Source organism: Ranitomeya variabilis, chromosome 4 (assembly GCF_051348905.1).
Source record: "Ranitomeya variabilis isolate aRanVar5 chromosome 4, aRanVar5.hap1, whole genome shotgun sequence".
NCBI classification, from domain to species: Eukaryota; Metazoa; Chordata; class Amphibia; order Anura; family Dendrobatidae; genus Ranitomeya; species Ranitomeya variabilis.
This window is the reverse complement of record NC_135235.1, coordinates 565825428-566113785: the sequence shown is the minus strand read 5'-3', so window position 1 is coordinate 566113785 and position 288358 is coordinate 565825428. Positions and strand designations below refer to the sequence as shown.

General features: G+C 43.8%; 2 protein-coding genes across 6 annotated transcripts in view; one reads left to right on the top strand and one right to left on the bottom strand.

The window, feature by feature from the left end:
* The window catches only part of LOC143765791 (chloride channel CLIC-like protein 1), a 347463-nt gene extending 308812 nt beyond the window's left edge, over positions 1-38651 (top strand). For all 4 annotated transcript variants that reach the window (XM_077252826.1, XM_077252828.1, XM_077252825.1 and 1 more), the window contains one exon: positions 38159-38651. In XM_077252826.1, the coding sequence (XP_077108941.1) occupies positions 38159-38398 (240 nt within the window). In that variant the 3' untranslated portion in view covers positions 38399-38651. The remainder of the gene's footprint in view (positions 1-38158) is intronic.
* Positions 38652-72013: 33362 nt separating this feature from the next.
* On the bottom strand, positions 72014-246716 carry EDN3 (endothelin 3). 2 transcript variants are annotated; one of them, XM_077252833.1, is made up of 5 exons: positions 246505-246716; positions 243504-243828; positions 88245-88403; positions 77039-77143; positions 72014-76050 (listed from the first exon to the last, which is right to left on the bottom strand). In XM_077252833.1, exons 1-4 carry the CDS (start codon positions 246554-246556, stop codon positions 77077-77079), a joined length of 603 nt encoding a protein of 200 aa, XP_077108948.1. In that variant the 5' UTR covers positions 246557-246716; the 3' UTR covers positions 72014-76050; positions 77039-77076. The 2 variants fall into 2 exon arrangements, with proteins under 2 accessions (XP_077108948.1, XP_077108947.1); XM_077252832.1 differs by having other exon boundaries at positions 77043-77143.
* Between the last annotated feature and the right edge of the window lie 41642 nt (positions 246717-288358).

Sequence of the window (288358 nt, the reverse complement as noted above, 5' to 3'; positions counted from 1 at the left end):
AGAAGAATGAACCTCCGAGATGACTCTACTGGTCCAATCATCAGGAACAAACAGTCTACCAGGCGGGCAACGATCAGGTCTATCCTCCTGAAACTCCTGCAAAGCCCGTCGCAGGTCTGGGGAAACAGCAGATAATATCACCCCATCCTTAAGGATACCTGTAGGTTCAGAATCACCAGGGAAATCAGGCTCAAAACTCCTAGAAAGGGCATCCGCCTTCACATTTTTAGAACCTGGTAAGTATGAGACCACAAAATTAAACCGAGAGAAAAACAACGACCAGCGCGCCTGTCTAGGATTCAGGCGCCTGGCAGACTCAAGATAAATCAAATTCTTGTGATCGGTCAATACCACCACCTGATGTCTAGCCCCCTCAAGCCAATGACGCCACTCCTCAAAAGCCCACTTCATAGCCAAAAGCTCCCGATTACCAATATCATAATTTCGCTCGGCGGGCGAAAATTTTCGAGAAAAGAACGCACAAGGTCTCATCACGGAGCAATCGGAACTTTTCTGCGACAAGACCGCCCCAGCTCCGATCTCGGAAGCATCGACCTCAACCTGAAAAGGAAGAGTAACATCAGGCTGACGCAACACAGGGGCGGAAGAAAAGCGGCGCTTAAGCTCCCGAAAGGCCTCCACAGCAGCAGGGGACCAATTAGCAACATCAGCACCCTTTTTGGTCAAATCAGTCAAAGGTTTAGCAACATCAGAAAAAACAGTTATAAATCGACGATAAAAATTAGCAAAGCCCAAAAATTTCTGAAGGCTCTTAAGCGAAGAAGGTTGCGTCCAATCACAAATAGCCCGAACCTTGACAGGATCCATCTCAATGGAAGAGGGGGAAAAAATGTACCCCAAAAAAGAAATCTTTTGAACCCCAAAAATACACTTAGAACCCTTCACACACAAGGAATTAGCCCGCAAAACCTGAAAAACCCTCCTGACCTGTTGGACATGAGAATCCCAGTCATCCGAAAAAATCAAAATATCATCCAGATACACGATCATGAATTTATCCAAATATTCCCGGAAAATGTCATGCATAAAGGACTGAAAGACTGAAGGGGCATTTGAAAGACCAAAAGGCATTACTAAATACTCAAAATGGCCCTCGGGCGTATTAAATGCGGTTTTCCACTCATCCCCCTGCTTAATTCGCACCAAATTATACGCCCCACGGAGATCAATCTTAGAGAACCACTTAGCCCCTTTTATTCGAGCAAACAAATCAGTCAGCAGTGGCAGAGGATACTGATATCTGACTGTAATTTTATTCAAGAGTCGATAATCAATACACGGCCTCAAAGAGCCATCTTTTTTAGATACAAAGAAAAAACCGGCTCCTAAGGGAGATGAAGAAGGACGAATATGTCCCTTTTCCAGGGACTCCTTAATATATTCTCGCATAGCAGCATGTTCAGGTACAGATAGATTAAATAAACGACCCTTTGGAAATTTACTGCCCGGAATCAGATCTATGGTACAATCGCAATCTCTGTGAGGAGGTAGTGAACCAAGCTTAGGCTCCTCAAAAACATCACGATAATCAGATAAAAATTCCGGAATCTCAGAGGGAATAGATGACGAAATGGAAACCAAAGGTACGTCCCCATGAGCCCCCTGACATCCCCAGCTTAACACAGACATTGCTTTCCAGTCAAGAACTGGGTTATGAGATTGTAACCATGGCAATCCGAGCACCAAAACATCATGTAGATTGTACAACACAAGGAAGCGAATCGTCTCCTGATGGTCTGGATTCATACGCATAGTCACTTGTGTCCAGTATTGTGGTTTATTACTAGCCAATGGTGTAGAGTCAATACCCTTCAGAGGTATAGGAACTTCCAGAGGCTCTAGATCAAACCCACAGCGCCTGGCAAAGGACCAATCCATGAGACTCAAAGCGGCGCCAGAGTCGACATAGGCATCCGCGGTAATTGACGATAATGAACAAATCAAGGTCACAGACAAAATAAACTTAGACTGTAAAGTGCCAATTGAAATAGACTTATCAACCTTTTTTGTACGTTTAGAGCATGCTGATATAACATGAGTTGAATCACCACAATAGAAGCACAACCCATTTTTTCGCCTAAAATTCTGCCGTTCGCTTCTGGACAGAATTCTATCACATTGCATATTTTCTGGAGCCTTCTCAGAAGACACCGCCAAATGGTGCACAGGTTTGCGCTCCCGCAAACGCCGATCAATCTGAATAGCCATTGTCATGGACTCATTCAGACCTGTAGGTGCAGGGAACCCCACCATAACATCTTTAATGGCATCAGAGAGACCCTCTCTGAAATTCGCCGCCAGGTCGCACTCATTCCACTGAGTAAGCACAGACCATTTACGAAATTTTTGGCAGTATATTTCAGCTTCATCTTGCCCTTGAGATAGGGCCATCAAGGCCTTTTCAGCCTGAATCTCTAAGTTAGGTTCCTCATAAAGCAACCCCAAAGCCAGAAAAAACGCATCCACATTGAGCAACGCAGGATCCCCGGGTGCCAATGCAAATGCCCAGTCTTGAGGGTCACCCCACAGCAAGGAAATTACTATCCTAACCTGCTGTGCGGGATCTCCAGCGGAGCGAGATCTCAGGGAAAGAAATAATTTACAATTATTTTTGAAATTCAGGAAACGAGATCTATCCCCGGAGAAAAATTCTGGTATAGGAATTCTAGGTTCAGATATAGGAGCATGAATAACAAAATCCTGTAAATTTTGAACCTTCGTAGCAAGATTATTCAAACCTGTAGCCGAACTCTGAGGATCCATTTTACTCAGGTGAGATCAGAGCCATTCAAGGATTAGACGGAGAGAGAGAGGCAAGGCTGCAATTAGAGCAGAAATGCAACTGAGTAAACTATAGAGCAAGCTCAGAAGAAAAAAAAAAAAAAAATCTGCAGACTTCTTTTTCTCTCCTTTCTTCTGCCAACGGTTTTAACCCTTGGCCGGCCATACTGTCATGGTTCCCAATGGCAAGGGAAAGTCAGAGAACTTAAATAACAGACTAGCTCTTGGGTGATGGAATCTCGAGCTGACCGTGAGCTAAACCTATCACACAACTAACAGTGGCCGGGTGACGTACCTACGTTTTATCCCTAGACGCCCAGCGCCAGCCGGAGAACTAACTAACCCTATTAGAGGAAAAAACAGACCTGGCTTACCTCTAGGGAAATTCCCCCAAAAAGGAGACAGAAGCCCCCCACATATATTGACGGTGAGTTCAGAGGAAAAGACATACGCAGTATGAAGGTAGGTTCAGCAAAGCGAGGTCCGCTTACTAGATAGTAAGAAGATACAATAGGGAACTTCACGGTCAGCTGAAAACCCTATTAAAATACCATCCCGAAATTACTTTAAGACTCATGTGTCAACTCATGACACCGGAGTGGTAATTTCGGCCCACAAGAGCTTCCAGCTACAGAGACATAACATAACTGTGAACTGGAACAAAAATGCAAACAAACTTAGGACTAAGAGTCCAACTTAGCTGATAGTAGTCTAGAAGCAGGAACATGCAACAGAAAGGCTCTGGTTACATTGATGGCCGGCACTAGAATAACTGAGCAGCAAGGCTAAATAGGATACTCCCATATCCTGATGGAAACAGGTGAACAGGGAAAGTGAAGCACACAAGTCCAGTACCACCAGTGACCACCGGGGGAGCCCAAAAACCAAATTCACAACACAAAAGACACTAATGTAACGCCCAGCTCTGCCCCTATTTAATGCTATTTTTAGCTCATCTTCAAAAAACGGGGTGACAGGTTCCCTTTAAGTGATGAAAAAAAAAAATCCAAAATTTGTAGGAACAAAAATTAGCTTATGTCACCATTTTATGAGACCTGCAGCGTCTCTATTATTTTTGGATCTAAGGCTGGGTGATGACATGTTTTACACCCTAAGTGGACATTTGTTATTTATACCATTTTGGGGGTAGATATGATGTTTTGATCACCTGTTATTGCATTGTAATGCAATGTAGCCAAAAAAACGTAAATCTGGCTTTTCGTTTTTTTTTTTTTTTTCTCAATACACTGTTTACCAATCTGATTAATTTACTTGATATTTTGATAAATCAGACATTTCTAAATCCAGCAATATTTTTTTTTAAATTTTTGTTTTCAATGGGGCATAACTTTTTTTATATATGGTTTAAAAACTTTTTTTCTTTTTACTGGCTTCAATAGTCCGCTTAGGAAACTTGGAGCTGCAATCGTAGCAGGGCTTTAGGTATGTGTAGCAGAAATCAAGATCTCTTATGAATGTCGGCCACAAGCCAGCATTCATAGGAGATTCACAATGACTGGCACGGGGGTCATCTGCAATATTGCTTTGCGCAGGCGTGTACTCCGGAGGACAGAGAATGAACTTCAATCCAATATTGCGGCCAGCATGCAGCCAGCGGGTAAGGAAAGGGTGAATCAAACACCCGAAAACCCCGCCCATATGACCCAAAACCAGTCCCGCCAAATTCAGGTGACAGGTTCCCTTTAAAGATTTTTCTGTATTTTCATGACTATGAAAATTGTACATTCACACTGAAGGCATCAAAACTATGAATTAACACATGTGGAATTATATACTTAACATAACAGTGTAAAACAACTGAAATTATGTCTTATATTCTAGGTTCTTCAAAGTAACCACCTTTTGCTTTGATGACTGCTTTGCACACTCTTGGCATTCTCTTGATGAGCTTCAAGAGGTAGTCACCGGGAATGGTTTTCACTTCACAGGTGTGCCCTCTCAGGTTTAGTAAGTGGGATTTCTTGCCTTATAAATGGTATTGGGACCATCAGTTGTGTTGTGCAGAAGTCTGGTGACTACACAGCTGATAGTCCTACTGAATAGACTGTTAGAATTTGTATTATGGCAAGGCAGGAAAAAAGCAGCTAAGTAAAGAAAAACAAGTGGCCATCATTACTTTAAGAAATGAAGGTCAGTCAGTCTGAAAAATTGGGAAAACTTTGAAAGTGTCCCCAAGTGCAGTGGCAAAAACCATCAAGCGCTACAAAGAAACTGGCTCACATGAGGACCGCCCCAGGAAAGGAAGACCAAGAGTCACCTCTGCTTCTGAGGATAAGTTTATTCGAGTCACTAGCCTCAGAAATCACAGGTTAACAGCAGCTCAGATTAGAGGCCAGGTCAATGCCACACAGAGTTCTAGCAGCAGACACATCTCTACAACAACTGTTAAGAGGAGACTTTGTGCAGCAGGCCTTCATGGTAAAATAGCTGCTAGGAAACCACTGCTAAGGACAGGCAAAGAGATTTGTTTGGGCTAAAGAACACAAGGAATGGACATTAGACCAGTAGAAATCTGTGCTTTGGCCTGATGAGTCCAAATTTGAGATCTTTGGTTTCAACCACCATGTCTTTGTGAGACACAGAAAAAGTGAACGGATGGACTCTACATGCCTGGTTCTCACCGTGAAGCATGGAGGAGGAGGTGTGGGGGTGCTTTGCTGGTGACACTGTTGGGGATTTATTCAAAATTGAAGGCATACTAAAAAAGCATGGCTACCACAGCATCTTGCAGTGGCATGCTATTCCATCCGGTTTGCGTTTAGTTAGACCATCATTTATTTTTCAACAGGACAATGACCCCAAACACACCTCCAGGCTGTGTAAAGGCTTTTTAACCAAGAAGGAGAGTGATGGGGTGCTACGCCAGATGACCTGGCCTCTACAGTCACCAGACCTGAACCCAATCGGCACTTTTTTTTTTTTTTTTTTTTTTTTTAAGCAAAGTTTGGAATTTTTTTTCACCACTTGGATAAAAAATAACCTAGTCATGTTAGGTGTCTATGAACTCGTAATGACCTAGAGAATCATAATGGCAGGTTAGTTTTAGCATTTAGTGAACCTAGCAAAAAAGCCAAACAAGAAACAAGTGTGGGATTGCACTTTTTTTGCAATTTCACCGCACTTGGAATTTTTTTCCCATTTTCTAGTACACGACATGGTAAAACCAATGATGTCGTTCAAAAGTACAACTCGTCCCGCAAAAAATAAGCCCTCACATGGCCATATTGACGGAAAAATAAAAAAGTTATGGCTCTGGGAAGGAGGGGAGCGAAAAACGAAAACACAAAAACGAAAAAGGGCCGCGGCATGAAGGGGTTAAAACTCCCAGGAATAAAACAGGACTGTAGCAGAAATAGAGGGGACAGGAACTGGCATAAATGTTACATTTGCAGGGAAAGGAAGGTTGAAGAAAGCACACGACCATCCTGTTCTTGGATATGTTGTGGAGTGGTTCCCTGTTCATTATATGAGGCATTACATGTTCTGAAAATATTTTAATTTGTATTTAAATTCTACGAATCTAGGAGTTCTTGGCTGTTCACACTGTGATGTGTACATATGCTGTGCTAGGAGAAGACATCCTAGTAACATCCTGGTTATTATAATATGGCTCTTAAGAATCAAGAATACACATACTTTTTTGGTGTTGATCTAGAAAAAAATAAAGTGACATTTAAAATACAAAAGTTAATGGCCTTCAAAAGAGAGACACTGTGACTCAGGAGGAGGCTCTGCGCATGTTGGAGGGTAAGAGAGCATAACGTTACAATAAATTTATTTGGAAACGTGGACCCAAAGCAAATGAAGAATTTAAAACACAGCTAATATTTTATGCACGGCAAAGGAAAAAAATGTATAATGCATTGTTATTTTTTTTTTTCTGTCCCCAAAACTTTGTGGATTCAATTAGCTTCCCCTTTGTCTATTTAGAAGCTGGTGAAAAACATCTGGTGCGGATTTTGCCTTTCCGGACTGTCTTTAGTTCTTTTGACTTAGTTCCTTTGGAGACACATTTTAAATATTCTTTCCACCCTCCGCTATTGTCTTGCTTCTTCACACTGCAGCTTGTGTGTATCCACATTTCCAATATCACCAGCTAATTACTTTCCCTGGAGGCTTTTTACAAAGAACGTTCACTTTTTAGTATTGTTAGATGTTAGATCACTCACATTAACTGCTTGTGCCTTATAAATCGAAATGCATAAGGAAAAGGGAATGTTTGCTGGGAAATGTTATCTAATTAGTACATTTCTGTTAATTATAATATGATTGCTGATATTCATCAACCATTATTTTCTATTCTCTTATGTCAGCACTGTGCCAGGTTGGCTGTGGCCAAGCCAGCGACTCATGCTTGGCAGTCTGGCTGCTAGAGAGATACTGACTAATTGCTACAGTCTTTTCAATGGGATTTTTAGGTGTTGTGTCCCTAGAATTCAGTCTCTTCCAAGCAGATCTTTGCCTCAATGCTAATTAAAGGCACAGAAGGTACTCAGTGGCTTGGCAGGGGTGGTCTCATTACACATATTCCTTCTGAAATCTCTGCAAGTCAATAAAAGTTTAGTATTCAATGATAACCATTCAGACAAGTTCAGGAGGGGAAACTGTGCTAGCTTTTAAATTTGTAAGTACAGTAAAATAGTCCCCAACACATTTGTTAAAGGGATTTGTTGCACTAACTTTAATTGAAATATGAAAAAGGAGCAGCCAGCCCACCTGTCCGGGTGCATGGCGAAATACTCCAGTAATAGCAACAGTGCAAAAGATAGCCGACACTCACATCGTCTTAATAGAATTGCTTTATTGGTCCAGTAGTATAAAAGGCACAAAAAATGGTTAAAAACAGCAACAAAACAATTTATAAGGCAAAAATGAAATATCCGCTGCGCTCCCGGGCAACATGTTTCAGATTAATTACTCCCATACACACAAGAACAGAGCACTCCACTCCCAACTCAACACCATTGGGATTGTTAGGCCGCAGAATTCATTGGACTGCAGATAGAAAAGTAAAGCATTATTATTATTATTATTATTATTAGACCTATATGGTACTTTGTCAAGCCTTAACAAATCCGTATTTCGGACCCTATTTTCTAGTGTCTTCAGATTACATAGCAAACACCTGCTGACAGATTCCCTTTTTGGCCTCCACTGCAACCTACCAGGTCATTTGAAGATACAATAAGAAATATCATCACTCCTACTCGTTTTTCTCTATTCCACATTTTAGAATACTGGTAAAAGAGAACTAGGCAGTGCAATAACGTAAATTATGCACTGATCAAACACCCTTTATCTTGATAAGAGCCTGAGAGGGTCTATGTATTCTTTCAGGCAGTGGCCACTTGAGATGATTTTCTGTCCATTTTGAAGAAATTCGTGGTTTGCTTTCCTTTTCAGTTAAACTCTTCCAGAGCCATCTTAACTGGTTTGGAAATGACTGTGAAGACCAAATTATCTGATGAATCCTCCACTGCTCTCTTTTGAGAAATAGCTATATACACAGCCTAGAAGTGAATAACATCTTTCCCATCATCCCATATACAGTGTCTTGCAAAAGTATTCAGCCCCCTTGAACTTTTCAACCTTTTCCCACATATCATGCTTCAAACATAAAGATACCAAATGTAAATTTTTTATGAAGAATTAACAAGTGGAACACAATTGTGAAGTTGAACAAAATGTACTGCTTATTTAAAGTTTTTGTGGAAATTCAATAACTGGAAAGTGGAGGGGGCAATATTATTCGGCCCCTTTAACTTAATACTTTGTTGCGTCACATTTTGCTGCCATTACAGCTGCTAGTTGCTTGGGGTATGTCTCTATCAGTTTTCTACATCGAGAGACTGAAATTCTTGCCCATTCTTCCTTGGCAAACAGCTCGAGCTCAGTGAGGTTTGATGGAGATCGTTTGTGAACAGCAGTTTTCAGCTCTTTCCACAGATTCTCGATTGGATTGAGGTCTGGACTTTGACTTGGCCATTCTAACACCTGGATACGTTTATTTGTGAACTATTCCATTGTAGATTTTGCTTTATGTTTGGGATCATTCATTGTCTTGTTGGAAGACAAATCTCCGTCCCAGTCTCAGGTCTTTTGCAGACTCCAACAGGTTTTCTTCAAGAATGGTCCTGTATTTGGCTCCATCCATCTTCCCATCAATTTTAACCATCTTCCCTGTCCCTGCCGAAGAAAAGCAGGCCAAAAACATGATGCTGCCACCACCATGTTTGACACTGGGGATGGTGTGTTCAGGGTGATGAGCTGTGTTGCCTTTACACCAAACATATTGTTTGGCATTTTTGCCAAAAAGTTCAATTTTGGTTTCATCTGACCATAGCATGTTTGGTCTTTGTCCCAGGCCGCTTGTTGCAAATTTTAAATGACACTTTTTATGGATATTTTTGAGAAATGGCTTTCTTCTTGCCACTCCTCCGTAAAGGCCAGATTTGTGCAGTGCACGACTGATTGTTGTCCTATGGACAGACTGTCCCACCTCAGCTGTAGATCTCTGCAGTTCATCCAGAGTGATCATGGGCCTCTTGGCTGCATCTCTGATCAGTCTTCTCCTTGTTTGAGATGAAAGTTTAGAGGGACGGCCGGGTCTTGGTAGATTTGCTGTGGTATGATACTCTTTCCATTTCAATATGATCGCTTGCACAGTGCTCCTTGGGATGTTTAAAGTTTTGGAAATCATTTTGTATCCAAATCCAGCTTTAAACTTCTCCACAACAGTATCACGGACCTGCCTGTTGTGTTCCTTGGTCTTCATGATGCTCTCTGTGCTTCAAACAGAACCCTGAGACTATCACAGAGCAGGTGCATTTATACACTTGATTACACGCAGGTGGATTATATTTATCATCATTAGGCATTTAGGACAACATTGGATCATTCAGAGATCCACAATGAACTTCTGGAGTGAGTTTGCTGCACTGAAAGTAAAGGGGCCGAATAATATTGCACTCCCCACTTTTCAGTTTTTGAATTTCCACAAAAATTTAAAATAACCAATAAATTTCGTTCAACTTCACAATTGTGTTCCACTTGTTGATTCTTCACCAAAAATTTACATTTGGTATCTTTATGTTTGAAGCATGATATGTGGGAAAAGGTTGAAAAGTTCAAGGGGGCCAAATACTTTCGCAAGGCACTGTATATGGGGTAACGAGAATGACATGCCAGGAAAAAGAGGCTTATAGATCATTCAATGTCACTCTCCACAAGGTGCAAATTGTCTCTTCAGAGAGGAAGAGGACTAGAACTCTAGTGCCTCCTATAGGAAGGAGCAATCCTGAAAATCCATATCGACTTTCTAACGAGCCATTTCACATGACTTAGGATAAAAGCCAAAAGCAGGCGCTCACCTTGACATGTAACTCCGGAAGGAGAAACCTTACCCCTTAGATAGTACTCAGAGATCTCTCATACAGCAAAATCAGATCTCATACTTTGCACTCTCGAGTGGAAACGTCCCTAAAACGTGTGTCTGCAAATTGAGATTCAGGTTTGGCTTTTATCCTAGGTCATGTGGAAAGGCTCATTAAAGGGTCAATATTGACATTTTGGATTGCTTCTTCTAATAGGTAGGACTACAGTTCTAGTCCTCTTCCACTCTGAAAAGGCGATTTGCATATTTGATATTCCAGGGGAGCATTGCATGGCATGTAAGCCTGTTTACCCTGGTATGGCAGACATGTCACTCCCCACAAGTAGAAATGTTACTCCTTACCTATAAATATATATGCGTGCTCGAACAGCCAAGCCTGCATGTGTACTTCACTGGGAATAGGGAGACAAGCACTGACGTAACTCCCACATGGACAAAAAGTGGGGAAACTTGAATCCAACCCTACTGATCACCCTCCTTAACTGTTGGGTTACATTCATGCACCTTAGATTGTTGCTCAAGCCTATGAAAGAGTTGCTCTCAAGATTAATCGTGTTTTCCAGTTTTGGATAACAATTCCCACCATGCTCACCTAAAAGGTATTCTGCTCAGGACCATAGACACAGCTTTCATTGGAAAATGTAGACTTGCCTTGAGTTTGTGCAGCTGAAATCCTCAGCATTTTTGCGAGATGCTTTACTTTTCTATCTGCGGTCCAATGAATTCTAGGGCCTAACATTAATCCCAGTGGTATTGAGTTGGGAGTGGAGTGCTCTGTTCTTGTGTGTATGGGAGTAATTAACCTGGGCTTTTGTTTGCTATGTTTCCTGTCATTGGATTTATACAGAAACAGGCTGTTTGTGCTATGATTTTGGGGTGTTGACCCTTCAGGTTTTGCTTGGCATTTGCATTGAGAGATTGCAGCTTTAACACCCTGATGTCTGACCTGCCAGTGAACTGCGACTTAATAAATCAGCGCCTTCGGGGTGTTAACACACATTTTATTGCATAACTGGACACTTCAAAGGCTGCAAAAACCCCCAGTGTCAGGCAAACTTGGGAGAATTATGCTAAGGCATGTTTCACACCACTATTTTTTGTATCTTTTTGCTGTTAAAAAAAAGAATGTATTTAAACAGATAATTTTACTGTTATATGAAATACATAAGGAAAAATGTATGTCAAACTGCAATAAACTGCAATGTTTGACATATGTTTGTGCATGTATCACTTTTGACACTTTTTTCACAGGATACGAAAAACACAATCTGCTGTGCTTTTTCATCCTGTTAAAAAAAAGTGGATGAAAAAAAAATTAAGGTTTTTATAACATTGCAGTCTATGAAAGACATGCAATCGTTTTCACATATATCCGCTACTTCATCTGTTTTTTTTTTATTATTATTATTTTTAGACCAGAGACTGAAAAAACACACATTTATTTTATTTCAAAATCAGGTTTTTACATTTAATAATGATTTTTGTTTTATTTTCCATATCGCTATTCATATTAATGAGAAAAGTCTAAAATATTGCAATTTTTACACTGTTCACTAGGATTAATATTAGTCTCAATGTCATCACAGGCAGGATTGCGATGGTAGGTAACACCACAGTAGATAAAAGGAACTAGCATTAACAATGATAGGGCAGCACGGTGGCTCAGTGGTTAGCACTGCAGCCTTGCAGCGCTGGAGTCCTGGGTTCACATCCCACCTTGGACAACATCTGCAAGGAGTTTGTATGCTCTCCCCGTGTTTGCGTGGGTTTCCTCCGGGCACTCCGGTTTCCTCCCACATTCCAAAGACATACTGATAGGGAATTTTGTGAGCCCCAACGGGGACAGTGATGATAATGTGTGCAAACTGTAAAGCACTGCGGAATATGGTAGCGCTAGATAACAATAAAGATTATTATTATATGATGGAACTAAATAAGTAAACGTAATAAACAAAGATATTATAGCGCACCTCCTTCTCCTTCTTTAACAATGACCTTTGCCCAGAACAGAGCATGAACAGTAAATACTTCTATACAAATGAGTAGGGTCTGAGGCAGTATAATTTATTTATGTATTTTACTCATTTATATTGCCGCCATTAATTCCACAGCACTTTACATACATTATAATGTTACTTATCTCCATGTGGCTCCTGAAATAAATTAAATAGGAAATATTATTAGAATCAGTGGCCTATGTGAAAATGGCAAGATTTTTTTATTTTTATAGAAACAGTGGGGAAAATAATTATTTGATACACTGACAATTTTGCAAGTTTTCCCACTTACAAAGAATGGAGAGGTCTGAAATTTTTATCATAGGTACACTTCAACTGTGCCAGACAAAATCAGAAAAAAATCCAGAAAATCACACTCTATGATTTTTACATAATTAATTTGCATTTTATTGCATGAAATTAGCTTTTGATACAATAGAAAAACATAGCTTAATATTTGGTACAGAAACCTTTGTTTGCAATTACAGAGGTTAGACGTTTCCTGTAGTTCTTTATCAAGATTTTGTCCCACTCCTACAGTTGTGCTCAAACGTTTACATACCCTGGCAGAATTTTTGCTTTCTTGGCCTTTTTTTTAAAGAATATGAATGATGACACCAAAACTTTTTTCTCCGCTCATGGTTAGTGGCTGGGTGAAGCCATTTATTGTCAAACTACTATGTTTTCTCTTTTTAAATCATAATGACAACCCAAAACATCCAAATGACCTTGATCAAAAGTTTACATACTCTGGTGATTTTTGCCTGATAACTGTTATGACCCCAGTGGACAGGGTCTCCGAGGAACGTGTAAGTCTGCAAGATACAAAAATCCAGCTCATAGGGCTGTGGTAACTGGGTTGACCAAATAGCTACTCCTAACGCCAACACTAGAAGTAGCCGGGGATCATGCCTACGGTGATCGCTAGATGACTCGCGCCAGCCGGAGAATCTAACTACCCCTAGGAGAAGAAAACAAAGACCTCTCTTGCCTCCAGAGAAAGGGACCCCAAAGCAAGATACAAGCCCCCCACAAATAATAACGGTGAGGTAAGAGGAAATGACAAACACAGAAATGAACCAGGTTCAGCAAAGAGAGGCCAGCTTACTAATAGCAGAATATAGCAAGATAACTTATCTGGTCAACAAAAACCCTATAAAAATCCACGCTGGAGATTCAAGAACCCCCGAACCGTCTAACGGTCCGGGGGGAGAACACCAGCCCCCTAGAGCTTCCAGCAAAGGTCAGGATACAGATAGGAACAAGCTGGACAAAAATACCAAACAAAACAAAAGCAAAAAGCAAAGAAGCAGACTTAGCTTGAAAAACAGGAACCAGGATCAGAGGACAAGAGCACAGCAGATTAGCTCTGATTTCAACGATGCCAGGCATTGAACTGAAGGTCCAGGGAGCTTATATAGCAACGCCCCTGAACTAACGGCCCAGGTGAGGATATAGGAAAAGACAGACGCTCCAGAGTCAAATCACTAATGACCACTAGAGGGAGCAAAAAGCAAAATCACAACAGTACCCCCCCCTTAGTGAGGGGTCACCGAACCCTCACCACGACCACAGGGCGATCAGGATGAGCGGCATGAAAGGCACGAACTAAATCGGCCGCATGAACATCAGAGGCGACCACCCAGGAATTATCTTCCTGACCATAGCCCTTCCACTTGACCAGGTACTGAAGCCTCCGCCTGGAGAGACGAGAATCCAAGATCTTCTCCACCACGTACTCCAACTCGCCCTCAACCAACACCGGAGCAGGAGGCTCAGCAGAAGGAACCACAGGCACAACGTACCGCCGCAACAAGGACCTATGAAACACGTTGTGGATAGCAAACGACACAGGTAGATCCAGGCGAAAGGATACAGGATTAAGAATTTCCAATATCTTGTAAGGACCAATAAAACGAGGTTTAAATTTGGGAGAGGAAACCTTCATAGGAACAAAGCGGGAAGAAAGCCACACCAAATCCCCAACACGTAGTCGGGGACCCACACCGCGGCGGCGGTTGGCAAAGCGCTGAGCCCTCTCCTGTGACAACTTCAAGTTGTCCACCACAAGATTCCAGATCCGCTGCAACCTATCCACCACAGAATCCACCCCAGGGCAGTCAGAAGGTTCCACATGACCCGAAGAAAAACGAGGGTGGAAACCAGAGTTGCAGAAAAACGGCGAAACCAAGGTGGCGGAACTAGCCCGATTATTAAGGGCAAACTCAGCTAACGGCAAGAAGGTCACCCAATCGTCCTGATCAGCAGAGACAAAACACCTCAAATAAGCCTCCAAAGTCTGATTAGTTCGCTCCGTCTGTCCATTAGTCTGAGGATGGAAAGCAGACGAAAACGACAAGTCAATGCCCATCCTACTACAAAAGGATCGCCAGAATCTGGAAACGAACTGGGATCCTCTGTCTGACACAATATTCTCAGGGATGCCGTGCAAACGAACCACGTTCTGGAAAAACACAGGAACCAGATCGGAAGAGGAAGGCAGTTTAGGCAAAGGAACCAAATGGACCATCTTGGAGAAGCGATCACATATCACCCAGATAACAGACATGCCCTGAGACACCGGAAGATCAGAAATGAAATCCATGGAGATATGTGTCCAAGGTCTCTTAGGGACAGGCAAGGGCAAGAGCAACCCGCTGGCACGAGAACAGCAAGGCTTAGCTCGAGCACAAGTCCCACAGGACTGTACAAATGACCGCACATCCCTAGACAAGGAAGGCCACCAAAAGGATCTGGCCACCAGATCTCTGGTGCCAAAAATTCCTGGGTGACCTGCCAACACCGAGGAATGAACCTCGGAAATGACTCTGCTGGTCCACTTATCAGGCACAAACAGTCTGTCAGGTGGACAAGAATCAGGCCTATCAGCCTGAAATCTCTGCAACACACGTCGCAGATCAGGAGAAATAGCTGACAAGATAATACCATCCTTAAGAATACCAACAGGTTCAGCGACTCCAGGAGCATCAGGCACAAAGCTCCTGGAAAGAGCATCGGCCTTCACATTCTTTGAACCTGGTAAATACGAGACAACAAAGTCAAAACGGGAGAAAAACAATGACCAGCGGGCCTGTCTAGGATTCAGGCGTTTAGCAGACTCAAGATACATCAGATTTTTGTGATCAGTCAAGACCACCACACGATGCTTAGCACCCTCGAGCCAATGACGCCACTCCTCAAATGCCCATTTCATGGCCAACAACTCCCGATTGCCCACATCATAATTTCGCTCCGCAGGCGAAAACTTCCTAGAGAAAAAGGCGCAAGGTCTCATAACAGAGCAACCAGGGCCTCTCTGCGACAAAACGGCCCCTGCTCCAATCTCTGAAGCATCCACCTCAACTTGAAAGGGAAGCGAGACATCAGGCTGGCACAAAACAGGCGCCGAAGTAAACCGACGTTTCAACTCCTGGAAAGCCTCCACGGCAGCAGGAGCCCAATTAACCACATCGGAGCCCTTCTTGGTCATATCCGTCAAAGGTTTCACAATGCTAGAAAAGTTAGCGATAAAACGACGGTAGAAGTTAGCGAAACCCAAGAACTTCTGAAGACTCTTAACTGACGAGGGCTGAGTCCAATCAAGAATAGCTCGGACCTTGACTGGGTCCATCTCCACAGCAGAAGGGGAAAAAATGAACCCCAAAAAGGGAACCTTCCGTACACCAAAAAGACACTTTGAGCCCTTGACAAACAAAGAATTTTCACGCAAAATTTTAAAGACCATCCTGACCTGCTCCACATGCGAGTCCCAATTATCAGAAAAAACCAGAATATCATCCAGATAAACGATCAGAAATTTATCCAGATAGTTCCGGAAAATGTCATGCATAAAGGACTGAAAAACTGAAGGGGCATTAGAGAGCCCAAAAGGCATCACCAAGTACTCAAAATGACCTTCGGGCGTATTGAATGCGGTTTTCCATTCATCCCCTTGCTTAATGCGCACAAGGTTGTACGCACCACGAAGGTCTATCTTGGTAAACCACTTGGCACCTTTAATCCGGGCAAACAAGTCAGACAACAGCGGCAAAGGATACTGAAATTTGACAGTGATCTTATTTAAAAGCCGATAGTCAATACAAGGCCTCAAAGATCCGTCCTTTTTAGCCACAAAAAAGAATCCCGCACCAAGAGGGGAAGAAGACGGACGGATGTGTCCTTTCTCCAGAGACTCCTTGATATATGAACGCATAGCGGTATGTTCAGGTATCGACAGATTAAACAGTCTTCCCTTAGGAAATTTACTGCCTGGAATCAAATCTATTGCACAGTCACATTCCCTATGAGGAGGCAATGCACTGGACCTGGACTCGCTAAAGACATCCTGATAATCAGACAAGTACTCCGGAACTTCCGAAGGCGTAGAAGAAGCAATAGACACAGGCAGGGAATCCTCATGAATACCACGACAGCCCCAACTAGACACTGACATAGCCTTCCAGTCAAGGACTGGATTATGGGTCTGTAACCATGGCAGCCCCAAAACAACCAAATCATGCATTTTATGTAGAACGAGAAAACGTGTCACCTCGCGGTGTTCAGGAGTCATGCACATGGTAACCTGTGTCCAATACTGCGGCTTATTTTCTGCCAATGGCGTAGCATCAATACCCCTAAGAGGGATAGGATTTTCTAATGGTTCAAGAATAAAACCACAGCGCTTAGCAAATGAGAGATCCATAAGACTCAGGGCAGCACCTGAATCTACAAACGCCATGACAGGATAAGATGACAGTGAGCAAATCAAAGTTACAGACAGAATAAACTTAGGATGCAAATTACCAACGGTGACAGGACTAACAACCTTAGATATACGTTTAGAGCATGCTGAGATAACATGTGTAGAATCACCACAGTAGTAGCACAAGCCATTCCGGCGTCTATGAATTTTCCTCTCATTTCTAGTCAGGATTCTATCACATTACATCAAATCAGGTGTCCGTTCAGACAACACCATGAGGGAATTTGCGGTTTTTCTATCACATTGCATCACATCAGGTGTCTGTTCAGACAACAACATGAGGGAATTTGCGGTTTTGCGCTCCCGCAACCGCCGGTCAATTTGAATAGCCAGGGACATGGTATCATTCAGACCTGTGGGAATGGGAAAACCCACCATAACATTCTTAATGGCCTCAGAAAGGCCATTTCTAAAATTAGCGGCCAGTGCACACTCGTTCCAATGTGTCAGCACGGACCATTTCCGAAATTTTTGGCAATACACCTCAGCCTCGTCCTGGCCCTGAGACATAGCCAGCAAGGCTTTCTCTGCCTGAATCTCAAGATTGGGTTCCTCATAAAGTAAACCGAGCGCCAGAAAAAACGCATCAATATCAGCCAATGCCGGATCTCCTGGCGCCAACGAAAAAGCCCAATCCTGAGGGTCACCCCGTAAGAATGAAATAACAATTTTTACTTGTTGAGCAGAGTCTCCAGACGAACAAGGTTTCAGGGACAAAAATAATTTACAATTATTCCTGAAATTCCTAAACTTAAATCGGTCTCCTGAAAACAGTTCAGGAATCGGAATCTTGGGTTCAGACCTAGGATTTCTGGTAACATAATCTTGTATACCCTGCACACGAGCGGCAAGCTGGTCCACACTTGTAATCAAGGTCTGGACATTCATGTCTGCAGCAAGCTTAAGCCACTCTGAGGTAAAGGGGAAAAGAAAAAAAAAAATGAGAGAGGGAAAAAAAAAACTCAAAATTTTCTCTCTTATAATCCCACTTCTGCAATGCATTAAACATTTAATACTGGCCTGGCATACTGTTATGACCCCAGTGGACAGGGTCTCAGAGGAACGTGTAAGTCTGCAAGATACAAAAATCCAGCTCATAGGGCTGTGGTAACTGGGTTGACCAAATAGCTACTCCTAACGCCAACACTAGAAGTAGCCGGGGATCATGCCTACGGTGATCGCTAGATGACTCGCGCCAGCCGGAGAATCTAACTACCCCTAGGAGAAGAAAACAAAGACCTCTCTTGCCTCCAGAGAAAGGGACCCCAAAGCAAGATACAAGCCCCCCACAAATAATAACGGTGAGGTAAGAGGAAATTACAAACACAGAAATGAACCAGGTTCAGCAAAGAGAGGCCAGCTTACTAATAGCAGAATATAGCAAGATAACTTATCTGGTCAACAAAAACCCTATAAAAATCCACGCTGGAGATTCAAGAACCCCCGAACCGTCTAACGGTCCGGGGGGAGAACACCAGCCCCCTAGAGCTTCCAGCAAAGGTCAGGATACAGATAGGAACAAGCTGGACAAAAATACCAAACAAAACAAAAGCAAAAAGCAAAGAAGCAGACTTAGCTTGAAAAACAGGAACCAGGATCAGAGGACAAGAGCACAGCAGATTAGCTCTGATTTCAACGATGCCAGGCATTGAACTGAAGGTCCAGGGAGCTTATATAGCAACGCCCCTGAACTAACGGCCCAGGTGAGGATATAGGAAAAGACAGACGCTCCAGAGTCAAATCACTAATGACCACTAGAGGGAGCAAAAAGCAAAATCACAACAGATAACATGCTCAGAAGTTGACACAAATGGCTTTGAATGGCTACTAAAGGTAACATCAATGTGTGTTCATAAAAGCTGAGTGAGTTTCTGGGATCCAGACTTTTGCTTCTTTCATCCAGCCACTGACGTTTCTGGATTGTGAGTCATGGGGAAAGCAAAAGAATTGTCATTGGATATATGGGAAAAGGTAGTTGAACTGTATAAAACAGGAAAGGGATACAAAAAGATATCCAAGGAATTGATAATGCCAGTCAGCATCGATCAAACTGTGATTAACAAATGGAAAATCAGGGGATCCTGATCGTCCACAACTGTTCAGGATGTAAAAAAAAAAACACAAATAACATCAGCTGAAATACAGGACTCTCTGAAAACTAGCGGTTTGGCTGTTTCTAGATGCACAATAATGAGGCACTTGAAGAAAATGGGCTAGATGGTCGAGTTGCCAGAAGAAAGCCATTACTGCGCAAATGCCTCAGTATCTCGCCTACAATATGCCAAAAAGCACAGAGACAAGCCTCAAAACTTCTAGAACACGGTAATTTGGGGTGATGAGACTGAAATTGAACATTTTGGCCACAACCATAAACATTACATTTGGAGACAGGTCAACAAGACCTATGACAAAAGGAACACCATTCCTACTGTAAAGCACGGAGGTGGCTCGCTGATGTTTTGGTGATGTGTGAGCTGCAAAGGCACAGGAAACTTGGTCAAAGTTGAAGGAAAGATGAATGCAGCATGTTAACAGCAAATACTGGTGACAAATTTGCACTCATTAGCCCGGAAGCTGCGCATGGGACTTACTTGGACGGTCCAACATGACAACATCCAAAACACAAGGCCAAGTCGACCTGTGTTATGATCCTAGTGGCAAGGATCGCAGGTCGGACTAGCTAAGTAACTGAACAGACTACTAGCTCTGGGGAAGTGGTAACTAGATTGACCGCAACCTGATCCTATCCACAAACAACTATAGGCAGCCGTGGAACGTTTACCTAAAAATCCTAGACGTCTCGTCACGTCCTGAGAAACTGACTATTCCTAGAGAGAAAGTAAGTCCTCACTTGCCTCAGTGGAAGACCCCAAAGATATAGAATAGCCCCCCACAAATATTAACGGTGAGTTAAGGGGAAAGCACAAACGCAGAGATGAAATCAGATTTAGCAAATGAGGCCCGCTAATACTAGATAGCAGAAAATAGGAAGAGAACTGTGCAGTCAATGAAAAACCCTATTCAAAATATCCACGCAGAGATTGCTCGAGCCCCTGCACCAACTAACGGTGCGGGGGAAGCAACTCCGTACCCCAGAGCTTACCAGCAAAAAGAAATCACATGTTAGCAAGCTGGACTAGACTCATCATACACAGAAATCATATTGCAGGCAGATGAGCAAAAAATATTCAAACAGAACTTAGCTTATTCTGAAGAGGCAGAAAACGAGATAATCAGGAGTAATCAGAATAGCACTGAATACATTGACAGCCGGCAACAAGTGGAAATGAAGCAGGGCTAAATAGGAGCCTCCCTGGTGAATAACGAGGCAGCTGATCCAGCAGACCCGCAGGATAATAAACCAAAACACCAGGGGAGCCAAAAAACCAAAGTCACACAATACCATCTGTGACCACAAGAGGGAGCCTGAAAACGGAGTTCACAACAGTACCCCCCCTTGAGGAGGGGTCACCGAACCCTCATCAAAAACCCCAGGGCGATCAGGGTGAGCCACATGGAAGGCACGAACCAAATCGGCCGCATGAACATCAGAGGCGACAACCCAGGAATTATCCTCCTGACCATAGCCTTTCCACTTGACCAAATACTGAAGCCTCCGTCTTGAAATACGAGAATCCAAGATCTTCTCCACCACGTATTCCAATTCTCCCTCAACCAGCACAGGGGCAGGAGGCTCAACCGAAGGAACCACAGGCACCACATACCTCCGCAACAAGGACCGATGGAACACATTATGAATAGCAAACGATGCCGGGAGGTCCAAACGAAATGACACAGGGTTAAGGACTTCCAAAATCTTATAAGGACCGATAAACCGAGGCTTAAACTTAGGAGAGGAGACCTTCATAGGAACAAAGCGAGAAGACAACCACACCAAATCCCCAATGCGAAGTCGGGGACCCACACAGCGACGGCGGTTGGCAAAGCGCTGAGCCTTCTCTTGTGACAGCTTCAAATTGTCCACCACATGATTCCAAATCTGATGCAACCTATCCACCACAACATCCACTCCAGGACAGTCAGAAGACTCCACCTGACCCGAGGAAAAAGGAGGATGAAACCCTGAATTACAAAAAAAAGGCGAAACCAAAGTAGCAGAACTAGCCCGATTATTAAGGGCAAACTCGGCCAATGGCAAAAAAGTCACCCAGTCGTCCTGATCAGCAGAAACAAAACATCTTAAATAGGTTTCCAAAGTCTGATTAGTGCGCTCGGTTTGGCCATTCGTCTGAGGATGGAAGGCCGACGAAAAAGACAAATTAATGCCCATCTTAGCACAAAAGGTCCGCCAAAATCTAGACACAAACTGGGATCCTCTGTCGGAAACAATATTTTCAGGGATCCCGTGCAAACGAACCACATTTTGAAAAAACAGAGGAACTAACTCGGAGGAGGAAGGCAACTTAGGCAAGGGCACCAAATGGACCATTTTAGAAAAACGATCACACACCACCCAAATGACCGACATTCTCTGAGAGACAGGGAGATCTGAAATAAAATCCATGGAAATGTGCGTCCAAGGCCTCTTCGGGACAGGCAAAGGCAACAACAAGCCACTGGCACGAGAACAGCAAGGCTTAGCCCGAGCACAAATTCCACAAGACTGCACAAAGGAACGCACATCCCGCGACAAGGAAGGCCACCAGAAGGACCTAGCCACCAAATCTCTGGTACCAAAAATCCCAGGATGGCCTGCCAACACCGAAGAATGAACCTCGGAAATAACTCTGCTGGTCCATCTATCCGGGACAAACAGTATCTCCGGTGGACAACGGTCAGGTCTATCCGCGTGAAACTCCTGCAGCACTCGTCGCAAATCTGGGGAGATGCAGACAAAATCACCCCTTCTCTGAGGATACCAGCTGGCTCTGAATCACCAGGAGAGTCAGGCACAAAACTCCTAGAAAGAGCATCAGCCTTCACATTCTTCGAACCAGGCAGGTATGAGACCACGAAATCAAAACGAGAGAAAAACAACGACCAACGAGCCTGTCTAGGATTCAACCGCTTGGCCGACTCGAGATAAATCAAATTCTTGTGATCAGTCAAGACCACCACACGATGCTTAGCTCCCTCGAGCCAATGTCGCCACTCCTCAAATGCCCACTTCATAGCCAACAACTCCCGATTACCAACATCATAATTCTGCTCGGCAGGCGAAAACTTTATTGAAAAGAAAGCACATGGCTTCATCACAGAGCCATCAGAGCTTCTCTGCGACAAAACAGCCCCCGCTCCAATCTCAGAAACATCAACCTCGACCTGGAAAGGAAGGGAGACGTCTGGCTGACATAAGACCAGAGCCGAAGAAAACCGGCGCTTCAGCTCCCGAAAGGCCTCCACAGCCGCAGGAGACCAATTACTAACATCAGAACCCTTCTTGGTCAAATCCGTCAATGGCTTAACAACACCAGAAAAATTAGCGATGAAACGACGGTAAAAATTAGCAAAACCCAAGAACTTCTGAAGACTCTTAACAGATGTAGGCTGAGTCCAGTCATGAATAGCCTGAACATTGACTGGGTCCATCTCAATAGCAGAAGGAGAAAAAATGAAACCCAAAAAAGAGACCTTCTGGACTCCAAAAAGACATTTTGAGCCCTTCACAAATAAAGCATTGGCACGCAGGACCTGAAACACCATCCTGACCTGCTTAACATGTGTCACGATATGGTATGAAATATCATAAGTTTAGTTTCTCTTGTCAGCCCAGGATGTGGGCTAAGAAACCCCCCCTTCTCTTTTACTTCAGAGTTGAGCTTGCCTCGTCAATGTACATGGGGGGAGAGCGTTTTATTGCCTAAAGGAATGTTTACGACCAGGTAGAAGCTTCCTCCAGCAAGAACTGGATTCTAAGTCTCTAGAACCATGCGGTCCTTTGTTCCATTTTTGTAAGATATTAGGCAGACGATGTACGATAGGAGAATGATAAATACATATCCTTGATCTCCATCGAAGCATCTACCCATCACTCTAAACACAGACGTCTAACTCCATCAGGTGAAGAAGTAGGGATTGCTCTGTAAATAATAGGACATATTTGATCTCATTAGAAAGTCCACGTTAATCCGAGATGAATGCTGGGTATGGTACGTGTATGACATGTTCTGGAGCGAAAATACGGGCATCAGATATATTTAATGCACAGTGAGCAACCCTGACGAGAGAGGAGGGGTTGGAAAAACCAGCCCTTTCTGTGAGGTCACAGGCTGTAGGTTATAAAGTTGCTGGCAGGCTTCCAGGGGGGAGTTGTGAGTTTTTACCTGAAGCGACCAGACTGCGAGTGCAAATGCACTGGGATAGATGGAAAGTTCTCCTAGCCTGTTGCCTGCAATGCAATGATCTGAGAATATGTGAGTGTTACCTTTTCTTCATTTAATCCTTTTATTTTTATAATTACCTTGTACATATTTGCAATTGTCTCATTTGTAACATCTCTGTAAAATATTTTATAAACACTGCCTAAAAATCATTTATGGGGTATAATATTTAATACTAGTTCGTTCTTCCTGCCCTAAACCGTACCCTGTCTCTGAAGGGAATTACGCTACTGTTTTGGGTTAGCTCCGGACCCGTTTAATCGGAGCTGGTGGCGGCACTACCGTGTGCAAGCCTTTGGGTGACATTGCAGCGACTGCGGCTTGATAATTATTGTTCCTGCCTGAGCGGGAGTAGTTATCGCGTCGCTGCAGCGCGCCCAATAGCCAGTACATAGCAGGCAGCCTTTCTGGCGAATAATCACCCTAGGTGCAGTACCTAATCTGACCTGACAGTAAGGGGGGCGCCAGAGAGCTGCAAGGTTTAAGTGGAACTGTAAGCGGGATATACACAAATCCCTGCAGTTCATGGTATACGGAAGAGCAGTGGGATACCTAAAATAAGCCCCTGCTGTAAACAAGAGGTCAATAGCCTCGTGTGTGTTTTTTTTTCATCACATTGTGGCAGTGGAGGGATAACTAGGATAAGCCCCCTGCACATGTGATAGCCGTCTGTTGGTCTAAAGTCACCCCAATCCGTGACATATTGTGGGCAGCGGCTAAGGGATCTTGACAGTCACGGTGTGAATCGTGACAATTGGTGGCAAGGCGGTGGGATATTAGAGCATTAGTGATTTGGTTTGAGCAATCATTCCTCTCACTAAAAACTTGCAGAAAGTTCTTGCGAGAACTCTGCGCAAATAAGTTTGGGAGAACGATCTCAGTGCTTATTAGTTGTGAGACAATTGTGTACTGGTAATTGTCCCCTCCCTTTCTCTTCGTTTTTCTATTCTATCTTTTATTTGGCAACCATGGCTGCGAAAGGAGAAGCCTGGTACACCCAGCAGAAGAAAGACACTCTTGCTGGGATATGCATGTACCATTGCCTGAACCCCCAGAACAAGACCAAGACTCAAATGGTCGCTGAACTGGTGCAATGGGAAGCCGCTCTAGACCACTCACAGAGCCCAGAGGCCGCAGAAGCCGGCACAAGCGAACATGGTGCTGCAGCAGAGGTCCAACCACCGAATACAGGCCCTACTGGCAACCAAGGGGGCGCAGACCTCCTCCTGCAGCTGGCTCTGCAACAATGCCCCGCAGATGACCTAGAGAGACGTCTGCAGCTGATCCAGCAATACCAGGACCGAGCCGAGCGAGAGGCCCAAGCGCAGCGGGAGTACCAGCTGCAGATGGCCCTACTGCAAATGCAGGGGTCGTCCCAGAGCCGTGAGCCCAGCAGCGCTCAGACACCAAAGCCCCGGGCCGACCACTTTCCTGTTATGGAAAAGGATGGGGACTTGGACACTTTTCTGCGGGCCTTTGAGAAAGCCTGCAGGCAGTACCAGCTGCCTACACAAGAATGGGCACGATACCTGACACCAGGGCTGAGAGGAAACGCTCTGGAGGCGTTTGCTGCCCTCCCTCAAGAACAAGATGGTGACTATGAGGCTATCAAGCAGGCCCTCATAGCCAAGTACCAGCTTACACCCGAGGTGTACCGTAAAAAGTTTCGGACCCTCCAACGTGGCCCACACGACAGTTACAGTGATGTGGTGCATGGACTGGGGACCCACTTTGACCAGTGGACCCAAGGACTGTCAGTGACCACCTTTGCACAGCTGCGAGACCTGATGATCAAAGACCAGTTCTTCCATCTTTGCCCAGCTGAGGTGCGACAGTTCGTGATGGACAGAGAACCCAAAGACGTGACGAAAGCAGCGCAGATTGCCGATGCCTATGAGGCCAACCGTAGATCGGAAGTGCGGAAGCCAGTCACCTCCAGCTGGAGAGGGGGTAAGCCTGCATCCAACGCCAATACCCCTGCCAGCCAACACACCAGAGGTCCTGTCCCCGTGGCCAACAGCACCAGACCTACCACCGAACTTCGCCAGTGTTACCACTGCAGGCAGACTGGACACATCAGTCCCCGATGTCCAGCCAAGCAGAAGAACCCCTCATCCCAGGGCCTAATGCAGCAGTTCTTTTGGTGGGTTGTGTGGCTGGGAGGGGGTGTGATAACGTACAGCATGTCATTGTGGGAGGTCATGTTGCTACAGGCCTCAAAGACACCGGGGCTGAACGAACCCTCATCCGACCCGAACTGGCGGCCCCTGAAGAAATCATTCCGGGGAAAACCCTAACTGTCACTGGGATTGGGGGCATCAGCTGTCCCTTACCGATGGCCCGGGTTTTTATTGATTGGGGTGCCGGGAGTGGGGTGAAGGAAGTGGGGCTGTCTGATAATTTGCCCACTGATGTTTTGTTGGGGACTGATTTGGGGAGGTTGTTTGCATACTACGTCATTGACACCCCTCCCCAATCTACTAATGAGGGTAAAGTTAACCCTGGTGATGATGATGATGATGGGAAATCGCATGTGTTACCTGACCATGCTTTATCTTGTAGTGATGCATCTGTTAACCATTTTTTCCCTAGGATTGATGGTGAAAATGTTGTACCTGTGCCAATTGTATCTGATAATGTTTCTTTGAAAGTTGATGTGTCCATAGGTACAGGAGTGCTCAGCCACGTCGCTCTGCGGAGGAGACGGCTGAGGAACCCCTAGCAGGGGCAAGTGTCGGTGCTACCGGAAATGGGGAGATACATGGGAACCGTGAGGAAGGTGATGCCATGCAATTGACCAGTGCCACCGAGGAAGGTAACTGGCCCATAAGTAGCAATGCTCCTGAGGTAATGGGGGTGGATGGGGAGGTAGAGCCCATAGCAGTGTCGGCTGTTGGGTCTGTAGAAACCCCCGGGGAGACAGCCTACGTAGCTGCTGTCACCCGCAGTCAGAGTGCCCGGAACGCAGATAACTGTCTGCCTCCCGGACCCTCCTCAGTCATCAGTATGACTGAACCAGAGGTGGACCCAGAGCAGGTCCCAGAGGGCTCCCGTGGGGAAGGGACCCTGACATCGCTTCTGGCTTCCACTAGCCAGGAGTTTCAGGCCGCTCTGCACACAGATGCGAGCCTAGAGAGTTTGAGACAACTCGCCGGGATGTCATTCTCCGAGACTGATAAGGAGAAGGTGTTCTGGGAAGGAGGAAGGTTGTACCGGGAGACAGTACCCGGAGAATCACAAAAGGAGTGGTTGAGGGAAAGACAGCTGGTCGTCCCGCAGCAATTCCGGGGTGAGTTGTTGCGGATTGCCCATGAGATCCCGCTAGCTGGACACTTGGGGATCAGCAAAACTAAGGCCCGGCTATCTCAACACTTCTATTGGCCTAAGATGGGGACAGATGTGTCAAACTACTGCCGCTCCTGTGTCACCTGTCAAAGAGTGGGGAAGGCGGGGCCTGCTCTTAAGGCTCCCCGGATCCCTTTGCCAGTGATAGAGGAGCCTTTCCAGAGGATCGCGGTGGACCTTGTGGGCCCGCTGGCCGTCCCCAGCAGCTCTGGAAAGCAATATATTCTTACTGTGGTAGACTACGCTACCCGGTACCCAGAGGCAGTAGCTCTGTCGTCAACTAGGGCAGATAAGGTGGCGGATGCCCTGTTGGCCATCCTTTCACGTGTAGGATTTCCCAGGGAAATGCTTACTGATCAAGGGACCCAATTTATGTCTCACCTAATGGAGGCTCTCTGTAAGAAAATGCAGGTGAAGCACCTGGTATCGAGTGCGTATCACCCACAGACCAATGGCTTGTGTGAACGCTTCAATGGTACCCTCAAACAGATGCTACGCATGCTGGTTGAGACACAAGGGCGCGACTGGGAGCGGTACCTCCCACACCTGCTATTCGCTTACTGAGAGGTTCCGCAGGCCTCGACGGGGTTCTCCCCCTTCGAGCTCCTGTACTTCGGCAGGCGAGTCCGGGGACCCCTTGGGTTGGTAAGAGAATCCTGGGAAGGGGAGCCGAACCCATCTGAAGTGTCCATAGTGGAGTATGTCATGCGCTTCCGTGACAAGATGCAGACCTTGACGCAGTTGGTGCATGACAACATGACGCAGGGTCAGGCTGATCAGAAGCACTGGTACGACCAGAACGCCCGGGAGCGGACCTACCACGTGGGTCAAAAGGTGTGGGTGCTGGTTCCTGTACCAACGGATAAGCTTCAGGCAGCCTGGGAGGGCCCGTACGTCGTCCACCAACAGCTCAACCCGGTCACCTACGTGGTCACGCTTGACCACACTCGGGGTAGGCGAAAGGCCTTTCACGTCAACATGATGAAGGCTCAACACGAACGTGAACCTTTTGTCCTACCGGTCTGCAGCGCACCCGAAGAAGGGGAGGAAGACACCCTCCTGGACATGCTGGCCCAAGCCAAGGCCCGTGGGTCCATTGAGGACGTGGAGGTAAGCGCCTCGCTATATGAACCACAGCGGTTGCAGTTGCAAACCACACTGGAACCCTTCCGGGTCGTGTTCTCCAACCGGCCTGGAAGGACTGAGTTAGCCGTCCACGAGGTGGACACCGGGAATCACGCCCCACTACGGCGAACACCCTATCGAATCTCTGACCAGGTGCAGCAGATTATGCGCCAGGAGATCGATGAGATGTTACAGCTGGGGGTGATTCGACGGTCAAAGAGCGCGTGGGCCTCACCGGTAGTTCTCGTGCCAAAGAAGGACCGGACCACCCGGTTCTGCATGGACTACAGGGGGCTCAACGCCATTACAGCCTCTGACGCGCACCCAATGCCGCGCATCGAGGAGCTGCTTGAGAAGTTAGCTGGCGCAAAATACCTGACAATAATGGATCTGAGTCGCGGATACTGGCAGATTCCCCTGAGCCCCGAGGCGCAGGAGAAGTCCGCCTTTATCACACCCTTTGGACTGTACGAGTCCACGGTCATGCCCTTCGGCATGAAGAATGCCCCTGCCACTTTCCAGCGGATGGTCAATCTCCTGCTTCAGGGACTGGAGAAGTACGCTGTGGCGTACTTAGATGACATTGCCATCTTCAGTCCCTCCTGGGATGAACACCTGCAGCATCTCGAGGAGGTGCTCGGGCGAATTCACCGAGCAGGACTGACTATCAAGCCGGGAAAGTGCCAGATGGGCATGAGGGAGGTTCACTACCTGGGGCACCGGGTAGGTGGAAACACCCTAAAGCCAGAGCCTGACAAAGTGGGCCTGATCGTGAACTGGCCCACTCCCAGGAACAAGAAACAGGTGATGTCCTTCCTGGGCACTGCAGAGTACTATAGGCGCTTCGTGCAGCACTATAGTAGCCTGGCAAAACCTTTGACGGACCTCACCAGGAAGAAGCTACCCCACATCGTCAACTGGACAGATGGCTGTGACGGGGCCTTCCAGGCGTTGAAGACAGCACTGTGCAACGCCCCTGTGTTGACAGCAGTCGACCGTTCTTGGTACAGACCGACGCCAGCGAGTTTGGCCTTGGTGCTGTGCTCAGCCAGGTTGACTCGGAGGACCAAGAGCACCCCGTGTTGTACCTGAGCCGGAAACTTTTGCCGAGGGAAGTGGCCTACTCCACCATTGAGAAGGAGTGCCTGGCCATAGTCTGGGCCCTGCAGCGCTTGCAGCCCTACTTGTACGGTCGCACCTTCACGGTGGTGACCGACCACAACCCTCTGCGCTGGCTAAGCACCATGTGTGGAACCAACGGCAGGTTGCTACGCTGGAGCCTTGCCCTTCAGCAATTTGACTTCACCATCAAACACAAAGCGGGCAAAGAGCATGGGAATGCAGATGGACTCTCCCGCAGGGTGAACCCACGGAGGTGCGCATGGAGGCATACCGAGAGGTTCTGCCGCTGTAGCGCATGCCAAAAGGGGGATGTGTCACGATATGGTATGAAATATCATAAGTTTAGTTTCTCTTGTCAGCCCAGGATGTGGGCTAAGAAACCCCCCCTTCTCTTTTACTTCAGAGTTGAGCTTGCCTCACCAATGTACATGGGGGGAGAGCGTTTTATTGCCTAAAGGAATGTTTACGACCAGGTAGAAGCTTCCTCCAGCAAGAACTGGATTCTAAGTCTCTAGAACCATGCGGTCCTTTGTTCCATTTTTGTAAGATATTAGGCAGACGATGTACGATAGGAGAATGATAAATACATATCCTTGATCTCCATCAAAGCATCTACCCATCACTCTAAACACAGACGTCTAACTCCATCAGGTGAAGAAGTAGGGATTGCTCTGTAAATAATAGGACATATTTGATCTCATTAGAAAGTCCACGTTAATCCGAGATGAATGCTGGGTATGGTACGTGTATGACATGTTCTGGAGCGAAGTTACGGGCATCAGATATATTTAATGCACAGTGAGCAACCCTGACGAGAGAGGAGGGGTTGGAAAAACCAGCCCTTTCTGTGAGGTCACAGGCTGTAGGTTATAAAGTTGCTGGCAGGCTTCCAGGGGGGAGTTGTGAGTTTTTACCTGAAGCGACCAGACTGCGAGTGCAAATGCACTGGGATAGATGGAAAGTTCTCCTAGCCTGTTGCCTGCAATGCAATGATCTGAGAATATGTGAGTGTTACCTTTTCTTCATTTAATCCTTTTATTTTTATAATTACCTTGTACATATTTGCAATTGTCTCATTTGTAACATCTCTGTAAAATATTTTATAAACACTGCCTAAAAATCATTTATGGGGTATAATATTTAATACTAGTTCATTCTTCCTGCCCTAAACCGTACCCTGTCTCTGAAGGGAATTACGCTACTGTTTTGGGTTAGCTCCGGACCCGTTTAATCGGAGCTGGTGGCGGCACTACCGTGTGCAGGCCTTTGGGTGACATTGCAGCGACTGCGGCTTGATAATTATTGTTCCTGCCTGAGCGGGAGTAGTTATCGCGTCGCTGCAGCGCGCCCAATAGCCAGTACATAGCAGGCAGCCTTTCTGGCGAATAATCACCCTAGGTGCAGTACCTAATCTGACCTGACAGTAAGGGGGGCGCCAGAGAGCTGCAAGGTTTAAGTGGAACTGTAAGCGGGATATACACAAATCCCTGCAGTTCATGGTATACGGAAGAGCAGTGGGATACCTAAAATAAGCCCCTGCTGTAAACAAGAGGTCAATAGCCTCGTGTGTGTTTTATTTTCATCACATTGTGGCAGTGGAGGGATAACTAGGATAAGCCCCCTGCACATGTGATAGCCGTCTGTTGGTCTAAAGTCACCCCAATCCGTGACATATTGTGGGCAGCGGCTAAGGGATCTTGACAGTCACGGTGTGAATCGTGACAACATGGGACTCCCAGTCATCCGAAAAAACCAGAATATCATCCAGATACACAATCATAAATTTATCCAGATATTCGCGGAAGATTTCGTGCATAAAGGACTGAAAGACAGAAGGAGCGTTAGAAAGTCCAAAAGGCATCACCAAGTACTCAAAATGGCCTTCGGGCGTATTAAATGCAGTTTTCCATTCATCACCCTGCTTAATACGCACAAGGTTATACGCACCACGAAGATCTATCTTGGTGAACCAACTAGACCCCCTAATGCGAGCAAACAGATCAGATAACAATGGCAAAGGATACTGAAATTTGACCGTGATTTTGTTTAGAAGGCGATAATCAATACAAGGTCTCAAGGAACCATCCTTCTTAGCCACAAAAAAGAACCCCGCACCAAGAGGGGAGGAGGAGGGGCGAATAAGTCCTTTCTCCAAAGACTCCTTTATATAACTCCGCATAGCAGCATGCTCCGGCACTGACAAATTGAAAAGTCGTCCCTTAGGAAACTTACTACCAGGAATCAAATTTATAGCACAATCACAATCCCTATGAGGAGGTAGAGGACTGAGTTTGGGCTCATTAAATACATCCTGGTAATCTGACAAAAACTCAGGGACCTCAGAAGGAGTGGATGAAGCAATTGACACCACAGGAGCGTCGCCATGAATTCCCTGACAACCCCAACTTGACACAGACATTGCTTTCCAATCCAGGACTGGATTATGAGTCTGCAACCATGGCAGGCCCAACACGACAACATCATGCAAATTATGCAATACAAGAAAGCGAATCACCTCCTGATGAACAGGAGTCATGCACATGGTCACTTGTGTCCAGTACTGAGGTTTATTCGTAGCCAATGGTGTAGCATCAATTCCCCTTAGTGGAATAGGGAATTCTAAAGGCTCCAAAACAAAACCACAGCGCCTGGCAAATGACAAATCCATCAGACTCAGGGCAGCACCTGAATCCACAAAAGCCATAACCGGGTAAGATGACAGGGAACAAATCAGGGTAACAGACAAAATAAACTTAGGCTGTAAAGTACCGATGGTGACAGATTTATCAATCTTTTTTGTGCGCTTAGAGCATGCTGAGATAACATGAGCTGAGTCACCACAGTAAAAGCACCTCCATTTTGCCTTCTATAATTTTGCCGTTCACCTCTGGTCAGAATTCTATCACATTGCATAGACTCAGGTGTCTGTTCAGAAGACACCGCCAAATGGTGCGCAGGTTTGCGCTCCCGCAAACGCCGATCAATCTGAATGGCCAGAGTCATTGACTCATTCAGACCTGCAGGCGTAGGGAACCCCACCATGACATTCTTAATGGCTTCAGAAAGACCTTTTCTGAAACTTGCAGCCAGGGCACACTCATTCCATTGAGTAAGCACCGACCATTTCCGAAATTTCTGGCAGTACACCTCTGCATCATCTTGCCCCTGAGAGAGGGCCAACAACGCTTTTTCAGCCTGGTTCTCAAGATTAGGTTCCTCATAGAGCAATCCAAGGGCCAGAAAAAACGCATCCACACTGAGCAATGCAGGATCCCCTGACGCCAATGCGAAGGCCCAATCTTGAGGGTCGCCACGCAAGAAAGAAATAATAATCTTAACTTGCTGAACAGAATCCCCAGAGGAACGAGGTTTCAAAGAAAGAAACAATTTACAATTGTTCTTAAAATTCAGAAACCTAGATCTATCTCCAGAAAACAACTCCGGAATAGGTATTCTAGGCTCTGACATAGGACTGTGCACAACAAAATCCTGAATACTTTGTACCCTTGCAGCAAGATGATCTACACTGGAGGCTAAACTCTGGATATCCATATCAGCAGCTGAACTCAGAGCCACACCAAGATTAAGAGGAGAGAAGCCAGACACACAGCAGCTAGACACACGGCAGCAAAAAAAAAAAAATATCTCCAAGCTTCTTTTCTCCTGCTTCTGCCATGCAATTAACACTTTACTGGCCGGCTGTACTGTTATGATCCTAGTGGCAAGGATCGCAGGTCGGACTAGCTAAGTAACTGAACAGACTACTAGATCTGGGGAAGTGGTAACTAGATTGACCGCAACCTGATCCTATCCGCAAACAACTATAGGCAGCCGTGGAACGTTTACCTAAAAATCCTAGACGTCTCGTCACGGCCTGAGAAACTGACTATTCCTAGAGAGAAAGTAAGTCCTCACTTGCCTCAGTGGAAGACCCCAAAGATATAGAATAGCCCCCCACAAATATTAACGGTGAGTTAAGGGGAAAGCACAAACGCAGAGATGAAATCAGATTTAGCAAATGAGGCCCGCTAATACTAGATAGCAGAAAATAGGAAGAGAACTGTGCGGTGAATGAAAAACCCTATTCAAAATATCCACGCAGAGATTGCTCGAGCCCCCGCACCAACTAACGGTGCGGGGGAAGCAACTCCGTACCCCAGAGCTTACCAGCAAAAAGAAATCACATGTTAGCAAGCTAGACTAGACTCATCATACACAGAAATCATATTGCAGGCAGATGAGCAAAAAATATTCAAACAGAACTTAGCTTATTCTGAAGAGGCAGAAAACGAGATAATCAGGAGTAATCAGAATAGCACTGAATACATTGACAGCCAGCAACAAGTGGAAATGAAGCAGGGCTAAATAGGAGCCTCCCTGGTGAATAACGAGGTAGCTGATCCAGCAGACCAGCAGGATAATAAACCAAACCACCAGGGGGAGCCAAAAAATCAAAGTCACACAATACCATCTGTGACCACAAGAGGGAGCCTGAAAACGGAGTTCACAACAACCTGTCATTGGCTACAGCAGAACAAAGTGAAGGTTTTGGAGTGGCCACCTCAGTCTCCTGACCTCAATATCATTGAGCCACTGTGGGGAGATCTCAAGTGCGCAGCTCATGCTAGACAGACCAGGAATTTACAAGAACTGGAGGCCTTTTGTCAGCCAAGAAGAGTGTGCAGCTTTACCATCGGAGAAAATAAAGAACCTCATCCACAACTACCACAAAAGACTTCAAGCTGTCATTGATGTTAGAGGGGGCAAGAAATGGGGTATGTAAACTTTTGATCAGGGTTATTTGGATGTTTTGGGTTGTCATTATAATTTAGAAAGAGAAAACACAATAGTTTTACAGTAAATGGCTTCACCCAACCACTAACCATGAGAGGAGAAAAAGTTTTGGTGTTATCATTCTTATTCTCTGAAAAAAGGCCAAGAAAGCAAAAATTCAGCCATGGTACGTAAACTTTTGAGCACAACTGTACATACAGATCTTTCAGGTTTCGGGGCTGTCGCTGGCCAACATTGAGTTTCAGCTATCTCCAAAGATTTTCTGTTGGTTTCAGGTCTAGATACTGGCTAGGTCACTCCAGGACCTTGAAATGCCTCTTTTGGAGCCACTCCTTAGTTGCTCTGGCCGTGTGTTTTGGGTCATTGTCATGCTGGAAAACCCATCTTCAATGCTCTTACTGAGGGAAGGAGTTTGTTGGTCAAACTCTCCTCTATAGCCGTGGCTTTTTCCGTTCAATTTTTTTTAACCCTTTTACTCTTGCTAAAATTGCTGATGACACTCAGATCTACCTCCCTGGCCCAGACGTCACCTCTCTTCTGTCCAGAATCCCGGAGTGTCTGTCAGCCATATCCTCCTCCTCTTGCTTCCTCAAACTCAATGTGGAGAAATCTGAACTCATCATCTTTCCTCCATCTCACAGATCTTCCTTACCTGATCCTATCTATCACAATAAATGACATCATGCTTTCCCCTGTAACGGAAGTCCGCTGTGCCTCGGAGTAACCCTTGACTCTGCCCTGTCCTTCAAACTGCATATCCAAGCTTTTTTCACCTCCTTTCTCCAGCTCAAAAATATTTCCAGAATTCATCCTTTCCCCAACCCTCAATCTAAAATGCTTGTGCATGCCCTCATCATCTCCCGCTTCGACTACTGCAACATCCTTTTCTGTGGCCTCCCTGCTAACACTCGCACCTTTCCAGTCCATCCTTAACTCTGCTGCCCGAATAATTCATCTCTCTCCTCGCTACTCCTCCGCTTCTCCCTTCTGCAAGTCTCTTCACTGGCTCCCATTCCTTCAGTCTATCCAGTTCAAATTACTAATACTGATTACTAATACTGATCTACAATGCCATCCATAACCTGTCTCCTCCAGATATCTCTGAAATAATCTCCCGATATCTTCCCTCACTTAAACTTCGGTCCTCCCAAGACCTCCTGCTCTCCTCCACACTTATTCGCTCCTCACCTAATCGCCTACAAGACTTCTCCTGAATATCCCCCATCCTCTGGAATTCTGTTCCCCAACACGTCCGACTATCAACCACATTCAGATCCTTCAGACGGAACCTGAAAACCCACCTCCTGTTCAAGAAAGCTTATAGCCTGCAATGACCCTGCTGCCTCCTCACCACTACCGGAGATACCGCCTCATCAACACCAGAGCTGCTGCAACCCCCTAACCTACTGTTTCCTTCCCCACCATCCTGTAGAAGGTAAACCCACAAGGGCAGGGTCCTCTCCCCTCTGTATCAGTCTGTCATTGTTAGTTTGCTTACTGTAATTTGTATGTAACCCCTTCTCATGTACAGCACTATGGAATCAATTGTGCTATATCAATAATAATAAAACTTAAATCTAACACTCAGACACCACCACCAGTGCATATTCATATAGTGATTTACATTTTTTTATACCCTGAGAACAGACCAGATGTTGGCGTTGGCCTGCTTCTTTCTTCAATATGTGCTTTTCAGGTTTTCCCTCCCAAGTACTCTCACTTATCTCCCTTCTTTTGAGGTCCACACTCTGATTTTTTCACTCCTTTTCCCTGCGATTGGCAGTCCCACCCACCGGTTCCTGGATCACTTTGTCACCTGGCTTCCTCACTTTCCATCCTTTCTATTCCCAGTCTCATCTTGGGGGACATTCCAATTGATAGTTCACTATCCCCATCTGTCACATATCTATTGTCTCTAACCTCTAACCTCTAAAACTTTCACCATTTACTAACTCAACTACACATGAAGATGAGAATACATCAGACCTGATCTTCTCCCAGCTTTACTCAGTGCATGATCTTACTCACTCCACTATCCCGCTTTCTGACCACAACCTTCTTTCCTTCTTTGTCAAGAACTGTTGCCCCGCTCAGGAAACTGATACATGCCACACTTAAAGAAATCTACTTGCCATCAATACCCAGCAACTTATGAAGAATTTGTATTCATCATTGGCCTTAATCTCCTCCCTCTCATGTTCCAACTCGGCTTTAAAACCTTATAATAAAACACTGGAAAGTGCCCTTAATAAAGCTGCACCCCTACACGTAAATCAACTTGACACAGATGGTGGCAACCCTGGCACACACGTTTTCTCCAATGGTTCTCCAGGTGTGCCAAACATCTGTGGAGAAAATCACTCTTGATCGAACATTTCATCCATTATAAGTTTATGCTTAAAACCTTGTACTAAAAGGTAACTTCAAATCGCAAAAAGACAGGAGAGTCTGGGAATATAAACTGATGACGACTTTTGACACTCTAACTGCAGGAATGAATGTGTCACACGGATTTATGTATTTTTACATCAACTAAGGAACTTGCCCATCAGACCATGTGGGGTCATCACAACAGAACCAGACCCTAATCACGGGACAATAAAACAATCCTTATCTAAGAATTGGCCCAATATTTATGGACATAACTGTTTATCACCCATGGTAATTCTGCTTCATGTCACCTGGCTTATCCATGGTTTTTTTCCCCTCCTTTTTTTTTTTTTTCTATACTATGTTGTGCATAAATATGTGATTCTTCAGAATTTGTTTTAGTCTTTGCCTGATGAAGAGACATATGTAGTCTCGAAAGCTTGCAATTTGTTACCATCTTTTCAGTTAGCCATTAAAAGGTATCAACCACTGAGGACTCTCAATTCTAAATGCTTAAAACCTATAACTCTGACCTTCAATGCTTCAAACAAGCCTACCTTAATCACCTCACTAACAATCCTAAATGATTATTTGACACTTTTCACTCCCAGTCTTAAAGTACTGGCCTCAATCACTAACCTCAGCGTTGACAATATGGCCAATTATTTCAAAGACACATTAGACAAAGTGACAGCAGATTTGATTTTCAGTACCATCTTCCAGAAAATACCAGTAATTGTATTGTATAAAATCATGTCTTCGCTTTATCTAAAACTGAATCTGTCAAAAACTGAATTCCACGAGTCCAATTCATCAAAGCCTTTCCACAAGGATTCTGCTGTAAAAGCTTTGAAAAGTCAAAGTTTGCACTTTTTGGCGTTTTCTACCAGCTCTGCCAAAATAGGCAGCGCGTTAGTGGGACGGGGGACTGATGCCACAGCTTGTCTATTTCATGATAAGCTGTGTTATTCAATATCCCAGAAATTTCACTCCAGTCACTAACTCGAGTGAGATTTCTGGCGAAGGTCACATGCTCCATATTCATGAATGCCGGTCTTGATGAATTGGGATTTTTGTGTTTACCCACTCTACTGACATACCTAAACCTGAAATTACCACTTCCATGTGTGGTTCTACCATAACTCCCAAGCAGCACGCTCACTGTATTGGGGTTATATTTGATTCAGAGCTTTCATTAACTCCCTATATCCGATTACTTGCTTGTTCGTGTGATTTGTACCTCAGAAACATCTCTATAATTCTACCTTTCCTTACCTCTAACTCTTCAAAAACTCTTAATGTTGCTCTAATTCATTCTAGCCTGGACTACTGAAACTCTCTACTAATCGGACTCCTTATTACAAAACCCTCCCCTCTCCGATCTATCGTGAACGCAGCAGCTAGAATATTTTTTTCTGGCCAACTACTATACTATTACTGCCACTCTGTGCCAGTCTTTGCACTGGTTGCCCATCCTCTACAGAGTGCAATATGAACTCATCACTTTTATGCACAAAACTCTCTACTGTTCTGCAGTCCTCTCCATCTCTTCCTTCATCTCTGTCTAACACACTACCCATCCTCTCCATTTTGCTAATGACCCAAGACTAACATCTGGAATGCACTACAATAGACAATCCGGTTAATTTCCTGTATCCACAGTTTTAAGCGCCCTAAAAAATTTAGCCTGGCCTATCACCTCATCTCCCTAATCTAACTAGTAACTATTTCCCCTTTCCATGCACTTAGTAGCTCTTTGTATCTATGCTTGCACACATGCAGGCTGGTGACTGGTTCATGCAGTGTTATTTGAATACCACTAGTAGTTATACTGATGGCTGGACCTTACACGACAAGCACTTTTATTTTTACCTTTTGCGTCACCCCTATTTTCTCACAGATTGTAAGCTTGGCAGCAGAGTCCTCACTATTCTTGGTATGTGTTACTCTGTAACGTTTTATTTTGTTTGTTCAAGTTCACGCTGAATTCTAGAGTGTTATGGAACATGTTAGTCGTATACAAATAAAAATTATTAATATTATCAACAACTCCATAATTTTTCACTCTTGCTTTCTTTTTTTTTAGGCCATCAGTTCTGTTATTGGTAGATTTGTGGTCCATCCGGTGGAACTTTTAAGCCATACTATTGGCAGGAGCCTTCGTAACATCATGAGAGAGATCCCCAGCCAATGGCAGCTGCCTGTCTTTCTCTTATTTCCTCTCACCTTCATCAGTATTGTGATTGCAACACTCAACAGGAAAAGGGATGTAATTTGCCATCAAGCCAGAGTATCCACCAGGTCGAGGACCACTAAGATGCTCTAATTTTTAGCCCTTAAACCATTTTTTCTAAAAAAAAAAAAAAAAAAATTCTGGAAAATTGTAGATAACCATGGTTTGGGTGCTACTGCTCGCTTGTATGTACATTGGATTGCTTTTACCATGGGGTACAGATTAGACACCGTTTGTATTATGCCCAAGTTGTTCCTGACATAATCTCGAATCATGTAATTGCAGCAACATGGTCATCGAGCTGAAGTCCCAATAGATTTGTGTCCACTAGGGTTGAGCGACCTTTACATTTATAGGATCGGGTCGGGCTTCACGAAACCCGACTTTTTCAAAAGTCGGGTCGAGTGAAATCGGCCGATCCTATAAAAAAGTCGGGGTCGGCCGAAACCCAATGCAGTGCATTGGGTTTCCAATGGTTCCCAGGGTCTGAAGGAGCGGAAACTCTCCTTCAGGCCCTGCGATCCATATTTAAGTGTAAAATAAAGAATTAAAATAAAAAATATCGCTATACTTACCATCTGATGCGCCCTGGTACTAAGCGGGAACCTTCCTTCCTTAGAATCAGCCTTCCAGGACCTTGCGGTGACGTCGCGGTGACGTCGCGGCTTGTGATTGGTCGCGCGGCCGCCCATGTGACCGCTCGCGCGACCAATCACAAGCCGCGACGTCACCGTGACGTCACCGAGGGTCCTGGAAGGGCTGATTCTTAGGAAGGAAGGCTGCCGGAAAGAAGCCGAGGGTGAGTATATTCCTATTAGGTATATACTCATCCTCGGACGCGCCCTGCTTCTTTCCGGCAGCCTTCCTTCCTAAGAATCAGCCCTTCCAGGACCCTCGGTGACGTCACGGTGATGTCGCGGCTTGTGATTGGTCGCGCAAGCGGTCACATGGGCGGCCGCGCGCGCAACCAATCACAAGCCGCGACGTCACCGCAAGGTCCTGGAAGGCTGATTCTAAGGAAGGAAGGTTCCCGCTTAGTACCAGGGCGCATCAGATGGTAAGTATAGCGATATTTTTTATTTTAATTCTTTATTTTACACTTAAATCTGAATTCCGATACCAATTCCCGATATCTTAAACATATCGGGAATCGGTATCGGAATTCCGATTCCAGATTCAGAAGATCGCCGACTTCATGGCCGACCCCACACAGGGGTCGGGTCGGGTTTCATGAAACCCGACTTTGCCAAAAGTCGGAGACTTCTGAAAATTGCCGACCCGTTTCGCTCAACCCTAGTGTCCACTTAAAAGGTTAATAGAAAAAAAGACAATGTCTTAATTTATCTATTCTGCATGCTAATTCTAGGTGGACGCCACATTTCCATCAGGAATGTATGTAGAATTTTAGCTATAGGAAATATTCAACCAACTGATAATGACCTTGATTGTCTTTGTTCCTTCCATGAGTGGAATTTCAGTCAAGTTTTTGTTTTTCAAGATTCTTTTTAAATATCAATTTATTCCCTGATAAATAGGGAATTTTTTAATATAGATATTTGTGAACATTTTCTTAAATGGATTTTAACTGTAACTCTCCTAATAAAGTAAAAAAGATCATTTTTCCATCCATCTACTATTTTGTGAAATAGTTTTATAGAAGATTCTCATACAAATTCTTACAATTGCAATTTCATTTTGATCATTCCTATTGTAGTGTTTGCCTTCCTGTCACATGCCAAAGCATATATTTCCAAGAAAGCTTAGATAACTACAACCATTAGCAATCCAACTAGTTTTACAATAATTCTTATGCTAATTTTAGTAAAAACAGTGAGTTCTACTGGTAGAAACCAGAAACACTTATAATTTCCGCTTCAAATACCATATATTTCTTTAGACATTAGTAATAAACTCTACATTTGTAATGCTTAGTTGGCTACTTGTCAAGTAAATGCTGATTTAACTACATATTTATAAAAACCAGATTGTTTGTGACCGCCTTTCATTTTCCTTATGTCTAATATAAATTGACCTCTTCTTTGAGAGATTTTCCCCTGTAGAAGATCATTTTTTAAATGCAATTTAGGTGGTCATCTCAAAGAGGTTTCACTGTATATGTAGGGCAGTGCAATGTACAACATCTCCACTATTATGTGTCTTCTATGTCTATGACGATTGTTGTGATTACATTTATGGCTATCTGAAGTCAAAAGCCAATATGTAGTTTATGTTCTTTTAATTTGGTCAAAGAAGTTAGAAGCTTTTGAATTAAATATATCAAATTTTAAAGTCTTTAATACAATGGTCTGTCAATCTGTAGACCTCCAGTAGTTGAGGATCCATCCCACAACAGCCTAAAAGCTGCAGTTTCTCAACTAGAGAGCCACAGATTGAAGAATATGTTACTAAGTTGTACATTGTCTTCTACAAGTCTTGAAGGCTCTCATTCACATTCTGGTGGAATAACTTCAATTGGTGGAGAAAAGTTGAACTTGATGGACCAAGGTCTTTGTTCAACCTATGTAACGTTGTAGTTCCTGAAATAGCATGGCAATTACAAGAAGGTTCCAACTCAAAATTAATATTTTAATTTGAGATGGATGGTCAAATAGTAAAGGATGAATTGTTATGAGCTAAACTTTTTCAAATTATCGAGAAACTTGTTCTATTCTGTATTGCCTTCAGTAGAGGATTCTGGAAATATTACATAATCAGAATAAGATTTTGGGGTTTACCATTACTATACATTATTACATTGTCTATCCTCAGAGGGCACCAGGACAGACATATGTTCCATCTAGTTGAGAAATATATTTTCGCCTTGTGTAATGTCATGCCATTTGTATCTCTGTCAACAACTGTTACAAATAACAAACCTGATAAAATGTCTATTCTCCACAAGGAATGTCTCATCCTTCTTTCTTAAGTTTTATAAAACTGCAAACTATTATTTGTATGTCTTGACCTGGATTAAGAAAACATTCTTGTCCTATTCCAAAAAAAGCAATGGAAATTCCTAAATGAGACATTCATTAATTTATTTGTTGTACAGAAGGAGGTTGAGCCATGACTACACCATCAAGTAGCAGAAGTGACTGTGTTAATCTGGCTCACGAGACACCGAATTTTCCCCCATGGGGCTCTGAAGTTTGATCAAATTATGTTGCATTTCATTCAACTGGTAAATATTCATGTTTTACACATACAGATGTTTCATGTAGTACATGTCAGCCCACAGGGCTCAAGAGAGTAGGTAAAAACAAGTGTCCTTTTTAGCATCCAGAGGAAAATGTGATAAATCTGTGAGTCTTAGACCTATAAACAACACCGGAGTATGACACCCCAAAAGTATTTTGCAATGTACACAAAGTAGTGAAAAACATATATAGCTTTATTAGAGAATACAAAACATCATAAAAAGTCAGTAAAATGATGGATAGTTGGTGATAACACAATAAACAAAGTCTTATATATCACGTATATTATACTATTTCTTTTTTAGTAGGATATAAACTAGAAGTTATGGAAGTAAAATAAACTTTATGGGGTCATAAACTGTCTTGAATGGTTTAGAGAGGTTTTCACGATTTAGATTCTTGAAAAGAAAAATGAATATAAGTAATCTTATCCAACCCTACCAAAACCACCTAATAATGAAATGCAATGTACTTTAAAAAGTGTTCTACATCTAACTTACAATGTTTAAGAATCACAGAAGGAAAAGTAAAGCATGAAACAAAACAATAGTAAAATCACTGAAGTTCCCTTTGGATCCGTGATATTAATAGCATTGTATCACAATGGAGAAGAGACACTAAAGCTTCATCCTGAGGCTGAGACAGTTTGTGTTAAACCATAAGCTCATTAATTTGTCCAGTCTCTAACAAATCTCTACTTCCTTTAGATAATCATTTGACTATACTAAACTTCTGTTCATTTTAATTGTGTAAAATTTATAGTCAGTTTATTGTAAATATACTAAGCGCTTTGAACAATGTCTTGTGCATTTGAGCAAAGCTAAACCACCAGCAGGGCCGTATTTAGAGTTTCTGCTGCCCTAGAAAAATGTTTAGAATTGAGAGTCCTCAGTGGTTGATACCTTTTAATGGCTAACTAAAAAGATGGTAACAAATTGCAAGCTTTCGAGACTACACAGGTCTCTTCCTCAGGCATAGACTAATACAAATTCTGAAGAATCCCGTATTTATGCACAACATAGCACAGAAAAAAAAAAAAACATGGATAAGACATCTTTGTCTTATCCATGTTTTGGTTTTTTTTTGTTTGTTTTATTTTCTGTGCTATGTTGTGCATAAACAAAAACAAAATTTATGAGAATACGCTATGTCATGGACAGTGCTGTATATAGCAAGACATAATACTATGTAATAATGGGATTGCACTGTACATAACAGGATGCTACATATTAAGGGACGAATGGTAGAGAGGATGGTACGTAATAAGGAATGCCCTTTACAGTAATAAAGTCGTCCGTCAGCTCCATATAGTAAATAGCAAACAGAGCATAATGCAGATATTCCTGCAGAAGTAACAAGGTCCTCAGCACAATAAAGTAAATCACAGCAGACTTCGAGGCGATCAGATATTTAAACAAGGAAGTCCAATAAGGTTATAGTGCGAATGCACACAGTACTTAAAATGCGGAAGTCCAGCAAAACTTGATCACACATGTGCCAGTACTTGTTAGTAGGAGTCCAATAATTCACAGATGGTGCTTTGTGTGAATGCAGTCCTGGGAAGGAGAGGTCAAGGGGAAAAGAGGGAGAGCGCTATCTAAGCGTAGCAGATGAGTAAATATTTCTGGATGAGACAAGCACAACTTGAATCTTGCTCACCTGGTGTGGTTGTGCAAAGAGGCACAACACTGGGAAAAGTTTTGCAAACAAGGAAGACACTTCCACTGGTGCGCAGCTCGTCACAGAAGTTCCAGAGGCGAGAGGTAGCTGAATGAAGAAAGGCAGACCACCGTGTAGTGAGCAGAAGCAGGGAGTTCACCAGCAAACCGGCAGAAGCTCTGGAGCCAGCAGAAAATACTCAGGCACCTTAGAACACATTACCCAGATTTAAATAATCAGGACAGACAGGAAGTTCCATGACAGGGCGAGATCCAAGATTCCATCTTGGATCAGGGCGAACAGGCACCAGGAAGGTCCAGAATCTTTACTTTACTCCCACCTCAGAAGCGACCTCAGGACGATCCAGGACTAGGCTTGTCCAGGATATTTCTGATGGAACAGAGTAATTTTTTGAGGAGCACAGATATTGCCCACCGGCTCCCAAGAGTTCTCAGACGGATATCCTTGCCATTTTATGAGGTACTGCAGTTGATTCCTGCGGATCCTGGAGTCCAGAATCTTCTCTACCACAAACTGTTCTTGTCCGTCCACTAACACAGGCTGAGGAGGAGGTGTAATCTGACCCTGAAATGTATTTGGAGACACCGGTTTTAACAGGGAGTCATGAAACACAGGGTGTACCTTCAAGGTTCTTGGCAACTACAGACGACAGGCAACGGAACTCACGATCCCAGAGATCTTGAACGGGCCGATGAACTTTTGTCCGAGTTTCTGTGATGGAATGTTCAATCTCAAGTTTTTAGTAGATAACCACGCAGAGTCCCCTACCTTGAACATAGGTGCAGGCTTCCGAAACCTGTCGGCAGATCTCATATCTCTCTTGTGCAGTAGACAGCTATTCCTTCAGGGTTTCCAGATTCTGTCTCATTGCCGCCAACCTTTCATGATCTGCAGGCACCGGTGCGTTGATTGGAGATCTGGGAAGAATACTGGGATGATAACCTAGGTTGGCAAAGAAAGGTGTTACCTTAGTAGAAGAACTCTGAGAGTTATTATAACAGAATTCTGCGAGGGGAGCAACCAACCAGTCACCCTGAGAATGGTTGATATAACATCGAAGATACTGTTCTAGAGTCTGATTCATCCGTTCCGTCTGCCCATTAGTCTGAGGATGGTATGCAGAGGACAGACAAACATTAACACCAAGCGAATCACAGAATCCTTTCCAGAACTTGGACGTAAACTGCACACCCCGATCTGAGATGACTTCGTCCGGAACTCCATGCAGCCGAAACACATTCTGAATGACCAGATCTGCCGTCTACTTGGCTGAGGGAAGACCAGTGCAGGGAATGAAGTGGGCAGCCTTAGTAAGGCGATCTACAACCACCAGAATATAATTTTTTCCCCCAGAGGTGGGCAATTCAACTATAAAGTCCATTGAAATAGACCCCCAAGGACGAGAGGGGACAGTTAGTGGTTGAAGCAGTCCAGTAGGTGATACATGGGGAGTCTTGAAACGTGCACATACCTCACAAGAGAGAACATAGCCCTTCAGACAGGTAGGCCACAAAAAAATGGCTCAGAAACTCCTGTGTCTTCTGTACCCCCCGATGATCCGCCAACTTGGAATCATGGACAAACTTGAGGACCTGCAGCTTTATGGCCTCTGGAATGTATAAACGTTGATCCCTGACCCACATACCATTTCTGAGAGCCAAGTTCATATCAGCAGTCGGGTTGGCGAGAAATGGATCTGCGTCGTAGGCCTCCTTAATGGTCTTCCATAAGTCCTTATTCTGAATGACTCCAATAAAGTTGGCATCAGACAGGACGGTCTTAGACGGGGTCCCAGGTACGGAATCCGTGGCATGGATTCGGGACAAAGCATCTGCTTTCCCATTACGTGAACCTGGGCGGTACGAAATGACAAAGTTAAATTGATTAAAAAATAGACTCCAACGAGCCTGCCATGGAGAAAGACATCTCGCAGATCTAAGGAAATCCAGATTGCGAAGATCTGTGAGCACAATAACTTGTTGTGATGCCCCCTGCAGATGGTGTCTCCATTCCTTAAATGCAGCGATAATGGCAAGAAGCTCCTTATCACCCACATCGTAGTTCTTTTCTGCAGCGGAGAGTCTGCGAGAAAAAAAGCACATGGATGTAACAAGCTTTTCTCTCCCGTTCTCTGTGAGAGGATGGCCCCCAGAGCACAGTCCGAAGCGTCCACTTCTATGATGAATGGAAGTGCTGGGTTTGGGTGAATTAGTACAGGTGCAGACGTAAACCGGGATTTAAGACAATCAAAAGTTTCCTGAGCCAGTGCGGACCACAAGAAAGTCTTTTCCTTCTTAGTTGTGTAATGGGTCGCACAATTTCAGAGAAATTACGAATGAATCGTCTATAGAAGTTTGCGAATCCAATGAAACGCTGTACCTCTTTGACATTTTTAGGTGCAGGCCAATCAAGAATAGCCTGGATCTTACTTGCCTCCATGTTAAGCCCCTGTGGCGAGATGACATACCCCAGGAACTGAATCTCTGTGCAATGGAATTCGCATTTCTCAGGCTTAATGTAGAGGTGATTCTCTTTTAGACGCCTCAGGACGGTCTTCACATGCTCCTGATGTTCCTGCAAAGAGTCAGAGAAAATCAAAATGTCGTCCAGGTAGATCACTACAAAATGGTCCAACAGATCTCTGAATATATCATTTGCTAGATGTTGGAAAGTAGCCGGAACATTGCAGAGACCGAAAGGCATCACAAGATATTCGAAATGTCCATACCGACACCTAAATGCTGTCTTCCATTCATCTCCAGGACCGATCCTAATTAAATTATATGCTCCTCGAAGATCCAACTCGATAGTCAATACATGGTCTAAGAGTTCCATCTTTCTTTTTAACAAAAAAAAAATGGATGCTCCTGCTGGTGATGAGGAGGGGCAAATGAAAGCCTTAGCCAAATTCTCATCGAAGTACTCTTTCAATGCTTGCCGCTCTGGGGCTGCTAGTGGATAGACATTCTTGAAGGAAATAGCTGCTCCAGGAAGCAGCTCAATGGGACAGTCATACGGTCTGTGAGGAGGAAGCTGGTCTGCCATTTTTTTCTCACAAATGTCTGAAAATTCACTATAAACAGGTGGTAAAGACGATACCTCAGTAACCCGTACTGTAGCCCGTGGACTTGTCTGGCCTGTTACCGGTGTCTCCTTTGATGGAAAGGTGATCTCCTTAGTCTCCCAGTTGATAGTAGGTTTGTGTAACTGCAACCATGGAATTCCTAAAATTAAAGGGAAATATGGAGAAGAGATCAACATAAATGACAGCTTTTCCTGGTGATCAGGCTCTATGTAAACTTCCAGAAGTCCCGTCTCCTGATCTACAGGTCCAGAAACTAGAGGTGAGCCATCCACCGTTTCCATAGTTACGGGAGCAGCTCTCTGCTGAATCTGTATGCCATATTCCCTGGCAAAAGCTATGTCCATAAAATTTCCTCCTGCCCCTGAATCCACCATAGCTGCACAGGGAATCCATTGTCCCGCCGACCAGATCTTAATGGGAAGGGAGCAATGTGTGTCCTTACCCTTTGGAGTCTCAGGAGACGCAGTCATAGATAGAGAGGGGAAGATGGCACTTACTGAAAAACTAGACTCCGACATAATGGATTCAGCATCTTCATTTTCAAATTCCCCTACTGTGGCTAGTACCTTGCGAGGTCGCTTGGGACAGTTGATGAGGAAGTGACCTGACTGCCCACAGTAAAAGCACAGACTCTCCCGGAAACGATGCTCTCTGCGCTCGTTACTTGTTGTGAATTCTGCTCTTGGGCTCCCTCCGGTGGTTGTTGGTGGTAGTGCAGTTGTCTTGGGGTTGTAATCCGGGCAGGTGTTTCTGCTGATTGCAGCTCTATTAGGTATTTAGGTGTGCAGGATCCATGAGTCCATGCCAGTTGCCCATTGTACTTGGAGGGATTGCATCTCTCTCGGGCTCCTCATGCCCTGCTGCCAATTCAGCTAAGTGTCTGGTTTTTTGTCTCTGTGCACACATGCAGTGTGCTTTGCAATTCAGTGCAATTCATTGTGTTTTTGTCCAGCTTAGACTTTGTTTGGATTTTTTAGTCATGCTGGATTCTCAGGAGATGCAGATATACTTTCTATGTCTTTAGTTAGATGTAGAATATTTGTATTATCTGCTGTGGATATTTTTAGGATTTTAATACTGACCGCTTAGAATTCTGTCCTATCCTTTTCTATTTAGCTAGAAGTGCCTCTTTTGCTAAATCCTGTTTTTCCGCCTGCGTGTGTTTTTCCTCTTGTACTCACAGTCAATATTTGTGGGGGGCTGCCTATCATTTGGGGTTCTGCTCTGAGGCAAGATAGAATTCCCATTTCCATCTATAGGGGTATTTAGTCCTCCGGCTGTGTCGAGGTGTCTAGGACGTGTTAGGTACATCCCACGGCTACTTCTAGTTGCGGTGTTAGTTTAGGGGTTGCGGTCAGTACAGGTACCACCTACTCCTGAGAAAGTCTCTCATGCGGCTCCAAGGTCACCGGATCATAACAGTTACTCTCACGACGCTGTAGCGCATCCACCTGCATGAGAACTGGTTCAGCCGCCCAAGAGGACTTGCCAGTAGATTCTATAGGAGTGAGGAAAGAGTTAGTGACATGATTAGAGGCTACAAATGTCTCCTGTCTGCGTTCTGTAACACGTATGTCAAATCGTACACAATGCTGAATAAAAGCGTCTAACTCTTCCGGAGCATCTGCATGAGCTAGTTCATCTTTCAACACATTAGACAATCATCTCCTAAAAATAGGTAATTGAGCATGACTGTCCCAAATCGTATCCACCGCCAGCCGTCTAAACTCAGTAGCGTATTCGATGACAGAACGCTTACCCTGACGTAAAGCTAACAAAGCGGTCTCAGCAGTAGTGCGTCGATTAGGATAATCGAACATCATGGACATAGCAGCAAGAAAATCGTCAAGGTTATTCAAGCAAGGGTCACGAGTCTCCATAAGCGGATTTGCCCATGCGAGAGCTCGGGAAGTGAGCAACATGATAATACATAAAACCTTAGATCGATCAGTAAGGAAATGGGCGGCATGCACATCAAAATACAACAGGCATTGGTTTACAAACCCACGAAACTTGTAACGGTCCCCACTGAACCTAAATGGTGGTAACTTGGGAGGAGTAGTTGGATGTGGCTGTACTGGGGGGTGGAGGTGGAGGTGCTCGTGCAGTCATCTGACCAGCCACCTGATTACTTAAATCCTGAAGAGCCTTCCCAAAATGAGACTCCCAGTTAGCAACCTTGTTTTGCAGTGCCTCAATATCCCCCTGTAAAGAGTGGATCATAGAAAACAACTGATCCATCTTTGTCTCGGTCAACATTATCCCAGCAGATTCCTTTAGGATCCTGAGTATCCTGTAACAATTATATGGGTACTATGGAATCTAATAGCATGGGATAAAGCCAGTCCGAGAACAAAGTTGCAGCAAAGAATGTTTTTACTCGAAACAGAAATGTAAACAGAATAGACACAGATATTTCTCCAATTGCAATGAGGTCTTCAGCTCTATATAGTAAATAGCAAACAGAGCATAATGCAGATATTCCTGCAGAAGTAACAAGGTCCTCAGCACAATAAAGTAAATCACAGCAGACTTCGAGGCGATCAGATATTTAAACAAGGAAGTCCAATAAGGTTATAGTGCGAATGCACACAGTACTTAAAATGCGGAAGTCCAGCAAAACTTGATCACACATGTGCCAGTACTTGTTAGTAGGAGTCCAATAATTCACAAATGATGCGTTGTGTCCTGGGAAAGAGAGGACAAGGGGAAAAGAGGAAGAGCGATATCTAAGCGTAGCAGATGGGTAAATATTTCTGGATGAGACAAGCACAACTTGTATCTTACTCACCTGGTGTGGTTGTGCAAAGATGCACAACACTGGGAAAAGTTTTGCAAACAAGGAAGACACTTCCACTGGTGCGCAGCTCATCGCAGAAATTCCAGAGGCGAGAGGTAGCTGAATGAAGAAAGGCAGACCAGCGAGTAGTGAGCAGAAGCAGGGAGTTCACCAGCAAACCGGCAGAAGCTCTGGAGCCAGCAGCACCAAATACTCAGGCACCTTAGAACACATGACCCGGATTTAAATAATCAGGACAGACAGGAAGTTCCATGACAGGGCGAGATCCAAGACTCCATCTTGGATCAGGGCGAACAGGCACCAGGAAAGTCCAGAATCCTTACACTCTGCTTCAGTATGTCAAAGTACATGTTCGCTTTCATGGTTCCCTCAATGAACTGTTGCTCCCTACAGTCGGTAACATTTATGCACACCCAAACCATGATACTCCCACCACCATGCTTGACTGTAGGCAAAACACACTTGTCTTTGTACTCCTCACTTGGTTGCCACCACATGCGCTTGACATCTGAACCAAATAAGTTTCTTAGTCTCATCAGACCACAGGATATGGTTCCTGTAAGCCATGTCCTTAGTTTGCTTGTCTTCAGCAAGCTATTTGCACGCTTTCTTGTGTGTCATCTTTAGAATAGGCTTCCTTCTGGGTGGACAGCCATGCAAACTAACTTGATGCAGTGTGCAGTGGCGTATGGTCTGAGCACTGTCAGGCTGACCCCCCATGCCTTTAACCTTTGCAGCAATGCTGCCAGCACTCAGAACCTCTGGATAGGATGCTGAGCACTTGCACTCAACTTCTTTGATCAACCATGGCGAGACCAGTTTTTAGCGGAACCTGTCTTGTTAAACTGCTGTATGGTCTTGGCCACCATGCTACAACTCAATTTCAGGGTGTTGGCAACTTCTGATAGCCTGGGCCATCTTTATGTAGAGCAACAATTTTGTTTCAGATCCTCAGAGAGTTCTTTGACATGAGGTACCATGTTGAACTTCCAGTGACCAGTATGAGAGAGTGTGAGATCGATAACACCAAATTTTACACACCTGCTCCCCATTCACACCTGATACCTTGTAACACTAATGAGTTACATGATACCGGTGAGGGAAAATGACTAATTTGGCCATTTTCACTTAGATGTGTACTCACTTTTGTTGCCTGCAGTTTAGACATTAATGGCTGTGTTATTTAGAGGACACACCAAATTTACACTGTTATACAAGCCATACACTGACTACTTTACATTGAATCAAAGTGTCATATCTTGAGTGTTGTGCCATGAGGAGATATAATAAAATATTTACAAAAATGTGAGTCTACTCACTTTTGTGATATACTGTATGTCCCTCATCCATGTATAATGTACCCCATCCTGGTATATTTATGCCTGTGGAGAAACAAGCGTCAGTGGGTGCTTTTGTCCAGTGGCCTGGCTGTCTTTAGAAAGACCACATGGACCAGGGCTCATCCCACTTAACACCTGCTCTCGTTTTCCCGCAGGCAGAATATTACTCAGACAACACAGGGTGAGGTTAAAACCGTGTGGAAATACTTTATTGATCCACCAAACAAACAATAACATCTAGTACAGTACCAGCAAATGCACAAGATGGTGCAAATTACAGAATCTCACCATTCCGCTGGCTCGCTGGGATTAGAACAGCTGCGACTGCAAGCTTCCCGGGTGAACTACCCCCACCAGTGACACCCCACTTAAAGCAGTCACCCACAGTGAGGAGGTAACAGGTTGTAGATTGTAAGCTCTCACGAGCAGGGTCGTCTTATTTTGCTTTATTGCTGTATTGTTAACATTACCTATGACTGTTGTGTTTGAAACTGTTAAACTGTAAAGCGCTGCGGAATATGTTGGCGCTATATAAATAAAGATTATTATTATTATTATTATTATAACAGGAGGAAACTGACAGTCCATTGAGTTACGTGGCCAGATGACCCGATTGTCCCAGCCGGGCTTCTCTGAACGTTTGCATGTGGCCAGGAAACCGGATGGTCCCAATCTGGCTTCTCCGAACATCTCCATGGGTTCAGTGATGGTCAATGGATCAGATCTGTATTCCTCCGGCTGGGACTGTGGTCCCGTAACTGACTTACTGCAGAGTGTCTCAAATCAGTATCCCTCTGTTTGGAACCATGGTGTCCTGGCTGCTGTTCTGTATAGTCTCTCTGGGACCAACTTATGGTTCACAACTATCCTTTAAGCCATCATCCACAGGTCAGGAGGATGGTGGGATTATTATTATTATTCATTGTTATAGCGCCATTTATTCCATGGCGCTTTACATGTGAAAAAAGGAACATACATAGACAAGTACAATAAACATGAGCAATACAAGGCACACACAAGTACAGGAGTGAGGACCCTGCCCGCGAGGGCTCACAATCTACAGGGGATGGGTGAGGATACACTAGGAGAGGGTAGAGCTGGTCGTGCAGCGGTTCAGTAGACTGAGGATCACTGCAGGTTGTAGGCTTGTCAGAAAATGTGGGTCTTCAGGTTCCTTTTCAAGGTTTCCGTGGTAGGTTTAAGTCTGATGTGTTGGGGTAGAGAGTTCCAGAGTATGGGGGAAGCACGGGAGAAGTCTTGTATGCGGTTGTGGGAAGAAGAGATAAGTGGGGAGTAGAGAAGGAGATCTTGAGAGGATCAAAGGTTGCGTGTAGGTAAGTACAGGGAGACCATGTCAGAGATGTATCGAGGAGACAGGTTGTGGATGGCTTTGTATGTCATAGTTAGGGTTTTGAACTGGAGCCTCTGGACAATAGGAAGCCAGTGAAGGGCTTGGCAGAGAGAGGAGAGGCTGGGGAATAATGGGGAGAAAGGTGGATTAGTCGGGCAGCGGAGTTTAGAATAAATTGGAGTGGTGCAAGAGTGCTAGAGGGGAGTCCAGAGAGTAGGAGGTTGCAATAGTCAATGCGGGAGATGATGATGGCATGCACGAGCATTGTTTGCAGTTTCTTGGTCAAGGAATGTACGGATCCCGGAAATGTTTTTGAGCTGGAGTCAGCAGGAGGAGGCAAAGGCTTGGATATGTGGCTTGAAAGAGAGGGCAGAGTCGAGTATTACCCCGAGGCACCAAGCATGCGGGACTGGGGAAAGTGAGCAACCATTGATATTGATGGATAGGTCTGGTAGAGGAGTAGAGTAAGATGGGGGAGAGATGGTGGATTTTGTTTTGTCCATGTTCAGTTTTAGAAAGTGTTGAAAAGCTGTTTAGGGTTGTGAGACAGGGAAGATATGAGAGATGAGAAGCAAGTTTGTTTTGCGGCAGTAAGCATGGACTTGAAGCTGGCAAGGGACTGCTTGTATGCAATAAAGATGAGTTCAACTCTCATTATTTGATTATTCAATCAATTTGTCCTTCACTGTTTGCACGTTAACAAGCTTCATGGACTTATATAATGTGTAATCAACATATTAGCAAACATCCATTGTTCAATTACACTGCGTCCCTGTATTCCATAGCAGCACAATACGTTGCAGCAAATATCAATTCAAGTGTCAATGTTCAGGCTCATATGTACAATGGCCTATGTCTCTTGGAGTGTATTGCAGCACAACGCATCGGCGGGTTCCCTGAATCACAGTGCATTTTCAGCTGAATGTCCGCCCTAGGATGCACATCCAGCTGAAATGGTCCCTAATGCCAGCAGGCCCCCCCCTCCACTTTTGGGCTCTAGTGCAGCTGCACAGGCGATATGTATGTCCCTGCATAGTGTGTAAGTTCTGTTCCGGGCCATCATCCAATAACAAAAGCAAAGAGTGGCTGTTAAAAGTTTTCCTCTCACAGGAGGATCCAGTAAATCCATACATTAATTTACAGATCAGGATAGATAAGGGAAATCTCAACTCAGTCCAATTCTGTTTTTTGTTACCAATATCCAGTATTATCAGGGGAAACACAGATTGCAATTTAACTTTCTATATTCAATTTAATTAAGTAGAACTATAATTGGTGCACATCAAGTTGTGGTTGGTTCCACAAGGAAAAAAAAAATAGAATGGTATTAACTATGGTATTGTTGCCCAGTATAGGACATCCTTATACTGTAGAGAAGGAGAAGAAAATGGTAATCAGCTCACCTACCAGGGATAGGAACTCTGGTAGACCTTGTTTGGTCAGGGTATGGTGCAGGGAGTGTAGGGACACACCAGGCTGGAATCAGGTGAGAAATGGAAGAAGGTTCCATGAGGATTAAGCTGCAGCCCTAATGAGAAAATGTTAAAACATATCTTTTAATGTGCAAATAAAAAAAGCTTACGCGTTTTAGGTTAGCAAACCCTATTCAATAACCCAAAATGTGTAAGCTTATGGATACTTAATCTTTTTTGCTTTCTCTCACCATGTTATTAATTGCACAGTAAAAGTTATGTTTTAACATTTTCTCATTGGTGCTGGAGCCCAGTCCTCATGGACCCTTCTTCCAACCTTGTTCAGTGCCAAAAGTTGACTATATTACTGTCCTATAGCGAAAGGAATGGGGATCAACCTCCCCACCCCGCTTTTCCAAAAAAAGTGGCACTCAACGATCCTTTACAGATAGTATCTGGCCATAGAAGATATCCCAAAGAAATAGAACGGAAGCCAATGTCATAATACAAAATACAAAAACCTTTATTAAATCCTTCTTAAAAACAATGTACTCTCTTTTTTATATATCCACAATGGAGATACACATGCAAATAGACTGCAGAGTACAAATTCAGTATCACATACCATTTATATGTCCACAAAATTTAATATACACAGGGGTGGGCTGATCATTTATCGGAAGAAGCTAACGCGAAACGCGCGTTGGAGCTCAGGGCTGCACGTGCAGGTTATGTATTACTTCCATTTCTTTATTTAGTTCTATGCACCACATGTGGGGTATGGCTCTTTGGTTAGCCTCCAATGCACTGGCATATTCTGATCATGATTGATCGCTCTGTAGCTGCTATCCCGATATATTCTTCCTATGTGATTTCTTGAATACCTCTGGTTCTGGGACTCATCCCGTGGTGGATATAAACTAAAATGCACTTTGTAATTACATAGCATTTAGCACTTTTTGTGTTTCCACCCCCGGACTAGTCCAATATACCAGGCTCTAGATTTGGAAAACCTCCGTTAGGAATGATATTGAATTGAATAAATTATACAATTTTTTTTTTTTTCTAAATGATCAGCCCACCCCTGTGTATATTAAATTTTGTGGACATATAAATGGTATGTGATACTGAATTTGTACTCTGCAGTCTATTTGCATGTGTATCTCCATTGTGGATATATAAAAAAAAGAGTAAATTGTTTTTAAGAAGGATTTAATAAAGGTTTTTGTATTTTGTATTATGACATTGGCTTCCGTTCTATTTCTTTGGGATTTCTTCTATGGCTTTTGGAAGTGTCATTTATATATAGGCCAGGTTTCTGTTATATGATTATCTAGTATCTGGCCATAGTCTGAGCTGAATCATGCCCCTACACTTCCTGTTTATATGTATTCTGCTCAAAAAAATAAAGGGAACACTAAAATTCCACATCCTAGATATCACTGAATGAAATATTTCAGTTGCAAATCTTTATTCATTACATAGTGGAATGTGTTGAGAACAGTAAAACATAAAATGATCAATGTAAATCAAAATGAATATCCCACGGAGGTCTCGATTTGGAATGATACTCAAAATCATAGTGGAAAATCAAATTACAGGCTGATCCAACTTCAGTGGAAATGCCTCAAGACAAGGAAATGATGTTCAGTTGTGTGTGTGTTGCATCCATGTGCCTGTATGACCTCCCTACAAAGCCTGGGCATGCTCCTGATGAGGCGTCTCCTGAGGGATCTCCTCCCAGACCTGGACTAAAGCATCCACCAACTCCTGGACAGTCTGTGGTGCAACATGACGTTGGTGGATGGTGCGAGACATGATGTCCCAGATGTGTTCAATTGGATTCAGGTCTGGGGAACGGGTGGGCCAGTCCATAGCTTCAATGACTTCATCTTGCAGGAATTGCTGACACACTCCAGCCACATTGTCCTGCATTAGGAGGAACCCAAGGCCAACCGCACCATCATATGGTCTCACAAGTGGTCTGAGGATCTCATCTGGGTACCTAATAGGAGTCAGGCTACCTCTGACGAGCACATGGAGGGCTGTCCTCCAATGAAATAACACCCCACACCATTACTGACCCACTGCCAAACTGGTCATTCTGATGTTGCAGGCAGCAGATCGCTCTCCATGGCATCTCCAGACTCTGTCACATGTGCTCAGTGAACCTGCTTTCATTTGTGAAGAGCACAGGGCGCCAGTGGCGAATTTGCCAATCCTGGTGTTTTGTGGCAAATGCCAATCGTCCTGCACGGTGTTGGGCTGTGAGCACAACCCCCATCTGTGGACGTTGGGCACTCAGGGCCTCCTCATGGAGTCGGTTTCTAACCGTTTGTGCAGACACATGCATATTTGTGGCCTGCTGGATGTAATTTTGGAGGACTCTGGCAGTGCTCCTCCTTGCACAAAGGCTGAGGTAGCGGTCCTGCTGCTGGGTTGTTGCTCTCCTATGGCCCCCTCCACATCTCCTGGTGTAGTGGCCTGTCTCCTGGTAGTGCCTCCAGCCTCTGGACACAACGTTGACAGACACAGCAAACCTTCTTGCCACAGCTTGCATTGATGTGCCATCCTGGATGAGCTGCACTACCTAGGCCACTTGTCTGGGTTGTAGTGTCCGCCTCATGCTACCACGAGTGTGAAAGCACAATCAACATTCAAAAGTGACCAAAACATCAGCCAGAAAGCATTGGTGCTAAGATGTGGTCTGTGGTCCCCACCTGCAGATCCACTCCTTTATTGAGTGTCTCTTGATAATTGCCAATAATTTCCATCTGTTGTCTATTACATTTGCACAACAGCATGTGACATTGTCAAACAGTGTCGCTTCCTAAGTGGACAGTTTGATTTCACAGAAGTTTGATTTACTTGGAGTTATATTCTGTTGTTTAAGTGTTCCCTTTATTTTTTTGAGCATTGTATTTTTACATTGTGCAAGTTACTCTTTTTATGTCTTAATTCTTTACTATATTTTTATAATTTATTGAAATCTTGTGAGCCGTGCCAGGTACAATCTATAAAGGGCAAAGTATGGTTTACTGACACTTTTATTAGAGCACTAGGTGCCCCGACCGCATTTTGTTCATAGGGTGGCAACAGGGTCAGCATGAAAGATAATAAATGGCTGGCCCAAACTGGACATTAGTACCACGGTAAGACCACCTTTTTTTCTGTGGAAGCATTAATTACATTATTTCAACATATGATGTTTTGCGATTGATGTGCATCAATTATGGTGATCTTATAAATTAGCTGAAAATAAAATCATATTTTAATATACACTTCTCTTGATCATATTGGAAATCTGTTGATTTCAGTGGTAATTGTGTAATGTTTAATTTCTACTGTGTTGGCGCAGCAGGGAAATGGAGCACTTACTGCTAGATTCCCTTACAATTTCCAGCTGATTGATGGTGGTCCCAGCAGAAAAAGAATCATTGGGTATTCTTTTAACAAAATTCTTCTCCCTTGAGTAGAATTCATCTTTTTATTATGATTTATATTTTGTATATTTTTACAATGTGCTAGTTGCTCTTTAGATCTTGATTCTGTGCTGTTCAAATTCTGAGCATTGTTTCATTTTACAACATTTCCTTGAAGCCCTGCGAGCCAATTTAATAATGATAATAAGACGGGCATCTTTTCTTTGGAATATATTCGTGATCGCAATGCGGTATTGTATGTTTATCGAGCTTACCATAAATTCGTCTTTTGGAAATTCATGGAACTTCATAAACAATCACTAGAGGCAATCATCTTATGATATTTTTAGACTGTATTTCCAAAGATTCATCTCCGGTTAGATCAACAAAAGGGATTTAAGTGAATCAAAAGAAGCCATTTTTCTAATAAAATTATAATGTATTATTTTATCCTTATGTTAAGCATTACAAGTAAATCAAAAACAGAGTCAAAATAATCAGGGGATCTTGAATTAAGATGCTTATAGCTATATCGATGGTATTTTCCCATAATGGGAGCATTTTAAGATCAGTGACAACAAGAATGGTGGCATTGCCCCTAGCAAATAATGGAATGATTGGCGCCGTTGGTGTAGTGTTGTGTTTTTTTTCCCAATTATGTCTTCCAAAGTGACCAAGAAAAGATCTATGTGACCAGATAGAGGTAATGTATGAGTCCATCTGCCAAGATAACGAAATCAGATGCGTCTGTAGTATGGCTGTCGATTAAATTAGGCTCATCCAAGCATTGGGCCGTCTGTATCATACACAGGAGCGCTCTCTTGGCTAAGCATTCCTATGCTCTCTATAAGGGCTCTTTTCCATTTGCGAGAAACACGTCCATGTCTCGCATGTGAAAACCAAGCTGTGGCGCCGGCACTTTGGAGCGGAGCGTGCAGCTTCATGTATTCCTATGCGGCTGCACGCTCCGCTCTGGAGTGCCGGCGCCAGAGCTTGGTTTTCACATGCGAGACACGGACGTTTATCTCGCAAGTGGAAAGGATCCCTAAGACAACTGCCAGCATCTCTGTTGGCTACTCATCTCCGAGAGAACAAAGCGATAAACAGTCTGAAATTGGACATACCCATGCAACAGCTCTCCCCACCATCAGTTAGCCAGCGCCCCGCATCTCATGTACATTAGAGTATTATCCAAACCCATCGATATTGGTGGGTTCAGCAAGGATTAGTATAATATACTAGATGGTGGCCCGATTCTAACGCATCGGGTATTTTAGAATTATGTATGTCCACGCAGTATGTTGCCCAGCCACGTAGTATATTGCCCAGCCACGTAGTATATTGCCCAGTAACGTAGTATATTGCCCAGTGACGTAGTATATTGGCCAGCCATGTATTATATTGCCCAGCCAAGTAGTATATTACCCAGCCATGTAGTATATTGCCCAGCCATGTAGTATATTGCCCAGTGATGTAGTATATTGCCCAGCCACGTAGTATATTGCCCAGCGACGTAGTATATTGCCCAGCGACGTAGTATATTGCCCAGTAACGTAGTATACAGCACAGAGCCACGTAGTATATTGCCCAGTGAAGTAGTATACAGCACAGAGCCACGTAGTATATTGCCCAGCCATGTAGTATATTGGGCAGTCACGTAGTATATTGCCCAGCTATGTATGTCACAGGTTAAAAAAATAAACATACCCACCTTCCGCAGGCGCGTTGTAGTTCTGTCGCCTGTGTGGGGTGCAGGCGGCTGCTTCCGGTCCCAGGGTATGATGACGTCGCGGTCACGTGACCGTGACATCATGGCAGGTCCTTTTCGCGCAGGACCTGTGATGACGTCGCGGTCACATGACCGTGTCGCGGTCACATGACCGTGACGTCACGGCAGGCCCTTCTCCCAGACCATCCTTGCCACCGGAATGTGCCGCTTGCATGGACCGGCCAGAGCATCGCGAGGAGCAGGAAAGGCGGCGGAAGGTGAGTATCTAATGATTTTTTATTTTTTTTATTATTTTTAACATTAGATGTTTTTACTATTGACGCTGCATAGGCTGCGTCAATAGTAAAAACTTGGTCACACAGGGTTAATAGCGGCGGTAATGGAGTGCGTTACCCGTGGCATAACGTGGTCCGTTAACGCTGGCATTAACCCGGTGTGAGCGGTGACCGGAGGGGTGTATGCGGGCGCCGGGCACTGAGTGCGGGGAGTAAGGAGCGGCCCTTTTCTTCCGGACTGTGCACGTCGCTGATTGGTTGTGGCAATGGTCATGGGCGTTTTGCCACGACCAATCAGCGACTTGGATTTCCATGACATACAGAGGCCGCGACCAATGAATATCCGTGACAGACAGAAGGACAGACAGACGGAAGTGACCCTTAGACAATTATATAGTAGACTAGATGGTTGCCTGATTCTAACGCATCGGGTATTCTAGAATATGCATGTCCATGTACTATATTGCCCAGCCACGTAGTATATTGCCCAGCCACGTAGTATATTGCCCAGCCATGTAGTATATTAGCCAGCCACGTAGTATATTGCCCAGTGATGTAGTATATTGCCCAGCCACGTAGTATATTGCCCAGCCACGTAGTATATTGCCCAGCCATGTAGTATATTGCCCAACGACGTAGTATATTGCCTAGCCAAGTAGTATATTGCCCAGTTACATAGTATATTGCCCAGTGACGTAGTATACAGCACAGAGCCACGTAGTATATTGCCCAGCTATGTAGTATATTGCCCAGCCACGTATGACACAGGTTAAAAAAATAAACATATACTCACCTTTCCGCAGGCGCGTTGTAGCTCTGTCTCCTGTCTCGGGTGCAGGTGGCAGCTTCCGGGCGCAGGGTGTGATTACGTCGCGGTCACGTGACCGTGTCGCGGTCACGTGACCGTGACGTCACGTCAGGTCCTTTCCGCACAGGCGCGCAGGACTTGTGATGACGTCGCGGTCACATGACCGTGACGTCAGGGCAGGTCCTTCTGCCATACCATCTTTGCCACCGCAACCTGCAACGGAAGATGCCGGGCGGCGCGAGCAGCTCAGCGGACTACAGAGGGTGAGTATAACAGGTTTTTTTTTTTTTAATTATTTTTAACATTACATTTTGTACTATTGATGCCGCATAGGCAGCTTCAATAGTACAAATTTGGGGACACACAGGGTTAATAGTGGCGGTATTAACCCTGTCCGGGCGCCTACCGGAGGGGTGTATGCAGGCGCCGGGCAGTGAGTGCGGGGAGTAAGAAGCGGCCATTTTCTTCCGGACTGTGCACGTCGCTGATTGGTCGAGGCAGCCATGAAAAAAAATTGGGGCCTCAGCCTTTAAAATGAACTCAAAGCAAATAGAAACAAGCGTTATGCTGTAATTAGAAGCATTTTGAACAGGAGGGTGTAGTTCCTAACCAAGATGACAACAGGAAAGGATGCTGCCGTATCTGTGTGTTTGATCCAGAGTAGCAGACTGTTGGAGCCTCATTCATCTGACCACTGCTGCCAATCACTGGCCTCAGTGTTCACATGTGCATGAAAGATACATGATGGCTGAGGCCAGTGTTTGGTTGCGTTTATTTATACGAATGATGGACAACAACTCTTGCAGTACTGGTGGCAGCAGGAGAGTGAAAGTAATCATTTGTTTATGATAACTTTCCCTATTCTTTGACAACTTTTCAAAACATTCCAAAAATTGTTAACCTATAGCTTGACATCCTTGAGAGCTGGGAGCTGAACGATTTGCTGTTGTGTGGTTGAATTTCTTTATTCTTCACATTTATTATACATTTCACTTGTTTTTTAGTGTATTATACAGTATAATCTCATATTCTTTACAAGAAACTTATATTTTGCTATTGATCAGCACAATTGTAAAAGGTAGAAAGTAACTTTTGTATCTGTTCTCTTTGATCTGTATTTGGGGAAACTTTGCTTCTGAAGAAATTATTTAAGGAATTTCCATCCAGATATTTTATTTGTGATGCTTTTTATACACTGATGCAATCCGAATTAGGAATGATTTTCAGCAGATTTGCACCTTGGTTTCTTTCCATGGTCCTGAAATTCAGGATTCTTTACTGCAGGAGGAAACCTTCAACTTTTGAAGTTAGGAACTAAGGACCTGACAGGTGGTAATGAGGACAAAACCCTCTATATATCCAATCCTGCATGTGTCTTAAAGGGAATATGACAGCCATGTTCTTGCAACCTGGTAGTATAAAGTAGGGACTCATACCCTGATTCCATTGCTTAGTCTCTTCTTGCTGTAGTTTTTATAAAAACACTTTGAGCATGCGCAAATCCTTTTCCTTGTGTGCTGAAGCTTAAAGTCCTTAAAGGGGTTTTCCCACTATTAAAGTTAATTTGAAGCAACATTTTAATCAAAAGATCTTTGAATAATAATAAGTTCCACAATTGGATGTTTTGAAAAAGAATGTTCCTGTGCTGAGATAATCTTATAAATGTGCCCCTGCTGTGTACTGTGTAATGGCTGTTCTCAAATAACGACCACAAAAGCATAAATAAGGAGACTTTCAAAACCATAAATATACCCATGAAAAAGGGAATTAACAAAAAAAAGCAAGTAAAATCAAAGATATTTTATTAATTCATCAAAGTTAAAAAAAAAAAAAAAGGTTTAAAAATAATATAAGGGTAATTTTAAACACAAGCAAATTGAAGCCTGAGCAAGCAAAGTTCATAATTATAACATGTATGTCACAGATAGGTATAAATGCGCAAGTATATTGCTAAAGATCACCATACAATAAAAGTAATAAGAATGATTTGACACCAAGTTGGCTCAATGATACATACTAAGCTGTGGTGACCAAGAGCACAGGGTAAAGTGCTGGTGCATAAATACAAAACACTGATCCATAAGGTATGAAGTACAAAAGATACTACCCCAGGAAGTAGCAATTGCGATATGCGCGTCACGGTTTTTCCTCCTAAGCAGCTCCACGATCCAAGTATCACCAGCATTTTCCTTTGGGCCCTCATACGATACTTCTATAACTGCATTGTTCGACTTTGTTCTTATTAAATTTATTTCTTGTATGGTGATCTCTAGCAATATACAGTGGGGGAAATAAGCATTTGATCCCTTGCTGATTTTGTAAGTTTGCCCACTGACAAAGACATGAACAGTCAATAATTTTAAGGGTAGGTTAATTTTAACATTGAGACATAGCATATCAAAAATAAAATCCAGAAACTCATATTGTATAAATTATATACATTTATTTGCATTTTGAAGTGAGAAATAAGTATTTCATCCCTCTGACAAACAACACTTAATCTTAATTTTGAGGCTGTCGCTTGGCAACTCGGAGCTTCAACTCCCTCCATACGTTTTCTATGGGATTAAGGTCTGGAGACTGGCAAGGCCACTCCATGACCTTAATGTGCTTCTTTTTGAGCTGCTCCTTTGTTGCCTTGGCTGTATTTTTTGGGTCATTGTCTTGCTGGAAGACCCAGCCATGACCCATTTTTAATGTCCTTGCGGAGGGAAGGAGGTTATCACTCAGGATTTTACGGTACATGGCTCCATCCATTCTCCCATTGATGCTGTGAAGTAGTCCTGTGCAGAGAAACACCTCAAAACATAATGTTTCCACCTCCATGCTTGACTGTGGGGACGATGTTATTTGGGTCATAGGCAGCATTTATCTGCCTCCAAATACGGAGAATTGAGTTAATGCCAAAGACCTCAATTTTTGTCTCATCTGACCACAGCACATTCTCCCAATCACTCACAGAATCATCCAGGTGTTCATTGGCTGACTTCATACAGGCCTACTTATGTACCTTCTTGAGCAGGGGGACCTTGCGGGCACTGCAGGATTTTAAACCTTTATGGCATAATGTGTTACCAATGGTTTTCTTGGTGACTCTGTTCCCAGCTGCCTTGCGATCATTAAAAAGTTCACCTGAGTAGTTTTAGGCTTATCTCTCACCTTCCTCATGATCAATGATATCCTGCGAGGTGAGATTTTGCATGGTGCCCCAGATCAATGTCGATTGACAGTCATTTTGTATTTCTTCCATTTTCTTACTATTGCGCCAACAGTTGTCTTCTTCTCACCCAGCGTCTTATGGTTTTGTAGCCCATTTCAGCTTTATGCAGGTCTATGATCTTGTCCCTGACATCCTCATAAAGCTCTTTGGTCTTGCCCATGTTGTAGAGGTTAGAGTCTGACTGATTAATTGCGTATGTGGACAGGAGTCTTTTATAAAGGTGACTGTAAGGGTATGTGCACACGTTGCGGATTTCTTGCAGAAAATTCCTGAAGAAAACCGGAAATTTTCTGCAAGAAATCCGCATTTTTTTTTTTGCGTTTTTTTTCCGTTTTTTTCGCGTTTTTTTAGCATTCTGCAAGCGTAATTAGCTTGCAGAATGCTAAAGTTTTCCCTGCGATCTGTAGCATCGCTTGGAAAACTGACTGACAGGTTGGTCACACTTGTCAAACATAGCGTTTGACAAGTGTGACCAACTTTTTACTATAGATGCTACCTATGCAGCATCTATAGTAAAAGATAGAATGTTTAAAAATAATAAAAAAAATAAAAAAATGCTTATACTCACCCAGACATCTCACCGGCGTCCGTTCCGTATAGCTGGTCTGTGCGCACAGGACCTCCCGTGACGTCACGGTCACGTGAGCGGTCACATGACCGCTCACGACCAATCACAGGACAGTGACGTCATTCGGCGAGGTCCTTCAGCGCACACCAGGTACAGAAACCGAACGGCAGCGTGCGAGGAGGCGGCAAGACATCGAAGGTGAGTATAGGACTGTTTATTATTTTATTTCTTATTTTTTGACCACTTATATGGTGCCCAGTGCGTGGAGGAGAGTCTCCTCTCCTCCACCCTGGGTACCAACCGCATATAATCTGCTTACTTCCCGCATGGTGTGCACAGCCCCGTGCGGGAAGTAAGCAGATCAATGGACCCCTAGGTGTGCGGAATCCCTGCAATTCCGCATTTTTAATGAACATGTTGCTTTTTTTTCCGCTATGCGATTTTTTCGCGGAAAAAATCGCAACATTTGCACCAAAAATGCGGAATACCCTGTAAATAATAGGAGGCTTATGTAAGCGTTTTTTTTCGCGTTTTTATCACGTTTTTATAGCGAAAAAACGCGAAAAAAACGCTAACAATCCTGAACGTGTGCACATGGCCTAAGACAGCTGTGTTTAATGCAGGTAACAAGTAGTGAGAAGCGAATATACTCGTTACTCAAGATTTCTCGAGCATGCTCGGGGTCCTCGAAGTATTTTTTATTGCTCGGAGATTTAGTTTTTCTTGCCACAGCTGAATGATTTACATCTGTTAGCCAGCTTAGGTACATGTGGGGATTCCCTAGCAACCAGGCATATTATATTTATGAACCTTTTCTTGCTCAGGCTTCACTCTGCTTGTGTTCAAAATTACCCTTTTATTTTTAAACTTTTTTTTTTACTTTGATGAATTAATAAAAAAAATTTGATTTAACTTGGGTTTTTGTTACTTTCCTTTTGGGTATATATGTCTAATGGCTGTGTCTGACCTTGTAGGACCATGGACTGATCATACCACAGCTCCTGGGCAGGGGAGGAAGGAAAAGAGTATACTGATATTATGGCATGCGATCACAGCTGATTCCTGCACAGTAACACACAGACATTCCACAGTACACAGCAGGGGCACATTTATAAGATTATCTCAGCACAGGAACATTTTTTTTTTTATTACCTCATCCAATTGTGGAACGTATTTGTAGTCATAGATCTATTAATTAAAATGTACTTTGTTCCTAGAAAAACCCCTGTACTAGTCTTGAGGTGCGTTTCTGCCCACACCATATTTTTGATTGGCAGCTTTCTCCTAATCCACATTATAGGACGGAAAGTTGTAAAGATAGAGGGGGAGCCTAAACCTCATGAATACTATAATGACGTTCTGAGATCCAGACATGGCTAATACAATGAAATTTTGCACCAAGCATTGAAAGAAACTGTCACATTGACGGAATAACGGTATCTAATTTTTTTTCTGTTGCTTTCAAACTGCACAGCACGATCCTACTAACAGTTTTAGGCTATGTGCACACGTTAAGGATTTTTAGCGTTTTTTCGGCCGTTTTCTGCTAAAAAAACGCTTACATTAAGCATCTTATTATTAGAATGCATTCTGCATTTTTTGTGCACATGCTGCATTTTTTCCTGCGGTGAAATCGCATTCCGGAAAAAAACGCAGCATGTTCATTCTTTGTGCAGAATCGCAGGGATTCCGCACACATAGGAATGCATTGATCTGCTTACTTCCCGCATGGGGCCATACGCACCATGCGGGAAGTAAGCAGATCATGTGCGGTTGGTACCCAGGGTGGAGGAGACAAGACTCTCTTCTCCAAGCCCTGGGAACCATATGACTGAAAAAAAAAAAATCAAACTAAAAAATCATGATATTCTCACCTTCTGGCGGCCCCTGCAGCCTTCGTACTCCTCGCGATGCTCCCGTTCCCAGTAATGCTTTGCGACAATGACCTGTGATGACGTAGCAGTATTGCGAGACCGCTATGTCTTCTGGGGTCATTGCCGCGAGGCATTACTGGGAACGGGAGCTGCCGGGAGCATCGCGAGGAACGGGAAGGATGCGGGGGATGCCGGAAGGTGAGAATATCACAATTTTTAAATTTTTTAAATTATTTTTAACATTATGTCTTTTTACTATTGATGCTGCATAAGCAGCATCAATAGTAAAAAGTTGGTCACACTTGTCAAACACTATGTTTGACAAGTGTGATCAACCTGTCAATCAGTTTTCCAAGCGATGCTACAGATCGCTTGGAAAACGCTAGCATTCTGCAAGCTAATTACGCTTGCAAAACGCAGGAATATGCATGCCAATTCGGCATGCGTATTTCCCGCAGCAGGGAGTTTCAGAATTGCAACGGAAATTTCCACGGTAAGTTACCATCAATCAAACATTTGTTAGGCCTCCAGCTATTCCAATTCTCTACTATATATGAACACTCAGCTGGCCTAGGAACGTACGCACTTTCAATAGGTGTGGGGAGTAAGTCATTACCAGAAACTGATGGTGGATTAATGCAAAGGAGAGGAAGAGGATCAGTAGTTGACGTTCGAAAAGCCTGATCCTTTTCTCCACCTCTGGGGAGATTCGGGAGGTCCGATTATACATTAATTGCTCTCTTGGACCTGCAAAAATGATCAAATTGTGTTGACGTCTCTCTAATGTGCACAGAGGCCTTCAGTGTGAGTCTCATAGCTGGTACAGTGAGTCTCCATTGCCCAAGATCCCAAATACACGAGGAGCTGCCATTGTTGGGGGTAGATAGATAGACATGAGATAGATAGATAATAGATAGATAGACATGAGATATAGAGATAGATACGAGATAGATGATAGATAGATAGATAGATAGATAGATAGATAGATAGATAGATAGATAGATAGGAGATAGAAATGGGATAGACAGATATTATTATTATTTATTTATATAGCACCATTAATTCCATGGTGCTGTACATGAGAAAGGGTTACAAAGTTATAGATATCGTTTACAGTAAACAAGTTTACGATGACAGACTGGTACAGAGGAGAGAGGACCCTGTCCTTGTGGACTTACATTCTATGGGATAATGGGGAAGAGACAGAAGGTCAGGAGTACAGCAGCTCTGGTAGTGGTGAGTATTAGGACTTGCAGAAAAGACCCGAAAGTGGACCCTCTGGGTTATAGCTCTAGAGCCCCCAAGGGCAAGTGGACCTGATGGATCCACCCCCTATACAGGGAGTGTTAGGTGTAGGCCCAAGGGGGATGGAACCACAACAGCTGGAACCAAAGGGGCGGCTATAGATAAATATAGAGAGGGAAGAGACTGGGGTACCACGGCAAGAGATCTAGACAGAGAACCAACGGACACTTGGAAAACGGGAGGCAAATAGAGCTACAGGAACTAGAGGCGGAGCGGTGGCCCGATGCTGCAAAAGAGGAAGAGAGATTACAGGGTAAGGAACAGGTATGTTTGAGCGAACGCAGGACTGATATGACTGAGAGACTGGACGGGTAAGACACAGAGCAGGTCCGGCAGAGACAAAGAGGAGGAACGGCTGAGACACAGGACACATACAGGTGAACCACAGAGCAGGTATGACAGAGGCACTGGGCAGACTCGGACGGACCACAGGACAGACTAGGCTGAGGAACAAGGTAGACACGGGAGAGTATCAGAGCAAATAGAAGAATGGAGCCAGGAACCAGGGGTACACCAGCAGAGAGGCTAGCGTAAGCGCGATTGATAACCAGGTGTCTTACCTGTGCAGACGGCAAGAAGAAATACTAGATGGGCGCCGCCATGATGCGGCGGAACCAGCGGGTCACGACCTCCCAGGAGAAGCGTGACGCGCTGACGCGCCGCGACCTCAGGAAGAGAGACGGAGAGCGGCGAGGAAACCCATCGGAGATGTGCCGAGGGCAGGCGATGGACGGGTGAGTATCCACGGACATGACAGTGAGGCGGCAGCTCAGGTGGTGGTGAGGTGGCAGAATGGTTATTGCAGGCTGTAAGCATTCCTGAAGAGATGGTTTTTCATGTTCCGTCTGAAGGATCCGAGGGTGGTGGATAATCGGACGTGTTGAGGCGTGGAATTCCAGAGGATGGGGGATATTCGGGAGAAATCTTGGAGGCGGTTGTGTGAGGAATGAATAAGTGTGGATAATCGGACGTGTTGAGGCGTGGAATTCCAGAGGATGGGGGATATTCGGGAGAAATCTTGGAGGCGGTTGTGTGAGGAACGAATAAGTGTGGAGGAGAGTAGGAGGTCTTAGGAGGATCGAAGATTACATGAGGGAAGATATTGGGAGATTAGTTCAGAGATATAGGGAGGGGACAGGTTGTGGATGACTTTGTAGGTCAGTGTTAGTAGTTTGAACTGGATTCGTTGAGGAATTGGGAGCCAGTAGAGGGATTTGCAGAGGGGAGAAACGGGAGTAGCGAGGAGAGAGGTGGATTAGTCAGGCAGCAGAGTTGAGGACAGATTGGAGTGGTGCAAGAGAGTTAGCGGGGAGGCCACAGAGGAGGGTGTTGCAGTAATCAAGGCAGGAGATGATGAGGGCATGCACAAGAGTTTTAGTAGATTGAGGGCTGAGGATGGGACGGATTCTGGCAATATTTTTGAGTTGAAGGTGACAGGAGGTGGCAAGAGTTTGGATGTGCAGTTTGAAGAACAGGGCGGAGTCGAGAGTTACTCCGAGGCACCGGATTTCAGGTGCGGGAGAGAGCGTGATGCCATTTACCATAATAGATAGGTCGGGTACGCGAGATGGAGGAAAGATGATGAGTTCGGTTCTGTCTACATTGAGTTTTAGGAAGCGAGAGTTGAAGGAGGAGGATATGGCTGATAGACACTCCGGGATTCTGGACAGCAGAGAGGTGACATCTGGGCCAGAGAGGTAGATCTGAGTGTCGTCTGCATACAGGTGGTACTGGAAGCCATGGGACGACATGAGTTTCTCTAGGCAATGGGTATAGATGGAAAAGAGTAGGGGCGCCGGGACAGAGAGGGCGGGATGAGGAGGTAGTGTGGGAGTGGGAAACGCTAAATGTGCGGTCGGAAAGGTATGAGGCAATCCAGGAGAGGGCAAGGTCTTTGATGGCAAGGGAAGAAATGTGCCTAATAGCTTCTCATTTGCTAGCTGGGAAAGTTGCTAGTCAGCACATGATTGCAAGTATGCAGACTACTCTCTATGCAAATTGCACACTGTTAGGATTCATCAATCTACAATATAGGAGTGACTGCAGAAATGTATATTCCGCCTACTAAAAAAATCTCTTTACACAGCAATACATAAAAAATAGATTAAAATTAATTCTTATTCTTTACCCATGAAGATGAAATTTCAGGCCAAGGATTTATAAGATCCCTCATATGCACAGATTACTAGGCTCCATTAGCACTGGAGGAGCCAATATAATCATGGTATGATGTGGCCAGCTCATCGACTTCTATTGGAATCATGCAATGCTTTATTTCACCAGTGGTAGTGCTGCTGGAGAATTGAATCCCCTTCTTTTGGGTTCCTCCACTGATTGCAGCTAAGCACTAGGGGACAGTAGATATATGGACAGATAGTAAAATCCCATTTATTTTGCATCTTATTCTCTGGTCACAGAGGGGATGCTCTGCAGTGGACGACCCCCTGCACCTATAGAACTGGAGAGACCCTGCACACAGCTCTCCTTGAGGACCTGCAGCCAGCCTCCTCCACAGCTGATGCATCTCCTAGAAGGAGCCTGGCTGCGCTGCTTATGACTGCTGCAAAGCTTTGGATGTAAAGTTTTTCTCTGGCAGCAATTTGTCTGTTCTTTGTTATGGCACACTCAGTAAAGTGAATGCAGAGGGAAGAGCCCCCGTTTCTCCTTACCTCCCCCCAGCACATTCTCATGCTACTAATGTGACTTCACTGTTTTTTGATTTGCTTCAGCACATGCAGAGCAGGAGCTTTGTCTGAGTTGAAGTGAAGTTGCACAGATTTTAAGGTACCTTCACACTAAACGATATCGCTAGCGATCCGTGACGCTGCAGCGTCCTGGGAGCGATATCGTTGTGTTTGACACGCAGCAGCGATCAGGATCCCGCTGTGAGATCGCTGGTCGTTGCTGAAAGTCCAGAACTTTATTTCGTCGCTGGATCTCCCGCTGACATCGCTGGATCGGTGTGTGTGACACCGATCCAGCGATGTCTTCACTGGTAACCAGGGTAAACATTGGGTTACTAAGCGCAGGGCCGTGCTTAGTAACCCGATGTTTACCCTGGTTACCATTGTAAAAGTAAAAAAAAAAAAACACATACTCACATTCCGGTGCCCGGCGTCCGCTTCCCTGCACTCCTCCTGCATCCTGTGTAAGTGCCGGCCGTAAAGCAGAGTGGTGACGTCACCGCTCTGCTCTGTGGGAGATGCCGGAGATGTTCGGCGCTGACACAGGATGCAGGAGGAGTGCAGGGAAGCGGACGCCGGGCACCGGAATGTGAGTATGTGTTTTTTTTTTTACTTTTACAATGGTAACCAGGGTAAACATCGGGTTACTAAGCGCGGCCCTGCGCTTAGTAACCCGATGTTTACCCTGGTTACCAGGGGACTTCGGCATCGTTGGTCGCTGGAGAGCCGTCTGTGTGACAGCTCTCCAGCGACCACACAACGACGAAACAGCGACGCTGCAGCGATCGGCATCATTGTATCGCTGCAGCGTCGCTTAGTGTGAAGGTACCTTTAGTCTGGAGTCAGCAATCACTGGTGTTTATTGTGCTGCAGAGCAGTGCGAGGGGAAGAGGAGCTCACAGGGGGGAAGAAGACTGCAGAATCAGCAAACACCTACAGTTGTGGCCAAAAGTATTGACACCCCTGCAATTCTGTCAGATAATACTCAGTTTCTTCCTGAAAATGATTGCAATCACAAATTCTTTGGTATTATTATCTTCATTTAATTTGTCTTAAATGAAAAAAACACAAAAGAGAATGAAGCAAAAAGCAAAACATTGATCATTTCACACAAAACTCCAACAATGGGCCAGACAAAAGTATTGGCACCCTCAGCCTAATACTTGGTTGCACAACCTTTAGCCAAAATAACTGCGACCAACCGCTTCCGGTAACCATCAATGAGTTTCTTATAATGCTCTGCTGGAATTTTAGACCATTCTTCTTTGGCAAACTGCTCCAGGTCCCTGATATTTGAAGGGTGCCTTCTCCAAACTGCCATTTTTAGATCTCTCCACAGGTGTTCTATGGGATTCAGGTCTGGACTCATTGCTGGCCACCTTAGAAGTCTCCAGTGCTTTCTCTCAAACCATTTTCTAGTGCTTTTTGAAGTGTGCTTTGGGTCATTGTCCTGCTGGAAGACCCATGACCTCTGAGGGAGACCCAGCTTTCTCACACTGGGCCCTACATTATGCTGCAAAATTTGTTGGTAGTCTTCAGACTTCATAATGCCATGCACACGGTCAAGCAGTCCAGTGCCAGAGGCAGCAGAGCAACCCCAAAACATCAGGGAACCTCCGACATGTTTGACTGTAGGGACCATGTTCTTTTCTTTGAATGCCTCTTTTTTCTCCTGTAAACTCTATGTTGATGCCTTTGCCCAAAAAGCTCTACTTTTGTCTCATCTGACCAGAGAACATTCTTCCAAAACGTTTTAGGCTTTTTCAGGTAAGTTTTGGCAAACTCCAGCCTGGCGTTTTTTATGTCTCGGGGTAAGAAGTGGGGTCTTCCTGGGTCTCCTACCATACAGTCCCTTTTCATTCAGATGCCGACGGATAGTACGGGTTGACACTGTTGTACCCTCAGACTGCAGGGCAGCTTGAACTTGTTTGGATATTAGTCAAGGTTCTTTAACCAACATCCGCACAATCTTGCGTTGAAATCTCTTGTCAATTGTTCTTTTCCGTCCACATCTAGGGAGGTTAGCCACAGTGCCATGGGCTTTAAACTTCTTGATGACACTGCGCACGGTAGACACAGGAACATTCAGGTCTTTGGAGATGGACTTGTAGCCTTGAGATTGCTCATGCTTCCTCACAATTTGGTTTCTCAAGTCCTCAGACAGTTCTTTGGTCTTCTTTCTTTTCTCCATGCTCAATGTGGTACACACAAGGACACAGGACAGAGGTTGAGTCAACTTTAATCCATGTCAACTGGCTGCAAGTGTGATTTAGTTATTGCCAACACCTGTTAGGTGCCACAGGTAAGTTACAGGTGCTGTTAATTACACAAATTAGAGAAGCCTCACATGATTTTTCGAACAATGCTAATACTTTTGTCCACTCCCTTTTTTATGTTTGGTGTGGAATTATATCCAATTTGGCTTTAGGACAATTCTTTTTGTGTTTTTTCATTTAAGACAAATTAAATGAAGATAATAATAACAAAGAGTTAGTGTTTGCAATCATTTTCAGGAAGAAACTGGGTATTATCTGACAGAATTGCAGGGGTGTCAATACTTTTGGCTACAACTGTACCTCTCAAGGATCACCGTTGCACAGCAGCAAACAGACGCGCTGCTGTGTGAGAAACGGGAAGGGAGCAGGACGGATCGCTGCAGCTCCGCTGCCACTTTCTCTTGCAGGCAGCGGAGTTGCAGGGATCTTTCTGCCCGCCGCACATGAGGGTAATGTGGCCAGGGACCCCATGGAGCCTCGGAGCCAGATTAACAGACCAGATTGCCCTCATTATTAGCCGTCCTGCAGGGGCCCCCCTCAACCTCCGCGCCCCTGTGCAGCTGCATCGGCTGCACATGTGGTATGTCCGCCCCTGATTTTAAGTCTTCAAAAATGAAAACTTAAATTGTAAAACTGAGTAATACCAAAAAATATAATTGAATACAAGGCACAACAAATCTGATTGCTTTATAACAAAAGTCCAATTTTAATAGATATTTTATATATAAAGATTTTCTTACTACAAAAAAATCAACATAATGTAGTATTTGAAGATTTTTTTTTTCCCCACAATAAATAGTCCACATTTATAACTGTACAGAGCACATGCCTGCGGCTAGGGAGCAGATATACAGTGGCAGCATGAAACACAATACATGTCACTTGAAGATACAATAACTTAGAGTGGTGGTCTCCAACTAGTGGTCCCCCAGCTGTTGCAAGACTGTCAGGAGATCGGAGAAGTGTCAGGTTGTAGATCGTTACCTCAAAATATAATGTTTGGCAATAACCTTTCCAGTATGAAATCTACCATGGATAAGACCTGGAGCCCATATGAGTTATTCTGATCTTTTTTATCCTGTTATCAAAAAATAAGCTGGATGCTTATTGGTTGCTGCCATTTTTGTCTTTACAGGACCATAAGAGTAATACATCAAAACCACTATATCCATGTGGTGATGATGAGTTTTCAAAAGACAAAATAGGTAGCTATGGGAATTTCTGGTCTATGAAAGGCCCAGGATATGAATCACATTTAAATATCTAAATTTCTATACAAAAAGTAAAAAAAAGAAATACAGTAGATTCCTGAATTTAGTGACAGATTCTAATATGAACTCGGTGTAAAGAAAAAAAAAAGTGTTTCTTCCATATCAGAAGGGTGTCTGATCGGGATTCAGGGTATGTGCACACGCTGCGGATTTTGCTGCGGATCCGCAGCGGTTTTCCATGCATTTACAGTACCATGTAAACCTATGGAAAACAAAATCTGCAGTGCACATGCTGCGGAAAAAACGTGCGGAAACATGGCGTTGTTTATTCCACAGCATGTCAATTCTTTGTGCGGATCCCGCAGCGGTTTACATCTGCTTCATAATAGGAATCCACAGGTGTAAAACCGCAGGTGGAATCCGCAAAAAAACGTGGTAAATCCGCTGTAATTCCGCAGGTAATCCGCAGTGCGGCTTACCTGCAGATTTACCAAAAACAGTCAGCAAAAATCCGCAGAGTAATCCGCAGCGTGTGCACGTACCCTTAAAGTTAATGCCACAAATGGAGTTTTGTAGATGAATAATGTTAAACACATGGAAGCATTTACGATCTGGAATATAGACAAATATACTGATTTTACTGGAAAAAAAAAGATTTTGGCATCAATTTCATTCTTGTAGACGGTCATTTGCCAAGAACATGTTGTTATTAGATGTGACCATGACCAAGCTATTTTTGGGAAATCATTAGCATATTTTCACAATATTGAACATTTTTTTTCCCTATACCTAACCACCTGGAAGTCAGAGAGCCTGTAGGGTAGCATATAGATTGTTTATGGCAAGATTATGGACGGAACATGGTTCAATTTCATACAAAAGGTACAGTACAGGTCTAGGAGACCTTTTCATGAATGTGCTTATGTGAAAGTTTACAGATTCAATTTGTAAGTGTGTAAATGCGTTTGCAAATTATCTGTAGAATTACCCAAAGTTTGATGAATAGTCTCCTTAGAGACAAGATCTTACAACTTGTAAATCTCCGTGGGGACATATGTGAAGCCAGAGTCTGATTCTGTAGAGACTGGTGGAATCACTTAACCTCTTTATCGTTTTTGGAGCATTTTATTGGATTTAATGTGTATGATAAAGTCAGACACTTCTAGTGGCATTTTTTTAGGCTTCAACAAGTGGTTCTCCCACTGTGTGAAGCTACAACTCTTGGCAAGCCCTGATAGCTTGCGATTGTCCGAAATAGGGAAAATGGTGAATTTACTATCCCATTAGCCAACACTAGTAATAATATACATTCTGACAGCTGTACCATAGAGATGTGCAGCATTTAGTCCATATGTAGGATCTGACACTAGTGCCTTTAGAAAATGTGTGAAGTTTTCCAGGAATATTAAAAGATTCTCAAAAGAATATTTATAAGCAAGCCTCCTCTTCTCCTTTTCAGGAATTCAACTTCAAATGTCATATACACAAAACTTGCCTGACTATGGACCGTGGTCTCCTGAATCGAAGTAAACTACCTGATAGATGTATATGAGACTGCTGAGTTTGAGTCAAGAGTCCTGAGGCTGGTAGGTTCTCACTCGGACTGTAAATGTCAAACATGTGAAACCGGCCTTATCCTTAGGCGTAGGCCAAGTATGGTATTACATATTAGGCCTATTTGCTCTAAGAGGGATGAGTTGCAACACCAAAGACAACTTATGGACAAGTGTGGTGTTGTTTCTCAAAAACAGAATTTAGGACCTTTATGTTTCCTCTTTGCCATCCTCTTTAATGCAGTCTCTATATTATGATGATCACAGCCCTCTCCGCTATCCCACTCATGCACCGCAAATGAGAGTACATTAAAACCTTGCACACATATTATAATTATAACAGTGTGGCTCTAGTGGCACAGATAATCCTTTTAAGTCTATTATCTAACAGTTTTAATGCAAACAACATTATTGGCAGCCCTGTCCAGCTGCTGCATAGATCTATAATAGATTGGGCATAAAAAATAAAAATTTTCATCCTAAATGTCTGATTTAGCAAATGTGAATTTGGAACCTCAAAATATAGCTTCTGTTCGACCCCAAGAAAGCAAAGCTTCCTATCTGTTAAAATGCGACCCTGGGGAGCTTAGCATGGCATCTAGTACGCAAAGCTGAACTGATGGTGGGCCTGTTCAACCAGCAACTGTTACTTTTTCATTGTTGTAAATTGAAGAAAATCTGATTTCAGCGGTATAATGTCCCTGCATGTTTGGTGCATTTTCATCTGTCTCGATTATTTCAGTGGTGTGTTGGCCAATCAAAATCCCACTTAGATGATGGTTAGAAAGATGATTTCCAAGTATCAAAATGTGTTCTTGCAGGTATTGGCTAGAACTTAAAACACCATATCAGACCATTCTGAAAATACAGGACTCTTTTAAAGGTATGTTTTCATCAGCTTACTTGATATCATTCAAATTTGTAAAAGTCACATTGTGGGGGTTGACGGATAGTCAACTCTTCAGAGTCTAGAGACCTGCTCAAATGTGAGATCATTGGTGATTCTAAGCATGCAGGATTCATCTCCGTAGACATTGTATTCTTAGTGTTAAGGAACTGCTTATGCAAGGCCGACTCTTACAGGAGCTGAAAGTTCATGAGATTGAGAGACACACAGTAGCCTAGCCACCTTTCATCCAACTTTCACCACGTGTCTGAACATCTGTTGTTCACCATGAAGCTGTCTATATCTTGTATGACTTTTAAAGCCATAGCTGACCTTACCAAGTTAAATCCATTGTTTAAAAGCCCAGAGATCCAGTAGAGTCCTAAATATAACTGCATTAATGATAAGGAAAATCACATACATTGCTTTATGGTTATGAAACCAACCAATGACTGAACCTTTGTTCTACAGCTCAGTCTAGATCTGTCATTTCACTCTGAAAACCACTGAGTAACTGCAATTCCAGATTGTTGGCAGTGTACCGTACGGAGAACACCATCCTTTGATGTCCCAGCACGTTTCTAGATACATAGAGCCTGAATTTTCAGACTGCACATGATAATCTAGTGGTCCTTGCATAATTGTCACAAGCCTTGAATATAGACTTCTATAGGATGAGATGGTACATGGTAGGTGAAAGTTGTTGATAGAGCTAAGCTTTTCTATGCTTAATTATCTGTATACAAGCTATGCAGTAGACATAACAGATTCTTTGCCTTACTTTAGCACTGGTTGGATATATTCATATATGTATAGAAGTAGTTCTGTGGCAAAGGGAGTTTGAGTTCTACAAAAACTGCCTTGGAGGGTAACGTGTTGCAGCCCTCATCTTTCTTCACTTCTCTAAATGAATACTGGATGTGAGGTAAAGACTTTTATGTTGCGAACACAATATTTAATGTCTCTGAGCCTGAAGGGTTGATGGCCGTGTCCATTGTCTTTGACCTACAGCGACGAGTCATCACGGGTGTCTTGGAAACTCACTTCTCCTACATGGCATCTGCCAAACCTATACAAGATGAAAATGTAGGTGTCAGAAGAGAAGAATGATAGACATAAAGCAAAATGAAGTGCTAGTAAACTTATTTCCTTACAGTTTACTGCACATTTATGGCACGCAGACAAAAATTGGGATTTCTAATCAATGAGTACTAAAGATTGCCATGGTGCTATTACAAGTGCAGTACTCCTTATTCTCTCATCCACCATTCTTGGATGACACAAGGTCAACCTAATTGCAGTCAAAGAGCTGATCTTGTCTCTCCTAGGGAAATCATCATATAGCCATGGGAGCCATAAGGAGAACAACGTTAGGGAAATCACCATAGCCCAGTCAGGAGATGCTCCTATGATAGATTATGATGTAAAAGCTTAATAGCAACTGAACACCAATTTCTGGGTAGGACCTTTTGGCTTTTACTGAAAGCCAGCTGTTCCCAGGAGTAATAAAGTACATTTTCTCCTGGTGCTGCACTCTCGGTACTATGGCCAGGAACCTTCATAACGCTATTAACCTGTAGATTAACCCAATATCCACAGGTTAATAGTGTTATCCAACCTGATAGGTTACCTTTAAGCAATCATTGTCAATCATTGTTTCTATTCACTGGTTAGAAGTTGAGAAATAAAAGGTAAAAGTTTTGCAATTTGCAACATTCTGATATATATTTTAATTATTCATCCTGTTACCAGCTTTAGTCCCCCTAGAAATCAGGTATGGATGATGACACCAATGGACAATACAACAGAAACAGCATCCCACTATTCTTCAGTGTAATTTATATATGCTTAGCGTAAAAGCAAGTACTGGCAATAAACTGAGAAGTATGCTTTAAGCCTTAAGGAAGATCAGTAGTTCACAACCTCTCAATCAAATATAGGTGTCAAGCAGTCTTGTATATTACCACCTATTAACCAGTGCTGGTCTAGACATGTGCGGCATTTTGAAAGCTCCTACTGACAAATTTTATTGATATTGTCTACAGAAGGTCAGTTACCTACCTGTGTGCTGCAGGCTGACCACAGTGGCTGGCACTCATGCTGCTGCACGCATTCTTGTCTGTTTTAATCTGATATCTCTGCGCTTTCTTTCTACAGAATGTCTAGAGGGAACAGAAGACAGAATGTGAGGTCAGGTTCATCACAAAAGAGAAAGAAAGATGACGCTACCTGCCCACCCACATGAAAAGCACCTACAAGTCAATTTTAGGAATTCCAGGATGTCCATTCACTTAAAAACAGCTAAGATGTCAGCTAATTATATATATATATATATATATATATATATATATATATATATATATATATACAGTATGTATAGTCGTCTAGCTGTTCACAATAACAGTAAATATGTATAGTCTTCTAGCTGTTCACAATAACAGTAATTTTGAACAGGTGTGCCTAAAGTTCTACAAGACACTATTACAGTGGCTTTTAAAGTTTTGGACACCCCTGGTCAAAATGACTGTTATTGTGAAGAGTTAAGTAAGATGAAGATTAAATGATCTCTAAAAGACCTAACGTTAAAAGATGACACATTTTCTTTGTATTTTAATTAAAAAAATAATTATATATATTTCTCAGCTTTAAAAAACCCAGCCTCCTCTAACAGTGTGCTAAAAACAGCAGTCATGGGTTCTCCTAAGCAGCTGTCTAGCACTCTGAAAATGAAAATACTGGAGGCCCACAAAGCAGAAGGCTATAAGAATACAGCAAAGCGTTTTAAAGCTGCCCTTTTCTCAGTTCGAAATGTAATTAAGAAATGGCACTTAACAGAAATAGTGGAGGTCAAGAGAAGTTCTGGAAGACCATCAAAATTTCAGTGAGAGCTGCTTGTAGGATTGCTAGAGAGGCAAATCAGAACCCCCACTTGACTGCTAAATCTTTCTAAAGGTGTTTTGCAGACTCTTGAGTTGTGGTACATTGTTCTACTGTTCAGAAACACCTGCACAAATATGGTCTTCATGGAAGAGTCATCAGAAGAAAACCTCTCCTGTGTCATCACCATAAAATTCAGAGTCAGAAGTATGCAAAAGAACATCTAAACAAACATGATGCATTTTGGAAGCAAGTCCTGTAGACTGATGAGGTTAAAATTGCAATCTTTGGCCACAATGATCAAAGGTATGTGTTGAGAAATAAAGGCACAGAATTTGGGCGGATAAAAATCCCCCAAACAAGAATTGAACGACTCTTGGCTGTCTACAAAAAGCATTTACAAGCTGTGGTACTTCCAAAAGGGGGTGTTAAAAGATACGAACCATGCAGGGTGCCCAAACTTTTGCATCTGCCCATTTTCATGGGGGAGATTGGTTAAAGCAAGGTGAAGACAAAGTTCTCGAGTTGTAAATAATGGAATATTTCCCTTCAAGGCAGGTTATACTTCTCGTAATTCCATTAACGATAAGTAGGTGCTGGATTTTTGTTAATACCCCTCACACACACACTCCTATATACCATGTACAAAAGGCCTGTGGAGATTCTTTACCCAGTGGAAATAGTTTCGCTATTCGTTACCACACAATAAGGTTAGGGGAAAGAAAGATGAGATGATATTCTTCATCTATTTTGTGGGATCCGATATATTTAATATAATGGGACATAATGAGGTTTGTTACATTACTAAGGCTCCCACCAACACAGTGTAAGCATATATCTAAAGTAAGAGGATGACATTCTGGGGCTTTAAAAGATATCTAAGTTTGTGGGTTGCATATTATGAGGTCAACTGGGCCAGCTGGCTGCTTGGTAGTATTTAACTAAGTTTGGAATTCCAAAACTAACGTTCACCTATGTGTTGTGAAATTGGATTCTGGGCTCCCCCGGTGGCCACTTGTGGAATTTAACTTGTGTGCATCATCCCCTCTGTTCACCTGCTCCTATCAGGATGTGGGAGTCGCTATATAACCTTGCTCCTCTGTCAGTTTCATGCCGGTCAACAATGTAATCAGTAGCCTTTCTGTGCTTGTTCCTGCTACTAGACAACTCCCAGCTAAGTTGGACTTTTGTCCTTGTGTGTTTTTGCATTTTGTTCCTGTTCACAGCTGCTGTTTCGTTACTGTGTCTGGAAAGCTCTTGTGAGCGGAAATTGCCACTCTGGTGTTATGAGTTAATGCTAGAGTCTTAAAGTAATTTCTGGATGGTGTTTTGATAGTGTTTTCTGCTGACCATGAAAGTGCCCTTTCTGTCTTCATGCTATCTAGTAAGCGGACCTCGATTTTGCTAAACCTATTTTCATACTACGTTTGTCATTTCATCTTAAATCACCGCCAATATATGTGGGGGCCTCTGTCTGCCTTTTGGGAAAATTTCTCTAGAGGTGAGCCAGGACTGTCTTTCCCTCTGCTAGGATTAGGTAGTTCTCCGGCTGGCGCTGGGCATCTAGGGATAAAAAAACGTAGGCATGCTACCCGGCCACTTCTAGTTGTGCGGCAGGTTTAGTTCATGGTCAGTATAGTTTCCATCTTCCAAGAGCTAGTTCTCGTATATGCTGGGCTATGTTCTCTCGCCATTGAGAATCATGACAGTTTGACCGGCCCAAAAAAGGGTTAAATTACTGGCTGAGAAAGGAGAGAAAAAAGAAGTCTGCTACAATTTTTTTTTTTTTTTCCCTCTAGTTCTGAGTGTGCTCTTAATTGAATCACTTGCTAGTCTGCCTATACTGCAGCCTTCCTCTCTTCCTCTCCTTCTAATCCTTGAATGGCTCTGTGTTCACCTGTTTCAAATGGATCTTCAGAGTGTAGCTACAGGTTTGAATAATCTCGCCACAAAGGTACAAAATTTGCAAGATTTTGTTGTTCATGCACCTATGTCTGAGCCTAGAATTCCTTTGCCTGAATTCTTCTCGGGGAATAGATCTCACTTTCAAAATTTTAAAAATAATTGCAAATTGTTTTTGTCCCTGAAGTCTCGCTCTGCCGGAGACCCTGCACAGCAGGTCAGGATTGTAATTTCCTTGCTCCGGGGCGACCCTCAAGACTGGGCTTTTGCATTGGCACCAGGGGATCCTGCGTTGCTCAATGTGGATGCGTTTTTTCTGGCCTTGGGGTTGCTTTATGAGGAACCTCATTTAGAGCTTCAGGCGGAAAAGGCCTTGATGTCCTTGTCTCAGGGGCAAGATGAAGCTGAAATATACTGCCAAAAATTCCGCAAATGGTCTGTGCTTACTCAGTGGAATGAGTGCGCCCTGGCGGCGATTTTCAGAGAAGGTCTCTCTGATGCCATTAAGGATGTTATGGTGGGGTTCCCTGTGCCTGCGAGTCTGAATGAGTCCATGACGATGGCTATTCAGATCGATAGGCGTCTGCGGGAGCGCAAACCTGTGCACCATTTGGCGGTGTCTACTGAGAAAACGCCAGAAAATATGCAATGTGATAGAATTCTGTCCAGAAGCGAGCGGCAGAATTTTAGACGAAAAAATGGGTTGTGCTTCTATTGTGGTGATTCAACTCATGTTATATCAGCATGCTTTAAGCGTACTAAGAAGCCTGACAAGTCTGTTTCAATTAGCACTTTACAGTCTAAGTTTATTCTATCTGTGACCCTGATTTGTTCTTTGTCATCTATTACCGCGGACGCCTATGTCGACTCTGGCGCTGCTTTGAGTCTTATGGATTGGTCCTTTGCCAAACGCTGTGGGTATGATTTGGAGCCATTGGAGGCTCCGATACCTCTGAAAGGGATTGACTCCACCCCATTGGCTAGTAATAAACCACAATACTGGACACAAGTGACTATGCGTGTTAATCCGGATCACCAGGAGGTTATTCGCTTTCTGGTGCTGTATAATCTACATGATGTTTTGGTGCTGGGATTGCCATGGCTGCAATCTCATAACCCAGTCCTCGACTGGAGAGCTATGTCTGTGTTAAGCTGGGGATGTAAAGGAACTCATGGGGACGTACCTTTGGTTTCCATTTCATCATCTATTCCCTCTGAGATTCCTGAATTCTTGTCTGACTTTCGTGACGTTTTTGAAGAACCCAAGGTTGGTTCACTACCTCCGCACCGGGAGTGCGATTGTGCCATAGACTTGATCCCGGGTAGTAAATACCCTAAGGGTCGTTTATTTAATCTGTCTGTGCCTGAACACGCTGCTATGCGAGAATATATAAAGGAGTCCTTGGAAAAGGGACATATTCGTCCTTCGTCATCTCCCTTAGGAGCCGGTTTTTTCTTTGTGTCTAAGAAGGACGGCTCTTTGAGGCCGTGTATTGATTATCGACTTTTGAATAAAATCACGGTTAAATATCAATATCCGTTACCACTGCTTACTGATTTGTTTGCTCGTATAAAGGGGGCCAAGTGGTTCTCTAAGATTGATCTCCGTGGGGCGTATAATTTGGTGCGAATCAAGCAGGGGGATGAGTGGAAAACCGCATTTAATACGCCCGAGGGCCATTTTGAGTATTTGGTGATGCCTTTTGGTCTTTCAAATGCCCCTTCAGTCTTCCAGTCCTTTATGCATGACATTTTCCGCGATTATTTGGATAAATTTATGATTGTGTATCTGGATGATATTCTGATTTTTTCGGATGACTGGGACTCTCATGTCCAGCAGGTCAGGAGGGTTTTTCAGGTTTTGCGGTCTAATTCCTTGTGTGTGAAGGGTTCTAAGTGTGTTTTTGGGGTTCAGAAGATTTCCTTCTTGGGATACATTTTTTCCCCCTCTTCCATCGAGATGGATCCTGTCAAGGTTCAGGCTATTGGTGATTGGACGCAACCCTCTTCTCTTAAGAGTCTTCAGAAATTTTTGGGCTTTGCTAACTTTTATCGTCGATTTATTGCTGGTTTTTCTGATGTTGTAAAACCATTGACTGATTTGACTAAGAAGGGTGCTGATGTTGCTGATTGGTCCCCTGATGCTGTGGAGGCCTTTCGGGAGCTCAAGCGCCGCTTTTCTTCCGCCCCAGTGTTGCGTCAGCCTGATGTTGCTCTTCCTTTTCAGGTTGAGGTCGACGCTTCTGAAATCGGAGCTGGGGCGGTGTTGTCGCAGAGAAGTTCCGACTGCTCCGTGATGAGACCTTGTGCTTTTTTTTCCCGTAAATTTTCGCCCGCCGAGCGGAATTATGATATTGGGAATCGGGAGCTTTTGGCCATGAAGTGGGCTTTTGAGGAGTGGCGTCACTGGCTTGAGGGGGCCAGACATCAGGTGGTGGTTTTGACTGACCACAAAAATTTAATTTACCTTGAGTCTGCCAGGCGCCTGAATCCTAGACAAGCGCGCTGGTTGTTGTTTTTCTCTCGGTTTAATTTTGTGGTGTCTTACCTACCGGGTTCTAAGAATGTTAAGGCGGATGCCCTTTCTAGGAGTTTTGAGCCTGACTCCCCTGGTAATTCTGAGCCCACAGGTATCCTTAAAGATGGAGTGATATTGTCTGCCGTTTCTCCAGACCTGCGGCGGGCCTTGCAGGAGTTTCAGGCGGATAGACCTGATCGTTGCCCACCTGGTAGACTGTTTGTTCCTGATGATTGGACCAGTAGAGTCATCTCTGAGGTTCATTCTTCTGCGTTGGCAGGTCATCCTGGAATCTTTGGTACCAGGGATTTGGTGGCAAGGTCCTTCTGGTGGCCTTCCCTGTCACGAGATGTGCGAGGCTTTGTGCAGTCTTGTGACGTTTGTGCTCGGGCCAAGCCTTGTTGTTCTCGGGCTAGTGGATTGTTGTTACCCTTGCCTATCCCGAAGAGGCCTTGGACGCACATCTCGATGGATTTTATTTCGGATCTGCCCGTTTCTCAGAAGATGTCTGTCATCTGGGTGGTGTGTGACCGTTTCTCTAAGATGGTCCATCTGGTTCCCTTGCCTAAGTTGCCTTCTTCTTCCGAGTTGGTTCCTCTGTTTTTTCAAAATGTTGATCGTTTGCATGGTATTCCGGAGAATATCGTTTCTGACAGAGGGACCCAATTCGTGTCTAGATTTTGGCGGGCATTCTGTGCTAGGATGGGCATAGATTTGTCTTTTTCGTCTGCTTTCCATCCTCAGACTAATGGCCAGACCGAGCGGACTAATCAGACCTTGGAGACATATTTGAGGTGTTTTGTGTCTGCGGATCAGGATGATTGGGTTGCTTTTTTGCCTTTGGCGGAGTTCGCCCTCAATAATCGGGCCAGCTCTGCCACCTTGGTGTCCCCGTTTTTCTGTAATTCGGGGTTTCATCCTCGATTTTCCTCCGGTCAAGTGGAATCTTCGGATTGTCCTGGAGTGGATGCTGTGGTGGAGAGGTTGCATCAGATTTGGGGGCAGGTGGTGGACAATTTGAAGTTGTCCCAGGAGAAGACTCAGCTTTTTGCCAACCGCCGTCGTCGTGTTGGTCCTCGGCTTTGTGTTGGGGACTTGGTGTGGTTGTCTTCTCGTTTTGTCCCTATGAGGGTTTCTTCTCCTAAGTTTAAGCCTCGGTTCATCGGCCCGTACAAGATATTGGAGATTCTTAACCCTGTGTCCTTCCGTTTGGACCTCCCTGCATCCTTTTCGATTCATAATGTTTTTCAATGGTCATTGTTGCGCAGGTATGAGGTACCAGCTGTGCCTTCCGTTGAGCCTCCTGCTCCGGTGTTGGTTGAGGGTGAGTTGGAGTACGTTGTGGAAAAGATCTTGGACTCTCGTGTTTCCAGACGGAAACTCCAGTATCTGGTCAAATGGAAGGGATACGGTCAGGAGGATAATTCTTGGGTCACTGCCTCTGATGTTCATGCCTCCGATCTTGTCCGTGCCTTTCATAGGGCTCATCCTGATCGCCCTGGTGGTTCTGGTGAGGGTTCGGTGCCCCCTCCTTGAGGGGGGGGTACTGTTGTGAAATTGGATTCTGGGCTCCCCCGGTGGCCACTTGTGGAATTTAACTTGTGTGCATCATCCCCTCTGTTCACCTGCTCCTATCAGGATGTGGGAGTCGCTATATAACCTTGCTCCTCTGTCAGTTTCATGCCGGTCAACAATGTAATCAGTAGCCTTTCTGTGCTTGTTCCTGCTACTAGACAACTCCCAGCTAAGTTGGACTTTTGTCCTTGTGTGTTTTTGCATTTTGTTCCTGTTCACAGCTGCTGTTTCGTTACTGTGTCTGGAAAGCTCTTGTGAGCGGAAATTGCCACTCTGGTGTTATGAGTTAATGCTAGAGTCTTAAAGTAATTTCTGGATGGTGTTTTGATAGTGTTTTCTGCTGACCATGAAAGTGCCCTTTCTGTCTTCATGCTATCTAGTAAGCGGACCTCGATTTTGCTAAACCTATTTTCATACTACGTTTGTCATTTCATCTTAAATCACCGCCAATATATGTGGGGGCCTCTGTCTGCCTTTTGGGAAAATTTCTCTAGAGGTGAGCCAGGACTGTCTTTCCCTCTGCTAGGATTAGGTAGTTCTCCGGCTGGCGCTGGGCATCTAGGGATAAAAAAACGTAGGCATGCTACCCGGCCACTTCTAGTTGTGCGGCAGGTTTAGTTCATGGTCAGTATAGTTTCCATCTTCCAAGAGCTAGTTCTCGTATATGCTGGGCTATGTTCTCTCGCCATTGAGAATCATGACACCTATGGCGGTCTAGAGTATCTCTGTTGACCCAAAGAAGGCCTCCTCACCAAACAAATTAATCAGGCACAGTGTGGTGGGAAAGTCATTGGGAGAACCCAAAAAAGATAGAAGTTTGGGAAGCAATATAAGTTTTAGGGCATGTACACTGCTCAAAAAAATAAAAGGGAACACTTAAACAGAATATAACTCCAAGTAAATCAAACTTCTGTGAAATCAAACTGAAGACTTAAGAAGCAACACTGTTTGACAATCTATTTCACATGCTGTTGTGCAAATGGAATAGAAAACAGATGGAAATTATTGGCGATTATCAAGACACCCTCAATAAAGGAGTGGTTCTGCAGGTGGGGACCACAGACCACATCAGTACCAATGCTTTCTAGCTGATGTTTTGGTCACTTTTGAATGTTGGTTGTGCTTTCACACTCGTGGTAGCATGAGATGGACGCTACAACCCACGATAGCGGCTCAGGTAGTGCAGTTCATCCAGGATGGCACATCAATGCGAGCTGTGGCAAGAAGGTTTGCTGTGTCTGTCAGCATAGTGTCCAGAGGCTGGAGGCGCTACCAGGAGACAGGCCACTACACCAGGAAATGTGGAGGGGGCTGTAGGAGGGCAATAATCCAGCAGCAGGACCGCTACCTCAGCCTTTGTGCAAGGAGGAACACTGCCAGAGCCCTGCATGCCACAAATGTGCATGTGTCTGCACAAACAGAAACCGACTCCATGAGGATGGTCTGAGTGCCCGACGTCCACAGATGGGGGTTGTGTTCACAGCCCAACACTGTGCCGGACGCTTGGCATTTGCCACAGAACACCAGGATTGGTAAATTCACCACTGGCGCCCTGTGCTCTTCACAGATGAAAGCAGGTTCACACTGAGCATGTGACAGAGTCTGGAGATGCCTTGGAGAGCGATCTTCTGCCTGCAACATCCTTCAGCATAACCATTTTGGCAGTGAGTCAGTAATGGTGTGGGGTGGCATTTCTTTGGAAGGCCACACAGCCCTCCATGTGCTCACCAGAGGTAGCCTGACTGCCATTAGGTACTGAGATGAGATCCTCAGACCCTTTGTGAGGCCATATGCTGGTGCGGTTGGCCCTTGGTTTCTCCTAATGCAGGACAATGTAGGACCTCATGTGGCTGGAGTGTGTCAGCAGTTCCTGCAAGATGAAGGCATTAAAGCTGTGGAATAGCCCGCTCGTTCCCCAGACTTGAATCCAATTGAACACATCTGGGACATCATGTCTCGCACCATCCATCAACGTCACGTTGCACCACAGACTGTCCAGATGGCGGATGCTTTAGTCCAGGTCTGGGAGGAGATCCCTCAGGAGACCATCCGTCGTCTCATCAGGAGCATGCCCAGGCATTGTAGGGAGGTCATACAGGCAAGTGGAGGCTGCACACTACTGAGCATCATTTCCTTGTCTTGAGGCATTTCCACTGAAGTTGAATCAGCCTGTAACTTCATTTTCCACTTTTATTTTTAGCATTATTCCAACTCCAGACCTCTGTTGGATATTAGTTGTGATTTATGTTGATCATTTTTAGGTTTTATTGTTCTCAACACATTCCACTATGTAATGAATAAAGATTTACAACTGGAATATTTCATTCAGTGATATCTAGGATGTGGTATTTTAGTGTTCCCTTTATTTTTTTAAGCAGTGTATTTGGTGTAACCAGATTTGCAGTGTACCCTAGATTTAGAGTAATAAGTGAAACTTCTAGAGCATAAGAGGGTATAAGTTTATCGTTACTTTAACTCCCAGATAATACAGCCAACCGGTTGACCATTGGAAAGAGATTTTGAGTTTATTTTCATTAACTGAGGATTCTGGGAGGGATATAATAATAGCCTGAGATTTTGTTTAATTGGCCTTCAGGCTGGATGCCAATCCAGAAATGGATAGAAATTGGAATGGGTTGAGTAATAATGAGGAGTGGGGAGGGGTAAGTAGAGCTAAGAAGTCATCAGCGAACATGAAAAGCTAATGTGGAACCAACACACCCTCAACCTCACAGACATTAGGGTTAAGGCACAGACGTATGGCTAAAAGTTTGAAAATGAGCCAAAAAAGCAGGGGAGATGAGACATCCATACCATGTACCTCCATAAAAGGGAAATGTGTTTGAGGAGAATCCTTAATAGTGCACATTGCACAAATCCAGGACAGGAAATGAGCAGGAAAGTCCAACTTCTGCAGCCAAGAACAAGTAAGTCCATAAGGCAGACTGAAAGGTTTGTTTGTTTTTTTTATGTTGAGCAAGAGGAACATCATTTTTAGTTTTCATTTATTGCAGCGATGCAGAAAATTCAGCTGCGGCAATAAAAACTAAAACTCCGAGCACTAAAAAACACTCGGAGGACTCCTGAGCATGCTCGAGAAATCTCGAGTAACGAGTATATTCACTCATCACTATTACCTAGCTTAACTTAGCAAATAATTGTCACTAGTTCGTCAGAATCAGTAACCTGAGGAGTCATTTACTGAGATGCCGCAAGACAAAAACCCAAAACTTACTGTAAAATTAAACTGATTCCCACCATTAAAATCGCCAGTTTTGTCATGAGCCTCCAAATTTGATCTCCTATAACTGAATGTAGGACTTTCAATCTCTGCTTCGTATTTTTATAGCGGAATAAACCTATAAGCATTAGATGTAACTACATGATTTGGAGTAAATGGGAACCAATAAAGATTTTGTGGGGGAAAGCCTCAAGCAGTTCTTTGTTTCAAATTATAAGGGACCCTGGCCTGTGTTAATGGGCTATCCAGTTTAGCTTTCTACAGCTGGGTTTAGACTTTGCAGTTTTTGTACCACAGTAATAGACCTTCTTAAGAAGATCTTGTGTCCTACTAAAGTTTCACACTCTCCTGTTCCATGTATTGAGAACATAGTTGGGTCTTTCACCCAGGCAGCAAGATAGTGAAAAACTCTTTGACTGCTTTTTAGTGGAGGGGGGATCAGTTAAAGACTTACTTTTTTTTATATTATATTTATTATAGGCCATCAATATTGGATCAATTGGAAACTACACCATTGCTTATCACTGATCAAAACACAAGGGACCAGCAGCCTTAAACAGGGCTGAGTTGCCGTGCCAGGAACACCGCCCGAGCAGCTGCTACTTCGCTCTGCTGGATGAGGAGGGGGCTGGTGTAGAAATAAATATACATTGATTATCCATTCTTTGAATATTAATATTGATGAAACTCCATAAAGTAATCTGCTGAGCTAGTTCAATTCATAGTACATGATCTGAACCTCCAGAAATGCGAGTTAAACTTTGCTCATATAACTTTTTTTTAATGTACTAATGCCTAATTTCTCTCTCCCATTCTCAGGTGCCAAGAGTGAGGCATCTGATTCGTGTTATATTTTTGTTCCTCACTTTAAATTTTGTTACTTGGCCAAGGAATGGATGTCGTTTTAAAATAACGTGGGTGTTATTTTACAAACCTGTGGCCTCAAGGGTTATAAACCACATGAGTCTCGATAACCACCAGTCAACCCTTTCATAGTCAGGCAACTGTTTCTCACCACATTTTTTTCTCCAAAGAAAACAACAATTCAGGTTTTCCGGATCTTCGTAGTATTGCAAGACTGACAGGTCATGTGGTAGTTTGCGATGCACTAAGGATAGCCCATACAAGTGACCACAGACTGAGCCTTCACCTGTCTGTCTTTTCTTTACAGAAGTTGACACAATGTAGGTCTCTTGGATCTGTACATGAACACCGGAGCTGTGACGAGGAGCTCATCCGCCTTCTGTCTGTACCTCGTCTTTTTCGTACGCTGCCCCTGTAACTGGAGAGTCCATACGGCACTGTTTTTCTGAAAGAAAAAGACAACTATTTAAGAATTTACTAAAATTGCAATACTGGCACATTACTTTTTATAGCTTACCCTATAAAGGTAATCTGTAATTTCCCTAGGATGAAAAAATGAAATTATCGCCAGCAGTCTGTCAGAGAATGTTGGGTTTTTCAGTTGGACAACTGCTAGAACTTGGAGACTAGTGCCATAGTCAGTCAAATTCAAAAAGGTTTTATGGTTAAAAATGGCATCACCCCTCTCTACAGGTTGTGTGTGGCATTGCAGCTCTGTACCATTCCCTTCAGAACAGCTGAGCTGCTAAACCGGATAACCCATGATCAGGTGTAACTTGAAGAACACAACTATGTTTATGCAATCCTGCAGCAGTCCCTAAGAGGTATACTCTAAAATTTAGAGGTTGGTGGCCTATCCAGTAACAAATTGGTTGAGGTTTGACCTTTGGGTCAGCCTGGCACTATGAAGGGGCCACGTTGCCCTCGTGTACAAGATCTCCAATTTATTGCACTGAATAATTTGGGTCGATATACCACTGATCAAACATTGATCCTAGTTCTAGTATTTCTTAGGTCAGATAGATAACAAATCCAGGTCAGGAGAATTTGGTATATAATGCCTTCACGGAAAATGTTTATGGCCCCTAAATAAATTCTGTTTATATGCATACAACATAAGTGAATGACAATGGGGACCTGCCGCTATACAGACCCTTTAATTATAAGACATCATTCTATGGGATACCCAAATAAAGAGAATGCAGAGTGCATTTGCACCAACAAGATAGTCCCAACCCTCTGATTGGGGGTTCTATTGAATATATGAACTTTAAATGGATAGCGACAGCTATTATTCACTTGCTTATCTCCCATAAACTTGTAAGAAGACGTCTATACCCATGCTCAGCCACTGCTCCAAAAAATGGATGTTCCAGAAATTGGAAGTCCACTGATTTAATACTTATCTATCCTGTGATAAATCTTGATAAATCTTGGTTTTGAATAAGCCCCTTTAAAATATATTGTGGTCAACGGGTCCGCTATTCAGAAGCCTGAAAAGTGATCTTTGTATAGCAAGGGAAAGTTTCTCCTTGGGAATAGACAATATGAAAATTGCTAATGTAATTTTTTTCCTGCACATCATTCCTATTAAATGAAGCATTCTAGATAAAACTGTTAATTATATTGAAAGGCAAAGCATGATACATAATTCTCTATTTTGTGCTCTTTGTGTAATGCCGAGGCCACTGCTCAAATAATGATTTTTCTTTTGAAGAGGACCGGTTACTAGATTTAAGTTGACCGTTTTGGCTCTAAAATTATTTCCGCGGCTCTCATGAATATCTTTTGTTTTGTTTTTTTAACATCCGCCTTGAAACCAGGTGAGTGACACAGAGCTGGACTCTGTCCATACTTTATGCCTCCACCTGATTGAGAACCATAATTCTTGTGCCAGATTCCCTATTGACCAATCTTCTAGGTCACTAATCTTCAGCTTCTGCAAAACTACAACTTCCAGCATGCTTTCACAGCTGGAGGCTGGAAGTTGTAGTTTATTCTCACTTAGATAGATCATCGCTTAGGAAAAGTTAAGGCCAGTTCAGTTGCGGCAGGCGGGATTTTCTTTGTGGTTTCTGCTTTGAACCGTTAATTGGAAACATATAGAACATATTATACAATTTTTCTTTAGCTCTTCTTCCAACTTACTTGTTCATAGTGGTTTTAAATTATTAAATTAAACTTTTCTGGCCAGATGTTGGCAACATGTTCCCACCTTCCCCTTCCCAAATGTTTTACATGGAGTAAAAACAAATTACACAGATAATGTCAGCAGTTGAGGGATAATGATAACCTATAATGATTTATTACAAAAACATTGCACTTTTTGTCAGACTTTTGACAGATTCGTTTTTTCCAACCTACTCGGGTATGATAAAAATGATATGTCCTTATGGTTGTTTACTTCGTTTGTACAATATTTTATAGAGGAGCAGTTTGTGCTCCAGAGCTGCACTTTATATTGTAGACTTAGATATGGGGTCAAAACCATAGTGACTCTTACACTGCATGTACTCTCTATCTAGGTCACTCAAAAGTAATAAATCTGTGTCATGCATGTGGATTATAACGGAAGGCCAGTGCCACCCTACACTGCAAATAAGATTGCCCCCGAGTTTCACAAGATAGAGTTGAACACCCCTTCTTTAAGGCCCATTTAGGCCCATAGAGATTAGAGCCTGGAAAAAAAATTGCTTTGCGTATATGGTAGATAAGTCTGATTCCTGGGTCATTGGACTGGTTACTTGTAAATCAGAAGACCCAAGAGATAGATGACCCTGCTAAAGCCAGGCTTTAGAGGATTATCTTATTCAACGCTGACATCTTGCTCTGAATGGAAACCACAAGGTCTCTCAGCAGACCGGAATTTATGGTCCCCTGGCCCCATAAAAGGTTACTGAAAAGGAGCATTAACAAAGCGACTAAATCACAAGGGTTCAAGTTTCATGATGCCACCTGCTGCCAACATAGCCTTATTCACCATCTACGAATAAGTAGACCTGACATCCTTTTCATAGTGAAAACTTTGTGCAGGAAGGCAGGATTGGTCAAATGTCAGTTCAGTGGGAGGTCAATGGTTGAAAGCTAATAGCCTTATAAAATACTATGAAACCACCACTCATGGTGAACCCCATGCTAGCTGAACTGTCTCTGTAGGACCCAAGAGATACAAAAATGTTGCTGTAATAGTCTATTCGCATTGCAGTATCCATTTGATACGTGCCTGGTAATCTCTTATTGTATGTGTCATATCCATCAATTTTTAATGCAAAAGCCGATGGGGTATGTATGCCTATATTTCAGTGTACATTGGAGGTATAAATCAGGTGCTACTCCCGATGTATACCTCTGACACTGAACTGCAGGGTAAATATTTTCTTTATCCCTAAAAACAGAACAGATGCGTGAATATTTCTTACAGAAGGGCAAGGACACAATCACAGATTGTTGGAAAAAATCTGTCAAAATCTTTGGAAAACTTAAGGAAATGTCTAACAATACTCAACATTGTGTCAGTGCTTTTGAATGTCACACAGAGCTGTACTTTTTTTGCTATAATTTATAACTATGCTTTTCATGGGATCCAGCATAAGATTTATGATTATTTTTTTATTTAATGTACTGTAGTTGTAAAGATTAGAGGGAAGGGAACTTTTGGATCTGTATCACAATTGTACATTAAATATTCCTATGCAAAACTGGATAAAGTTTATATAAGGCCGGGATTACACATGTGAGAAACACGGCTAAGTCTCACATGTTAATACTCGGTACTGCACCCTACAATTGTGAGCGGAGCTTGCGGCTGCATGTATTGCTATGCGGCCGCACGCTCCACTCCTGAGTGCTGGCGGCAGTGCTGGGTATTAACATGCAAGACTCAGCCGTGTTTCTTGCATGTGTGATCCTGGCCTTAGCCTCAAATCAGCAGAGGTGTTCCCAAAAGGGATGTGTGAGGTTGGGGTTGGGACTTGAGGAGTTATCCGGATCTACAGTACAGACCAAAAGTTTGGACACACCTTCTCATTTAAATATTTTTCTGTATTTTCATGACTATGAAAATTGTAAATTCACACTGAAGGCTTCAAAACTATGAATTAACACATGTGGAATTATATACTTAACAAAAAAGTGTGAAACAACTGAAAATATGTCTTATATTCTAGGTTCTTCAAAGTAGCCACCTTTTGCTTTGATGACTGCTTTGCACACTCTTGGCATTCTCTTGATGAGCTTCAAGAGGTAGTCACCGGAAATGGTTTCCACTTCATAGGTGTGCCCTGTCAGGTTTAATAAGTGGGATTTCTTGCCTTATAAATGGGGTTGGCACCATCAGTTGTGTTAAGCAGAAGTCTGGTGGATACACAGGTGATAGTCCTACTGAATAGACTGTAAGAGTTTGTATTATGGCAAGAAAAAAACAGCTAGGTAAAGAAAAACAAGTGGCCATCATTACTTTAAGAAATGAAGGTCAGTCAGTCTGAAAGATTGGGAAAACTTTGAAAGTGTCCCCAAGTGCAGTTGCAAAAACCATCAAGCGCTACAAAGAAACTGGCTCACATGAGGACCGCCCCAGGAAAGGAAGACCAAGAGTCACCTCTGCTTCTGAGGATAAGTTTATCCGAGCCACCAGCCTCAGAAATCGCAGGTTAACAGCAGCTCAGATTAGAGACCAGGTCAATGCCACACACAGTTCTAGCAGCAGACACATCTCTACAACAACTGTTAAGAGGAGACTTTGTGCAGCAGGCCTCCATGGTAAAATAGCTGCTAGGAAACCACTGCTAAGGACAGCAACAAGCAGAAGAGACTTGTTTGGGCTAAAGAACACAAGGAATGGACATTAGACCAGTGGAAATCTGTGCTTTGGTCTGATGAGTCCAAATTTGAGATCTTTGGTTCCAATCACCGTGTCTTTGTGCGACGCAGAAAAGGTGAACGGATGGACTCTACATGCCTGTTTCCCACCGTGAAGCATGGAGGAGGAGGTGTGATGATGTGGGGGTGCTTTGCTGGTGACACTGTTGGGGATTTATTCAAAACTGAATGCATACTGAACCAGCATGGCTACCACAGCATCTTGCAGCGGCATGCTATTCCATCCGGTTTACTTTTAGTTGGACCATTATTTATTTTTCAACAGGACAATGACCCCAAATACACCTCCAGGCTGTGTAAGGGATATTTGACCAAGAAGGAGAGTGATGGGGTGCTACGCCAGATGACCTGGCCTCTACAGTCACCAGACCTGAACCCAATCGAGATGGTTTGTGGTGAGCTGGACCACAGAGTGAAGGCAAAAGGGCCAACAAGTGCTAAGCATCTCTGGGAACTCCTTCAAGATTGTTGGAAGACCATTTCCAGTGACTACTTCTTGAAGCTCATCAAAAGAATGCCAAGAGTGTGCAAAGCAGTCATCAAAGCAAAAGGTGGCTACTTTAAAGAACCTAGAATATAAGACAGATTTTCAGTTGTTTCACACTTTTTTGGTAAGTATATAATTCCATATGTGTTAATTCATAGATTTGATGCCTTCATTGTGAATTTACAATTTTCAGTCTTGAAAATACAGAAAAATCTTTAAATGAGAAGGTGTGTCCAAACTATTGGTCTGTACTGTATTGTATCTTATATTTTTTTCATGGGGAACTATAAGGTAGTTGCTAACTACCTGCCTGTTCTGGCTGGCACCGGCAATCACAGACCACTCCTGCCGGCGATTCTGCTGATTAATTTAACCACACGTCAACAGAACAGTTCTTCCTCTTCCGGGCTGCTGTGTTGACAGGAAATCACTGCCTTCATCATGCTGGGAACAAATTTGTCAATCAGCATGACACTGGCAGTCACATTCCCGTCAACAGAGTAGAGTGGAAAAGAAGCAGCTGCTCTGTTGACGTGAACGCTAGTAGGAGCAGTCTGTGACTACTCTGAGCTGACAAAGATCATTGCCGGACAGAACAGGATAAACCATTTAAATGTCCCCCAGAAATGTTGGCACCTTTGCTATGTACTGAAATTCAAAGGCCCCAACCATAGAACCACAACTATAAAGGGAATTTAGATGTTGATCAGAAAGACTTATTGGAATAGATGTGCGATTTCTGTTGCAATGAAAAACGATGAAAGGTGGGCGGTGGAGATCCACAGGGTGCCACACTCAGGAACCACCCAAGTCAGATAAGAAAAGTCTATTCATTCAACACAACGCATTTCAGGGAAATACGTCCCCTTCATCAGGTGATTAACTGAGAATATATATATGTCTCATAGAAACCCATTACCGTAACTCAAGTATAACTAATATAAATATATATATATATACACACACACACATACACAGTTGTGCTCAAAAGTTTACATACCCCGGCAAGAGTTTTGATTCCTTGACTTTTTTCAGAGAATGTGAATGATAACACCAAAGCTTTTTCTCCACTCATGGTTAGTGTTTGGGTGAAGCCATTTGTTGTCAAACTACTGTATTTTCTCTTTTTAAAACATAATGACAACCCAAAACATCCAAATTACCCTGATAAAAAGTTCACATACCCTGGTTATTTTGGCCTGTTAACATGCACAGAAGTTGACACAAATGGGTTTGCATAGCTACTAAAGGTAACATCCTCACCTGTGACCTGTTTACTTGTAATTAGTGTGTGTACATAAAAGCTGAATGAGTATTTGGGATCCAAACAGACTCTTGCATCTTTCATCCAGCCACTGACATTTCTGGTTTGTGAGTCATGGAGAAAGCAAAAGAATTGTCAATGGATCTACGGGAAAAGGTAGTTGAACTGTATAAAACAGGAAACGGATACAAAAAGATATCCAAGTAATTGATAATGCTAGCCACCAGCGTTCAAACTGTGATTAACAAATAGAAAATCAGGGGCTCTGTAAAAACAGAACTACAGTCAGGTAGACCAACAAAAATGTCGTCCACAACTGCCAGGAAAATTGTTCGGGATGCAAAGAAAAACCCACAAATAACATCAGCTGAAATACAGGACTCTCTGAAATCTAGCGGTGTGACTGTTTCAAGATGCACAATAGGGAGGCACTTGAAGAAAATCATATAGACCTGTTAGCCCAAGTCAAGACCTTTCAATTCTAATAAACTTTATCTGAAGGCTCATATCCCATTTGCCGGAAGTCCATCATGATGAAGGCCTGGCACCACTCACACACCACAGGCCCCAAAAATGATAAAGAGTAAAGGTATTCTCAGATGTTGACCCGCACCTTATAAACCTTGCTCATATGGACAAAGTTAACAGCTGACAAATTCCATACTTTACCGTATAATCCTAGGAATCACATTGGTATTGCGAACACTCTTTGATCAGGCATGAAAGATAGTTTTAACCCTTCCCTGCCCAGATGACAAATGACTATTGATTAACGAGCCATTGCAATTGAGATTCACTCACTGAAGGTGTATGTATTAAATGCAACAGCTGGGGCATATCTTGTACGTGGTAGGAGAGGCTACAGATGTGCAGCATCCAGAGAAAGGACTCGCAAACTAAGCACGAGCTCAGTCAAAAACACTTCTAATCAGAGGGATCTCATCTGTACAGATGGTCTCCAAAAGGGAGAAATTGATTCGATTGCTTGAATTATTGCAGAGATATCACAGTATATACGGTAATTACACAAACTATCAGTTATGATATTGAAATCTTATGCGGTGTCATCCGTTCAGTAAATGTTGTATATGATCTACATTACTAATTTATTTTAGTTCTGTTGTCAAAACTTTGGAGAAAAAAACTAAATATGGCATGGCTGTTTTATTCTAAAAACAGGCAACTGTCCATGGATTGTGTGCAACATTTTCTCCCAGGCCTAGATATTTCAATGAAGCCGAGCTGCAGTACCACACACATCCTGTGGATAGGTGTGGCGCCATTACTGGAATGTTTTTCTAATCTATTTGAATCCTCCAGATTTTTCTGCCATTAAAGGCACCACTACATTTTTTTGTATTTCAGCACTGAAGTGGTGCTACTAATCTAAGCTCCCTGTACTTAGTATTATACTCTCCAGCCACCGTCTACAGCTCTTCCCGGCGTCGCTCCGGTACCGGTCCGCGATCTTGCGGCCATAACTTCTGACGGACGGGAAGTCAGAGGTAACGGTCACAAGCTGTTAGTGTAACTCTATGAGAGCAGAGTTCTGGCCTCTTTCTGACTCTCATAGATTTTTACATTGAGATGTGACTTCCGGCCCACCCAGAAAATACTGGAGCGATCTGGAAAGTCATAAAGTGTTGAAGAAGACCGTAGAGGTGTCGATAAAAGATGAAGATGGCTGTTGGCGAGTATAATACTAGGGGCAGGGAACTTAGATTAGAGGCACAACTCCAGTGCTGCAATAAGAAAACAAGGCATGAGTGGTGCTTTAAATAAAAACTAGTTAAAATGTTTATAATTGGGGTTGCTTGAGATAAGGCTAATAATGGGCTCTCCGGCTATGTGCATTACAATAAAATTAAAAAAAAGTTAGGGGGTCCATGGGCAACAGCATAACTGTATCAGTAACTGCATGTTCTGACCACAATCTGCCTACAGAACATATACAGAAGGAGGAGCATGACGAACCATCATCTTCTTGGGGTATGTTTCCATGGTCAGGAACCAGGAGTGCTTTGGACGCAGCACATACCCGCTGCACCCAAAGCGCTGCCGGCTTTTGAACGCAAGTGATTCCGCATGTGTTCATTGAAACGTGCGGAATCACTGCACACAATACATTGTACAGGAAATGTATTTTGCAGACATGGAGTGTCTCCACAAGATAAATAGACATGCTGCGGTCTCAAAAGATGCGCCGCATGTCCGTCTCCGCAGGGAAGCTGGAGGCATAACTGCACACATAGTGGAGATGGGATTTCTTCAAATCCCATCCACTATGCTGTAACATCTGGCCGCTGCGGGTTTGACCCAGTGGATGAATGCAGCGTCAAACCCGCAGCGTTTACTGACCTTGGAAACATACCCTTAGACTCCAGGGAAGTACAGCAGTAAAGAGATTGTAGGCATGTGTACTTTATGGGATCAGGTTATAGTAAAGAGGTCTCTCTGCACAGTTCCTAGACGAACAAGCCTTGCATTTTGTCATGGTGATTATTTTTTTACAATTGTCTTTTTTTTTTTTGCCTAATGACCTTAATTGTTGCTTACACAAAGGAGCTTACATTATCATTATGGACAAAATTACTCCTAAAATGTGTTAAGGCCATGGTCATTTTTGCATGCAGTATGTAATTTTGCCGTGCAAACTAAAATTAAAAATAAATACAAAATTAAGCACTTTTACAAAAAGTCTAGATAAAAATAGTGATTTTATCTTGATTGTATTTATTACTCTAATGTAGGTCCATGCACCTCCATGGTGACAGACTACTCAAAAACTCTATGTAGTCTGAGCCTGAAAGTACTCTAAACTGAAGAAAAATAGACATAGACCGCACAACCAAAAATCATACGTAAAACTAATTGCCGCTAAGCGAAAGTTTACAAAACTGAAAACGAGGTTCTTAGTTTAACATTCTAATCAGATTGTATGAAGCCCACTGCCCCATCATGACTAACCTCTCAGTGGGTCCCTAACTTTTAAAGCCCACAGAGAGGTTTGCCCTGACATGTCAGTGGGCTTCATACAATCCAATCAGAATGTTAAACTAAGAACCTCATGCTCAGGTTTGCAAATTTTTGCCTAGCAGCATTAGATGAATGCATGATTTTCAAATGTGCTGTCCATGTCTTCTACTATAGTCTATAATTTCAAGGGTAGGTTAATTTTAACATTGATAGATAGAATATCAAACATAAAATTCAGAAAATCACATTGTATAAATTATATAAATTTATTTGCACTTTGCAGTGAGAAATAAGTATTTGATCCCCATACCAACTATTAAGAGTTCTGGCTCCTACAGACCAGTTAGACGCTACTAATCAACTCATTACCTGCATTAACCCCTTCACCCCCGGAGCTTTTTCCGTTTTTCCATTTTCGTTTTTCGCTACCCTCCTTCCCAGAGCCATAACTTTTTTATTTTTCCGTCAATTTGGCCATGTGAGGGCTTATTTTTTGCGGGACGAGTTGTACTTTTGAACGACATCATTGGTTTTAGCATGTCGTGTACTAGAAAACGGGAAAAAAATTCCAAGTGCAGTGAAATTGCAAAAAAAGTGCAATCCCACACTTGTTTTTTGCTTGCCTATTTTGCTAGGTTCACTAAATGCTAAAACTGACCTGCCATTATGATTCTCCAGGTCACTACGAGTTCATAGACACCTAACATGACTAGGTTATTTTTCACCTAAGTGGTGAAAAAAAATTCCAAACTTTGCAAAAAACAAAACAAAACAAAATTGCGCCATTTTCCGATACTCGTAGCGTCTCCATTTTTCGTGATCTGGGGTCAGGTGAGGGCTTATTTTTTGCGTGCCGAGCTGGCGTTTTTAATGATAGCATTTTGGTGTAGATACGTTCTTTTGATCGCCCGTTATTGCATTTTAATGCAATGTCGTGGCGACCAAAAAAACGTAAATCTGGCGTTTCGAATTTTTTTCTCATTACGCCATTTAGCGATCAGGTTAATGCTTTTTTTTTATTGATAGATCGGGCGATTCTGAACGCGGCGATACCAAATATGTGTAGGTTGGGTTTTTTTTTTATTGATTTATTTTGATTGGGGCGAAAGGGGGGTGATTTAAACTTTTATATTTTTTTTATTTTTTTCACATTTTTAAAAACTTTTTTTTTTACTTTTGCCATGCTTCTATAGCCTCCATGGGAGGCTAGAAGCAGGCACAACCCGATCGGCTCTGCTATGCAGCAGTGATCATAAGATCGCTGCTACACAGCAGATTTGCAGGTGTGCTGTGAGCGCCGACCACAGGGGGGCGCTCACAGCCACCGGCAATCAGTAACCATAGAGGTCTCAAGGACCTCTATGGTTACCTTCCTGACACATCGTCGACCCCCGATCATGTGACGGGGGTCGGCGATGCGCTCATATCCGGCCGCACGGCCGGATGCGGTAGTTAAATGCCGCTGTCTGAGTTTGACAGCGGCATTTAACTAGTTAATAGCGGCGGGTGATCGCGATTTCACCCGCCGCTATTGCGCGCACATGTCAGCTGTAAAAAACAGCTGACATGTCGCGACTTTGATGTGCGCTCACCGCCGGAGCGCACATCAAAGCGGGGGTCCCGACATGTGACGTACTATACCGTCACATGTCGGGAAGGGGTTAAAGACAGCTGTCTTACATAGTCACCTTTATAAAAGACTACTGTCCACAGACTCAATTTGTCAGTCAGACTCTAACCTACAACAATGGGCAAGACCAAAGAGCTTTCTAAGGATGTCTGGTTCATCATCATTGACCTGCACAAAGCTGGAATGGGCTACAAAACCATAAGATGCTGGGTGAGAAGGAGACAACTGTTGGTGCAATAGTAAGAAAATGCAAGAAATTCAAAATGACTGTCAATTGACATCGATCTGGGGCACCATGCAAAATCTCAGCTCGTGGGGTATCTTTGATCATGAGGAAGGTGGGAGATCAGCCTAAAACTACACGGGGAGAAATTTGTTAATGATCTCAAGGCAGCTGGGACCACAGTCACCAAGAAAACCATTGCTAACACATTGCGCTGTAAAGGTTTAAAATCCTGCAGTGCCCGCAAGGTCCCCCTGCTCAAGAAGGCACATGTGCAGGACCACCTTAACTTTGCCAATGAACACCTGGATGATTCTGTGAGTGATTGGGAGAAGGTGCTGTGGTCAGATGAGATAAAAATTGAGCTATTTGGCATTAACTCAACTTGTCGTGTTTGGAGGAAGAGAAATGATGCCTATGACCCAAAGAACACCATCCCCACTGTCAAGCATGAAGGTGGAAACATTATGTTTTGGGGGTGTTTCTCTGCTAAGGTCACAGGACTACTTTACCTCATCAATGGGAGAATGGATGGAGCCATGTTCCATAAAATCCTGAGTGACAACCTCTTTCCCTCCGCCAGGACATCAAAATGGGTCGTGGCTGGGTCTTTCCAGCTAGACAATGACCCAAAGCATACAGCCAAGGCAACAAAGGAGTGGCTACAAAAAAGCACCTTAAGGCCATGGGGTGGCTAGCCAGTCTCCAGACCTTAATCCTATAGAAAACTTATGGAGGGAGTTGAAGCTGCGAGTTGCCATGCGACAGCCTCAAAATCTTAATAATTTAGAGATGATCTGCAAAGAGGAGAGAGCCAAAATTCCTCCTGACATTTGCACAAACATCATCATTAACTAAGGGTTTTGTCACCAAGTATTAAGTCTTGTTTGCCTGAGGGATCAAATACTTATTTCTCATTGCAAAATGCAAATAAATGTATATAATTTATACAATGTGATTTTCTGGATTTTATTTTTGATATTCTATCTCTCAATGTTAAAATTAACCTACTCTTAAACACACACATATAACCTACTCTTAAACACACACACATACTGTATACATACATATATACAGTGGGTACGGAAAGTATTCAGACCTCTTTAAATTTTTCACTTTGTTTCCTTGAAGCCATTTGGTAAATTCAAAAAAAGTTCATTTTTTTTCACATTAATTCACACTCTGCACGCCACCTTGACTGAAAAAAAACAGAAATGTAGAAATTTTTGCAAATTTAATAAAAAAGAAAAACTGAAATATCACATGGTCATACATATTCAGACCCTTTGCTCAGACTCTCATATTTACATGCTGTCCATTTCCTTGTGATCCTCCTTGAGATAGTTCTACTCCTTCATTGGAGTCCAACTGTGTTTAATTAAACTGGTAGGACTTGATTTGGAAAGGCACACACCTGTCTATGTAAGACCTCACAGCTCACAGTGCATGTCAGACCAAATGATAAGGTTGATCTTGAGGTCAAAGCAACAGGCCAAGGAGCTCAGAGACAGAATTGTGGCAAGGTACAGATCTGGCCAAGGTTACAACAAAATTTCTGCAGTAATCAAGGTTCCTAAGAGACAGGTAGCCTCCATAATCCTTAAATGGAAGAAGTTTGGACCACCAGAAGTTTTCCTAGACCTGGCCGTCCAGCTAAACTGAGCAATTGTGGGAGAAGAGCCTTGGTGAGACAGGTAAAGAAGAACCCCAAGATCACTGTGGCTGAGCTCCACAGATGCAGTAGGGAGATGGGAGAAAGTTCTACAAAGTCAACTATCATTGCAGAACTCCACCAGTCGGGCATTTATGGCAGAGTGGCCCAACGGAAGCCTCTCCTCAGTGCAAGACATAAGAAAAAGCCCACATAGAGTTCGCTATAAAAAACACATGAAGGACTCCTAGACTATGAGAAATAAGATTCTCTGGTCTGATGAGATGAAGATAGACCTTTTTGGTGATAATTCTAAGAGGTATGTGTTGAGAAAACCAGGCACTGCTCATCACCTGCCCAATACAATCCCAACAGTGAAACATGGTGGTGGCAGCATCATGCTATGGGGGTGCTTTTCAGCTGCAGGTACAGGATGACTGGTGGGCATTGAAAGAAACATGAATGCGGCCAAGTACAGAGATATCCTGGATGAAAAACTCTTCCAGATTGCTCTGGATCTCAGACTTGGCAGAAGGTTCACCTTCCAACAAGACAATAACCCTAAGCACACAGCTAAAATAACAAAGGAGTGGCTTCAGAACAACTCTGTGACCATTCTTGACTGGCCCAGCCAGAGCCTTGACCTAAACCCAATTGAGCATCTCTGGAGAGACCTGAAAAAGGCTGTCCACCAACGTTCAAATCCAACCTGACGGAACTGGAGAGGATCTGCAAGAAAGAATGGCAGAGGATCCCCAAATCCAGGTGTGAAAAAAATTGTTGCATCATTCCCAAGAAGACTCATGGCTGTACTAGCTCTAAAGGGTGCTTCTACTCAATACTGAGTAAAGGGTCTGAATACTTATGACCGTGATATTTCAGTTTTTCTTTTTTAATATATTTGAAAAAATTACTACATTTCTGTTTTTTTCCAGTCAAGATGGGGTGCAGAGTGTACATTAATGAGAAAAAAAATGAACTTTTTTTGAATTTTCCAAATGGCTGCAATTAAACAAAGCGTGAAAAATGTAAAGGGATATAATAATAATAATTTTTATTTATATTGCGCCAACATATTCCGCAGTGCTTTACAAATTATAGAGGGGACTTGTACAAACAATAGACATTACAGCACAACAGAAATCACAGTTCAAAATAGATACCAGGAGGAATGAGGGCCCTGCTCGCAAGCTTACAAACTATGAGGAAAAGGGGAGACACGAGAGATGGATGGTAACAATTGCTTTAGTTATTTGGACCAGCCATAGTGTAAGGCTCGGGTGTTCATGTAAAGCTGCATGAACCACTTAACTGCCTAAGTATGTAGCAGTACAGACACAGAGTGCTATTAACTGCATAAAGTTTATGAGAACATGATGCGAGGAACCTGATTGTTTTTTGTTTTTTTTAATGCGCCACACAGGGATAGTTAGGTTAATGCGTTGAGGCGGTAGGCCAATCTGAACAAATGAGTTTTTACGGCACGCTTAAAACTGGGATTGGGGATTAATCGAATTAACCTGGGTAGTGCATTCCAAAGAATCGGCGCAGCACGTGTAAAGTCTTGGAGACGGGAGTGGGAGGTTGATTATTGAGGATGCTAACCTGAGGTCATTAGCGGAGCGGAGGGCACGGGTAGGGTGGTAGACTGAGTCCAGAGAGGAGATGTAGGGTGGTGCTGAGCCATGGAGTGCTTTGTGGATGAGGGTAGTAGTTTTGTACTGGATTCTGGAGTGGATGGGTAGCCAGTGTAATGACTGGCACAAGGTAGAGGCATCGGTGTAACGGTTGGTGAGGAATATGATAGGAGGAGAACCAGGAGAGAAAGGTGTCCTTGAGGCCGATAGAGCGGAGCATAGTGAGGAGGAGCTGATGATCCACAGTATCGAATGCTGCGGAGAGATCCAAGAGTATTAGCATGGAGTAGTGACCATTAGATTTAGCTGTTAGTAGGTCATTAGAGACTTTAGTGATGGCAGTTTCAGTAGAGTGTAAAGAGCGGAAGCCAGATTGAAGAGGGTCGAGAAGAGAGTTATCTGAGAGATAGCAGGTAAGACAGGAGTGGACCAGGCATTCGAGGAGTTTAGAGATGAAAGGAAAATTAGAGACAGGTCTATAATTAGCAGCACAGTTTTGGTCGAAGGATGGTTTTTTAAGTAATGGATGTATGATGGAATGCTTAAATGAGGAGGGAAATATACCGGAAGTGAGAGAAAGGTTGAATATTTTTGTTAGGTGAGAGGTGACAGCCGGGGAAAGGGACTGGAGGAGATGTGACGGAATGGGGTCACTGGTGCAAGTGGTCGGGCGAGAAGATGCAAGGAGTCTGATTACTTCTTCTGTAACTGGTTCAAAGTCAGAGAGTGAACTAGATGCAGTGGGGGAGGGAGGACAGTGCATGGTATGAAGAGATTGGGAGATGATTTTCTGTCGAATGTGGTCAATTTTTTCTTTGAAGTAATTGGCCAGATCGTCAGCGCGGAGATCCGTGGTTGGGGCCTGCTCTCTTGGGTTGAGTAGGGACTGGAAAGTGTCAAAGAGACGTTTAGGGTTATTTGACAGTGAGGTGATGAGGGTGTTGAAATAGGTTTGTTTGGAGAGGTGAAGGGCAGAGTTGTATGTTTTTAGCATGAACTTATAATGGATGAAATCTTCGGGTAGATTAGATTTTCTCCACAGACGTTCGGCGCACCTGGAGCACCGCTGCAGGAAACGTGTTTGCAGCGTGTGCCATGGTTGTCGCCGTCTGTGCTGAGTTGTTCTATGTATAGGAGGTGCAGCTTCATCCAGGGCACTTTGCAGGGTTTCATTGTAATGCTTCAGAGCAGAATCAGGACATGAGATGGAGGAGATTGGGGCCAATGAGGACTGCAAGTTCTTCATAAGTTTCTGGGTGTTAATGGCCTGTATGTTTCTATAAGTGTGGAAAGTGGGGGTGACCTGAGCGGGATGGCAGTTCTTGATAGAGAATGAAAGAAGGTTGTGGTCAGAGAGCGGGAGAGGGGAGTTTGTGAAATTGTCCACTGAGCAAAGTCGGAAGAAGACCAAGTCAAGGGAGTTTCCATCTTCATGCGTTGGAGAGTAGCCACACACTATATATTATATATTATTATATATATATGTGTGTGTATGTAAATGTGTGTATGTATTATATATATATATTATGAAAATAAGTATTTGATACACTGCCCTACCTATTTTGCAAGTTTTCCCACCTACAAAGCATAGAGAGGACTGTAATTTTTATCATATAAACACTTAAAATGTGAGAGACAGACTCTAAAATTAAAAAAAAAACACAGAAAATCACGTTGTATGATTTTTAAATAATTGCATTTTGTGGCATGAAATAAGTATTTGATCACCTACCAACCAGCAAGAATTCTGGCTTTCATAGACCTGTTACTTTTTCTATAAGAAGCCCTCCTCCTCTGCATTCATTACCTGTATTAATTGCACCTGGTTGAACTCTTTATCTGAAAGAAAGACACATATCCACATACTCAATCAAACTCCAACCTCTCCACCATGGCCAAGACCAAAAAACTGTCTAAGGACACCAAGGACAACATTTTAGACCTGCACAAGGCTGGGATGGGCTACAGGACAATAGGAAAGCAGCTTAGTGAGAAGGCAACAACTGTTGGCACAATTCCTAGAAAAATGGAAGAAACAGAAGATGACTGTCAATCTTCCTTGATCTGGGGCTCCATACAGAATCTCACCTCGTGTGGTATGGATGATTCTGAGAAAGGTCAGGAGTCAGCCCAAAACTAAATGGGAGGACCTGGTCAATGATCTGAAGAAAGCTGGGACCATAGTGTCAAACATTATTGTTTGTAACACATTACAGCGTCATGGATTAAAATCCTGCAGGGCACGCAAGGCCCACTGCTCACGCCAGCACAAGTCCAGGCCCGTTTGAAGTTTGTAAATGACCTTCTGGATAATCCAGAGGTGGCATGGGAGAAAATCATGTGGTCAGATGAGACCAAATTAGAACTTTTTGTTATCAACTCTACTAGCCGTATTTGGAGGAAGAAGAAGGATGAGTACAAACCCAAGAACACTGTCACTACAGTGAAGCCTAATGGGGAAAACATACTTTGGGGTGCTTTTCTGCAAAGGAGACAGGATGACTGCGCCAAATTAAAGAAGTATGGACAAGGTATCGTATCACAAGATTTTGGCCAACTACCTCCTTCCCTCAGTAAAGCATTGAAGATGGGTTGCGGCTGGGTCTTCCAACATGACAATGACCCAAAACACACAGCCAGGGCAACTAAGGAGTGGCTCTGTAAGAAGCATTTCAAGGTCCTGGAGTGACATAGCCAGTCTCTAGACCAGAACCCAATAGAAAATCTTTGGAGTGGGCTGAAACTCAATGTTGCCCAGCGACAGTCCAGAAACCTGAAAGATCTGTAGAAGATCTGTATTGAGGAGTGGGTCAAAATCCCTGCTGCAGTGTGTACAAATTCAGTCAAGAACTACAGGAAATGTCATCTGCAGAATATACTGTATACGTCATAGAAGGACTTCTCCAACTATGCAGTGTATATATATATATATATATATATATATATATATATATATATATATATATATATATATATATATATATATATATATACACAGTGGGGCAAAAAAGTATTTAGTCAGTCAGCAATAGTGCAAGTTCCACCACTTAAAAAGATGAGAGGCGTCTGTAATTTACATCATAGGTAGACCTCAACTATGGGAGACAAACTGAGAAAAAAATCCAGAAAATCACATTGTCTGTTTTTTTATCATTTTATTTGCATATTATGGTGGAAAATAAGTATTTGGTCAGAAACAAAATTTAATCTCAATACTTTGTAATATATCCTTTGTTGGCAATGACAGAGGTCAAACGTTTTCTGTAAGTCTTCACAAGGTTGCCACACACTGTTGGTATGTTGGCCCATTCCTCCATGCAGATCTCCTCTGGAGCAGTGATGTTTTTGGCTTTTCGCTTGGCAACACTGACTTTCAACTCCCTCCAAAGGTTTTCTATAGGGTTGAGATCTGGAGACTGGCTAGGCCACTCCAGGACCTTGAAATGCTTCTTACGAAGCCACTCCTTTGTTGCCCTGGCGGTGTGCTTTGGATCATTGTCATGTTGAAAGACCCAGCCACGTTTCATCTTCAATGCCCTTGCTGATGGAAGGAGGTTTGCACTCAAAATCTCACGATACATGGCCCCTGTTATGATCCTAGTGGCTTAGGATCACAAATCTAACCAGCTAAGTAGAAAATAATAGGACGAGCTGGGGATGTGGTAACTGGACTAACTGCAAACCTGATCCTAACCGCACACACTATAGGCAGCCGTGGAACGTTTCCTGAAATCCTAGACGTCTCTTCACGGCCTGAGAAACTGACTACCCCTAAAGAGAAAGTAAAGACCTCACTTGCCTCAGAGAAATCCCCCAGAGATATAGAAGCCCCTCACAAATAATAACGATGAGTTAAGAGGAAAAGACAAACGCAGAGATGAAACAGGTTAAGCAAATGAGGCCCACTAACGCTAGATAGCAGAAAATAGCAAGGGATCTGTGCGGTCAGTAAAAAACCCTATGCAAAAATATCCACGCAGAGAATGCGAGAACCCCCACACCAACTAACGATGTGGGGGGAGCAACTCAGCACCCCAGAGCACCAGCAAGCAGGGAAATCACATATTAGCAAGCTGGACAAAAACTCATCATATACTAGGAAACATCTTGAACACAGATGAGCAAAAATAAGCAAACAGAACTTAGCTTCTCTTGGAGAGACTGATAACGGATGTAGACAGGAGCAATCAGAATAGCACTGAATACAACGGCAACAGGCAAGGAATGAAGGACCAGGTGGATTAAATAGGAAACCTAACTAGCAGATGACGAGACAGCTGATCCTGCCAGAAACCTGCAAAATAACAAAAAGAGCCACCAGGAGGAGCCCAAAGAGAACTCACACAATACCACTCATGACCACAGGAGGGAGCCCGGAAACAGAGTTCACAACAGTACCCTCCCCTTGAGGAGGGGTCACCGAACCCTCACCAGAAACCCCAGGGCGATCAGGGTGAGCCACATGGAAGGCACGAACCAAATCGGCCACATGAACATCAGAGGCGACAACCCAGGAATTATCCTCCTGACCATAGCCCTTCCACTTAACCAAATACTGAAGCCTCTGTCTTGAAATACGAGAATCCAAGATCTTCTCCACCACGTATTCCAATTCTCCCTCAACAGAAGGAACCACAGGCACCACATACCTCCGCAACAAAGACCTATGGAACACATTATGGATGGTAAACGATGACGGGAGGTCCAAGCGAAATGACACAGGGTTGAGGATTTCCAAAATTTTATAAGGACCGATAAAACGAGGTTTAAACTTAGGAGAAGAAACCTTCATAGGAACATAACGAGAAGACAACCACACCAAATCCCCCACACGAAGTCGGGGACCCACACAGCGACGACGGTTAGCAAAGCGCTGAGCCTTCTCTTGTGACAACATCAAATTGTCCACCACATGGTTCCAAATCTGCTGCAACCTATCCACCCCAGGACAGTCCGAAGACTCAACCTGACCCGAGGAAAAACGAGGATGAAAACCAGAATTACAAAAAAAAGGCGAAACCAAAGTAGCCGAACTAGCCCGATTATTAAGGGCAAACTCGGCCAATGGCAAAAAAGTCACCCAATCATCCTGGTCAGCAGAAACAAAACATCTCAAATAAGTTTCCAAGGTCTGGTTAGTTCGCTCGGTTTGGCCATTCGTCTGAGGATGGAAGGCCGACGAAAAAGACAAATCAATGCCCATCTTAGCACAAAAGGACCGCCAAAATCTGGACACAAACTGGGATCCTCTGTCAGACACAATGTTTTCAGGGATGCCGTGCAGACGAACCACATTCTGAAAAAATAACGGAACCAAATCGGAGGAAGAAGGCAACTTAGGCAAGGGCACCAAATGGACCATTTTAGAAAAACGATCACAAGCCACCCAGATGACAGACATTCTCTGAGAGACCGGAAGATCCGAAATAAAATCCATGGAAATATGCGTCCAAGGCCTCTTAGGAACCGGCAAAGGCAAAAGCAAACCACTGGCACGAGAACAGCAAGGCTTAGCCCGAGCACAAATCCCACAGGACTGCACAAAGGAACGCACATCCCGCGACAAGGAAGGCCACCAGAAGGATCTAGCCACCAAATCTCTGGTACCAAAAATCCCAGGATGACCCGCCAACACTGAAGAATGGACCTCGGAAATAACTCTGCTGGTCCATCTATCTGGGACAAACAGTCTCTCTGATGGACAACAGTCAGGTCTATCTGCCTGAAATTCCTGTAACACCCGTCGCAAATCTGGGGAAATGGCAGACAAAATTACCCCCTCTTTGAGGATACCAACCGGCTCAGAAGCTCCAGGGGAGTCGGGCACAAAACTCCTAGAAAGAGCATCAGCCTTCACGTTCTTCGAACCAGGAAGGTACGAGACCACGAAATCGAAACGTGAGAAAAACAACGACCAACGAGCCTGTCTAGGATTCAACCGCTTGGCCGACTCAAGATAAATCAAATTTTTATGATCAGTCAAGACCACCACACGATGCTTAGCTCCCTCTAGCCAGTGTCGCCTGTCATGATCTCTGCAGGCAGAGATCATAGCAAGCCTATAGAGGGACAAGCTCTCGGAAGATGGAACTATACTGACCATGAACTAAGCCTGCCGCGCAACTAGAAATAGCCAGGTAGCATTTCCTATTTATCGCTAGATGCCCAGCTCTGGCCTAAGACCTAAATAGCTAGCAGAGGGAAATATAAGACCTGGCTCACCTCTAGAGAAATATTCCAAAGAAGACAGTAGCCCCCCACATATAATGACGGTGAGTTCAGATGAAACAACAAACGCAGCAGGAAAATAGTCTTAGCAAATTTGAGGTCCGCTTACTAGATAGCAGAAGACAGATAGTATACTTTCATGGTCAGCAGAAAAACACTAACAAAACACCATCCAGAGATTACCTTAAACTCTGGCATTAACTCATAACGCCAGAGTAGCAATCCCTGATCAACGAGAGCTTTCCAGACACAGTAACAAAACTTCAGCTGTGAACTGGAACAAATAGGCAAAACAAAACATGGACAAAAGTCCAACTTATCTAGTAGTTGTCTAGAAGCAGGAACAAGCACTGAGAGGCATCAGATAACATTGTTGACCGGCAAGAAACCACCAGAGAAATGAGCTTAAATAGCGACACCCACTACTGATGGAACCAGGTGAAACAGGAAAGAGGATGACAAGTCCAATTCCACAAGCGGCCACCGGGGGAGCCCAGAATCCAAATTCACAACAGTACCCCCCCCTCAAGGAGGGGGCACCGAACCCTCACCAGATCCACCAGGGCGACCAGGATGAGCCCTATGGAAGGCACGAACAAGATCAGAAGCATGAACATCAGATGCATTGACCCAAGAATTATCCTCCTGGCCGAAAACCCTTCCAGTTGACCAGATACTGGAGTTTCCGTCTGGAAACACGAGAGTCCAAAATTTTCTCCACAACGTACTCCAACTCACCCTCAACCAACACCGGAGCAGGAGGCTCAACTGAAGGTACAACAGGCACCTCATACCTGCGCAATAACGACCGATGAAAAACGTTATGAATGGAAAAGGACGCAGGGAGGTCCAAACGGAAAGAAACAGGATTAAGAATCTCCAATATTCTATAAGGGCCGATGAACCGAGGTTTAAACTTAGGAGAAGAGACCCTCATAGGGACAAAACGAGAAGACAACCACACTAAATCTCCAACACAAAGCCGAGAACCAACACGACGATGACGGTTGGCAAAACGCTGAGTCTTCTCCTGGGACAACTTCAAATTGTCCATAACCTGCCCCCAGATGTGATGCAATCTCTCCACCACCGCATCCACTCCAGGACAATCCGAGGATTCCACCTGACCGGAGGAAAATCGAGGGTGAAACCCCGAATTACAGAAAAACGGGGACACCAAGGTGGAAGAACTGGCCCGATTATTGAGGGCGAACTCTGCCAATGGCAAAAAAGCAACCCAATCATCCTGGTCAGCAGAGACAAAACACCTCAGATATGTCTCAAGGGTCTGATTAGTCCGCTCGGTCTGGCCATTAGTCTGAGGGTGAAAAGCAGATGAAAAAGACAAATCTATGCCCATCCTAGCACAGAATGCCCGCCAAAATCTAGACACAAATTGGGTACCTCTGTCAGAAACAATATTCTCAGGAATACCGTGCAATCGGACAACATTCTGAAAAAACAGAGGAACCAACTCAGAAGAAGAAGGCAACTTGGGCAGAGGAACCAAATGGACCATTTTAGAGAAACGGTCACAGACCACCCAGATGACAGACATCTTCTGGGAAACAGGCAGATCTGAAATAAAATCCATCGAGATGTGTGTCCAAGGCCTCTTAGGAATAGGCAAGGGCAACAGCAGTCCGCTAGCCCGAGAACTACAAGACTTGGCCCGAGCACAAACGTCACATGACTGCACAAAGACTCGCACATCTCGTGACAGGAAAGGCCACCAGAAGGATCTTGCCACCAAATCCCTGGTACCAAAAATTCCGGGATGACCTGCCAATGCAGAAGAATGTACCTCAGAGATGACTCTGCTGGTCCAATCATCCGGAACAAACAGTCTATCAGGCGGACAACGATCCGGTCTATCCGCCTGAAACTCTTGCAAGGACCGCCGCAGATCAGGAGAAACGGCCGACAAAATTACTCCCTCCCTAAGGATACCTGTGGGTTCAGAATTACCAGGAGAGTCCGGGTCAAAACTCCTAGAAAGGGCATCTGCCTTAACATTCTTAGAACCCGGTAGGTATGACACCACAAAATTAAAGCGAGAAAAAAATAAAGACCAGCGCGCCTGTCTAGGATTCAGGCGTCTGGCAGTCTCAAGATAAATCAAATTTTTGTGGTCAGTCAATACCACCACCTGATGCCTAGCCCCCTCGAGCCAATGGCGCCACTCCTCAAACGCCCACTTCATGGCCAAAAGCTCCCGATTCCCAACATCATAATTCCGCTCTGCGGGCGAAAATTTGCGAGAAAAGAAGGCACAAGGCCTAATGACGGAGCAGTCGGAACCTTTCTGCGACAACACTGCCCCAGCTCCGATCTCCGAAGCGTCAACCTCAACCTGAAAAGGCAGATTCACATCAGGCTGACGCAACACAGGGGCAGAGGCAAAACGGCGCTTAAGCTCCTGAAAGGCCTCTACAGCATGAGGGGACCAATTAGCAACATCAGCGCCTTGTCTGGTCAAATCAGTCAGTGGTTTAACGACATCCGAAAAACCAGCAATAAATCGGCGGTAAAAGTTGGCAAAGCCCAAAAATCTCTGAAGACCCTTAAGAGAGGAGGGCTGAGTCCAGTCACAAATAGCTTGCACCTTGACGGGATCCATCTCAATGGAAGAGGGAGAAAAAATATACCCCAAAAAGGAAATTTTCTGGACCCCAAAAACGCACTTAGACCCCTTCACACATAAAGAATTAGACCGCAGAACCTGAAAAACTCTCCTGACCTGCTGGACATGAGAGTCCCAGTCATCAGAAAAAATCAGAATATCATCCAGATATATTATCATAAATTTATCCAGAAAATCGCGGAAAATATCATGCATAAAAGACTGGAAAACTGAAGGGGCATTAGAAAGACCAAAAGGCATGACCAAATACTCAAAGTGGCCCTCGGGCGTATTAAATGCGGTCTTCCACTCATCCCCCTGCCTGATCCGCACCAAATTATACGCCCCACGAAGATCAATTTTAGAGAACCACTTAGCACCCTCTATACGAGCAAACAAATCAGTAAGCAATGGCAATGGGTATTGATACTTAACAGTGATCTTATTCAGAAGCCGATAATCAATACATGGTCTCAAAGAGCCGTCTTTTTTTTGAGACAAAGAAAAACCCAGCTCCCAAGGGAGAAGAAGATGGACGAATATGTCCCTTTTCCAAAGACTCCTTTATATATTCCCGCATAGCAGCATGTTCCGGCACAGACAAATTAAACAAACGACCCTTTGGATATTTACAACCCGGTATCAAATCTATGGCACAATCGCACTCACGGTGCGGAGGTAACGACCCAAGCTTGGGTTCGTCAAAGACGTCTTGATAATCAGAGAGGAACTCAGGGCCTTCAGAGGGAATGGACGACGAAATAGAAACCAAAGGTACGTCCCCATGAATACCCTTACATCCCCAGCTCAACACAGACATTGCTCTCCAGTCCAAGACTGGGTTGTGAGACTGCAACCATGGCAATCCCAGTACCAAATCGTCATGTAAATTATACAGCACCAGGAAACGAATAATCTCCTGGTGATCCGGATTGATACGCATGGTTACTTGTGTCCAGTATTGTGGTTTATTATTAGCCAATGGGGTGGAGTCAATCCCCTTCAGAGGAATAAGAGTCTCCAAAGGCTCTAAATCAAAACCACAACGATTGGCAAAGGACCAATCCATAAGACTCAGAGCGGCGCCAGAGTCAACATAGGCGTCCGTGGCAATGGATGACAAAGAGCAAATCAGGGTTACAGACAAAATAAACTTAGACTGAATGGTGCCAATGGAAACAGACTTATCAAGCTTCTTTGTACGCCTAGAGCATGCTGATATAACATGAGTAGAATCCCCACAATAGAAACACAATCCATTCTTCCGTCTAAAATTCTGTCGCTCGCTCCTGGACAGAATTCTATCACACTGCATACTTTCTGGCGTCTTTTCCATAGACACCGCCAGATGGTGCACCGGTTTGCGCTCCCGCAGACGCCTATCAATCTGAATAGCCATTGTCATGGACTCATTCAGACCTGCAGGCAAAGGGAACCCCACCATAACATCCTTAACGGCATCAGAGAGACCTTCTCTGAAAGTTGCCGCCAAGGCGCACTCATTCCACTGAGTAAGCACAGACCATTTACGGAATTTTTGGCAGAAAACTTCAGCTTCGTCTTGCCCCTGAGATAGTGCCATCAAAGTTTTTTCTGCCTGAAGTTCCAAATGAGGTTCCTCATAAAGCAAGCCCAAGGCCAGAAAAAACGCATCCACATCGCGTAACGCAGGATCCCCTGCTGGCAATGAGAAGGCCCAATCTTGAGGGTCACCCCTGAGCAAGGAAATCACAATCCTAACCTGCTGAGCAGGGTCTCCAGCTGAACGAGACTTCAGGGACAAATAAAGCTTACAATTATTTCGGAAATTCTGGAAGCTAGCTCTATTCCCTGTGAAGAACTCCGGCAAAGGAATTCTCGGCTCAGATACCGGAGCATGTACCACAAAATCTTGTAAATTTTGTACTTTCGTGATGAGATTATTCAAACCCGCAGTTACACTCTGGAGATCCATTATTGTCAGGTGCACACAGAGCATACAGAGATTAGGAGGAGAGAGAGAAAAAAGACTGCAGCAAGGCAGACTGGAGGAAAAAAAAAAAAAAAAAATTCCAGCAGACTTCTTATAACTCTCCTTTCTCAACCTGGGTCTTTAACACTTTATTGGCCGGTCAAACTGTCATGATCTCTGCAGGCAGAGATCATAGCAAGCCTATAGAGGGACAAGCTCTCGGAAGATGGAACTATACTGACCATGAACTAAGCCTGCCGCGCAACTAGAAATAGCCAGGTAGCATTTCCTATTTATCGCTAGATGCCCAGCTCTGGCCTAAGACCTAAATAGCTAGCAGAGGGAAATATAAGACCTGGCTCACCTCTAGAGAAATATTCCAAAGAAGACAGTAGCCCCCCACATATAATGACGGTGAGTTCAGATGAAACAACAAACGCAGCAGGAAAATAGTCTTAGCAAATTTGAGGTCCGCTTACTAGATAGCAGAAGACAGATAGTATACTTTCATGGTCAGCAGAAAAACACTAACAAAACACCATCCAGAGATTACCTTAAACTCTGGCATTAACTCATAACGCCAGAGTAGCAATCCCTGATCAACGAGAGCTTTCCAGACACAGTAACAAAACTTCAGCTGTGAACTGGAACAAATAGGCAAAACAAAACATGGACAAAAGTCCAACTTATCTAGTAGTTGTCTAGAAGCAGGAACAAGCACTGAGAGGCATCAGATAACATTGTTGACCGGCAAGAAACCACCAGAGAAATGAGCTTAAATAGCGACACCCACTACTGATGGAACCAGGTGAAACAGGAAAGAGGATGACAAGTCCAATTCCACAAGCGGCCACCGGGGGAGCCCAGAATCCAAATTCACAACAGTCGCCACTCCTCAAATGCCCACTTCATTGCCAACAACTCCCGATTACCAACATCATAATTTCGTTCAGCCGGCGAAAATTTTCTTGAAAAGAAGGCACATGGTTTCATCACAGAGCAATCAGAGCTTCTCTGTGACAAAACAGCCCCTGCTCCAATTTCAGAAGCATCAACCTCGACCTGGAAGGGAAGAGAGACATCTGGCTGACATAAAACTGGAGCCGAAGAAAACCGGCGCTTCAGCTCCTGAAAGGCCTCAACGGCCGCAGGAGACCAGTTAGTCACATCAGAACCCTTCTTGGTCAAATCCGTCAAAGGTTTAACCACACCAGAAAAATTAGTAATGAAGCGACGGTAAAAATTAGCATAACCCAAGAACTTCTGAAGACTCTTAACCGATGTAGGTTGAGTCCAATCATGAATAGCCTGGACCTTGACTGGGTCCATCTCAATAGAAGAAGGAGAAAAAATAAAGCCCAAAAAGGAAACTTTCTGGACTCCGAAGAGACATTTGGAACCCTTCACAAACAAGGCATTGGCACGCAGGACCTGAAATCTCATCCTGACCTGCTTCACATGGGATTCCCAATCATCTGAAAAGACCAAAATATCATCCAGATACACAATCATAAATTTATCCAGATATTCTCGGAAGATATCGTGCATGAAGGACTGAAACACAGAAGGGGCATTAGAAAGTCCAAAAGGCATCACCAAGTACTCAAAATGGCCTTCGGGCATATTAAATGCTGTTTTCCATTCATCGCCCTGTTTTATACGCACAAGATTATACGCACCGCGAAGATCTATCTTGGTGAACCAACTAGACCCCTTAATCCGAGCAAACAGATCAGACAACAATGGCAAGGGATACTGGAATTTGACCGTGATTTTATTTAGAAGGCGATAATCTATACAGGGTCTCAAAGAACCATCCTTCTTGGCCACAAAAAAGAATCCCGCACCAAGAGGGGACGAGGAGGGGCGAATATGTCCCTTCTCCAAAGACTCCTTTACATAGCTCCGCATAGCGGCATGCTCTGGTACAGACAAATTAAACAGTCGTCCCTTAGGGAACTTACTACCAGGAATCAAATTTATAGCACAATCACAATCCCTATGAGGAGGTAGGGCACTGGATTTGGGCTCATCAAATACATCCTGGTAGTCCGACAAAAACTCAGGGACTTCAGAAGGAGTAGAGGAAGCAATTGATACCAAGGGAGCATCGCCATGAATTCCCTGGCAACCCCAACTCAACACAGACATAGCTTTCCAATCCAGGACTGGATTATGAGCCTGCAACCATGGCAGACCCAACACGACAACGTCATGCAAATTATATAACACAAGAAAGCGAATCACCTCCTGATGTGCAGGAGTCATACACATGGTCACTTGAGTCCAGTATTGAGGTTTATTCTTGGCCAATGGTGTAGCATCAATTCCCTTCAATGGAATAGGGAACTGTAATGGCTCAAGGATAAAACCACAGCGCTTGGCAAATGACAAATCCATCAGATTCAGGGCGACTCCTGAATCTACAAAAGCCAAAGTAACAGACAAAATGAATTTAGGCTGTACAGTACCAATGGTGACAGATCTAGCAAAGTTTTTTGTGCGCTTAGAGCATGCTGAGATAACATGAGCTGAATCACCACAGTAAAAGCACAACCCATTCTGACGTCTATGATTTTGCCGTTCCATTCTGGTCAGAATCCTATCACATTGCATAGACTCAGGTTTCTGTTCAGAAAACACCGCCAGATGGTGCGCAGGTTTGCGCTCCCACAAACGCCGATCAATCTGAATGGCCAAATCCATTGACTCATTCAGACTCGCAGGCATGGGGAACCCCACCATAACATTCTTAATGGCTTCAGAAAGACCTTCTCTGAAATTTGCAGCCAGGGCACACTCATTCCATTGAGTAAGCACCGACCGTTTCCGAAATTTTTGACAATACACCTCAGCTTCATCCTGACCCTGAGAGAGAGCCAGCAAGGCCTTTTCTGCCTGGTTCTCCAGATTAGGTTCCTCATAAAGCAAAGCGCCAGAAAAAACGCATCCACATTCAGCAATGCAGGATCTCCTGGCGCCAGGGAGAAGGCCCAATCTTGAGGGTCGCCGCGTAACAGAGAGATAACAATTCTAACTTGCTGAGCGGAATCACCAGAGGAACGAGTTCTCAAAGAAAGAAATAATTTACAATTATTCTTAAAATTCAGAAACCTAGATCTATCTCCAGAAAAAAAACTCAGGAATAGGTACTTTTGGCTCAGACATAGGACTGTGAACAACAAAATCCTGAATGCTTTGTACCCTTGCAGCAAGATGATCCACACTAGAAGTCAGACTCTGAATATCCATGTCTGCAGCAGAACTCAAAGCCACCTAGAGATTAAGGGGAGGAGAGAAGCAGGACAGACTGCAGAGCAGAAAAAAAAAATTGAACTCAGGATTTCTCTTATCCCACTTTTGCGATGCATTTAACACTTTTGGCCTGTTGCACTGTTATGATCCTAGTGGCTTAGGATCACAAATCTAACCAGCTAAGTAAAAAATAATAGGACGAGCTCTGGGGATGTGGTAACTGGACTAACCGCAAACCTGATCCTAACCGCACACACTATAGGCAGCCGTGGAACGTTTCCTGAAATCCTAGACGTCTCTTCACGGCCTGAGAAACTGACTACCCCTAAAGAGAAAGTAAAGACCTCACTTGCCTCAGAGAAATCCCCCAGAGATATAGAAGCCCCCCACAAATAATAACGGTGAGTTAAGAGGAAAAGACAAACGCAGAGATGAAACAGGTTAAGCAAATGAGGCCCGCTAACGCTAGATAGCAGAAAATAGCAAGGGATCTGTGCGGTCAGTAAAAAACCCTATGCAAAAATATCCACGCAGAGAATGCGAGAACCCCCACACCAACTAACGATGTGGGGGGAACAACTCAGCACCCCAGAGCACCAGCAAGCAGGGAAATCACATATTGGCAAGCTGGACAAAAACTCATCATATACTAGGAAACATCTTGAACACAGATGAGCAAAAATAAGCAAACAGAACTTTAGCTTCTCTTGGAGAGACTGATAACGGATGTAGACAGGAGCAATCAGAATAGCACTGAATACAACGGCAACAGGCAAGGAATGAAGGACCAGGTGGATTAAATAGGAAACCTAACTAGCAGATGACGAGACAGCTGATCCTGCCAGAAACCTGCAAAATAACAAAAAGAGCCACCAGGAGGAGCCCAAAGAGAGAACTCACACAGTACCACTCATGACCACAGGAGGGAGCCCGGAAACAGAGTTCACAACAGGCCCCATTCATTCTTTCATGTACCCGGATCAGTCGTCCTGGCCCCTTTGCAGAGAAACAGCCCCAAAGCATGATGTTTCCACCACCATGCTTTACAGTAGGTATGGTGTTTGATGGATGCAACTCAGTATTCTTTTTCCTCCAAACACAACAAGTTGTGTTTCTACCAAACAGTTCCAGTTTGGTTTCATCAGACCATAGGACATTCTCCCAAATCTCCTCTGGATCATCCAAATGCTCTCTAGCAAACTTCAGACGGGCCCGGACATGTACTGGCTTAAGCAGTGGGACACGTCTGGCACTGCAGGATCTGAGTCCATGGTGGCGTAGTGTGTTACTTATGGTAGGCCTTGTAACATTGGTCCCAGCTTTCTGCAGTTCATTCACTAGGTCCCCCCGCGTGGTTCTGGGATTTTTGCTCACCGTTCTTGTGATCATTCTGACCCCACGGGGTGGGATTTTGCGTGGAGCCCCAGATCGAGGGAGATTATCAGTGGTCTTGAATGTCTTCCATTTTCTAATTATTGCTCCCACTGTTGATTTCTTCACTCCAAGCTGGTTGGCTATTGCAGATTCAGTCTTCCCAGCCTGGTGCAGGGCTACAATTTTGTTTCTGGTGTCCTTTGACAGCTCTTTGGTCTTCACCATAGTGGAGTTTGGAGTCAGACTGTTTGAGGGTGTGCACAGGTGTCTTTTTATACTGATAACAAGTTTAAACAGGTGCCATTACTACAGGTAATGAGTGGAGGAAAAAGGAGACTCTTAAAGAAGAAGTTACAGGTCTGTGAGAGACAGAAATCTTGATTGTTTGTTTCTGACCAAATACTTATTTTCCACCATAATATGCAAATAAAATGATAAAAAAAACAGACAATGTGATTTTCTGGATTTTTTTTTTCTCAGTTTGTCTCCCATAGTTGAGGTCTACCTATGATGTAAATTACAGACGCCTCTCATCTTTTTAAGTGGTGGAACTTGCACTATTGCTGACTGACTAAATACTTTTTTGCCCCACTGTATATATATCACTGAATGAAATATTCCAGTTGTAAATCTTTATTGATTACATAGTGGAATGTGTTGAGAACAATGAAACCTAAAAATTATCAACGTAAATCACAACTAATATCCCACGGAGTTCTGGAGTTGGAATAATGCTCAAAATCAAAGTGGAAAATGAAGTTACAGGCTGATCCAACTTCAGTGGAAATGTGTTGTGAATTCTGCTCTTGGGCTCCCTCCGGTGGTTATAAGTGGTAGCGCTGCTGTCTCTGGATCGCAGCATTCATCAGGTGTGTCCACTTTTTGCAATTCTGACTGGGCTTTTTAGTCTTGCTTGACCCATTAGTCAGTGCCAGTTGTCCATTGTTCCTGGAGGATTCACATCCCTGCCTGGTCTCTCCTGCTTGGCTGTTCATTTCAACAAAGATAAGTTCTGGCCTTGATTTTTGCAGTCCACATGCTGTGGGCCTTATTGTTCAGTTCTTTTCCGTGTTTTTGTCTTGTCCAGCTTGGTCTGTATAAGGATTTGTTTAGCCAAGCTGGTATCTCTGGAGATGCAGATATACCCTCCACATCTTTAGTTAGATGTGGACATTTTGTATTTTCTGTGGTGGATATTTTCTAGTGTTTTAATACTGACCGCATAGTACTCTGTCCTATCCTTTCTATTTAGCTAGAAGTGGCCTCCTTTGCTAAATTCTGATTTCAGTCTGTGTATGTTTTTTCCCTCTCCTCTCACAGTCAATATTTGTGGGGGTCTGTCTATCCTTTGGGGATTTTCTCTGAGGCAAGATAGTTTTCCCTTTTCTATCTCTAGGGGTAATTAGTCCTCCGGCTGTGTCGAGATGTCTAGGGAGTGATAGGCACATTCCACGGCTACTTCTAGTTGCGGTGTTAAGTTCAGGGTCTGCGGTCAGTACAGGTACCACCTTCTCTAGAGTACGTCTCATGCTGCTCCTAGGCCACCAGATCATAACAGAAATGCCTCAAGACAAGGAAATGATGCTCAGTAGTGTGTGTGGCCTCCACATGCCTGTATGACCTCCCTACAACGCCTGGGCATGCTCCTGATGAGGCGGCGGATGATCTCCTGAGGGATCTCCTCCCAGACTTGGACTAAAGTATTCACCAACTCCTGGATTGTCTGTGGTGCAACGTGACGTTGGTTGATGGTGCGAGACAGATGTGTTCAATCGGATTCAGGTCTGGGGAACGGGTTGGGCCAGTCCATAACTTCAATGCCTTCATCTTGCAGGAACTGCTGACACACACCAGCCACATGAGGTCTGGCATTGTCCTGCATTAGGAGGAACCCAGGGCCAACCGCGCCAGCATATGGTCTCCCAAGGGGTTTGAGGATCTCATCTGGGTACCTAGTGGCAGTCAGGCTACCTCTGGCTAGCACATGGAGGGTTGTGTGTCATGGTTCCCAATGGCAGGGACTCAGGCAAAAACGGACTAGCTCTAGGAATGATGGAATCTCAGATGACCGCGACGCTGAACCTAACACGCAACTAATAGTAGCCAGGGGGTGTGCCTACGATTATCCCTAGACACCTCGCACCAGCCGGAGATCTAGTTACCCCCTAGTAGAGGAATACACAGACCTGGCTTGCCTCCAGGGAAACCCCAAAAGTGATAGTAGCCCCCCACATATAATAACGGTTAGGTAAGAGGAAAACACGTACGCAGTATGAATATAGATTCAGCAAAGAGAGGCCCTCTGACTAGATAGCAGAAAATACAAAAGAGGACTTCGCGGGCACCTCAAAACCCTAAACAGCCATCCTGAAATTACTTTAACTCCGTTATCAACTCATGACACCGGAGTAGTAATTTCAGATCACTAGAGCTTCCAGCAGCAAGAGAAATATAAATGCATGCTGGACAAACAAACACAAAAAATGCCAAAGATCCAACTTAGCTGAATTGCAGACTTGGAGCAGGTAGCAAGCAACAGAGGTGCTCTGGTAACATTGATTGCCGGCACTAGAATGACTGAGAAGCCAGACTAAATAGGAAACTCCCAGTTTCCTGATGGGAACAGGTGCAAGACAAAAGTCAGCCAGTACCACCAGTAACCACCAGAGGGAGCCCAAAAACAGAATTCACAACAGTACCCCCCCCTTAAGGAGGGGGCACCGAACCCTCATGAGAACCACCAGGGCGATCTGGATGCGCCCTATGAAAGGCGCGAACCAAATCAGAGGCATGAACATCGGAGGCAGTCACCCAATAATTATCCTCCTGACCGTATCCCTTCCATTTAACCAAATATTGAAGTCTCCGTCTGGAAACGCGAGAGTCCAAAATCTTCTCCACAACATACTCCAATTCACCCTCCACCAGCACAGGAGCAGGAGGCTCAACAGAAGGAACAACCGGTACCTCGTACCTCCGCAACAACGACCGATGGAAGACATTATGAATGGTGAAAGATGCTGGTAGGTCCAAACGAAAAGATACAGGATTAAGAATCTCCAAAATCTTATAAGGACCTATGAACCGAGGTTTAAACTTAGGAGAAGAGACCTTCATAGGGACAAAACGAGAAGATAACCACACCAAGTCCCCAACGCGGAGATGATGACCCACACGACGATGACGATTAGCAAACTGCTGAGTCTTCTCCTGAGACAACTTCAAATTGTCCACCACATGACTCCAAATCCGGTGCAGTCTATCCACCACCGTGTCCACTCCAGGGCAATCCGAAGATTCCACCTGGCCAGATGAAAAACGAGGGTGAAACCCTGAATTGCAAAAGAAAGGAGAAACCAGAGTGGCAGAACTGGCCCGATTATTGAGGGCAAACTCTGCCAACGGCAAAAAGGCGACCCAATCATCCTGATCAGCAGACACAAAACACCTCAAATAAGTCTCCAAGGTCTGATTAGTTCGCTCCGTCTGGCCATTAGTCTGAGGATGGAATGCAGACGAAAAAGACAAATCAATGCCCATCCTGGCACAGAACGCTCGCCAGAACCTAGACACAAATTGAGACCCCCTGTCAGAAACGATGTTTTCCGGGATACCATGTAAACGAACCACATTCTGAAAAAATAAAGGAACCAACTCAGATGAAGAAGGCAATTTGGGCAAGGGTACCAAATGAACCATCTTAGAAAAACGGTCACACACCACCCAAATGACGGACATTTTCTGAGAAACCGGGAGGTCCGAGATAAAGTCCATAGAGATGTGCGTCCACGGCCTCTTCGGAATAGGCAAGGACAACAACAATCCACTAGCCCGAGAACAGCAAGGCTTGGCCCGAGCACAAACATCACAAGACTGTACAAAGGCACGCACATCCCGAGACAGGGAAGGCCACCAGAAGGACCTGGCCACCAAATCTCTGGTACCAAAAATTCCAGGGTGACCTGCCAACACAGAAGAATTAACCTCCGAGATGACTCTACTGGTCCATTCATCTGGAACAAACAGTCTCCCAGGCGGACAACGATCAGGCCTATCAGTCTGAAACTCCTGCAAAGCACGTCGCAAGTCTGGGGAGACAGCAGACAAAATCACCCCATCCTTAAGGATACCCGTAGGCTCAGAATCACCAGAGGAGTCAGGCTCAAAACTCCTAGAAAGGGCATCTGCCTTCACATTTTTTGAACCCGGCAAGTATGAAACCACAAAATTAAACCGGGAGAAAAACAACGACCAGCGCGCCTGTCTAGGATTCAGACGCCTGGCAGACTCAAGGTAAATCAGATTCTTCTGATCAGTCAAGACCACCACCTGATGTCTAGCACCCTCAAGCCAATGACGCCACTCCTCAAATGCCCACTTCATAGCCAAGAGCTCCCGATTACCGACATCATAATTTCGCTCGGCGGGCGAAAACTTTCGAGAGAAGAATGCACATGGTCTCATCACTGAGCAATCGGGACTTCTCTGCGACAAAACCGCCCCCGCTCCAATCTCGGAAGCATCAACCTCGACCTGAAAAGGGAGCGAAACATCAGGCTGGCGCAACACAGGGGCGGAAGAAAAGCGGCGCTTAAGCTCCCGAAAGGCCTCCACAGCCGCAGAGGACCAATTGGCAACATCAGCACCCTTCTTAGTCAAATCAGTCAGAGGTTTAGCAACACTTGAAAACCCAGTTATAAATCGACGATAGAAATTAGCAAAGCCCAAGAACTTCTGAAGACTCTTCAGGGAAGTAGGCTGCGTCCAATCACAAATAGCCCGAACCTTGACAGGATCCATCTCAACAGAAGAAGGGGAAAAAATATACCCCAAAAAGGAGATCTTCTGAACCCCCAAAATACACTTTGAACCCTTTACAAACAAAGAATTGGCCCGCAAAACCTGAAAAACCTTCCCCATGAGCCCACTGACATCCCCAGCTTAACACAGACATTGTTTTCCAGTCAAGGACTGGATTATGAGTTGGCAACCATGGCAATCCAAGCACCAAGACATCATGCAAGTTATGCAACACAAGGAAGCAAATCACCTCCCGATGGTCAGGAGTCATACACATAGTCACTTGTGTCCAGTATTGTGGTTTATTCCTAGCCAATGGTGTGGAGTCGATACCCTTCAGAGGGATAGGAACTTCCAAAGGCTCTAGGCTAACAAAAAAAAAACAATTCTTGAATTGCTAGTTTTTATTCATTCTGCCTCCCAAAAATTCGGAATAGAAAGTGATCAAAAAATTTCATGTGCCCAAAAATGGTACCAATAAAAATGTCAATTCGTCCCCCAATCAACCCTTACAAAACTGTCTGCTGAAATATGGAAAAATTAGAGCTATCGATAGTTTTTGCAAAAAAAGCGTCTTTTAGTGTGTGACAGGAGTCAAACATAAAAAAAACTATATAAATCTGGTATCGCTGTAATTGCATGGACCAATAGAATAAAGTCATCTAATCACTTATATAGCAGGAGAAATAGTGTAAAAAAATAAAAACAATTCTTCACCTGCTGTTGATTTGTTCATTCTGCCTCCCAAAAGATCACAGTAAGGCCAGAGTCAAACTTGCGAGTGCAATGCGAGAAACTCGCGCAAGTCTTTCGCCTCAATACCCGGCACTGCCACCAGAACTCAGGACCGGAGCATGTGGCTGCCTGTATTTCTAAAATGTTTTTAAAAAAAATATAAAAGTTCAAATCACCCCCCTTTTGCCCCATTCAAAATAAAACAATTAAAAAATCAAACATACACATATTTGGTATCACCGCGTTCAGAATCACTCGATCTATAAATATAAAAAATAATGAACCTGATTGCTAAAAAACTAAAAATGCCAGAATTACTTTTTTGGTCCCCCGCAACAATGCATTAAAATGCAATAACGGACGATCAAAAGATCGTATCTGAACCAAAATGGTATCATTAAAAATATCAGCTTGGTGTGCAAAATATAAGCCATCACCCAACCTGAGATCACGAAAAATGGAGACAATATGGGTATCGGAAAATGGCACAATTTTTTTTTTTAGCAAACTTTGGAATTTTTTTTCACCAGTTAAATAAAAAAGAACCTGGACATGTTTGGTGTCTATGAACTCATAGTGACCTGAAGAATCATAATTTCAGGTCAGTTTTAGCATTTAGTGAACATGATAAAAAAAACGACAACCATGGGATTGCACTTTTTTTGCAATTTCACCACACTTGGATTTTTTTTCCCATTTTCCAGTACTTGCTATGTTAAAACCAATGGTGTTGCTCAAAAGTACAACTCTTCCCTCAAAACCAAGGCCTCACATGGCCATATTGACTGAAAAATAAAAAGGGGAGCAAAAACGAAAACGCAAAAATGAAACTACCTCAGGGGGTTAAGCTGTGTACCCGCTATCTTTTGTACATAATTCCCATGAAGTTACTGTTCAGTTAAAAGTTTATTTTTGACTGGTGGTCTCCCTCATTAAAGTCATCAACATCTGGTCAACCTGGCCAACCAAAGTCATTGGTAACATGCAGCGTGCAAGGGTGTAGCTCCCCTGTAAACAAAGTTCTCACACCCTGCCAGGACTCCTACCTTCATTTAATGTACCAGGGCGAAATAGACTAGTACCTTGCCGAAGGCTACTGCCCAGCGCCACGTTACATAGTGAGCAGTTCTCAAGCAGAAGCCACCCAAAGAATAGTCAAGTCTCTTCTTTCAACTACTTTACATCTTGTGAAACAAAGTGGTTGAAAGAAGACTACACATCTGCAGAGCAGGTCGTTTTTACATTGAAATGCCGATGTTCATTCTCTTTAGCATTTCTTTAGCTCTTTTTTAGCTGGATTACCAAGCAAACCCACCTGAAAAAGAGGTTGTGTGCACATTCTCTTAATGTAGTCTATATACTTTACCACTTAGTGACCTTTATCCTAAGCCCCCAAACAGTTGAGTGAAATCACAGTCAATGGCATTTTAAACGGGTATTCTCAAGTTTAAAAGTGATCCCCTATCCATCTGATAATGGGTAACTTCACGATCACTAGGGGTCTGACTGCCGGGATTCCTACTGGTCCCAAGAACCAGTTCTATGTACAGCAGTGGTTGGTCATGAGCACTGCTGCTCCATTCACTCTTACGGGAGTACAGAACACCAGCTGAGAGCAGTGCTTCGCTATCTCCGGGGGTCCCACTAAGAATCAATACAATCAACCACAGCTCAACTCACCGAGGATTCATCAGAGATTAGGTTCTTGAGATCAGTGGGGCCAGAACGAGGATCTCAGACTTACACTGAGAGCTTGTGACTGTTATCTCTGACTTTCGGTCAGTCAGAAGCTGCAGTCGCAAGATGGCGGATTGGGAATGGAGGAGCACTGAGAAAAACTGAAAACAGCAGCTAGTAAGTATAATGCTAGTAGCAGGAAACTTATACTAGTGGCCCCACTCCAACACTGAAAAAAAAGTGCGGGAGTGGTTCTTTAAAGGTGTTCTGCAGTTTGCTAAATCAACTAATTGTAGGGTCTATTCACAATAAGTTGATCCCTCATCCCATTGCTGATGATCCAATTAGCAATTACCTATAAACCAAAAATGAATTGCTTAATTTCTCTGCAACATAACAGAGTAAATTAAATTAAAAGTTTGTGTCATGCAGGACTGGCCATGTCCTCCAAAGTGAGAGATGAGGCAAGTAGCCGCTCTCTATTCTGGCCAAGATAGAAGGATCATAATTTGTGGATCCCCCTCTATTAAATCAGAATTCACTAATAAGATATCTAAAAAAAAGTTTTCTAATTCCCTTGAAAATAGATATTTAAAAATTCTTAGATATGAGTTGTGTGTCCATCAGTAATCACATAGTTGAGGTGAAAACTTCATAATCTCCTTTACTGTCTCTCATTACCTTGAACGACATTCAAAAAAATAATTTGCCATGTTCCAGGAATAAATTAAATTTAGACAGTTAATCTTCATTAATAACTTGCCTTGGGATATTTCACACTTGACTTCGTAATTTGTCAGCAGTAATTCATCCGACCTGCCTCTTGCAGAAAAGTGAAAAGGTAAACGTGCAAAATGAGGTGCCCTCTAGGTTCCAATGAGCTGATGTCAAACAATTAAGTCTTCTGTATGAGGAGTATGGTCTTGATATTACTCCATACCAAAAATGGCACATAAAAAAAATCTAGTAACAAATTGCGTTCTTATATATAGAAGTGGATTGGCACCATTATACCAGCACTAAAGTTTTGTGGAGGCGGAATAATACTATGGTCTTGTTTTTTAGGGGTTTGCCCAAGCACCTTAGTTCCAGTGAAGGTGAATCTTGAATATTTCAGCATACCACAACATTTTGGACAACTATACTTCCTTGTTTGTGGGAACAGTTTGGGGAAGGCCATTTTCCTTTTCTAGCATGATTAAGCCCCAGTGCACAATGCAAGCTCCATAAAAGCATTGGGAGGAGATTGGTGTGGAAGAACATGTCTGGCCACACTGAGCCCGGACCTCAGTCCCATCAAACACCATTAGTGAATCAAAACAGAGATTGAGATCCCTTTCATACAACATCAATATCTGACCTCACAGATGCTCTTCTGGATGAATGGGCTTAAACTCCCACAGACACCTCCAAAATCTTGTAAGAACTATTATAGATTGAAAGGCTATTGGTTGGGAACCAACTCATTAATTCATATGGGTAGTAGAGAAGAGGTACCATTCGTCAAACTCAATCTGACAGGTGCCCCACCCCTATCAAAGTGTGTAACCCCTCCCCTCTGCAGTGTGTAGCCGTTCCCCCTGTAATACTTTGTTGTGTTATAAGAGTATCAATTAAAATTGCTAGATGTATTATCAAACCATTTAATTTTGATTTTGATAATGTTGCTATCGATTAAATTACAATTTTGTGTCTGTACAGCGCAATGATTTTGATTGTCAGGCTATTATTATCATGTTGTTGTGTTACACAATGTATTTTGTCATGGTATATTATGTATGTCTCTATCAAAATGTGAAATGTCACTATCAAAATGCGATTACTTGGTCATTATATGATGTATTAAGTTTACTCTTATTTGATAACCCGATGACATGCAAATGAGCCTGTGTTTTTGCAGCATTATTTGATACTGGGATTCTCATTTTATATGTGTTTTATAACACACCAGGCTGATTGTATGGGCATATTATGTATATGGTCATGTTACAACACCACCAAGTATAAAGCGCGTGTTTTATACGTTTGTAAAAAAGCAAAGACACGGTATTGTAAAATTTTAAAAGATTTTAATGTAATAAAATAAATACATCTCAAAGACATTTCAATGTCAAGAATAGGGTGTTAGGTGTCGAGATCCTGCCTCTGCACAGGGGGAATCTCGAACCATCCCCGCTGCGGTCTCCCATTCTTCTCCAGCCGCAGTGGAGTCTGCTCAGCGGAGACGTCGGTCCCAGCCTCTAGCTCAGGCTGATACTGGACGACTGGTTCCTGCTGCCTTTCCAGCTTCTGCCATTGTAGCCAGTACTGGGCAGCGCCGAGCAGATGTGTTTGGGACTAAGTCCTGCTCTTCCCTTTCCGAGCATGCCCAGGGCAAGATCTCATTGGAGATCAAGGGTCACATGCTTAGATACTGCAGCAAATCCCATTGGTCCTTTAGGAAGGTCCTGAAGGTGTTCTTCTTCTGTGGCTGACTCCCATTGGTCCTTCTGGGAGGGTCGTGTACTTGCTGCAGCTATAAAAGGTTTGCATGGCTGCACGGCCATGCGCTAGTGTACATTTGGAATCGTGTGTGTTGATGAGTGCAAGTCGTTCTTTAAAATACCCTCCCTTGTGTATGACTGTTCGCAAAAGGTGGATGCTTGCTGTCTAGCTCCCGACTAAGCTGTCAACATAAAGACACACGATACAGCTTCTATTGCTGTAACCGCCAGTGCGGCGCTGTGCGCTTATAGAGCGCTTTCCTATCCCAAGTCTGGGTGGTTAGTGGCGTCCGCCAAAGCGGCACAGCACGCACTCTTGTGCTTTAAGTTATATTTTGTTACTTTGACACCCCAGTTGCGGTGTCAAGCGCAAGTGGTCTGAACGTACTCTAACCCTGCATCTTGGGATAGAGTCCTGAGACTCCTTGCTTGCGCTCTTGGCGCGGTACCGCGGCCCTGTTACGCAACAGGGTTTGCTTCCTTCACACAGGGTGAAGTTAACCCGTGTGTGTATCCACATTGTACCGCCATATAGTCCGTCATTACTCAGCAGCAGGTTCCATCTCTGCACGGTGGACCCCGGGCTGCGAACGCACCTTATACCATCTCTCTTATAATTTGGTGCGTTCCGCTAGCCCTAACATAGGGGGTCTTAGTTTAATTAGTTTTTGCTTGGGAACAAGATACATTTTCTCGGTATGTTCCATTAATTACCGCTGAGAAAACTTGTTAATATCGGAATCGCAAAACCATAAAAGAGGACCTATAAATCCTCCGGTCTGGTTTAGTAGGCGCTTCTTTTTCTTTATGCTGTGGGATTTATTACTCATGGTTCTTATAGCTTTACTCCACTTTTTAGTATTTTTTTGTCGTTCTTTCACAGGAACTTGACCTTTTAAGTTATTTAAAGCGATTTCCCCAATCGCTGTAATTAAATCATGGCTGGTATAGCACAAAATAGATTTTCTGACAGAAGGAGATGCCTTCACCAGTGTTTTTAAGAGATCCCTGTTACGACATCTTTACAAAACTATGGCAACAGTGTAGACTGTCTGATTTTGTGTAAATTCTCTTTTTAGAAGGTTTTTTCTTTTGAATATACACAGCGGGAAAAGCTGGAGGAAACAGACCTCAAGCGAAGTTCCTCAGGGGCATCGGCTCTTAAGTCAAGCATCAAATACCCATAAGGTTCCCGCGTAGCATCCTCAAAAGCTTCAAAGAAAACCTGTTTATCCCAGGCACATTTGTTGCGCTAGTGCTACAATTTGTAATTTATCTCAAAAGTTATTAAAAAGGACCAGGTATTTTGTGTTTAAATTTATCGTGCGACTTTTCCTTCCTTGACCAAATATGCTTTGTACCAGGTAGAAAATACTGAGATTTCTGCGATGTACATACTTGGTAAATGCTTTTCTATTTCACTATTATCACTAGCACTCTCCATGAGACCATCAGCAATAGTCAAATTTACCTTTTCAGGAGGGAATAATTCCTCATCTACGAATGTATGCGGCAGACCTTCCACAAATCTGATGCTGGGAAAAGAAAGAGTAATTTCATCATATAGCTTTTGCCAACACAAATAAAACCAAACAATATTATTGGGTTTGTGAGAGAAATGGGTTTCAATATTCTATAACAGCTGTTTTACAAAATAACTTTTTCCAGAATTAGACAGTCCTGCTAGAATGCATGAGAATGGGTGTTGCAGACGGGGCTCCATCACAATCCGTAACAACCAAAAGGGACAGTGGTAAAATCGTCTAACAGTAGAAGTTTTGTGTAAATACACTTTTGTGTTTTGCGTAATGGTCTTGTTTCAATGTCCCAGTACTTTTTATTTTTCACAATGCCGGCCTGTTCAACGATAATATGCTTCTGTGTTCAGAATCGGAATTATGCGGATAGCCAGGGTAACGAGTTGAGGAAGATACGACTCATATTTTATTGTTAAGGAACTGATTTCTGAAAAACTGTGTGTGAAAGTCATTGTCCAGTCCGGGGTCTCCCATCTTCTTACGATGATGTTCTCTTCTTGTATTCACGCTGCGGCGCCTGCGCACTGCAGTACTTTGTCTTTTTGTGCAGAGAGAAGGTGAGTGATACCCTCCTTTAGATGATTGCCTGGTGGAATGGACCAGTGAAATACCTGATGATACTTACATCACTGAATTTGTATCTGCAGGTCCAAAAACTTATGGTTACAAACTCAACACAGGTAAAACTGTCTTAAAAGTGAAGGGCATAACACTAAATACTGTTAACGCAATCTATTAATTTCAACAGTCTAAAAGATCTAGTACTGGACTATCCGCGTAATTCCGATTCTGAAACACAGAAGCGTATTATCGTTGAACAGGCCGGCATTGTGAAAAATAAAAAGTACTGGGACATTGAAACAAGACCATTACGCAAAACACAAAAGTGTATTTACACAAAATGTCTACTGTTAGACGATTTTACCACCGTCCCTTTTGGTTACTAGTTACGGATTGTGATGGAGCCCCGTCTGCAACACCCATTCTCATGCATTCTAGCAGGACTGTCTAATTCTGGAAAAAGTTATTTTGTAAAACAGCTGTTATATAATATTGAAACCCATTTCTCTCACAAACCCAATAATATTGTTTGGTTTTATTCCTGTTGGCAAAAGCTATATGACGAAATTACTCTTTCTTTTCCCAGCATCAGATTTGTGGAAGGTCAGCCGCATACATTCGTAGATGAGGAATTATTCCCTCCTGAGAAGGTAAATTTGGCTATTGCTGATGATCTCTTCATATAATGACCAAAAATCATTGTGTGACAACATGATAATAATAGCCTGACAATCAAAATCATTGCGCTGTACAGCCACGAAATAGTAATTCTGTTGCAGCACTCTATCGATTACTATCACTTGTCCCCATCTGGACAGGATGAGGCTGTGCTTGTGGTTATTTTATCTGCTGGTCAGCACACATATTTGGTAATCACATATTAACACAGACCCTGACCACGGTCTCTTGTGATACTTTTTATATTATTCTGTACGAACTTTATATTATTGAAATGTCTTTGAGATGTATTTATTTTATTACAATAAAATCTTTAAAAACTTTTACAATACCGTGTCTTTGCTTTTTACAAACGTATAAAACGCGCTTTATACTTGATGGTGTTGTAACATGGCCATATACATAATATGCCCATACAATGAGCCCTGGTGTGTTATAAAACTCATATAAAATGAGAATCACAGTATCAAATGAAATGTATTTAGTTTGTTACAATAAAATCTTGTTAAAACTTTTACAATTCCGTGTCTTTGCTTTTTTACAAACGCCTGGTGTGTTATAAAACACACATAAAATGAGAATCCCAGTATCAAATAATGCTGCAAAAACACAGGCTCATTTGCATGTCACCGGGTTATCAAATAAGAGTAAACTTAAGACATCATATAATGACCAAGTAATCGCATTTTGATAGTGACATTTCACATTTTGATAGACATACATAATATACCATGATAAAATACATTGTGTAACACAACATGATAATAATAGCCTGACAATCAAAATCATTGCACTGTACAGACACAAAATTGTAATTTAATCGATAGCAACATTATCAAAATCAAAATTAAATGGTTTGATAATACATCTAGCAATTTTAATTAATACTCTTTTAACACAACAAAGTATTACAGGGGGAATGGCTACACACTGCAGAGGGGAGGGGTTATACACTTGATACACTTTGATAGGGGCGGGGCACCTGTCAGATTGAGTTTGACAAATGGTACCTCTTCTCTACTAACTCATATGGATTTCAAATGGGATGTTATAAAAGCTCCTATGGGTGTAATGTATAGGTGTCCTAATACTCTTCTCCACATATTGTATTTCACCATACAGGCTCCATTCTGCATTAGAATTAGGGATTGGCAAAAAAATCTGTAGGACCCTGGTCTGGCATCCACATTAGTGTCTAGTGAACATCCTAGGCCGGCACTCGAATGTTAGTATCCTATGCACCTCTGGCACTTGCAACTGTCCTCACAATGTCAGGGTCTCGTGTGAAGCCATAGCCGCCCATGATGCTGAGAAGTCTGCAAGATCCTTGTCTAGCTGCCTCAGAAATACTGACATGGATGTCGGACCAGAATTTTGCAAAATACTTTTGATAATATTTATCACTTTATCTCAGAAATCTCTTTCCAGTCATGCCATAGTATAAAATGTATTATATTTTGTCAGGATTGAGATATCGGTTAAACATGACCAGTGTGAGACGTAGAATACATTGCAGCTAAAGGTACCTTCACACGAAGCGACGCTGCAGCGATAGCGACAACGATGCCGATCGCTGCAGCGTCGCTGTTTGATCGCTGGGGAGCTGTCACACAGACCGCTCTCCAGCGACCAACGATGCCGAGGTCCCCGGGTAACCAGTGTAAACATCGGGTTGCTAAGCGCAGGGCCGCGCTTAGTAACCTGATGTTTACCCTGGTTACCAGCGTAAAAGTAAAAAAAACAAACAGTACATGCTCACCTGCGCGTCCCCCAGCGTCTGCTTCCTGACACTGACTGAGCTCCGGCCCTAACAGCACAGCGGTGACGTCACCGCTGTGCTTTCACTTTCACTTTAGGGCCGGGCTCAGTCAGTGTCAGGAAGCAGACGCTGGGGGACGCGCAGGTGAGCATGTACTGTTTGTTTTTTTTACTTTTACGCTGGTAACCAGGGTAAACATCGGGTTACTAAGCGCGGCCCTGCGCTTGGTAACCCGATGTTTACCCTGGTTACCAGTGTAAAATATCGCTGGTATCGTTGCTTTTGCTTTCAAACACAACGATACACGGCGATCGGACGACCAAATAAAGTTCTGGACTTTATTCAGCGACCAGCGACATCACAGCAGGATCCTGATCGCTGCTGCGTGTCAAACTAAACGATATCGCTAGCGAGGACGCTGCAACGTCACGGATCGCTAGCGATATCGTTACAAAGTCGTTTCGTGTGAAGGTACCTTAAGGAAATATACAAGTATTTATCACTAGATTGTCACTTGACAGATAACGTTCTGCTCCGAGAACCAAGGCAATAAATAGCTGATACAGGAAATATATATATCTTGGTACCGTGTTAGCCAGTAGATAGAAAAATATTTAGAATTGAGAGTCCTCAGTGGTTGATACCTTTTAATGGCTAACTGAAAAGATGGTAACAAATTGCAAGCTTTCGAGACTACTCAGGTCTCTTCATCAGGCATAGACTAATACAAATTCTGAAGAATCACATATTTATGCACAACATAGCACAGAAAAAAAAAACCATGGATAAGACAGGTGACATGAAGCAGAATTACCATGAGTAACTGTTTATCACTCATGGTAATTCTGCTTCATGTCACCTGTCTTATCCATGTTTGTTTTTTTCTGTGCTATGTTGTGCATAAATATGTGATTCTTCAGATTATGTATTAGTCTATGCCTGATGAAGAGACCTGTGTAGTCTCGAAAGCTTGCAATTTGTTACCATCTTTTCAGTTAGCCAGTAAAAGGTATCAACCACTGAGGACTCTCAATTCTAAATATTTTTCTAATAAATAGCTGAAAATCCAAAGTCCTAACCCACTCCTGAGAAATGAAGTATTGTAGTTGGCTGCATTGAAATCTAGAATAACAGTGGGTTCAGGTTAATGGGTTGTCAGAGGCTCGGTTCTGTCTCATACAAGAATCGCATTACGTGTAAAATCAAAAAGTGTCTTCAAGGTAGTATAAAGAAACTATATGTTACATCAATCATTTTTACTAATAATTGCCTGCATCATCCAGTGATTGGTTAAGTAGGCATTTTCTGCCATTTCCAGCAGGGGACCAAATAAGCGTGAGAGTAGGAACTTCATGGGATCAGTCTGGGTGAGTATTGTTTTTTTCCTACATTAATCTGACCCTTCTTACCTTTAATGGCTTTTACATGGAGAACGTATTGTGTGAAAGATGGCTAGATGAAGTAAAGGCTCCCAGTCATTGTTCAGAGTGAATATGTGCAGTGAGAGAATAACCAGCCATAATTCAGCCATTTCTCATTGATCACATCAGTAAAGATGACATAGACATGATTTTTTTCCAGTAGTACAGCAACTCGTAGAAACTGGCATCTGTAGTTAATCGTAATCACAGTTGCTTAAAAGCTCCATAAAATTATTGTATAATATAGATACTTGTGTGCACAATTTATCGGCACTTATTTTACCAATTTATTTTCCCATGTAGCAGAGATGGAATTTTCATACATTACATATATATATATATATACATTTGTATATTATACAAAGGCCCTGAATAATCAAGACCGGCGCTATTCTCATCTCTCTTGGGGAGGAGGTGTGGTGGAATCAGACATCCGATTCATGAAGAGGTGAGAGGTGCACGCCTCTTCATGAATTAGGAATATTTTACGAGTAGCATGTGCCTATGTGCCACACCAGAGATCTTTCTCTAGTCAGGTACCCGAGTGAGATTTCTAGCTTAAAGAATTACACTGCTCATCATAAATTAGACCTGCTGTGGCATCATATACTGCTAGAGACTGGCGTGAAAAATGCCAAAATATGGGCACAACTCTGACCTGTGCCAACATTTTGCAACTTTTCAAGGCGAATATAATGAATCCGTGCCAAAAATATATACATAATAATGTTGTTTTTACACCTGAAAAAGAGAAAAACAATATAGGAAACACCAGTAATCCACAAATAATCATAAAATATTAAACTCAGGATAGTCATGCCAAGAATGATGGGACCAAGATTATTTTCACATGTTAAAAACGTAACTAACTTGAAAATATAGAAGCCCTAAAGGCAAACTTGAGGATTCACCTGAACTAGTAGTAACATTTGTTACAGAACTTTTCTGAGACATTTTATGCTTTCTAAATATCCCCAAGGCGACAACTATTTTCTAAATAGTTTACTCATCAATGAATGTTTGAAGTAGGTTTGTCCTTAGTAATATCAGGTTTCTATGACACGATTAGGATTGTAACACTTAGGCTGGTTTTACACTTGCGTTCGGCAGGGCTGCGGATGAAAGCCGCCTTCTTCTGTTAAGCCCCGCCCACTGCCGCACCTCTTCCTTCAGCTCCGCCTAGGTCTGCATGCATCCTACATACCCTATCTTTAACATGGGGTACGCAGGTCATGCGGATGTACACGGATGCCTCTGCATGCGTCTTGATGCTACGCTGACCTGTGGGCGGGGCTTAACGGAGGAAGAAGGCTCCCATCCCCAACCCTGCCAAAAGCTAGTGTGAAACTAGCCATATTCATTGACAAAAAGAAAAAAAAAGTTTCTATAATACTAAGTATCAAACAGATAGTAATTTATTTCCTTGGTACTCAGTTGCATGCTACCACCAACATGCATCCATACTGTTGTGTAGATTTAGACAGAGATAGACTGAAGTAGGGTTTGGAGTGGCTGTGTGTTGATAGCAATAACAGGCTAAAAGACAGAGGACAAATATGACTACATTTATTGGGCAGTTAAGTTTCTTTCAGCCTTCTTTTAAGCTTGCTCTAAAAAGAATAAATTCAGCAACAATGTGACCATATTTTTGTTGGGGTCTCTATGGACCCCATAGCAGTCCCTCTGCCTGTAATGGGCTTCTTGTTTTAATATGTCAAATACCCAGTTCAGATGTGGAATCTTCCTGCCCTACTGTGCCTTCAGCTCTATAAATGCCATTATAAAGTTTCCTGGGCTTGTTTGCACTGGTTTATTGCATTTTGCAAAGTATTCTTTTAAATGATTCAAATTTTTCTCGAAACATTTCATACAAACATCATTGTGAGTTATAGGTTGGCAAGTCATATCTCAAGAATAAATCTGCATGAAACCTGCATATAAAAACATGGAAGGCAGTCTTAGGAGGTGATTATAAAAGCACAGCACATGTAGCAACATCAAATAACATACTAAAAACTAGATAATCTGCAGGCGTGTTTCATTACAAAGAACAGCAGATTACGCAAGTGATGGATGCTAATGACTGGCTAATGGGATATGCAGTGATGACTGCACATCAGATCACAACAGTAATTTAAAAAAGAATTGCACCTTTAACATTTATCTAAATATAGGATGATAAAGATTTAAGAGAATTGTTAATAGTTGCATCAGGATCCATGGTCATTTTTTCTCGCCATGTAGACAAAGCAGCAAACATGGCTGACTTACTTGCGCTCTATTCCCAGCTGCTGTTGGCGATTTTGAAAGGTACATGGAAACTTATTATCTTATGAAAAAGCCGTAGATGACTATAGTTTGAATATGCCTTTTACTACATCTTTCATTATTCATAACTAGATATAGCAGCTTTATAAAGCAAGTGTTGTAGTCCTGCACAGCAATAAAGTTTCAGATCGCTTTATTCCACATGAGGGGTTTCTGCCATGAGGTTGTAGCTTTTTAACAGCTGCAGAGACACTAGTTGCAGATCAGCATCCTGATGTAATTGAAATTGATAACAGGGCAGGATACTTCATACACACACTTCATTTACATTTTAAGATAAGCCAGTAACACCAGAATTCATTATGCAACACTATCACGTCGCCAAAGTAATGGAATAATAATGGCGTCCTCACACAAGATGTATCAACACATAAAAGGAAGTTCAGTCCTTTTTAATATGACAGCTTACACTTAATAGACCTGTCAGAAGCCTGGTTATAGATTATGTAACATCTTATAGATTGGAGGATTCCTATGCACTTAAAAGTGTGGTAGGTTTACATTTTTCCAGGCCTTTCATAGATATGGGGTGTGACCACACAGCATTTAATCTTAATTATCCAGATGTCTATTTTCAGTAAGCCAGAAGGTATAGACTCTGTTATCTATATGTTGACTTTTGAATTTTTGTGTTTGTTCTTTGGTTGGTCAAGAAAACACAGACATTTGTTTGTATAAACCAGTAATATTGACTTGTAACAAACATATCATGTTGTTATCCTGGATGACAGATGCAGGGTAATTGAACAAGAGAGGTTTGTTAATATGTTTATTACATGTTGTCCAGGCCAGCTAGTTTGTTGACTTGCAAAACAAAAGGAGTAAAAAACTATGCAAATTGATTAATACTCAAACAATGCGAGTTAATCTCATCTTCCTCTTGACCTCTGGATGATGGCTTGAAGAACAACAGTTGTGAGCTATATAAAGGTGACATGCTCTGTAACAAGATATCAAAGAGATCCAGAGATCCAAAGACCCAGATACTCTTTACAAAACCACAGCCAGGAACATTCTACAGAATAGCTACCAGATCATGGCTCCATCATGAGGGACACAGATTTTTCTGCAGGGCACTTAGGCAATTTTCTTTTATGTACCTTCTTCCAGCACCATCCATAGTGGCGGATCTGCGCCTTCACCCAGCATAACCCCTTCAGGAACATAGAGGTAACCTAGTGTATACCTATTATCATTATCCTAGGAGTATTTTGAGCCTTTATTGGGGTTAATATACATATTTTTCCCTTATACGTCTCAGGCTTTCTGCCTCTTTACTTTTGTCCCGGGTTACCCAGCTTTGGCCTGTCTGGCCTTGATACACCCACGTGCATGATTTTCCAGGTAACATTATAATTTTTATGCTCTATTATTGAACTCAGGGCCCTTTCACATGTTTTCAGTCCACGGCTCAGCATCATTTAATGTATTCTACTCGTGTGGTTGCCTCTTGGCCCTTTTAAAAAAAACCTTTATTACTGTTTTTCTATTTCTTTTCTTTTTGCCTTTTTCTTTTTTCCCTCTTGTTTGCCAGTCTTTTCTTATACCACCATCTCAATTCCTATAATATCGGGTCATGCACATTAGTCATTTAATGATAAATGTTCCTTACAGCCGGATACCTATACGGACACCATTAATGTTAGTAATTAACATATGTTGTCACACTTGCTTTATAGGTTATTACTAGGTCGTTGCAGTGCACAGCACCTCTCTCAAGCACCCGGATTAATCCTCCACCTAGTATCCTTTGAGGTAGTTTTGACCTCTAGCACATGTGAAGTCCTCTCACAGGATGCACCGTTTTATGCCATAACCTTCTGCTTTTATGCTTTTTCTTCCTTACCTATACTTACAGCTACACAGTTTTTTTCAGCTCTTGATATTTAGCGCTTGATAATTCGAAGCACTCACAGCTCACGGATCACCAAACCCGGATTTGCTCCAGCCGCCACGGTTGCGCACACTCTGTTCGTCACATGTTGGATCTGGTCTGGAAAAATATCACTACAATATCGTTGTCCTTTATATTGTGCACCGTGTATATTGTTATTCATTTTATTTTATTATCTGCCTGTATTTCAGTTTGATAAAAAGGAATTTCTGATGAAGGTCTGATGTATGGACCGAAAACGTTTATTCTTTAACTGGATGCACAAATAAATGGAATAATCATCTTGCAAAAATAACCTTCTGAGTGCCAAGTGATTTTTGAGTATTGGTTTGACGGGCTGGAAACCTGACTTGAGCACCACATAGGAACCTTGAGTGCCGTGTGCATTTGCTTTATGGACACAGATTTGACATTCTACAGGATGCCAGCTTAGGGGACCATGGCCCTAGCTGAAAGAATACAGATCTGCTGCATTGTCCATCACTGAACCTATGACTACGTTTTGGGTAGTCAAGATTTAGGCCCACCGGTCACCTGAGACCCATGCATTCGATTGGGATCCATCAGTCACCTGGCTCTATGGAGATGTTTGGAGAAGCCAGGTTGTGACCCTCTGGTCACCCGGCCTTGTACCTCAATGGACTGTCAGCTTCCTAAGCTTGTTGATACCTCCTCTCTGTGTGTACCAGAGGTGTAGTAGTTGGCCCTGGAAGCTCTGAAGTCACAGTGGCTCTTATCCCAGTGAGTCAGCACAAGGATGAGACTCTCTAATTTGCCACCATCTCAGGGATTTTGCTGGGACTGGTTGTATGTGTTATTTGCTGGTTTTGTGGTTTAATGAAGTATTGCCATACTGTTTTACCCTCATCCTGCATTACTCGGCTAGTATTATGCCCACTGTAAAAGGAGAGCGGTTGTTTGGTGGGATTAGCCCTGGTTCTTGTGGTTTTGGGCTAGCAGACTAGAGCAGCCACTGAGTCCGGTGTCTCCCAATGGTGTATTAAGGAGTCTACTAAATGATAGAAAGCTGGACTTCTGTCTCTACCTGCAGCAGATTGTAAGAGCAGAAACTAATGGAAAAAGATGAAATAAATTGTAATATCATGTCTTATCTATAGGATAACTTCCCAGTTACTGGGGGTCTTGCCCATAGGACCCCCATTAAACCCCAAAACAGGGCTCTTGACTAGAACAGTGTTGAGTGGACCATAAGTATGCAAGCATGACCTCCGCTCTATCCATGGTCCATGGGATTGTCAGGAAAAGCAAAAAAGTTTAAATTTAGAGAAGTTTTTTTTAAATTGAATAAAATTACTTAAATTCCATAGCAATGCGCCAATCCCCAACTATACCTTATATATCTGGAATGCTAATGTTAGGTAAAATTTGCAGCAATTTTGGTATGTAAAAACTTATTACAGTAATGGCGAGTTATGGTATTCCCATTTCTGGTCTCACATATCAAATATCCATCAAGTATCCATGTATACAATGGCACTATGTCCATAATGCCTCTCCTTCCCAGGGTTTTTAAAGACCATTCCTCATGAAATAAAAAGTTTATATTTTATAAACTATTGGCATATCACAAGGATATGGCATTGATTTAAGATCAGGGAGGGTCTGACCTCTATATCGCCTAGAGATACTAAGAACAAGGAAGTCTCAAAGGCACCTGCAAACCAGGAAACTTCAGTGTGGCTCAGCGATAGTAAATAGGGCAGTGTTATAGTGTCCTGCACAACTACAGACACCAATGTATTGGTAAAACTTAGAGCACCAAAGTTACAGAATCTGGATCCCTCATCGACGGTAAAAAGATGCCATTACTTTTTACTGTGGCGGCGGTCCCGGTCCAATGCTGCAGCCTCCCTTCCCAGACTGGTGCGGCTCTCCGTTGCGGCGGTGGCCTGTTGGGTGACAGTGGCGGTGGCCTGTGGGGCGGCGGTGCTCCGCCAGTATTTCGTGAATGCCCGGAGGCCCACGCAGATCCATTCCTGCAATGCGGTGGCCTCCGGAAAAATGGCTGCCGGGGGCGGCGCATGCTCAGATTCAGATCTCAGCAATGAGATCTGGTCTCCCAAGATCTCCGGACAAGATCTTGTTGCCGAGATCTGAATCTGAGCATGTGCCACCCCCAACAGCCATTTTCCCAGGGGCCACCGCATTGCAGGAATGGATCTGTGCGGGCCTCCGGGCATTCACAAAATGCCAGCAGAGCCCCACCGCCCCACAGACCACCACCGCCCCATCCCACAGAGCACCGCCACCCCACAGAGCACTGCAGCCCCACAGAGCACCTGTTGCAAAATGCCAGCGGGCCCCGCCACACCATAGAGCAGCACCACCACACCAGCCTGGGATTTCCCGGAGGCCACCGCACCAGCCTGGACCACTGAACAACCCCTGTGACCACTCCTCCATCTGTGCCGAATCCCCTCCCTGGTAAGCTGAATTCAGACTGTAAAGATGGACCCCCATGTGACTTTTTCCCCCTATTTTCCTTCTGAAAATTTGGGGTGCGTCTTATGGTCCAATGCATCTTATAGTCCGATAAATACGGTATAAACACACAAAGACTGATTTTTTTCTTTTGTTTATTTATTATGTCTCTGTCACAACTAAACACACTTATTTTAGACTTCTGAAGAGGAATTTAACTTTATTCCTCCTGGCACCCGTGGCTTTCAGTCATAGAGGCACTTCTGATTCGGCTTCAGTCACTGCCCATGCCTTAGCATTCTCTGACAGCTAGCTCAGTAGTGTATAAGTAGTAAAGAGCTGGCTGTCAGTCATTGCTGGGCAAAGGCTGATACTCACTATGTCTCAAGCGGTGACTGAAGCCACAGCGGCCGCGCTTCTACAACCCCTGGCAAAAATTATGTAATCACCAGCCTTGGTGGAGGATATTCACTCAGTTGTTTAATTTTGTAGAAAAAAAGATCACAGGCATGGCACAAAACTAAAGTAATTTCAAATGGCAACTTTCTGGCTTTAAGAAACACTAAAAGAAATCAAGAACAAAAAATGTGGTAGTCAGTAATGGTTACTTTTTGTAACCAAGCATAGGGTAAAAATTATGGAGTCACTCAATTATGAGGGAAAAAATTTTGGAATCACCCTGTAAATTTTCATTCCCAAAACTAACACCTGCATCAAATTAGATCTGCTCGTTAGTCTTCATCTAAAAAGGAGTGATCACACCTTGGAGAGCTGTTTCACCAAGTGGGCTGACATGAATAATTGCTCCAACACGAAAGATGTCAATTGAAACAAAGGAGAGGATTATCAAACTCTTAAAAGAGGGTAAATCATCACGCAATGTTGCAAAAGATGTTGGTTGTTCACAGTCAGCTGTGTCTAAAATCTGGACCAAATGCAAACAACATGGGAAGGTTGTTAAAGGCAAACATACTGGTAGACCAAGGAAGACATCAAAGCATCAAGACCGGAAACTTAAAGCAATATGTCTCCAAAACAGGAAATGCACAACAAAACAAATGTGGAACCAATGGGTGGAAATTGGAGTCAAAGTTTGTGACCAAACTGTAAGAAAAAGCCTAAGGGAAATGGGATTTACATTCAGAAAAAGTAAATGAAAGCCATCATTAACACCTAAACAGAAAAAAACAAGGTTACAATGGCCTAAGGAAAAGCAATCGTGGATTGTGGATGACTGGATGAAAGTCATATTCAGTGATAAATCGCGAATCGGCATTGGGCAAGATGATGATGCTGGAACTTTTGTTTGGTGCCGTGTCAATGAGATTTATAAAGATGATTGCCTGAAGAGAACATGCAAATTTCCACAGTCATTGATGATATGGGGCTGCATGTCAGGTAAATGCACTGGGGAGATGGCTGTCATTACATCTTCAATAAATGCACAAGTTTATGTTGATATTTTGGACACTTTCTTATCCCATCAATTAAAAGGATATTTGGGGATGATGAAATCATTTTTCAAGATGATAATGCATCCTGCCGTAGAGCAAAACTTGTGAAAACATTCCGTGAAAAAAGACACATAAGGTCAATGTCATGGCCTGCAAATAGTCTGGATCTCAATCCAATTGAAAATCTTTGGTGGAAGTTGAAGAAAATGGTCCATGACAAGGCTCCAACCTGCAAAGCTGATCTGGCAACATCAATCAGAGAAAGTTGGAGCCAGATTGATGAAGAGTCCTGTTTGACACTCATTAAGTCCATGCCTCAGAGACTGCAAGCTGTTATAAAAGCCAAAGGTGGTGCAACAAAATACTAGTGATGTTTTGGAGTGTTTTTTTGTTTGTTTTTCATGATTCCATAATTTTTTCCCTCATAATTGAGTGACTCCATAATTTTTACCCTATGCTTGGTTAAAAAAAGTAACCATTACTGACTACCACATTTTTTGTTCTTGATTTATTTTAGTGCTTCTTAAAGCCAGAAAGTTGCCATTTGAAATGACTTTAGTTTTGTGTCAGGTCTGTGATCTGCTTTTTTTCTACAAAATTAAACAACTGAATGAACATCCTCCAAGGCCGGTGATTCCATAATTTTTGCCAGGGGTTGTATGACTGAATGCTGGAGGCTGCCGGGAGGAATAAAGTTAATATCTACCGAAAACTGCAAGAGAATGGTCTCATGCTTTAGCCCCCAGTGGCCAGGAACACCGATATGCAAGAAAAAATAATGCAACAGCTCTAAATTTGCGCTATGGCATTTTCATTCACAGAATTGGTTCGGACTCAGTTTTAGGCCCCCACTAATCATAAAGTGCTAACATATCACAGCCAAATTACATCATTTTTAGAGAAGCGCTGTGTAGGGTGAGAGACAAATATTCTGTCTTATATCCTAATTCACAAACAGAAACATGGCACTATGGACGGATTAGGATAAAATAATTAATTTTTCCATCTCCCGGACCAAGAAATTGAAGGGACAGCCTAAATATGGGATCAATTGCATCACAATAGAGAACAATGGATATCCGCTTATACTGAAGCTTTTGATGGCTTTAATCCTTTTATTTCTGAATTCCCAAGGAGGAGCTCTACATTCACAAATGTCATGTCTTAGGCTGCTTTCACACATCAGTTTTTTGCCATCAAAATCCGTCGAATGTTGAAAAAAAACCGATCCGTAGCAGATTGTGAAAAACTGATGCGACGGACCAGTTTTTTAACGGATCCGACTAGGGGGGCTGGCTAAATAAGTCGGAGCATGTTCAGTTAAAACAAAATAAAATCCGTCCCTGGATTCCATCATTTGATGGATCCGGCTCCATAGGCTTCCTTCCTAGCAAAAGATGGACATTACTTTGTCCGTTGTCTCTGGCCACCGGATAAACAATTTTCAACGGATCCGGCAAATGACAGATGAAACGTGAAGCCATCCGCCGCAATCCATTGCTAATACAAGTCTATGAGAAAAAAAAACAGATCCGGCGGCAACATTCGCCGAATCAGTTTTTTGAAAATTCGCCGGATTGTGACTGATGGCAAAAAACTGATGTGTGAAAGCAGCCTTAGAATAAAGAGAACGTGTAAGGGGAACATATGAACGGACTGATGCGTAATGAATGTTTAATGATCAGCTATTACTTCTATATGAAGCAGAAGAGGTTGTGACTAATGCACACATGACAGAAAGACCCACAAAAATATGTTTATATACAATATAAAGGCGTTTTCCATTATTAGAAAACATGGCCAATTTCTTCCCGAAACACCTGATGTACACCTGTCCTTGGGTTGTCTATTGAGTCAAAGCTGAAAAACCATAGTGGAAGAGGGTTAGCTGGGCCAGACACAACCAATGGTCAAAGGTCGCACTATTTTTGGAACAAAGTATCCATGTCTTTCTAATCCCATCACCCTCCTCTCTACTTTTTGGATGTGCTAAGAATTTTGCTTCCCATATCCATAAAGGACAATTCTGCTCTATTGGGATTTACACAACCTTCACCCCTGGCTTGTCCCAAAGTTTAGCTTGTATTGTATCTTGCTAATCAACTAGATAAGGCCACATGCAATATGTTCATTCTTTTTGGCCGTGCCAAAGACAATCCCACTTAAAGGGGTTTTCTAATACCTAAGATCATGAAAGAATAATAATTTTCACAATTGGTTTATTTAAAAATAAAAAGTTCCTGTGCTGAGATAATCTTATAAATGTGTCCCTGCAGTGTACTGTGTAATGGTGTCTGACCGTGCAGGAATATGGTATGATCATACCAAAGTTCCTTGGCAGGGAAGGGCACAAGAAAGTATACAGACATTACAGCATGGGACCACAAATAATTATTTCGTTGAGGTAAAACATTTTTTTAAAAACAGGCAGGGAAATGTTATATCTAAAAAAGAATCAGCTTTGATCCCCATGTTGTCCTGTCTGTATATTTTCTTTTGAGTCCTCCCCTGCCCAGGAGCTGTGGTATGATCTGACCTGCAAGGTCAGACACAGCCATTACACAGTACACAGAAGGGGCACATTTGTAAGATTATCTCAGCATAGGAACATTTTATTCAAACACATCAAATTATGGAAATTATTATTATTCCAAGATGTATTGATTAAAATCAACTTTAAAATTAACTTTGTTTTTGGGAAAGCCCCTTTAAGGCACCCATGCACATTAGATTAAATTAAGCTAAACCTGCCTTTATACGGGTTCAGTATCATTAGGTTTGAGACTAAAGTCCATCATACACATACACATGAGATGCCTCAGCCAAATAATGCTGATCATTTGCCGGAAGCCACCCTGACTGGCTTTCCCATACTTGGGAGTAGGGTTGAGCGAAACGGGTCGTTCATTTTCATAAGTCGCCGACTTTTGGCAAAGTCGGCGTCTCATGAAACCCGATCCGATCCCAGTGTGGGTCGGCCACGTGGAACGCGAACTTGGCGCCAAAGTCGCGTTTCGAATGACGCCTTCCCCGCCATTTTTTTGAGCCAATTAATTGTGGGCAGCGTGATGACATAGGTTCCGGCTCCTGCGGCATCATAGTGCTATGTTACGTTTTCGGACGTAGTAATTTCCGGAGTCAAAAAATAACATATGCCTTGCACGGAGGAGAGAGAGAGAGAGAGAGAGAGAGAGAGAGAATAAAAAAATAATTTCATTGACATACATTGGGTTTCGTGTTCCGGGTCCGGAACCCGACTTTACAGTAGAATCGGCCGATTCCATACGATCCGACATCCGAGAAGGTCGGGTTTCACAAAACCCACCTCGATCCTAAAAAAGCTAAGGTCGCTCAACCCTACTTGGGAGTATTCCTTCAACTGACTGTTCTTGTGGTGTAACTAGAGTCCAATGGGCCTCAGTGCAAAATGTGGACCAGGACTCCCCCCCCCCCCCCCCACACACACACACGTATAACCCTGCCCCATTGGGGCATGTTGGTCAGATGGGCCCTCGTAGCCTATAAGGACATAAGAGTTGCTTCCCCCCCCCCATATTTGGTATTATTATTTTCCCCATCCTGGTATATACTGTATGCTCCCCATCCTTGGCCCTGGTTTATACACTGATGAGAAAAAGGGGTAACAATGTTTTGAACTTTTGACTTTCGGGCTCCACATCTCACCATCCACTACTGCTTATCTCATACATAAAATTGACTTGCAACTACTTAGCATATGATTATTTATGGTGGATTTACAAATTACTAACAAAATAATGATTTAAATTTTAGATTTTTAGGAGCAAAACAGTAACAATGCAGTGACATGACAAAATCTGCATCACTAATCATAAGCTAAATAGTTACAAGTCAAATTTATGTATGAGATAGCCAAGGATGGTGAGATATGGAGCCTGAAAGTCAAAAGTTCAAAACATTGTTACCCTTTTGCTCGTAAGAGCATGTTCTACATCCTGGTATATATGTTCCTTATCCTGGGCCCCATCCTGGTCTATATGTCCATTATACTGGGCCCCATCCTGGTCTATATGTCCATTATACTGGGCCCCATCCTGGTATATATCCCTCATTCTGCCGCATTTCTTTAATGCATCCTCAACCTCAAATCTGTCCTAATAAAACATAAAACAAGCCGGCCACTCTCCTTCTCCCACCTACTCTCCCTTTCTCTGCTTCTCCTCACTGCTGGCGACGTATCTCCCAACACTGGACCCCCACAGCTCATACCTCCCATTACTACCCCCTCCTACCGTTCCCTATCGAATATGAACTACCGCAATCTTTCCAACATAAAACCCGTGCCCCTGACGCCCACCCCCTTGCTCCCTCTCTCCGGAGCACTCTGGAATGCCCGCTCAATCTGCAATAAGTTTCATGTGATTAATGATCTTTTTCACTCTCACAAGCTTGCCTTCCTCGGCTTCACAGAAACATAGCTAACACCCTCTGACACTGCCTCCCCTGCTGCACTGTGTTACGGTGGCCTCCACTTCACCCATACCCCTCGCCCCGGCAATAGACATGGTGGAGGAGTGGGTCTTCTCCTTTCATCAAACTGCACCTTTAACCCAATCCCACCTCTACCCTCCCTTATCCTCCCCTCTTTTGAAGTCCACTCTCTCCGCATCTACTCTCTCTCCAACCTCCAAGTGGCCATCATATACCGACCTCCGGGCCCGGCCACTGCCTTTAATGACCAATTCTCCACCTGGCTTCTTCACTCTCTCTCTGTTGACATTCCCACCATCATCATGGGTAACTTCAACATCCCCACTGATACCCTTCAGTCAACAGCCTCCAAACTTCTGTCCCTTACTTTATCTTTTGGACTTACTCAGTAGTCCTCCGCAGATACCCACACAGATGGACATACACTAGACCTGGTCTTCACCCGTCTCTGCTCTCTAACTTCACCACCTCCCCTATCTATCCGACCACCATCTGCTCACCTTCTCATCCCTGTCCTCTTCACCGGTCACCCATGTCCAGCAACATGCGCACCCCAGCAGAAACCCTGCAGACACCCACACACTCTCTGACTCTATCCTACCACTGGCAACCATAATCCTCACTCCACGACACAGACAGTGCCACTGCTTTCTACAATGCCACTCTCCCAACAGCTATTGACATGGTTGCCCCTCTCGTTCATGGCAAAGGGTGACGTATCAATAGACAACCCTGGCACAATAACACCACTAAAAAGCTCTGGCAAGTGTCCAGGGTTGCAGAGCGGCATTAGAAGAAAACACATTCGCAAGACGACTTCACTGCCTTCTAACAGCCAACACGCGCTTTTAAATCTGCTCTCACCTCTGCTAAACAGGCCTACTTCACAACCCTCATATCTTCCCTATCCTACAACCCCAGTTATTAAAAACCTTTAACTCCCTCCTCCACCCCCCACTGCCCCCTCCAACCTCCCTCATCTCTGCAGAGGACTTTGCCACACACTTTAAAAATAAGATAGACCAAACAAGGCAAGTCTTCATTGTTCAACCACCACAACGCCTTTGTATACCAGACCAATGCCCAAACCCCATAACTACCCTATCCAACATCACTGAAGGGGGGTTTAATTGCCTCCTCTCCAAATCGCACCTCACCACCTGTGTGCTCGACCTCATCCTATCCCACCTCCTCCCCAACCTCACCACCACTCTTATCTCATCCGTAACCCACCTCTTCAACCTATCACTAACTTCTGGCACCGTCCCTTTGCTCTCAGGACTCTGAACATTTTTTACCTTTTGTGCATTACTGTCCTTTTCCAAGATGGCATCTTTGGTCTCATGTGCACTGTGTCTTCCTGCTATAAAACTCCACCCCAGCCTTCAGTCTGTGCTAGAGTATTCTGCCTTGCATCCAGCTCCTGACTTTTAATTACTCCCTGGCTATATACCTGCTCCTGTGAACCTGTGTGGTGATCCTGCTACTCTGCTCTGAGTTCCTGCTGCATACACCAGTTTCCAGTAATCCTCCTTCATCTGCTGCTCATGTTTACTTCCATCTGCATTTGCTGGACATGTAAGCTGTTTCTGCTCTGCAAAAACCTGAGACTATTAACCAGGCCTCCCTGGTTGAGCTAAGATATGATTTGAACTGCATTATCAGCTTATCTATCTGTGTTTGGACTGACAAGGATTTATTCGTGTCAAGTATCCTCAAGAATAACTGTGCTTCATAGACTTTCTGCCTGATTGCATTTTCCTCTGAAGTTTCCTATAGACTACTAAGCTGCGTTTAATATTTACACCAAGTGTTGTGGACTTGAGTTTCTCTCTGCACATGTTTGAATCACCGTGTGATAATATAGACTTTACCACTTATAAAACTGTGTCCTGTAGTTGTCTTGTTCCACGCAAAGAGTCTCCTGAGTTATCCCCTATAATTATTACATCTGCTTTCAAACATGCCACAATCACTCCTATCCTTTAAAAAGCCAACCCTCGATCCAATAGCTATGTCCAGCTATCGCTCAATTCGCTTCCAAACTCCTGGAGCAACACGTCCACGCTGAACTTTCCTCCCACCTCTCATCTAACTTGCTTTTTGACAATCTACAATCTGGTTTACACCCCCATCACCCAACTGAGAGAGCCTTGACCAAAATTACTAATGACCTACTTACAGTTAGATCCATATATATTTGGACAGAGACAACATTTTTCTCATTTTGGTTATAGACATTACCACAATGAATTTTAAACAAAACAATTCAGATGCAGTTGAAGTTCAGACTTTCAGCTTTCATTTGAGGGTATCCACATTACAATTGGATGAAGGGTTTAGGAGTTTCAGCTCCTTAACATGTGCCACCCTGTTTTTAAAGGGACCAAAAGTAATTGGACAGATTCAATAATTTTAAATAAAATGTTCATTTCTAGTACTTGGTTGAAAACCCTTTGTTGGCAATGACTGCCTGAAGTCTTGAACTCATGGACATCACCAGACGCTGTGTTTCCTCCTTTTTGATGCTCTGCCAGGCCTTCACTGTGGTGGTTTTCAGTTGCTGTTTGTTTGTGGGCCTTTCTGTCTGAAGTTTAGTCTTTAACAAGTGAAATGCATGCTCAATTGGGTTGAGATCAGGTGACTGACTTGGCCATTCAAGAATATTCCACTTCTTTGCTTTAATAGACTCCTGGGTTGCTTTGGCTTCATGTTTTGGGTCATTGTCCATCTGTAGTATGAAACGACGACCAATCAGTTTTGCTGCATTTGGCTGGATCTGAGCACACAGTATGGCTCTGAATACCTCAGAATTCATTTGGCTGCTTCTGTCCTGTGTCACATCATCAATAAACACTAGTGACCCAGTGCCACTGGCAGCCATGCATGCCCAAGCCATCACACTGCCTCCGCCGTGTTTTACAGATGATGTGGTATGCTTTGGATCATGAGCTGTACCAAGCCTTCGCCATACTTTTCTCTTTCCATCATTCTGGTAGAGGTTGATCTTGGTTTCATCTGTCCAAAGAATGTTCTTCCTGAACTGTGCTGGCTTTTTTAGATGTTTTTTAGCAAAGTCCAGTCTAGCCTTTTTATTCTTGACACTTATGAGTGGCTTGCACCGTGCAGTGAGCCCTCTGTATTTACTTTCATGCAGTCTTCTCTTTATGATAGATTTGGATATTGATACGCCGACCTCCGGGAGAGTGTTGGTCACTTGGTTGGCTGTTGTGAAGGGGTTTCTCTTCACCATGGAGATTATTCTGCGATCACCCACCACTGTTGTCTTCCGTGGGCGCCCAGGTCTTTTTGCATTGATGAGATCACCAGTGCTTTCTTTCCTTCTCAGGATGTACCAAACTGTACATTTTGCCACTCCTAATATTGTAGCAATTTCTCGGATGGGTTTTTTCTCTGTTTTCACAGCTTAAGAATGGCTTGTTTCACCTTAATGGAGAGCACTTTTGACCGCATGTTTACTTCATAGGAAAACCTTCCAAATGCAAGCACCACACCTCAAATCAACTCCAGGCCTTTTATCTGTTTATAAATGCTGAAAAGAAATGTGGCACTCACCCCAATGCGCTGCTGAGTTAATGTCCTTTATTCATCTTGAAATAAAACAAACGTCATACGGAGAGGCGGCTGGGGTCGGGAGACGGTGTGAGGAGGAAAGTCCTTTCCTTTCCTCCTCACACCGTCTCCCGACCCCAGCCGCCTCTCCGTATGACGTTTGTTTTATTTCAAGATGAATAAAGGACATTAACTCAGCAGCGCATTGGGGTGAGTGCCACATTTCTTTTCAGCATTTATGGACATTTACCGCAATTTCATGTTGAGCACCCCCGCATATGTCTGCGAATTCACTTGCTACACGAGACCAAACGAATTCCGGTGCTAATTTAAAGAAAAAGTCTGTATCAGTACAGCCTAGTGCCGTCCGCACGCCTTATAACTTTTGTTCACTTTTATCTGTTTACTTGAGAATGACATAATGAAGGGATTGCCCACACCTGTCCATGAAATAGCCTTGGAGTCAATTGTCCAATTACTTTTGGTCCCTTTAAAAAACAGGGTGGCACAGGTTAAGGAGCTGAAACTCCTAAACTCTTCATCCAATTTTAATATGGATACCATCAAATGAAAGCTAAAAGTCTGAACTTCAACTGCATCTGAATTGTTTTGTTTAAAATTAAATTGTGGTAATGTCTATAACCAAAATGAGAAAAATGTTGTCTCTGTCGAAATATATATGGACCTAACTGTATAGCCAAAGCCAAAGGACAATACTCTGTACTCCACCTTCTAGACCTGTCCTCTACTTTCGACACAGTTGATCCTGGATCTCCTCATACCTTTCCAACCGCACATTCAGTGTCTCCCACTCCCACACTACCTCCTCATCCCACCCTCTCTCTGTTGGAGTCCCCCAAGGCTCTGTTCTAGGACCCCTACTCTTCTCAATCTACACACTTGGCCTGGGACAACTCATAAAGTCTCATGGATTCCAGTACCACCTCTATGCTGATGACACTCAGATCTACCTTTCCGGCCCAGACATCACCTCTCTGCTGTCCACAATCCCAGAGTGTCTATCAGCCATATCCTCCTTCTTATCCTCTCGCTTCCTCAAACTCAATATGGACAAATCTGAACTTATCATATTTCCTCCATCTCATAGATCTTCATTACCTGACCTATCTATCGCAATTAACGACATCACGCTTTCCCCCGTACCGGAAGTCCGCTGTCTCGGTGTAACCCTTGACTCTGCCCTGTCCTTTAAACCGCACATCCAAGCTCTTTCCACCTCCTGTCGCCTCCAGCTCATAAATATCTCCAGAATCCGTCCTTTCCTCAAACGTCAATCTAAAATGCTTGTGCATGCCCTCATCATCTCCCGCCTTGACTACTGCAACATCCTTTTCTGTGGCTTCCCTGCTAACACCCTTGCACCTCTCCAGTCCATCCTTAACTCTGCTGCCCAAATAATTCATCTCTCTCCTCGCTACTCCTCCGCTTCCCCCCTCTGCAAATCTCTTCACTGGCTCCCATTGCCTCAGCGTATCCAATTCAAATTACTAATACTAACGTACAAAGCCATCCATAACCTGTCTCCTCCATATATCTCTGAACTAATCTCCCGATATCTTCCATCATGTAATCTCTGGTCCTCCCGAGACCCCCTTGTCTCCTCCACACTTATTCGATCCTCACCCAACCGCCTCCAAGACTTCTCCCGAATATCCCCCATTCTCTGGAATTCTTTGCCCCAACACGTCCGACTATCAACCACATTTGGATCCTTCAGACGGAACCTGAAAACCCACCTCTTCAGGAAAGCCTGCAGCCTGCACTGACCCTGCTGCCTCCTCACCACTACTGAATCTACCGCCTCACCAATACCGGAGCTCCTGCAACCCTCAACCTATTGTCTCCTTCCCCATAATCCTGTAGAATGTAAGCCCGCAAGGGCAGGGTCCTCGCCCCTCTTTATCAGTCTGTAATTGTTAGTTTGCTTATTGTAAGTGATATCTGTAATTTGTATGTAACCCCTTCTCATGTACAGCACCATGGAATCAATGGTGCTATATAAATAAATAATAATAATAATAATAATAATAATAAAAATACATAGAAAAAAAATGATTCTACTCAGCTTCCCCTGCTCCCCCACAGCACAGCATCCTCTTCTGGAGCCAGCAGTTAACTTCAGCGTGCCAGCCACGGGAGTGCATAACGTCATTGCCATGGGCCGCCAGTCACGTGCACACAGACGTCAGATGATGGCGTTTGATTGGCAGGCAGCGTGTATTGCATCGCACAGACCCAGGGGTTCCCCTGCACTGCAAAACATTTCAGCTGAATGTGGGACCGTGATCGTTACACCCCGTGTAAATGTTCCCCTGCTATGTACTGAGTAATGGCCGTGTCTGACTGTACAGGAACATGGTCTGATCATACCACAGCTCCTGGGCAGGGAAGGAAGCAAAGAGAATACAGGCAGGACAGCATGGGATCACAGCTGATTCTTTCTTTGAAGTAAAATATTGCTTAAAAACAGGCAGATAAATGTTTTGTCTCACAGAAAGGATCAGGTGTGATCCTGTGCTGTAATGTCTGTATCCTTATTTGCTTCCCCCCCCCCCCCCCCCCGCCGAGGCGCTGTGATTTGCTAAGACCATGTTCCTGTACGGTCAGACGTGGCCATTACACAGTTCACAACAGGAGCACATTTATAAGATTACCTCAGCACAGGGACATTTTTTTTATCATGTTCAATTGTGGAATTTATTTTTATTCCAAGATCTATTGATTAAAATTTGTTAAAAAACCCCTTTAAAAGGTACTGTCAATTAAAACACAACACCGTTCTGATATATCTGCTATAGGGGCAAATGATTAGGCATGTTCGGGACAAAACTTGGAGGTCCCCAGAAAAACATTGGGCTCAGATGATTAGTGTATAGCCAGCTTTACTGAAAACCTTTCTATGGTATTTAACACACTATTTAGGACCAAGTTGCATCATCTTTTTTTATTTACATTGTTGTACAATGAGGCTTCACAAATCCTATACTGCTCTGGGCCAAATGCGGATATTGAAATGTCAGGTTTATCTCTCCATCTCTGTAGTGATTGCTCTTGGGCAGCTCACATTATTTCAATAACTGAAAACAGACAAATGTATGTACACTATGTGGACCAAAGTATTGGGATGCCTTAACATTGCAGTTATGTAAAGCTTTTAGGACATCCCATTCAAAACCTGTATTTAGAAATATCGACTTGATCCTTGATTGCAACTAAAAAGATTCCTCTCTGTTGAGACTTTCTACAAGATATTGGAGTGTCTGCGGGAATTTTTGACCATTCGTCCTAAAGAACATTTGTGAGGGCAGACACTGACGTTGGAGGAGAGAGCTAGGCCCACAATTTCATTTTTAAGTAATCCCAAAGGTTTTTATTGTGGCTGAGGTCTGGGCTCTGTGTGGCCAACAAACTTCAACACCAAACTCCCCAACCATAGCATTATGGACCTTACTTTGTGCACTTGGACACATTCATGGGGCACAGAAAAAGACCACCCCAAACTGTTTCCACAGTTGGAAGTTGGAAGCTACAATTGTCCATAATGTATTGTATGCTGAGGCATTCAGATTTCTACTCATTGGAACTAAAGGACCTAAGTGGACACCTGAAAGACAACTTGATAGCATTATGCCTCCTCCTTCAAATTTTCCCGATGGCACAGTTCAGTCAAACAGGTAACGTCCTCCTGGCATTCGCCAAACTAAAAAGTCATCCATCAGATGCCAGACAGAAGTGTGATGACTTTACAACACTCCATCCGACACTTGGCATTGTGCTTGGTGATTTAAGGCTTGCATGTAGCTGCTCGGCCATAGACTCCTATGCCATGAAGCTTCCGATGCACATTTTTTGTACTGAAGTTAATGCTAGAGAATATTTGGATTTCTGAACTTACGGAGTCAAGAAAACATGGTCTCCACTTCATGGTTCAGATGCTGTGGTTCCTGAACATTTCTACTTTTACTAATCCACTCCCAATTGACTGTGGTATATTTAGGAGGAAAGAGATTTCACGAATGAATTGTTACACTGGTGACGTCACATTACAGGACGGTGCACGAATTCAATGAAATCTTTAGAACGGGTCATTCTTTCACAAATAAAGGCAGACTGCATGGCTAGATTTTATACACCTGTGGCAACGAGACTGAATGGAAAACCTCTATTCAGTGATTAAACCGTGCGCCCAAATTCTTTTGTCCATATACCGTAGTTTTGTTCAAAGACTTGAGTGTGAAAATAATTTTCAAACAAGACTAAAGTTCAATAGTTGATAAACATGTAAAGCAGAACATAAGGTCAGGAGGCTGCTGCTACAGGCAGTAAATCTTAATAGTTTCAAAAATAAGTGAGGAATGTCCATTAAATGTGTATATGATGTGTAGTGCAAGTGTGTTAATATACTCCCCTACCGCCACTTTCTCCTTAATCCAGCAGGGTTCTGCTGTAGTTCTCACTGATGTCAACCCTCTGCAGACTCTCGGGTCACACTGCATTCTGCGTGACCCGGAAGTGGCTCCTACAGTGTAAGTCTATGGAGTGTCAGAACGAGGCCTCATAGGCTTACATTGTAAAAGACATTTCTGGGTCATGCATAGAGGGAGTCAGAGAGTACGAATTGTGGTGACGTCACTGAGAAGCGGAGCAGAACAGTGCTGGGTTCAGGAAAAAGCAGAGGTAGTGAGCATAGTAATACACTCACCCTGCGTACCATATACACACATTTAATGATTAACATTTTTCATGGGAGAGCTTCTTTAGCAAATGAAGAAACATGCTGACCAGAACTATACCACTGCGATTCTACAACCAACAGTTCTGTGCAAAAGTTTTAGGCAGTCGTAGGAAGAAATTCTACGAAGTAAGAATGCTGTTAAAAATAGAAGTGTTAATAGTTTGTTTTTATCAACTAACAAAATGCAAAGTGAATGAACAAAAGAGAAATCAAAATCAAACCAATACTTGGTGTGTGTGTCACCCTTTTCCTTCAAAACAACTAGACATGAGTGAATCTGTTCGGGTCCCTGCTTATTCGGCAAGCTATAGCGCTTACCGAATAAGCTTCAGATACATGGAGCGCGCCAGCTGATCAGCTGTCCAGCACCGCAGCTGCATGTGTCGCGGCTCTGTGACAGTCACAACACACAGGCTGTCCACACAGCCCCGACACATGCAGCTGAGGAGCCGAACAGCTGATTATCGGGAAGCCGGGTTCCCGCTGTAGCTTATTCAGTAAGCGCTATAGCTTGCAGAATAAGCAGGGACCCAGTCATAATTTCTCATCTCTAAAAACAACATGATTTCTTCTAGGTACAGTAGCACAAAGTCTGGGATATTCTTGGATTACAGTCTGGTATAATTGGTTACCCATACATCTAACAGGTGATAATGATCATCATTTTCATATGTAGGTCGAAACAGAGTCATTAACTTAAACAGAAACAGCTGTGAAGGAGGCTTAAATGTGGGTGAAGAACAGCCAAACTTGTAGATGACTTTTCATATCACAAGTCATACATCGAGGCAAAACTGAGAACCGCAACAAAACACGAATTACTGTTACTGTTATACTGCGTGAGCAGCATACGCAACATCGAAAAATTTCAAAGCAAACTGGGGTTTCCAGATGTGCTATACAAGATCTTTTGAAGAAGCACCAAGAAACAATGAGGATCGTAGACACAGCGGGTGGCCAATTAAACCGTGCAACAAATTAAAGACACATCATGCTCACTTCCATTCGAAATGTGAAGATATCCAGCAGTGCCATCAGCTCCGAACTGGCAGTGTGACCCATCTACTATTCGGAGAAGTCTAACCAGAAGTGGTCTTCATGGAAGAATTGCAGACAAAAAAACCATACTTTCAACATGAAAACAAGGGCAAGAGACTCAACTATGCACAAAAACCATGAGAACTTGGGTGCAGAAAAATAACAGCAAGTACTTTGGACTGATGAGTCAAAATTTGAAATATTTGGTTCTAACAGAAGACAGTTTTGTTTGCTGAAAGGCTGGAGAGCTGTACAATAATGAGAGTCTGCAGGCAGCAGTAAAGCCTGGTGGCCTGGTACAAGTTTGGAGCTGAGATTTAGCAAATAGGAGCTTTGATCAGGATTAATGGTGTCCTCAATACTGAGAAATGTAGGCAAATACATATCCATCATGCAATACCATCAGGGAGGCATCCAATTTCCTCCAAATGTATCCTGCAGCAAGACAACAATACCAATCATACAGCCAATGTCATTAAGAACTATATTCACCTTAAAGGGATTATCCTGGATTATTTTAGATTATTTTATCATGGAGCTAAGAAATACAGGTAGTTACTAAGTACTATAGTGTTGTACCTGATCCTGCTCAGAGCAGTCACAGACTGCTCCTATAGGCGATTCTGCTGCTTCATTTCAACAGAGCAGTTATTTATTTTCCAGGCTGCTCTGTTGACGAGGAATAACTGCTGGCGTCATGCTGATTACCAGCGGCAGGGTAGGAGCTGGCTATCAATCAGCATGATATCCACAGTCATGCCTTGTCAACAGAGCAGAGCGGAAGAGAAGATGCTACACTCTTGACGTGATGTCAGCGGAAGCCACAGAATCACTTGCAGGAATTATCTGTGACCTTTCAGAGCCTGCAGACATCGGCACAAGGCAGATAGTTAGCAGCTACCTGCTTGTTTTTTCTTAGGCTCATACTTTAGGTTAAGCCCTTTAAAAAATAACAAGTACTGAAAGTGATGATTTGGCTCCCTTACTGCCCTGATCATCATCTACTCTGTGGGAGATTGCATGAAGAGATAGAAGGATTTAGACTACCGCAATCTTTCCAACATAAAACCCGTCACCCTGACGCCCACCCCCCTGCTCTCTTTCTCCGGAGCACTCTGGAATGCCCGCTCAATCTGCAATAAGCTTCATGTGACTCATGATCTTTTTCTCTCTCACAAGCTTGCCTTCCTCGGCCTCACAGAAACATGGCTAACACCCTCTGACACCGCCTCCCCTGCTGCGCTGTGTTACGGTGGCCTCCACTTCACCCATACCCCTCGCCCCGGCAACAGACATGGTGGAGGAGTGGGTCTTCTCCTTTCGTCAAACTGCACCTTTAACCCAATCCCACCTCTACCCTCCCTTATCCTCCCCTCTTTTGAAGTCCACTCTCTCCGCATCTACTCTCTCTCCAACCTCCAAGTGGCCATCATATACCGACCTCCGGGCCCGGCCACTGCCTTTATTGACCAAATCTCCACCTGGCTTCTTCACTTTCTCTCTGTTGACATTCCCACCATCATCATGGGTAACTTCAACATCCCCACTGATACCCTTCAGTCAACAGCCTCCAAACTTCTGTCCCATCTTTTGGACTTACTCAGTGGTCCTCCGCAGCCACCCACACAGACGGACATACACTAGACCTGGTCTTCACCCTTCTCTGCTCTCTATCTAACTTCACCACCTCCCCTCTCTATCCGACCACCATCTCTGCTCACCTTCTCATCCCTGTCCTCCTCACCAGTCACCCATGTCCAGCAACATGCGCACCTCCGCAGAAACCTTGCACACCTAGACATCCACACACTCTCTGACTCTATCCTACCACTGGCATCCATGTCCTCACTCCACGACACAGACAGTGCCACTGCTTTCTACAATGCCACTCTCGCATCGGCTATTGACACTCTCGTTCATGGCAGAGTGCGACGAATCAATAGACAACCCTGGCACAATAACACCACTAAACAGCTCCGGCAAGTGTCCATGGTTGCAGAGCGGCATTAGAAGAAAACACATTCGCAAAACAACTTCACTGCATTCAAACAGGCAACACTCGGTTTTAAATCTGCTCTCACCTCTGCTAAACAGGCCTACTTCACAACCCTCATATCTTCCCTATCCTACAACCCCAAACAGTTATTAAAAATCTTTAACTCCCTCCTCCACCCCCCACTGCCCCCTCCAACCTCCCTCATCTATGCTGAGGACTTTGCTACACACTTTAAAAATAAGATAGACCAAACAAGGCAAGTCTTCATTGTTCATCCACCACAACCCCTTTGTATACCAGACCAATGCCCAAATCCCATAACCACCCTATTCAACATCACTGAAGGGGGGGTAATTGCCTCCTCTCCAAATCGCACCTCACCACCTGTGTGCTCGACCCCATCCCACCTCCTCCCCAACCTCACCACCACTCTTATCCCATCCCTAACCCACCTCTTCAACCTATCACTAACTTCTGGCACCTTCCCATCTGCTTTCAAACATGCCACAATCACGCCTATCCTTAAAAAGCCAACCCTCGACCCAACAGCTATGTCCAGATATCGCCCAATTCGCTTCCAAACTCCTGGAGCAGCACGTCCACGCTGAACTTTCCTCCCACCTCTCATCTAACTTGCTCTTTGACAATCTACAATCTGGTTTCCGCCCCCATCACTCAAGTGAGAGAACCTTGACCAAAATTACTAACGACCTACTTACAGCCAAAGCCAAAGGACAATACTTTGTACTCCACCTTCTAGACCTGTCCTCTGCTTTCGACACAGTTGACCACTGCCTCCTACTACACATCCTCTCCTCCTTTGGCATCAAAGACCTCGCCCTATCCTGGATCTCCTCATACCTTTCCAACCGCACATTCAGCGTCTCCCACTCCCACACTACCTCCTCATCCCACCCTCTCTCTACTGGAGTCCCCCAAGGCTCTGTTCTAGGACCCCTACTCTTCTCAATCTACATACTTGGCCTGGGACAACTCATAAAGTCTCATGGATTCCAGTACCACCTTCATGCTGATGACACTCAGATCTACCTTTCCGGCTCAGACATCACCTCTCTGCTGTCCACAATCCCGGAGTGTCTATCAGCCATATCCTCCTTCTTGTCCTCTCGTTTCCTCAAACTCAATATGGACAAATCTGAACTCATCATATTTCCTCCATCTCATAGATCTTCCTTGCCTGACCTATCTATCGCAATTAATGACATCACGCTTTCCCCCGTACCGGAAGTCCGCTGTCTCGGAGTAACCCTTGACTCTGCCCTGTCCTTTAAACCACCCATCCAAGCTCTTTCCACCTCCTGTCGCCTCCAGCTCAAAAATATCTCCAGAATCCGTCCTTTCCTCAACCGTCAATCTACTAAAATGCTTGTGCATGCCCTCATCATCTCCCGCCTTGACTACTGCAACATCCTTTTCTGTGGCTTCCCTGCTAACACCCTTGCACCTCTCCAGTCCATCCTTAGCTCTGCTGCCCAACTAATTAATCTCTCTCCTCGCTACTGCTCCGCTTCCCCCTCTGCAAATCTCTTCACTGGCTCCCATTGCCTCAGCGTATCCAGTTCAAATTACTAATACTAACGTACAAAGCAATCCATAACCTCCATATATCTCTGAACTAATCTCCCGATATCTTCCATCACATAATCTCCGGTCATCCCAAGACCCCCTTGTCTCCTCCACACTTATTTGCTCCTCACCCAACCGTCTCCAAGACTTCTCCCGAATATCCCCCATTCTCTGGAATTCTTTGCCCCAACACGTCCGACTATCAACCACATTTGGATCCTTCAGACGGAACCTGAAAACCCACCTCTTCCGGAACGTCCACAGCCTGCACTGACCCCGCTGCCTCCTCACCACTACCGGATCTACCGCCTCCCCAACACCGGAGCTCCTGCAACCCTCAACCTATTGTCTCCTTCCCCACCATCCTGTAGAATATAAGACCGCAAGGGCAGGGTCCTCGCCCCTCTGCATCAGTCTGTAATTGTTAGTTTGCTTATTGTAAGTGATATTTGTAACTTGTATGTAACCCCTTCTCATGTACAGCACCATGGAATCAATGGTGCTATATAAATAAATAAATAATAATAATAATAATAATAAAAATACATTAAAAAATGATTCTACTCAGCTTACCCTGCTCCTCCACAGCACAGCATCCTCTTCTGGAGCCAGCAGTCAACTTCAACGTGCCAGCCATGGGAGTGCATAACGTCACTGCCATGGGCCGCCAGTCAAGTGCACACAGACGTCAGATGATGGCATTTGATTGGCAGGCAGCGTGTATTGCATCGCACAGACCCAGGGGGCCCACTGCACTGCAATACACTTCAGCTGAATGTGGGACCGTGATCGTTACACCCCGTGTAAATGTGCCCCTGCTATGTACTCAGTAATGGCCGTGTCTGACTGAACAGGAACATGGTCTGATCATACCACAGCTCCTGGGCAGGGGAGGAAGCAAAGAGAATATAGGCAGGACAGCATGGGATCACAGCTGATTCTTTCTTTGAGCTAAAATATTGCTTAAAAACAGGCAGATAAATGTTTTGTTTCACAGAAAGGATCAGCTGTGATCCTGTGCTGTAATGTCTGTATCCTTTATTTAACACACTATTTAGGACCAAGTTGCGTCATCTTTTTTTATTTACATTGTTGTACAATGAGGCTTCACAACTCCTATACTGCTCTGGGCCAAATGCGGATATTGAAATGTCAGGTTTATCTCTCCATCTCTCGTGATTGCTCTTGGGCAGCTCACATTATTTCAATAACTGAAAACAGACAAATGTATGTACACTATGTGAACCAAAGTATTGGGATGCCTTAACATTGCTGTTATGTAAGCTTTTAGGACATCCCATTCAAAACCTGTATTTAGAAATATCGACTTGATCCTTGATTGCAACTAAAAAGATTCCTCTCTGTTGAGACTTTCTACAAGATATTGGAGTGTCTGCGGGAATTTTTGACCATTCGTCCTAAAGAACATTTGTGAGGGCAGACACTGATGTTGGAGGAGAGAGCTAGGCACACAATTTCATTTTTAAGTCATCCCAAAGGTTTTAATGTGGCTGAGGTCTGGGCTCTGTGTGGCCAACAAACTTCAACACCAAACTCCCCAACCATATTGTTATGGACCTTACTTTGTGCACTTGGATACATTCATGGGGAACAGAAAAAGACCACCCCAAACTGTTTCCACAAAGTTGGAAGCTACAATTGTCCATATTGTATTGTATGCTGAGGCATTCAGATTTCTACTCATTGGAACTAAAGGGCCTAAACGGACACCTGAAAGACAACTTGATAGCATTATGCCTCCTCCTTCAAATTTTCCCGATGGCACAGTTCAGTCAAACAGGTAACGTCCTCCTGGCATTTGCCAAACTAAAAAGTCATCCATCAGATGCCAGACAGAAGAGTGATGACTTTACAACACTCCATCCGACACTTGGCATTGTGTTTGGTGATTTAAGGCTTGCATGTAGCTGCTCGACCATAGACTCCCATGCCATAAAGCTTCCGATGTACATTTTTTGTACTGAAGTTAATGCTAGAGGATATTTGGATTTCTGAACTTACGGAGTCAAGAAAACATGGTCTCCACTTCATGGTTCAGATGCTGTGGTTCCTGAACATTTCTACTTTTACTAATCCACTCCCAATTGACTGTGGTATATTTAGGAGGAAAGAAATTTCACGAATGAATTGTTACACTGGTGACGTCACATTATAGGACGGTGCACGAATTCAATGAAATCTTTAGAATGGGTCATTCTTTCACAAATAAAGGCAGACTGCATGGCTAGATTTTATACACCTGTGGCAACGAGACTGAATGGAAAACCTCTATTTAGTGATTTAACTGTGCACCCAAATTCTTTTGTCCATATACCGTAGTTTTGTTCAAAGACTTGAGTGTGAAAATAATTTTCAAACAAGACTAAAGTTCAATAGTTGATAAACATGTAAAGCAGAACATAAGGTCAGGAGGCTGCTGCTACAGGCAGTAAATCTTAATAGTTTCAAAAATAAGTGAGGAATGTCCATTAAATGTGTATATGATGTGTAGAAAAATGTTTAGAATTGAGAGTCCTCAGTGGTTGATACCTTTTAATGGCTAACTGAAAAGATGGTAACAAATTGCAAGCTTTCGAGACTACTCAGGTCTCTTCATCAGGCATAGACTAATACAAATTCTGAATTATCACATATTTATGCACAACATAGCACAGAACAAAAAAAGAAAACATGGATAAGACAGGTGACATGAAGCAGAATTACCATGAGTGATAAATAGTTATGTCCATAAATGTTGGGCCAGTTCTTAGATAAGGAATGTTTTATTGTCCTGATTGGGGTCTCTGTTGTGATGACCCCTAAGGGTATGTGTCCACGTTCAGGATTGCATCAGGATTTGGTCAGGATTTTTCATCAGTATTTGTAAGCCAAAACCAGGAGTGGAACAATTAGAGGAAAAGTATAACAGAAACATATGCACCACTTCTGCATTTATCACCCACTCCTGGTTTTGGCTTACAAATACTGATGAAAAATCCTGACCAAATCCTGATGCAATCCTGAACGTGGACACATACCCTTATAGTCTGAGGGGCAAGTTCCTTAGTTGATGTAGAAAGACATAAATCCATGCGACACATTCATTCCTGCAGTGAAAGTGTCAAAGGTCGTCATCAGTTTATATTCCCAGACTCTTCTGTCTCTCTGTGTTTGTGATGCAGCTGAATGTACCTGGTATCTTGTAGTCCTGATGTGAATTGGGAATCTTTATCTTGTCCGTGGTCATTATAAATGGACAGGTTTTACATTTTTTCTGATTGCAGGGAAAGGTTCCTGCAGCTGTTGGAGAGGACAGGGAGCTCTTGACAATGATGCTAAGTGGGCATCTTTTTGTAGTAAAGGTTGTAATTTCCGTGCAGCTCCCCTTAGCACCTCCAGATTTGGATTGTAGGTAACTACTAGAGGTACCCGGTTATTTTCTTCTTTAGCTTTGTAATGTAGCAGGTGATTCCTTGATATTCTGGTGGCTTTTGTAATCTGGTTTTCAATTGTTCTTAGATGGTAGCCCTGATTCAAAAAGGTCTTTCTGAGGCGACCAAGGTGTTCATCCCTATCCGTTGGGTTGGAACATATACGATTGTATCTGATGGACATTTATGGACATAACTGTTTATCACTCATGGTAATTCTGCTTCATGCCACCTGTCTTATCCATGTTTTTTTTTTTTGTTCTGTGCTATGTTGTGCATAAATATGTGATTCTTCAGAATTTGTATTAGTCTATGCCTGATGAAGAGACCTGAGTAGTCTCGAAAGCTTGCAATTTGTTACTATCTTTTCACTTAGCCATTAAAAGGTATCAACCACTGAGGACTCTCAATTCCAAACATTTTTCTATCTACTGGCTAACACGGTACCACGATATATATCTTTCCAGTATATAATGTGTAGTGCAAGTGTTTTAATATACTCCCCTACCGCCACTTTCTCCTTAATCCAACAGCGTTCTGCTGTAGTTCTCACTGATGTCAACCCTCTGCAGACTCTCGGGTCACACTGCATTCTGCGTGACCCGGAAGTGGCTCCTACAGTGTAAGTCTATGGAGTGTCAGAACGAGGCCTCATAGGCTTACATTGTAAAAGACATTTCCGGGTTATGCATAGAGTGAGTCAGAGAGTAAGAATTGTGGTGACATCACTGAGAAGCGTAGCAGAACATTGCTGGGTTCAGGAAAAAGCAGAGGTAGTGAGCATAGTAATACACTCACCCTGCGTACCATATACACACATTTAATGATTAACATTTTTCATGGGAGAGCTTCTTTAGCAAATGAAGAAACATGCTGACCAGAACTATACCACTGCGATTCTACAACCAACAGTACTGTGCAAAAGTTTTAGGCAGTCGTAGGAAGAAATTCTACGAAGTAAGAATGCTGTTAAAAATAGAAGTGTTAATAGTTTGTTTTTATCAACAAAATGCAAAGTGAATGAACAAAAGAGAAATCAAAATCCGTTTCATCCGTTCTTTGCCGGATCCGTCAAAAAAGCTGTTTCCGCCAGACAGAAAACACATACAAAGGAAAGTTTTTTCTGTCCGGCGAAAAAACGCACAGCGACGGATCCAGCAAAAAACAGATGAAACGTGTGGCCATCAGGCGCAATCTGGCGCTAATACAACTCTATGAGAAAAAACGGATCCAGCAGAAAAAAAACAGATCGTTTTTTTTCAAAACTCGCCGGATTGTGCCTGACCGCAAAAACATGATGTGTGAAATTAGCCAAATAGATATATGGATAGAAACATCTATGTATCTATAGATATGATAGATACATCCATAGATAGGCCGATGTTAATAAATGAACGTGGGGTCCCCTATATTTTATAGCCAGAAAGGCTAGGCAGACAGCTGCGGGCTGATATTCATAGCCTAGAGAGGGGTCATGGATATTGCCCCCCCCCCCCCCCCCCCGGCTACAAATACCAGTCCGCAGCAGCCCCAGAAATGGAATTCCAGCACTTAGCCCCTCTCTTCCCACTCCCGTGTAGTGGTGGGATATGGGGTAGTAAGGGGTTAATGTCACCTTGCTATTGTAAGGTGACTTTAAGCCGGGTTAATAATGGAGAGGCGTCAAAAAGACGCCTATCCATTATTAATCCTACAGTAGTGAAAGAGTTACAAAAAAATAAAGACACAACCAGAAAAAAGTATTTTAATATTCTTAATTTAACCATGATGTCACTGCTCTATAGGACCTTCAGTGACACACTGACAGGAGACAATGGCTCCTGCAGTGCATCACTGAGAGGTTACTCTAGTTCACTGGTCTCACTTTATGGCAAAAGCTGCGTGGGAACTTTCTCACACAGCAATGCCAAAAGCAAGACTAGGGACTATTTTTTACAGTGGCGGAGGAATACAGTGCGGAAGGATACCTCCCTCCCGTCATTGTATTCCTGGAGCCCCTAGAGAGCGGTCGCATCAGCTGATGCTGCTGTTCTCCATGGGAGATCGCCGTGGGAGACTCGTGTATTTCTGCGGATCAGGGAGTATATTGTTTCTTTGCTATTTTAATATTTTTTACAGATGACACTGGCTTCGGGAAACAAAGTGACAAGTGATGGTGAGTATGTACTCTGTTATATGTACTGTATGTTATATATATGTATTGTATGTTATATGTATGTATTGTATGTAATGTATGAATGTATTGTATGTAGTATGTATGTATGTATGCAGTATGTTGTATGTATGTAGTATGTATGTTGTATGTATGTAGTATGTATGCATGTAGTATGTTGTATGTATGTAGTATGTTGTATGTATTTAGTATGTATGTAGTATATGGTATGTTGTATGTATGTAGTATGTATGTAGTATGTTGTATGTATGTATGTGTGTAGTATGTTATATGTATGTGGTATGTTATATGTATGTTGTATGTATGTATGTTGTATGTTATATGTATGTTGTATGTATGTAGTATGTTGTATGTAGTATGTATGTTGTATGTATGTTTTTTTTAGATTCAACACATTAGCCGGATGATGGGACTACTACTGTCCCATCATTGGCTAATGTGTCAATCACTGTCATTGTAGCAGTCATAGCCCAATGGGCTTGTAGGCCCATCGGACGATGCCTGTACACAGACACAAATACCCCCAGTAGGCCCACACAGACCCCCGAGAGGCCCGTACAGACCCCTGGCAGGCCCGCACAGACCCCCGAGAGGCCCGTACTGACCCCCGGCAGGCCCGCACAAATAATAATAATATAATAATAATCTTTATTTTTATATAGCACTAACATATTCCGCAGCGCTTTACAGTTTGCACACATTATCGTCGCTGTCCCCGTTGGGGCTCACAATCTAAATTCCCTATCAGTATGTCTTTGGAATGTGGGAGGAAACCGGAGTACCTGGAGGAAACCCACGCAAACACGGAGAGAACATGCAAACTCTTTGCAGATGTTGTCCTTAGTGGGGCTTGAACCCAGGACTCCAGCGCTGCAAGGCTGCTGTGCTATCCACTGCACCTCTCAGATCCCTGAGAGGCCCGTACAGACAGTAAGGCCTGCACAGACCCCCGTGAGGCCCGTACAGACCCCCGGCAGGCCCGCACAGACCCACGAGAGGCCCGTACAGACCCCCTAGAGGCCCGTACAGACCTCCGGCAGGCTCGCACAGAATCCCCGATGGTCACGCACAGACCCCGACCGCACACACAGACACGTTGTCTCCGCTCACGCACCGCCCACACTCACTCCATCATGACATCATTTGAGCAGCCAATCACAGCCATGCCATTAGTTAACATGGCTAACATGCCTAACAGGATGTGCCCACACTTCTTAGGATCCTCATTGGCTGAATAGAATAAAACTGGCTCATTACAAAATGGGAACTTCCGATTCCGGTATTCGACATTGTAAAAGTATCGGAACTCCGATACAGCGAATATCGGCCGATACCCGATATTGCAATATCAGCCGATACCCGATATTGCAATATCAGAATGCTCAACACTAATGACAAGTCATACATCGAGGCAAAACTGAGAACATCAACAAAACACGAAGTACTGTTACTGTTATACTGCGTGAGCAGCATACGCAACATGGAAAAATTTCAAAGCAAACTGGGGTTTCCAGATGTGCTATACAAGATCTTTTGAAGAAGCACCAAGAAACAATGAGGATCGTAGACACAGCGGGTGGCCAAGGAAACAGTGCAACAAATTAAAGACACATCATGCTCACTTCCATTCGAAATGTGAAGATATCCAGCAGTGCCATCAGCTCCTAACTGGCAGTGTGACCCATCTACTATTCGGAGAAGTCTAGCCAGAAGTGGTCTTCATGGAAGAATTGCAGCCAAAAAATCCATACTTTCAACATGAAAACAAGGGCAAGCGACTCAACTATGCACAAAAACCATGAGAACTTGGGTGCAGAAAAATAACAGCAAGTACTTTGGACTGATGAGTCAAAATGTGAAATATTTGGTTATAACAGAAGACAGTTTGCTTGCTGAAAGGCTGGAGAGTGGTACAATAATGAGAGTCTGCAGGCAGCAGTAAAGCCTGGTGGCCTGGTACAAGTTTGGAGCGGAGATTTAGCAAATGGGAGCTTCGATCAGGATTAATGGTGTCCTCAATACTGAGAAATTTAGGTAAATACTTATCCATCATGCAATACCATCAAGGAGGCATCCAATTTCCTCCAAAAATATCCTGCAGCAAGACAACAACCCCAAACATACAGCCAATGTCATTAAGAACTATATTCTCTATTCTATATTATCCTGGATTATTTTATTTTTTATCATGGGGCTAAGAACTAACAGGCAGGTAGTTGTTAACTACTATACTGTTCCACCTGATGCTGGCTCAGAGCAGTCACAGACCGCTCCTACAGGCGATTCTGCTGCTTGATTTCAATAGAGCAACTATTTATTTTCCAGGCTGCTCTGTCGACGAAGAATGACTGCTGGCGTCATGCTGATTACCAGCGGCAGGGGAGGAGCTGGCTACCAATCAGCATGACACCCGCAGTCATGCCCTGTCAACAGAACAGAGAGGAAGAGAAGATGCTGCACTCTTGACGTGATGTCAGCAGAAGCCACAGATCACCCGCAGGAATGATCTGTGACCTATCAGAGCCTGCAGACATCAGCACAAGGCAGAAAGTTAGCAACTACCCGCTTGTTTTTTCTTAGGCTCACAATAAAAAAAATCTCTAGGATAAGCCCTTTAAAAAATAACAAGTACTGAAAGTTATGATGATCAGGGCAGTAAGGGAGCCATATCATCAACTCTGTAGGAGATTGCATGAAGAGATAGAAGGATTTGGACAAGCGACATCCACAAAAGATCTGTGGTTAGTTGTCCAAGATTTTTGGAACCACCTGAGTTCTATCAATTACTATGTACAAGTACCTAGAAGAATTGATGCTGTTTTGAAGGTAAAGGGTGGTCACACCAAATATCAAGTTGATTTAGATTTCTATTTTGTTTATTCCCTTTCCGTTTTGTTAATTGATAAACTATTAACACTTCTATTTTTGAAAGAATTCTTACTTTGCACCATTTCTTCCACACTTCCCTAAAAAACTTTTGCACAGATAGTCCTCTGCCAAATTTTAACATTTTGGGGGCTGTTATTAATTGTATATAACTTTCAATTAACTTTCCAGAGTAAAAACAGTCCAGGGGTGTACATGAGGAGTAACACTGTTTCTTGCTGTTACATAACTTGTAACCTGAATTTTCACCAGGCTTCTCCTCTGCAGACTCCATTAAAGGGGTTGACCACTATTTGGACAACCCCTTTTTAAACACCCAAATCCCCCATTTAAAATAAATAAAAAAAAAAACATACACTTATCTCTTGGACTGGTATTATTCCAACAATATCAGTGTTGTGTCCGCTGTCACCAGTTTGACACTGGACTTTAACCTTCACACTTTCATCTAATGGGACAATTTCATCTGAGGGAAGTGTGAGAGCTGCAGCTGAATAGCAGCTGAATAGCAGCTGAATAGCAGGTTCCAGCAGAAATCTATTTTTTTTTTTTTATTTACATGGGGGACTTAAGCATTTAAGAAGGGTGCTGTCCAAGTAGTGGAAAACCAATTAAAGTTTCAACTTACTCTGAGCAGATGAGAGAATAGCGGCTGTGAAGTCTTCTATACACAGCACAGCACACAGAGAGGGATAAAAGAGGAATGTATTCAGATCCAACCAAAATGGTTCTTTTATTGAAAAACTTAAAATACCATTTCCATATTGGAAAAAGTTAAATCCATGCCGGTCATGATGTGACGCGTTTCAGACGCTCCCCCGGCGTCCTTCGTCAGAACTCCTAAGAAGATAACATAGGGGAGCTTTATAGGCAAAGTGTATAATGACAAACAGATGAATTGGTGAAGTCACATTGTACGTGACATGTGCGATGTAGTTGCAAGGGTCTAATTAGTATAACACCCCTCCATATCCCCAATGATAACCATGGAAAAAATGTACACCCACAAATTAAAAACATAAAAAAACAAATAAAATTAAAACAAGCATTTAACCTGTCATGTCAGACATCAATAGTGAAATATAATGTCCCTGCACATGTTCAAACCATCATGGACATGAGTGCCTACAGTAGGTTTTAGATCCAGAAGGCTTCCCTGGTGAGTAAGCGCCTCCTATGATCTTCCCCCCCCCCATGGGAGGTCTCATGACTCTTTCAATGCCAAAGACAGAAAGTGGAAATCTGTCTACGGTGGTGGACAATAAAATGATTAGATGCATGAGAAATAGCACGATTAGTATTATCAGAACTAATTACATCTGTGATATGTTCTGAACTGCGGACTTTAAGTCTGTGTAAAGGGCAAACTACATACATTTTGCGTTGTCTTCGTGTTGACCAAAACAAATCTGTGCTGTTTTTTTTTTAAGTGGCTGTTGAGTTTAGGACAGGTGGTGGGGGAAGAAGAGGCTCATACGTGGAGAAAGAAAAAGAATATTTCTGACACGATATATTATGAAGTTTCTTATATTCTCTTACACTATTGTTTTTTTTAGTACATTTTTTGTAAGAACAGTTCCCATTTAATTCAAAAGGACAGGCAACCGCTCTGACAAGAGGCAAGTACGTAGTATGGAGGTTTGATTGTGTAACCGTAGATTATGTACTGGCCCCCTTTTAATGTTTTAATGTCCTAAAGGAAATATTTTCAGCTTTTTCAATTGTTACAGGAAGTCTGGTTTATATTAGCAAAGGGAAACAAAAGTAAAAACATGACAAGAAATTATACGATTTTCTCCATTTACTGTCATCCCAAAATATATTTATTTTTTTACAATAATGCCTTTACATGTTTTTTTTCTTTTTCATTAATCTAGCCCTTTGAATACATTTTGGCAATTATCTTAAGAAAAACTAAATTGACGCCTTGTTATTTGTACTTTATCTTTTTTTTTTTTTTAATAATCCTTTTCCCTGCTAAATGTTAACTTATTTTTGAAACTTTTAGCAAGAAATAATCTTTTAATAATCTTAAATTTACAGTCTGTATTCAGATAAACCTCACCCCCTTCTTCAGACCACTTTCTTAATGATCAGGCAGAATGCTTTGCCTGATCAGGGGTCTAAGGGGTAACGTTTCTCCTTATGGAGAGTGACATACCAGCTGGCTTGTCAAGGTAAGGAGGCTTATTCGCCGTGCAATGCTCCTCTGGGAATTTAAATAAGCAAATTGCCTCTTCTGAGAAAAAGAGGACTTAACTCTATAGCCTGATCAGTAAATTCCACCTCCCTAAGCGACCACCTCTGTGTATACGGCTGGCCGGCTTAGTTCTCCATTCTACTACAGCTGGGCTGCCAAGCTGGTCTTCTCTGTGCTCCATTGCCTGTAACTGATTAATGCTAGTCTGTATATCTTTTATATTTTACCAGAGCACGTGCAATTCTGTGCCAATGCCCAGATCTTTCCCTGTGCTAGTTTTAATGGTGATCGAGCCTCCTTGTGAATGCAACACTGCGCTCCTCTAGCTTCGGAGTGTACTCTACTCCGCTCCATTGCTACCAGGGGCGTAACTACCGCGGTCGCAGGGGTCGCAATTGCGACGGGGCCCGCAGTGCTTAGGGGCCCACCCAGTCCAGCAGACTGGGCGGGCTCCTAAGAACTCTAAGCTACAAAATGGGCCGCCGGCCCTTTAAATAATTCTTCCTTACAGGCCCTGCTGCGCGTGCACTCGCGATCACGGGTGGGACTGCACTTGTCCCGCAGCAGAGCCCCTCCACCGCAGAGAGCCGCACACCACTACTATAGCTGCCACTGCTCTGTGCGCACAGGACCTGTGATGAGGTCACAGGAGGGGAGGAGTCGGAGTCACATGATCAAGGGCTTCCGTGTAGTGCAGGACAGTAGTGCAGTGCTGGTTGTCATCATGCTGGAGGAGGGTAAGCTTTTGTGTGAGGTCAGGAGGGGTTTGGGTGGATGTAGCAGAGCAGTGTGTGTATGAGGTGTACAGAGCGGAGCCGTGTGTGTATGAGGTGTACGGAGCGGAGCTGGGTGTGCATGAGGTGTACGGAGCGGAGCCGTGTGTGTATGAGGTGTACGGAGCGGAGCCGGGTGTGCATGAGGTGTACGGAGCGGAGCCGGGTGTGTACGAGGTGTACGGAGCGGAGCCGTGTGTGTACGAGGTGTACGGAGCGGAGCCGGGTGTGCATGAGGTGTACGGAGCGGAGCCGGGTGTGTACGAGGTGTACGGAGCGGAGCCGGGTGTGTACGAGGTGTACGGAGCGGAGCCGGGTGTGTACGAGGTGTACGGAGCGGAGCCGGGTGTGTACGAGGTGTACGGAGCGGAGCCGGGTGTGTACGAGGTGTACGGAGCGGAGCCGGGTGTGTACGAGGTGTACGGAGCGGAGCCGGGTGTGTACGAGGTGTACGGAGCGGAGCCGGGTGTGTACGAGGTGTACGGAGCGGAGCCGGGTGTGTACGAGGTGTACGGAGCGGAGCCGGGTGTGTACGAGGTGTACGGAGCGGAGCCGGGTGTGTACGAGGTGTACGGAGCGGAGCCGGGTGTGTACGAGGTGTACGGAGCGGAGCCGGGGGTGTACGGAGCGGAGTCGGGTGTGTACGAGGTGTCGCATCTCTGCTTCAGAAAAATGGCCGCCGCGATCTCCATCTGGGCACGCGCGGCATCCTGCGGCCATTTTCCTGAAGCCGCGGCCAGCAGAGCGCCGCTTCTGCGCACGCGCGGCCAAAGGAAGATGGCCGCCCCCACCGATCACCAATGAAATGTCGCACATCACGCTATTTTCACTCCCCTGTGCAGTGGATTCGGGACCTTGGGCATGCGCACACCACTACGCCACCAACGGAAAACTAAGCAAGATCTGGGGGAAGACACCACGCCCATCTGACCAGACCAGCCTGATTGACAGGCGAAAACGACTACTTTGGTAACGTATTTCGGCAGCATAGGTGGGGAATCGGGGTCCACAAAATACACTATTGCAATGCACAGCTCAGGCCCTATTTAACAGTATTTTTATCTCATACGGAAAAAACGGGGTGACAGGTTCCCTTTAAGAGAAAGCCAAAATAACCCCGGGACAGAAGGCGAGAGCAGGGGGGAGGTGCGGGACAGAGCCGCTTTAGGCTAGTTTCACACTAGCGTTAACTGCAATACGTCGCAAATGCGTCGTTTTGCCGAAAATACGCATCCAGCAAAAGTTCTTGCTGGATACGTTTTTTCGTCATAGACTAACATTAGCGACGCATTTGCGACGCATTGCCAAACGTCGCGTCCGTTTTGCGATGCTTGGGCGTGTGGTAGTGGACCGTCGGGAGGAAAAAACCTTACATGTAACGTTTTTTGCTCCCGACGGTCCACTTTTTCCGACCGCGCATGCGCGGCCGGAACTCCGCCCCCACTGTCATGATCTCAATGGCAAGAGAACATAGCATAAGCATATATAGGAACTAGCTCTTGGAAGATGGGAACTGAGCTGACCATGAACTAAACCTAACGCACAACTAGCAGTGGCCGGGTAGCATGCCTACGTTGATTCTAGATGCCCAGCACCAGCCGGAGGACTAAATAAAGCTAGCAGAGGAAAATATTAGTCCTAGCTCACCTCTAGAGAAATACCCCGAAAGGAGACAGAGGCCCCCCACATGTATTGGCGGTGAGTTGAGATGAAATAACAAACGTAGTATGAAAATAGGTTTAGCAAATTTGAGGTCCACTTACTACATAGCAGAAGACAGAAAGGACACTTTCATGGTCAGCTGAAAACCCTATCAAAAACACCATCCAGAAATTACTTTAAAACTCTGGCATTAACTCATAACACCAGAGTGGCAATTCCTGTTCACAAGAGCTTTCCAGACACAGTAACGAAACTACAGCTGTGAACTGGAACAAAAATGCAAAAACAAACATGGACAAGAGTCCAACTTATCTAGTAGTTGTCTAGGAGCAGGAACAAGCACAGAGAGGCTTCTGATAACATTGTTGACCGGCAAGCAACTAACAGAGAAGCAAGGTTATATAGCGACTCCCACATCTTGATGGGAACAGGTGAACAGAGAAGATGAAGACACCAGTTCAAGTCCACCAGTAGCCACCGGGGGAGCCCCGAATCCAAATTCACAACAGTACCCCCCCCTCAAGGAGGGGGCACCGAACCCTCACCAGAACCACCAGGGCGATCAGGATGGGCCCTATGAAAGGCACGAACCAGATCAGAGGCATGAACATCAGATGCATTCACCCAAGAATTATCCTCCTGGCCGTATCCCTTCCACTTGACCAGATACTGGAGTCTCCGTCTGGAAACACGGGAGTCTAAGATTTTCTCCACAACGTACTCCAACTCACCCTCAACCAACACCGGAGCAGGAGGCTCAACGGAAGGCACAACCGGTACCTCATACCTGCGCAATAATGACCGATGAAAAACGTTATGAATAGAAAAGGATGCAGGGAGGTCCAAACGGAAGGAAACAGGGTTAAGAATCTCCAATATCTTATACGGGCCGATGAACCGAGGCTTAAACTTAGGAGAAGAGACCCTCATAGGGACAAAACGAGAAGACAACCACACCAAATCCCCAACACAAAGCCGAGGACCAACACGACGGTGGCGGTTGGCAAAAAGCTGAGTCTTCTCCTGGGACAACCTCAAATTGTCCACCACCTTCCCCCAGATCTGATGCAATCTCTCCACCACAGCATCCACTCCAGGACAATCCGAAGATTCCACCTGACCAGAGGAAAATCGAGGATGAAACCCCGAATTACAGAAAAACGGGGACACTAAAGTGGCAGAGCTGGCCCGATTATTGAGAGCGAACTCCGCCAATGGCAAAAAAGCAACCCAATCATCCTGGTCAGCAGACACAAAACACCTCAGATATGTCTCCAGGGTCTGATTAGTCCGCTCGGTCTGGCCATTCGTCTGGGGATGGAAAGCGGACGAAAAAGATAAATCTATGCCCATCCTAGCACAGAATGCCCGCCAAAATCTAGACACGAATTGGGTCCCTCTGTCAGAAATGATATTCTCAGGAATACCATGCAAACGAACAACATTTTGAAAAAACAGAGGAACCAACTCGGAAGAAGTAGGCAACTTGGGCAGAGGAACCAAATGGACCATCTTAGAGAAACGGTCACACACCACCCAGATGACAGACATCTTCTGAGAAACAGGCAGATCTGAAATAAAATCCATCGAGATGTGCGTCCAAGGCCTCTTAGGAATAGGCAAGGGCAACAATAATCCACTAGCCCGAGAACAACAAGGCTTGGCCCGAGCACAAACGTCACAAGACTGCACAAAGCCTCGCACATCTCGTGACAGGGAAGGCCACCAGAAGGACCTTGCCACCAAATCCCTGGTACCAAAAATGCCAGGATGACCTGCCAACGCAGAAGAATGAACCTCAGAGATGACTCTACTGGTCCAATCATCAGGAACAAACAGTTTATCAGGTGGGCAACGATCCGGTCTATCCGCCTGAAACTCCTGCAAGGCCCGCCGCAGGTCTGGAGAAACGGCTGACAATACCACTCCATCTTAAGGATACCTGTGGGCTCAGAGTTACCAGGCGAGTCAGGCTCAAAACTCCTAGAAAGGGCATCCGCCTTAACATTCTTAGAACCCGGTAGGTATGACACCACAAAATTAAACCGAGAGAAAAATAATGACCAGCGCGCCTGTCTAGGATTCAGGCGCCTGGCGGTCTCAAGATAAATCAAATTTTTGTGGTCAGTCAATACCACCACCTGATGTCTGGCCCCCTCAAGCCAATGGCGCCACTCCTCAAAAGCCCACTTCATGGCCAAAAGCTCCCTATTCCCAACATCATAATTCCGCTCAGCGGGCGAAAATTTACGGGAAAAGAAGGCACAAGGCCTCATCACGGAGCAGTCAGAACTTTTCTGCGACAACACTGCCCCAGCTCCGATCTCAGAAGCGTCGACCTCAACCTGAAAAGGTAGAGCAACATCAGGCTGACGCAACACAGGGGCAGAGGAAAAATGGCGCTTAAGCTCCCGAAAGGCCTCCACAGCATCAGGGGACCAATCAGCAACATCAGCACCCTTCTTAGTCAAATCGGTCAATGGTTTAGCAATATCCGAAAAACCAGCAATAAATCGACGATAAAAGTTAGCAAAGCCCAAAAATTTCTGAAGACTCTTAAGAGAAGAGGGCTGCGTCCAATCACAAATAGCTTGAACCTTGACAGGATCCATTTCAATGGAAGAGGGAGAAAAAATATATCCCAAAAAGGAAATCCTCTGTACCCCAAAAACACACTTAGAACCCTTCACACACAAAGAATTAGACCGCAAAACCTGAAAAACCCTCCTGACTTGCTGGACATGAGAGTCCCAGTCATCCGAAAAAATCAGAATATCATCCAGATACACAATCATAAATTTATCCAAATAATCGCGAAAAATATCATGCATAAAGGACTGGAAAACTGACGGAGCATTTGAAAGACCAAAAGGCATCACTAAATACTCAAAGTGGCCCTCGGGCGTATTAAATGCGGTTTTCCACTCATCCCCCTGCCTGATTCGCACCAAATTATACGCCCCACGAAGGTCAATCTTAGAGAACCACTTGGCCCCCTTTATGCGAGCAAACAAATCAGTCAGCAACGGCAATGGGTATTGATATTTAACAGTGATTTTATTCAAAAGCCGATAATCGATACATGGTCTCAAAGAGCCGTCTTTTTTTGACACAAAGAAAAAACCGGCTCCTAAGGGAGATGACGATGGACGAATATGTCCCTTTTCCAAGGACTCCTTTATATATTCTCGCATAGCAGCATGTTCAGGCACAGACAGATTAAATAAACGACCCTTTGGGTATTTACTACCCGGGATTAAATCTATGGCACAATCGCACTCTCGGTGCGGAGGTAACGAACCAAGCTTGGATTCTTCAAAGACGTCACGATAGTCAGACAGGAACTCAGGAATTTCAGAGGGAATAGATGATGAAATGGAAACCACAGGTACATCCCCATGAGCCCCCTTACATCCCCAGCTCAACACAGACATAGCTCTCCAGTCGAGGACTGGGTTGTGAGATTGCAGCCAAGGCAATCCTAGCACCAAATCATCATGTAGACTATACAGCACCAGAAAGCGAATAACCTCCTGGTGATCCGGATTAACACGCATAGTTACTTGTGTCCAGTATTGTGGTTTATTATTAGCCAATGGGGTGGAGTCAATCCCCTTCAGAGGAATAGGAGTCTCCAAAGGCTCTAAATCATACCCACAGCGTTTGGCAAAGGACCAATCCATAAGACTCAAAGCGGCGCCAGAGTCGACATAGGCGTCCGTGGTAATAGATGACAAAGAGCAAATCAGGGTCACAGATAGAATAAACTTAGACGGTAAGGTGCAAATGGAAACAGATTTATCAAGCTTTTTAGTGCGCTTAGAGCATGCTGATATAACATGAGTAGAATCACCACAATAGAAACACAACCCATTTTTCCGTCTAAAATTCTGCCGCTCGCTTCGGGACAGAATTCTATCACACTGCATACTCTCTGGCGACTTCTCAGTGGACACCGCCAGATGGTGCACTGGTTTGCGCTCCCGCAAACGCCTATCGATCTGAATAGCCATTGTCATGGACTCATTCAGACCCGCAGGCACAGGGAACCCCACCATAACATCCTTAATGGCATCAGAGAGACCCTCTCTGAAAGTCGCCGCCAGGGCGCACTCATTCCACTGAGTAAGCACAGACCATTTACGGAATCTTTGGCAGTAAATTTCCGCTTCATCTTGCCCCTGAGATAGGGACATCAAAGTTTTTTCTGCCTGAAGCTCCAAATGAGGTTCGTCATAAAGCAACCCCAAGGCCAGAAAAAACGCATCCACATTGAGCAACGCAGGATCCCCTGGTGTCAATGAAAAAGCCCAGTCTTGAGGGTCGCCCCGGAGCAAGGAAATCACAATCCTGACCTGCTGTGCAGGGTCTCCGGCAGAGCGAAATTTCAGGGACAAAAATAATTTGCAATTATTTCGAAAATTCTGAAACCCGGATCTATTCCCCGAGAAAAATTCCGGCCAAGGAATTCTCGGCTCAGATACAGGTGCATGACAAACAAAATCTTGCAAATTTTGTACCTTCGTGGCGAGATTATTCAAACCTGCAGTTACACTCTGAAGATCCATTACAAACAGGTGGACACAGAGCCATTCAAGGGTTAAGAGGAGGTAAGAAGCAGCTAGACAGCAATTAAGGGCTAGGCAGCAAAACTCTGAGGGGAAAAAAAAAAAAAAAAAAAAAAATTTCCCTACAACACTTCTTTTTCTCCTGCTTCAGCCCAAACAATTAACACTTTGCGGGCCGGTCAAACTGTCATGATCTCAATGGCAAGAGAACATAGCATAAGCATATATAGGAACTAGCTCTTGGAAGATGGGAACTGAGCTGACCATGAACTAAACCTAACGCACAACTAGCAGTGGCCGGGTAGCATGCCTACGTTGATTCTAGATGCCCAGCACCAGCCGGAGGACTAAATAAAGCTAGCAGAGGAAAATATTAGTCCTAGCTCACCTCTAGAGAAATACCCCGAAAGGAGACAGAGGCCCCCCACATGTATTGGCGGTGAGTTGAGATGAAATAACAAACGTAGTATGAAAATAGGTTTAGCAAATTTGAGGTCCACTTACTACATAGCAGAAGACAGAAAGGACACTTTCATGGTCAGCTGAAAACCCTATCAAAAACACCATCCAGAAATTACTTTAAAACTCTGGCATTAACTCATAACACCAGAGTGGCAATTCCTGTTCACAAGAGCTTTCCAGACACAGTAACGAAACTACAGCTGTGAACTGGAACAAAAATGCAAAAACAAACATGGACAAGAGTCCAACTTATCTAGTAGTTGTCTAGGAGCAGGAACAAGCACAGAGAGGCTTCTGATAACATTGTTGACCGGCAAGCAACTAACAGAGAAGCAAGGTTATATAGCGACTCCCACATCTTGATGGGAACAGGTGAACAGAGAAGATGAAGACACCAGTTCAATTCCACCAGTAGCCACCGGGGGAGCCCCGAATCCAAATTCACAACACCCCACCTCCCCGCACTTCCCCGCACCTCACAATGGGGCAGCGGATGCGTGGGAAAAATGCATCCGCTGCCCCCGTTGTGCGGCGGAGACCACACTAGCGTCGGGAACGTCGGCCCGACGCACAGCGACGGGTTGTTCCCGACGCTAGTGTGAAACTAGCCTTAGTCAGGAGAAGCTGAGGAGCTGCAGCCGGTTTACATCAGCCACCCCTGTACCAGAGAGGAGATTGTGAGTTGTGTATATGAGCTGGTATCTCTGGTGTGTGTGTGTGTGTGTGTGTGTGTGTGTGTGTGTGTGTGTGTGTGTGTGTGTGTGTGTGTGGTATCTGTAGTGTGTGTGTGATAACTGTAGTATGTGTGTGATATCTGTAGTATGATGTGTGTGTGTGTGATATCTGTAGTGTGTGTATGTGTGTGTGTGTGTGTGATATCTGTAGTGTGTGTATGTGTGTGTGTGTGTGTGATATCTGTAGTGTGTGTGTGTGTGTTATCTGTAGTGTGTGTGTGTGTGTGTGTTATCTGTAGTGTGTGTGTGTGTGATATCTGTAGTATGATGTGTGTGTGTGTGTGTGTGATATCTGTAGTATGTCTGTGTGTGTGTGTGATATCTGTAGTGTGTGTGTGTGATAACTGTAGTATGTGTGTGATATCTGTAATATGATGTGTGTGTGATATCTGTAGTGTGTGTAATAACTGATGTGTGTGTGTGTGTGTGTGTGATATCTGTAGTATGATGTGTGTGTGTGATATCTGTAGTGTGTGTGTGATATCTGTAGTATGTGTGTGTGTGAGGCAGCGGCGTAACTACTACGGTCGCAGCTGCAAGCGGCTCTGGCAGGTCAGGGGGCCGTGAGTCCCCTTGAGCCTGTCTCCCTTATGCTTGTGTCCCCATGTGCCAGTCTCCCTTGCCCATTAGTCCCTGTGTGTCCCCATGTGCCTGTCTCCCTTGTCCCCTTATGCTTGTGTCCCTTGTCCCCGTGTGCCAGTCTCCCTTGCCCATTAGTCCCTGTGTGTCCCCTTGAGCCTGTCTCCCTTATGCTTGTGTCCCCGTGTGCCAGTCTCCCTTGCCCATTAGTCCCTGTGTGTCCCCATGTGCCTGTCTCCTATGTCCCCTTGTGCTTGTATCAGTCTCCTTTGTCCCCTTGTGCTTGTGTCAGTCTCCTTTGCCCACTAGTCCCTGTGTGTCAGTCTCCCTTTCCCACTTGTCCCTGTGTGTCCCCTTGTGCTTGTATCCCTTGTCCCCTTGTGTCAGTCTCTTGCTCACTAGTCCCTATGTGTCCCCTTGTGCCTGTCTCCCTTGTCCCCTTGTGCTTGTCCCTTGTCCCCGTGTGTCATTCTCCATTGCCCACTAGTCCCCTTGTATCAGTCTCCCTTGCCCACTATTCCCCGTGTGTCAGTCTCCCTTGCCCACTAGTCCGTGTCCCCGTGTGCCAGTCTCTCTTGTCCACTAGTCCCCGTGTGCCCTTTGTGTCAGTCTCCCTTGCCCACTTGTGTCAGTCTCCCTTGCCCACTAGACCCCTTGTATCCTTCTCCCCTGCCTCCTAGCCCCCATGTGTCCCCTAGTGCCTGTCTTCCTTGCCCCCTTGTTCCCTCTCCTCTGCCCCCTCGTCACCATTTGCTCGTGTCTTTGTCACTGCCCCTGTATGGAGGGGCTGCATTATACTATGAGGGGGGCTGCATTGTATTCTATGGGGCTTACATTGAATTTTATGGCGGGGGGGGCCCCATTTGGAAGTTCGCACCGGGGCCCATAACTTTGTAATTACGCCACTGATTGCTACTGTATATATAGAGATTCAAATAGATATTAGGACTACACAATAAAATGAATGGCCAGTTTTGCCCTCTGTACTGTACCGGAGCACATGCATCTCTGCACCAGGACTAAGACCAGTGAGCAGCATGTATTGACTTAAATGGTGATGTCCACTACCTGGACAACCTTTTCTGAATGCAGCAGTCCTCCTTGTAATATAAAAACACCATATACTCAACCCATGCACCAGTGCTCCTCCAGCGATGTTGACTTTAGGTCTCCCGAGGCTCGCATGACATTGTTATACTATATGAGCCCTACATCGAATCAGTGTCCGCTATTGGGCTGCTGCACGCTTACTGCTTCCACTTGTCTGAAGCTTGTCTGAAGGCATGACCCTTGGACAAACAGAAGAAGGGATAGCGCAGCAGCCCAAGTACGTACGATGATTGTTATGTCACGTGAGCCCTGCATCCAATGTCATGCAAGACCCGTAGCCAACATCACTGGAGCAGCTCCAGTGCAGGAGATGAGTGTATGGTGTTTTTATTTTTAAAGAGGGACTACTTAGTTTAAAAAGGGGTTGCCCAGATTGTGGACAACCACATTAAGGCCCCCATACATATTAGACATTCCTACCAATGTAGATGGGCTTGGCTGATGGTCTAATGTGTACTGGCACCTCCAACAGATGATGTAGGGGAGATAGAAATTTGGCATCTTTGATTTTGGACTGCTGATTCTTTTGTTCTCTAAGAGATGAGTTGTAATCAGAGATTCCTGGTAATGGCTCTCTCAGAGACTACAGGCCAAGCAAGCATTTCTGTGTATGGGAGAGTCAAGCAAGACAACTGCCAACCAAACCATCGTTCACCCAATGGCTATCTAAACTGTATGGGGTTTGATTCAGTACACATCAATCCCAAATTAACCATAACAAATCTTCAGTCTACTAGAAGTCTATAACGCTGGCACATGCAGGACTAGTGCCACAGGTACACTATTGACCAGCACTATTGAAATTATAGTGGTACTTAAAGCTAGATTTTGTTTAAAAATCTTAATATATATTTTGTTCTATTAGGCTTCCTGAAGTCATTTATTTTTCTATGATTTCCTTTTGTTTTTGCAATATTTTTTAGGAAAAAAAAATTAAATCAAGCTCCAAAATATGTTTCTCATTTCTCCAAGCATTTCAAAAGTGCAAAACATAACGCGATATCTATAGCATGTATCCAGTTGGGTGAACTCGTAGGTGGGTGCACTGCTGGAGTAAATCAATTCTTCAGAAATGGTGATGAGGAAAAGGTTGTTCATTCACAACGTGTTTCAACGCCATACAGGCATCTTTATCAAATGAAGAAAACAATTTCAAAATATTTGTTTATTCTGCAATTTACAAATTTAAATGACTGCTTGATTTATTTGATCTAGAAAGAGTAGATTATATTTGCAAACTGGGTAAGAATAATACTAATCATCTGCAGAGGTGTCAACAAGAGAGACATGTATGGGCGAAAGCACACACCTACGTACATGTCTATGGAGGGAGAGATCTAGACATAAACCACAAGTTGTACTCAAGCATGATACTCAACTCATAGCTAAAATCTGGCAAGGATACACAAGAAGCCCATAAAGTCAAGCTCTTGCCATATTTTCATTCACATTTAATGCATAATCACATGTGGAATTAATACATTTGGAAATTTCTCGGCTAACAGTGACCGATGACAAAAATAGCATCTACTATATAATTGTCTAAGGGTCACTTCCGTCTGTCCTTCTGTCTGTAACGGTTATTCGTTCGCTGATTGGTCTCGCCAGCTGCCTGTCATGGCTGCCGCGACCAATCAGCGACGCGCACAGTCCGGAAGAAAATGGCAGCTCCTTACTCCCCGCATTCACTGCCCGGCGCCTGCATACTCCCCTCCGCTCACCGCTCACACAGGGTTAATGCCGGCGGTAACGGACCGCGTTATGCCGCGGGTAACGCACTCCGCACTGCTATTAACCCTGTGTGACCAAGTTTTTTTTACTATTGACACAGCCTATGCAGCGCCAATAGTAAAAACATCTAATGTTAAAAATAACATTTTGTGGAAGGTGAGTATATGTTTATTTTTTTATTTTTTTAACCTGTGTCATACGTGAATGGGCAATATGCTACATAGCTGGGCAATATACTACCTGTGTCATACGTGGCTGGGCAGTATACTACATAGCTGGGCAATATACTACATGGGCTGTGCAATCTACTACGTGGCTCTGTGCTGTATACTACATCACTGGGCAATATACTACGTCACTGGGCAATATACTACGTCACTGGGCAATATACTATGTGGCTCTGCTGTATACTACGTCACTGGGCAATATACAATGTAACTGGGCAATATACTACGTGGCTGGGCAATATACTACGTGGCTGGGCAATATACTATGTCGCTGGGCAATATACTATGTCACTGGGCAATATACTACATGGCTGTGCAAGATACTACGTCACTGGGCAATATACTATGTCACTGGGCAATATACTACGTGGCTGGGTAATATACTACGTGGCTGGGCAATATACTACATGGCTGGGCAATATACTACGTGGCTGGGCAATATACTACATCACTGGGCAATATACTACGTCACTGGGCAATATACTACGTGGCTTGGCAATATACTACGTGGCTGGGCAATACACTACGGGGCTGGGCAATATACTACGTGGACATACATATTCTAGAATACCCGATGCGTTCGAATCGGGCAACCATCTAGTTATATATATATTTCTGCTTCCTCTTACTGACCAATGGGCTTGGGTCACTTGTGAATTATATGTATATTTATCAAGTAAGCTAAGATTAATGGGAGGAGACAGAAATAAAACACAAGGAGTGGCTGTCGTGGCAGGTCTGTGTCAAGCGTTCCAGTTTTTTTTTTGACAGTAGGAAAAGTGCTGCATTAGATGGGGCCCTATGCAATACCTTCAGCTGTCCCCTACCCACATTTATGAATAATTTAGATGTCCCTTTATCACGTACGTGTTCTACGTGTGATTTTCTACTAGGTTTTCTAGCAGGACGTTTGGACCTTTCCTCAAACGTTGGACATAATTTGTTTTCACATGGGTCGATTTAATAAAGTTACCTTCTTCATCTGCAACTAGAGTGCCAGAGTTTTTCCTATCTGAAGACTACGTTTTACTTCTGAGCACCTACTCAAATATATGGTAGAGCGGACCTATTTATTCATATATTTTCACCCATTGTAATCTACAAGGCTGTTCACATGTCAATTGGGTTCTTTTTTGTAGACCGTGACATAGAGACATGTCCATTTTTGATAGGAGTCATGGAGCAAAATTACCTATTTAAGTGTCATAGTTCCACCCCTCAGTGTGCCTGGCATGCAGTTACTGACAGTTTGGCCATCCAATCTGGTACAGGGGTGTGCTGAGCTGTCAGTGTGTTGATTGACAGCTCGACTATCGAATCTGAGACTGTGAGGCGTCAGCTGTCTCAAAGTGTTCATTATTCCAGGTAATTTCCATGCTTCTTAACTGAGCTGTGTCTTCCATATCCCTGCCAGACATACATTCAGCTTGTGAAGTTTGTTCTCCTGTGCCTTGAGTTCTGTATGCTTGATCTGTTGCCTGACCTTGGAATTTGTTCTGACCATTCCTTTTTAACCCCTTCAGCTCTGATCTGCTATCCTTCCGGTACTCTGACCTTGGAAAGTTACCTGACTACGCTTTTATCTCTTCCTTATGTTTATGACGTACCCTCCTGGCTTCTGACCGTGGACTCCTGGACCATTCTGACTCATGGCTTGGCCGTGGGAAGTGACTAGTCTGACAATTTTATGGGTCAGTGAAAATCGCATACAGCACATTGGTGCTATCATTGTGCTGTCCATATGCTGTCTATGATTAATACTGTACTGTATGGGAGAAGCTTTGTCATTTTTTCTATTCATGACAATCAATGGTATAAAAATATATATACATATTTTTGCGTACATAAAAAATAACTGATGTCTGAATGAGGCCTTAATATATGGATAACCAGATCTTTACATTGCTTCATTTAAGCTCCATAAAGTGTAGCGCCCAAATGACCATTGTCTAAGCTATATAGTGCCAAGTTACATAGCTTCATGGCAGAAGATGCAAAACAAGGGGAACATCACAGGAAGCAAGTGGTAATTTTACCACCAAAATTTCTGAGAGCCTGACAATCCCCATCAAAAATGCCCATATGGGTTGACTAAAAAAAGATTCCATCATAGCTTGCATTATAAAATAACGCCAATGTAGACAGTACCTCAGATTGATGAACGCTTTATGAATTTAGAATAGCTTTTCACAAAGTGACGTTAAAAGCAGATAAACTGCAATCAATGCCACAAGGGCTACTGATGCCATTAGATAAGCTTAATTAAGTTTAAATTATAAAAAAACAAAACTGTTTTTTGTACTGCTTTTGAACTATTTAACTTTAAAAAAATAAAATATTCATGTTAATATTTTTCTACATCTACATAATTCTATCTCTCACTAGAACATAACGTGACAACATGAGATGTTCACTGTTTTTAATATTGAAACTACTCCTCTGTAGTATGTCGAATTCAACATTCCTCTCCATTTTCCATAGCTCTGGTATAATGGATCCACATACAGTACTGTGTAAAGTTTCAGGCAGATGTAGAAAAAATCCAGCAAAGAAAAATAGAACAGCTGATTGATTTCAATTTGTTAACTGATAAAAGTAAAGTGAATGAACAAAAGAGAACTCTATAGGGTGGGCCATGTATATGGATACACCTAAATAAAATGGGAATGGTTGGTGATATCAACTTCCTGTTTGTGGCACATTAGTATATGGGAGGGGGAAAACTTTTCAAGATGGGTGGTAACCATGGCGGCTATTTTGAAGTCAGCCATTTTGGATCCAACTTTATTTTTTTCATTGGGAATAGGGTCATGTGACACATCAAAAATATTAATTAAGAAAAACAATGGCGTGCTTGGTTTTAACGTAATTTTATTCTTTCATTAGTTATTTATAAGTTTCTGCAAGCTAATACTCAACTTGCGCACATAGCCTTAAAGTTCGGGTTCGGCAGTGTCTGTTGGATACTTTCGTCATACTGGTACAACAAGTCTCAGACTATAGGCTGCCTTATATATCAGCCAGACTGTAAACACGAGCCTGGGAACTGTCACCATCCATTCATCACTACTCATAAATTGTGCTGGAAATTAAGTGGAAACTTCCCGCTCCCAAGACCAAAATCAGCATCTCAAGACCAAGCAGCTCCTAAAGAACATAAGAACTTGAAGAGTAATGAAACGTGAAGCTGTTATAGTATTACAAGTCTCCTCCAAACCTGAAAAAGAAAGTTAATCATAAATCATACTAAGTAGGAATTAAGATCAACAATGATCTTCACAGGGGTTGTCTAATGTAGGGGAAATATATGGCCTTCTTCCAATACAGGACAAGATCTGTTGCTGATCTCTACCTTTAATTTAAAACAGAATTATTGAGCAAAGCAGCCCTGTGTCATGTCCTCCACATCTGTGCACATTACTTTGCGAATATATCTTGGTTGGCTGGAGAGGCTATAAAGATCCATATAATGTGTCCCTTTCCACAGACATCTGAAGTGATAAAATTCGGGCTACCTACAGTCACCACCAAGAGGATCATTGGAGCTTAGAGGGGTTATCCATTGAAAGGTTTGTTTTTTGTTCTTTTTTTTGCACATGCGCAGCCCACAAAATGGCAAATCTCACTTGGCTTGGAAATATTACTGACGGAAATGAACAGTACATTTCAGTTGACACTTGCTGCTGATGATGTGGGCTCATTACCAGAGTCCAAACCATGCCAGCATCATGCATAGGAGGCTGCTCACATAAAGGCTACATTCACATGTGTGAGTGTTACTATCCAAGAGAAAAAACAATTTTTTAATCTGAAGTGTCATCCTAGTTCCATCAGTTTTTTTCACTGAAGCAGGCAGACTGTCTGCACTCTTTTTTACTCCATTGATTCCTACCGTATCAGTTAAAAACAGATGAAACTCGCATGTAACTCTTAAGTACAGTCTGTCTTCTGTGTTGAGAATAGGACGTGCTCTGAGTCTCATGGACTGGAGGCACAGATCCATTTTTTTTAAATATGATGTGTATATGGATCAATTAAACTCTATGGGTCTGCGCTGTGTCCAGGAGAAAAAAAAAAGACAGCACTAAAGAGTCTCACACAGATGTGTGATTGTAGCCTATGGACGCAGTCAGAAAGAAAGGCCGGAGCTGAGCCGTCTCCCCCCCGCGGCGTGGGCAGAGGCCGACATGATAATGGTTTGGAGGGGTAGGGGCTAATTAATTAAGGAGCTGTCTTAAAGGGGGCATATTTAAAGAAGGGGTGGGGCTGGTCAATTCCCGTTCTTACGGGGTCAGTTCTGGTAGCACCACTTACCATATCGGAGGTGGAGCGGGCAATGGAGAGCTTAAGGAATGCGGCGGTATCGCAGCCCCGGGGCTGGCTGGAAGCACAGGTGGCCGGGATTCTCGGTGGGAGCGCAGAGCCACCTGATGGATCTTCACCACGGGAGTGGCGTCCTGAATGGCTCTCTCCTGATGTCGCCCCTTGGACCTCCCGGAGGCCCAGGAGCCCCTCTAGGGACCCTCCAGGCCAGGCGCCGGTAAGATTGCAGGCCAGCAGGCTCTGGCCTGGGAGGAATCCTATTGTCAGGCGGGGTCCTGGCTGCGGCGGCCGGTCCTTCGCCTCATGCAGACCTGGGGGCGAAGCCGGCGTGCGCCGGGCAGCAAGTGAGGACTAATACTACGGCGGGTTGCTGCGGTGAGGCTCGTGCTGGACGGTCTGCCTCCATGGCTCGGGACATCAGCGGGACCAGGACGGACACAGCTGCGGCGGGCGGTTCGCACATGCTGCAGAGCGAACTGGCCCTTTCAAGTTCAACTGTAGGGTATGCTCCTGCTCCTAGAAGATCTGTTGCAGGGCCATCATCGCAGGCACATATTAGCATGGATGGGCTCCAGTCGGAATCCCTTTTCCCCTCTTTGGATCAGTTCCCCGGTTCGTCGCCAGTTGAAGGGACGCTGGGACTTCATCTCCGTGCACCTGAGGAACAGGCAGGCCGGCGCAGCATTGTGGATGGACATCTGGACCCTGGATTTCTGGCTGGAGGGCTCACAGCTCCCTCGCAGCCTGGTGATTATGATTCCATGTATTCACATAATTTGTCTTCTCCTGTTTTTAACGATAGGTGGGGGTAGCCAGTGCTAATGTGGGGGTTAGGGTTTCTGGGGATTTGAACAGTGTAGGGGTTAGAGATGTACTTGCTAATGTACGGGATTTGCTTACATGGTTGGAACGTGGGGTGGTGACACCGGGCATGTAGTGGCTTGGATAAGTCCGCGGGTTGGCGGTTTTGGTTGCCCGGTTGGGGTGGCTGAGGTGCCTGGTAGGATTGAGGTACCGGTGTCAGTGTCGGTTCGGACTGAGAAGGAAAAGGAGTGCAGAATTCATTTGGATGACAGGGCTCATGGCGAGGTTTACGTATGCTTTGAAGTACCATTGGGGGCGCATCTTAAGAAGGTCGGGGAAAAGATCTGGAAGGACGAGTTCGTCGAGATCTTTTTCCCTTCACTCTTTAGAAAAATTTAATCTGGATAAGGGGAAAAAAGATGACAGTAAGAAAGAGGAGGAGGAGAAGCGCAGGTGGTGGTTAATACCTCAGACGTTTGTCAATTGGCTTCAGGCGTTTGCCATTTTAGCGAGCGTTATAGGTGAGAAGGCGCTGGAAAATTGCTATGTGCTGTTTTGTTACATGGATTTCAGAGGTGAAGCCCATAAGGTTGCAGAGGGCCCACAGAAGGAAGGGTCAAGGAAATAGGAGGCGTCTCGTTTCGTTCAGCTTGTTGGAAAGTTTGGGGGGGTACTGGGATCGTTATGCTCATCGGCTTTTGAAGTTTGTCTTTTTAGGGGCCTTGAGAGTGGGGGAACTGGTTTCTCCGACTAAAAGGGTTATGGGTGGACTTTTGGCTAGAGACATGCTGGTCAATGCGAGTAGTGAGGAGTTTTGGGTACGACTGTCGAAAATGGACCAGGAAGGCAAGGGGAGGCATATCGTGTTGGGTTCGGTAAATGATTCATTGATGTGCCCAGTGAGGTGTTTGCAATTATTTTGGGACTTTCAGCCCAGTTTGGAGGGTGCATTATTATGTCACGCGGATGGGTCTTTTTTATCTAGGTACCAGTTTACCGTTATGTTTAGGAAGGCCGTTCGCCTGCTGGGCTTAGATGAGTCTTACTTCGCCCCACATTATTTTCGTATTGGTGGGGCAACGGTGGCAATGTCCTGGGGGCTACAAGCTGCAGATATTCAGCGCATTGGGGATGGCGATCTGGGTGCTATCGGAGTTACATTCGGCTGCAAGAAATAGTTGAAAATTTCAGCGGGTAAAGTCTGTTAGAAATTTTGTTTGTTGTTTTTTCTCGTACTTATGTATTTTGTTTTTCAGCTTCTTCTTCATTGCTTGTGTGGATTTTCAGCCATTCGTATGTCCACTCAGGAGCATTGCGAGCTGACCTGAGGAAGGAAGGTAGACAGCTCAGCTTTCCCAGAACCTTTGCGGTGGTCAGGTGGCTCGGCTTTAGGGGGATGACCTGGAATAGGGTCATGAAGGAGATACACAACAGTGCCAGTTTGGACCGAGCCCCGGATGTCCTTGTTTTACATGTAGGCGGTAATGACCTTGGGGTTCGGCCATTTAGGGAATTGGTAAAATTTGTCAAGAACAATTTGTAATGGCTGTGGGTATCGTATCTGGGGATTACTATTGTTTGGTCGGAGATTGTGCCACGCAAGCGTTGACAGAATGTGAGGTTGCTTGGAAAGCTTAATAAAGCCAGAATAAAGGTTAACAGGTCGGTGTCTGCTTTTGTTTCCAGGAATGGGGGTGTTTCAGTGCGGCACTTTGAGTTGGAAAAAGGGCAGGACGAATTTTGGTTGGCTGATGGGGTTCATCTGAATGCGGTGGGTAGTGGCATGGGAGCGCTTGGTTTACAGGAAGGAATTGAAAGGGCCATAGCTTTTCTGTCTGGTTTGGTCTCAGGCCTTTGAGGTGTTCTAAGGCCCTCGTTGTGGCGGTTGGGGGAGTCCTTGAAGTTGGCTTAAATTGGGATGGGGGATCCATGGGCATATGTTTTCCTCTTTTTTGGAGTTTTAACATGGTTGGGCTCTGGTAAAATGTGGATGGAAGTTTCGGCAACGGTAGTCGAACCCCCAGGAAATTATAGTGAACATGGGAACCCTTTTGGGTATGGTGCTCCCGAGCCAGTGGGGTAACGGCTGGGAGTAAATGGTGGTATTTTATGTTCACTGTTTGTTTTGGTAATCACCAGATTTTGTTAGCTTCAAGGACTCCTCTCAGCGAGTAAACTGTTATTTATATTTCAATGTTTATTTGTGTTTGGAAAATTATGGCCACAGCAGCCTTTATTTAACAAAAGAGAATTGATGTCTATGTTTCTTTGGGGTATTGCTCACGGCTGGGTGCGGAACAGCGAGAGGGGGCTACGGTTGAGGTTCACCCGATATACCTCGACAATACTAGGGTCAAGCTGTATGAATCGGAACACAGTGCATGGAGTGGTCGGTGGCCCTCCCGGCCCAAGTGCAACAGCTGCATGTATTTCTTTGTCACTCTCCGCAAGAAGAACCTTTACCCTTTAGACCTCAGTCCACAGCCTCTCACCCAACCAAATCAGTTATCATACTTTGCACTGGCGAGGGGGAATACCCAGAAACACCGTGTCTACAACTTGAGATTCTGAATTGGCTTTTATCCGAAGTCACATTTCAAGGGTCAATAGTGACTTGTAGGATTTTCCAACAGCTGGAGCTATATAGTTCAAGTCCTCTTCCTCTCTGAAGAGGCAATTTGCATATTAAATTTCCCAGAGGAGCATTGCATGGTGAATAAGCCTCCTTACCTTGGCATCCCAGAGCCGGTATGTCACTCTACAAGGAGAAACCTTTCTATGCAGCTATTGCGCTCGGGTCGGGAGAGCCACTGGCCAGTCCATGCACCTGCCCACATATTCACACCCCATAGGTTTACATTATGTAGCGATCACTTGGGTGACAGCCATCTCTCCCGACTCCCCCGTATACAGGAACTGTAGACTTGGCTCCCATATTGAATAGAACATTGGCAGATCCAGACGAAATTGGCAGGTTCACCTGACTTATCTGTTATGTAATGTAGAATCCCTGTAATAGTTTTGGGTCTCGTCTTGTGATTTCCCAGCAGATATTGGGGCATAAGATTACAGGTGATGTGTATATAGCAGATTCCAGCACCTTAGAGGACACTGTATAGTTGGACAATGAATGTAAACATTCATCCTGTTACTCCATTAATGTCAGTCTGAGCATTTTGCAAGTGATACATTCTTGCAGTCATGTATACAGCCACACTGGTTATCAGCAATTACTACCGCCTTCCACTATCTTGCTGCCCCATAGACTGCTAAAGAATTCAGTGTCAAAACAGGAAGAATCAGCCTAGAATAGTCGTATACTCATCACCATTGTAAGTACCAACTTACATCAAAAAGCAAGAACACAAATGTATTTAGATGCTCCAATGAGAAGAAAAAGGAACAATAAAATGGTTTACATTATAGGTTATCAAGGAAGCAACTCGTGGCAGCATATGGTTGTACTCCAAGCATGGAAACATGTACGTTTGAATAGAGACTGTATAGACAAAACAGAAAGGGTTTTTTTTATATTTTTTGCATTAACGAAGTAAGGTACTCCCACCTTTAACCAATCCTGACAAAGACAGGACAATCTATGTCTATATAAAGACCACAAGCAATCAGGTTTGTGGTAATTGCCGAGCAGGTTGTGCTATGCAATTTCCTTCATACACTTCTATGCAAGTTAAGAAAACTGTAGAAAAAGCCACTTTGCTTTTTCCATAGTCCTGATCATTTGTGGCCACCTCCTATAGACAAAAATACCTCTTTGATACCGCTTAATTTAAAGGGAATCTGCCACTCCCTGGACGATTTTGATCTATTACTATGGGCATACAGGTAATAGAATGGTTAAACCAGTCTGACCTGTATGCCTCATAGCTGTGGTGTAGATCTTGAGAAATTCATTTATATTATATGTTAATGATTTCTTCCAGGCTCCGGGGCGTGCGATGCCTGGAAGAAATCACTGCCTCCTGACTTCAGTATAATGGTCCCCTCCCATCAGCGTCACACTGACCTGTGATGTGCAGTAATCCCGCGCATGCACTAGCGCTGTTACGCGAACCCTGTCCACCCTCCTATGGGCAGTGTCTGCACTGACCTTCTGCGCAGGTGCGGTGAGTCACTGTGCAGTAGCCATCCTCTTTGACAATTTTGACATTTCAGAAGCCAGATGAGGGCAGAGATAGATGGAAATAAGAGTGGTGGGGGTAGGCGCACTAAGCTCCTGTGCTAGGTTTGAACAGTCATTTTGTGCTGACAGACTCCCTTTAAAGTGGTTGCTCAAGATTAGAAAAAAATAGCGCCACCCACAGGTTCGGTTGCAACTCAGATCCATAGTCTACAGACAACAGTTGTGCTTGAACATTACGTCACAATAGTAGACATAGCCAACAGACAAAATAGCGCTACTGTGGGTTGAACTTGGATACCAAGCACAGGCCCTTAATTTTATCATGTATCTTTACCTTCACAGTCCAAACCTCTGCCCTTCATCATATGTACACATCTGTATCAATGAGTTTTGACCAGAATTCTCACAATTTACAGATATATAGATATCACAGACCCCACCCCATGCTTGGAATATGTGTACGATCCCATATAGTGGTCACTGACCCCCAAACCCACATTATGCGGTGAGGCGGCCCTTTATGTATTAGAAACTCTACTACAGAACATACAAATTCCATTCTCCACGTGAGCAGAAAGGTCAGAATAGTCTGAATGCCAACCTGTTTATGACTCTGTGGTGTAATTCTGGTAATAAAACCAGGACATAAAAATATATAAAAAGGTCCCTCTGGCCCAGAAACACTTCCCCTCCATCCTCACGCACACTTTCTAAAGATAAAGTCATATGTTGTATCTTGCATTACGTATCACCGTTCACTTGAATGATTCAATACTAGACAAAGATGGGAAATATAAACTGCCGCTGTTTCAGTATTGAGGACAGTAGTTATTTGTAGTACCTACAGTGGATATAAAAAGTCTACACACCACTCTTAAAATACCATGTTTTTGTCATGTAAAAAAAAATCATAAGAAAAGTAATTTCAGAACTTTTCCACCTAATGGCTAGCTTCACACATTGCATTTTTTTCTGCGCCTTTTAATGCAAATTTTTATCTGTGTTTTACAGCACCAGCAAAGTCTATGAGACTTCAGAGATCTCATGCACACGGCTTGGGTTATTTTGTCCTCACTATTTTGTCCGATACCTTGTTTTTTTGCCAAATGTAGCATGCCTCCTTTCAGGGTTTGTTCACCCATTGAAAGCAATACAATGCAATAGATAGGTGGTGCAAAAACAGGTGAAAAATGCAGATATCAGGTTTTGCTGCGTTTTTGGTGCCAAAAACTGATAGAAGTAGAAACAGGTTTTTTATGCACTAAACTTTATCAGCATGCACAAGAGACATGTACATGATAAAAAAAACTGAGCAAAAAATGCAACGTGTGAACATAGTCTAATGTGACCTATTGTGGATATGGCTCTGTTCAGAATTAATAAATAATTGATAAATAGTAGTCACTGCTTTAATTTACAGTCATTCAGATTAACTCCATAAGTTTGGTTGTTCTAGTAGGATTTTCTAGACATTTTATTAATTGAATTTTACAGCAAAAGCCATGGTCTGTAAACAGCTTACATCACAGCAAAGGTATCATTGTTGAAAGCCATCAGTCAGGAAAAGGGCACAACATTTTCTTCTGAGGTATTAGATAAACCATTTAACACTCTGAAGACAGTTATCAAGAGGTGGCTTAAATTTGGCACAAAAATGACATTACTTAGAACTGGACATCCCTCTAAAACTGATGAAAAAACAAGAAGAAAATTGGTCCTATAGGCTGTCAAAAGACATATAGCAACATCAAAGGAGATCCAGGAATTTCTGGCAAGTTACTGGTTGTGTATTGTATGTGAAAACAATCTTCCATGTTCTTCATATGTCTGGTCTGTGAGGTAGGGTGGCACGAAGAAACCCTTTTCTTCCAAAGAAAAACCTATAAGTCCGGCAATATGTGTGGCCAAAACCCACATCAAGTCTGCCAAAAGAATGTGGGACAACAGGTCATGGCTTCATTAGACCATAGTTGAACTTATTTGTCAATAATTCTAAAAGATATATTTGGCACAAAGCCAACACTGCTCATTACCAAAAGAACATTATACCCACAGTTAAGCATTGTGTAGGCAGCTTTATGTTTTGGTGCTGTTTTTCGGCAGCTGGAACTGAGGTTTTAGTCAAGGTGAAGCCAAATATATAGCCAAGTATCAGTAAATTTTACTTTAAATATTTAGTCTTCTGCTAAAAAGCTAAAGATATTGGCTTATTCACGGGTTTACCATGACAGAGAGGAGCCAGAACACCGCATTATCTGATTTCCCGTACTCCGGCACTGATTAGAAGCACTTCTCCTTCATTTAAATGATGCAGGTTTCTGTTAGCAGTGCATGGGTTAAACTGTTCAGCTTAGTCACTGAAGCTTTCCTGCTTGGATGATCTCAGCTGTTCAGTATTGACCACTCCCCTCTGGCAATCTGGATTGCCAGTGCTAGTCTGCTTGCTGTGGAGTGGACGTGTCAGTTGTTTGTAGAGGCATTGGGAGTGTTGATCTGTGACTGTTGCTTGGCGTTTCGGCTGTGTGCAAAATCCTCATTCTCTCCTATTTGGTTTTCCTTCCTTTTATCCCTGGAGTTCCTCTCTGTTGTCTGTGAGTGCATAGTTGCATGTTTGGTATTTTCATTTATTCCTGTATGTCCTTCCTTGTTTGTCTAATTTGTGTATATACAGTACAGACCAAAAGTATGCAAAGCAGTCATCAAAGCAAAAGGTGGCTACTTTGAAGAACCTAGAATATAAGACATAATTTCAGTTGTTTCACACTTTTTTTGTTAAGTATATAATTCCACATGTGTTAATTCATAGTTTTGATACCTTCAGTGTGAATGTACAATTTTCATAGTCATGAAAATACAGAAAAATCTGTAAATGAGAAGGTGTGTCCAAACTTTTGGTCTGTACTGTACATACACTATTACTCTGCACTTCCCTGGGTGGGGGACAGATATAGGGCCGATTCAGGAGTTCAGCATGGTACATGGCCCTGGCATCTTCACCACCAGAAGTAATCCAGGGAGCAGGGATAGGGAATGAGCACCTGGCCCAGGTTATTCTGACAACAGAGTTGTGACAGTCTACACTTGAAAATCAATGAGTGACCTGAAGAAGGCACTGTACCCAGAAGATGCACTCACAATCTGACATTTTTGGACTGCAACTGCAAGGAAGAGTAGGCAAAGATTGCAAATTCTCAATGTGCCATGCTGATCATAGAATCCTACCCAAAAGACTGAGTGCTGTCATAAATTGAAAAAAAAAATAATTCAAGAAAGTATAAGTTTAACCCCTTCCTGACGTCGGATGGGATAGTACGTCCAACGTCAGGTCCCCCGCTTTGATGCAGGGCTCCGCGGTGAGCCCGCATCAAAGCCGGGACATGTCAGCTGTTTTGAACAGCTGACATGTGCCCGCAATAGCGGCGGGTGAAATCGCGATTCACCCACCGCTATTAACTAGTTAAATGCCGCTGTCAAACGTAGACAGCGGCATTTAACTACCGCATCCGGCCGGGCGGCCGGAAATGACGTCATCGCCGACCCCCGTCACATGATCGGGGGTCGGCGATGCTTCAGTATTGTAACCATAGAGGTCCTTGAGACCTCTATGGTTACTGATCGCCGGTAGCTGTGAGTGCCGCCCTGTGGTCGGCGCTCACAGCACACCTGATTTTCTGCTGCATAGCAGCGATCTGATGATCGCTGTTATGTAGCAGAGGCGATCGAGTTGTGCCTGATTCTAGCCTCCCATGGAGGCTATTGAAGCATGGCAAAAGTAAAAAAAAAAAAGTTTAAAAAAATGTGAAAAAAATAAAAAAACATAAAAGTTTAAATCACCCCCCTTTCGCCCCAATCAAAATAAATCAATAAAAAAAAAAATCAAACCTACACATATTTGGTATCGCCGCGTTCAGAATCGCCCGATCTATCAATAAAAAAAGCATTAACCTGATCGCTAAACGGTGTAACGAGAAAAAAATCCGAAACGCCAAAATTACGTTTTTTTGGTCGCCGTGACATTGCATTAAAATGTAATAACGGGCGATCAAAAGAACATATCTGCACCAAAATTATATCATTAAAAACGCCAGCTCGGCACGCAAAAAATAAGCCCTCAACCGACCCCAGATCATGAAAAATGGAGACGCTACGAGTATCGGAAAATGGCACAATTTTTTTAAATTTTTTTTTAGCAAAGTTTGGAATTTTTTTTCACCACTTAGGTAAAAAAAAACCTAGTCATGTTAGGTGTCTATGAATTCGTAATGACCTGGAAAATCATAATGGCAGGTCAGTTTTAGCATTTAGTGAACCTAGCAAAAACGCCAAGCAAAAAACAAGTGTGGGATTGCACTTTTTTTGCAATTTCAAAGCACTTGGAATTTTTTTCCCGTTTTTTAGTACACGACATGGTAAAACCAATGATGTCGTTCAAAAGTAAACCTCATCCTGCAAAAAATAAGCCCTCACATGGCCAAATTGACGGAAAAATAAAAAAGTTATGGCTCTGGGAAGGAGGGGAGTGAAAAACGAATACGGAAAAACGGAAAATCCCACGGTCATGAAGGGGTTAAGGCATAATTATGTAACCAAAATATTTTAGTTCTTTATTTTTCTTTTACCACCTGAAAAGATTTCAGTTTATTTTTTAATTACATTGTACAGATTATGGGTGATATTATAAGGTGGAAAAAGCTCTGAAATAATTCTTGGTATCTTTTTTTACATGCCGAAAACCTGCCATTTCAACAGGGTTGTGTAGACTTTTCATATCCACTGTAAGATAGGCTTTTCTCTACTGGTAGCAAAGATTGTTTTCCTATGCCATTCCTGCACCTTCCTCTGGAATTAGCATATAGACAGCTACACCGCAGATTTAGTTAGTGTGGTTATGGTGGTTCTGTGGTTGGAACCATCAGCTTGTCACAAAGGGGACGTAAATCCAACCATTGAAGATTCACAACACACATGAATTTGAATATTTCTACAGCCCTACCATCAAGAGGGTCCATTGACCCTCCATGCTCATGATAACTGCACTTGATACTTGACTATTGCACTTAAACACACGGGCTGATGACCGGATCATGCAGCTTTATATGAAAATCCCTATTTATTATTATTGCCAGACCTGAAATAACAAGCACTTTTCACCTATTGTGTCCCCCCCATTTCCTTGTAGATTGTAAGCTTGCGAGCAGGGACCTCACTCCTAAAGTCACTGTTTAAATTGTCTTAACTTGTATTGAATCTGTCTGTATATGTCCCCACTTAATTGTAAAGTGCTGCGGAATATGTTGGCGCTATATAAATAAAAATTATTATTATTATTGACCAAGTAGATCTAGATTCTGATATAGCAATAGACCCCTAATACCACAGAATTCCAAAAGATCCATCAAAGACTACCCTATTTAGAGTCATCATTTATGCGATGATTTCCAAATAGCCTATGGAGGAAACCCCCCGCTCTGTGAGCAGTGGTGGGCTCAAGGAACTCTGCTTCGACTTTATCCTGAGTCTAGACACATCTAGTATAATTGGTCTATTTCTTATATGATGATCCACAATAACCTAACTAGCAGGTGGTCACCTCCAAATAGGGCTGGACTTACCATATAGGTCATCTGATGGGTCAGTGAGTCATGTAACTATAAAAGCAGGTACAATTATAACTAACCAGATTAATCACTGTTTTTGGTATAAATTATATTACCACATGTCAAACAATTTACCAGTTGGTCCAGTTGATTCTAAGAAAACCAACAGACTCCGCATTCATGATCTGCAGGTTTTTGAGTCTGTGTATTAGAATAATTAATTAAAGGGGGGTGTTCAAAATAATAGAAGTGTGGAGTTCAATTAGTGAGGTCAATCATTCTGTGAAGAAACAGGTGTGAATGAGCTGGTGCTTATCTAAGGGTGAAGCCAGGATATATTTTCTCCTTGAAAGCCTGAGAAATATGGGTAGTTCAAGACACTGTTCAGAAGAACAGCATACTTTGATTAAAAAGTTGATTGGAGAGGGTAAAACTTATAAAGAAATGCAGACAATAATAGGCTGTTCAGATAAAATGATCTCCAATGCTTTAAAATGGAAAGCCAAACCAGAGAGACGTGGAAGAAAATGGAAGATTACCATTCGAATGGATAGCCAGAAAAGCCAGAATGGCAAAGGCTGAGCCAATGATCAGCTCCAAGATGAGCAAAGACAGTCAAGTTACCTGTGAGTACTGTGTCAGTTAGAACAGGGGTGTCAAACTGCATTCCTCAAGGGCTGCAAACAGGTCATGTTTTCAGGATTTCCTTGTATTGCACAGGTGATCATTTAATCACCTGCACAGAATGATTCCAGCACCTTGTGCAATGAGAAGGAAATCTTGAAAACACGCATGGTTTGAGGCCCTCGAGGAATGCAGTTTGACACCCCTGAGTTAGAAGACACTTGTATGAAGATAATCTCTTAGCAAGAAGTCCCTGCAAAGTCCCACTGTTAAAAAAAAAAAAGCCATGGACTGTAGCAATTTGCCAACGAACACATCAATTGGCCTAAAGAGAAATGGAGAAACATTTTGTGGACTGATAAAAGTAAAATTGTTCATTTTGGTTGCAAAGGTCACAGACAGTTCGTTAGATGACCCCCAAACTCTGATTTCAAGCCACAGTACTCTGCAGACAGTGAAGCATGGTGGTGGAAGCATAAATGATATGGGCATGTTTCTCTTACTATGGTGCCGGACCTATTTACCGCATACCAGGGATCATGGACCAGCTTACATATATTAAAATACTTGAAGAGGTCATGTTGCTTTACACTGAAGAGGTTATGCCCTTGAAATGGGCGTTTCAACAAGACAAAGACCCTAAAGAAGCAAAATCTTGGTTCCAGTCCAACAAACTTGAGGATATGGAGTCACCAGCCCAATCCCTGGACCTTAATCCGTTAGAACTCTTGTGGGGTGACATTAAAAATGCCGTTTCTGAGGCAGAGTTAACAAATGCCATGAAATTGTGGGATGTAGTCCAAGCATCCTGGGCTGGAATAACAGCTGACAGGTGCCAGAAGTTGGTTGACTCTAGTCTAGTAGACCTTATTCGTATGTTCTATTTGTTCAATGATAGCAATCGATGGCTATGCTGGGCTCGTCCAGAAGAAATCAAATTGGTCAAGGGTAGGCTCACTCATACAAGATGGTTGGTTTGTGCTACTGCTCACAACATCAGTCACAACTACACTGGTAGAACAGGTACTTTGGGTTCCTCTTAAGGTATGTTGCCAATTCCAAATGGTGTCTGGCAACTGATAACTATACTACATTTTTCCTTAGAGGTGTTGACTTTGGCTTAGATATAGTCCTAACCTAAGGATAGGTCATTTTGTTTTGACCTGGGTATCCTCTTAAAGGGGTTGTCCAGTCCAAGACGATAAGACTGCAGTCACTCTGTGTGACTGCAGACTTATGAATCCCCCCCCAGATTAGCCGGGTCAGAAACCGGCTAATCCTCGCAGCGCACAGTACGTTGTGGGGATTCATAAGTCTGCAGTCACACAGACTTATTGATTAGGACTGGACACCTCCTTTAAAGTCAATAATGCCTATCAATAAGGGGCTGCATAAGCGGGAAGATGGTCAACAGGTGGAAGTGCTCATTACCACCCATGGAGATGTTCCAATATACAATGACTTTGACCTGTGACTTATTTTCCTCATGGTATGCAGCTCTTGTCCTACAGTCAAGACCCTTACATTCCTGTCAGCAGCCACTTCATGGATCATCATCGGCCTTATGAGTTTAGAATGTTTGAGGGCAGCACATATTACCATTCCTACTATCTATACGAGAAGACAATATAGTGATAGGGAGAGGAGAGTGTAGGATATAGACAGACGGGAATCTTTATTGCGTGTCAGCTGCTTTCATTTGCCATTAAAGCACTCAGTAATAGCTTGCACCAGCATGGGAACATCACGTCTAGACTAGAGCAAATAGTAACCTCCATTAGAGAAGACCAAAGTTGTATCCCAGACTTCACGGGACAGTATGACGGAACATCTTCTAGAGCTGCACAGAGTGGAGTAGAAGGAGGAAATGTTCCCACAGCTACCACATCATGTTGTAAAGGCAGAACTTGGTTCTTGCTTGCTCTCCCCAACCTATCCCTTTAACTAGTAGGGAAGACTGCATCACACTACATAGACTACACAGCCTAAACTCCATTACATGGGATACTTAGGGCTAGAACTCTGTATATGTGTACCCTTTTGTAAGCTGTCTAATTCCTTTAATGCTTCACGTGCAAAGAGCATTTTTTCACCCAAATCATCATGAATCCCCCATTTAATCTCATGATCTCATGGCACCTGTAAAAAGTGAATATGTCAGCAGGTTTTCCCATGTAATCTGAGAGTATCATTATGTAGGGGTTGAGAGCCTGATTCCAGTGATTCAGTATTGTTTTTTACCTCGAGAAAGGAACTGGTCCGGTGCTGAATCACGTTGAGAATAAAGAATCATTTTGGAACACAAATGGTTTCTCACTTATCGCAGCATAGCCCATTCAACAGGATATTGTCCTCTACTTTGATTCCAGGGATGTGTCGCTTACTAAGCTGTATGCTGAGGTTTCAATAAAATGTGTTTTATCAGCAGAAGATTATCACAACAGGACTAGATGTCTTATGCCTTCTATTCAACTGCTATGTGTAACCCCACAGACACCACTTGTTACGTGTTACGGAACCACTCAGCACCCAGATTATGTTGTGCAGTTATATGTATGAATAATAGGTTCCATGTGAGATGCATCAGCCCACAGGCTGCGCCCCTGGGCAGAGGGGACAAGATATCCCCCTTCTGTCCTCCCCCCACCTTTGTAATTCCCACAGTAAATATCGGCAGGCTCCGGCCCCCTGCGGCTATTGTAATGTAGGTCTGGCCTGCTGCTTTTCTATTGGCCTGCCCTCTGTATCTGTGTAATATATTTTGTGTCCTGTGAATAAAGTGTTGTGAGACTGGAAATATGTGGAGAAGCAGTCAGCTTTTATATGCTCTCATGTAATCAAGGAATTCCAGCCAGCGTCCTTCATTCAGACTCCAGCCAAAGCAAATCGGACCTCCTGAAACACGGGGTGGTACTGAAAGAGGTACCCCAGCTTGGTAGACCCCGTTACACCACTGATTGGCAGCTTTCTGTGTCCAATGTGTATTAACAGAAAGCTGCCAATCAGTGGTGTGGGCGGGGCTATACAGAGCTCCGCATTTAGAGAACTGCTAGATCTGCAGCAGAGAAAACAGAGATTCTATCAAAATGACAGCAAGCAGCACAGTAAGTGACACAATGTTGGAATCCGGGTGTCAGCTCCTACATCATGCTGCTTTTAGATTATATATCAAAACCTGTCTACAGATTCCCTTTAAGATTTGACTGCTCTGGAGATGCCAATAATGCAAATTGTGGGGGACAAAATAGCTATCCAAACTCTACACCATGTTATACTAACTGTATGACATTGTTAATTCTTGATTATTGTCAGAGAAAATATTAAAAATCCTTGAGGTCCCTCATGTCCCCCCTCCCTTTTTCCTTTCATCAACCATTTGTCCTGTGGAGCTGGGAGCTAACAATCAAACCTGTCTTTATTTAAAATGGCAGTGACAACACATCTATGTGAAGCAGATTAATTAAAATGCGAGGATTCTCTTTATGTCCAGGTGACTGCTGAGGATGTTTATTGACCACACAGAGAGACAGGAAAAGGCCTTATTAGGCCATGTGCACACGTTCAGTATTTTTCGCGTTTTTTCGCGTTTTTTCGCTATAAAAACGTGATAAAAACGCGAAAAAAACGCTTACATATGCCTCCCATTATTTTCAGTGTATTCCGCATTTTTTGTGCAAATGTAGCCTTTTTTCCACGAAAAAATCGCATCGCGGAAAAAAAAGCAACATGTTCATTAAAATGCGGAATTGCAGGGGATTCCGCACACCTAGGAGTCCATTGATCTGCTTACTTCCCGCACGGGGCTGTGCACACCATGCGGGAAGTAAGCAGATTATGTGCGGTTGGTACCCAGGGTGGAGGAGAGGAGACTCTCCTCCACGGACTGGGCACCATATAATTGGTCAAAAAAAAAGAATTAAAATAAAAAATAGTCCTATACTCACCTTCGATGTCTTCCCGCCTCTCCACTGCACGCTGTCGCTTCGGTTCCTGTAGCTGGTGTGCGGTGAAGGACCTGCCGATGACGTCACCGTCTTGTGATTGGTCGAGACCGGTCATGTGACCGCTCACGTGACCGCGACGTCATGGAAGGTCCTGCGCGCACACACCAGCTATACGGAACGGACGCCGGTGAGGAGATCAGCTGTCTGCGGGTGAGTATAAGCATTTTTTTTATTTTTTTTATTATTTTTAAACATTCTATCTTTTACTATAGATGCTGCAAAAGCAGCATCTATAGTAAAAAGTTGGTCACACTTGTCAAACAGTATGTTTGGCAAGTGTGACCAACCTGTCAGTCAGTTTAGCATTCTGCAAGCTAATTACGCTTGCAGAATGCTAAAAAAACGCGACAAAAACCGGAAAAAAAACGCAAAAAAAAAATGCGGATTTCTTGCAGAAAATTTCCGGTTTTCTTCAGGAAATTTCTGCAAGAAATCCGGACGTGTGCACATACCCTTAGGGTCTGAAGTGGATCAAAGAAGATATGACACCCTTTACAAAAAACCATGGTCACAGTACAATGAGAGAGCAGACAGTATGGCTCCGGAGAGAAAATATGGAATATTGTATTTTCTATACATCCCATACTAATGAGACTTACATTGTTGGCACTGGGATAACTAGGCCAAAGATACACAAATTTTCTAATAATTATAACCCCAACCAAAAGGCCCCAAAATCCATAGGGGCAATATAACCACTGGTAGATAAGCCATGTTTGGTGCCTAAGCATAGCTAAAATCCTGATACAAAGGATGACATCAGTCTTGACCCTCTGTGATCGCTCTACGAGGAGTTATTATATAACTTGGGATTTCCTAAATGTATGAATGGCCCATAATCGGGACATTGTGAGGTCATCACAGGGGGGGGGGGTGTGGGTGGGACTCAGGGTCTGATAAAAGATCAATCCAAATTATCATAAGGGTTCGTACAGAGAGCTACATGTCATGTATGTAGGGACCCCGTTATTAATGGCCAAATCGAAGTGCCCTCCTTTGGCTAAACAATTTGTCTCTGCAATCGGTGTAGTAAGTTCTCCTGCTAATTCCTTTTATTTTAAGTAAATGTTTATGCTGTGTTGTTTTGTCCCCCGTGTAAAATCTTTTGTATATTTTTCATAAACACTGCCTCCCTTTGTTTACCGTATATGCCATACATTCACTGTTACTTTTCTGATAGCCGGCCTAGTGGTGCAAACAGGGTGTGGCCTTCTAACTTGATCATCACCCAATCATGTAATTGTCCGGACGATAGGGGGCAGCAGAGAGCTGTTAGCTTCAAAGATCACAGCGGGTTGTACTCAAGATCTTCCCGGCCTCTGATATCAGGGAATATAAACATAAGGGTGAATGACCTCGGGGAGATCAAATCATCCAACACCGCGGAGACACCATCACGTGTTTCTCAACGCAGTGATCCCCGAAACAGCTGTCTGTGGATGGATACCATGTTTTGGCATAGGTGGTTTTCCTTTATTGGAAGCTGCCCTTCCCATGGTTGTTCCTTCCCGGTGAAAGACCTGGCTATTCATTGCTTGCGTTGAGAAACACGTGATGGTGTCTCCGCAGCTATCCTACATGCATTTGCATATTTCCCATAAGGGATGGGGGCAGTGTTCTGGATCACTGCGTTGAGAAACACGTGATGGTGTCTCCGCGGTATTGGATGTTTTGATCTCCCCGAGGTCATTCACCCTTATGATTATAGTCTTTTCACCAGGCACTGCTCCTAATAGCCAGTTTCCTACTCCACACTGATGAGGGGCAAATACCCCGAAACAGTTGTCTATGGATGGATACCATGCTTGGCATAGGTGGTTTTCCTTTATTGGATGCTGCCCTTCCCGTGGTTGTTCCTTCCCGATGCTTGCGTTGAGAAACACGTGATGGTGTCTCTGCGGCTTTTCTACATGCATCTGATATCAGGGAATCATAGGATTTGAAAAGTCCTGACACATATTCGTATATCTGACAATTATATATATATTTATATTCAACAAACAAACTAAAGAAAGTAGCATGTATTCAACAAGGATCACCAAACAAAGGTAGCAAAAATATATATAAATTTTATTAAGTGAAAATACAAACACTGCAAAAAGATTTAAAAACATTTAAAATTGCATAATGCAAACAAAGCTATACATTGACCCACAATAGGGTCATGCCCTTGCCACACCCCAAATATATAACAACAGATTTTATGTCAACAAATTCCACAATACCAATAATCACTCAAAAGGTATATGAAAGCTATGTGCAATCCTCCTATCAATATGTTGCAACTAAGAATATATGCAAGGCACTGCCCTGTGGGCAAAAGAAACAGGTAAATGCTCAAAAAATAGCCTGGGCCTAATACTCATAGAATCCACATAGCGCATCTAAGAAGGCATAATCCGCTATTACAGCATATAAGTTTAACAAACAATACTTAAAAAATAGTGTCACTCTTTTGCCAAACTGGAGAGATAATCCCCTTAAATGAGGAGGCAAAGGAGACCTATACAACCTGAGCCTGTGGATGAAGTCCCCCAAGAAAAGTGCCTGAATGTAGCATGGACACAATAGGTAGGAGGAATGGGTGAGGCAAGGGCACTGAGATATGCATACACACAGAACGCTGAGAAGAGGAGGTGCAGGTTGGGGTTTTTTGTTGGTTTTTTAAGTTTGCTAAAAGTTGTCTGCAGTTTGTCATATTAATACTAATGTTATATCTGAGGTCTTCAGACAAAAGTCAATATAGACAGGAAATATTATTTTTTCTCCAGTACTTCTTTTAGCTCAGTAATTAGAATCACAGACTCTCCAGAGTATTAATGACTACTGAATATCATTACTAATGACCCCTCTCTTCCATGCTATATAATACAGCAACGTATAGAAAAAAAACAATGAAAAGATTGCCGAGTGATTACTGACTAATCTACAGTAATTTTATCCACAAAATGTACACACACATTGATTCATATCCATTTTGGTTCAGTAAAACTACATATGCAAATGCATTCAGTGAAGCACTGCCACCTAGTGGGCAATGTTAATAGAAAAATAGCAAATAAATAAAGAGAAGAATAAATATATGCACTTGAGAATGTCAACCTTAATAATGGAGACAATCAGGGACAATTATTTTGTGAGTGGGAAAGTAGATGCACTATAAAAACTGTTTCAACCTATGCAAATTTGAGACATTACAACACTGTGCACAATCACTGTAAGGATGACATTTTTGGCTCCCACACCCTCATCATTTACTCAAAAAAATTGAGTGAAATACCTTGTAAAAATCCCTGACCTCACCTTCTGGCATTTTTTTCTGTGCAGGGATATTCATATTTGTTTCTTTTGGAGGGCACTATGTGAAATCTCTGATTGCAGACCAACTGGGCATTTTTCAGTCTTCTCTCGGGGCATGCACTTTCAACTCTCCCTCTTTGACACTGCCAAATCACAGCTTAACAGATGATCTAGCATTCACAGATACTGCCAAGCTACAATTGGCAGCATCTGGGATGTAGAAATAAAAGCACACGCCCCCAGAGAAGTCTGAAGAAATGTCCACTTGGTCTTCAAGCAGAGATTTCACATATTGCGCTCCAGAAGAAGCAAAATGTGAATATCTCAGCAATGCAGTGACATACGACAAGACAGAAAAGATCAGCACAATCAGGAGAACAAAGGGATTTTTAGAAGATATTTAACTCAATGTTTTTGCTCAAGTTACAGGTCCTCTTTAAGTCCAACATGCACATTTGATGGCAGTCAGAGATAAATGATTCAGCTGGCAGCCATATTGGTTGCTGCACCCACACATACGAGCACTTGTTCAGCCAAGATCTTCTGTGTTTAAGATGAGAGAGCTGTCAACAAAGACATGTCTGGCTGCAGTTTCTCTGTGAGACAATATGATTGGTAGGCCAAAATTGGCCATGTCGATATTCCTTGCAACACTGAATTGTATGGGCTCTCATATACATTGGATTTTTGGCCAATCCTCTCAATATCAGTGGGTTCAGCAGACATTAGTATAATATATGTAGGAAGCCTTAGAGATGAAGAAAACGGTGAGATTTAGCCATGTAGACCAAGAGTTATTCTCGTCTTCCTGATTTGTTGTGTTTGCCCTCTAATTAAACCTTCTTATATCGTTAATGGAAGGTTTAGTTTGGGGCAACAATCACTGTGTTTGGCAGTCAGATTTTTAAGCATGTCATATTAACTTTCTGGTAACGTTCAACCAGATCAAATGGCCATTTATAAATACCAATTTTGGTGTTAATCGGACAAGAAATTGGTCAAATATACCTACATAGCAAATATAAAAATCCAGTCCCTTTCACGAGCTGCTTGACATAAATATATTTTCATCTTTCCTGTTTGCCAACACAGCAGTACAGAAGGTCGTTATATGTCAACATTATTTTAAAAAGATACAAGACCAACCTAAAATGAATTCTATCTGCATGGAGCCAATATTGCATTAGTATTGATGAATTTCAAATGTAGGAAATGGGGAGCAAATGGGAAAAAGTAAAGTACAATTGGTCAAAGCATAGACTGTCCTGTAAAGCGGGATTCTTGAAAGGATTGCTATGTAGGGTTCTGACCATGATCAGAGATGGGATACACCAAAATTAAATTTAAACATCTCCCACTCTGGGTGGACCCAGAAAATTTCCTTTACTTTTCCTAAGCATTTCATGAACAGGACTTCACAATGGTGGTGATATGCAAATTTTCTCTGCAGAGAGGGAGAGGACTTGAACTCTAGTGCCCCCTATAGGAAGTATCAATTCTAAAAGTCAATATTGAACTTTTAACGAGCCTTGCCACATGACTTTGGTTAAAAGCCAAATCAGAATCTCAATTTGCAGACACTGTGTTTTGGGGTTTTGTCTACCCCTCATGAATGCAAAGTATAAATTCTGGTTTGAATCAGACCTGGCATGTCATTCTCCATAAGGAGAAAAATTACCCCTTAACGTCCGGTTTTAGCCTCATACCCAGCCCAATCAGATCATCTCATTACTTTATACTGATGATTGGCTAGTTTAAGGGTCGATATTGACTTGTAGGATGGCTACTTCCAATAGATCTCACTAGAGTTCAAGTCCTGTTCCTCTCTGAAGAGAAAATTTGCATATTTAATTTCCCAGAGGAGCACGCAAGGTGTTTAAATCTCCTCATAATGGCATGCCAGACCTGGCATGTCACTCTGTATAAGGAGAAAACTTAGTCCTTAGATCACAATGCTGATGAGAAACTTCATCTCATGCATTTTGGGTGGAATTGCCCTTTAAGACATTTAATATGACGATAAGCGCCCAGTGCACCAGAGTTCAGTATAAATCACATTCCCTATTTATCTCATATAATAACTACACAGCAAATGTCAAAGTCCACCATCAGAGTTTGTCCCAGCCACACAATCATCACATAAAACTGGTGACACAGCATAAAATGAGCTGTCAAAGTGGACGCAGCACTTTCCCCAATGGTGAACGCTCCAGCGTTATTTCAGGATATAAAGACAAATGAGACAGGAAAGCAATACTATCTGAGCAGTCATATATCACAAGAGAGACAGGGCAGCAGTACGATTAGGAGCACAGAGAGAGACAGGGCAGCAGTACTCTCTGCAATTACGTGAAGCACAGGGAGATACAAGGAGTCAGTACAACCTACTTATATAGAGTAAAAAGAGTCCTGAAAACAGTCCTAGTGTCATTACACTCCGCTTAACATTCTGACCCATAGCAAGTCTTAGTGAAATCTCAGTTTACATAATTTACAAGAAGATACAGATAGGCAGTACTATCTGTGCCAACAATATTTACAAAGAGAGTCAGGAAGACAGTAACACTGTCATTACACTCCACCTAATGAGCCATAGCAAGCCTTAGGAAGTTACTGGTAAGCAGTGCTATCTGTGCCAGCAAAGAGAGAGTCAAGGAACCAGTACTATTATACTTCACTTCCACATAACGAGCGATATTGGCACCAAATATTGCCACCCTGCAAATGTCTTAGTCTCACATGGTACCATAGGTGTCGACAGCATATATAATGATAGTAATGTAGTAACATCAGCGCCAACGTGATTTACACAGAGATATGGGGAAAAGGGGGACAGCACCTATCAATTTATTAAAATTACTAACAGTTCTCATGCATTAAAAGATCGTAGCTGATCAGTGTATGTCAATAAGTATATTACCAGACAAACAGCAGAATTGTGAGTTCAGCTCTGGAGGAATAATGGTCCAATACAAGATAAGTAATGTAATTCTTAAAGTGAGAATAGATACGGCATATCTTTTATACTGTAAGCAAATTAACCACGACGACATATATGTATTAAATAGACAGATGCCCTGAACCAAGCTACATGCCATTTCCACGAAATGAGTTATCACCCCAAAATTCCATGAATTTGCCTGCACATGTCCCTGGGTACCCAACTCTCAAGCATGTTTCGGCGAGTCTGAGATATCTTGGCAAGCATTCGGAATATTAAACGTGCGATATGCAGCTAGAGATGAAGCTTGTGTCCCAAAAATGGATTGCAGCATTTCCATCGCGTGCCGAGGTTGCATTCTCTTGGAGCCAGGAGAACATCACAGGACGTGCACCTTGTATCACCTTTCAGGGCTCAGCATGGGCGCCCTGGTCTTGGGATTAGACTATCTTCCAGCATCTAGCACCAATATAACTTCGTATTGCTTTGAAGTGGTGTAAGACTTCAAGAAAGTTCAGTCTCTCCACAGGGTTCATTCCTAGAACAGACACTAGTCAATGTCTGAGGAGAACACTTATGTCAGTTGTGATCATATTTACTGCCATATTTTGTCAGATACGTCAAAGCGTCCAATATGAACCACAGAGGAACTTTAAATGGAATTAGATAGGTTGTGCAGTCCTATGTAAAATATGCAAATAAACTCTTCACTGTGGAAGAGAACAAGGTCTCTAGTGCCGCACAATATCAATTAGCTTACTTAGTAACTCTTTCTGGTTTGGAAAAGTTTGAGAGCTTTTTGCGGAAGAATACTTTGTAGTACAAAAACTGGCTTATAGGTCGGGCTCTAAAGTGACATCCCCCATTCATAGTGTCCACAAACTATGGAAGGATATATTAGAAATATAAATTCACTCATAATGGGCAATGCAAAGCCATATCAAAAATATCTTCTGGTGTCTTCTGATTCCTTGTAGCATCTTACTGAATCGGTCACAATGAATTTTTACTTTTTTCTCTTGCAAACAAGCTCAAGACTGTAAAGATCTTATACAGTTTAACGATGCTTTCATACTGGCTCCAGAACTACCAAACATTCATTAAATTAATTAAAAATATAAAAACAAAGATGGAAACCCCATCAGGATTTAAAAAACAAAAATTACAATTTGAGAGTCCACAGTGGTTGATATGTTTTAATGGCCAAATGAAAAGATGTTAATAAACAGCAGCAACGAAAAAATTCAGCTCAACCTTGATTGAAACCAGGTAAGTTTCTGTTGTGGTGAAGCCCAGAGTCTCGTCTCTGCCAACCGTTAGTATTGCTTGTGAAGGAAGGGAGTCCAGCTTGAAGCTGGACTCCCTTTCTTCACAAGCAACCTTATTTTGCCCGATGAAGAGACCTGAGTAGTCTCGAAAGTTTGCTATTTATTACCATTTTTTCAGTTAGTCATTAAAAGGTAACACCCAATGAGGACTCTCAAATTTCAATATTTTTCTGTCTACTGCCTAACACGGTGCAAATAAATATTTTTTCTATGTCAGAATTTAACCCCTTTCCGACATCGGGCATAATAGTACATTTTTCCAGGCACATGTCAGCTGTTTTGAACAGCCGACATGTGCTTCTAACAGCCACAAGTGGAATTGTGATCTACCTGTGGCTAACTAGTTAAATTATGCTGTCAAACTCTGACAGTGGCATTTAACGTGTGTTTCCGGCAAGCTCGCCAGAAATCCAGCCCATCGGTGACCCAGTCACGTGATCGCAGGTCATCGATGGGTCAACATAACAATCAGAGGTCTCCAGCAGACCTCTATGGTTGTCACTGCCAGATTGCTATGAGCGCCACCCGGTGGTCAGCGCTCATAGCAAGTGAACATTTCTGCTACATACAGGTGATCTGATCATCGTCTGTATGTAGCAGAGCCGATCGGATTATGGCAGCTTCTAGTCTCCCATGGAGACTACTGAAGCATGCCAAAAGTTTAACCCCTTCACCCCCAAGGGTGGTTTGCACGTTAATGACCAGGCCAATTTTTACAATTCTGACCACTGTCCCTTTATGAGGTTATAACTCTGGAACGCTTCAACGGATCTTGGCGATTCTGACAATGTTTTCTCGGGACATATTGTACTTCATGATAGTGGTAAAATTTTTTCGATATAACTTCCGTTTATTTGTGAAAAAAATGAATATTTGGCGAAAATTTTGAAAATTTCGCAATTTTCCAACTTTGAATTTTTATGCCCTTAAATCACAGACATATGTCATGCAAAATACTTAATAAGTAACATTTCCCACATGTCTACTTTACATCAGCACAATTTTGGAACCAAAATTTTTTTTTTGTTAGGGAGTTATAAGGGCTAAAAGTTGACCAGCAATTTCTCATTTTTACAACACCATTTTTTTTTAGGGACCACATCTCATTTGAAGTCATTTTGAGGGCTCTATATGATAGAAAATACCCAAGTGTGACACCATTCTAAAAACTGCACCCCTCAAGGTACTCAAAACCACTTTCAAGAAGTTTATTAACCCTTCAGGTGTTTCACAGGAATTTTTGGAATGTTTAAATAAAAATGAACATTTAACTTTTTTTCACACAAAATTTATTTCAGCTCCAATTTGTTTTATTTTACCAAGGGTAACAGGAGAAAATGGACCCCAAAAGTTGTTGTACAATTTGTCCTGAGTATGGTGATACCCCATAAGTGGGGGTAAACCACTGTTTGGGCGCATGGCAGAGCTCGGAAGGAAAGGAGCGCCATTTGACTTTTCAATGCAAAATTGACTGGAATTGAGATGGGACTCCATGTTGCATTTGGAGAGCCCCTGATGTGCCTAAACATTGAAACCCCCCACAAGTGACACCATTTTGGAAAGTAGACCCCCTAAGGAACTTATCTAGATGTGTGGTGAGCACTTTGACCCAACAAGTGCTTCACAGAAGTTTATAATGCAGAGCCGTAAAAATAAAAAATCATATTTTTTCACAAAAATGATATTTTCGCCAATTTTTTATTTTCCCAAGGGTAAGAGAAGAAATTGGACCCCAAAAACTGTTGTGCAATTTGTCCTGAGTACGCTGATACCCCATATGTGGGTGTAAACCATTGTTAGGGCGCAGGGCAGAGCTCGGAAGGGAAGGAGCGCCATTTGACTTTTCAATGCAAAATTGACTGGAATTGAGATTGGACGCCATGTTGCGTTTGGAGAGCCCATGATGTGCCTAAACATTGAAACCCTCCACAAGTGACACCATTTTGGAAAGTAGACCCCTTAAGGAACTTATCTAGATGTGTGTTGAGCACTTTGACCCAACAAGTGCTTCACAGAAGTTTATAATGCAGAGCCGTAAAAATAAAAAATCATATTTTTTCACAAAAATGATCTTTTCGCCCCCATTTTTTTATTTCCCCAAGGGTAAGAGAAGAAATTAGACCACAAAAGTTGTTGTGCAATTTGTCCTGAGTACGACGATACCCCATATGTGGGGGTAAACCACTGTTTGGGCACATAGCAGAGCTCGGAAGGGAAGGAGCGCTATTTTACTTTTCAATGCAAAATTGACTGGAATTAAGATGGGACGCCATGTTGCGTTTGGAGAGCCCCTGATGTGCCTAAACATTAAAAACCCCGACAAGTGACACCATTTTGGAAAGTAGACCCCCTAAGGAACTTATCTAGATGTTTTTTGAGAGCTTTGAACCCCCAAGTGTTTCACTACAGTTTATAACGCAGAGCCGTGAAAATAAAAATTCTTTTTTTTTTCACAAAAATGATTTTTTAGCCCCCAGTTTTGTATTTTCACAAGTGTATCAGGATAAATTGGACCCCAAAAGTTGTTGTCCAATTTGTCCTGAGTACGCTGATGCCCCATATGTGGGGGGGAACCACTGTTTGGGCACATGACAGAGCTCGGAAGGGAAGGAGCGCCATTTGGAATGCAGACTTAAATGGATTGGTCTGCAGGCGTCACTTTGCATTTGCAGAGCCCCTGATGTACCCAAACAGTACAAACCCCCCACAAGTGATTCCATATTGGAAACTAGACCCCCCAAGGAACTTATCTAGATGTGTTGTGAGAACTTTGAACCCCCAAGTGTTTTGCTACAGTTTACAACGCAGAGCCGTGAAAATAAAAAATCCTTTTTTTTCCCACAAAACTTATTTTTTAGCCCCCAGTTTTGTATTTTTCCAAGGGTAACAGGAGATATTGGACCCCAAAAGATGTTGTCCAATTTGTCCTGAGCACGCCGTTACCACATATGTTGGGGTAAACCCCTGTTTGGGCACACGGGAGAGCTCTGAAGGGAAGGAGCACTGTTTTACTTTTTCAACGCTGAATTGGCTGGAATTGAGATCGGATGCCATGTCCCGTTTGGAGAGCCCCTGATGTGCCTAAACAGTGGAAACCCCCCAATTATAATACAACTGATACCCTAATCCAAACACACCCCTTACCCTAATCCCAACAGTAACCCTAACCACACCCCTAACCCAGACACACCCAACCCTATTCCCAACCGTAAATGTAATCCAAACCCTAACCCTAACTTTAGACCCAACCCTAACTGTAGCCTTAACCCTAGCCCCAACCCTAGCCCTAACCCTAGCCCTAACCCTAGCCCTAACCCTAGCCCTAACCCTAGCCCCAACCCAAGCCCCAACCGTAGCCCTAACCCTAGCCCTAACCCTAATGGGAAAATGGAAATAAATACATTTTTTTTATTTTTCCCTAACTAAGGGGGTGATGAAGGGGGGTTTGATTTACCTTTATAGCGGGTTATTTAGCGGATTTTTATGATTGGCAGCCGTGACACACTGAAAGACGCTTTTTATTGCAAAAAATATTTTTTTGCGTTACCACATTTTGAGAGCTATAATTTTTCCATATTTGAGTCCACAGAGTCATGTCAGGTCTTGTTTTTTGTGGGACGAGTTGACGTTTTTATTGGTAACATTTTCGGGCACGTTTTATTCATCGGGTCAGTACGATTACAGCGATACCTCATTTATATCATTTTTTTAATGTTTTGGCGCTTTTATACGATAAAAACTATTTTATAGAAAAAATAATTATTTTGGTATCGCTTTATTCTCAGGACTATAACTTTTTTATTTTTTCGCTGATGATGCTGTATTGTGGCTTGTTTTTTGCGGGACAAGATGACGTTTTCAGTGGTACCATGATTATTTATATCTGTCTTTTTGATCGCGTGTTATTCCACTTTTTGTTCCGCGGTATGGTAACAAAGCGTTGTTTTTTGCCTCGTTTTTTTTTTTTTTTTTCTTACGGTTTTTACTGAAGGGGTTAACTAGTGGGACAGTTTTATAGGTTGGGTCGTTACGGACGCGGCAATACTAAACATATGTACTTTTATTGTTTTGGGTTTTTTTTTATTTAGATAAAGAAATGTATTTATAGGAATAATATATATATTTTTTTCTTTATTTAGGATTTTTTTTTTTTTTTACACAAGTGGAAATTTTTTGTTTTTTACTTTTTTACTTTGTCCCAGGGGGGGACATAACAGATCGGTGATCTGACAGTGTGCACAGCACTCTGTCAGATCACCGATCTGCCTCACAGCACTGCAGGCTTACCAGCGCCTGCTCTGAGCAGGCACTCGGTAAGCCACCTCCCTCCCTGCAGGACCCGGATGCCGCGGCCATCTTGGATCCTGGACCTGCAGCGAGGAAGGAGGTAGGAGACTCTCGCAGCAACGCGATCACATCGCGTTGCTTCGGGGGTCTCAGGGAAGCCCGCAGGGAGCCCCCTCTCTGCGCGATGCTTCCCTATACCGCCGGCACACCGTGATCATGTTTGATCGCGGTGTGCCGGGGGTTAATGTGCCGGGGGCGGTCCGTGACCGCTCCTGGCACATAGTGCCGGATGTCAGCTGCGATATTATTATTATTATTATTTATTGTTATAGCGCCATTTATTCCATGGCGCTTTACAAGTGAGGAGGGGTATACATAATAAAAACAAGTACAATAATCTTAAACAATACAAGTCATAACTGGTACAGGAGGAGTGAGGACCCTGCCCGCGAAGGCTCACAATCTACAAGGGATGGGTGAGAATACAGTAGGTGAGGATAGAGCTGATCGTGCAGCGGTTGGTTGATCGGTGGTTACTGAAGGTTGTAGGCTTGTCGGAAGAGGTGGGTCTTCAGATTCTTTTTGAAGATTCTGATGGTAGGCGAGAGTCTGATGTGTTGTGGTAGAAGGTTCCAGAGTAGGGGTGATACGCGAGAGAAATCTTGTATACGATTGTGGGAAGAGGAGATAAGAGGGGAGTAGAGAAGGAGATCTTGTGAGGATCGGAGGTTGCGTGTAGGTAAGTACCGGGAGACGAGGTCACAGATGTATGGAGGAGACAGGTTGTGGATGGCTTTGTATGTCATCGTTAGGGTTTTGTACTGGAGTCTCTGGGCAATGGGGAGCCAGTGAAGGGATTGACAGAGGGGAGAGGCCAGAGAATAGCGGGGGGACAGGTGGATTAGTCGGGCAGCAGAGTTTAGAATAGATTGGAGGGGTGCGAGAGTGTTCGAGGGGAGGCCACAGAGCAGGAGGTTGCAGTAGTCGAGGCGAGAGATGATGAGGGCATGGACTAGGGTTTTTGCAGATTCTTGGTTGAGGAATGAACGGATTCGTGAAATATTTTTGAGTTGAAGTCGGCAGGAAGTGGAAAGGGCTTGGATATGTGGTTTGAAGGAGAGATCAGCGTCAAGGATTACCCCGAGGCAGCGAGCTTGTGGGACTGGGGAGAGTGGGCAGCCATTTACTGTAATGGATAGGTTCGTTGGGGGGGTCGCGTGAGATGGGGGAAAGATGATGAATTCTGTTTTGTCCATGTTAAGTTTTAGAAATCTAGCGGAGAAGAAGGATGAAATAGTGGACAGACATTGAGGGATTCTGGTTAGTAGGGAGGTGATATCTGGTCCAGAGATGGAGATCTGTGTGTCATCAGCATAGAGGTGATACTGAAAGCCATGAGATTCTATGAGCTGTCCCAGGCCAAAGGTGTAAATGGAGAAGAGCAGGGGCCCAAGGACTGAACCTTGTGGGACTCCGACAGATAGGGGGCGAGGTGAGGAGGTGGTGTGTGAGTGGCAGACGCTGAATGTCCGGTCTGTTAGGTATGAGGAGATCCAGGATAGGGCCAAGTCTGTGATGCCAAGGGATGAGAGCGTCTGTAATAATAGGGAATGGTCCACTGTGTCAAAGGCAGCCGACAGGTCGAGGAGGAGGAGAACGGAGTAGTGTCGCTTGCTCTTGGCGGTTAAGAGGTCATTGGTGACCTTAGTTAGGGCAGTTTCAGTGGAATGGTGTGACCGGAAGCCAGATTGTAAGCGGTCAAAGAGGGAGCAAGAAGAGAGATGGGAGGACAGTTCAAGGTAGACGTGTTGTTCCAGTAGTTTTGAGGCATAGGGGAGAAGTGATATAGGGTGATAGCTAGATACAGAGGATGGGTCAAGAGAGGGCTTTTTGAGGATAGGTGTGATGGAGGCATGTTTAAAGCTTTTTAAAGCTGTTTAAAGGGGAAAACACCAGTTGTTAGTGATAGGTTGAAGAGATGGGTTAGGGTTGGGATGAAGATTGTGGTGAGGTTTGGGATGAGGTGGGATGGGAGCGGGTCAAGTGCACAGGTGGTGAGATGCGATCTTGAGAGTAGAGTGGAGAGTTGATCTTCTGTACTGGTGGAGAAGTTGGTTTTGGAGGTGGAGGGTAGGGAAGTTGGGAGGAAGGGCTCTGGGGCTTGTTGACCAAAACTGTCTCTGATGTTATCAATCTTCTGCTTGAAGAATGAGGCAAAGTCTTCAGCGGAGATAAGTGGGGAGGGAGGAGGTGCTGGGGGATGGAGGAGAGAATTGAAGGTGTTGAATAACTGTTTAGGGTTGTGAGACAGGGAGGATATGAGAGATGAGAAGTAGGTTTGTTTAGTTGTGGCGAGTGTGGTCTTGAAAGTAGTGAGGGACTGTTTGAATGCGATGAAGTGGTCGTTGGAGTGGGATCTTTTCCATCTGCTCTCAGCAGCCCTGGAAGCTCGCCTCAGTTCTTTGGTCAGGCTGGTGTGCCAGGGCTGTCTGTTGATTTTGCGAGCTTTGGTATGTGTAAGTGGGGCAGCAGATTCCAAAGCTACAGCTATTGTGGTGTTATATAGAGTGGCAGCGTCATCCGCATTGTGTATGGAACTTATGTCTGTGAGAGGGAGGAGGGATTCAGAGAATGAATGTAGGTCAAGATGTTTAAGATTTCTGCGAGGGTGTGAAAGTTTGTGGGGTGGGGATTGTAGACATGGAGTGGAGAGAGATGAGAATGTGAGAAGGTTGTGGTCAGAGAGAGGAAGAAGTGAGTTAGAGAGGTTAGATAGGGAGCAGAGGTGGGTGAAGATGAGGTCCAGTGTGTGACCATCTTTGTGAGTGGCTGCAGAAGACCATTGAGTGAGGCCGAAGGAGGAAGTGAGAGATAGAAGTTTAGTGTCAGCTGAGAGGGAAGTGTCAATGGGGATGTTGAAATCGCCCATGATGATAGTGGGGATGTCTGCAGAAAGGAAATGAAGTAGCCAGGTGGTGAAGTGGTCAAAGAAGATGGTGGCTGGCCCTGGGGGGCGGTAAATGACAGCCAGTTGGAGGTTGGAGGGGGAGTAGATGCGCACAGAGTGCACCTCAAAGGAAGGGAGGGTAACAGAGGGTGGCAGTGGGATTGGGGTGAAGGAGCAGTTACCTGACAGGAGAAAACCAACTCCTCCGCCATGCTTGCTGCTGGGGCGGGGTGTGTGAGAAAGGTGGAAGCCACCGTAAGAGAGTGCAGCAGGGGAGGCTGTGTCAGAAGGGGTGAGCCAGGTTTCGGTGATGGCGAGGAAGGAAAGTTTGGTAGTAACAAAAAGATCATGGATGTAGGGAAGCTTGTTACAGACAGAGCGAGCGTTCCACAGAGCTCCTGTTAGTTGGGCTGGGGAAGCGGGGGCTGGGTGAATGGGTATAAGGTTAGAGAGGTTACGGAAGTTTGTGATGGAGCATGGGTGGGAGGTAGAAATGACTGTGGGAATATGGTGAGGAGGACCAGGATTTGGAGAGATATCACCAGCAGTGAGAAGTAGCAGAGAAAGTGTTAGCAGGTGGGAGCAGGAGAGGGCATGAGGGGGCTGCCTGTGCTTTGAGACAGAGGATTGTATGTTAAGGAACTGTTCTGAGGAGGAGGTGAGATGGATGGGGAGGATTGAAGAGGAGATGAACAGTTCCTTACTTGGTGTGGGGATTGGGGGAGGTAGCAGAAAGTGAAAGAATATAGGGGTAAAAGTGACAAACAGAAACATTGTTTGCAGTGACTGGCCAGTTACCTTCAGTTCCAATTCAGGTTTTAATTCTAATGTAATCCACACTTTTAGAACACACTTCTAGAAATCACACTGCAGACTACAGTCCTGCAGACTTGTGCTATGCAATATATGGAAAACTAAGTGCGTTCAGGTGTGAAGCAGAGAGGAGTGGTCTCTGCTCATCTTGGTCAGAGAATTAAGAGTGGACCAGATGCATACAATCAAGCCTAAGTAAACAAGGTCATAAATATCACAGGGTGAGCTGGGGTTAGCTGAAAGGCATACCATATGAAAGCAAAAAGCAGAGGGAAGTCTGTGTGCAAAGCTGGGTGATGTACTATATGCGCTTCATAGCAGGAGAGCTGGGTGGATGAACATACCATCACAATGCTAGGAGCAGAGGAAAGTCTGTGTGCAAAGCTGGGTGATGTACTATGTGCGCTTCATAGCAGGAGAGCTGGGTGGATGAACATACCATCACAATGCTAGGAGCAGAGGAAAGTCTGTGTGCAAAGCTGGGTGATGTACTATGTGCGCTTCATAGCAGGAGAGCTGGGTGGATGAACATACCATCACAATGCTAGGAGCAGAGGAAAGTCTGTGTGCAAAGCTGGGTGATGTACTATGTGCGCTATATGCGTGAGCGCGGCCGATCGCGTATGACGTACTATCCCGTCGGTGGTCATACGGGCCCACCCCACCTCGACGGGATAGTACGTCAGATGTCAGAAAGGGGTTAAAGAAATGTTTTAAATATATATATATATATATATATATATATATATATATATATATATATAATCACCCCCTCTTTCCCCTATTCAAAATAAAACAATAAGATAATAAAACATGCAGATATTTGGTACTGCTGCGTTCAGAATCGCCCAATCAATCCAATATAAAAAAAATTAACCCCATCCCTGAACGGCGTAATGAGAAAAAAAAAGTCAAAATGACAGAATTCGCTGCAACATTGCATAACATTGCATAAAAATGTAATAATAGGTGATCAAAAGATTGTATCTGCATCAAAATGATATAATTAAAAACGTCAGCTCGGTATAAAAAAAAAAAAAGCCCTCACCCAACCCGAGATCACGAAAAATGGAGACGCTACGGGTATCGGAAAGTGGCGCAATTTTTTATTTATTTTTTTTTACAAACTTTGGATATTTTTTTCAGCACTTACCGTATATACTCGAGTATAAACCGAGAATTTCAGCCCATTTTTTTAGGCTGAAATTGCCCTTCTCGGCTTATACTCGAGTCATTCCCAGGGGTCGGAAGGGAAGGGGGAGCGGCAGCTGTCTAATCATACTTACTTGCTCCTGGTGCGGTCCCTGCACATTCCTGGTTCTCCAGGCACTGACAGCTTCTTTTTGTGTTGAGCGGTCACGTGGTACCGCTCATTACAGTAATGAATATGGACGCAACTCCACTCCCATAGGGTTGGAGTCGCATATTCATTACTGTAATGAGCAGTACAGGTGACAGCTCAACGCTGGAAGAAGCTGTCAGTGCCCTGAGAACCAGGGACATGCAGGGACCGCACCAGGAGCAAGTGAGTATAACGGGGGCATATTCACCTGTCCCACGTTCCACAGTCGGTGCTGCTCCGTCTCCAGCGTCCTCTGTCTGTGACGTTCAGGTCAGAGGGTGCGATGACTGGTTAGTGTGCGTGCGGCCCTCTGCCTGAATAGTCACTGCGGAGGACGCTGAGGAGCAGCGGGCAGCGACGAGAGGTGAGTATGTCATTTTATTTATTGCAGCAGCAGCAGATATACTGTACAGTTAATAATATCAGCATAAACTGCACTTTATGGGGCCATAATCTACTTTTCTGCAGCATTATATGGGGCAAATTTCCTATGGAGCATCTTAAGGGGCAATAAACAACTTTTATGCAGCATTATATGGGACAAATTTCCTATGGAGCATCTTATGGGGCAATAATCAACTTTTATGCAGCATTATATGGGGCAAATATCTTTATGGAGCATCTTATGGGGCCATAATCAACATTTGTGCAGCATTATATGGGGCACATTTTCTATGGAGCATCTTATGGGGTCACAATCAACTTTTATGCAGCATTACATGTGGCATATTTTCTATGGAGCATCTTATGGGGCCATAATCATCATTTTTGCAGCATTGTATGGGGCAAATGTCTCTATGGAGCATCTTATGGGGCCATAATCAGCATTTGTGCAGTATTATATGTGGCTAATATTTCTATGGAGCATCTTATGGGGCCATAATCAACATTTGTGCAGCATTATAGGGGGCAAATGTCTCTATGGAGCATCTTATGGGGCCGTTATTAACCTTTTCAGGGGTGTCAAACTGCATTCCTCGAGTGCCTCAAACCATGCGTGTTTTCAAGATTTCCTTCTCCTTGCACAAGGTGCTGGAATCATTCTGGGCAGGTGATTAAATGATCACGTGTGCAATACAAGGAAATCCTGAAAACATTATTATTATTATTATTTATTATTATAGCGCCATTTATTCCATGGCGCTTTACATGTGAGGAGGGGTATACATAATAAAAACCAGTACAATAATCTTGAACAATACAAGTCACAACTGGTACAGGAGGAGAGAGAACCCTGCCCGCGAAGGCTCACAATCTACAAGGGATGGGTGAGAATACAGTAGGTGAGGGTAGAGCTGGTCATGCAGCGGTTTGGTTGATCGGTGGTTACTGCAGGTTGTAGGCTTGTCGGTAGAGGTGAGTCTTCAGATTCTTTTTGAAGATTTTGATGGTAGGCGAGAGTCTGATGTGTTGTGGTAGAGGGTTCCAGAGTAGGGGAGATACGCGAGAGAAATCTTGTATGCGATTGTGGGAAGAGGAGATAAGAGGGGAGTAGAGAAGGAGATCTTGTGAGGATCGGAGGTTGCGTGTAGGTAAGTACCGGGAGACGAGGTCACAGATGTATGGAGGAGACAGGTTGTGGATGGCTTTGTACGTCATGGTTAGGGTTTTATACTGGAGTCTCTGGGCAATGGGGAGCCAGTGAAGGGATTGACAGAGGGGAGAGGCCGGAGAATAGCGGGGGGACAGGTGGATTAGTCGGGCAGCAGAGTTTAGAATAGATTGGAGGGGTGCGAGAGTGTTCGAGGGGAGGCCACAGAGCAGGAGGTTCCAGTAGTCAAGGCGAGAGATGATGAGGGCATGGACTAGGGTTTTTGCAGATTCTTGGTTGAGGAATGAACGGATTCGTGAAATATTTTTGAGTTGAAGTCGGCAGGAAGTGGAAAGGGCTTGGATATGTGGCTTGAAGGAGAGATCAGCATCAAGGATTACCCCGAGGCAGCGAGCTTGTGGGACTGGGGAGAGTGGGCAGCCATTTACTGTAATGGATAGGTTCGTTGGGGGGGTCACGTGAGATGGGGGAAAGATGATGAATTCTGTTTTGTCCATGTTAAGTTTGAGAAATCTAGCGGAGAAAAAGGATGAAATAGTGGACAGACATTGAGGGATTCTGGTTAGTAGGGAGGTGATGTCTGGTCCAGAGATGTAGATCTGTGTGTCATCAGCATAGAGGTGATAATGGAAGCCATGAGATTCTATGAGCTGTCCCAGGCCAAAGGTGTAAATGGAGAAGAGCAGGGGCCCAAGGACTGAACCTTGTGGGACTCCGACAGATAGGGGGCGAGGTGAGGAGGTGGTGTGTGAGTGGGAGACGCTGAATGTCTGGTCTGTTAGGTATGAGGAGATCCAGGACAGGGCCAAGTCTGTGATGCCAAGGGATGAGAGGGTCTGTAATAATAGGGAATGGTCCACTGTGTCAAAGGCAGCCGACAGGTCGAGGAGGAGGAGAACAGAGTAGTGTCGCTTGCTCTTGGCGGTTAAGAGGTCATTGGTGACCTTAGTTAGGGCAGTTTCAGTGGAATGGTGTGACCGGAAGCCAGATTGTGAGCGGTCAAAGAGGGAGCAAGAAGAGAGATGGGAGGACAGTTCAAGGTAGACGTGTTGTTCCAGTAGTTTTGAGGCATAGGGGAGAAGTGATATAGGGTGATAGCTAGATACAGAGGATGGGTCAAGAGAGGGCTTTTTGAGGATAGGTGTGATGGAGGCATGTTTAAAGCTTGAGGGGAAAACACCAGTCGTTAGTGATAGGTTGAAGAGATGGGTTAGGGTTGGGATGAAGACTGTGGTGAGGTTTGGGATGAGGTGGGATGGGAGCGGGTCAAGTGCACAGGTGGTGAGATGTGATCTTGAGAGTAGAGTGGCGAGTTGATCTTCTGTAATGGTGGAGAAGTTGGTTTTGGAGGTGGAGGGTAGGGAAGTTGGGAGGAAGGGCTCTGGGGCTTGTTGACCAAAACTGTCTCTGATGTTATCAATCTTCTGCTTGAAGAATGAGGCAAAGTCTTCAGCAGAGATAAGTGGGGAGGGAGGAGGTGCTGGGGGACGGAGGAGAGAATTGAAGGTGTTGAATAACTGTTTAGGGTTGTGAGACAGGGAGGATATGAGAGATGAGAGGTAGGTTTGTTTAGCTGTGGCGAGTGTGGTCTTGAAAGTAGTGAGGGACTGTTTGAATGCGATGAAGTGGTCGTTGGAGTGGGATCTTTTCCATCTGCGCTCAGCAGCCCTGGAAGCTCGCCTCAGTTCTTTGGTCAGGCTGGTGTGCCAGGGCTGTCTGTTGATTTTGCGAGCTTTGGTATGTGTAAGTGGGGCAGCAGATTCCAGAGCTACAGCTATTGTGGTGTTATATAAAGCGGCAGCGTCATCCGCATTGTGTATGGAACTTATGTCTGTGAGAGGGTGGAGGGATTCAGAGAATGAATGTAGGTCAAGATGTTTAAGATTTCTGCGAGGGTGTGAAAGTTTGTGGGGTGGGGATTGTAGACATGGAGTGGAGAGAGATGAGAATGTGAGAAGGTTGTGGTCAGAAAGAGGAAGAGGTGAGTTAAAGAGGTTAGATAAGGAGCAGAGGCGGGTGAAGATGAGGTCCAGTGTGTGACCATCTTTGTGAGTGGCTGCAGAAGACCATTGAGTGAGGCCGAAGGAGGAAGTGAGAGATAGAAGTTTAGTGGCAGCTGAGAGGGAAGTGTCAATGGGGATGTTGAAATCGCCCATGATGATAGTGGGGATGTCTGCAGAAAGGAAATGAAGTAGCCAGGTGGTGAAGTGGTCAAAGAAGATGGTGGTTGGCCCTGGGGGGCGGTAAATGACAGCCAGTTGGAGGTTGGAGGGGGAGTAGATGCGCACAGAGTGCACCTCAAAGGAAGGGAGGGTAACAGAGGGTGGCAGTGGGATTGGGGTGAAGGAGCAGTTATCTGACAGGAGAAAACCAACTCCTCCGCCATGCTTACTGCTGGGGTGGGGTGTGTGAGAAAGGTGGAAGCCACCGTAAGAGAGTGCAGCAGGGGAGGCTGTGTCAGAAGGGGTGAGCCAGGTTTCGGTGATGGCGAGGAAGGAAAGTTTGGTAGTAACAAAAAGATCATGGATGTAGGGAAGCTTGTTACAGACAGAGTGAGCGTTCCACAGAGCTCCTGTTAGTGGGACTGTGGAAATGGGGGCTGGGTGAATGGGTATAAGGTTAGAGAGGTTACGGAAGTTTGTGATTGAGCGTGGGTGGGAGGTAGAAATGACTGTGGGAATATGGTGAGGAGGACCAGGATTTGGAGAGATATCACCAGCAGTGAGAAGGAGCAGAGATAGTGTTAGCAGGTGGGAGCAGGAGAGGGCGTGAGGGGGCTGCCTGTGCTTTGAGACAGAGGATTGTATGTTAAGGAACAGTTCTGAGGAGGAGGTGAGATGGATGGGGAGGATTGAAGAGGAGATGAACAGTTCCTTACTTGGTGTGGGGAATGGGGGAGGTAGCAGAAAGTGAAAGATTATAGGGGTAAAAGTGACAACAAACAGAAACATTGTTTGCAGTGACTGGCCAGTTACCTTCAGTTCCAATTCAGGTTTTAATTCTAATGTAATCCACACTTTTAGAACACACTTCTAGAAATCACACTGCAGACTGAAGTCCTGCAGACTTGTGCTATGCAATATATGGAAAACTAAGTGCGTTCAGGTGTGAAGCAGAGAGGAGTGGTCTCTGCTCATCTTGGTCAGAGAATCAAGAGTGGACCAGATGCATACAATCAGGCCTAAGTAAACAAGGTCATAAATATCACAGGGTAAGTGGGGGTTAGCTGAAAGGCATACCATATGAAAGCATAGAGCAGAGGAAAGTCTGTGTGCAAAGCTGGGTGATGTACTATGTGCGCTTCATAGTAGGAGAGCTGGGTAGATGAACATACCATATGAAAGCAAAGAGCAGAGGAAAGTCTGTGTGCAAAGCTGGGTGATGTACTATGTGCGCTTCATAGTAGGAGAGCTGGGTAGATGAACATACCATATGAAAGCAAAGAGCAGAGGAAAGTCTGTGTGCAAAGCTGGGTGATGTACTATGTGCGCTTCATAGTAGGAGAGCTGGGTAGTTGAACATACCATATGAAAGCAAAGAGCATGACCTGTTTGCAGCCCTTGAGGAATGCAGTTTGACACCCTGCTTTATGTAGCATTATATGGGGCATATTTTAATATGGAGCATCTTATGGGGCCCATCATAAACGTTATGGAGCATTATATGGGGTGTATTTTGTATGGAGCATCTTATGGGCCCATCATGAACTGTATGGAGCATTATATGGGGCTCCTGATTCAATATGGATATTCAAAAACACTTAACCTACTGATGTCTCAATTAATTTTACTTTTATTGGTACCTATTTTTATTTTTTAAATTTACCGGTAGCTGCTACATTTTCCACCCTAGGCTTATACTCGAGTCATTAAGTTTTCCCAGTTTTTTGTGTAAAAATTAGGGGTCTCGGGCTGGCTTATACTTGGGTCGGCTTATACTCGAGTATATACGGTAAATAAAAAAAAAGAACCTAGACATGTTTAGTGTCTATGAACACATATGCATATTGCATATTTCCCATAAGGGATGGGGGCAGTGTTCTGGATCACTGCGTTGAGAAACACGTGATGGGGTCTCCGCGGTGTGGGATGTTTTGGTCTCCCCGAGGTCATTCATCCGTACCCTTACAGCCTTTTTACCAGGCACTGCTCCTAATAGCCAGTTTCCTACTCCACACTGATGAGGGGCAAAACCCCCGAAACAGCTGTCTGTGGATGGATACCATGCTTGGCATAGGTGGTTTTCCTGTATTGGATGTTTTCCTTTATTGGATGCTGCCCTTCCCGTGGTTGTTCCTTCCCGGAGAAAGGCCTGGCTATTCATTGCTTGCGTTGAGAAACACGTGATGGTGTCTCCGCAGGTGCTCTACATGCATTTGCATATTTTCCATAAGGGATGGGGGCAGTGTTCTGGATCATTGCGTTGAGAAACACATGATGGTGTCTCCGCGGTGTGGGATGTTTTGGTCTCCCCGAGGTCATTCATCCGTACCTTTACAGCCTTTATGAACACATAATGACCTGGAGAATCATGACAGCAGGTCAGTTTTAGCATTTGCTGAATATGGTAAAAAAAAAGTTAAAAAAAAAAAAACAACTGTGTCATTGCACTTTTTTTGCAATTTCACCACACTTGGAATTTTTTTTCCCATTTTCCAGTACACAATATGTTAAAACCAATAGTGTATTTTAAAAGTACAATGTGTCCTGCAAAAAACAAGCCCTCACATGGCCATTTTGACCCCCCCCCCCAAAAAAAAAAAAGTTATAGCTTTGGGATGAAGGGGAGCAAAAAATGAAAGTGTAAAACCAAAAATACATCTGGTCGTTAAGGGGTTAAACACTCTTGAAACATCACTACACCTAGATGGCTGTTGGCCTAAGGATGGTCATAGTTAAGCTGGCAACCACCTCGGCTGCCTCTCTCATAGGCCGGGTCACACTTGTGTGGCGCTCCTGAGGGTCCAGTCGCTACAGAGGTACTGCACCTCAGCCAGAGGTGTGGTATCTAGCTCTCGGGTAAGGAGAGGGCACTACCCGGGACTCGCACATGTGCATTCAACACGACACTGCTCCAGGCAGAAGGGGGAGCCCCAGCTCTGGCAGGGAGAGTTGTGACAGTTGGAGGGAAAGTTGGTGGGGAGGAGTTGATCAGAGCAGACATGAAGAGAGGAGCTCCTGAGAGAGAGAGATGGGGTCCTAGGGGCCAGGGAAGTGAGGAATCCACCCATGGCACCCGAATCCATGCCAACCATGGTCGGGTGGAAGGACCAAGTGATAGTGGGGGACCGGCCCCAGACTAGTGGAGGAACAGCAAGTCGTAGCTAGCAAACCGGAGGCTGTGGTATTTGTATGAGCCACAGCCAAATCCACATACATTTGCTGAAAAGGCAGCCATATAGGGTCAAGGGGACCAGGAGAGCGTCGCCCGACAGGACCCGAGGCTGCTGGCTTGGGACATTGTGTGTGAGGCGCAGGGCAGGAGGATGAAGCCAGCGCAGAGAGATGGCCTAGAAAGGTACACAAGAAGGGAGACTCAGAAAAGTGCACCCAAATTACCTGAGAGTTGGCTGGACCACAGACCTGGAGGACACAGCACCCGGCTGGGGACTGTAACCAACTGACTGTGAGTAAAGTGTGAAAACTGCACCCTGCTGTATTCTCATAATTATTATTGCATCACCTGCCCTGCACTACAACAGTCCATCATTGACATTAACATTTTAACTGCCCTGGGACCTAGCTCTAGCCATGGAGAGCTGTAACATCTCTGCTGCGTCACCAACTGCCCCAGTGGATTTGAACCACAGCATCGGTCATTTCTTTATTGCCGAGCATCACGTATGGCATAACGAACTACTCCCCTATAAACTTTATTCCCCCTTCATTTAAATTTTATTGGACGCCCAGGGCCATGGACTGGGTCACTGCTGCCGTGACATCCCCCAAAGAACTGTCCAACCCGGACCGGGTACCCCACGGCCCTGGTGGGTGCTTCACTTGCGAGTGCAATGCGAGAAACTCACTCGAGTCTCTTGCCTCAATGTATTTGTATGCAGCTGAACGCTCCGGTCCCAAGTGCTGGCGGCAGTGCCGGGTATTAGGCATGTTTTTCAACTCCAAGCTGTGTAAACTTGAATGTTTATTGAATGAAGCAGATCAGGTAATGTCAATTTGTGTAATGAGGGAGATGAGGCCTAAGGATACAGCACCCTTTTATCAAGGTACCGGTATGTAGAATTATTAGACAGCCTGTTTTCCTCAGGCAAAAAAAAGATTTACAGGACTCTAAAAAGTCAAAAATAGCTGCAAGTCTTACGGAAGAAGGAAGAATTCTTGAAATTACTAAGATACTGGGGCGAGATTACAGAACCATCAAATGTTTGGTTGCAAAGAGTCAACAGGGTTACAAAAACCGTGTTAAGAAAAAAAAGACATCCATTAACTGCCAAAGCTTTGAGAAGAATCAGACATCGCTCGATCAGGAAGACATAATCTTCCAGTGCTGTCATATTCCAGAACTGCAACCTCCCTGGAGAGTTCAAAAGTACAAGGTGTTCAGTGATCAGCGACATGGCCGAGGTAAGGAGGCTGAAACCCGCACGGTGCGTGAGCTGGGGGAATTCATAAGTCTACAGTCACACAGAGTGTGACTTATGAATTTAGACTGGACAACTCCTTAAAAGATGAAAGAATAATGACATGGCCCCTTCCTCACCTGACCTAAACCCTATTGAGAACTTGTTGGCCCTTCGTAAACAGTAGATTTAAGGTACCTTCACAGTGAGCAACTTTACAACGAGAACGATCCGTGACGTTGCAGCGTCCTGGTTAGGGATCTCGTTGTGTTTGACACGCAGCAGCGATCTGGATCCCGATGTGATATCGCTGGTCGGAGCTAGAAGTCCAGAACTTTATTTGGTCGTCAGATCGGCGTGTATCGTTGTGTTTGACAGCAAAAGCAATGATGTCAGCAATGTTTTACATGGAGGTAACGACCTGTGAGAATGATAAATGAGTCACCATTACGACACAGGATCGCTCCTGCATCGTTCTGGAGCTGCTGTGTTTGACATCTCTACAGCGACCTAAACAGCGACGCTCCAGCGATCGTATCGTTGTCTATATCGCTGCAGTGTCGCTGAGTGTGACGGTGCCTTAACAGTAAAGGAGAACAAACAGTCATATCTCTTATCAGTGACTGGGAGGTTTTGCTTAGTGCTGCCCAAAAAGTTGATAGACATCAGATTAAGAAACTGTCAGACTCCATGCATGGAAGTCATGTGACTGTTATTGAAAAGAAGGGTGACTATATTTGTCCTTGATATTTTTGAATGAATAATAATGATGAATAAAAAACAATTGAGATGAGAAAACTTACATTTTTCATTTAGTTGAGTAATACTGTACATGGATATTCTTTTAAGTAAAAAAATATATATATTTTTCCTTCTTAAATATTCAGGTTTATTAACCTTTTGGATTGACCGTCAGCACTGTAGAATAATAAAATGAATCACTAAATATACATATTGTCTAATAATTGTGCACATTGTGTATTTCAGTGTGAACAAAAAGGATAGGTAATCCGAAATCAGACATGCACAATAGACCTTCAGAAAAATATGTAGTTGTCGGTGGGTTCGGCTAACGTTAGTCTAGTGTTAGTCTAGTGTGGGGCACTTTAGGATGTAAAGCTAAACCAGAATTTCCATTTACATACAGCTGTTTCAGGTTATTCCCCTCATCAAAGCAAAGGAAGAGACTGGTAAACACGATGTTTCAATCACATCATTTTCATAATCTATGCAGTCTATCATTGAATACATACAAATGCTAATTTACTTTTAAATGTGATCAATCTGATCTGATTGGCATCTGAAAGCAATGGTCCAATATCTAAAATGTCCTTTGTAAATATCTAATTTTTACACCCTAGGCACTTGTAATTTTCTTTATTATGAAATACTATACACTTTGGCTGTACAGTTAATGCATAAATGTTTTTTATTTTTACTTCACTTCTTATGACGTTTCGATTGAGTGGATTCTTAAATGAAGCAATATCAGGAGGTTGGGGCTGGTGTCACTCGCCCTTCTTCTATCACCGCCAACCAAATCTTTGGAGGTCGGTGATACAAGCTGTGGGGTGGTAATGCGGTTGTAGGGGGTCAGCCCCTGTCAAGAACTGAATTACAGTGTGACTTTGAGAGACGATGCTCCCTTGCCATGTGTTGGTTAGAGTAAGAAGCAGGAAGTGTCTGTTCAGAAACTGTAGAGAGAGACTCATGCTTGGGAGAGAGGACAATAAGTGTGTCCTGACACTGAGAGCTGGTAAATGAACAAACAGCTTCAAGGGAGAATATAGTGCCCGGTGACCGCAGGATCGATCATCAGGACTGCATCAGAAGAAAAGAGTCGTATGACACAGCCAAGGTGGTTATCCCAGAGCACCTGTAACCTGAAAGAGAAAACAATGCTGTGGTACCAGTAATCCATCAGCATTGAAAGTGGGAACAAGGCTTGTCCAGACCTTGAAGATGGATCCGTTAACCTGAAGGAAGAGCTCAACACAACAAACACAGCTACACTACAATGGGACCAAGCAGAAGCTATCAGACGTTCTCATAAGCACTATAGAACCGCGAGTGTGACACTGGTGTTCAACTGTGTTAGGGTTTAGAGAAGGGTACTTTAGCTAGGGTGCTGTAGCAGTGTGGCACAATTATCAGAATCCAGGTAGGAAGCTAGAAGAGACTAGTTTGTAGAATATGGTTTGTATTAAACTTTGCACTGCCATAGCTGGAAAGCAGCTTGTGTGACAAGTTCCAGCCCTCTCTCCTTGTATCTATTATTGCCATTATCATTACAAGAACCGTTAGTTTTATGTTCAGGCATATCGTCCTCTGTCTTTCAATAAACCTGGTGCTTTGTTTCTGCCTCCTCGTCTACTATACTGAATTTGACTTCTGCTCAGTGGTGTCGTTCAGTCACTGCTACACTGCCTCCCATCGTGTTCTATTACTGTCCCGTGAGGTCTTGCTTGACCTGAAGAAGCTGTGTCCGGCAGGGACAGAAGCAGAGTGTCGGCACTTTGGTCACTACTCCCACAGCTTCTAGATTCAGAGCATCTTCAGAGAGGGGAGGTTAAAGAAAACTGAGGTAACTGCAGCCCGGCCCCTGATTATGTTGTGTTGCAGGTGGGACGATAGACGCTGCAGGGAAGCGAGTGCAGCTCCAGCCTCCTTTGGTGTCTCATTTGAAACTTTTTTAAAAACAACACATTACAGAAAGTGAAGTAAAAAAACAAGTGCAGTGCCCCAGAGTCCTGGTCGTTGCAGTATTGTCGCTCTTCCACCAGGGGGAGTGATGGTACGTCTGATGGCACTAAAGGAGTTCACCTGACCAGGTATCACAGTCACACACTAAACTTCACACTCCAGTCCACCAGGGGGAGCAGCGGTTCTATTTACTAGGCCACTCCTCACACACGGGTAAAACTGGTAGTTTGGATAGGAAGTCAGACAGAACGCTACTGGGTTTGACCCAGAAAAGACCTGTCAGGCAGACAGGGGGAGAAGGAGGAACATCTGAGCTGCAGACAGAGGTCCCTGTCAGGGGTGGGATCCTGACAGAGACAGAGCGAGAGATAGAACGTTACGGAGCTGCGCCTGCACCTCATTGCGGCAGCATCTTAAGAAAGGACACGAAGCGAAGTATATTGTGGAGAGTGAGCAACGAGATCACAGCACAAGGAGATAACACCGGGAGGAGGGTCTGCCCCGAGATTGGCGGCCTCCTTCTGAGGCGCGTAGCCGGTGGCCAGAACACCGAGGGAGTAATAGGCTCTACGCATTACTTCAAACTACGGCAGGACAGTTAATTCCAAGTTGGCTGCCCAACCTTTAACCTAATGCAGACAACGGAGGCAAATTGTGGGAGAGGGGCGTCTCTAGGCTGCCTATAAAATAACTCCAGGCCTACCCCGTCATACGGGTCGTCCTATCCATACCATCTGGGGGACAAAGAGAGAATATCAGAAACATACACGACAGTTGTGAGGACTATCCCGTGGTGCTCAGCAGGGAAGTACTACAACACACAGGCGCTAGTAGGAAGGCTACTGATTTCCACCTGCAAAGGGAACTCTGGATGTGCCTTCGGACCGGCCGGATTCAGCCAGCCCTGTGAACAGTGCTCTGGATTGTGGACGCTGAAGTCTACAGTAAAAGGTAAAGAGACTGCAACCTTGTGTTCTCATTATTTACTGCGACTTACACCATCATCATCTGCCTTACTGGGAAGCCCTGGGGACATACTTCACCTGTGGGAAGGTATACCATCTAGCTGCCATAATATCACCCCAGCGGACCCCTAAGTAGCGTCGGTCATCCTGACCGAATACCACAGGTGGCGTCACGAACACTTGACAAACTACACCTTTAATTGGGCGCCCCTTAGCAGGGCCACGGACCGGGTCGGGCCACCGTGACATCCCCAGAACCGAGACAGAGGGACCCGGTACCGAGTACCCCACTGCCCTGTGCCTGGGGGCGATCCACAAATATTTAGGGATTAGCAGTAGTGATGAACGAATATACTCGTTACTCGAGATTTCCCAAGCATGCTCGGGTGTCCTCCGGGTATTTTTTAGTGCTCGGAGATTTAGTTTTTATTGCCGCTGCTGAATGATTTACATCTGTTCGCCAGCATACTGTAAGTACATGTGAGGGTTGCCTGGTTGCTAGGGAATCCCCATATGTACTCATGCTGGCAAACAGATGTAAATCATTCTGCTGCGGCAATAAAAACTAAATCTCCGAGCACTAAAAAATACTGGGAGGAGACCCGAGCGTACTCGGGAAATCTCGAGTAACGAGTATATTCGCTCATCACTAATTAGCAGTATAGGGTCATGTGTAGTGTATTTTATAACAAAGCAAATTAGGAAAATGCTTAGTGTGTAAAAGATAGATATGTATAAAAAAACAGTATAGTCATCGTACCACCCCTTTAAGAGTTCTTACTACGTATTAGTCAAGGAAACATTTGTAATCTAAAGCCAGCAGCACCATCTCTCCTTTTTTCCCACATTCACTGATGCATTGCAAGAAACTGAAGGGGTTTGTCTGGGCCAAATAGATAAGTCTGCAGTCACTCTGTGTGACTGCAGACTTACGAACCCCCCTAGAGCACGCACTGCATGCTGTGGGGATTTGCCGATTTCTCACCTGGGACTGGAGGGTATATATGTGTTCTATATACTCCTGGAGTATACATACTCCTAGTCTGCTTTTAATCACGTGATGTCATAAACCTGATAGAAAAGAGAAAAATTAACTGGGTTACGGTAGAAGGTCAAAATGAGCAATTGTACGTACACAGTGCCGCGTAATATGACGACTGCAATATATTAAGAGGATAAAAACTTTGATGGGAGAAGTGCTGCTTTCATAAAGTTTCAAAGCTTATGGATTTCTACTTTTGCCGTGGCAGATTCAAAGCTACACAGAACAGTCCAAAATATGGGACCAGATCACATATAGTTCTAAGAGACCAGAAAAGCCTCTATCACAGCATTAGGAATTCCAGTTTGGCTGAATCATATCATTGGTGTCTGGGGTAATAAGATGTTCATCACCTTAGGCTAAGGTCACACAGCTGCATTGTCAGATTATGCAAAGCTTTGTTAACGCAATGGATGTTCGAACCTCATAGCTGTGTCTACACTGATGATGGAATCTATTAATATTTTTTCATCCAATACATTTTTGCAAGCCTGGAAGCTGGATCATTTCCTCTCTTCAGTTCTGGAGGACTGGTTTCCAATCCAACTGCAACATTGTTTCAAAGTGTGTGAAATGGCCTCACTCAAGAGAATCAGGCTCCTTCTCTGTTTCTTCCTCATGCTTTAACCTTAGGTGTTGCTTGATCCAATTTTCAGCTTTGTATTTGCACAAGCCCTACATAACTCACCAAATTGGGGCATGGACATAAATAAATAGAACTTATAACTCAAAGGTAGGAGTGTGGGTTGGGAGAGGGATGGTTAAATATTTTAGTTCATAATTAAAAAACTGCTTAAATAGGGTTTTCGGGATGAACATACATTTTTGCAGTCATACATTCTGAATCCTGACAGTGTGCAATATGCATACTCTAAGGATTCTTCTCTATCACCAGCTCATGTGCTAAGCACAAAACTGCAAGTATGTAATTGGACCAGATATCACCTCCCTACTAACCAGAATCCCTCAATGTCTGTCCACTATTTCATCCTTCTTCTCCGCTAGATTTCTCAAACTTAACATGGACAAAACAGAATTCATGATCTTTCCCCCATCTCACGTGACCCCCCCAACGAACCTATCCATTACAGTAAATGGCTGCCCACTCTCCCCAGTCCCACAAGCTCGCTGCCTCGGGGTTATCCTTGACGCTGATCTCTCCTTCAAACCACATATCCAAGCCCTTTCCACTTCCTGCCGACTTCAACTCAAAAATATTGCACAAATCCGTTCATTCCTCAACCAAGAATCTGCAAAAACCCTAGTCCATGCCCTCATCATCTCTCGCCTTGATTACTGCAACCTCCTGCTCTGTGGCCTCCCCTCAAACACTCTCGCACCCATCCAATCTATTCTAAACTCTGCTGCCCGACTAATCCACCTGTTCCCCCGCTATTCCCCGGTCTCTCCCCTCTGTCAATCCCTTCACTGGCTCCCCATTGCCCAGAGACTCCAGTACAAAACCCTAACCATGACGTACAAAGCCATCCACAACCTGTCTCCTCCTTACATCTGTGACCTCATCTCCCGGTACTTTCCTACACGCAACCTCCGATCCTCACAAGATCTCCTTCTCTACTCCCCTCTTATCTCCTCTTCCCACAATCGTATACAAGATTTCTCTCGCGTATCACCCCTACTCTGGAACCCTCTACCACAACACATCAGACTCTCGCCCACCATCGAAACCTTCAAAAAGAATCTGAAGACCCACCTCTTCCGACAAGCCTACAACCTGCAGTAACCACCGATCGACCAAACCGCTGCATGACCAGCTCTACCCTCACCTACTGTATTCTCAGCCATCCCTTGTAGATTGTGAGCCTTCGCGGGCAGGGTCCTCTCTCCTACTGTACCAGTTATGACTTGTATTGTTCAAGATTATTGTACTTGTTTTTATTATGTATACCCCTCCTCACTTGTAAAGCGCCATGGAATAAATGGCGCTATAACAATAAATAATAATAATAATAATAGTCATGGTAATGTGCCTAATAGCTTCTTATCTGCTAGCAGGGAAAGTTTCTAGTCGGCACTTGATCGAAAAATATGCAGACTACTCTCTTTGCAAATTGCACACTATTAGGATTTATCAATCTACAGTATAGGAGTGACTGCAGAAATTTATATTCTGCCTAATAAAAAAAAAAAAAAAACTCTTTACACAGCATAAAACACATACATAGAAAATAGATAAAAATTGATTCTTATTCTTTACCCATGAAGATTACATTTCAGGCCAAGGATTTAAAAGATCCCTCATATGCACAAATTACTAGGCTCCATTAGGACTGTAGGACTCAATATTTTCAAGGTATGATGTGGCCAGCCCATTGACTTCTATTGGAATTATATAATGCTTTATTTCACCAGTGGTTGTGCTGCAGGAGAATTGAACCCCCTACTTCTGGGTTCCTCCACTGATTGTGGCTAAGCACTAACTAGGGAACGGTGATACCATGCACTCAACTTTTTTTTTTTTTTTTTTTATAAAAAAAGACTTTCCAAATTAGATGCCCCCTTTCAGGAAACTTTACTCAGACGTCTGCAGTTATACTTTGGCCGTATTCCAGAATCTTATCCTGCTGAGTTCTCATAGACATTGCAATAATCCAGAGTAAGCAATAGAAGAAACAGCAGAGGCCAAAGTTGTTGAGTAAGGCTGGCACTATGCCATACTTGACATTATAACTGGATGCCTTGGAAGACTTGGCCCCAAGACTTAAATTGCGAAAGCTCCTGGAGGAAATAGAAAACAATGTGAAATGGTGGGGCAGAACAGCACAAGTCATGATTCTAGTAAGGGTGCTCATACTAAAGAGGCAGACTATAACAGCAATAGGGTCTTTACAGACAAAGGCCCCCTAAGCCTCATCCCTTCTATGGCTGGGTAGCGAGAACCTATGCAGTATTTCACGTTTCAGAGACTTGCCACTACAATCAGCATTGGTAGAAAGAAAATGGATCAGGTAGACAAATGTCCACTCCCCTCTCTCGACCATGTACACCATTGACTGTTGAGGGATCATATTCCCATAGTACAGCATGTGATGGAACATTTTATGCAGAAAATCGGAAGCACAATATGGGCATATAGTTTAAATGGATTTCATAGACAGATCCTTAAAACCAGGTAGTGCATGAGCCCTTAGGGGTACATTTTCTTTCTCTCTTTGATGAAATCAGAGGAAAGCAGAAAATGATTTGACAAAAATAGGTCTTCTAATGGGATCCACTCCTGAGTTCGCCAGGAAATACAAATCAAACAGCCAAAATATTAAACCCACCTGCTTACTAATAAGAGACCTTGGTGGCACCAAAACAGCCTTGACCCCTTGAGGAATTGACTCTACAAGAGCTCTGAAGATGTCTTGTGCATCTGACACTATGCTGTTAGCATCAGAATGCTTTATACCTGTAAGATATGAGGTGCGGCACATATGGATCAGACTTGTTTTCCCAGCACATTCCACACATGCTCCATCAGATTGAGAGCTGGGGAATCTGGAGTAATTACCTTGAACTCCTTGACCAATTCCTGAACGGTTTCTGAAGCATGGCAAGGACATTATCCTGGTGAAAGAGGGTGTTGCCACTAGGGAATAGCCCTGCCATGAATGGTGTACTTGGTCTGCGCAATAATTAGATAGGCGGTATGTGTCATATCCACATAAGTGTCAGAGGCCAAGGTTTCTCAGCAAACAAAACATCAACCAGAGCTTCACATTGTTTCCACTGTCTTGTCTTCTTCCCATAATGCACCTTCCCTAGGTAGGGGGCACATATGCACCCGGCCGTCCACATGATATAAAAGAAAACATGATATGTCATCAGACCACATCACCTTCATCCACTGCTCCATGATCCAGTTCTGATGCCTCCTTTAGGTGCTTACGACAGTTGACAGGATTCAGCATGGCCAGTCAGACTAGTCTCACACGAAGCAAGCTGCCATGCACTCTGTGATCTGACACCATTCTTCTATAGTCAGCAGTAACATATTTTTCTTACCAATTTGTTCTATAGTATGTCTTCTGTGAGATCGAAGCAGGTGGACTACCCTTCACTCCTTATGAGTATCTATCAGCATTAGGACCCATGAACTGTTCACCAGTTGTTTTATTTTGAGCCATTTTGGTACCTAATAATAAATGAATGACAGGAACACCCCACAAGACTTGCTATTTTGGAGATGCCATGACCCTGTTTTCTTGACATCACAATTTTGCCCTTGATAAAGTTGCTCACATCCTCCTTACACTTGCCCGTTTTTCCAGGTTCCATCACATTAGATTCAAACACTTGACTGTTCCCTTGCTGCCTAATAAATCCTACAACCCTACCCCTGACAGAAGCTATTGTCACGAGACAATTAATGTTATTCACTTCAGCTGTCAGTGGTTTCAATATTACAGCTGATGTATAGACCTTACACAGAGTATAGATGTGCCCATAGGGAAGGGATAAGCAAATTTCAAGACCAGGATGACGATTATGTCTAGTGCAAGGCACAAGCACTTGGTGTTCACTTCCGGAGTCATGTTCTGCCCCCTCCAACCTGGCAGAACACCACATCGGTTGCCAATTCTAAGTCAAGTAGTTGAAAAATCCTTTGGCATTAGGCTAGATTATTTTGGTTCCTCAAGACATTTAAGATCACAAGTCAACATTTGTATATTGTCATTTCCAGATCTGCGCATTCTCTGTGTGATGTACGTAATATGAGACCATGGGCAACATCATGTAGGAAGCAAACGAAAAAACTTGTTCCAGCACCACATTGATAAAATCCAGGCTTGAAACTTTATTTTGCCGAAATAAAAGCAGTGGAAACACGCTCTTCAAATACACACCAGGGCACAAACAGCGATGCGTTTCTACTGATCTTTATCAAGTTTTTTCGTTTGCTTCTTACCTGATGACTGCGCTGATCCACGTGGAGTTCCATGCACCGGCAGTGGCTATGCGGTGAGCTGGTTCCGTTGTTCTTTAGCGGAACATCATGTAGGACATAATTTTACAAGGCTCCAGAGATCATGAGATGTTCTTTATATCCAAAATATGTAACGATCTCTATTAATAAATATATGACTGGAACTAACGTCATCATTTATGACACACATAATACTTATTATAGAACGTGCACAAGGTGAAAAAGTTCAGAACACTGCACCATAGAGGAATAGAGAAACTTGAATGACAAAAGTCAAGGACAAAAACTAAATAAAATGTCCAAAATAGACTCTTGTAGAGAGATAGTATCCCACTATTTTATGTTTGTCGCCATCTATGGATGACACGTCTCTAAAACCATTCTGAGACTCTAAAGTGTGGTTTAAAAAAACAACAAAACCATGGTCTTCAGGATAGTCTTCTCAAAAGGAGGTAATGTCTATGCATAATATATGATGGACTGAAAAACGGGCCTAGCTATGAGGATGATCTTTATGGTGGTTGTTGGTTTTTTTTTTTTGTTTTTTTTTTTAAAGGGGAGCAATTGGCTGAAGTGGTCATCTCTGCAGAACGACTGAGATCATAAGAATGGTGGCGCTGCAGCGAGGAGTGTAGGACCGGTAAGTAATAGTTTTCTTTATCAGTTTAAAACAGTTTATGCAGTTGGGCAATATGTTTTAAAACTTGGGCAATGCCTTTATTCCAGTGGCTCAGCTAAATGCTGGGCTTGAAGACATCATGATCTTCCCATCAAATTACTCAATACGTGAAAACATTACTTTTTTAAAGAATTCCATTACACCTTTTGGATCAGTGTGTCATCCATTTTAACAATGGACAGCCATCAGTTGGGAAAAACTGTGTGTGAATTTGACCTTAGGGTTTTGCCTCATTTGACATACCTTGAAATCAATTGCTTAAAAGGAATCTGTCACCAGGTTTTTGCTACCTCATCTGAGAGCAGTATAATGTAGGAATTGTGACCCTAATTCAAGCAATGTGTCACTTAGTTTACTGGGTGTAGCAGTTGTGACACGATCAGTGTTTTTAGATTTAGCATGTAGCAGGCCTCAGAAAGCTGACCCCACCCACTTGACAGCTTTGTGTATACATACTGTAATGTCAGTGAGCAATCTTCTGAACTTCTGGTCATGGGGAGTGCGCCTCTGAAGCATTGAAGTGTAGACCCGACTTCAGAGACGCAGTGACCTGTGCCTAAGACCTAAAAATATCAATTATTATCACACGCCACTATCGAAACAAGGCTGGTTCCTCACGCCTTTGGGGGGGGGGGGGGGTGAAGGAAAAGTGCGCTTTTGAGAAGATGCCAGTATTATAAAAGGCATATGATAGGTGGGGATGCGTATATAGATTTTGCATTGGGGCCCAGGAGCTTAAAGTTAAGTCTCTGCCCAAGAATTACCCAAGTCTATCAAGCGATGAGCCAAAAATCAAAATATACATTTGTCTGCTCCATTGAGCAAATAGCACATAATTAATTACATGGATTTGACCCAACAGCAGAAAATGGCTAAAATGTGAAAAGTATTTGAAATTTAATAAGGACAACAGGACATGTATAACAATATGGCATATGAAAACATAACCAGACACCTGATAAAAGGGTTCAAAAGAAAACAAAGGTTTCTACACCTGCATCACCTTGGTTTACCATGGAGGGAACAAACTCAAGGTTCATGAAAGGTGACCAAGACTGATGGCTAAAGGCTGATTCAAAACCAAGTACCGTCTTTTCAAGTTACTTGCCCAAAATCTGGAGAGGGTGAAACTACAGATTCTGTTCAATAAATGTTCACATGGATTGCAGCATCCTTAAGCCAGAACTGACTGAGGATTGGGGTTATTACAGCTAAAGAAGATTTATGGCAGTACGGGCCTGGGGCTAGATAGAAGAAAGCAGAGGCCATGAAGGAAATCAGAGCCAGGCAAATAAGTGTTACCTTTCCACACAAGAAAAGAAACCTTTCACCAGGCTTCCAGCGCAGTAATATACATGTTAACTATTTACACTCTCAAAGTAAACTGCTGTAAAATATATTCCACATATATAAATGGCCCAGTCCAGCACCCTCACATAATACAGTGCCTGCCTAGCACCCTCAGATCCCGCCTGCCCGTCTAACTCCCGTAGATCCTAATGCCCAGCAATTGTTTATTTTATCCTAATCCTAACGTTCAAAGTCCTTTATATGTAATCACAAAAGAAACATTGCTCTTAGTGAAGCCCATTAGTGATCCCACACATCATGGTATGAATTTCATAGCCATCCACAGTGTCCATTACAAACCGTATGATGCCTCGACAGTATATTACTTCATACATAGTATGACGCCCACCAAAACAGATTCACACACAGTAATATGACCCACAAATAGTATATTTACCCACACACACAGTATGATGCCCCACAACCCTCACAGACATTGATGTCCTCACAACCAAACACACGGAAGTATGCCCCTACACGCAGTATGAAGCCCCCCATTATCCAAGACACAATGTTATGCTCTCACAGTCTCCCCCACACACAGTAGAATGACCTCACATACCATAATGTTCTTATAACAAATTCACAAACACAGTAATATGACCCGCACATGATAATGTCACCACACACAGTATGATGCCCCCATAGACATCATGATGCCCCAAAAGTGACAGTGTTATGCTCTCAGTCTTCCCCATCCTCACAGTGTAATGTCCCCACAGTATGATGTCCCAATAATACATTACCCAAATATAGTGACTCTCCTACAATAAACACACACAGTAATATGACTCATATGTACTTTAATATCTCACAGGTTTCCCCCCTCACACACAGTATGATGCTGCCACATAGGCATCCCTCTTGCCTGTGCATCCTGCTTCTCTGAGTTGTTATGTGATGGTGGAATAGGATCTGATGGTTCTCTGCTCCAAAATTGTCTTCTACTCTGAGTCCCGAGGACAAAGGCATAGTTGAAGTTGGCACATACCCCCGAAATTCAGGAACAGGAAGGAATACCCTGGATCTTCAGGGGGTATGATACAACTGGGCACTGTGAAATGCTACATCACAGTGTACAAGGTACAGATAAGTTACCTAGACCTGTCGACAAGAATTGTTTAAGAACAGATCTCAGAATAGACTTAAATGCCAACATAATTCCTTACTGAATTCACCTCAAGAGGAGGTACAACTTTGGCAATTTTTGCTCCTAAAGATGTGCAGGGCCTGAAGCAGTTATCCAGCACCTCTCACTTCTGTATAAGGAGGTCAGAGACGCTATCGACATGGCGATCAAGCGAGTGTGAAGTGCACTCAGCAGGTATAGTGCACACGACACATCCTATTCTCAGAAACAGGGCAGGCGTATGATACCTGCTAGGCACGCACAAGACATGGCATGTGGCTAATGGACTGTACACGAGCAGAGTCTCTCTCCGCCGGATGTGGACACATGAGTCGCTGTATAACCTTTCTAATGGTCATATACAAGCAGAGGTGCAATTATCTAAAGAGCCTACGCTCTACTCTTATTACTACACAGCGTAGATGTCGCTCTGCAGGAGGCCAGGATTAGGGGCTGATACGGTACCATTTAGAGCTGACCTAATGCTATGTTACACAAGCTCCTGTGCACACAGTAAGATCCTGCTACACTGGGCCAGACCACTACTGAGTCTAACTGGAGCCAGATGTTGGAGTCTCTTCATCTTGTCATAATCTTTGCTAATCATTTTTCCATTCAAATATAAAAATTTTGCTATTTCCCTGCTCCCACACTCCATTTCCGTAGACCACCAGGGCTCCTTAAATTATATCTAATGAATGGTGAAGTAGTTCACTCTTTACTAAGAGGCAGGGGCCCAGCATTGGTACCAGATCAGGTGGTAAGTCTGGTAGACATTAGGAGCTCAATTCACATTCCAGGTAGAAGATTTAAAAAAAAAGAAAAGATACATTTATTCCCAAGTAGAATATGCAAATTATTCCTGGTTGTATAGCATTGACTACAAACATATACAAGTGGTCCATGATCAATTAACATTTCTGTCCCACAGTCCATGACAAGATATGTACGAAAAAAAAAATCTTTTTATATACCCTAAAGATACTTTATGTCCAAGAATAGCGCCACTCCAGGTTGTGTGTGATATTGCGTCTCACCTCTATTTACTACAAAGTAGATAAGCTACAGACACAACCCATACACAGGTCTGGAGCAGTCATGTCACGTTCTTCTAATCCTAGACAGCTGTTCTAAAGGAGTATCTCCCATCCCAGAGTGTTATGGCATATCCAAAGGAGCGCTCCAAATTTGGTTATCCCTGCTAATCCCAAAAATATAGGGACAGATATCTGGAACAATAGGATTTATGAACGCTCAGTTTGCTAGGCAAAATGGTGATGGAATCTCATTTTGAGGTGAGGGCTCTCAGCAGTTTCATCGTGCTTGTCTACTGTACAGATCTGATTCTTCTCATAGATGAGGGTCTACTACAATCATCTGTGAGCTAAACACATGGGCAGCAGCATCTCCAGCCCTGATTGTTGCCAGGTGGAGCAGAGCACTTCTGGGCATGTGCTGTGCACATGTCTGAGTTTTTTCTCGGACCGAGTGTTCCACAGAAAATATCGGAGACAGATCCTATTATGACCCATAGGCCACATTCACATGTTCAGTATTTTACCTCAGGATCTGTAAGCCAAAACCAGGAATGGAACAGTCACAGGAAAAGTGTAATAGAAAAATGTGCATCATTTCTGCATTGTTCCCACTCCTGATTTTGGCTTCCAAATTTTGATGTAGAATACTGACCAAATACTGAACGTGTGAACGTGGGCTTAGACTTGCATTACCGACATTGGTCCAACCGGCAATGCAAGTCTATGGGTCTGTGAAAAAAAAATATCTGACCGCACTCTGATGACATCCTAGTGTGGTCCAATTTTCATGGACAGACAAGATGGAGAAAGTGCTGAAAATGTTTTTCTCTTCACATCCGAGAAAAAATGATGCCGCTCTGATCAAACTTTAATCAGAAAATGGAACCGTTTTTCTCGGATGTGGATAAAAACCGGTTGTGTGACCCTAACCCCAAATATACCCATCAATATTCATTGATGCTTATGATATTTCTAGACAAGGCCCCAAGCATTTGCACAATTATTCCTTCTTCCACTCCACACTTCTTATACTGTATACCCTATAATTACTTGCCAGCGATTTATTAGAGGAACAGCCCCATGGTTTGCAGAAATCCATACACCCTTTGCAAAAAAAAAAAAACACCAACAAAAAAACCAAAACACATCCACATATAATGAATAGATTTTCAATTGCGGAAATGTCTGAGCCAACTCTGTAGCATGCCAATATAATCATAATAAGAGAACGAGCCCATGGGACGTTTCTGCTGCCATCTTACACTGCAGTTGTTTTTATTGCCGAGATGTATCATCATTACTGCAAAGGATAAAAACTACAGCGACATTCGCAGAATAAATATGACATCCTCTAGCATTCCATTTAAACCTCATTCACAATAATACACAGCAGATTTTCAGCATACAAAAAATCCACTCATGTACTCCCCGTGGGAACATATATTCGCACTGGATGTGGACCTGGAGACATAATAAAGCAACTGGGTCTCAATGTACAATCCGTCACAATCCCTCTTTGCTCTGCCAACCATGTGACATGTATAAAACTGGGTTTTTCTAATTTGGTAGAGGAACCTTTTGGGCCCCTTAGTTTAATCGCATCTATAATAACCATAACTAACAGTTCTTGTTGCATGTCCAAGACATTCCCAAAGAAGGGGAAAATCAGCTCCAAAAAAGTTTGGCAATCACCTCAACAAACCGAAGGGCTGAAGGAGACCCCAGAGAATATTACATTTCAGGAAACAATATCTGTGACTCTCTTTGCCAGGTATTGGATGCAAACTTAGAATTTAATGTCTGTCTATACAGATTACATACTCTAAATTGTATATAGTCGCAAGATATCCAAATATCCTATTAATAAAAATAACATATCCACAGTCTCATTAGTTTGTTCACTTTTTGCATTGGTGATTAAACTATTTTATCTTTTTTCCCCAGCCATAATTTTTGTAAGCTATACACACCGTCACACATAAATATTTTTATGATTGTTCATTTGCTTCACACATGAAAAGTTAGTTCTAAATAGTCTTCATTAAAAATGTTCTACCATCCTAATAAAAGGAGAGAGCAAGAGGTGGCTGTACACAGATCTGCTGTGGAGAGGGGAGAAAGTATGTAAAGTCTTATGGGGAGTAGAGAAAACAGGCAATAGACAATGAGGAAAGCTCATGGAGAGGAAACAATTGCAGTATCAGAGCTGTACTGATACACGAAGGTAAGTAAAGGCAGCAACATCCTGGATACACACAGACCTCACACCCAGCCTATACTACTGGGAGGGACACTCCCACAAGTGGTTAAAAAAGTGAAAGAATGACAATTGCAGCCTTATACTTGGTGCAATTTTATCAATTTTACTATCATATGTAGAATAATATGCCATGTCAAAGTATAAATAGCCTTTAAATTACGGCAATAATTAATCTTTCAGTCAAATAAATTAAACTTAACATACAAGAACAGAAGGCAAAAGAAATTGTTAAAGCTACCTAGAGTCATAGAGTCACATCCATGGGTTACATTTGCCGACCAGAACCCCATCTTCTTCCTAAACCTATGCCCTATGCACAGAGCAACCATAGGATTCAATAATGTCAGGCCATATCTTAAGGGATAATGCCCATCTGGTACATTTTAAACGGAATTGGTTCAAATCCATATTCTCAGCTTGAGGGCAGAAACAGCAGGTAGCATTCTTCTCCATGGGGATGAATGGGTCTTTCAGAATCATCCAAGGAGTGGTCTTCAAAGCATAGTGGTCTATCCTACATTTAATTGATGAGCTGTAGAGTAAAGCTATGTGGTAAATGTGTAGTCATTACTCCAGACTGGGGCTCATTAGGTTTTCTACATAAGAAGGTGGGAGAACACAGATGCTGGACCTCTGCCGATGAAATGTCTATGGAGGAGGTACATAGGAATACATGTACAGGAGCCAATAACATAGTATACAGAATATACACTCCGAAGCTTAGGCAAAGGAACCCACTGCAGAGATTATAAAACTCTATACAACCCAAGTTGTTGTCCATCAGACTGTAAACTGAGGCTGTACTATTCAAATCCGAGCCACAGAGGTGAGGGACCCATGTGGACCTCAGAACACTCATTATGGATGGCCCCTAACACAACTACAACCGGTCATGTCCCACAGCTCTGAAAGGATACCCCTTCCGTCATACAGAAGATGAGGTAGGACGAGTACCTTTACTTACTCAGGCGTATTGATCCATATGATGTCTAGGTGACAGTAGTAGACACACTCCTTGTCCTTGTACGTGTAACATGTACAGCGTCGTTCCCTCCTATGGGCTCCCCCTGAATCTGGCTCCAGGTGAAAGCTTGGGCTCATCTGCTCATATCCAGGAATTGGGGTTCCTTGAGGTCCAGGTGAAGCTGACCCAGGGGGAAGAGTTACTCCCGATTGGAGAAAAATAGTCGATGACTCCTTCTCTCCCCTGCTAGCTTTTCTTCCTCCCTCCTTAACTTGAAGGATGCCCTTAGCACCTGAGAGCTGGGGCAGAAGAGCCAGAACAAACCCTAAAGCACAAGAAAGAGGGGAAAAGTTGGGAGTTTGAAGTAGAGGCTGGCCATATAATAACAATGTTTACTGTTGAAGGGCATGAATACTTTTGCTTTTTTCATTATTATGTAACTGTATTACTCTATTGTAACAAAATAATACAAATTATTGCAACCATGGAGGCAAATAGATCAGCTCAGCAGCTGTGTACACAAGACGGTGGGAGATTTTTAAGGAAGACAATGTTCATCCATTTTTGTATTTTTAGATAGAGCAATAAGAAGAGGATTGCAAATGTGGACATACCCTTCAAATGTTGATGCACTGGTACTATGTACTGATACGTACCAAACAATGGTATTTTTAGCCAGGTTGAATAATAGTTCTGCACATGAACATGTACCACATTCACATAAGGGACAAATGTTGGGAACATGGATATATCCTAGAAAGAAGGAACATGCCCACAGTTCTTGAGACGCCTTTGTGGCCATACATTACATAGGCTTCAGCATTGCCTGGCACCGAATCAGACACGAGATTTATGGACAAACAGGAGAGAGTCTGTCCCAACGTAATACCAGCCTACAGTTTCAGCAAACACTATAGAAAAATCGACAAATTTATAATAAAACGATTATTTATACAGCACCAACATATACCGTAACACTGTACAAAGTATATCACATGATCTCTGTATGGCATGCAAGGTCCCTGTAGCCTTGGGCAGTCATTATAAATGTATATAATTGAGGAAGGGTTGGAGAAACTGGTTTAACATTGGTGAAAGTAGCACCCTCACCACTGCCACAAAAACACAACGCTTTTGCTGAGATTTTCAAAAATTGTGGCAAACTATGCATTTTTTTTGTCATAATAGTGGCAAAAAAAAAAAAAAAATCCCATGTGAACATAGCCTTATTACCGTAGTTGGCTTGATTTTTTTTATTTAAACCCCTCCTCCTAAAAATTAAAAAATATATATTTATGTCCAAAAAAAGCAAACAAAACATCCCACCATTGAAAATGTATAAGATCAGGGTGCTTCTAGCCTTTGATCAGGTTATAACTGCTTTATGCCTCATTCACATACAGCTTTTTATTAGTGTTTTTATTTGCTTACAAGACAAACACTGTGGTTTTAAATAATTCTTCATTTATGGTTTGATTTTTTTTTTATTTAATAAAAAAAATCTGGCCGCATTTGTAATATGGAATGTCTATAGGAAGAATGACAAGAAAAACAGCGGTATACCTCTCCTCATCACCCCCCAAAAAAGACATGGTAAAAAAAAGAATTTGCTTCCGACTTTTAAAGTAACTGCAGTAGTTAAAAATGCTGCAGCATTTTTGGCAGAAAAAAAGAAATCCGTGAAAATAAAGCAAAATAATGCAGACTAATGTCTCATTCAGAGATCCGAGTTTCAGGTACATGCTCATAGATAGAATATATGGGGGACGTTTTCTATGGGGACGTTCACTTGTTCAGATTTTCTGGGGTTTTTCTTTAGACTGAGTGTCCATTTTTGATCCAATTATGGTTCATATTTGACCCATTTAAGTGAATGTGTATGAGAAAAACAGATAGCAGATGCCTTCCTTTTGCTTGTCACCTTTTACTGTTTAGTAGGTAGGGGAAGCTTGGATTTTTTTTTTCCAGATACCGGATGCCACATCAATGGTAAAAATTTGACACAGACCAAAACTAAAGGAAAATTGGATCCAGAACACAGATTAAAAGCGGTCTGCATTTTTCTGTCATACAAGAAAAGAAAATGGATGTCCAAATGAGGACAGAAAAAAAAAATAAAATAAAAAAAAATATATAATAATAATAATAATAATAATAATAAAAATATATATATAATATAAAGAGGTATACTGTATATCAACATATTGGCCTAATGTAGACCAAAAGGGCACCTAATCCTGGAGCATATAATAAATGTACGCTGTAAAGTTGTTGTGATTGCCCCCCCTGGAACATATGACGATATAAAAAAAACGCTAACAATATATCTAATGTGCTGTATTATGAGATTGTATGAAATTGGATTATTTTAAATCTCATATTATGTAATAAATTAAAATTGCATGGGACCACAACGATACGCATTGTACTCAACCAAATTGCAGAACGTTGCATGAGATCTTGGAGTTCACATTGTATTCCAGTAAGCTCCTGTCATAAGACATATGGGACCTCCAAGAGATGACTTCGGTAGACTTCCAAGACCAGTGACATGGTATGGTCCCCTTAACTTGCATGGAAGCTGTGAGATGTCAGTGCTGAGTTCCAGATCACATCCATATGGAGGACTTTCTTATACCTCTGAAGTACAACCGCTTCCAAAAATTTCACACACCCTCTTATCCTACAGTACAAATCCACGGCTAAAGAAGACACCCCAATTCTTACCATTTCCAGAACCATACACATGAACCCCAAAAATGACCTGAGAAACATCAAGCCTATATATTAAATACACATAGGTGGGGAATAGGACATCATCTTACATAACCAGATATCCCAATTCATTCAATCACGTTGTGGTTCTTAGTCTCAATCACTTGCATCTGGTGATCCACACACCCTAACTGCTGGGAGTTGTAGTTACACCATATGTGAGGGGGTGCTATTTGCACCCTAATCTGGTATAAAGCAGCACCCCATACATTGGGGGTCCACTTACCTGTGTTAGAAGTGACCAGCAGTCCCAGTATAATCAATAGCCTCTGCTCCATGAACCCAGGTGTAAAGTATCCAGAAGGTGATGCCACAACTGCTCTAGATAATCCCTGCCAGGCAGCCCTGTCCTGGGGTGACCATTCCTGCCTGAGCCACTGACAAGTGAGGTGACTACAGGCTGCTGGAGCAGAGCAGTACTGGAGAGATACCCTGCTGCTCTGTGCATAAGAAGAGATCAGAGAGGAGATATAAAGCTGGTGAGCAGGCGCCTCCTACAGGACATGAGCAGCATTACCACTGCTGAGCCTCCTGCATCATCCATGTGTGGGAACATCTCATCCACATGGCAGAACTCTTAATAATAATAATAATAATAATAATAATAATAAGCTTTATTTTTATATAGCGCCAATAATTCCACAGCACTTTACAGACATTATTGGCACTGTCCCCATTGGAGCTCACAATCTAGATTCCCTATCAGTATCTCTTTGGAGTGTAGGAGGAAACATGAGACCCCAGAGGAAACCCACGCAAACACGGGGAGAACATACAGACTATTGTTTCTGAGAACAAGAAATATTTGCAGATTTGTAACACAAGCGTAAACAGATAACAGTTAGTGAATGAAGAATACAGATTGTTCTGTGAGTTCTTTTTTCAATTTTTTTTTTATTGTAAACTAGTGTTTCCTCCAATTTATCATCATTATTCAGATCTCTGCTTGCAGTCAGTGAATAAAAATTCATCTATTGCAGATCATTATGTTTTAGTTAAACACTTCAGCAGCTTAAATTTTGCTTAAAACATTGCTGGAAGATAATGTATCTAAGCAATTAATGCCAGGTGCACATTGGTATATATAAGCATGTGCATGCGTCAAGAAATGTTTGTCTATCGACGTATACGGTGAATGTATTTAAATATCCTTCTACATCCAAAGTTAAAAAAAAATAAAATAGAAGTGTTTCCTTAATTTTGGGGTCTCCAGAAGTAGTTTACTTGCACGAGGATACTTATGTACAGGACCAAGCCATAGCTCTCAACCCCAATAATTATTAGCTGTAATCTGTAGGGAAATCTGCCAGCAAGTCTTCAATTTCCCTGCAGTGCCTCCACAGGAGATTTGAGGTATTACACAATTCTCATTGAAATCAGTGGGCTGTCCATGTCATGTATAAATGTTCCAGTCTTTCTGGAATGAAAGATAAAATTGTGGTTGCTCTGTGTCCTGAACGTCCAGCCCCCAACATTGATCTATTTCCCTAGGGTACAATATTTTCAATCCATAGAGAGAGAGAGATTGCCTTGTTTGCCATGTTTTTCTTGTAATAAATTTCCCTCGGTGACTAGTCCCACTAGGATAAGAAAGCTTTGAAATCCAAAAATAGAGCTGCCTGCGGGTTATGGGTCATGAACACTGAAGGCTGGTGCTCATTACCACACAGACATGCAAATCCCTTTAAAGACAAAGCTGGTGTCTTTTTCACAGTGTACAAATACACAGGTCATCAATAGTACAGCACCACCTAATGGCAATATTGGCATGGACATCAATACCAAACATTAGCATGTTACCTCCCAATTATAATGCATTCAGTTAATTAAATGTGATGGAAGGAACACTGTGGTCATCAAGGTTTTTCTTCCTTGACTGGCAAATATTGTCTATTCTTGAGGGTCAAGGTAGGAAGCTGTTTTTTTTAACCACAGAGTCATTATTTTGGTAAGAAAATCCCCTTTGACCCCGAATTGTCTACAAGTCACAAAGCTGCAGGAGAAGCTAAATCAGGTCAACAGTGTGAGACCCCCACCAATGTACTCTCTATGGCTCACCTTCCCAGCCCCCCTATAAGCAAGAGCATAGCGGCAGCCATGTATATTGACAGCAGACGTCATGAAGTCCTGATGGTGTGGATCCAACCCCCTAATTTATTATTAGATTGGAGATCCAACGGGTCCCATTTGACAATTGCAGATGTTTAATGGAGAGGGGGCTTCCACCTCCATGTTTATCAAGCCCCCCACATATTTGTAAGAATTGGATAAGTATTGGAAAGAAGAACATGGCTTACACATTGTCTAATCTGGATCATTTAAGCCAGGTAGAACCCAGCACATAAGTAGCATACCATATTTCTTAATCAATAAGTGACATGGTGAGGAATACGGTAATTCTACACTAAAATAGTTTTTTCTTCCCTTTTTTTACTCCTGAGGCTATGTGCACACGTTGCGGATTTTGCTGTGGATCTGCAGCGGATTTGACGCTGCGAATCTGCAGCTGTTTTCCATGCGTTGTACAGTACCATGTAAACGTATGGAAAACAAAATCCGCTGTGCACATGCTGCGGAAAAAAACACGCGGAAACGCAGTGATGTTTTTTCTGCAGCATGTCAATTCTTAATGCGGATTCCGCAGCGGTTTATACCTGCTCCTCAATAGGAATCCGCAAGTGTAAAACCGCAGGTGGAATCCGCACAAAAACCCCGGTAAATCCGTGGCAAATCCACGGGTAATCCGCAGTGCGGTTTACCTGCGGATTTTTCAAAAACAGTGCGGAAAAATCCGCACACCAATCCGGAACGTGTGCACATAGCCTTACCTTAGGGCTGTCCCACACGTCCAGATAATTCCGGTACCGGAATAAATCGGTACCGGAGTTATCCGTATCCGTGTGCCTGGGAACTCACGTAGGCCATACGTGCGGCACACGTGTGCCGCCCGTATGGCGAGTGGGTACCACACTGAGCGTGTGGTACCCACGCGTGTGGTACCCTGCATCGTGCTGAAGCCGCAATTCATATGTTCCCTGCAGCAGCGTTTGCTGCAGAGAAAATATGAATAATAGTGTTTAAAATAAAGATCTATGTGTCCGCATGCATGCATGCATTGATTTTTATGGGTCTACGTGTGTCAGTGTCTCCGGTACGTGAGGAAACTGTCACCTCACGTACTGGAGCCACTGACGTGTGAAACCGGCCTAAATGCCATCATCTAGCACACTATCCCTTTAAGGACATCTTGAGCACTTTATCAGGTCAGCGTCCCAGAGATCTTACAATCTTGTTTACACAGATAACTATCTGGACTTTGATCATTGATAAATGATATGATATTAAAAAAAAAACAGTAAGGTGTAAAGATTATATCCAGGTAGAAAGAATTTAGCTATTCCTACACCCTCACCTACAAAAACGTCATATGACCAACATATCTACTCAGGAGGTATCAGTAAGGTCATTAAGGGCTTGCTCACACTGGTAAATAAGGCAAAGTTCACACGTTCAGTATTTGGTCAGTATTTTACCTCAGTATTTGTAAGCCAAAACCAGGAGTGGGTGATAAATACAGAAGTGGTGCACATGTTTCTATTATACTTTTCCTCTGATTGTTCCACTCCTGGTTTTGGCTTACAAATACTGAGGTCAAATACTGACCAAATACTGAACGTGCGAACGTGGCATAATACGGTGCAATGCGAGAAAACATTGCATTACACTCTGACCAATGTTATACAATGATTCAGTTCTCATCTGCAAGATTTTTCTCAGCTCCGAAAAAAAAATTGCAGCATGCTGCAATTGTCAGCGAGAATCGGATCGCACTTGCCAATGCAAGTCAATGGGTGTGAGAAAGAAAAATCACACAGTACATGGACCATGCAAGTGCCGTCCGATTTTTACACACACATCTCAAAGGTCTTATTAGTCTGGAAGGGGCCAATAAACATGAAGCTTCCCAGCCTATTAATAAAAGCCCCCAGATGTATGCTTAGCCTTCACTGGTTATTGAAATGGGCGGGCCCCTCCAAAAAATAGCATGGGGTGCCATTTATTTTTAATAACCAGCAAAGGCTACGCAGACAGCTGCATACTGATATTAATAGGCTGGGAAGGGCCATGGATATGCGTAGTGTGAGAATTGGCAGTAAACGAGTGGTGATGTCAGTAAGGTTAGCACATTTCACAGCAGATTAACTATGGTAACCTTATTAACGTCACCACTCATCACAGCAGCCACGATCTGTGTGGGGGGGACATGTTACTTTGCATAGCAACCTGTGGGGCCATCATATTTGCATAGAAAGCTGTGAGGGCCATCATACTTTGTGTAAAGGAGCTATGGATTTATCATACTGTGTATAGAGCGCTGTGGGGGCCATCATACTGTGTATAGAGGGGCTAATGGTGTCATGTCGGACGCTGTTCACACTAGGGCGTTCGACAGACAGCAGTAATTCCACTTACGTCCACTACACGCTCAGTGGCGTCGGCTAGATTTTATCCAGCTTGCTCGGGGTTAATCTAGCTGGTAATCAGGTTGGAGGCTGGGTTACGCCCACGGCCTTTAAATAGTCGCCCTGGACTTTGGGCGTCACCGATTATAGCTTGTTCTTTACCTGGTGATTCCGGTCTGGAGTGGTGGTCTTGTTGTAGGAATATCGTATCTGGTGGTGTATAATCCTTGGTCATATTCCTCCTTCCTATTTGTATTTGTTTTGCCCTGTGCACATTATAGTATATTCCTGTGTGTCTGCGGCGTGGTGCGTTTTTCAGTTTTCCCTGTCTGTGCTTTCTGTGGGGATTGGTGTGTGGTCTCTTCACTGGGTGGCGGGTAGTGGTTTCAGGTTAGGACTGAAACAGGAGTCAGGGTCAGGCCTGACGGCCCAGACATGCACACCTTTAGTGTAACTTCTGGGAAAGGGACAGACAGGGTTTCCCTAGCCTGAGGGATATCGCAGGGGCCCGAGTAACCAACCTTAGTCTACCCAGTTCCCCCGTGACATTATAATCAGCCCCCCCCCAAAAAAAATATATATATATTTTTTTTTGTGTGTCATGGATCCCATGACTTCCTTAAACCGCCAGTTGAGGGCGCTGTTCTTACAGGTCACTGAATTGAAGGGGGCAGTTCAGCAACAGGGTCTTGTGGTATCTAATGTGCAAGTGGAAACTGCAGGTAGAGTTGCAGAGCCAAAAATCCCTTTACCTGAGAGGTTTGCTGGGGAACGCAGTAAATTTGTTGTTTTCCGTGAAGCTTGCAAATTGTATTTTCGTATGTGTAGCGCCCCCACTGCCGCAGGGCTGAGGGGCACCCGGTACCGGGCCTCTGAGTCTCTTGTTCTGGGGTTGTCACGGTGGCTAGACCCGGTCCGTGGCCCTGCCTGCGCGGGGACGTCCGGTGCAAGGGTGGTGAATGGTGGTGTAGTTGTGAAGTGCCGGTCGCAGTAAATAACGAGGACACCAGGTTGCAGTCTCTTTACCTCTTTACTGAAGATCTCTGGGTCCTCAGTCCAGAATACGGTTAACCAGGCTGCGCAAGTCCGGCCGGTCCAATGGCACCTCCAGAGTTCTCTTTGCAGGTGGAAATCTGTGCCTTCCTGCTAGCGCTATGTGTTGTGGTCCTCCCTTGCTGTGCTTACGGAAAGTCCCCACAACTGTTGTGTCTGTTTCTCGTGTTCCCTCACAACTCGATTAGATCATGTTCTGCTAATCCTCCGTCCCTCCCTGATGTTACGGTTGGGACGCACCCGTATGATGGGTAGGCTCGGAGCTCTTCCGGGACCCTAGAGTCGCCCCTCTCCACAGGTTGCCCCCTATGTCCTGCCGTTGGTTTGAAGTATTGCTTAAAGCTAGATATATAAATACTTCCTCGGCGTTCCGGCCGCCGGCTGTGCGCCTCAGTAAGATGTTGCCTCGGTCTTACAGCACGACTCCTACTGGTATTCTCCTTCTTGCTTTGATCTCGTTTCTCACTCAGCACAATATATCTCGCTTCTTATCCTTTCTTAGGGCACCACCGCTATGCTGAGCAGGCACGGTCCCGTAACGTTCTTTCTCGTTGCTAGGCCTCTGTCAGGATCCCACCCCTGACAGGGACCCAACCGAATCTTCCCCCACAACACCCTCTGCCACAAGGTGTTGCCTGGTTCCAACCCAGTCAGCTTTCTGTCTAACTTCCTGCCTGACCCCCAGTTTTACCCACCAGGTGAGGAGTGGCCTAATAAATAGCACCCTTAGCTCCCCCTGGAGGCCCGACTGTGAAATGTATTGGTGTATGTGATACCTGGTCAGATGAACTCCTTCAGTGCCATCGGACGTACCATAGCTCCCCTTAGCGGCAGAGCTTCAGTACTGCAACGACCAGGACTCTGGGGCGCTGCACTTGCGCCCGCTTTCCTCAGGTAATGAGGCTTAGCGTGTGGGCTTGGTTTTGTCATTACTGAACGGAGACCCCCAAGCATGGGCGTTTTCATTACCTTCTGATTCAGATGCATTTAACTCAGTAGAGAGTTTTTTTTTCTGCTCTTGGACTCATATTTGATGACCCTGACAGATTGGCTCTAGCAGAATCTAAAATACGCGCTCTCTGCCAGGGGGAGCGAATGGCGGAGGATTACTGTTCTGAATTTCGCCGCTGGGCGGTGGACACACAATGGAATGACCTGGCACTGCGGAGTCAGTTTGTATGTGGGGTTTCAAGAAGGGTTAAACAAGCCCTTCTGATGTATGAGACTCCTGCCTCTGTAGAGTCTGCCATGAGTCTTTTTGTCCGCATTGATCGCCGTTTGCATCAGGGGGCGCTAGAGATGCCGCCTATGGGGGAGGTTGTAGGTGCACGTGAGGTTGCTGCAGGTGAGCCCACGGAGCCTATGCAAATCGTAGGGGTGTCACGTCATCAAGCCCTCTCGCTCAGGAAGCAGGGACTCTGTTTTTGCTGTTGTAAAAAGGGGCATTATGTAAATGCTTGTCCTCTGTTTTCTAAAAAAAAGCGCAACGGCGGAAATCTACTAAGCTCAGAGGGTGTGGAGGAGGCCAATCTGAGCTTATGCATATCCTCCATGGTGGTCTCTCAATGTATGCTCCCTGCCAGAGTTATGGTGGCTGGCAGAGAGCTGACAATCACTGTTTTTGTGGATAGTGGTTCGGCCACTAATCTCATTGATGAGGAGTTTGCGCATACGGCCGGGTTCACGGTCGAAAAATAGCCTCATCCTATCCGGGTGGTCACCATCAATGCTACCCCTCTCCCACAGGGGGAGATTACTGAGTTTGTGGCTGAGGTTAAACTCCACATTGGGGTCCTACATTCTGAGCAGGTTACATGTAGGGTGCTCAGTAATCTTCCTGCACAAATGGTTCTGGGTTTTCCATGGTTATCTATGCACAACCCGGTTATTGACTGGAAAACTCAGGACATAATTCAGTGGAGCGGATTTTGCCAGGAGAATTGCCTGGCCACATGTGTGTCTGCTGTGACTCCAAGCATTCCTGAGTCACTGCTGGATTTCGCGGATGTGTTCTCAGAGAAGGGTTGCTCAGAATTGCCACCACATCGCCCCTATGACTGTACTATTAGGTTTAAACCAGGGGCTAAATTGCCGAAAGCAAGGATGTTCAACATCTCTGTTCCTGAGAGGCAAGCTTTAAAAGATTACATTGCTGAGAGTCTGAGCAAAGGGCACATCAGGCCTTCGTCCTCGCCAGTGGCAGCGGGGTTCTTCTTCATTAAAAAGAAAGATGGTGGACTACGCCCGTGTCTGGATTTCAGGGAGTTAAACCAGATTACGGTTCATGATCCATACCCTATGCCACTGATACCTGATTTGTTCAACCAGGTGGCTGGTGCTAAGTGGTTTTCCAAGCTTGACCTCAGGGGGGCTTACAACCTCATAAGAGTCCGTCAAGGTGATGAGTGGAAGACGGCTTTTAATACTCCTGAGGGTCATTTTGAAAATTTGGTGATGCCATTTGGGTTGACAAACGCGCCTGCAGTTTTTCAACATTTCATAAATGATGTATTCTCGCATGTTCTGGGAAAATTCGTTATTGTGTACCTAGATGACATTCTCATTTATTCATGCGACCGTGATACTCATTTAGAGCTTGTGAGGCAGGTGTTAGAGCTTCTCAGGGAAAATAAGCTCTATGCAAAACTTGAGAAATATGTATTTTCGGTTCAGGAGTTGCCTTTCTTGGGTTATATTGTGTCTGCTTCAGGGCTTAAAATGGACGCCGCTAAGGTGCAAGCGGTGCTGCATTGTGAACGGCCTGATAACCTGAAAGCACTCCAGCGGTTGCTTGGGTTTTCCAACTATTATAAAAAGTTTATCAAAGATTTTTCTACCATTGCTAAACCGCTTACTGACATGACGAAAAAGGGTACCAATTTCTCTGCCTAGCCTTAGGCTGCTGTGCGCGCATTTGAATTTCTGAAGAACAGTTTTGCTTCGGCCCCCATTCTGGTGCAACCGGACGTATCAAAACCATTTACTGTGGAAGTTGATGCGTCTGAGGTTGGAGTGGGGGCGGTGCTGTCACAAGGCTCATCCTTGGGCGAGTTGCGTCCTTGCGCCTACTTTTCCAAGAAGCTGTCGTCTGCCGAACGTAATTATGATATTGGCAACAGGGAGTTGTTGGCTATCAAGTTGGCTTTTGAGGAATGGCGACACTTTTTGGAGGGGTCGGTCCATCAGGTTACAGTTATCACCGACCATAAAAATCTGCTGTATTTGGAGTCAGCCAAGCGTCTGTCCCCCAGGCAGGCTCGCTGGGCATTGTTTTTCACGCGGTTGAACTTTTTTGTTACGTACCGACCTGGGTCTAAGAACACTAAGGCGGATGCTTTTTCCAGGTGTTTTCTGGGGGGGAGAACCTCGGGAAGATCCAGTACCCATCCTCCAAAAGGGTGTAGTGGTCTTGGCTCTCACGACCGAGGTTGAGGCTGAGATTGCCAAGGCTCAGGTGGAGGTACCTTCAGAGCTTCCCATTAACAAACCGTTTGTACCGCTCCATCTTCGCCTAAAGGTGTTGGGTGAGCATCATGATGCTGTCCTGGCTGGCCATCCAGGGGTTAGGGGTACCTTGGAGTTGGTGTCCCGTCGGTTTTGGTGGCCCAAAATCCGACAGGACGTGGTCTCATACGTATCAGCATGTACCACGTGCGCTAGGGCTAAGACGTCCCGCTCTCGTCCTGCTGGCACACTACATCCTCTCGGGGTACCCAGTTGGCCATGGACGGAGATTTCCATGGATTTTATCACAGATTTGCCCTCATCTGCTGGGAACACGGTTATTCTGGTGGTTGTTGATCGGTTCTCAAAGATGTCGCACTTTGTGTCTTTGCCTTCGTTGCCTAACGCTAAGACTCTGGCTCAGGTTTTTGTGCAGGAGGTGGTCAGACTTCACGGGGTCCCGTCTGACATCGTGTCTGATAGGGGTACTCAGTTTGTGGCAAAATTTTGGAAAGCTTTTTACTCACGGCTGGGGATCAAGTTGTCGCATTCTTCTGCGTTTCATCCTCAGTCAAATGGTCAGACCAAGTGTATGAACCTGAATTTGGAGCAGTACTTATGCTGTTTTGTTTCTGACAATCAGGAGGAGTGGTCGACGTTCCTTCCTTTGGCTGAGTTTGCTATAAATAATCACCACCAGGAATCGTCTGGGGAGTCCCCGTTCTTTTGTGTTTACGGGCTCCATCCTCAGTTTTGTACTCTGCGTCAGGGGGGCTCTACTGGCGTCCCAGAGGAGAGACAAGTTAGGAGCACAACTGTCATCCGTTTGGAGGAGAATGAAACAGCGCTTGCTAAGCGTAGGTACAAGGTACAAACGAGCCAATTATAGCTTGTGCTTTTCCTGGTGATTCCGGTCTGGAGTGGTGGTCTTGTTGTAGGAATATCGTATCTGGTGGTGTATAATCCTTTGTCATATTCCTCCTTCCTATTTGTATTTGTTTTGCCCTGTGCACATTATAGTGTATTCCTGTGTGTCTGCGGCGTGGTGCGTTTTTCAGTTTTCCCTGTCTGTGCTTTCTGTGGGGATTGGTGTGTGGTCTCTTCACTGGGTGGCGGGTGGTGGTTTCAGGTTAGGGCTGAAACAGGAGTCAGGGTCAGACCTGGCGGCCCAGACATGCACACCTTTAGTGTAACTTCTGGGAAAGGGACAGAGAGGGTTTCCCTAGCCTGAGGGATATAGCAGGGGCCCGGGTAACCAACCTTAGTCTACCCAGTTCCCCCGTGACAAATGGGACATGGTGTATAGGGAGTTGCAGGGGTCCTCTGTTATGATCTGGTGACCTTGGAGCCGCATGGACTTTCTCTGGAGTAGGTGGAACCTATACTGACCGCAGTCCCTAAACTGACACCGCAACTAGAAGTAGCCGTGGGGTGTACCTAACACATCCTAGACACCTCGTCACAGCCGGAGGACTAAATACCCCTATAGATGGAAATGGGAATTCTATCTTGCCTCAGAGCAGTACCCCAAAGGATAGGCAGCCCCCCACAAATATTGACTGTGAGTATAAGATGAAAGGACACACACAGGCAGAAAACAGGATTTAGCAAATCTTAGCCACTCTAGCTAAATAGAAAAGGATAGGACAGAATACTAAACGGTCAGTATTAAAACCCTAAAAATATCCACAGCAGATAATACAAAAATTCCACCATCTAACTAAAGACATGGAATGTATATCTGCATCTCCTGAGAATCCAACTTGACTGAATAAATCCAAACACAGGCAAAGCTGGACTAAGAAAAACAATGAATAGCACTGAATTGTAAAGAACACTGCATGTGTGCTGCAGAAACAAAACCAGACACTTATCTTTGCTGATTTTGGCAGCAGGGCAGGAGGAACCAGACAGAGATGCAAACCCTCCAAGAACAATGGACAACTGGCAATGACTAATGAATCCTGCACACCTAAACAGCCCAGTCAGAGCTGCAATCAGCAGAAACACCTGCCCAGGATTGCAACCCAGGGACAGCTGCATTACCACCAACAACCACCGGAGGGAACCCAAGAGCAAAATTCACAACAGTACCCCCCCTTGAGGAGGGGGCACCAAACCCTCACCAGAGCCCCCAGGTCGATCAGGCTGCGCCAGATGAAAGGCACGGACCAAATCAGCAGCATGGACATCTGTTGTGAAATTGGATTCTGGGCTCCCCCGGTGGCCACTTGTGGAATTGAACTTGTGTGCATCATCCCCTCTGTTCACCTGCTCCTATCAGGATGTGGGAGTCGCTATATAACCTTGCTCCTCTGTCAGTTTCTTGCCGGTCAACAATGTAATCAGAAGCCTTCTGTGCTTGTTCCTGCTACTAGACAACTCCCAGCTAAGTTGGACTTTTGTCCTTGTGTGTTTTTGCATTTTGTTCCTGTTCACAGCTGCTGTTTCGTTACTGTGTCTGGAAAGCTCTTGTGATCGGAAATTGCCACTCTGGTGTTATGAGTTAATGCTAGAGTCTTAAAGGAATTTCTGGATGGTGTTTTGATAGGGTTTTCTGCTGACCATGAAAGTGTCCTTTCTGTCTTCCTGCTATCTAGAAAGCGGACCTCGATTTTGCTAAACCTATTTTCATACTACGTTTGTCATTTCATCTAAAATCACCGCCAATATATGTGGGGGCCTCTGTCTGCCTTTTGGGAAAATTTCTCTAGAGGTGAGCCAGGACTGTCTTTTCCTCTGCTAGGATTAGGTAGTTCTCCGGCTGGCGCTGGGCATCTAGGGTTAAAAAACGTAGGCATGCTACCCGGCCACTTCTAGTTGTGCGGCAGGTTTAGTTCATGGTCAGTATAGTTTCCATCTTCCAAGAGCTAGTTCTCATATATGCTGGGCTATGTTCTCTCGCCATTGAGAATCATGACAGACATCAGAGGCAAAAACCCAAGAATTATCCTCCTGGCCACAACCCTTCCATTGGACAAGGTACTGAAGCCTCCTCCTCGAAAAGCGAGAATCCAAAATCTTCTCAACCACATACTCCAACATAGGAATATTAGACATACCTTATAATCCTGGTGCCGCGCTATTTTATATATATTTGTATTAATTTGTAAATAAATGTTTTTTCTGTAGCCACTGCCATACCCACAAATAAAGGCATATTTTAATGATAATTCCTGCTTTGTTTTTCCAACTGGTGTTGAATTCTTCCTGTATTGTTTTGGTTTTAGCTCGGTTTAGACTGTGGTTACCACAGAAGTTGTCACACAGCGCACCCTGGTGGCTTATGGTGTCTGAATAATAATATAAAAAATTTTTTTCTTTATATATATATATAAATTGATTGTTATTGGAATATATTGCCACCAACTGGTGTACTGTGATATTTATTAACATTTATATACTCCAACTCCCCATCAACCAACACAGGGGCCGGAGGATCAACAGAGGGAACAACGGGCACCACATATTTCCGCAATAAAGATCTATGGAAGACATTATGGATAGCAAACGAGGCCGGAAGGGCCATTCGAAAAGACACCGGATTAATAATCTCAGAAATCCTATCAGGACCAATAAACCGAGGCTTAAACTTAGGGGAAGAAACCTTCATAGGAACATGACGGGAAGACAGCCAGACCAGATCCCCAACCCGAAGCCGGGAACCAACGCACCGACGACGGTTAGCAAAACGTTAAGCCTCCTCCTGAGACAACACCAAATTGTCCACCACATGAGCCCAAATCTGCTGCAACCTGTCCACCACAGAATCCACGCCGGGACAGTCAGAAGGCTCAACCTGCCCTGAAGAAAAACGAGGATGAAAAGCAAAATTACAAAAGAAGGGCGAAACCAAAGTAGCCGAACTAGCCCGATTATTAAGGGCAAACTCGGCCAATGGCAAGAAAGCCACCCAATCATCCTGATCAGCAGACACAAAGCATCTCAAATAAGTTTCCAAAGTCTGATTAGTTCGCTCGGTCTGGCCATTTGTCTGAGGATGGAATGCGGAAGAAAAAGACAAATCAATGCCCAGCCTAGCACAAAAGGCCCGCCAAAACCTAGAAACAAATTGGGAACCTCTGTCGGACACAATATTCTCCAGAATGCCATGCAAACGAACCACATGCTGAAAAAACAACGGAACCAGATCAGAAGAGGAAGGCAATTTAGGCAAAGGCACCAAATGAACCATCTTAGAGAACCAGTCACAAACAACCCAGATAACCGAGATCCTCTGAGAAACCGGAAGATCAGAAATAAAATCCATAGAAATATGCGTCCAAGGCCTCTCAGGGACCGGCAAAGGAAAAAGCAACCCACTAGCACGGGAACAACAAGGCTTGGCCCGCGCACAAGTCCCACAGGACTGCACAAAAGAATGCACACCACGTGACAAGGAAGGCCACCAAAAGGACCTACCAACCAAATCTCTGTTACCAAAAATACCAGGATGGCCAGCCAACACAGAACAATGAACCTCAGAACTCACTCTACTAGTCTATCTATCAAGAACAAACAGTTTCCCCACTGGACAGCGGTCAGGTTTGTCAGCCTGAAATTCCTGAAGAACCCGTCGTAAATCAGGAGAAATGGCAGAAAGGACCACCCCCTCCTTCAGAATGCCGACCGGTTCAAGGACCTCAGGAGAATCAGGCAAAAAACTCCTAGAGAGGGCATCAGCCTTGATATTCTTAGAACCCGGAAGATATGAGACCACGAAATCAAAACAGGAAAAAAACAAGGACCATCGAGCCTGTCTAGGATTCAGCAGTCTGGCAGACTCGAGGTAAATCAGATTTTTATGATCGGTCAAGACCACAATACGGTGCTTAGCTCCCTCAAGCCAATGTCGCCACTCCTCAAACGCCCACTTCATAGCCAACAACTCCCGATTGCCGACATCATAATTGCGTTCAGCAGGCGAAAACTTACAGGAAAAGAAGGCACACGGTTTCATCAAGAAACCAACAGGATCCCTCTGAGACAAAACGGCCCCTGCCCCAATCTCAGAAGCACACCGGAGCAGAAGTAAATCGGTGTTTAAGCTCCTGAAAGGCAGAGACAGCTGCAGAGGACCAATTCGTCACATCAGCGCCTTTCTTCGTCAAATTGGTAAAAGGGTTTAACCACACTGGAGAAGTTAGCAATGAAACGGTGATAAAAATTAGCAAAGCCCAAAAATTTCTGAAGGCTCTTCACGGATGTGGGTTGAATCCAATCATGAATGGCCTGAACCTTAACCGGATCCATCTCCATAGATGAGGGAGAAAAAATGAAGCCCAAAAAAGAAACCTTCTGCACTCCAAAGAGACACTTAGACCCCTTCACGAACAAAGCATTATCACGAAGGATCTGAAATACCATCCTGACCTGTTCCACATGAGACTCCCAATCATTGGAAAAAATCAAAATGTCATCCAAATATACAATCATGAATTTATCAAGATAAACCGGACATTCAGCGTCTCCCACTCCCACACTACCTCCTCATCCCACCCTCTCTCTGTTGGAGTCCCCCAAGGCTCTGTTCTAGGACCCCTACTCTTCTCAATCTATACACTTGGCTTTTGACAACTCATAAAGTCCCATGGATTCCAGTACCACCTCTATGCTGATGACACTCAGATCTACTTCTCTGGCCCAGACGTCACCGCTCTGCTGTCCAGAATCCCAGAGTGTCTATCAGCCATATCCTCCTTCTTCTCCTCTCGTTTCCTCAAACTCAATGTGGACAAATCTGAACTCATCATCTTTCGTCCATCCCACGAATCTTCCTTACCTGACCTATCTATCGCAATCAACGACATCATGCTTTCCCCCGTACCCGAAGTCCGCTGCCTCGGAGTAACCTTCGACCCTGCCCTGTCCTTCAAACCGCACATCCAAGCTCTTTCCACCTCCTGTCGCCTCCAGCTCAAAAATATCTCCAGAATCCGTCCTTTCCTCAACCCTCAATCTACTAAAATGCTTGTGCATGCCCTCATCATCTCCCGCCTTGACTACTGCAACATCCTTTTCTGTGGCCTCCCTGCTAACACCCTTGCACCTCCAGTCCATCCTTAACTCTGCTGCCCGACTAATCCATCTCTCTCCTCGCTACTCCTCCACTTCCCCCCTCTGCAAATCTCTTCACTGGCTCCCATTCCCTCAGCGTATTCAGTTCAAATTACTAATACTGACCTACAAAGCCATCCATAACCTGTCTCTTCCTTATATCTCTGAACTAATCTCCCGATATCTTCCCTCACGTAATCTCCGGTCCTCCCAAGACCTCCTTCTCTCCTCCACACTTATTCGCTCCTCATCCAATCGCTTCCAAGACTTCTCCCGAATATCCCCCATCCTCTGGAACTCTCTGCCCCAACACGTCCGACTATCAACCACAGTCGGATCCTTCAGACGGAACCTGAAAACTCATCTCTTCAGGAAAGCCTACAGCCTGCACTGACCCCGCTGCCTCCTCATCACTACCGAAGCTACCGCCTCACCAACACCGGAGCTCCTGCAACCCCCAACCTACTGTCTCCTTCCCCATAATCCTGTAGAATGTAAGCCCGCAAGGGCAGGGTCCTCGCCCCTCTGTATCAGTCTGTCATTGTTAGTTTGTTTACTGTAAGTGATATCTGTAACCTGTATGTAACCCCTTCTCATGTACAGCACCATGGAACCAATGGTGCTATATAAATAAATAATAATAATAATAAGTCCGGAAGATATCATGCATGAAGGACTGAAAAACAGATGGCGCATTAGAGAGCCTGAATGGCATCAGAAGGTATTCAAAATGGCCCTCGGGCGTATTAAACGCAGTTTTCCATTCATCACCCTGCTTAATACGAACAAGATTATATGCCCGCCTGTGTGTTGTAGTACTTCCCTGCTGAGCACCACGGGATAGTCCTCACAACTGTTGTCTGTTCCTGATGTTCTTCCTCACAACTCTCGTTTCTATTCTGATGTTCGTTCTCTCCGTCCCCCAGATGATTTGGCTAGGACGCACCCGTATGACGGGTAGGCCTGGAGTTCTTCCGGGACCCTAGTGTCGCCCCTCTCCCACAATTGCCTCCTATGTCTGTTTAGGTGATTTAGGTGAGACAGCCAACCTATATAATTAACTGTCCTGCCGTTGGTTTGAAGTAATGCTTGGAGCCTAATACTTCCTCGGCGTTCCGGCCACCGGCTACGCACCTCAGTAGGATGTTGCCTCGATCTTACGGCACGACTCCTACTGGTATTATCTCCTTTTTGCTGTGATCTCTTTTCTCACTTCTCCACAATAAACCTCGCTTCTTGTCCTTTCTTGAGATACCGCCACAATGTAGTGCAGGTGCGGTTCCTTAACGTTCTGTCTTGTTCGCTAGGCCTCTGTAAGGATCCCACCCCTGACAGGGACCCCCCTGAATCTTCCCCCGCAACACCCTCTGCCACAGGATGTTGCCTGGTTCCAACCCAGTCAGCTTCTCTCTAACTTCCTATCCAACCCCCAGTTTTACCAGATTGTGAGGAGCGGCCTAATACATAGTACCCTTTGCTGCCCCTGGAGGCCAGACTGTGAAGTGTATTGGTGCCTGTGATACCTGGTCAGGTGAACTCCTTCAGTGCAATCAGACGTACCATCACTCCCCTTAGTGGCAGAGCGATGTTACTGCAACGACCAGGTCTCTGGGGCGCTGCACTCCCCCCCGGTTAAATCCAGTACTCCTGGACTGGGAAGAAAACAACAATACATGTCAGAAAAAGACATACAAATTTTTGAAATGCATTTGAACAAATACATTTTTAACTGCTTCCCTTTATGGGAGGTGAGGACTCTTAAACGTTACAAACAGAAACATGTTTAAATATTTTAAATAACATACTATAAATAACTTCTATTACCCAGCCGGGTATTCTACTTAAGTGCAAATTCCGAACAATAATTTAACTCTTCCTTTAAGGGCGTATAGGCTGAACCCACTAAAGGTGTACTATAAACTCTGAAGTATAAATTAACTTTCCTTTTGACTCTCTGATTCGTCTTATGCAGGACCGCCTGTCTATCAGCCCAGGCCTACTGCCTCTTTCCTTCCGTAAGCTTTTCTTTTCTTAATTCACAGTATAAGATTGATCAACCATCTTTCTATGGTTTCCAGGAGGACTCACTGACCTCTACAGGTTCATTTTTCCCTGAAATTCAGCTTTCAGTTCTTTCCTGTCCTCAGTCTTATAATAACATTATTAAACATTTTTTATAACTAACTAGCTGGCTACATATAACTTGCTATATAAAACATTATTACTATTCACTTTCTTTTAAGGTAACATTATACATTAAGTGCAACAAGTGAACATTCCCTTTAACCCCTTCACCCCCAAGGGTGGTTTGCACGTTAATGACCGGGCCAATTTTTACAATTCTGACCACTGTCCCTTTATGAGGCTATAACTCTGGAACGCTTTGACGGATGTTGGCGATTCTGACACTGTTTTCTCGTGACATATTGTACTTCATGTTAGTGGTAAAATTTATTCGATATAACTTGCGTTTATTTGTGAAAAAAATGGAAATTTGGCGAAAATTTTGAAAATTTTGCAATTTTCCAACTTTGAATTTTTATGCCCTTAAATCACAGACATATGTCACGCAAAATACTTAATAAGTAACATTTCCCACATGTCTACTTTACATCAGTACAATTTTGGAACCAAAATTTTTTTTTGTGACGGAGTTATAAGGGTTAAAAGTTGACCAGCAATTTCTCATTTTTACAACACCATTTTTTTTTAGGGACCACATCTCATTTGAAGTCATTTTGAGGGGTCTATATGATAGAAAATACCCAAGTGTGACACCATTCTAAAAACTGCACCCCTCAAGGTGCTCAAAACCACATTCAAGAAGTTTATTAACCCTTCAGGTGTTTCACAGGAATTTTTGGAATGTTTAAATAAAAATGAACATTTAACTTTTTTTCACACACAATTTATTTCAGCTCCAATTTGTTTTATTTTACCAAGGGTAACAGGAGAAAATGGACCCCCAAAGTTGTTGTACAATTTGTCCTGAGTACGCTGATACCCCATATGTGAGGGTAAACCACTGTTTGGGCGTATGGCAGAGCTCGGAAGGAAAGGAGCGCCATTTGACTTTTCAATGCAAAATTGACTGGAATTGAGATGGGACGCCATGTTGCGTTTGGAGAGCCCCTGATGTGCCTAAACACTGAAACCCCCGACAAGTGACACCATTTTGGAAAGTAGACCCCCTAAGGAACTTATCTTGATGTGTGGTGAGCACTTTGACCCACCAAGTGCTTCACAGAAGTTTATAATGCAGAGCCGTAAAAATAAAAAATCATATTTTTTCACAAAAATGATTTTTTCGCCCCCAATTTTTTATTTTCCCAAGGGTAAGAGAAGAAATTGGACCCCAAAAAATGTTGTGCAATTTGTCCTGAGTACGCTGATACCCCATATGTGGGTGTAAACCATTGTTTGGGCGCATGGCAGAGCTTGGAAGGGAAGGAGCGCTATTTGACTTTTCAATGCAAAATTGACTGGAATTGAGATGGGACGCCATGTTGCGTTTGGAGAGCCCCTGATGTGCCAAAACATTGAAACTCCCTACAAGTGACACCATTTTGGAAAGTAGACCCCCTAAGGAACTTATCTAGATGTGTGGTGAGCACTTTGAGCCACCAAGTGCTTCACAGAAGTTTATAATGCAGAGCCGTAAAAATAAAAAATCATATTTTTTCACAAAAATGATCTTTTTGCCCCCAATTTTTTATTTTCCCAAGGGTAAGAGAAGAAATTGGACCCCAAAAAATGTTGTGCAATTTGTCCTGAGTACGATGATACCCCATATGTGGGTGTAAACCATTGTTTGGGCGCATGGCAGAGCTTGGAAGGGAAGGAGCGCCATTTGACTTTTCAATGCAAAATTGACTGGAATTGAGATGGGACGCCATGTTGCGTTTGGAGAGCCCCTGATGTGCCTAAACATTGAAACTCCCTACAAGTGACACCATTTTGGAAAGTAGACCCCCTAAGGAACTTATCTAGATGTGTTTTGAGAGCTTTGAACCCCCAAGTGTTTCACTAAAGTTTATAGCGCAAAGCCGTGAAAATAAAAATTCTTTTTTTTTTCACAAAAATGATTTTTTAGCCCCCAGTTTTGTATTTTCACAAGGGTAACAGGATAAATTAGACCCCAAAAGTTGTTGTCCAATTTGTCCTGAGTACGCTGATACCCCATATGTGGGGGGGAACCACTGTTTGGGTGCATGACAGAGCTCGGAAGGGAAGGAGCGCCATTTGGAATGCAGCCTTAAATGGATTGGTCTGCAGGCGTCACGTTGCATTTGCAGAGCCCCTGATGTACCCAAACAGTACAAACCCCCCACAAGTGACCCCATATTGGAAACTAGACCTCCCAAGGAACTTATCTAGATGTGTTGTGAGAACTTTGAACCCCCCAAGTGTTTCACTACAGTTTATAACGCAGAGCCGTGAAAATAAAACATCTTTTTTTTCCCACAAAAATGATTTTTAGCCCCCCAAATTTTTATTTTCCTAAGGATAACAAGAGAACTTGGACCCCAGAAGTTGTTGTTCAATTTGTCCAGAGTACGCTGATAACACATATGTTGGGGTAAACCCCTTTTTGGGCGCACGGGAGAGCTCGGAAGGGAAGGAGCACTGTTTTACTTTTTCAACGCAGAATTGGCTGGAATTGAGATTGGACGCCATGTCGCGCTTGGAGAGCCCCTGATGTGCCTGGACAGTGGAAACTCCCCAATTCTACCTGAAACCCTAACCCAAACACACCCCTAACCCTAATCCCAACGGTAACCCTAACCACACCCCTAGCCCTGACACACCCATAATTCTAATCCCAACCCTAATCCAAACGTAAATGTAATCCAAACCCTAACCCTAACTTTAGCCCCAACCCTAACTTTACCTCCAACCCTAGCCCTAACCCTAACCCTAACCCTAACCCTAAACGTGACTGAAATACGTGGCACTGAAATACGTGGCACTGAAATACGTGGCACTGAAATACGTGATACGTGGTACTTAAATACGTGGCACTGAAACACGTGGCACTGAAATACGTGATACGTGGCACTGAAATACGTGGCACTGAAATACGTGGCACTGAAATACGTGGCACTGAAATACGTGGCACTGAAATACGTGGCACTGAAATACGTGCAACTGAAATACGTGGTACTAAAATATGTGGCACTGAAATACGTGATACGTGGCACTGAAATACGTGATACGTGGCACTGAAATACGTGATACGTGGCACTGAAATACGTGGCACTGAAACACGTGGCACTGAAATACGTGGCACTGAAATACGTGGCACTGAAATACGTGGCACAATGACTGTCAGAAAATGTTCATTAAACGGTTAGGGGTGAGGTTAGGGGTAGAGTTAGGGTTAGGGTTTGGATCCCTTTATCACCTTGATGGTGGTGGGTGGCTTTTCAGTGTGTTTTCTGTTTTTTTTCGATAAAAATGCATGCGTTTTTAACGCAAACAAACGCATGTGCTTAAAAACGCAAGAAAATACTGCAGGTTGTATTTCTGAAAATGAACGCATGCAGAAAAAAACCGCATGCGTTTGAAAACGCGACCAAACGCGTACAAAAAAACCGCATGCGTTTTCAATGTTAAATATAGGGAAAAAACGCATGCGTTTTTTTGTGCAAAAAACGCTGCAGACAAAAACGCAAGTGTGAAACCAGCGACGCTTTTTATAGCAAAAAAGTTTTTGCGTCTCCACATTTTGAGACCTATAATTTTTCCACATTTTGCTCCACAGAGTCATGTGAGGTCTTGTTTTTTGCGGGACGAGTTGACGTTTTTATTGGTAACATTTTTGGACACGTGACCATTTTTGATCGCTTTTTATTCCGATTTTTGTGAGGCAGAATGACCAAAAACCAGCTATTCATGAATTTCTTTTGGGAGAGGCGTTTATACCGTTCCGCGTTTGGTAAAATTGATAAAGCATTTTTATTCGTCGGGTCAGTATGATTACAGCGATATCTCATTTATATCATTTTTTTATGTTTTGGCGCTTTTATACGATAAAAACTAAAATATAGAAAAAATAATTATTTTGGTATCGCTTTATTCTCAGGACTATAACTTTTTTATTTTTTTGCTGATGATGCTGTATGGCGGCTTGTTTTTTGCGGGACAAGATGACGTTTTCAGCGGTACCATGGATATTTATATCAGTCTTTTTGATCGCGTGTTATTCCACTTTTTGTTTGGCGGTATGGTAATAAAGCGTTGTTTTTTGCCTCGTTTTTTTTTTTTTTTTCTTACGGTGTTTACTGAAGGGGTTAACTAGTGGGGCAGTTTTATAGGTTGGGTAGTTACGGACGCGGCGATACTAAATATGTGTACTTTTATTGTTTTGTTTTTTTTATTTAGATAAAGAAATGTATTTATGGGAATAATATATTTTTTTTTTATTATTTATTTAGGAATTTTTTTTTTATTTTTTTTTACACATGTGGAAAAATTTTTTTTTTACTTTTTTACTTTGTCCCAGGGGGGGACATCACAGATCATTGATCTGGCAGTGTGCACAGCACTCTGCCAGATCGACGATCTGCCGTGCAGGGCTGCAGGCTTACCAAGTGTCTGCTCTGAGCAGACACTCGGTAAGCCACCTCCTTCCCTGCAGGACCCGGATGCCGCGGCCATCTTGGATCCGGGACCTGCAGCCGGGAAGGAGGTAGGAGACCCTCGCAGCAACGCGATCACATCGCGTTGCTCCAGGGGTCTCAGGGAAGCCCGCAGGGAGCCCCCTCCCTGCGCGATGCTTCCCTATACCGCCGGTACACTGCGATCATGTTTGATCGCGGTGTGCCGGGGGTTAATGTGCCGGGGGCGGTCCATGACCGCTCCTGGCACATAGTGCCGGATGTCAGCTGCGATATGCAGCTGACACCCGGCCGCGATCGGCCGCGCTCCCCCCGTGAGCGCCGCTGATCGGTGATGACGTACTATCCCGTCGGCGGTCATACGGGCCCACCCCACCTCGACGGGATAGTACGTCTGATGTCAGGAAGGGGTTAAGAGGGAACCAAGTCTCTTTGAGGTAGCGCAACTTCTCAAGTTGCAAGTCCGTTTACAGCATGAACTCCTGTACTGTTTCCAGGAACAGTTTCTTCTAAAAGAGTTCTTTTTCTTGTAAAACCAGTAGGGGGCACCCTTAATAAGGTGCGAACTATTTACAGTGCAGTTTGTGAACCATTCACCGTCCATGATTCGGCAGTCTTTTTTAACATGGTGACGTACAAAAGAAGCAAAAACACAAAAAGCAAAAATAAAAGGGATCCCGGGTCAACTAAGGGATCCCTTTAAAAGTAACCCTGATCGGGTATCAGCAGCAACACGGAGACAAACAGCTAAAGGAACTATTTACAGTTGGTAGGGCTCTCGGGCTCATAGCAAGTTGCAAGATATCAGCCGGTAGTGAACGCCTCCTGACTGCGGGGGCTCCGGTCCCCTGCTCTCGGCTGATGCGGTGTCGGTATCGGTGGTTCGTCTCTCAGGTGCAGTCAGGTCACCCGGTGTCTGGATTTGAATGTCAACTTTGGTTGCAAGCTCAGTAGCGGCAACAAGGCGCACAATGGCGATAGTAGCAAGATCTGTCAAATCCGGATTGGTCATGGTCGGGACAACAGGTGGCGCCTCTACAGGTCCGCAGCGTTGGACATTCCGGGCGCACCATCCTTGCGCTCTCCGGTGGCGAGTGTAGGTCACCTGATCCCCCTTTTGCAGTAATGGGTCGTCGCATCGGTTGCGGAACGGAGTCTTCACGTTGTAACTAGTAAAGAAGATGTCAGTCGGTAGTCCCGGTTCTTGTATCGAGCCCCAACCCCGCTTTGGGTGAAAGTCCAGCACAGTTCCCCGCTTTACCAAGTCTTTCTTGCCGTGTGGGGGCTTTGGGTTTTGTACTTTTGGTGGGTCAATTCGTTCTGTCTCTTTTCGGTTTTTCCAGTGTAGAATTATGCATTGTTTATATTGTTCCCAAGTGAGCACAGCAATGGTGAGGCCCTCCTCCCGGGCTCCATCTGGCCCAATCCAGGGGGTATCCAACTGAAAGATCACCCCCTCCGAGCTCACGTCTAAGGGTTCCCCCATCTTTGTCGGTAGCGGAGGCACCAGCTTCTCCATAGTGTCGGGGGTCGTCACCACCAGCTCCGCTGAGAGGAATCGGTCACTGTCAGGGCGAGGAGCGGTCACTGGAGCTGGATCGATCGGTGGGGTAGGGGTGCTTTCCATACCTGCGTCTGATGTGGTTCCACCGATGCCAATCTGTTCCACTGACAAGGACACTGGAGTCGGCAGCAACGCGGACCGCGGCTCTTTCAAGGCGTCCCCCCAACATGGCTCCGCCCTCCATGGCTTCGCATCTGCTGGCTCCATAGTTGGGATAAGTGGACTCGGCTCCTCCACCGGCGGCTCCAAGAAGTTTGGGTCCCTCAGCTGCGGTGGGTTCGGGTCCGTCCCCAGCCGGTGGGGATAACCCGGGATCGCTGCGTCATCGCTCCGGCACTCGCTGGTCATCTTCGCTGTCTCGACGTCGATAGCTGCACATGCACTGGGCTCCGCCATTTCGTGGGGGTCGGGCTTCTTCTTGTCTGAGTTCCCGCGGTTGCACACCAGGAGGTGGTTCTTCTCTGCTTCGGGGCAGGTCGTCAATTTGCAGCAATAGTAAGAGGGGGCGGTCGCCGTTCCTGGCGCCACTTTGGCAGTCTCCTCCCATGGCACGCCCTTCTTCTTCGGCGCGGCAATGGCGGCGATTTTGGCAGGAATTTTTGGCGGCAATGGCAACGCACAGTCTTTGCAATAAATCACGGTTTAGGCACAATTCAATCACAGTTCCAAGGCACACATGACCTGTTTCTTCAGGCTTCAGTAGATCCTGTTCGTGACGCCAAGTTTGGAGCGCCCCCAGACGCAGGGCCGCGGGGCACTCGGTACCGGGCCTCTCTGTCTTGGTCTTGGGGTTGTCACGGTGGCCTGACCCGGTCCGTGACCCTGCTAAGGGGCATCCAATTAAATGTGGTGGTGCGTGCTGCGCTGAAATAACGAAGACACAGGGTTGCAGTCTCTTTACCTCTTTACTGTAGGCTTCAGGATCCGCAATCCGGAGCACTGCTAACAGGGCAGGCTGAGACCGGCTGGTCCGAAGGCACATCCAGAGTTTCCTTTGCAGGTGGAAATCAGTGTCTACCTTCTAGCGCCTGTGTGTTGTAGTACTTCCCTGCTGAGCACCACGGGATAGTCCTCAGAACTGTTGTGTCTGTTCCTGATGTTCTTCCTCACAACTCTCGTTTCTATTCTGATGTTCGTTCTCTCCGTCCCCCAGATGATTTGGCTAGGACGCACCCGTATGACGGGTAGGCCTGGAGTTCTTCCGGGACCCTAGTGTCGCCCCTCTCTCACAATTGCCTCCTATGTCTGCTTAGGTGATTTAGGTGAGACAGCCAACCTATATAATTAACTGTCCTGCCGTTGGTTTGAAGTAATGCTTGGAGCCTAATACTTCCTCGGCGTTCCGGCCACCGGCTACGCGCCTCAGTAGGATGTTGCCTCGATCTTACGGCACGACTCCTACTGGTATTATCTCCTTTTTGCTGTGATCTCTTTTCTCACTTCTCCACAATAAACCTCGCTTCTTGTCCTTTCTTGAGATACCGCCGCAATATAGTGCAGGTGCGGTTCCTTAACGTTCTGTCTTGTTCGCTAGGCCTCTGTCAGGATCCCACCCCTGACAGGGACCCCCCTGAATCTTCCCCCGCAACACCCTCTGCCACAGGATGTTGCCTGGTTCCAACCCAGTCAGCTTCTCTCTAACTTTCTATCCAACCCCCAGTTTTACCAGATTGTGAGGAGTGGCCTAATACATAGTACCCTTTGCTCCCCCTGGAGGCCAGACTGTGAAGTGTATTGGTGCCTGTGATACCTGGTCAGGTGAACTCCTTCAGTGCAATCAGACGTACCATCACTCCCCTTAGTGGCAGAGCGATGTTACTGCAACGACCAGGTCTCTGGGGTGCTGCACTATCATATCACTGGAAATCTACCAAGACCCAGCCATCCCTCTAAACTTTCATCTCAAACAAGGAGAAGTCTGATCAGAGATGCAGCCAAGAGGCCCATGATCACTCTGGATGAACTGCAGAGATCTACAGCCGAGGTGGGACAGTCTGTCCATAGGACAACAATCAGTCGTACACTGCACAAATCTGGCCTTTATGGAAGAGTGGCAAGAAGAAAGCCATTTCTCAAAAATATCCATAAAAAGTGTTGTTTAAAGTTTGCAACAAGCCACCTGGGAGACACACCAAACATGTGGAAGAAGGTGCTTTAGCCAGATGAAACCAAAATCTAACTTTTTGGCAACAATGCCAAATGATATGTTTGGTGTAAAGGCAACACAGCTCATCACCCTGAACACACCATCCCCACTGTCAAACATGGTGGTGGCAGCATCATGTTTTTGGCCTGCTTTTCTTCGGCAGGGACAGGGAAGATGGTTAAAATTGATGGGAAGATGGATGGAGCCAAATACAGGACCATTCTTGAAGAAAAACTGCTGGAGTCTGCAAAAGACCTGAGACTGGGACGGAGATTTGCCTTCCAACAAGACAATGATCCCAAACATAAAGCAAAATCTACAAAGGAATGGTTCACAAATAAACGTATCCAGGTGTTAGAATGGCCAAGTCAAAGTCCAGACCTCAATCCAATCGAGAATCTGTGGAAAGAGCTGAAATCTGCTGTTCACAAATGATCTCCATCAAACCTCACTGAGCTAGAGATGTTTGCCAAGGAACAATGGGCAAGAATTTCAGTCTCTCGATGTACAAAACTGATATAGACATACCCCAAGCGACTTGCAGCTGTAATCGCAGCAAAAGGTGGCGCAAGAAAGTATTAAGTTAAAGGGGCAGAATAATATTGCACGCCCCACTTTTCCGTTTTTGAATTTCCTCAAAAATGTAAAATAACCAATAAATTTCGTTCAACTTCACAATTTGTGTTCTACTTGTTGATTCTTCACCAAAAATTTACATTTGGCATATTTATGTTTGAAGCATGATATGTGGGAAAAGGTTGAAAAGTTCCAGGGAGCCAAATACTTTCGCAAGGCACTGTACCTCTGACAGCGACATCATTAGTTTGAGTCAGTGTTCTGTAAAGAACAGAGTGCCTGTTAACAAATACCTAAATCGATAAAAAGGATAATTTTTCGATAATTTTTTTATTTTAAACAACATGAAAAGTATGTCAGTGTGCTGGGCTATTAAATTGGATTGAAAATTCATGCAAATGGAAGCTTTGCCGTATTACAATTCACTGCAAATCGAATTTTTGGGACATAATTAACTTATTTGGCAAATTCAAGCTTCAAAATATTTGATCATCTCTAGTTCCTATGCTTTGTACCCCTACTCAAAGAAAAGCATCTAAGTCCCCCAAGGCTTGCCAGTAAAATCACAACAATGTGGGTAGCCCCTTGAGACATGACATGCACTCTCTGGGTTACAAGTACCACAGATTGTGAACCTAAAGTGCAGAGCATACTGTCCTAATCAACTCTAGATGCTAATTTATTGTAACCATCTACTGTATATGTTGTTCTTTACAGCCACATATTAACATATTTATCAAGCAATCAACATTATGCCTATAGTGATTTCTCCAGACTTTATTTTCAATAGCATGTTCAGTAGCCTCCCAGAGAGATTATGCATAGGTAATTTTTTTTTGTGGATTTTTCAAGGTCAGCAGATTTCATCATGTAAACTAATTATCAGTCTTTTATCTCAAGATTCAAATGGGGTAAAACGGATAATGACCTCTGAAGAAAGCAAGATCCAAAGGAAAGGTAGCTCAGGAGTAGCAGCAATCATCATGATCAGCAACAGATGAGCTCCCTTATTCATCACTATCTCCGTGATAAAGTTGACAAGATATGTAGGCCCTGTGGACATGTAGTCTGTGTCATAACTTTTTTATTACCAATCAATAACCTTGCAATTCCTGGCACACTGGGCATCATACAAAAAATGTGCCACAGAGCACAACTTTCTCACCTTAGTCAACCATAACTATAACAGTTTAATCTGAGCAGTCATTTTGCTTCCCAGTTTTCGCCCACCCCCCAACATCAGAAAGAAAATAATGTAACCTATAGTTAATGCAACAAAAGTCTGTTTTTCACAGTTTAGTATTTCACAAATGTACTCTCCCGGCGGTCAACATCAATGTCAATGATCCCTGCTGCCAATCAGCAGTCTCTTTATTCTTTCTACCTTTGGATGTATCACATACATCCGAAGGAACTGACAGAACAGGAGCGCTCACTTCCTCTGGATGTATGTGATTTACTGTATCTGAAGGCGGAGAGAGTGATGTGGCAGCTTATTGGACTCAGGGATTGCGTTACATTGTTATCGAGACCCGGGAGAGATAGTGCCGACTACGCTGGAATGACCCCAGCACCGGAGATGAGCATAAGGCTGGAGTCACACTAAATGTATGACAAATCGGTCCGAGTCTCCCTGCCGAGAGTCACACGAGTGTAATGCAAGTGTCATGCGAGTACAATCCGATTTTTTTACACCTAGCATCCGATTTACATCTGAATGCAGTGCGATTGCTATCCTATTGCAATGAGATTTTAACATGAGCTTTCAAATGGAGCAATTCTCTATGTCAGGGGTGTCAAACTGCATTCCTCAAGGGCTGCAAACAGGTCATGTTTTCGGGATTTCCTTGTATTGCACAGGTGATCATTTAATCACCTGCACAGAATGATTCCAGCACCTTGTGCAATGAGAAGGAAATCTGGAAAACAAGCATGGTTTGAGGCCCTCAAGGAATGCAGTTTGATACCCCTGCTCTATGTCATTTACACATTGTTTTCAAAAGAAATCTGCTTCAAAACAGACACGCATATATATATTGTATTGCAGCGGGGTTGGTGCAGTGCGCAGATAGGCAGGGACCACAGGAAAGTTCAAAGCAAAGTGTCTTTAATGTCCAACGTAACTCACAAATGGAAAAAAACAAAAGGTATCCTCTGGATCGCAGCCGGGGCGTCAAGACAGCATCCGAGACCGGTTGTCATGAGCGACTGCACCACCTTGTCACATTGAAGGGTGCGAGGCGTTTTGGCTTCGCTTGGCTCCGTGCTACTTCACACAAGCCAGATCTTGCAGAGCCACCTGCTCTGGAGTTTCAAACCAAGACTGACACACCCAACCCTTCACTGCAGGGTTTTTAAATGGAATCTGTTTCCATGGGCCACTTGTAAGACCGGGCTGGAGAGAGCGAACCGCCCTACTACCATCCTGTAGTTCCCTTCAAAAATAAAAGCCTTTAATGGGTTTTCCTAAACATTGCCTTAGCCAAATAACTTGACCAGGTCCACAATTTTATTTTGCACTGCAATCACAGCTATGCCTGTGACTGCAATGTACTACAGCAGCCTCAATATGCTTCTATGCGTATCCTGGGGGATACATATCGACCCTCACATATGATCCTCCTGTCTCTTGACCTCAATATCATTGAGCCACTCTGGGAAGCTCTCAAGCACTTAGATCATGCAAGGCAGCCCAGGAATCTACAGGAACTGAAGGCTTTTTGCCAACAAGAGTGGGCAGCTTTACCACCTGAGAAAATAAAGAACCTCATCCACAACTACCACAAAAGACTTCAAGCTGTCATTGATGTTAGAGAGGAAATACACGGATTAAGAAATGGGGTATGTAAACTTTTGATCAAGGTCATTAGGATGTTTTGGGTTGTTGCAGCGCCCCAGAGACCTGGTCGTTGCAGTAATGTCGCTCTGCCACTCAGGGGAGTGATGTTACGTCTGATTGCACAAAAGGAGTTCACCTGACCAGGTATCACAGTCACACAATACATTTCACACTTCAGCCACCAGGGGGAGCAAAAGGTTCTATGCATTAGGCCACTCCTCACACTTGGGTAAAAGTGGGGGCTGGATAGGAAGTTAGTCAGAAGCTGACTGGGTTTGATCCAGGCAACATCCTGTGGCAGAAGGTGTTGCGGGGGAAGATTCAGGGGGTCCCTGTCAGGGGTGGGATCCTGACAGTGACCTAGCGAACAGGACAGAACATTACGGAGCCGCACCTGCACTTGAATGCGGCGGCATCTTAAGAAAGGATACGAAGCGATCTATTATTGTGGAGAAGTGAGAAACGAGATCGCAGCAAAAAGGAGAATAGAACCAGTAGGAGTCGTGCCTTAAGATCGTGGCAACATCTTACTGAGGCGCGTAGCCCGCAGTCCTGCGTCTGGGGGCGCTCCATTGTCATTATGATTTAATAAATGGCTTCACCCAACCACTAACCATGAGTGGAAGAAAAGTTTTGGAGTTATCTACACTACTATATAATTGTCTAAGCGTCACTTCCGTCTTTCTGTCTGTCTTTCTGTCACGGAAATCCCAAGTCACTGATTGGTCGCGGCAAAGCGGCCACGACCAATCAGCGACGGGCACAATGGCCGCTCCTTACTCCCCGCAGTCAGTGCCCCCTCCATACTCCCCTCCAGTCAGCGCTCACACAGGGTTAATGGCAGCGTTAACGGACCGTGTTATGCCGCAGTGTAACGCACTCCGTTAACGCTGCTATTAACCCTGTGTGACCAACTTTTTACTATTGATGCTGACTATGCAGCATCAATAGTAAAAAGATCTAATGTTAAAAATAAGAAAACAAATAAAAAATCATTATTCTCACCTTCTGGCGCCTTTCACGCTCCTCGCGACGCTCCGGTGACCGGTCCATGCATTGCGGTCTCGCGAGATGATGACGTAGTGGTCTTGTGAGACCGCAATGCACTCTTGGGGCCAGAGCGTCGTGAGGAGCATCGATAAACGCCTCGCCTGGATCCGGGGGGCCGACGGAGGGTGAGTATATAACTATTTTTTATTTTAATTCTTTTTTTAACAGGGATATGGTGCCCACATTGCTATATACTACGTGGGCTGTGTTAGATACTGTACTACGTGGGCTGTGTTATATACTACGTGGGCTGTGTTATATACTACATCTCTGTGCTATATACTATGTGGGCTGTGCTATATACTATGTGGCTGTGGTATATATTACGTGGCTGGGCAATATGCTACATCGCTGTGCTCTATACTACATGGCCTGTCTTATATATTGCATGGGCAGTGTTATATACTACGTCTCTGTGCTATATACTACGTGGCTGTGCTATATACTACGTGGCTGTGCTATATACTACGTGGCTGTGCAATATACTATGTGGCTGGGTAATATACTACGTGTCTGTGCTATATATTACGTAGTTGGGCAATATACTATGTGGCTGGGCAATATACTACATGTCTGTGCTATATACTACGTGGCTGGGCAATATACTACGTGTCTGTGCTATATACTACGTGGCTGGGCAATATACTACATGTCTGTGCTATATACTATGTGGCTAGGCAATATACTACGTGTCTGCTATATACTACATGGCTGGGCAATATACTACGTGACTGGGCAATATACTACGTGTCTGTGCTATTTACTATGTGGGCTGTGCTATATACTACATGGCTGGGCAATATACTACGTGGCTGTGTTATATACTACGTGGCTGTGCTATGTACTACATGGCTGTGCTATATACTACGTGGGCTGTGTTATGTACTGTGTGGGCTGTGTTATATACTACGTGGCAGTCTTATATAAAACGTGGGAAGTGTTATATACTACGTGGGCTGTGCTATATACTACGTGGGCTGTTATATACTACGTGGGCTGTGTTATACGCTACTTGGCTGTGCTATATTTCTCTGCTGTATCTGTGCATCATGAATCGTGGTATGTGTTAAAGAGGGAGCCCACTGAGACTCTTTCGCTTGGGCCCTCAAAAACCTGGAGACGGCCCTGGCTTCACTGATTGTTCGCGGCTGGTTGTGACCAATCAGCGACAGGCGCAGAATATAATATAAGACATAATTTCAGTTGTTTCACACTTTTTTGTAAGTATAAAATTCCACATATGTTAATTCATAGTTTTGATGCCTTCAGTGTGAATGTACAATTTTCATAGTCATGAAAATACAGAAAAATCTTTACATGAGAAGGTGTGTCCAAACTTTTGGTCTGTACTGTGTATGTGTGTATATATATATATATATATATATATATATATATATATATATATATATATACTAGATGGTGGCCCGATTCTAACGCATCGGGTATTCTAGAATATGCATGTCCACGTAGTATATTGCACAGCCCATGTAGTACACTGCACAGCCCATGTAGTATGTTGCCCAGCCACGTAGTATATTGCCCAGTTACATAGTATATTGCCCAGTGACGTAGTATATTGCCCAGCCACGTAGTATATTGCCCAGTTACGTAGTATATTACCCAGTTACGTAGAATACAGCACAGAGCCACGTAGTATATTGCCCAGCCATGTAGTATATTGGCCAATCACGTAGTATATTGCCCAGTGACGTAGTATATTGTCCAGCCACGTAGTATATTGCCCAGTTACGTAGTATATTGCACAGTGATGTAGTATACAGCACAGAGTCACATAGTATATTGCCCAGTGACGTAGTATACAGCACAGAGCCACGTAGTATATTGCCCAGCCACATAGTATATTGGCCAATCACGTAGTATATTGCCCAGTGACGTAGTATATTGTCCAGCCACGTAGTATATTGCCCAGTTACGTAGTATATTGCCCAGTGACGTAGAATACAGCACAGAGCCTCTTAGTATATTGCCCAGTTACGTAGTATATTGCCCAGTGACGTAGTATACAGCACAGAGCCACGTAGTATATTGCACAGCGACATAGTATACAGCACAGAGCCACGTAGTATATTGCACAGCCACGTAGTATATTGGCCAGTCATGTAGTATATTGCCCAGCTATGTAGTATATTGCCCAGCCACGTATGTCACAGGTTAAAAAATAAAAAATAAACATATAAAACATATACTTCCGAGGGTACCCTTGTAGTTCTGTCGCCTGTGTGCGGTGCAGGCAGCAGCTTCCGGTCCCAGGGTGTGATGACGTCGCGGTCACATGACCGTGACGTCATGGCAGGTCCTTCTCGCACAGGCGCGCAGGACCTGTGATGACGTCGCGGTCACATGACCATGACATCATGACAGGTCCTTGTCGCACACCATCCTTAGCACCGGAACCTGCCGCTTGCATGGAGTGGTCACCGGAGCGTCGCGAGGAGCGGGAAAGGCGGCGTAGGTGAGTATATAATGATTTTTTATTTTTTTTGTTATTTTTAACATTAGATCTTTTTACTATTGACGCTGCATAGGCAGCATCAATAGTAAAAACTTGGTGACACAGGGTTAATAGCGGCGGTAATGGAGTGAGTTACCCACGGCATAACGCTGTCCATTACCGCTGGCATTAACCCTGTGTGAGCGGTGACTGCGGGGAGTGTGGAGCGGGCGCCAGGCACTGACTGCAGTGTAGTAGGGAGGGACTAATCGGACTGTGGCTGTCAATGATTGGTCGCGGCAGTCATGACAGGCAATCAGCGACTTGGATTCCATGAGAGACAGAGGCCGCGACCAATGAATATCCGTGACAGAAAGAAAGACAGACAGACAGACAGAAGGACAAACAGAAAGACGGAAGAGACCCTTAGACAATTATATAGTAGATGTGCGTGTGTGTCACTGACATACTGACATCTATATATCTACCTATTCTATGTGTATATATCTATTCTATCTATCCTAGAGAACCAGCAACCAAAGCACCAATAAATATATAATATCCAATTTTTCAGTATATGCATATCTATATCTCTATATATATATCTCTATATCTCTCTCTCTCTCTATATATATATATATATATATATATATATATTGTGTATATAAATTAATAATGGTGCTTTGGAGGAAAAGAAAAAGTGGAGACCACTCCAATATATGTATAAAAGACACCACGGTGCAGAAACAATGGACTAACAGGGAGTCAGGCAAGAAAATAGGTGAAATATTACTAAATTTTATTAATTAATTGCGGCAACAACATTCCACAATAAATAAGAAATAAAAACAATACGCATGTATGCAGGATAAATATTTGGAAGAAGTCAATCAGTATACATAATCAGTTCATTTAAAATCCCTAAAAAGGATAATGACTATAGACCCATATGCTATTATAACTGTGCAAAAATTGCAAAATATGTGCAAAAAAACGCAAAAAATATATAAATATAATAGAATCACACGTGAGGACAGTATTTACTGTCACAACAAAGCGCCAAGTGGTATCAAAATAAAGTGCAAGGGACAGCAATTCCCTAGATGAAAGCAAGCACTCATTAAAAGTGAACCAGTGCAAATAGAAAATCTTGTATGTGGACTTTAATAAACCAGCAGGAGTGTCACTACCAAAGCGTTCCTGTGTCTATCTGAAAAAGCAGGTAAGCGTGTCAACCCCTCACACTACAAAAATCTCTCTATGGTTTTAAACAATCGTCAAGAGCATGAAAGACCAAAATGAACAAAGTCTTAATGGAAGAAGAATTTAAAAGAGGTCAAGCAGATCTGTGTTTATGCGCAAAATGTAAAGACGGAAAGTGGATGTATATTCTCTTATATGTGGACGATCTGATTATGGTTCATCAACAGGAAACAGAAATTGCAAAGATGACTAATATTCTGAATCAGCATTCTGAAATAAAAGACCTTGGAAATGTGACATATTATCTAGGAATCCTGGTCCAAAGAGAAGAAGGTGGTAGCTCTCTTCTAAACCAAAGTGCAAAAATCAACTCAATTCTGAATCAGTTTGGAATGTTAGGCAGTGGGAACATTTCTATACATAGAAAATATTACTCGACCAGATAACACAGCAACAATTGGAATTCTCTGCAGATATGTGCAAAAAAAACGCTCCAAAAAGACTGTAATTCCATTAAGAGATTCTTCAATATTTGAAAGAGACTCAAGACATAAATTTAAGGATATCTGTAACAGGAGAGCTAAAACTCAGACTATGTGGATGCAGACTTGACTGGTGACGTAAGTGATCATAAATCGAAAAGCAGCTATTTGTTCAAGTTTGAAGAAACTTCAGTTTCTTGGTCTAGCAGAAAACAAATGTCTGCAGCTTTGTCATCCACAGAAGCGTAGTATGGTTTTGCAGCCCACGCAAGTCAAGAGGTTGTTTGGCTAAACCAATTACTAGGCAAACATGGTAAACCATCACGTCATTTCACGGTGATTTATGAATACAACCAAGAAAGCATTAAACTTGCATGCAGCAAGAAGATCAAATCAAGAACCAAACACATTGACTTCAAATATCATCACCTGCGTAATTTGAAAGTGGCATAACTGAGTTTATTTAGTGCGAAACTGATCAGATGATAACTGATATTATGACAAGGCCACTTCTAAGAGCCACATTTGAAGAATTCAGAACCACTATGGTACTAACAGGATAAGTAGTTGTTGAGTGGGAGTGTTGGAATAATGTTTATCATTGTATATATTGCATCAACTATTATTTACTTTTGTTTAACCCCTTAATGACTTTGGGCATAATAGTATGCCCATGTCTCACTCCATCCCTCTGATGTGGGCTCCATCTTTCCCGACACATGTCAGCTGTTTTGAACAGCTGATGTGCCCGGAAGGGCTTCAGGTGGAATTGCGATCCACCCATGGCTATTAACCCGTTAAATGCCGCTGTCAAACATTGACAGCGGCATTTAACATGCACTTCGGGCAATCACGCCGGAAATCCGCCCATCGGTGACCCCGTCACGTGATTGTGGGTCACCGATGGGTTGGCATGACAACTGTAGGTCTCCTGGACACCTCTATGGTTGTCACTGCCGGATTGCTATGAGCACCACCCGTTGGTCGGCAATCATAGCAAGTCAGCAATTCTGCTACATACAGGTGATCTGATCATAGCCTGCATGTAGCAGAGCCGATCGGGTTATGGCAGCTTCTAGTCTCCCATGGAGACTATTGAAGCATGCCAAAAGTAAAAAAAAAAAAAAAGTTTTTAAAAATATTAAAAAAATAAAAAATATATAAAAGTTTAAATCACCCCCTTTTTGCCCCATTTAAAATATAACAAATAAAAAAATCAAACATACACATATTTGGTATCACCACATTCAGAATCACCCAATAAATCAATAAAAAAAGGATTAACCTGATCGCTAAATGGTGTAGCGAGAAAAAAGACAAAATGCCAGAATTACGTTTTTTGGTCACCGCAACATAGTATTAAAATGCAATAACGGGTTATCAAAAGATTGTATCTGCACCAAAATGGTATCATTAAAAATGTCAGCTCCGGCACGCAAAAAATAAGCCTTTACCCTACCCAAGATCACAAAAAATGGAGATGATGCGGTTATCGGAAAATGGCGCAAGTTTTTATTTTTTTAACAAAGTTTGGAATTTTTTTTCATCACTTAGATTAAAAAGAACCTAGACATTTAGTGAACATAGTAAAAAAGCCAAACAAAAACCAAACAACTGTGAGATTGCACATTTTTTGCAATTTTACTGCACTTGGAATTTTTTTCCCTGTTTTCCAGTACATGATATGTTAAAACCAGTGATGGCATTCAAAAGTACAACTCGCGCCACAAAAAAACAAGCTCTCACATGGCCATATTGATGGTAAAATAAAAAAGTTATGGCTCTCGGAAGAAGGGGAGCAAACAACGAAAACGCAAGAACAAAAATACCTTTGGTCATGAAGAGGTTAATAGTGCATGAGTTTCTCTCTGCAGCAATAGTGTTATGTAGCCTGTAAAGCACTGTTTAAAAAACACAAAGCAAGGAAATTCATCTTCACTGTATGTATAGCTGAGCACAGTTTTTACATTCACTTTGCAAGCTGACAGACTAAAATCCTAAGCTATAACAAATACCAGTTGTAAGCTGTTATCTTTGTTCCTGAATATATATACTGTGTTGAATGGCTGTACAGTACAGAAATTGATCCGTCGCCAACACTTCTAATTTAGACCTATTGGAAATATACTATTTATCATGAAGAGCCAAAATCCTTCTATATTTAATAGTGCTTGTCTCTGGCCCCTCCTGTATAGCTAGCTTTGGTCTCTCAAAATTCACGGTCTTAGTAAAAGTACCACAATGTCCAGACTGGCCACAGCCTTAGACCTATATATATCTATGAAGCTCTTGAGTTCAGGTCAGAAAATCCCTGACCTGTCCTTCAGACTGTATTCAGACCAAGAATGCCAGGTGTGGAAAAACAGGCAAACAGGTTCATTCACCCTTTCTATGCCATTAAAGGGAATCTGTCAAAGCAATTTGTACTTATAATGTAAAATCAACGGCATTGGCCAAAGGTCTAATGTATATGGGGGCATCAGCCAAATGATGATCAGGAGAAAAGTCAATTGGGCTTGTCTGATTTAGGACTTCTGATGGTATTGTTCTCTAAGGGTACCGTCACACAGTGAAATTTCCATCGCTACGACGGTACGATTCGTGACGTTCTAGCGATATCGTTACGATATCGCAGTGTCTGACACGCAGCAGCGATCAGGGACCCTGCTGAGAATCGTACATCGTAGCACATCGTTTGGAACTTTCTTTCGTCGCTTGATCACCCACTGACATCGCTGGATCGTTGTGTGTGACAGCGATCCAGCGATGTGTTCGCTTGTAACCAGGGTAAACATCGGGTAACTAAGCGCAGGGCCGAGCTTAGTAACCCGATGTTTACCCTGGTTACCAGCGTTAACGTAAAAAAAACAAACAGTACATACTTACATTCCGGTGTCAGTCCTCCGGCGTCTCAGCTTCTCTGCACTGTGTGAGCGCCTGCCGGCCGGAAAGCGAGCTCTGCTTTCCGGCTATGGCGCTTACACAGTGGAGAGAAGCAGAACGCCGGGGGACAGACACCGGAATGTGAGTATGTACTGTTTGTTTTTTTACGTTAACGCTGGTAACCAGGGTAAACATCGGGTTACTAAGCGCGGCCCTGCGCTTAGTAACCCGATGTTTACCCTGGTTACCCGGGGACTTCGGCATCGCTCCAGCGCCGTGATTGCAAAGTGTGACCGCAGTCTACGACGCTGGAGCGATATTCATACGACGCTGCGACGTCACGAATCGTGCCGTCGCAGCGATGGAAATTTCACTGTGTGACGGTACCCTATGAGATAAGCCGCCCATTGATGTCTCAGTCAGCTGCTTTCACATATAGAACAGAAGCGCTCAGCAAATTGAGCGCTCCAGTGTATGGAGTAGGCTAAAATGACTATTAGACAAACAATCGGCCAAAGCATGGTTCAGTGGACAGCCAACTAATGTGTGTCGCCGACATAACAGGAGCACCTTACCAGGCTCCTAATAAAGTTTTAATCATGTTTTTATTACACCTAAATGTTAGTGCAATATATGTAGAAACAATGTTAACCTGAGCACTTGTGCATTCATGTAAGTCATTCATCCCTGCAGTTCACTGTTCTGATTGACAAAGTCTCTCTTCTCTTTACTTATGGTGCTTTGTCAATTACATTGCTGTGAGCTTGGTATGACATTATTGCACTCCCTGACTAGCCTGGGTACACAAGTACTGAGGTTAACATTGTTTTTACACACACTGCACTAACGTCCCCCATACACATTAGATGCCTGTCATTCAGCTGACTCTCTCATAAAAAGGAGCACTCGCTCAGTCGAGTGCTCCTGTATTCTCCATGACAAGATCCAAGCGTTGACATATCAGCCAGCAACTTATCTCTATGAGAGAAATGTGATCGACAGTCTGAAATTGGACTTTGTTGGCAGTGGATTATATATTTATTCATAGGATTGGAGACCCCATTTTAGAACTTAACTCTAATCAGCCGAAATAAAGTCTGCAGACAATGCCTTAGCGTGAGATGGCCATAAGGCTTTATTGAGGGTGAACTATATAAATCATTAAAATGCTCTTTATTATTAAACACTTAAACAACTCAATCAGTTTAGTTGAAAACATGACTAAGCAAAATACTTCCAAAAAACACCCCAAAACATGGGTTAATTTATCCCTCCAATAAAACCAGACGACATAAAAAGATAAAATGAAAATACACAAAGGCGTGGGCTGGTGGGTGCATCTCTTCCAGATGCTGAACAGCTGCTGAGGTGATCCAACCCCCTGAGGGCGTATAACTAGTCCACTTGCTGCCAAAATAGAGTCCAATCAGCACCAATGTCCAGTCAGATGACTCAGACAATCAAGGATCATGAGCCACTGTTACTAAGGACAGGACCGAGCCCCCTTGAGTGACCAGCAGAATTACCTCATAAATATTACACCTAATGGGATAGAAAAACTGTGACAATTATTGATTTACTAACTAGGGATCCTAAACCATAAAAACTCATACTCCTACTTCTGTTTTCCCCTCCAGGGACCTTCCATGGGATTGCAGACCCCATTTTAGAACTTAACTCTAATCAGCCGAAATAAAGGCTAAAGACAATGTCTTGGCATGAGATGGCCATAAGGTTTTATTGAGGGTTACCTATGTAAATAATTAAAATACTCTTTATTAAATTAAACACTTAAACAACTCAGTCAGTTTAGTCGAAGACTTGACTAAACAAAATACTTCCAAAAAACACCCCAAAACATGGTTAATTTATCCCAAAAGGGCTCACGCTTGAGAGGCCCCCAAGACCACACAGCCATGTCCACCGCAGCACCTAAACTAACATTGAAAATATCAAACCCAACCGGTGATAAATGGACTCCATCCTCTCTATACAAACCCAGCAAGAAACCCTCTAACTCCCTATGGCAAACCTTGAAACCCCCTAGGACTGGAAGAAAACGCTACATGGTTCTAATGAGGCGCTTGCGAATTGCCTCCATGAAGCGCATATTAACCATGTCCAAGCCAACCGGGGAATGACCTCAGAAAACAATCAAAGAACACCTCGGAAACATAGACTTGAGCACTTTAAGATCATGTTTGCCAAATAAGCTCCACTAAATGGATTCTCCCGAGGTCGTTGCCGGCCAGATGGAACACGAGCAAATCCGGAGGTGGGGTTTATGGAAAGCAGCTGAAAGATTGTAGCACATAATGATTCCCAGCACATTCCCCGCTCCCCGAACCACCATAACCTAACTCTATCAGGGTCTAAAGAAAGGTTCTCTGTGTAAATTCTGGCAGCTGCGCGCTTCCGCACCAAATGGACGAAAGAATGTCCAATGATCCAAACAGACAGAGGACCTGGAAAATAAGCAGAAACAGATTAAAGACGTAAATCCGGACGTACATACAACTTAACCCTACCTAAGTTCCAACGCCCAATTTTTCTGATCGTCCCCTCCTGGAGGCCCAACTGAGCCGCCTTTGTGGCGGCCCCCATTCTAAAGGAATGAGATGAAAAATGTAAGCTAGAAAGGCCCAATTTAACCAAACATTGATGAAGGACAGCATTAAATTGATAAATGGTCACTGCCGAAAAATTATCATGTACAAAAAGTCAACCAACACCCGCTGGACGTATACGGAGTCAATTTGCAAAATGTTAATACGTACAAATCAAGGAATCAGGGATCGCCTTGATCTGGATTAAACTCCCTTTGCCCCCCTGATCCGTTTCGATGCCCGAAGGAACAAACAGATATCTGAGGTGTGGAGCTGAACATCCTGAACGGAAATACCTGAATGCCAACGGGCACTTCGGCTAACTAATTTGCTCACTTTAAATGTCCCAAAGAAAGCCAAAGAAAAACATGATTTAAAGAGGAAGCACTAAAATTTATTAAAACAATCTTTTTCTAGAACATTTAACAATTCCAACAACATATGAGGTGAAATAGGTCTCCTCCCCTCAGGACGGAAGTGCTGTTTTTGAAGACCTTTCATAAATTGCTTAACGGGAAATAGCGAGAGCAACAAAACTCTCCCATGTAATTTTAGGAAAAAGGATATACCAGATAAAGATTTGTGAATACGAGAGTGGCTGTACTTAGGCACAAGTGTTATGGACCTGGTGGTTAGGAACACTTGAAATGACCTGATAGGTAAACCAGAAATATCGGACAAGCTCTGGGAATGTGGGAACTTTACTGACCGCAACCCTGATCCTATCAACACACACTATAGGCAGCCGTGGAGCGTTTCTGACTCTGCCTAGACGCCTCTTCACAGCCTGAGAGCTAGCTACCCCTAGAGAGAAACAAAGCCTCACTTGCCTCAGAGAAATTTGCCCAAAGTATAGGCAGCCCCCCACAAATAATAACGGTGAGTTAAGGGGAAAACACAAACATAGAAATGAAAACAGGTTTTAGCAAATGAGGCCCGCTAATAACTAAATAGTCAGAAGATAGCAAGGGGACTGTGCGGTCAGTCCAAAATACTACAAAATTATCCACGCAGAGAATACAAAAAGACCCCCACACCGACTCACGATGTGAGGGGCGCAACTCTGCACCCCAGAGCTTCCAGCTAGCAAGGAGATAGCATATAAGCAAGCTGGACTGAACTGATCATATACTGAGAAACATTTTCCAAAAGCAATGAGCAAAAATGAACTAGCATGAACTTAGCTTCTCCTGGAGGAGACAGGTCACAAGAGAAGTCCCAGAGAGATCTGAACCAATACTGAATACAACGACAGCTGGCAATAAGTAAAGGTCCAGGTGGAGTTAAATAGGCAGCCAGCATAGCAGAAAACGAGGCAGCTGGAGCCCAGCTACAGACCAGCCGTATCACTCAAAGCCACCAGAGGGAGCCCATGAACAGAACTCAACAAAGTACCACTCATGACCACAGGAGGGAGCCCGAGAACGGAATTCACAACAGTACCCCCCCTTGAGGAGGGGTCACCGAACCCTCACCAGAGCCCCCAGGCCGATCAGGACGAGCCAAATGAAAGGCACGAACCAAATTGGCAGCATGGACATCAGAGGCAACAACCCAGGAATTATCCTCCTGACCATAGCCCTTCCATTTAACCAAGTACTGAAGCTTCCGTCTCTAAATACGAGAATCCAAGATCTTCTCCACCACATACTCCAATTCTCCCTCGACCAACACCGGAGCAGGAGGATCAAGAGAAGGAACCACAGGCACCACATACCTCCGCAACAATGACCTGTGGAACACATTATGAATGGAAAAAAAAAGGTGCTGGGAGGACCAAACACACAGACACATGACACAGGATTGAGGATTTCCGAAATCTTATAAGGACCGATGAAACGAGGCTTAAACTTAGGAGAGGAAACCTTCATAGGAACATAACGAGAAGACAACCAAACCAAATCCCCCACACGACGTCGGGGACCCACACAGCGGCGGCGGTTAGCAAAGCGCTGAGCCTTCTCCTGTGACAACGTCAAATTGCCAACTACGTGGTTCCAAATCTGCTGCAACCTATCCACCACAGAATCCACCCCAGGACAGTCAGAAGGCTCAACCTGATCTGAGGAAAAACGAGGATGAAAACCAGAATTACAAAAAAAAGGCGAAACCAAAGTAGCAGAACTAGCCCGATTATTGAGGGCGAACTCAACCAATGGCAAAAAAGTCACCCAATCATCCTGATCAGCAGAAACAAAACATCTCAGATAAGTTTCCATGGTCTGATTAGTTCGTTCGGTTTGGCCATTCGTCTGAGGATGGAAGGCCGAAGAAAAAGACAAATCATTGTGAAAAAACAGCGGAACCAAATCAGAGGAGGAAGGCAACTTAGGCAAGGACACCAAATGGACCATCTTAGAAAAACGATCACAAACCACCCAGATGACAGACATCCTCTGATAGACTGGAAGATCCGAAACAAAATCCATGGAAATATGCGTCCAGGGCCTCTTTGGGACAGGCAAAGGCAAAAGCAATCCACTGGCACGAGAACAGCAAGGCTTGGCCCGAACACAAATCCCACAGGACTGCACAAAGGAACTCACCTCCCGCGACAAGGAAGGCCACCAAAAGGACCTAGCCACCAAATCCCTGGTACCAAAAATCCCAGGATGACCCGCCAACACCGAACAATGAACCTC

Excerpts from the sequence above, each read along its gene's own strand:
- EDN3 (XM_077252833.1), bottom strand. The coding sequence starts at position 246,556 with ATGGAGCAGAGGCTATTGATTATACTGGGACTGCTGGTCACTTCTAAC. Across the intron at positions 243,829-246,504 it reads GCTGGTCACTTCTAACACAG|GGTTTGTTCTGGCTCTTCTG; the intron begins GTAAGTGGACCC and ends CTTGTGCTTTAG. Across the intron at positions 77,144-88,244 it reads TGTAAAGAAAAGACAGACAG|ACATTCTGTAGAAAGAAAGC; the intron begins GTGAAGGCTCAG and ends TGTTCCCTCTAG.